Raw genomic sequence first — 258,021 nt, 5'->3', positions numbered from 1 at the left:
AGGTACACACGTGTATTTTCCAGAACTTGAATAATTGCTTTCTATGTTTTTCCTATGTCTGTTTTTCCTTTTCTTTTCTTTTCTTTTCTTTTCTTTTCTTTTCTTTTCTTTTCTTTTCTTTTCTTTTCTTTTCTTTTCTTTTCTTTTCTTTTCTTTTCTTTTCTTTTCTTTTCTTTTCTTTTCTTTTCTTTTCTTTTCTTTTCTTTTCTTTTCTTTTCTTTTCTTTTCTTTTCTTTTCTTTTCTTTTTTTTTCTTCTCTTCTCTTCTTTTTCTTTTCTTTTCTTTTCTTTTCTTTTCTTTTCTTTTCTTTTCTTTTCTTTTCTTTTCTTTTCTTTTCTTTTCTTTTCTTTTCTTTTCTTTTCTTTTCTTTTCTTTTCTTTTCTTTTCTTTTCTTTTCTTTTCTTTTCTTTTCTTTCCTTTTCTTTTCTTTTCTTTTCTTTTCTTTTCTTTCCTTTCCTTTTCTTTTCTTTCCTTTTCTTTTCTTTTCTTCTTTTTCTCTTCTCTTCTCTTCTCTTCTCTTCTCTTCTCTTCTCTTCTCTTCTCTTCTCTTCTCTTCTCTTCTCTTTTCTCATATTTTATTTTATTTTATTTTATTTTATTTTATTTTATTTTATTTTATTTTATTTTATTTTATTTATTTTTTCTTCCCCCCTCCCCCAGGTGCTATTCAAAGGGAGCACTCTTGAAACCGTGACTTGTGTGGTAGCTTTGCATGCATAATATTGGTCATGTGCACAAAGCAGCACTGATGGGACCTTAACAGGACACCTAACTCATCTCCTTGCCCCAAGGCTTTGCCAAAGTTGGCTTTGTGCTTTAAGAGCAAATGGAATGATTCAGTGTCCTGTATGTGGAGGATGGCTTCTAACCAGTTTGGAGGTATTTTTAGGCATTGATAAAATGTTGCTTTGTAAGCGCTAATCAGGCAGCTCAAAAGAGGAAATAAGGGAGGAAGAGACTTTGGGAAAACATTACTGTATTTTGAATTATCAGTCCTTTTGATGTTGTCAGCCCATACCGTAAGCGACAGGAATAATTGTTTAACTTCCTCGCTATTTAATGTGGTCATTTTATGGCTTACAGAAACGGCTTTTGCTGGTTACACCATTTACATCTGGAGTTGTGAGATGCACGGGGCCGTTCCAAGAGAAAGCTGTTTTGGGCTGCACAGCTGCCCTGGCAGAATGCAGAATATATCCTTCCTAGAGCAGACCGTGCTGTGCCTCCCTGCACGCTGCTTGCCATGGGCAGCTCCCCTCCATCTCCTACTCTTCCTGGTCCTGCTTCTGGCAAAGTGGCCACCCATTTTTCCTCCTGAATGTGTGAGGGAGGCTGATGGCAGGCTTCTCCTCCCCCCAGCCCCAAAGGCTCTGCCCAGCTCCCTGCAGAAGCAGGAGCTGTGTAAAGGCAGGGAGAGGGGAAAGTCTCCTGTCTCTGCTTTTACAGGGCCGTGTGCCTGTGAAACCTGTCTCCTTGCACTGTCACACAACATTTTCCACAAAGCACTGCCAGCTTATGCCTTTCTGCTGCTCTTCTGTTACTTTTAAGGAGAAGTTGGCACTCATTGGTGGTCATTACCATAGCAAAGACTCGCTTCATGAAGTCGGGCTCAACTTTCTCCATCTAGAGGTAGTACCTGGGAACAAGAAAAGCACTGTTGGGCAGCTATGCCCCACACTTGCTAGTTTGAATTCAACTCTCTCTGGGATGTAAGGCATACTGTTTTTCACAGGAAGCATGCATTCACCTTGCTAGAGCTGAAATGTTCCCATCTCTGCTATCAACGCATGAAGAGTCATTTGCTGAGCTGGTGAGGTAGGCTGTGACCCCTGCTCCTCTGGTGGCTTCCAAGTAAGCAGAGAGTTCTCTTTGGGATGGGGTGAGTGTATACAGGTAGCACCCTGGAACTTGCTTAGCTGAGCTGGGAAAGGACCACCTTTGTCAAAATGAAAGAAAAGGAGAAAGCAAGCCCAAGTTTGATGAAATAAATAATTTCAGTGCCAATGAGAATAGGGTCTCAGGAGATACTAACATGTACAGAAATGCTCAGATCTAAATTTAAAGCAATATTTAATCATCTTCTATATTGTATGCTCAGGACAACTGACTTAGGCTGTTCTCACAGAATTTGGCCAGTCCACACCAGTGTGACCCAGTGGAAGAAACCTAAATGTATTGCACTTCTTTTTTTCTTCTACATTTTAATAATCCTAGTGATATAGGGCAGGATGTGCTCAGCTCTTCAGATAAAGATATTTTGCATCAGTGTTATTTCAGATTTTTTTCACAGCACTTACACTTACAAGAGAGGAAAGAGCTAGTAGTTTTTCAGTTGAAACTCTTGCCTCAGTTAAACCTGCTGAGAAGACAAGCAAAGTGTGATGCTGTCCACAGTATGCTCCCTGTTCAGTATAACAGCTTGTAGGTCAGTACAGGGGACACCAGAGTCAGTAGATTCCAAGCATACCATGAAGGTAGTTCTTAAGATGTGGATTTCTTCACCATAGCGGGGAAAGAATCTTGGACAAAACAATCAGTTCAGTTTTCCTTGCCATTGACCCCAGAAGTGCTCTGAGATTTCTGACTCCATGTGGGAGATTATTTGAGTTGCTTAGTCAAGAAGATTCACATTCATCCCCAGAGCTGCATGGACCCTCAGCAGAAAGAATAATATTGAAATAATATTCCTGTGTTGCAAGCTTGCTCAGAGGGGCACCTCAACTCCTAGAAGAAAGCTGAAGAATAGTGGCCTGCAACGAAACTCTGAGAAGTTGCCTAGATACAAGTTCCCTCGTCCATACATCCTCTCCTGAGAAAAACAGAGCTATTCTGGGACTGCAAAAACAATGGCAAGGATATGCACGTGTGTTTAGCATTATTTAAAGACTCTGTACAGCAAAAAGAATTTGTAGGTGGCAAAGCAGTCAGTTTTGTAGACCTATTAGGTCCCCAAGATGTACAAAGGGGCTGTAGCAGCAGCAGAAGACAGTTTCTGTCTTAATCTGAAGGAATTATCCTTAAACTATAAAGGGCCCAGCCCTCCATCAGAGAAATGCAGCTGCTGCTACGCCCATGCATTATTAACAGTGCAGTTCTGGGTACAACAGGCCAACATAACCTGTGAATGATAAATGATGGAGAAAATCACCTGTTTTGAGAGAGACACTCACATTTCTTGCCACTTTCCCTTTTCCCTGTGATGCAGTGAAGGACATCTGCCACAGTAAAACTGTAATCCCTGGAGAATTCCTCCACATGTCAATAAACTCCAGCCTGAGCATTCCAGTCTTTGTATTTGTAAACATTCTTGGCATATCTCTTCTTTGGGATACATACAAGCTGTACTGCACTAAAATGCTGTTCTATTACTGCTGGATATTGCTATTTGTTGTACTTTTTGTTGCTTTCACTTGTTTTGATTGTCACCAAATAAATTTCAATGAGACCGTTTTGGTTTTTTTATTATGCTAGCTGGTGAATATTGTGTTCAATAAATGCTTACGTGGGGATCCTCTAATCAAAGTCGCTGTTCTTTGCTTGCAATCTGGAAGAAGGCAACACACAAATGAAAAGGAATAGATGGATGAGTCAATGTAAGTAGTATCTGATGCTTTTGAAAGGAAGACTTCTTGTATAAACAACTGGGTGGGTGATCTGATGAGATTTATTACACGTACTTGTGAGGAATGAAGTTGTTAAATACTGCTGAAGAGTCTCAGCAACCTTTGGAGACTATCTTCTAGTGTTACAGTGTTAGTGGTATACATCTTTCAGATCTTCTATTCAAGCTGGGGCAGAGATTTTGGTATGGTTTTGATGTGTGGGTTTTTTTTTTTTCTTTTTCCAAAATGGAAACTTTCTTAGAACTGTGTGTAAGCACACATTCATGCTTAGCTATGTGTAACTGGATTTAGAACAGTAATCCTGGCAATGTTTGTTTTCCCCCCCGAAAACACATATTTTCCATTAAGTAGTGTAGCTAATGAATGTTGCTACTTGTATGAAGCCTTTTTCCAGGTTACCAGTGAATCACTTCAGGCTGTGACCTTATCTGATCTTGCATGCTCAACAGGGCTGGGACTAATCAATAATTGGCGAGATTTCATCACAGGGTGCTACAGGAAGCAGTTTGGTGATTAAGTAGTTGACACTCTCTCAACCATTAATGAAACTCTGTCCCAGAGAAGCCTTGATAGGATTCTGCAGCCTTTTGGATGGGATGAAAAATTGAGATCTTCATCACTCATCATTCAGGACACTCTCTCATGGCATTTTTTATGAGTGAGCATGAGAGTAGAACTATTCATGCAGGCAGTCCTGGCCAAATCCTAGTTGGATAATTGTTTTCTGCCTAGCTTCCTTTGGATTCAGTTTAAACTGTTATTCTTCTTTGTTTCCGAACCCAAGGTGTTAAACTGTTGCTATGAGTGCTTCTCAGACCACTGCTAGGAACATTGACTGGGAGGAGTGGATGTGATTCTGACGCTTGTAAACTTTATTGAGTCTTCTCAAAGGTCTCTCTCTGTGAAGGGCTGATAGCCTTGTGTGGAAACATCTGGACAGGGTGAACTTTTCAGTTTCCTGGGCCAGAAAGACTTTATCAATTGAGGTCCAATCTGCAGTTTGATGTTTAGATCATAGACAAAACTCATGCTTCCCTCCCTCCCCCCCACCCCGTGACAGGGTCTAGGAATTATTAGTATTGGCATTAAAGTGTTCTGTAAGACCTAGAGGGAACTTCTGAGTGCCTTTCTTGTTTGTTTGTCTGTGATATGTGTAAAGACAGCCTAGAAAGCTCCTGGTGTTTGTTGTTGATGGCATTCTCTGAATGCCTCCATCTCCCTGCTCCTTCTGGAGAAACACAGGACACATAGCAGCTGATCTCCTGCCCCATCTCCCCACTTATGCTGACCCTTCAGGGACAGAGAAATTGTCTGGGCTATTTCTCTGGGCTAACAGGGAATTGGGGGTTGGGAGTGGGCAAAGAATGGATATTCCTGGTATTTCTGAGAATCACAGACTCAGTTCATAATCAGGAATGTGTGCTGCTGAAGTGAGGACTAGGTTTTGGAAAAATCAGAGGGGACTGCTGGCTGTGCTGGGTGGATTTACATACTGGGCATCTCTGTGCCTTAGCCTCCCAGACCTTGCCTAATGGGTTAGCCTGTTGGGCCTGTTTTTGTGGGGTATTGTCACCTGGAAAGTTCCAAAGGATATTTTTGTTCCTACGTCCTACACGGCACATAAACATATGACAAATAGACTCTGTCCCAGAGAGCTGTAAATAATGAAGCTAGAGAAAGGTCGTGGCTCCCCAGCTATGCTACACTTATATGACCTCACAGATTGTGGGCAGTGCTGAACCTCAGCAGAGCAAGCTCACATCTGCCTTTACATGGTCCACATAAACACTCTTGAGTTGTGAGAAGACAACAGCACTGTGTTGTGTACAGATGGGATATGAAGGCAAGCAGGATAAGCAATTTATCTGTCTGCCCAACAGGGCTCAGAAATGAGCCTGGACCTTCTTCTGGTACCCTTGCAAGTCCTACCAAGTGTCTTAAACTGGTCAGCTGCCTGAACTGGTCTCTGACATTCAGGACCAGTTATTTCCTGCTATGAAACCTCCTGTAGCTTTAAGTCACAGCTTTATTTTTAGATCAGCTCTACCTCAGCCATAATTACATTTGTACCAATCAAGTGTGTGGTAATGCTCACAGGTCTCTGAGTAGTCTTTTAGTGTAAGAATTAATTTGTGGGGTTGGAAAAGGCAGAATGGCAGGTGTTTCACAGCAGCATGTCATTGAGGTTTCACTTGTCCCATAAGGCTACTAAAAGGCAACATTGCAAGAAGATAGCAGCAACAGTGGGCACTTCATTTAAGAAGTGGTGGTTCAGGGTCCTTCTGTACCCTCTCATTTCAGGAGTTCTCCAGTGCTGACATGACTTAGCCCTTGACAGGGAACACACTTTTAATGCTGTTTTATTAAGACTCAGAAGCATTTGTGGGATTGGTGTGGGAGTATAAAATTGTTTTCTGATGAGGAATTGAGTCAAAGTTTGTTGGCGTCTCATGTAGTGGCTGTTTGTATGTAAACTTGAAACCAAACCAAGCAAACAGAATGAAACCTTCCAAGACCTAAAATGTCATCTGGCAGTGAGGAACACTGCAAACATCAGATTAGGAGAGCCCAGAACCAGCTGGCTGCTGTTTGCACTGAAGTGAGTGGTCACCAGACGTTCAAAAGCTGGCCATAAAGCCTTCCTAAGCTCTCTTGCTTAAGCTCCTATGGTCCCTGCTACTCATTTTAGAAATGCAAGCAAGCATGAAGGGTGCTGCTGTTTAGCTGTGGGAAGAAGGCAGGGAAAACAGCATGAAGTCAATAGTTTTAGCATCCATTCTCCTGTACTACACAGCAACGACTGGACCTCTGGTCCCTCTGAAGTCAGCTGCAAAGTTTGTTGCTGCTTTTCAGCAGAACTAGAGTTAAACCAAAGTATAATGACAAGTCACAAAGGCTATATTAAAGACTGACGCATGCTCCCTGAGAAAACAGCTGTTGTGGTTTAAGAGGTTCTTGCCTCTTCTAGCTGCTTCGCTCCTACTCCTCTGACGGAGGTTACTGCTCCCAAAATGGTGCCAGCAGAAGGGAATGTGGGATCATGCTCCACTTCACAGCCTTCCTATAACTTTGCTTTCCTGGGAAACAGGCTCTTTGATAGCTGTAGGCTGTGAACTGGAGTAGGCAAACTACTGGCAGACACACATGCATGGCTTCTGGCACCCTTCACTGTGGGGAGCCCATCTCCAGCCATGGGCAGGCCAGCCAGATGGGGGTGATAAGAAACCTGCAGCAGCAAGCTTTGTCAGAGCCCATTGTCAGAGCCTGTCATTACCCATTGTTCCCTTTATGAATGCAGTTGTGCCTATTGCATGTCTCCATACTCAGTTCAACTTAAAAATTAGACCTGAAACACAATGGACAGAGCTTGTTGGTCAGGAAGTGTTTATTTTTATACATTAAATTACATGAGGCTTTGTTGTTGTTGTAGCAACAACATCCTGATACCCTTGCTGTGAGGATGGTTGAAGGAAGTTTTGTTCTGAATACAGCCAAGGCTCACAGCAGAAATTTAATGCTTTGAGGCCTGAAAGTAACTATCATATGAAGTTTTAACTGTCACGGTAAAGGATGAGTTTTAAAAGCCACCTTTGAATGAACTGCATATGTATGAGTCCAGTGACCTTGATGGAATTTATTCCCAGTATAAGTAAAATCAGAAGTGAAACTTGAAACTTCAAGCAAATACATCTTTGCACCATATCTCAGACAGATTAGTAAAGTAGCAGCTCTTGTATAGTGTAGCTCTATCTCCTTTAATGTCTTGGACTTTTTTCCTTGATGCTAAGGTAGCTCAGAGTTTCTTCAGCCAAAAACCTCACAGCTCTTGGTATCTTGCTTCTGCAGCCTTCTGTGACATTAACATTACTGTTGAGCATGTAATTGATCTTACCTAGTCTCAAATGTGTTTATTATAATCTTCATTATGGCTCTTTTTGAACACTAGTGTTTACCTAGCTCAGGAAGTCTATGTAATAGATATCTCCATATACTTTCTTAAGCTGTATGAACCATCACTAGACTTCATGGTTTTTTTGATCCTCACCAAGTGTGAGGATCAGAACTTCCCAGAGTAAGGAAGGTAAAAAAGTATAGGGAGATATATTAAAGGATTGCAGGCTGTGTTGCCCTTGTGAACTTCATAGACTGCATATGTTTCTGTGTATTTCTTTCCTTCTAGTGATTCTTTTACCAGCTGGTTAATTTACAAGTCAAAACCTTAAAGCTTCCAGTAGTTCAGCCTCTTACATCAGGAAGCCTTTGTGGATCGTGCTAATGGCCCATGGTCATTCACCTCAGATGAGAGACTATGAGATAGAGCAACTGGAGGCTCTGTCTTGGTACTCAATTTGTGAGCTCTGCTGTGTGCCCCATCCCAGTAGCAGGGACTCCTGCATAAAATGGGAAACCTTAATTCACTCAAGGTGGGTGGAAAATCTAACCCACAGAAAAATATGATCCCCACTGTACATGGCTTCGGGTGGGTGTATTCATACAGTGAGGGGGATTGCTTCAGTTTGTCTCCAGGAATTTGGGAGGTGGTTTCATTTTTGTAATAATCAAAGATATTTGGTAAATAATTATCTCAACTGGGGTAATACCTCATGAGTACTGTGAAAAAGGATGAAGGCATTTAGATGACACAGAAATACAAGGAGTTTTCAGCCACAGTATACAGTGAGCTATTTTCACTGGAAAAATCAGCGCTTTCAAAGCAATTCATTTAACGTTTCCATTTTAACACTTCCTCAGAATTAATTGCAGCAGCAAACATAAAGCTTAGCGTGTTTCTTCAGTCTGAGGCAAAAAATAGTCAAGAATGTCTGCCTGAAGCAATAAAATCTTTCCAGGACAAAAAGGCAACCATTTGTGCTACCACTGATGGCACATTTTAAGGGCTTTTCCAGCTTGCTGTCAGAGAAAGGGCGTGTCTTCAGTGCTGATTTAAATTCAGTGCAAGTAAATAAAGTTTGGTTTGGTGTTTTTCCATCTCAGGTTACTTCAGTGGGGACAAAAGCAGCCCCTCCATGAAATGAAGTGTGGGCAGTTGGGTACATGTTGGTTCCACGCTCAACATGTATTATACTAAGGTTTCTGAGGCCTTTACCCTGGGGGTCTGCAGAAATTTGACTCATTTCATGAATTTTTACAGGGATATTATCTCAGCATACAGGGTAGCTGGGGGAAGTCATTAATGACTAGTTTTGTCCAGAAAGAACAAAGTTGCCAGAATTGTCCTGTTAACAATTGAAACTCTGTGCTAAGTAAAGTTTTAGCCTGTGCTTCCTGCAAGGAAACTAAGATTGCTTTCAAAGGCACTAAATTTGAGATCTTTATATCTAAGTAGGTTCAACCAAAAGACAACACTCAGGCTGCATGTTCTGCAGTGAGGACAATCATTTATTAATGGCTTCACTGGAATTCCCTTTATAATCAGATTTTGGGTAATAATAATACCAAGAAAAAGCCAACATAAGCAACCTTCCATCCTGTCCTTTAAAAATAAAAACTAGAAATAAAGTCCACCAATAACAGTTTGTTCTTTGGTAAGGGGCTAATGGGATACAGAACTTGGCATGCCGAAACAGCAGCTGGAATGAAGATACTATCATAAAAATCACCTAAATCTTGACTTCATTAAAAGCTATTTAATAGGATCAACATTTTTTCCTGGCCAAAATTTCTTAAGTTATGTAATAAACTTTGTGTGCCTTATCCTCCAGGGTTATTTCCACACTTCATTAACAGGCTATAGCAGGTTTTTAAAATATGCAGCATAGTATGGTGTGTACCTGGGAACAAGGAACAGAAAGTTCTTTTAAAGATTGTATGTACATATGTCTGTAGGCTGCATGAGCTTGCCTAAACAATTCACACCATTATCAAGAAGATCTTGGCAAAAACAAGAGAAAAAGAGATTCAGGGAGTTACATAACAAGCCCATATCTCTTTCCTTTTTAAGCAATGGCTGCTTCCACTTAAATGATATTTGAAGCATTTCATAAAAACTGCTAAAAAAAGAATAAAAAATATTCCAAGGCCTCTTCAAGAATGGAACTGATTACATGTAGAATGGTAAAACATTGGCTTCATTTGCCTGATCTTCTGGGTAATTCCAGATGTTTACATTCCTGGAGATTTCAAAATTTATATTTATAAACATCTGATGATAAGAGGTAGATGCAGAAAGCATAAGATAGGGAGCAAAGTGGAAGGGCAAATAGTACTTTTGTTTTCTCCCTCAGGCTAAGGCAGGCCTGACCATTCCATAACTTTAGGAAGCAATCCACCTGGAAATCCCTCCAAACACCTACTGAACATCCATAGATCATATATTTCTGGAATATTGGAGATAGTGAGATAATCAGGCAGGGTGGGTGAGTGGAAGTGGGACTGTCAGAGATCCAACCCTGTCACTTCCCCAGAAAGCTGTGCTCACTTTTGCCACTTATTTCTTAACCCTCAGATGCATCAAACCTAAGACTCCTGGTGAAGAAAGACACTGTCTAAAGGCTAGCAGAAAATTTTCCATTTGGGCACTAATAGGTATTGAACATGACTCCAATTCCAATTGACTGAAGGGTTTTGACCTAAGAATTTGGTCCATTGTAGAAGAAAACCCCCACTGCAAGAGATCTAAAAGGCCAGCTGGTTGACTATCCCATCTCTGGACAGTGGACAGTCAGAGCAGGGGGCAAGAAGGGGGCAAGTATATGCTCACATTTCCTCCAGCACATCCTCCTCACTCCAGGCTGTTGCTGCACAGGGACTTCCTGGCCCAGAGGCTATATTTGTGTTATTGTGTTTAACAGCTCAGAGTGGACTTTTCTTCCATGAATTAGACTAATCTCTCCAGTTATATTTTTGGCTTCCATAGCATTCTATGGTAATGAATCCCACAGTGTAGCTATGTGCTTTGTGAAAAACTCTATGTGTTCACGTGCATGTCTTTTAAACCTCTTTCCTCTTCCCTCCACATCTTGCAGGTGAGAAACAAAGGAAGAAGGTCTCATGTTTGCCTTCTGCCAATCATTCAGGCTGTCATGCTCTCACTTGAATGAGCTATGCTGTCTCTTGTGCAAGCCATGGGCTTCTCATCTACTCATAGCTAGTTTTACCCAATTTGCATAAAAGCTGAACTTCTCCAGTTCTCCTTAATGCTGTTGCAAAATCAAAGATGTGGGTGCATTTCTATTAATATACCCTGGTTTATATTGCCTTAACTGTTGTGGCTGTCTTGCGCTTACTCCTCTGTGGTGCCGTACTTTGCTCTGCTCAACATCATTATTTTTTCCTGATAATGTAAATTGTCTTTGCTCCTTTAGGCACCATCACAGAATAACAGCTTTGAAAAATGAAGGCAGGCCTGATGGGAGTTCATGTGCTGAGTTAGCTCCTCTGCTAGCCAAGACAACAAAGCTCTGGAAACAAAGTTCTTTGTCCAGAGGGGAAGAAGTCTCTTCTATTCTTTCCCACAGTTAAGAAACCTCTTTTGTTGAGTTACAAGGAAAGTCACTTACATGACTGGTGTGCTTTTGGAAGACTGGAAGTAGAACAAAGGGGAAAAACATTGAAATATCCCAGCTGACCCCAAAATGAAAACCTCCCATTACGTTGGCACTTACTGCACAGCCACTGTGTAATTTGGGTTTGTACAGACTCCTCAAATCAAGATTATCTTCATGTAATTCATTTATATACGGGTTTCACAGAAAATTCATCAATGTCACAGCTCTCATGTCCCTGAACTCCTTTCCCCAGCTCTCTGTTTTCCTTTCACCACAGAATCATAGAACACATAGGGCTGGAAAGGACCCCTTGAAGGTCGTCTTGTCCAGCTCTGCCCTGCCTGTGTTTTAGCATAGCAAAGGGTTCATCCACCTTGTTCTGTGTCTTTCCATCCTTCAGCCATTAGGCTTGGATAAGAGAGGATAGGTGTTAGGGGAGGCATCTCAGTAGGCTAGGTTTGCGTGGGTGGCAGGTGGCTTCCAGCTCTAACAAGTCTCCCTGCAACTTCCTGGTACTTTTTCTTGGCAGTAGGACTGAAAACCCTACTGGCATACCAGCCAAATACAGTTCCTTCTCCTGCCTTGATACAAACATACTTTCTCAGTGTGAAAACCAGAGAGAAGTGATGCACTAGGAATGGTGAACTCCCTCTAGCCCAGACCTGCCTACAGACCTCCCTACGCATCCTAAACCAGAGGGAAATCTAACAGGCGAATTGTGTGCACGTGTGCAGTGGCTGTCGGAGGGGTGGGGGGAGGGGGAATATCTAGGTGGGCAAAGCACTGTGTTTTCTTTGCTGGGTATGAACTAACAGGGTTTTGTTACTTTGGTGTTTTTTAATTTGAATTTTACTTTTTTTTGCTTGTCAGTCTGAAGAACTTTCCAGAGTACATGTTGTTAACCATAGTCTCAATCATCTGGGTGGTCATTTGCCTGTGTGCCAGCTTCTCCATGAGCTTCTGACCATGTCTGGAAGTGATCCATAGATCAGTAAGTGTATCTATGTGTCTGTGTGGAATGGGTACTACAAACTGCATTCTGCAGAAATCCCTATAAAGACTAACCCCCACTTCCCCACTCCCCTCCACCTCCCCCCCCCCCCCCCCCCTCTTTTTTTTTTTTACTCTCCTGGAGCCTCATCAGAAGGGATGGGATCCAGGAATTGCCTGTATGTACTCACAAGCTGTCCTTAACAGCACCTCAGTGAGCTTCCATGAAAGTCCCCCAAAGTCTAACACTATGCACTTTATGTACAGACTACACTTAAAGCTTTTGGTTTGTGTAAGTGAAGACTTGTGTCACAACTGTGAGGAAAAACACAACTGCAGAAGGCTGGGAATGCAATTCCTCTGGTTGTTTCAGAGGCTTGTGTGGGAATATTCCTAGGCCATAAATCATAGTGTTACTTGCTACTTGGGATCATCTGCTTTTATAAAATCTTCAGGTGCAAATTCTACAGTGTTGTTACAGATTTCAGGCATGGTTGTGTGTTCAGTATATTAAGCTAACAAAAAGGTGAAAACCTTATTTCCTTAACTGCTCATAATTTGGAAGCCAGCAAGCTATTGTAACTGTGCCTTATTACCTTTAGTTACATGTAAACATGAAATAAATGAGTATATATGTTGCAGACAAATGCAGTAAAGGTTTAACATGTATAAATTTGCATTAGTACCAGTGCAAGAAAGAGTGTAAATGCAGTAGGAATATATAAAAGTACATATGTGTTTATATGCATGTAAAAGTAGAAGCATGATATGTATATAAATAATTTGGTACTTTAAAATATTAGACATTATTACACTCAGAAAATGCTTAATTCATCTGCAAGATGTAAAGTAATGCCTTTGTAGCACTGTTTCTGACAACAAAGATTGATTTCTGCTTCTGATGTGAAAGTCTGAGAGAAGACTAGAAGAGAGATTTTCTGAGAGTCTCTTTAGACAGCAGCTAAAATCTGCTGTTGTAGAAGGGAGAGAAAGTGTTCTCACTGTGTGCAGCAGGACATGTAATTAATCCCCGGATTCTTTAATTCATGCCTGTGGGTTGTGTATGTGAACTCTCTGTGCCCCTGCATATAGCACTAGTGGTTACTTCATCTGCAACCTCCACCCTCATCACACCACAAGGATCTTGCAGTGGAAGCACAATGCCCTGCTCTCCTAGCCCTCATCGTCACTTTGACCAACGGATCTCCTCATGAGTCTTCACGTGGATGCCATCAGAGTTCCTGCCTTGTCCTGCTGCCCATGCAGAATGCACAGTTTCCTGACCACCCCCTGTCTGCATTTTGACTTGCAGAGTCTGTGCCATGCATCACGTGAGCCTGCAAGGAGAAAGATCCACTGCTTCAGAGGTATGTAATCCTATGGGAGCTCACTAAAGTACCCTATCACTTTTTTTTTGAGTGAAAGTGGCCCATTACTTGACACATTTTTGAGAGGTGGGATGTTTCTTTCTCCTTTCCTGAGCTTTGTTTTGGAAAAAATCACCTAATTTGGCATGTTAACTTCCACAAACTCAACGCATCTTTGCCATTGATCTTTCTTTCCTCCTATCTTCCTCGTTCCCTCCCCCATCTCCAAACTCCCTGACTTGCAATTATAGTCATCTTTAGTGAGCAGCAATGGCTTTTTAATTTCCCACCAGAAGCGGAAGTGTGCAATTATTATGCAAAGCAGTTTTAATTCCCCAAAATTTCCGGTGTGCACTGTAATCACTCATTTTCTACTGTACATTTTACTGTCTGAAACTGTAAGCCTAGACCATTAGAAAGCCATAATAAATAATTCAGTGATTTCCTTCCAGCTTCATATTCTTTTTTGTTGTTGCTGAATGTGTTTGGAGGTGTAAATATCTCTCCTGAGGGGAATAATTTTAAGTTTAGTTTTCTAATTTGATTAAGGAAGTGGTGCCTGCCTGTTTCATCTGCAGGCAGGAATTCAAGTGCACCAGGGAGATGTTTAGATATCTATGTAGGTGTGTTTAATATGCTCTGCCTAATTGTATTTCCTTTTCACTGAATAAGAAAAGTTGTAACACAATGGGATTAATCTTCCCATCTCCCCCTACCTCCTTTTTCCTGGTTTTAATTGTCTTGCTCCTCACAACCGCAGCGGCATGCCCTAGTAATGGATTTCATTGGATTAAGGCACAGCCCCACATAGATAGCTGTGGCCAGCATGGGTCTCCAACCTGATGGCCTCATTCATGTGGCACATGGTGGGTAGTTCAGCCTGGAGTGAAACCACACAGCTGGATTTAACCCCTAGGCTGCGCATGAGTTACTCTGTCAGAAATGATGTGATGCAAGGGACACACGTGAAAACAGATTGACTTCAGAAGTTTCACTGCCTCTAAAAGGAAGAGATCACAGAATCACAGAATGGTAGGGGTTGGAAGGGACCTCTGAAGATCATCTAGTCCACCCTCCTTGCTAGAGAAGGGTCACCTAAAGTAAATCACATAAGAACATGTCCAGACAGATTTTTAATGCCTCCAGAGACAGAAACTCCACAGCCTCTCCGGGAAGCCTGTTCAGGTGCTTTTATGTGTGCGTGGAACCTCCTGTGTGTCCAATTAACTATATCAAAAGAACAGAGTTCACTTAGCAGCATTTTGAAAATATTTCAATGTATTTTTTAGGTGAATGTGGTATCGTAGTATCATAGTATCATTCAGGGTTGGAAGGGACCACAAGGATCATCTAGTTCCAACCCCCCTGCCATGGGCAGGGACACCCCACACTAGATCAGGCTGGCCAGTAATTCATTATAGAAAAAAAGCCATGTAATACGCAAAATAACAAGAGAAGATGCAGTGCACAGCTACACAGAAGTGCAGCTGGACTTAAAATTGTGATTGATTTTTTTATTGTTATGAGTTCTTGAGTTAGTTTTCAGAGCCTGTGAGATGAATTTGTTTTATCCTTTCAAGCCATTCTTTGAAACCATAGGAGCTCTACACTCCAGGTCTTCAAAACAAAATATGAAGATTGAAATCATGCAGTCTCTTGGTTTCAGTAACTTAAATTTGAAGGGAGTGGAGGAGAGAGCAAACATTGGCAGAGCTGCTGTGAGACTGCAAATGTTAGCAGTGCTCTTCTATGGATGGCAGGAGGGGGTGTTAGTGTAGGTAGGAATCTTGTTCATCTTCTCTTTGCTATTGCAGAAAGGGCAGGTACACCCAGCCACAGTTTCCAATTTTGCAATTAATGTTTGTCTATATGGTCCTCCTGGCAAATTCTGTTGCCATCAACATATGCAAGGCTTATTGGAGCGTATGGTCCAATTGGGTTTTCAGTTGTTCATTCTCTCTCTGCTCCTGTAGATGTCATAATGCTGTGTACTTCTGATGAGTTTTGAAATGTGAGGGTGAAAGCCAAAGTTGTCTTGATGTTTGTAATACCTGAGCACAGAGACTACTCTTACAAACAAACTCATTTTGACCAATACCTTATTTTATTCTGTAGCCTCGTGAAGCATAATTCTATTACTGCACACTCTGTCCTGCTTTGTGACAGCTTCTCCCCAAACCATGCTGCAATTTTCTGAGACAAAGCTGTGCAGTAATTCCTGGCAGGTGAATTGCTGAGGGCATCACAAGCAGCACTGGATTTGTGTCCCATCTACTTTGTCTTTCCTGCTCATGGAGAAGACTATGTCAGGATGCCTTGAGGTTGAATAATCCAATTGTACTTACTTTGCTCTGCACCTATGCTGTGTCCAGTTCAGAGATCTTCATCCACGCAGCATCTTAATGATCTTATGGCTCAATCAAGAGAAAGACTACTGCCTTCCCCCTCCATTTTCTATTTTCAGCTAACAAGCTATTCACTACTGACCCCTGGATAAAATGCTTTTTGAAGGGTAATTAATGTAATTTCAATGTAATTAACACATCTCACTATTAACCAAAATGTAAAGAAAGCCTCAGTTAAAGTATTTTGGGAAATGCCTCAACACTACTGCAGGGTTATTTGAGTGCCTTAGGGATTGGAGGGGATTATGACCCCGGGCCCCCACTTTATTCTGCCCCAGAACGCTGCACTATTGTTTGTTCCCATGTCTCAACATTGACAGCTCATACCTTCTTGTATTCACAGGGACAAAATGTTAACATATGATGCTCCCTCATACAAGACAACTCATCCTGGATATTAATATGATTTTTGGAAAGCATGCTTGACTCCCCACAGGATGTAGTGTATTGTTTTCAGCCTTTCCATTTCCTTGGCAGGTATGGTCAAAAGGTAATTAGTGAAACACTTTCATTTGCTGTAGTGTGATTTAAAAATAATTAATTCTGAGTGCCTTTGATGAAGAACCTGAGTCTGTTCAAGGTGTGCTTTGAGCATCCTTGACCGGTGAGGGGATCTAAAGTCAGTGCCTGCAGACCACCAGAGTTTGCTAAAGGCACCAGGGAGGGGCAGCAGTTGGAACAGAGGAGGAGGATGTGGAGGAAGCTATGATTTGGCCATAAGCTATAGATGGAGTTAAATTTTTTGAAGCCAGCCTTTTGCCAAGGGGTGGTTCACTGTATGGGTTTTTGCAGCCTTTGAAAACACTGGTTTATGGGGAAAACAATTTCTTTCAAGGCCTCATCCATTATCTTTCTCTTAATGAACCTTTGTATTTCTTGGTTCTGCAAAGGACCAAAATGAGACATGTAGAAGTACCTTGAAAAAATGCAACTGGAGCATTCTTGGCATGACTTGGCATGTGGGGAGCAGAGAGATTTGGAACCTGATAGGCTTCCAGACATGTTCTGCAGACTCAAGAAGTGCAAGCAGTTGGATAAGCATCTGAACTTTTGTATGTTTATCTGAACTGAACTAGAACTCCAAGCCATTTCAGAGTTTACCTAGCCATAGCTAATAATTACTAGAATGCTTGTTAAAATTGGAAAGTAATAATTAATTAATTCACACACACAAAGAAAAAGGACATAAACAAACCCCCTTATTTAAATTGTGCTGGGGGCAGACATTCTTCTGAGCAGACAGTCTAGAAAAATCTTTGAAAGAGAAAGAAAGAAAGAAAGAAAGAAAGAAAGAAAGAAAGAAAGAAAGAAAGAAAGAAAGAAAGAAAGAAAGAAAGAAAGAAAAGAAAGAAAGAAAGAAAGAAGAAAGAAAGAAAGAAAGAAAGAAAGAAAGAAAGAAAGAAAGAAAGAAGAAAGAAAGAAAGGAAAGAAAGAAAGAAGAAGAAAGAAAGAAAGAAAGAAAGAAAGAAAGAAAGAGAGAAAGAAAGAAAGAGAAGAAAGAAAGAAAGAAAGAGAAGAAGGAAGGAAGAAGGAAGGAAGGAAGAGGAAGGAAGGAAGGAAGGAAGGAAGGAAGGAAGGAAGGAAGGAAGGAAGGAAAGGAAGGAGAAGGAAGGAAGGAAGGAAGGAATGAAGGAAGGAAGGAAGGAAGGAAGGAAGGAAGGAAGGAAGGAAGGAAGGAAGGAAGGAAGGAAGGAAGGAAGGAAGGAAGGAAGGAAAGGAAGGAAGGAAGGAAGGAAGGAAGGAAGGAAGGGAAGAGGAAGGAAGGAAGGAAGGAAGGAAGAAGGAAGGAAGGAAGGAAGGAAGGAAGGAAGGAAGGACTAATTCTCCTCTGCTTTAAAAACTGTTGGGAAACTATGAAGCCAAAAAGAAAAGAAGAAAAGCAAAAATAAAAAAGGAGTATTTGATAAATAGAATAGAGTAGTGTAGAGTAGAGTAGAGTAGAATAGAATAGAATAGAATAGAATAGAATAGAATAGAATAGAATAGAATAGAATGGAATAGACCAGGTTGGAAAAGACCTCCAAGATCATCGAGTCCAACCTATCATCCAGCACTATCTAATCAACTAAACCATGGCACCAAGCACCCCATCCAGTCTCTTCCTAAACACCTCCAGTGATGGTGCAGATCTGATACCAGTTCTTGTGTATCTTTGTATGTCAACAGCAATACTATGAAGTTACCTGTCACAGTGGTGTGAAGCCAGTAAATGATCAGATTGTGTTCAACGCTTCTACAAATGGAGTTACATTACCAAAAGAAGCACAGTCAAGAGAGGCTCATTACTGTGAAAAATGTCTTTAGGATCCTTGCCTAGAACCAATATAATTGGTTTTCTCAGTAAAAGGCATTATTTAATTAAATAAATAACCCCCCTTTTTTTTTACTTATGTAGGTTTAGCTGTCATTTACTACCTCTTCAGTGGCGTTAAACTTTAACATGATAACAGCGGGGTGAGCAGAGAGAACAGTTTCCACCCACATGGATAAATATTGATCTCAGTGATAAAGAAGAACAAACATTCTGATGAAGTGGTAGGAACGAAATTTAACCTGATATGGGAGGGTTGTTTTTACTGCGCAGTAAAAGAAAGTTAGTCTTTCAACTAAGAACAGGGAAGGGCAAGGGGATGGCTTATCAAAATGTTGTTTACAGGATAATAATTCCTCTGACTTCAGACTGTAGTATTTGCCCATTGGTTGTGCGCAAACCCGAAGAGATGATTAGGGTAAAGTTCTGGTCACGGTTGGCTAAGTGGCAGTGCTGCTGCTGACTTCAGTAGGGGTGGGTATTTATAGCTGGAGCACTGGGCAGGGGCTCTGATGACCTGTGGAGGTCTCGTGTGAGCAAACTGATTCTATAAATCCTTCCTTAGCTAATGTCTGCTTGAAACTAAGTTTATGCTTCTCTCCTCTGCTGAACCTGGTTTTGAGATTGATGACTAATCTGATGTTTTAGAAAAAAAAAGGAATTACTAAAGAACAACAAACCTGGGAGCTGATGGTGATGGTGGTAGCTGGGTAGAAGAGATTAGTCTGACCAAAAAGTAGGTGTCCTCAATATCTGTGTCAGAGTTAGCAATCTAGGCTCCACCTGCAGTCAATGTGGAGGTTTGGACCTGAACGTCATTCATCTCCTACAGCATGTATGGATTAGGTCAGATGAACTGCCTCCTGCTAACTGCTCCCCACTGGCTGTGAAAGGAACATTGCGTCATGTGCTATCTGTGCAGGCGCCTTACCTGATGGCTTGTAAAGGTAGGTCACATGAAAGCTCTGCCTCTAGTTTGGAAGCTAGCCATTTAGGAAACATGAGACATGCTTGTAGGACCAAACAAACAAAGCTCTGATGTGATAGCTTCAAAGTGCACATTGTCTGCCCTGTCTCATATCTGGCTTTGCAATCTTCTAGACAAACCCTATACATCACTTTTCCTAATTATTATCTCTCATCAAATCTGTCTTTCTACACAGGGTTTCTGCTGCTCCATACAATGTGTGTGACAGCAATATACCACTACGTATGATGTTGTGATGCAGATATGTCTTTTTGTACAGGTCCCCTAAGAGGTGATTACATCTTAGCACTTCATAAGCTTTAATGCATTTTCCTTTAAAGTACAGATGTTAATTCTATCACTTCTACCTCCTGTCTTATCATCACTCTTGGTTTAGGAAGCACATAGGGAGAGTTATATGTAGGAGGCATAGACTCATAGAATTCTTTCAGCTAGAAAAGACCTTTAAGATCTTTGACTCCAGCCTTCAACCTAAGACCACCATGGCCATTAAACCACAGGTGGTGACTCCATCACCTCCCTGGGCAACCTATTCCAATACCTGGCCACTCTTTCCATAAATAAATTTTTCCTAATATCTAATCTAAACCTCTCCTGGCACAGACCCAGTCCATTTCATAGCATCACTTGAGACTAGAGAGAATAGACTGACCCTTCCTCACTACAATCCCCTTTCGGGTAGTTGTAGAGAGCAATGAGGTCTCCCCTCAGCTTCCTCTTCTCCAGACCAAACAGTCCTGGTATGTTCAGCCACTCCTCATAAAACATACTCTCTAGATTTTTCACCAGCTTTGTTGCCTTTCTCTGGACATGCTCCAGCAACTCAATGTCTTTCCTGTAGTTGAGGGCTTCAAAACTGAACCTAGCATTTGAGGAGCACCCTCACCAATGACAAGTACAGAGACACAATCATTTCTCTACTCCTGCTGGTCACATTTGGCCACCTAAGCACTCTGCTGGCTCATGTTCATATGCCTGTCATGAAGCATCCCCACCCAGGTCCTTTACTGCCAGGCAACTATCCAGACACTCAGCCCCAAGCCTGTAGCATTGTATGAACTCCTGTGGCTTTGAGCTATTCCCAGCAGCTCTGTTCAACCGTCTCCCTCTTTCATTGTATGTGCAATTACGAATCTGTGGGGAGGCAAGCAAACTCCAGCTGCCTCTGACCTTTGCCTGTTAACTTGAGCCTCCTCTATATGATGCAGAGAGGTTTTCCAACTCAGTCACTCTCAGCTGCCAATCTGACAGTCTGTAAATCACGCCACAGCCTCTAATCTTGATTGGAACTTTTGCTGTCTGACACTTCCTGCAAGTAGTCAATGTTACTGTTACATTAAATGAGGTCTTAATCGCTGCAATAGGTAAATGTAGCATAAAGGCTGGGGAACATTTATGCCTTAGAAATGGATCTGTGTGGGGATACTGATACATGTGTGTTCTAGAAGACTATTTCCTGCATAAAGTTGATGAAGAGTGAAATAGTGATTTGGAATCGGTAGGCCTCCCTGCAGCAAGCTAAGAAGTATCTGGCTTTGATGGGATTACCTGGAAGAGTTTATTTGTGATGAAAGGTGTGGCTCCTGCCTTAGGAAGTTTTGAAATGAAGACTTTATTTTTTTTTTTTTCCATAGCAGTTTAAAAGTTAGTCAGAAAGTTGCAGAACAAAATAATAACTTCTCATTCCCGTTAGAACTCTGCCTAGCTGAGTCTCCATTCTTTCTTAATCTTTCAGATTTTTATCCCTAGAGGTGGGCTCCCTTTGGAGAGCAGCAAGAATTGCCATAATTCTATTCACCTTTGCAAAAGAAAACATCTTTGTATTTTCCTATGCCTCCTCTGTCTAGGGATTCTTTTTCCCTGGCTTTCCTGGGATTTTCTTAATTGTCAGTGTGACATACAAAACTCCAAGACCAAGACAAGAACAGTGTGAATCCTTAATGTCTTCTACTGTGGTGGAGTGTGGTTTGCCTATTCTAGAGAGACATCATGGCCATCATGGTGCTTTGAAAATGTCTCACCTATGATCTTGTTGTCAGCAGGAGCGTCAGAGTGAAGATGCAAGTAGAAATAAAATCTAGGCTTGCTTATTGGTGTTGGATGATAGGTTGGACTTGATGATCTTGAAGCTCTCTTCTAACCTGGTTTATTCTACCCTATCCTTATCAGCCCTCCTGTTGGATATGACCTATATCTGGAATGAAAAGGCAGCGTCCCAGGTTAATTAAAGAGCCTTTCAGCCTTGGGAGCCATGGTGGTCTGTAAAGGCTGCCATGGAGGCAGGACTGCTGAACCTCAGGCTGTTTAGAGGAGTTCAGCTTCATTTGGAGCTACTTGTGCCAAACTGAAAGCCAGAGACCCTTGAGTAGCTGCAGACTTAGCTACAGGGGTCATAGGCACAGCCATTCATGCTGGGATTACATCCTCTACATCTGCCTGTCAGTTTCTGTGTCTTTATTTGGCATGGGGCTGCCCATCTAGTGAGAAGTTTATCTGCTATCCTCCCTGCTTTCCAGGACCACATTCGGCTTTCCCACACAGAAACTTTTTAATTAAGGATCTGTCATTTTTTTCCCCAGACATCTTGAAGAAATGATTTTGTCTTGGCCTCATTCATAGTTTCAGCATTCCGCCAGACAGCAGCTCTTTGGAGCAGTCTCTGCTCCCTCACCACAACCATGTACTTGTTCCCCTTCAGCGGCTTCATAGTGTGCTTTATCATTCCATTTTTTGCTTCTGCTTTATTGACACTGAGAGCTTGCCTGGGTTTTGCAGGCTTTCCTGTAATGAGGCAGCCAGCTCGCGGAAGGCTGTGTCACAACCTGGCTTGTTCTTGTCAGGCTTTTATCTTTCCTCAGCAGTCACTTCTGTACCACTACTTCTGATTTTTGCTTTAATTATTCTAGTTGGTTTTGGCTGAGGTTTCTTTCTCCGTTAGCAGAAAGATGTTTTAGTTCTGCTGAAGCCTGGCAATGGTAGTACATAGCAGCTGTATGTATTTTTAATCTAGATTCAGTTTCTGTGTTTTACTGCACCAAAGAGAGTCTGGCTTTGTGTCTGAGGTGCCACTAAAAGATGTGTATGATTTCCTGAGTGTTGATGATTGTGGTGAATTATCCCAGTTCTGTTTCAGTGATGTTGCTTAGAGAGCTTTTAGTATTTATATACAAAGCTAGCCGAAATGAACAAACAAACCAACCAACCAAAAACCCCAAACAAACTGTTTTCTTTCCCAATTCACAAAATAAAATAAAATGAAATCATACTAAAGTTAGGTTTGCATCTAGAGTGGGCAGAATTAATTCTTATCCTCTCTGATATCTCTGATAGATTGGTGAAATAGGGTCTATGTCTACAGCTCTTCCCACTGGTGCATTTGATGAGGATATTAATTTGTCAAGGCTGCTTGGCATTGCTATGGCTTCAGGGAGCCAACACACACCAAAGAGTCCTGGTTCCCCAACAGCCAGGGAGCCCTGTAATTTGAAAGTTTCTCAGCCATAAGAAGGACAGGCTGGGAATCATGATGCTGTTGAAAACACTTTGAACCAGAGGTTGAGCGAACACAGTGTTTCAGGTTCAGCAAGCCAGTGTTTTGCTGAGTTTCTCTACATTGTAGTACTTCTCTGAAGAACCACAAAGGTAAATTTGACCCTAATTAGTGATACAGTTTAGTGCTAAGATTGCACTCCAGGCAGATGTGGTGAAATAAAGCCTGAATACATTAATGTCTTGAGCTTCTCATGTCGTGAGCTTCTGCAACCTACAGAGTGTCTGATTTTGAGGCAGTTTGCTGCTGGGTGTGTTCTCCTGCACTGATGTGAAACGAAGCACTAGGGATTTTGGGGCTGTCTCTAGGCACTTTCTGAGATTTTTACAGATGCACTGTTTTACAAGAGGGACCATGGAGCTTGTGCATTACAACACTGTTCTTGGAGATTAATGAGTCCAGGCAGAATTTCTGTGCCATCCTCCTGAGTTCTCCCAGCATTCTCCCCAGTGCTCTGTGGAGAAGAAATGCTGCTCCCTACCCTGCAGAGTGCATGTTAGAGAAGGGCCCTTTTATACAAGCTTGATGCTTGTCAGGATCACATATCATCAAGCAGATAACCAGGCACTTTCCCCCTCATCTACTCTGGTCCAAACTGTGCATTGCAAGGGAGTTTGGCCAGACAAGAGCTGAAAACTAAAGTCAGAGGAAACAGCACTGAAGCATTTTAAGTGGAAACTGTTGAGTTTGTTATTCCACTCACTGTGAACCTGGGACCTGGATCCTGGGGCAAGATTCTGCTCCCGCTTGCAGCAGTAGGGCTCCTGCTCCTGCCTATCAGTGACAACATGGTGAGCCCTCAGGAAATGCACACACGAGCAGGCTAGCCTTACAGAGCAAACCATGGATTAATTTTGCAATACTAGCATATGGGCCAGAGCCCTCTAGAATTTGTCCTTAAGGACTTTCTTTTTTTTGTCTGATTACCACTGGAAAACATAAAAGACCTTAGCAGAGAAGCTAAGGAGTGGGAGAAATTAGTCTAACATAAGTATGTGTTGGATCAAGATTCTTCTGTGTGATGCATTTCTGCACAAAGGCCTGTGCAGGGTTTGGCTGGTATGATGTCATAGAATGGCAGGGGTTGTCAAGGACCTCTAGAGATCATCTAGTCCAAACCCCTGCTAATGCAGGTACAGCTAGATCAGGTTGCACAGGAACATGTCCAGGCAGGTTTTGAAAGGCTCCAGAGGAGACTCGACAACATCTCTGGGCAACCTGTTCCAGTACTCCATCACCCATCATTCCATCACAGTAAGTAAATGTCTCCTTAAGTTCAAGTGAAACTTCTTATATTCCACTTTGTACCTATTGCCCTTTGTCCTATCACTGGACAGCACTGATAAGATCCCCTGGAGTCTTCTCTTGTCCAGGCTAAAGAGTCCCAGGTCTCTCATAAGAGAGATGCTCCACTCCCCTACTCCTCTTCAAGGCCCTGCCTGTCTCCAGTAGTTCCCTGTCCTTCTTGAACTGGGGAGCCCAGAACTTCAAGTGCACAGGTCTCCAGGTGCAGCCTTACCAGGGCAGAGTAGAGGGGAGAGAGAACCTCCCTTGACCTGCTGGCCTCACATTTCTTAATGCAACTCAGAATACCATTGGCTTTTTTGGACACAAGGGCACATTGTTGGTTCATGGTGAACTTGTCCATCAGCAGTCCCAGGTCCTTCTCTGCACAGCTGTTTTCCAGCAGGTCAACCCTGCACTGGTTTAAGCTGACTAGAAGGGATGAGGGACAGGGGATGGAGCTACCCATCCCGCCTCTGCAGCGGTGCAGTACAAGCTGGATCATATACTACATCATGTTAGCATCATGATCACTGCATAACAGGAAGGGGTTGACCAGGGCTTGTGGGACTTGAGTGTATTCTATAGCTTGTAAAGTTTCCTGCTCTGGGTTTTTTGTGGTTTGCTTTGGTTTGTTTTATTTCCCCCCAGCTTCTGGTCAGGGTGCATCCCCTTTGCAGGCTTATGGGCGACTCACATTTTGACCGTTCCCCTGCTGCATACTCTGGTGTTTATGTTTTCTTTTGTGTAACCTGATGTCCCTGCAACAGAGTCATAAATTGTTCTTATCTCAACTAACCTCTCTGCCTCCCAGGTCCTTTTCCTCCTTGCACACCCAGAGAGGGTGGAGGTGGGAAGGAGAAGCCTCTCTGTTGTAAGCAGATTTGCCACGGCTCAGCTGCCAGCTGTTAAAAGCAGGACAAACCCCCAACTTGTACTGATGCATGGGGTTATTCCTCCTCAGGTGTAGGAGGGGTTGAACTTATTGAACTTCATGAGGATCACCTCTGCCCAACTCTCCAGCCTGTCCAGGTCTCACTGAATTGCAGCACAGCCTTCTGGCAGCCTTCTGGTGTGTCAGCCACTCCTCCCAGTTTTGTATCATCATCAGACCTGCTGAGAGTACACCATTCCTTTATCCAGATCATAGCTGAATATGTTGAACAAGACTGGACCCACTACTGACCCTTGGAGAACACCACTACCTACAGGCCTCCAACTAGACCCTGCACCACTGACTACAACCCTCTGTGCTCAGTCATTCAGCCAGTTCTCAATTCACCTCACTGTTCACTCATCTAACCCACACTTCCTAAGCTTACCTATGAAGATTTTATGGGATACAGTGTCAAAAGAAAGCTGAAGTCAAGGTAGACAACATTCACTGCTCTCTCATCCTCCCAGCTGGCTACACGATCATAGAAGGCTATCAGATTGGTGAATCCATGCTGACTACTCCTGGTAATCCTCTTCCACATGCTTAGAGATTGCCTCTAGAATGCACTGTTCCACCACCTTTCCAGGGACAGAGATGAGGCTGACCAGCCTGCGGTTTTCAGAGTCCTCATTGTTGCCCTTTCTGAAGACTGCAGTGACATTGGCTTCCCTCCAATCCTCAGGAGCCTTTCCTGTTCTCCGTGACTTTTAAAAAATGATGGAAAGTGTCTTAGCCAGATCCTTCAGCACTCGTGAGTGCATTCATCTGGGGCTCATGGATTTGTGGTTCTCTGGCTTCTCTAGGTGATCTCTAACCCAGGCCTCCTTGACTAAGGGAGTGTCTTCCTTCCTCCCAATTTTTCCCTCATGACTCCAGAGACAGAGGGCCAGCCTTAGCAGTAAAGACTGAGCAAAGACAGCATTCAATAACTCCACCTTTTCTGTATCTTCTGTCACTAGGTCACACACAATCATTCAGCAGAGGGACCACATTTTTGCCTGGTGTTCCTTTTCCTGCTGATGTACTTGAAGAAGCCCTTCTTGGTATTTTTTACATCCTTTGCCAGAATTAATTCCAAGAGGACCTTTGATTTCCTCATATTATCCCTATATACTCTGGCAATGTTCCTATATTCCTCCCAAGAGACCAGTCCCTTTTTCCACATATTGTGAACTTCCTTCTTGCATTTGATTTTTTTTCAGAAGCTCCTTGCTTATCCATGCAAGTTTGGAGTTTGGAGCTGTATGTTAATTCATCAAAACTTTGCCTTCAGTGTGGTGACTGAGGACAGGCTGGAGAGTTGAGCAGGGAGAAACTGAATGAAATACAAGGGCCAATGTAGATTCTTGTATCTGGGAAACAATCCTACGGACCAGTACAGGTTGGGGACTGACCTGTTGGAGAGCAGTGCAGATGAGAGGGACCTGCAGGTCCTGGTGGATAGAAGGATGACCATGAGCCAGCAATGTGCCTTTGTGGCCAAGAAGGTCAATGGCATCCTGAGGTGTGTTAGAAAAGGTGTGTTAGTAGGTCGAGAGAGGTTCTCCTCCCTCTGTAGCCTGCCCTGGTGAGGCTGCATCTGTAATATTGTGTCCAGCTCTGGGTCCCTCAGTTCAAGAAGGACAGGGAACTGCTTGAGAGAGTCCAGCACAGAGCCACAAAGATGATAAAGGGAATGTAACATCTCCCTTATGAGAAAAATCTGAGGGAGGTGTGTGTCTTTAGCTTGGAGAAGAGGAGACTGAGGGATGACCTCATTAATGTTTATTAATATATGAAGGGTGAGTGTCAGGAGGACAGAGCCAGGCTCTTCTTCAGTAACGACCAATGACAGGATAAGGGGCAAGGGGTTCAGGACAGAGCATAGCAAGTTCTGCCTAAACATAAGGAAAAGCTTTTTCACTGGGAGAGTGACAAAACACTGGAATGGGCTGTCCAGAGATTTTGTGTAGTCTCCTTCTATGGAGACATTCAAAACCCACCTGTATGCCTTTCTGAGTGACCTAATCTGGGAGATCCTTCTCTGGCAGGAAGGTTGGACTAGATGATCTTTTGAGGTCCTTTCCAACCCCTAACATTCTGTGATTTTTGTGATCTCCTGTAAGACTGCTGCTGAGTTTTGGTGAATGCTTTTACCTCAAAAAATAGAGCAGTACAATATCAGAGGACAATGTGAGCTATTTCCCTGCTACCCTGGTAGCCTGACAGTCCATTGAATTAATTTTCTCTAAGTTGAGCAAGGATAAGCCACAGACCAAGAGGAACCAAGTAAAAATGACTAACATGTTGAGAGAGTGCAGGAGTGAGCTCATGTCCCCATAAGGATATCTTTTTGTGTGTGTGTGCAGTGTTGGGTTTTTTTCCACTGGGAAACCAGAAGTAGAAATAATTTGATTTCTGCGCAAGGGAAGAAGCAAATAATGGTGGCATTTCCTCATTTTGTATTTACTCAAGAAAACACTTAGTCAGAGAGATTATTCACCCTGAGACCTTAGCTTCCTTCGCATTCTAGGAAGAACAAAAAAAAAATAGATATAACTAAATAAATAAGTGGTGTGTGCGTACACACACACACACACACACAGAGTTTAAGTTTTCAGACTGACACTTGTTCTTCCCTCATCTTGAGGGAAAGGTAGGGGTTGGAAGGGACCTTTGGGGATCATCAAGTCCAACGCTCCTGCCAGAGCAGGATCACCCAGAGTAGGTCACACAGGTTTGTCTAGATCAGGTTGCACAGGTGGGTTTTGAAATTCTCGAGATAAGAAGACACGAAAACCTCTCTGGGTAGCCTGTTCCAGTGCTCTGTCACTCTCAAAGTGAAAAAAGGATTCCCTTATGTTTAGATGGAACTTCTTCTGCTCTAGTGTTTTCATTTCAGTGAGGGGATTGGTCGCAGTAATAATTAACTACTTGTAAATCTAAGGCAAGGTTTTCATTAGTCTGGGTCTGGAAAAAAGTAAACAATAAAGGTGTGTGTTTTGTAGGAGTGATTTAAATCAGTTTGGAGATGATTTAAGCTTTAAGGAGAGAATTTGCTCTAATTTCAAAATTACTTCAGTTTCTCCAGACTGTTTCCTTCTGTTGAAACCTAGAGCACGATTTCATCTGCTGTAACCTCTTAATTGACACTGTGTGGGAAAATTAAGCAAGGTAGGATGGACCAGATTGCTGATCAAAACAATGGAAGATCCCTCCTAAAATAATTAGCACAGTGGATATACATAGCAATGTTACCAGTTTTATGAATCTCTCTTCTCAAATATTTTCTGTGGTAGCTGGGAAGAGTTTGCTACGCTAGTCATGGATGATGTGAGTCCCAGAAGGTCTGGAGCAAGACATCTGACTGGAGGTTTAGGAAAGAAAGAAACATTTTTCACATTGATCAAGCTTTGGCAAATTGTTGCTTTCCCCATCTGTGTCATCTGTCTTTCGATGCTGAATATATAGGGTGGGGGAAAAAAAATCCTTCAGGAGTATTGGGCTAAGAAGTCAGATAATCAACCTTTTCCTGCGTGTGATGTGTATCTATAAAATATGGTTGTTGCTTTAACACTATGGTTTGCTGATCTTCTGTGGTTTGGGTATACAGGTTTTCCAATTCACAATCACTGGAAGCCAGTGATTTTACTGTGAACAAAATAATCAAGGTAAATCTCTGATACTAGCCACACCTCTGATGGCAAACCTGAGAAATTTCTGGCAACAAAATTCCTGATTTTTCAATGTCAAAAAGACCAGGGAAATGTTACTGTATTTTTTTTCCCATGGCTAAAGTAATAATAATAACAACAATAAAAATAACAATCAAAATAACAACAACAATAATAATAATAGAGAAAAAAAGGTTAATATTTTTTAAATCTGGTCTGTTTGTGAATAAGAATTTGTTTGTTTGTTTGTTTGTTTGTTTGTTTGTTTTTAACACCACAATTTTGGATTTTACTGCTCTCCTCCCACTTCCCATTCTGAGGAGCTACTGCTACAAATAATGTTTTGTTCAAGAATTACAGAATTTTTTTCAAGGTAGTTGAAGAAGAAGGTGAGTAGTTGCAGCTGCTGTGAGTAGATAAGGATTCGGTCATCAAACACTTCTACACACAAGTAACTTGATGTATCTAAGCAGCCACTTCAAATGCTCTCACAAAGTTACTCATATGTACCACTGCTTGCAGGATCAATATCTAAATCATTGTTCTAGTTCAGAGTTCTCTCATGTTTCCCCATGTGTAAACCAGTGATGTTGCAGGCTTAATTTGGTGAATACTGAAATCAGTTAATCTATAGCAGTATACATGAATGTGTTGCTTATTAATGTCAGAAAAGGGTAGGAACACTGACCAATAAAATGGGCATTTTCCACTTTCTGTAAGAAAGAATGTTAAAAATGAACAGTAGAGAGATTAACCTGGGAAAGCAATAAAAGGAATAATCCCACAAAAAAAAATATGCATGAAGGAAGACAAAGAAGCCTCTAGAGAAATAGTAGCATGTGCAATTAAAGCAGGAGAAAACTGTTAAGTAACTTTGCTGTTAGCAGAGGACCTTCCTTAATATGATGCTTCTTTTCATTCCCTCCAATAGGCATAGTACTTTCAAACACATTTTCTGGTTGATTCTCCTGCCACTCTTCCTCCTGTAAACCAGGAATGGTTCTGTCAATGGACATGGATTCACACTTCTGTGAAACAGTCAGGCCCTGTATATTTTGGTGTGAGACTTAAGGGAAAATCTTGGCCACACAGTAGCCAATGTCAAAAGTACTGCTGCCACCAGAAGGGCCATGCTTCCCTCTCGTGTTTTTTTATCTTCCTGACATTTCTACTTATACCCCACAGCAAACATGCAAACTATGTGTTTCACAAATTGCTGCTGATGATATATTGAGTAGCAGATTGCTGTCCTGCATGGCCTGCCACATAATCTGCTCAAGAAGCAGTTTTAAGTTCAGTGTCCCATATTTTCTGTATTTGATATATTTTGATACCCATACGCTGATGTCAGCAGTGTGGTGAGAGAGGTCATCTGGCAGCCCACTGGGATTCCTCCCTGCTGTTTGAGAAACTGTTTGAAAAGCATCGAATAGAAGGGGAATGGGTAAAAAAAGATTGTTTTTTTTTCCTTTTGACAGCATCTTTAAAAATGTCATGAGGCATTCTTAATTTCTTTCCAGCGTGCTGTTCATTAAGGTAATGATTTGGGCCCAGCAACACAGGTTAATTCACGTGTGTTTGGCCATCCGTGGAGGTGTCTCATAAATTAGAAGATGCAATGCTGTAAAACGATACTACAGTTGTTACTCTCGTTTATTCCTCACCCCCCACTTATAAGGCCCTTATGATAGCAAGTGCTTATAGTGCCACCAGCTGGTTAAGACAGCTACTGTCATCACGTTCAGGTTTTATCTTTAACGGACGTTTTGTTATTACTACAAGAAAATGCAAGTCAGTTTTGTAAGACTGCCAACACCCCTTTCCCTCTCTCTCTCTCTCTCTCTTTTTTAGCTGTTGAGAAGAGTAATTTGAAGACAGCAGCTAAAATGACTGGCACTCGACAGGGACTTAGACCATCTGTATGGAGTATGAATAACAATATATCCACTTTGTAAACTGTGATTATTAATCTATATCAATATTTTAAAGCTATAATTTAAGACAGAGTTATCAGGTTTTAGATTTGACATGTGGTTTAATGCTTATTTAATGTAAAATTCTTTTCATGTAATTAGTCATTCTAAAAAGGGTCTATTTTTCTCCTCGCTTTGCTGATTCAGTTGAGCTGGGCAGTGAGATCAGTTACTACACTTAATTTTTCCCTTCTGTGTTTTTTTTTTTGCTTTTCTGCAGTCTGATCCTACAGGTATAAATGCCACAGTAACAGTGATTGTGGGATCAAGCTTGCAAAACATGTATAGAGTGCTTGTGACACCCTCCCTCCCTCAGTCGGGTGGGTGTAACTTAAGCATGGAAGCCCTGCAACAAATGACTATGGGGCAAGTAATCTTGGCAAGTTAGTGTCCTAACAGGCTCAGCTGTTTAGTAATTCCACCTATTTATTTTGCATGTTTGTCATGCCATAGGTATTACAACTGTGCCTATGCATCCTGCCCAGCAATTGCTAAAAACCATGTCCGCTCTTCCTGTACTGCCCTATATTTCAATCCTGCAGGCAGGATGGTCTTTCCAGTGTGCTGGCCTTGGGTTCCAGTCTCAGCATCAAGTTTGAGAACTTCTGCAACACTTCATGCCCTGGATGACAGTAGGTATTACTTCCGTCTGCATTAGATGCCTGAAATTGCCCAGAGCCCCTCCAGCAGCTGGAGATGGTTGCCCCACCATGCTCAGAAGAGTCATGGAGGTACAAAAGTGACATAAACCTACCTTTGCCCTTGTGGCCAAGTAGCAAGCCACTGCTTTCTACTTTCTTGGGCTCTGCTTTTACCATGAGAGCACCTTGAGGAAGAAGTAAATGCAGGAGCAGATCTGTACCTGCTCAACAGTAGGACTCTGTTCCTCACTCCCTTTCCTCTGTGGGTGATTCTCTTGTAAGGTTCTGCTGGAAAACTTGAGCCCTTCTATGGGACAGGTTGACTAGATAGTGCTGCCTCTTCCAAACCAGGAAGACCATTTTGGTGCTGCTTGATGCTGCTTGAATATTCTGTCCTCTGAATAAAACACAGGAACATGTGATGGTTCCTGGAGGACACAATACTAAACATGGGTATGTAACCTCAGTTCTTTTACAGGTTTCTCCTCAACAGCTATGTTGTGCAGGTGCCACAACCAATTACCAATATTATAGGATACTTGAGTGAAACATTTTCAGAGGGGGAGTTGTGGGTAATTTCTGGGCCCCAAGGAGTTGTTCCATTTCTAATTGTGCATTTTAGGGTCTGTGGGGCTCTGATATTTCAAGTTCTGTGCAAACAGCGAGCACACTGCTATCATTGTGTTCTCCTGCTTGAGGCTTGTGGCTGAATTACCTCATGATAGGCTTTTAAAGTCTTTTGGCCTCCTTCATGGCCTCATATTTCAACACAGCACGTGAAAGAGATGAAGAATGAGCTATAACTCCTTTCCAACCGTTGCAGAGTTATGGGCTATTTTATTTTTCATTCCATGTGTTTTTTAGCAACATCTGGCTTGCTAAAGCAATGCAAGCCAGGTGAAGACGGCACAAAGGGAGGGAGTTTCCCCTCTGATGTCAGAGGTTTGACATATTTACCTTCTCTTAAAAAGGTGGAGTTTTGCTTCTGTTTGCTGCCAACAAAGTGAAAGTCTCTTCCCCAGCATCCCTCTCCCCTCTGCAAACATCCATTTGCAAAGCACGGCCCACACTTTTCCTTGTAAAGAAAACACACTGTGACATTTCCCTAGCTGCACAAAAGGCTTTGCATTGCTAAATGTCAGTCAGTTGTTCATTACAGTGATATTTTCCCAAGGCCTGCCCAGGCCACTAGCAGAGCTGGCTGTGTCTGTGCGAGTGTACCCTACCTCAGATGAGAGCTGCCAAGGGCTGGGGCTGGAGAGGCACCACTTACAGCATTCAAAATCTGTCAGAGATGATGCTGTCAGGGATTACAGTTGATCTGCCATGGCCTTTTGAGATTTTAAGGAAGTTTTGGCTTGCCCAGAATTCTCTGGCTACGATTCTTCAGGCAAATAGAACTCCGGTGCAAGTCAGAGATCTATCTCCATTCAGATACAGTTCCATACCAGGCAGTGTTTGAAAACTGTGCCAGTCTCACTGCAGAGAAGTGGTCATGCCCCAGCAGAAGATGGGCAGCTACCTGGGCTTCCCATTGCACCACCACAGGCAGGAGTGGCGATGATGCCAGCAGCAGTGCAAAGGGGTGTCAGGGCAGTGTGCTGCAGAGGCTGCACCAGCAGCTTCTGCAGGCAAGGACAGAAGGCAGCAGAACTGGTCAAGCAGAGTGAACTGCTTACCCTCTGGTGCAGTCTCTGAGATGGTTCCAGCCTGGGAATCATGCAAGTCCTTGAAAGAAAGATGTCCAGCTCTGCATTTGGGCAAATTGGAGTGTTCGAGTAACCTAGTTCAGACCTTCCCATAGTCATTTCATGATTATATGCATCCAGTGGCCCTACTGCTCCTTGTCAGAGGAAACTTTGCTCCTCCACAAAATGAATATTGAATCTTGGATAAAGACAATTCTGATGGAAGTAGTCATAAACATCAGAAAATGGGGCACAAGGGGGAAGGAAAAGAAATGGCTGAATTTATCTTGTGAGGATTTCATCAAAGTGTACTCTTATGGCAGGCTGACAGGTTGAGTTACAGAGCATGTGTTTGTGAACACCACGGCATAGAATCAAGGTGGGCAAAGGCAGAGGATGGAGCAGAAAGTGCTCAGCAAGCCTGAGCACAGTGGGGCAAGAGGACAGAGGAGTCAGCTGATAAATTCTGCAGAGCGTGCAAGGAAATTAGCAGACAAGCAGATGAGAGAATGAGACCTCGCTCCACAACTAAGGTCTGGAAGAGCTGGAATGTTCACAGAGCCTGTTAGGAAGAGCCAATTTAATATGAGGAATGGGAATATTGCCGCAAGAAGTGCTTACTGCAGCAGACACTTTTACTGGGTGGTCAATGCAAACTCTGTAGCCTATTCTCTCTGTACTGCAAATCAGTCCAAATACATAAGAGGAGGTGGCTGTAGTAATATGGAAAACTTTCTTCTATGCTGTCATCTGGAACTGGTTGAAAGCAAAGTATGTAAAGATGAGAAAAAGATGAGAGACTTTAATTCTGTTGGGCAATTAATGGGGCAATAAGGACCACCACCATAAAAGGGAATGAGATAAATTCTATCACAAACAAATTTGCTGCTCTGGTTATAAAGATCTTCCCCTTTTGGAAAAAAAAAAAGAAGCCAGTATGGCTGGCATCAGGTATGATTAGAGCTTAACTCCACAAAGAAAATACAAATACAAAACCTACAGCAATCACAGAGGAAGAGTGGAGGAAGAGATAAAGGAGGACATAGGAATGAGATGTGTGTAATCTGTAACTTGGTATCACATTCAAAAAAGATTTAGCAAGACTGTGTTCTCCCAAAGGAGCATCATCGTATCACTAAAACCTTTAATACTGTCTTAACAATTCTTCTATTTCTTGCATGTAGCTGACCAATGAGACAACATTCTAAGCTTTAGTTTTGCCAGGTGGTTTTGTGGGGTTTTGTTTGTTTGTTTGTTTTGTTTGTTCTTTAAGAGAACTGTTGGTCTTATACTAAGAAAGGAAAGGAGGGAAGAAAAAAAATCTGGATCCCTTGAGGTGCTTATGTTTTTAAGATCTGAGCCAGGAAGCCTAACAAAGCATTAGAGGAGCCTACAGCACCTCTCCATGCCCTTCCTCCACTTTCCCGTTTTGTTGCTGGAAAACATTTCTTCAGATTTGTTATGCACCTTTGCTGCAAAACCTGACTACATGTCTATGGGTTCATAGGTTATGTGCCCAGGGACAGGGGTGAGCCAGACAGTGAAACCCTTGCTTGTGACTTCAGATCTGGTAGTCTGCTGACTTCACTGGGGCTTCTGCCACTATATGCTGGTTTTCAGCATGAGTAATGGTGTCATGATCTGGCTAATAAATTCTGGGTGATTTGTAAAGTGCCTGTCACAGCGTTATCTGAATAGTAATGGCACATTGGAAACTGTTCTGGGCTGCTGTAGAGAGGAGTCTTCTCAGTTTGCCTCACCAATGTAGCTCTATTCTTACATGTAGTAGTATGCTTCTTTCCAACTTCATATTAAGATCATCTGAACTCTGCTCATATTATGGTAAACCATGATTCCTGGAGGCATGTTGATACTTAGTGACTGCAAAACAGACACAGTTGAATAGAATAATAGATGGTGGAATAGGTGTTACAAAAGGTAGCAATTACCTCCCATGTTCTTTTGTGGCTTCAAAATGAATTAACTTTGAGTTTCTTTGTACTTTTCCTGGTTTGTGCTTTTTCTGAGCATTTTGAGTGACTGATTTTCCCTGGCACAATTCCATGGAAATTGGGTTTCTAAGCTGCATATGTCATTGTTGTTCCTTGTTGTGCCTGTGGTGCCTCTGATTGTGCAAACTCCATAAAAGATGTTTCATTCATCAATTCCCAGTTTCTCATTCACACGAGAGCATTCATGCCAGAAAACTTCTTGTGTTCACCCAACCTGGAGAGCACATGTGGTGAATTACCTGAGCATTTAAATGAAGGCATTTGTGTGAACAGTGCACATGGAATATTATTTGAAGATATTCTGTGATCAAAGCAGAGAAAGGAAATAAAAAAGAATATGTTTGCTAAACATTGAATAAATTAAACATAAGGATACTGCAGTGAAAAGGTGGAACATGTGTTCATGGAAAGAAGCTGTATCTACTTCATATTCATGGCAAAACATTTTCAAAATATTGTGCTGTTAACATTCCTTCCAGTGGTTCCTAGTAGAGGAACTAGAGGATAAAGGAGCCTGAGATGTAAGGGGGTTTGTAGGCATCTCTTCATAATGAATTGTGGAATTGCTGGACCAATGTCAAATTTCTTTTATCTCAAGAAGAGGAAATAGAACTAAGAAGGCTGCCAGAGCATGCACTTGTTAAATGATACAGGCACTGGATAGGTAGCAAGAGCCATTAAGCATCTACCACCTCTCTTTAATTTACCAGAGTAGCAGTAAAAGCAAGAAGTAAAAATCAAGCTGCACCAGATTCAAAATCATTGATTGTTTTAGCCTTTCACCACAGAGTCACTGCTAGCTTGCAACTCCTCATAGTTTCTTTAATAAGCTTTCTGTAGATTGGAAATTCAGCTTTCAATTTTGTATATCAGTTAGAGAACTACTATTATGTAGGTGCTTATTGTTGAATGACAGACACTGTGGAATAAAAACACATGGCTTTCAGGTCACGGTTACCATCTATTGTGAAGAAAGATCCTTACAGAGGTGGGAGAACAGTTTTGCCAGCTTATAATAGGGAAGACTGCAGCATAAAAAGCAGTGAAGTGCAGATCAGACATATCAGTGTCAGAAAGCAAAAAACGTTCTGGGTCTCTTGACTCACTCCAGTATTCTTCTTAACAGTGTTAAGTTGCCAGTCTTGTTTTAACTACTACAGGCAACCATTCTTCACAGGAAGTACAATATTATTTGGCATTTCTTAAAATACCCAATGGCAAGTTTAAGAAAGGACCCCACATGGAGTACTGTGTGCAGTTCTGGAGCCCCTATTACAGGAAGGATCTGAACATGCTGGAGCATTTCCAGAGAAGGGCCATGAGGATTATCAGAGGGCAGGGGCACCTTTCCTATGGAGACAGGCTGAGAGAATTGCGCTGTTCAGTCTGGAGAAGGGGAGGTTCTGAGGAGACCAGGCTAGATGTAGCTCTGAACAACATTATCTAGTGTGAGGAGTCCCTGCCCATGGCAGGGGGGTTGGAACTAGATGATCCTTGAGGTCCTTCCAACCCTAATAATTCTATGATTCTATGATATAGTGCTTGAATGCACATGGATATAAAGTTATTCTTTTCCTCAAATACGTGGTTCTTCAAAGTCACTGCGAATCTGATTGTGTGTGCAAGAGTAACTCAGCAGTTAATTTGCAAAGTAATCTCTCTGGTTTGGTTTCTTTTTACTAAATCAAAATTCATTTTCAGATACCACTGTGTAAAAATTCTGAATTAGGCTGTCTGTCTATTAGGCCACCACAGAAAAGTACAAAGCAAGTTACACTTTCAAGTACATTTAATAGGGATAATAGTAACTGCCTGATTCTTGTGCTTGCTACTCCTAAGAGGTGTAAAAGTGTGCTCCTGGTTTTCAGACATAAGCTGGTGATTATAGCAATCGATTTTCAGACATGTAAAATACAGCAAAAGGAAAAAATTTGTTTCTCACTTTTCATAAACTATTTTCTGAACTGTCAGGCTTCCTGCCTTTTAACACAACCCCATTTGGTTTCACTTCATCAGATTTCTTGGTAGATGACAGAACACTTGCAAAACAGAGAGAAGGCAGAAAAAATTATTCTGAACACATATTTCTGTTACTTCTTCTGTCTACTCAGAATTTCTACTAATTCCTCTGTAAGGTTGCCCCACTGAGGTTCCCTGAAAGGCTTGGAAGTCCTTAATTCACAAGAAAAATTATCTTCTGCTCTTTATACGCTGCACGTATGAAACACCATACTTTGCACGGAGCCATGCTGCACCTTTCTTAGAATGGGGTATAGTACTATGGGATCATCAACAGGCATTGTCAGACCTCGTGAACAAAGCAGAGGCATTTAGCAGTAAAGCTTTCCTGAGACAGAGCTTCAACTGTTTCTAAGACTGACATACCTCAAATCACCACATTGCACAGCTTGAGTGCAAAAGTATCAAGTAAGATAAGGGAGGGGAGAGAGGCCAGATGAGATACTTTCATACAGAATCCTCTATCAGGAAGAAACAAGTAAGTTTTCAGACTAATACTGTTGACCTCAGTGTGAATCTGCATGCCAGAAACCCCTGTGCTAGTTCTGAGCTTTGTAGGACCTCCATAAGAGCTGCTGGCGACACAGGCACTGGCTGCCTGTAAGGGAGCCAAGTTCACAGGGAATCACTGGGAAAGATCTTCTTCTTCATTCATGGTCACCTCCCATCAGGCATGAGTTTATGAGCTCATAATCTCTCCTCTCCAGAGCGCCCCCCACCCCCCCCACCCCCACCCCTTTTTTTTTTAAATGGTGGAGCACTCAGATTTTGGATTCTAACCCCTGAGAGACTGCAAGGAGCTTGAGAGAAACATTTGTACTACCATAGAAGCACTGACTTGAGCCCCCTCAATTAAGTTCAAAGCTACTAACCTACAATGCCACTTAAAACAAGGTAATGTTTCAAATTATGCCATCCAAGGCTTATTATCCAAAACGAACATGACTTACAACTCACCTTTTTCTTTTAAACTAGCTAACCTTTAATTGCTGTGATTAGACTTCACAAGTATGAGAAATCTGTCAGCTGTTTTTCTCAGTAGGTGCTTGGTCTGCCCCAAAATCTGGGCATTTGGCTTTCTCAAAGACACTGGGCTTTGTTGTGTACTTATTTCCTTATACATTTGCAAAACTACACAGGAAATACCAAGAATGAAGTCTTGATCTCCCTTAATGTGCCTCCCCACAGATGGCAGAAATCATCATCTATTGTATTCACAGATATGTGAGCATACTTCTTTCTAAAAATATTGCATATTATCTGCAAACATTGTAATGTCTGCACACATGCTCTTAACCTTGTTCAAGTAACTTCAAAGACTTCAAAGACTGAAAACACTGCTTCTTTATAGACTACATTTAGCAGAGATTTATTAACATGTCTTAGCTGTAGATCCTGTTTTTCTCAGAAGAAATGACAATTGCACTGGATTGTGGAGGGGTATCTTGCTGTAGAAAACAATATCACAGAATCACAAAGAGTTAGAGGCAGGAAGGGACCTCAAAAGATCATTTAGTCCAACCTCCCTACCAGAGCAGGATCACCTACACCAGATCACACTGGAACACATCCAGGTGGGTTTTGAACATCTCCAGAGAGGGAGACTCCACAACTGCTCTGAGCAGCCTGTTCCAGTGTTCTGTCACCCTCACAGTGAAAATTTTTTTCCTCATGTTTCCATGGAACTTCCTATGCCTTAATTTCCACCCATTGCCCCTTGTCCTGTCATTGGGCATCACCAAGAAGAGCCTGACTAGCACTCAGCTTTTGCTTATTTATAAATATCAGTGAGGTCACCCCTCAGGCTCCTCTTCTCCAGGCTAAAGAGCCCCAGCTCCCTCAGTCTCTCTTCATAAGGGAGATGTTCTGCTACCTTAATAGTTTTTGTGGCTCTGCACTGGACTCTTTCAAGCAGTTCCCTGTCCTTCCTGAACTGAGGGGCCCAGAACTAGACACAATATTCCAAATTCAGCCTCACCAGGGCAGAGTAGAGGGGGAGGAGAACCTCTTTCAACCTACTAACCACAGCCCTTCTAATACACCCCACAATGGCATTGGCCTTCTTGGCCACAAGAGCACATTGCTGGCTCATGGTCAACCTTCCATCTACTAGGACTGCCAGGTCCTTTTCCCCTTCACTGCTCTCTGGATTGAATATAGTTTTCCTTTCTATTTCAAATCACTCAAATGTCTATAAGAACAAGTATTCCTTCAACATTGACACTTAAGAAGCATTTAATCATAAATATATGACGCCTGTTGAAAATACAAATCCTCTTTGTAATCTCTAATGATAATCATGATGGCAAGTGGAGAAGACATACCATCTTCCAGTTTAAATGAAGAGTGGCAAGTAATGTAATTCTGATTTCAGCAGTCTTGTGGTTCTTTGTTTCACATTTTTAAGAGAGGGGTGTGTCTAGAGGTCACAGGTTGAATTTGAGAGGATTCAGAGAGAGGATTACCCTTTCTGGATCTGCAGTATGGCTGGTTTCTTGGTGAGGTCTGCATGAGTGAGAGGGGAATCATGCTGTGGAAAGCCTCCACAGAGGGCAGTGAACCCTGCATTACAGAAACCTCCTTCTTCAGAGGAAGCAGAGAGGCTGGACAAGGTGGCTGCTTTCTCCCCTACCCTACTCCCATGGAGAACAGAGATTCTCTTGCATGATTTCTGGATGTAGACGCATCACCGTTAGTTTCATCCAGACTCCAGGACTACATCACCCACCTTTGCAAGGAACTCCTCTTTCTTCATTAAGTCAGCTTAACAGAGGGGAAGGGTTTCCTATTGTGTCCCTGTAAGTAGACTCCCGGCACACAGCTAGGAACCAAAGCACTGTATTGGGACATGCTTTGCACTTTATGTGCGTTGGTCAGACATCAAGCAAATATTCACCAGCAAAACTTCACCAATCTTTATTACCCATCAAAGTGAGCATACCTGCAGGTAACCATGGCCCACAGGCATCATCACTCTTAGTGCATACACAGATTTAGTCTATTTTAAAATTCTATTTCCCTCAGCCTTGAGTTCATGTGAAACCTTATATGCCACAGTTCTACGTATTAGGGGTCCTGTGACTTTGCGGTCTAGTCTTCAGCCACTTCTTTGTTATTAAGGTAGAACCTGAACAGTTACCATGTTCTAATCAGTCTCATTCCCTGACCCTGTCTTCTTTTCACAGTTACTTACTGGAGATACAAGATCTCTTTGGATCTTGCACAATATAGAAACTTTCTTTCCATCCCACTTGTCAGTAGCAGTGTTAGCCCACTTCACTGTGTCTTGGGTTTTTGATGGTGTTTTTTGACTTCAGTAAAATATCTGCTTTAGACACTTTATCTTTAGACTCTCCAGTCTGCCCTGCAACATTTTGCTTCCTTATTTTTACCTGGCTTAGGACTGTATGAAACAAAGCCCAAAGGGACTGCTTGAATCATGAGGTTTTGTCTTATGTTGTGTTTAGTTGCTTCCTGGACAGAGAGAGACAGTTAGAAACTCAGTTTACAGTTCCACTACCCACTTCTATCCAAAAGCTGTTTAAGATCTTCACTCTTCTGGTGGTGAGCCATCTCATTCCCAGCTCTTGTACTTGTACTTGTGGTCACTTTGTGTTTATTTTCTCTTTTCTCAAATCTATCTTTTGCTTCAGTAGCTCAAATACCTCCCTAACTTGCTTCTGGAAGGCACTTACACATTTTCCCCCTTAGCTCTAATTTTGTAGGACTAACCAAACCAAACTCTTCTAGCTGCCTTAAGTGAAAAGACTCTGCCATCCTACAAGACATTCTTTACACCTGCTCTCATTTGGATGTACAGTTGTACAACAATGTTTGCAGTACTTAAGATGAGATCTCAATACAAACATGAGGGCATTAGTACTTCATTCTATACCAGCAGGACTTTCTGTTTGAATTTGTCTCTTTCTGAGTTGTATCACAATTCTGGGTTTTGTAAACTTAGTACACCTGGGTCTTCTGTCCTTTCTTCCCTCTTAGATGAGAGCTGCTCAGCATGAATGATATTTCTGTGGATAATTCTTGGATATTTGCGGGGACTGGGGAAATGTGGGACTTCTGGTTTCCTATGTTGTACCTTTTTTTGGAGCCAAGCTGAGTTTGGAGATATCTTTACACGTAACATACGAAAAGCCTAGTGGGATCAAATTTAAATCCAACTCGTGAATCCTATGCTCTTCATAATCCTCTGCAAACATGGATTCAGTTACATCCTTCAAAATATCTCAGCACTTTTTCTGTGAAGTATCTTAGTATTCAAACACAATTGCTCAAGTGACACAGCTCAGAACTATTGTTTTAAAAGGTCTCTTACATATTCTTGACCACTTTATTTGTCATGACTGTTTTTGAAATGCTTATCCTTTACATCCCAGTGCTTTGGCCTTTAACTGATACTTAAATATCCATGGTTCTGTTGAAAAAAGTGTAACTCTGATCTCCACACAGCCCAAAAAGGTTCTGTTATTTCTGAAGGCTGACATAAATCAGGTGTGGCCTAGACTGGGTGTGACACAGGACCGGGTAATGTAGGAACAACTGTGGATAAAGAAAAGCTTACCTATCCCCGTCATAAACTGAGATGGAAAAGTATCAGAAAGATGTAAGCAAAATAAATCATAGCTTCAATATATATATTAAAAAATATGCATAAAATAAGCTGCTTAATCTCTTTGCGAGTGTGATAGAGGAGAACTTCAGACAGAATCTGTGCTGATATCCTGCGTGTTGCAGCAAGGGCTCACTACACGATGGAAGATTAAATAATCCAATGGTTAAGGAATTTCTTAGCAGTTTAATGGTGTAAAAAGTAGTAAAGAAAAAAAAAATGAACTGAAACAAGGAGCACCATGAGATAGATGGCCATCCTTGGAAGTGCTAGAAGTCTTCCACAGTTGCCAAGATTTCTAGTTAGCCAAGATGAGATGTAAACTGCATGTCACACAGCAAGTGAGTGTGACTATATAAATGACTGCTCAATGACAGTGTAAAGTAGCACACAAAGGGCAGATGCTGCATAACAGCACAGCTAGTTTTCATGAATTTCTCCTCAGTCTGCTGGCTACATCTCCTCTGTTGTAGCTCTGGAAGAATCATTTGGGGATTTCCAATACTGCTAGAATGGCTGTTCTTAGAAGATGGGCTGCAGGCAGTGATGAGTTATGCAGCATTCCTCTAAGAGCCAGAAAGAGGGCAAAAATCCTTTCTGGTAGGCTACAGAGAGAGAAGAGGTAGCTTCTGGAGGTTTATTAGAGGTTGCATTCTCTTCCTGCCTTGGCAGCTTGTGATCTGATAGATCTCCAGAATAGGAACTGGAGATTTGCCCTCCTTGGTTTCTCTAAGTGGGATGTATATTTTTCTGTAAGAGAGCACTCTCCCAGCAGCTGGTCTGGTATGCAGGACTATGGGTGCTGCATTATTTTGTAAGGGCTATAAGTAAAGAATAATACTAATCTTTTAATTTTGTCTTCTTTATATTTGAGGTTGCTGCAGACCAAATGTAATTTTTATTTTAATATCTATCAAATCATTTTAGAGGAATCCTCTTCAGTGGGGTAGTGTTTTGCCACTCAAAATTTAGGAATACAGTGCAGGATCCATACTATTTCTCAAAAGAGTCATCAGCACCAGCTAGAGAAGGTAGTCCTGCATATACTGCCTGTAGAGGATTATTTTCATATGTGGACAGATTAAAACAGTTACTCTCAGTTCAACTTCATAAATTTTAATATTTTAAAAAATATCTTCTTTGTATGCAAATCCTGACAGTCCACAGGGCTGATTTGGGCCCCTCAGTTTAAGAAGGACATCGAGATACTGTGTCCAGAGAAGGGCAACAAGGCTGGTGAGAGGCCTTGAGTACAAGTCCTACGAGGAGAGGCTGAGGGAGCTGGGATTGTTTAGCCTGGAGAAGAGGAGGCTCAGGGGTGACCTCATTGCCTCCTACAACTACCTGAAAGGTGGTTGTAGCCAGGAAGGGGTTGGTCTCTTCTCCCAGGCAACCAACACCAGAACAAGAGGACACAGTCTCAAGCTGTGCAAGGGGAAGTTTAGCCTTGAGGTGAGGAGAAAGTTCTCCCCAGAAAGAGAGATTGGCCATTGGGATGTGCTGCCCAGGGAGGTGGTGGAGTCACCATCCCTGGAGGTGTTCAAGAGGAGATTGGGCGTGTCACTTATGAGGTCTGTGTTGATAGGTTGGACTCGATGATCCTCGAGGTCTCTTCCAACCTTAGTGATACTGTGATACTGCAATACTGTGATACTGTGGTTTGGGTTTTATTTTCTTTTTTTCTAAGGTATCATAATAAGTAATACATGTTTTAAATACTGAAAATGCAATTCAGAAATGAAGAATTCAAAGAATATTTGCTGGTTTTGACAGGCAGATACAATCTAAGGCAGGACCAGTCTCTTATGTTCTGCATATAATGAAACTAAAGCGCAGTGTAATATGTAATACAGTAACTAATGTGGTTCTCAGATGCTTTACAGCATCTTGGTGAAATACATTCATGAGTGTGGTGGTTCAACCCACCACAATGAGTTAAGAAATATAACCAGCAAGCAAAAACCCCTAAAGAATAAAGAAGGAAAACACTTCAACCTAAACAAACCTTGTTTGAAGAGGAGAAATATAAGAGAAGTGATAACGAGTTCTTATATTTGAGCATGACTTAAATATCAAATATGGAGATGTTTATGCCTGATAAAGCCATTTACATGAATAGCTACACACTTTGATTGTGTACAGTTTCTTACACAGAGTATAAGAACTAAACCAGGACAATGTGAATTATGCATTCTTCACAATGTGCCTGTTCTGCATAATGGCTGAAAAGAAGACTGAATATTTTAATACATCTCACTAAAGTTTAATGAAAGGAGAAGTTGCATGGACTTTTAATCTGAACTGTAAGGGCAACAAAGCTTGTGGGACCTCAATGGACTTGCATATTTCATAGAATAGAATCATAGAATCAATAAGGTTGGAAGAGACCTCAAAGATCATCAAGTCCAACCTGTCACCCAGGACCTCATGACTACTAAACCATGGCACCAAGTGCCACGTCCAATCCCCTCTTGAACACCTCCAGGGATGGTGACTTCACCACTGCCCTGGGCAGCCCATTCCAATGGCTAACAACTCTCTCTGTAAAGAACTTTCTCCTCACCTCGAGCCTAAAATTCCCCTGGCACAGCTTGAGACTGTGTCCTCTTGTTCTGGTGCTGGTTGCCTGAGAGAAGAGACCAACCCCCCCTGGCTACAACCACCGTTCAGGTAGTTGTGGACAGCAATAAGGTCTCTCCTGAGCCTCCTCTTTTCCAGGCTCAACAATGCCAGCTCTCTCACCCTCTCCCTTTATCATTTTGCCTTTTATTTCTTGTGTTCATTAATGTTTAACTTGTACATTTCGACACTAGGTAGAAGGTTTGAAGTTAAAGTTTGTTATAAATGTTGTTAAAATATTACCCAGATATAGAAGACAGGCCCTGCTGCTGCTGCTTATTCCATGTTGGACATCAGAGAATCAGCAAAGGAAAGAAAGTTTTTTAAAGATGCAGAAATAGAACCCCCCTTAGCCAGACACACATTTGATCAGGCAGCAGAAGACAGAAGGATAGAGGACAGAAATCCAGGTATCATTAGCTGCTGCTCACAGATCTCCTCTAAGAGACTGTCTGCAGTAGTGCTTTGCTCTGCTGCAGTAGGGGCAGATACACACAGGAGGCCAACTGTGGACTAGCCTAAGGACTGGTTTGACACACAATACACAGAAATCTGTGATTAAAGGTCCTTTCAGGATCAAAACCTGAGACTTGTGTTAGCTATGCAGAGTCTACATACACTACTCCTAGCATCACACTGTGGCACTAGCTTTAGGTGTTGGATTCAAGTGAGCCCAGAGGTAAGTGACTTTTCTATGTTAGATTACAATGGTGGAGTTCATTACTGTGCAAACAGCCCATCAGAGAGCCACCAGCATCAGCTGAGGCTGATGTGCTTGCTCACAGGGTTATTTTTCTGTAGATCAACCAAGGGTATCTGAATTCACCTATTTACTAGAGGTTACCATAAACTTTGATAGGATTTCATTGACTCTTGTTCCACTTATCCTACAGGCCTTGATAAATGCTTACCAGGAGGGCTCTAACAGATCTGAAAAGTGCAGGACAAGTGGAATCAAAACTTAGCTTTTAATTTTTTGCTCCTGGTCTATCTCATGTTTTTTGAACATGCACCAGCATAAGTCTATTATCAAGTAAGCCAGACAAAGTGGATGTATCTCTGTAGGAAAAGGTTGAGGTTTCAGTACTTCTCACCATCCTTTAGCCCATAACTACTTGTAAAGGGAGTCAGTTTTGTCAAGAAACCTGGAAACTTCTCTCAGAATCCTGTTGCATTAGGTGTATTGTCTCTGGCTGATTAGTGTATCAGTATGATAAGAGCTATGCTGCTGTTTGGTACATGAGGCAGGTGAGTGTCCCACCAGTGACTCAGTAAAGGTTCTGGAATGGTGATAAAAATGCATCTGTCCCTTTACTACTCAGGGTGCTAATAAATGTCAGAAATTCTTCAAAGAATTACAGCCTTTAAAAAGCTAAGTTCTACTTGATGTGCCTTTAAAATGTCCACTCCAACTGTTCCCCATGTTGAAGATGTCTGGGAAGAATATTTCCAAGCCAACAACATTCCCCTGATGAAAAACCAAACCAACCCAAACACACACACACACACAAACAAACAAACCACTAATAACTTTATTGTGAATGACTTGCCATTCTATTCTGTAAGCCTCTCACTCAGCAAAGCCCTCCAGTACATGCTAAAATCCAACCCTGTTGACTCAAAGCATGTGCTTTAAGTTGTCCCATATTTCAGCCAGGCACCAGCATTGCCTGCACTTTTGGGATGCCCAGAGACGCCCCAGCTAGGAAGCCAGGGGAAAAAGTTGAGTTGGTGGGACAGGGGTTATGTGCTCGAGGACTTATTTCAGCAACACCCCTGTCAATCCTGCCCTTTGGTTTTGTTCTTAAAGCAAATAAACAATTAGAGCAAAAGGAGAAGACAGAGGCCAGGCAGGAAGACGCAGTGTGTGGTGCTGGCCCTTCATAGAGATGAGGGTGGCAGCCAGCCGGAGCTGTGTGAGCACATGAGTTATTGGTGAGGCCACAAGATCCAAGATGGGAGACATGTGTCACGCTGAAGATCTGTGGGACTTGGCAGGCACGGACTTGACAGGAGCTGTGGGGCCTGCTGGGTTTTCCACCACCCTTCAGATCCCTGCCTGTCACATTAATCCCCTTTTAAATCCAACCTCCCTTCTCCTGTGACTGACTCCTACATCTTTTTTTCATCTCCCAGAGCAGCCAAACTGCATCTTGTGCAGCTGAAAGCTATTCAGCTCCAGGACACACTGCAAGGGAAGCTCGTGGCCTTTCTTGGTGGTGATGGCCAAATATGTGTGTAATGTGCTTAGTTTTCACTAGCCCACACAGCGAGAGACCCTGCTCCTCTCTTGAACTTGGGTGTAACACGTTCCCTCTGCCATCGAGCAGGCCAGCTCTAGACTAATATTTTCTGTACACTTAATTATGACAGGACAAGTGCTGTACCCCAGTGGAAAATTGCCACTTGAAAATCTGCCTAAAAATATATCCTACAGTAAATGTTTTTCTGCATGATTAAGTGTGCATGTGGACTGTACTGTGCAGAGGGTTTCCCAAAAACTAATGTCTCGTCTAGGTCTCCTGGCAAGGCCTTCTTGGTTTTTTGTTTTAGTTTTTGTTTTGGTTTGGTTTGTTGAGTTTGGTTTTTTTTTAGTTTATCAGATTTTGTGTTATTTACTAATGGCAGGAATTACTCTGTGATTCCTTTTTAAAATAAACATTCCAAAGGCTCTCAGAGATGAGGGACCATAAAGGTAAAAAGAAGAGGATGGGGTAAGACAAAGAGTTTTTTTTCTCTAGAAGAAAAAAGCTCCAGGGTTTAAGAGTCTTTGGAATATGAAGATGTCCAATGACAGGACAAGGTGCAATGGGTGCAAGCTGGAGCATAGGAGTTTCCATGTGAACATAAGGAAAAACTTTCTCTCTGTGAGGGTGTCAGAACACTGGAACAGGCTGCCCAGAGAGGTTGTGGAGTCTCCTTCTATGAAGACATTTGAAAACTTCCTGTATGCCTTCCTGTTCTCTGGCAAGGGGGTTGGACTAGATGATCTTAGGAGGCTCCTTCCAGCCCTTATTCTGTGATTTTGTGATTCTGTAAAGATTAGGGTCAGTTCCTTGTTTTGCTTCAGCCTTCATGCACTCTGTTAGTGCCTCATTGCTGTACTGTTACCACATCTGTGCCAAGGTACTCAAATGGACAGATCATGGCAAATGAGTGAATTCTGGGGGAAAGATGATTAAACCATCTCAGGCTGTCACCATTGCATGGCAGTCCAAACTACTGCATGCATGCTGCGATGAAGATCCACCTGTCCTGCTTTTATAAGATAAAAAGAAACATGCTCTTCAAGACAGTGTTATAGCCCCAGTCCAGAGAAGGTCTGGGAGTAGAATCACTGTTTTTGACAGCCCAAAGTTGTTGGATTACTCCAAGTGTTGTGTTAACCTGCCCTGTGAGGCATAAGAGGAGCAGGGTTTTTTTGCATTTGCATCACTGAAACAGGGTCACACTCCCATCTGGGAAGCGGGCTCCTACTGAACATTCAGCTCAACTTCTAGCAAACACTGCCTGGGCTCTGATGCACTTGATGGCTTGCAGATTTCTCTGAGAGAATATTGTGTAGCTGGAAAAAGAAAACACAAGAAAAGAAGAAAGCAACAGCTCTTCTCTGTTTGTGTTGTATCTTCACAAAGTTACAAAAACATCTTGCAATGCTGAAGACCCAATGTGACATAGAGGTGAAACTTCACTTAGACCTACACAGAAAATCCCAGCCTAGATCTTTGCCTTTCCTCTTCAGATAGTCTGCTGCAATTTGAAGGGCATTAGGCAAGCTCTGAGTACGAGGAAGCACCCCCCTGCAAAAGCATGTTCCAGTAAAATGTCTCCTGGTGTGTGTCATCTTGGTGTTCCAAGCTGGATTTCTGTGAAGACAAGAAAAGATTATTGCAGCTGCATCCTCTGAGACAAATTAACACAATTCCACTCTGTGCTCTCCGAGACGTAAAATTCTGTGATCTGCCAGGGTTGCAGCATAGTTAATCTTAGAAACAGAGTTTTATAAAGGTGCTAACTGGTGTTTCATGGTGTCCCTGTGGCGTTTCGTTTTTCATACAAGGCCTTACTTGGAGAAATGCTGCGTGAGCATTTGAAGCAGGTTACAAGGGCTGTTTGATCAGCCAGAATGGTTCCTTTAGGCAGTATTTTGGAAAAACAATATTTAAAAATTGCACTTTATAAAAATTCCAAGGACATATACCCTGAATTGTTGAATAGCAGCAGAATACTGACTTGAGAAACATTATTTTTTCCTTTAAGTTGCGACAAAAGAATGCAGAAATTAGGAAGAACCCAAATGGCACAACTTAATACAGTGACACTTTTTAACAGTTTCCACAGTATTCTACATTGCACAGAACTGTGATTTTGAGGTGGGACTTTTTTTTTCAAATTTTATTGAACCTGAGGATTCATAAGCTTTCATAAGTAGCTATTGCCAGGGGCAAACTGTGTGTTCCTTCATGGTATACTCATTTGGCGCTTTTGGAAAGGATTCATGAGAAAGACCCTGCTTGTGTTCAACCCCCAGTCTGCCTCACACCTCGGCACTGTTACCTCTCACAGCATATGCACAAATGTAATGCTGTAAGTGCCTGTGTATTTTAGGAAGTGTGGCACAGCATTTTAGAGGTCCACACTCATCTCTGATGGTGGAGGTGCCGTAAGTTGTACGGAGAGGTACTCAGCAGGGCAGGGAGAAAAGAGAGGACAAGAAGGGATACAGGGAGATTGGCTGTTGATAGCTCCCAATTGTATGCAGTAAAGCTCTTATAGCTTGTTTTTTGTTTTCTTTTTGCTTCCTCCCACCCTGCCCAAGTTCTAGAAATCGACCTTTGTTGTCCTGGCTGTATTCCTACTTGTGCAATATTTCCTCCTGACCTACACTCCTTGCTCAGTTTCAGCTAATGAAGATATCCCTCATCTTCTGTCTGTTTACCTTTGCTGGATCCTCTTAGGACTCCATCTGTGATATGTAGAGCCCTCCTGTGATATCCAAAACAGAAAAAGGTATCAAAAGCCTTTCAGTTCCAGGAAATATTGCCAAAATATTTTCCCTGTTCTGGAGCTCAAAGAATAGTGGGGCATGTATTTGAGTGGAGGCCTTCCCTGCCCACCTGGGCAACTAGGCATGGTGAAACCAGTGCCCCTCTCAGCTGAATAAGAAATTTTATCCCAAACTGCAGAACATCTACTAAGGTAGTGCTGGTGAAAGGGGATTTTCTTATGTAAAGTTTTGGTGTCAGTAGCTTTCAAAGATTTAAGTGGGGCTTTCTGTCATCCAAAAATGCCAGTTACCTCAAGCACTGAACTGTCTTTTTAATTCACAAGCAGCAGGCAGCTTTCTGAGCCAGATGGATTTAGGTCCTTAAACTGCTGCTGCTGCTCTTCCTTCCACTGATAATCTGCTCCCTGACTTCAGCGGGCTGAGTGCCACGTGCAGTACAGCACTCTTTGGTCAGGGCTGTCTGTATGCATCTATGCTGCTACTCTTCCTGCTCTGCAAAGGATAGAATTCACTTCTCAACACTCAGGTCTCCTTAACTAATGCTTTCTTGGACATTAAACTAGTTTTCTTTTTTTTTTTTTTTAGTGCTCACCTCCTTTCCCTTTTGCTTCATTCTCTGTATGATTTTGTTTGTTTGCTGGTTTTTGTTGTTGTTGTTTTTAAGTCTGCAGTTTGGTCAGTGTCAGGACCCTGTTAGCAAAGAGGCCTCAATTGTCTAAACCACCCTCATCTGGTACCCCCATCAATGCATCTTCTGCCCACTGGCCAAGAGCTCCATTTAAGCTCAGCCTGTGCACTTGCTCCTCTCCTGAGCTACTGCATAGGTATAGTCTGGTCTTCAGCCCTGTTTACTGCTGCTCCAAACCAACTTCTTGGATGAACCTTGAACCTCGTGCATTACTTGCCTTCTCGTTAATCAACACTGTTATGAAGCTCTGCCTGCCATGCTCAGATACCATAGGATAATGCTCCATTGATGAGGACACAGCCCATGATAGGGTTACTCTCAGCAGCTGGGTCACTCCCCCTGCGTGGAGCAGCCCTGTTCTTGCTTCTCCCTGGCAGGCATTCTTCCTTGCTACCTCCTGATCTTTTGAAAGAGAGCCCTATTGCTATTTTATTAAGCCAGAAAAAGAAAACTGGAATAAAACTCTGAACTGAATATGACCTTGAGATCATCTGGATTCAAGTATTTCCTTATTCTTTGGATGGATCTCTCCCAACAGATGTTGGGCCCCTTACCATTCATGCCTAAATGCATCTCAGATTTTGGGAAAGTCTTCATACAGGGACCTTTTATTTCAAGACCTACAGGATTTCCTTCAGGATTAATCCATGATGCTTACCTCAGATCCAGGATCTTACAGTCCGTAGACACCATTCCAGGGAACCACTGATCACCAGTGGAAGATCCCTGTTTACAAATCTTCCAAATCACAGAGAGAACCAGGATGTGAAGTGACATTTTGAGGGGAGGAGCCTTTACCAAGTGATGCTGACAGGTAGCCCATAACCTTTCCACTACCCTGAGAGCTACAAATAGTTCACTAATGAAACGAGAGCATGCTAGTGCACCTGGATCATAGCACAAATTGCTAGTTCTTTTCTAGAGCTTGGCACCCATAGCCCATAGCTCAGTGGTACTTGCCACCAGCAATGCTCCCTTGATACATGGTGACTGGAACCATGGAAATGTGTTAATGATACCTGCAGCATCCAAGGTGCCAGATTGAGGGTAACTGTCTGCTCAGCTACTCTCACCAGTGTAGGACCAACAATGGGTCATTACACGAAGAAGTAACCCTCTGAGAATGTGACCTAAAAGAAACAAGGATGATAATTAAGCTTAATATCCTAATAAATTAAGCCTTCTTATCTTCTGAAGTCACTGTGAATTGAAAACAGTGCTGAAGAAGCATGAATCTGTTTCACATTCAGATGCAGATCTCCTGGAATGATCTATGGCAGTCTGTAGGAATGAGGAGAAATGAAAAAAAACAACATAAAAACATTCTGAACAAAATATACAGTTGAATATTTAAACTGCCTCTGCTCTCCAATCCCTAACAAAAGAAGAAATGAGCCGTAATTAGTAAATGCCACAGGATGCTTCATTCTCCCAGGGAGAGAAATATGGGATCACTTATACCTGACCTTTGGCATCCACGGCTGAAAGATGTTCAGGTATCCTGGTGAGATTTCTGTGGTACCTCTTTAGAGACACGTGAGATTCAGTTGTTCTAAATGTTTTCACTATCAGGAGATGTATAGCTCACAAGTGGTTCTATTATCAGTGAAATTTGTCTAAAATATTGCAAAATCTTTTAAAATATCTGTCTGAAGGCATTCACATGTAATGACTTGTAGGCTTAGCAGAACAAGGGGCAGCTGCCAGACAGCATTTGGCCATTTTAAGGTCTTCATTGCTGCTGTTTATTTCAGTGGGTTTGCTTTGGCTGCGGAATTAGATGCTAATTGCCCTGCACAGGCAGACAGCCAGGTACAGACTTTTCCCCAGCTGAACACTTGCCAGTCTTCAGAGGATATTGGGGTATGATTGGCATTTTCTTTAACAATTATTGCAGTGACTCTTAAAAATGTCATTGATTATGCTTTAACACAAATGCACATGTGTTTTCACAGCACAGGAGGAGCACTGCAGTACATCAAGACTTAAGCTAGTTGATCTCAAGGAATATAGAGTCCTTTAGTTCTAAATTTTATCTGAAACAGATCAATAACAGATTAGCTTGTTGCCAGAATTTTTTTGGAACGATAAAGATGAATAGGGCAAGTGCCGTTGTTACTTAAACCACCATCATAATCAACAATGTCATCCTGCCTGGAAGAAATAACATATAAGAAACAGCATGTTAAGCCCCTGCCCCTTACCCCAAACCTATAATGAGGTCATAGAACCATAGAATCACAGAATTGTCAGGGCTGGAAGGGACCTCAAAGATCATCTAGTTCCAATCCCCCTGCCATGGGCAGGGACACCTCAGACTAGATCAGGTTGCTCAGAGCCTCATCCAGCCTGGCCTTAAAAATGTCCAGGGATGGGGCCTCCATCACCTCCCTGGGCAACCTGTGTATTGAAACTCCTCTTGCTCTTCTGTGGAGCAATGCCTGAATCCATTCTCTAGAGATATTTTCCTTGCTTCTTAGGAGATGTAGGTTCACTGTAATGTGCTTTCATAAAAGGGCAACTAAATCTTGTTCATGAGAAGAGCAACAGTCAAAGGACACCTTTCTTGTGGTAAGGGTATCTGTTCATGGCAAATAGTAATACTTTTCTTGTCACTTCTGCTGTAGAAGAAAAGCTCCATCAACAGCTTTGGGCACCTTAGTCTTCAAGTTAGGCATGCAAATATTTTGAAGGTCACAGCCTGAATTTATGATTTGTTGTTTCTTATTCAGAAGTCTTCTCCATTTATATAGAGTCTCTTAGTATAAAATCCAGTCTTTGTATGTGTAGGGTTGTACTTCAGCCCTAGTGAAGTCAGTAGTAGTTGATAGTGAATGGTACTAATGCATAGGATCACAGGATGTTAGGGGTTGGAAGGGATCTCCTAAGATCATAGATCCAATGCCCCTGCCAGAGCACATAACCATATAATCTAATGTAGGTCAAACAGGAATGCATCCAGATGGGTCTTGAAAGTCTCCAGGGAAGGAGATCCCACAACCTCTCTGGGGAGCCTGCTTCAGTGCTCTGTGACCCTTACAGTAAAGTTGCTCCTTACGTTGAAGTGGAACTTCGTGTTGTAGTTTGTATCCACTGCCGCTTGTCCTATCACAGGGTGCAAGTGAGAAGATCCTGATCCCTTCATCTTGACACCCAGCCCTCAGATATTTATAAGCATTTACTAAATCCCCTCTCAGTCTCCTATTCTCCAGACTAAAAAGCCCTAGGTGATGCAGTGCTGGTGAAAGTTGCGTGAATGAATGAAAAGCTTCCAGTCACATTTAGACCATCTGAACATCAGCCTCACACCTCACCATTGGAACAGTTGCAAGCAGAGAGATTTTGCATAGTTTCTCATAAGATTTCCAAGTGTATATTTCTAGGTAGTAAGGACAAACAAGAGTCCTGGAACGTTGTAAAATATTCGTGCAATGGATTTCCCTCTGCCAAATTCTTGTCCTATCTGACCCTGCCAGGAGGGGGCCTAACATCGTCAAGCCTAGCAGGTCAGTTTTAGCCCCTTATGTTAAATACACACCCATGGATTTGACAATGTTTTGAAAAGGCACTGTTTAAAGCTGGCTTCAGCAAGAAATAAAACAAATAACACTGAGAATGGAAATTACCTCAGAGACAGTGTAATTTTTGGTGGCCAGAACCCCAAGAAAAATTTACTATTGTATGGAGTGGTGCAGCTAGTTAACTCGAAATATTCCTTCCACATGGAGAGAGAGATGGCCACAGGAAGAAGTTCTAGAAAGTCATTTCCATTCCACTGTGGCTTGTTTTGCTAAATCAGTTGCAGCGAAATGATCTACTCCAAATGGTGCATTTTTCCTGTCTTAGTTTATTTTGTACTTGTTCAAAAAAACAGATTCCAGAAAAGACAGGGTTATATAATTTTTAATAAGATTTGTTAAAAATAGTGTGGCTGTGGTGAGGAGAATGACCACAGGAAGTGATTTGTTTCCTGTGATCACTCCTCCTCCTTTACCCATGAGCTTTCTGAATGTGAGCAGAAGAGAAAATATTCACTTTATTTAAAATTCATGGCAAACAGTAAGAGGGTAGCAGAGCTGCCACATCTCTCATGAATTACACTCAAGCCCAACCCTTCTGGAAGGCAGAGCCTTACTTTGCTGAAGGACTTCCAGAGTTTGGTGCCACTGCCTCCGACCACAGTGGCACACAAAATACATAGTGGGGAGATACCCAGAGGAGGTGGTGTCCATGCCACTTGCGCAGTGCCTGAGCCCAGGTCTGTCTGCCTGCTCCAAGCCTCTGCAGAGGCTAACCTGGGAAGGAAGCCCTTGCCCACAACGGTTCCTGCTTGTGCAAAAAGCGGAACAGCATGTGTCTTAATGTGGTTGTGGCTCCTGCTTTCACCAGCATCCCACCCTTCCACAGCAGCCCCTGCATGTACCCCTGGGGTGTGTTTCCTGCTCTGCCACCACTAGGGGAGTGCTGGAGAGCCCCCATCCTTCTCTCTCTCCAAGTAAAGCAGCAAAGCTGCCTCTGGCAAGAGCAGAGTGGTTTCAAATTTGTATTCTACCCAGACTATTTGGGCATCTTTGTAATTCTTGTGTGACTGAGATTTCTCATGCAGGATTCCAGCAGGGACAGGCTATGCAAACAGCAAAGCACCTTTTTTTTTTTTTTTTTTAAAGCTGTGCCATAAAAGGGAAAAACTGAGACGGTCCTGTGGAGCACAGTGGTAAAATAATCAGCACAATGAGCCATATTCTGACTGAAAGTAGCCAGTTCAGTGCAGTTCATCTCCCTGAGCTGGGGAAGCTTCCTCCCATGTCCAGAAATGATCATTTTTTGCTCTAAAAGACTTTTCTGCAGGTCATTTTTACCAGATAGCTTGGCAAGTTACTCAGTGCTTAGTCCATTTTAATAATAACAACAGCAACAAAACTTTACAAGATGTTCTTTCCTCTTTGTCTGGCAGGATTAGGAAGTTCAGCCAAGGTCTGACCGGTCACTGGCTCTAGAAGTGTAGGACTCAAAGGCGCTTAGAGGGAGCGGTTGCATGGAGAGCTCTGTTACCAGCAGGGGCTTTGTGGAGTGTTTTTTCCTCTGTGCTCATCCAGAGTGGCACTGACCACAGCCCAGCATGCAGAATTAGGTGCTTTTGCTGTTGGAGGAACTTGTTCTAAGGAGTCTTCTAGGAAAAGCAAAGTCTGAGGGGCAGACAGACATACAAATGACATTTTCCCCTACAAATCCACTTTTATACATCTCGTTACCACGGAAAGACCGAAATAGCAAATCTTTGGAAATAGCTTGGAAAACTGTTTTCTCCTTTGGAACAGTCCTCTTTGAACATTTATATTTAAGCTAAAAAGAAGAGCAGATGTCATGCCAGATGACTGAAACAAAAGAACAACTCCATCATATTTACTTCTGGATTATTTTAGCCCATCACTGAAAGTGACAAGTACATTGCAAGAGTGGGGGAGAAAAAAAAACCATTAACAGAGCCTGGGGATATTAGGTCAGGAGGTGAAGACGAGAGAGCTTCATGCTCAAACAATGCTGTAAATGAGATTATTTTTTTTTAGATTTACCTCCTTGCTCCAGTGAACAGAGAAACTTTTCTAAGCATTTCATAGGCACGAGAGTACAAACACACAATCTTGGGGCCATAGGTACTGCAAACACTTGGACCTCTCTGCTTATCTTTGCTCCCATGGGCAGTTCCCATGGAAGATATAAACCACACCATTTGCTTACAGCAAAACCATAAACGTTTGGGGCTTCATAAGTAGAGTCAAGCAGGTGAGGTTGAGGACCAAACTGCCTTTCTGAGGATGCCTGCTTGACTTTGCCTTTTGGCTCACGAGGAGTCGGGATTAGGCCCTCATTCTTCCTACTTACATGCTGGATTTTCACCTTTTGTGCTCCGGCAGTGCAACTGCCTGCTAAATTTAGAATACCTTTTTTAGAAGTTGTTTTATGAACACACACACACCAAAAAAATAATTACACTGTGAAGAAGAAAAAAAATGCAGGCTTTTGAAATGCCATTTGTGAAGTGTTCCAACTATGTATGACTGGCTCAGTTACTAGTTTGCAGTTGCCATCTGAACATCTATTTTTCCAAGCATTTAAGAAAAGTGATGTGTACATTTTTCATGTGTAATTAGGCAGCGTAATGTGATCTCTTGCTGCAGTCAAGCTGCCATGTGCTGTAGCCTCACTGAATAGCTTCCAGATTTCAACCCAATCTCTTCTGTCTAGACTCTACGTTGCTATATTTTTCTTTTTTTTTTCCCTCTTTTTTTTTTTTCCCTTTTTTTTTTTTTTTTTGCCTAGCTTAAAGCAGACTCCAATATGAAATGCCAAAACCAGAAGGTTTTGTCCCTCTTTCTCATAAAGACATGGGACAGATCTGGGAGGCCCCTGCCGAGAGCTGGGTCCCAGACTTTCATAAGACATGTGTCATCTGAATCTGACATTAAAGATTGTGCAGGCATTTCAACAGGTCATGCACACGCGGGGGGAAAAAAAAAAAATGCCCAAAAATATGGTTTTCATTAAGAAAGTAGTATTTTTAGAGAGGTGTGGTTCAGCTCAGATGAAAAGGAAAGAAAGAAAAATGAAAGCGGCCGCAAGAGATCCCCAACTGCAACATTATTTATATTGCTGTTGAAATGCAGTGTGTTCTCTTCATAAAGCTGCTTTTGGGAGTGAAATAATATAGACCCTGCCAGAACCAGGTGCATATCATGTAGATTGTTTATAATCCAAGTTAAAGGATAGCAGATTTATACCAGAAAGAGCTCTCCAAGGAGACTTTGGAGTTTAAGTGTACTGTCTTAATCTATACATTACCTCCTCAACAAAGTGGTTGTCTTGAATGGAAAAAAAAAAAATAATGTAAAATTAAATAAAATACAGTTTCAATGAATTCACAGATAATTCCAGGGAATTTTATCTGGTGGGATATAGTTTTAGACTTCTTATTCTGTTCCCAGCTTTTTATTTGACTCTAAGTTATTTTACTTCTGCATCAAGGAAACGAAAGAGACCTGCTTTTGTGCAACACAAGCAAAAAAGTTAGGTTTTCCCTGGCTTGCATTTTTACTTCCTTGCCCTGGGATTTGCTGTAGTTTGCATATACTGCGATAGCTATTTCTACCCAAAGCAGAGAAGACTCTTGTTTTACTCAGGGAACAGACTTGTGCAAATTTTATCTCACTACTATTTTTTTTTTAGCATTCTTTTTGTTTGTTTTTTTTTTTTTGGGGGGGGGGGGAGTTTATCTTCTCATCTCTACTGTTGTAACAATACACCTTAAGATTTTCTTTTGCTCTGAAAAAAAAATGGACACTGTCCAACTGAAAACATGTCCTCCTGCCCACTTTCTGTACAAGTGGCAGATTGGCTGGAAAAAAAAGAGGAACATTTTCACTCCTTTCTGAAGACAAGTGTGCAGTGCTTGCTAAATATTCCCAAGCTTCTGCAGAGCCAACTGTTCTTTTCATTAAAAAGCCATCCACCTACTTGAGCAAACTTTTCAATACATTGGCCCATTTTTTCATTATGGTAAAATATGAAATGCTTGAAATGTTTGGAATAATTGAGCAAATACTTTCTCATGCATGCAAAGAGAAACTGAACCAAAAAGCTACCTGTTCAACATGAAGCTTCCTTTGAAATTCCAAATGATGACAGCAGGCAGCGTAATAATTTGATGACTGTAAAACTTTTTAAGTTGCATTTTAAGTCAAATGAATATTTTTTTTTTCTCAGGTATTTGACAGCTAAAATGATCATGGGAAATTATTTTAGTCCTGTTTCAAGGAGTTTGGTGTAAATATTTCTGAGTATACGGGATGGGCCAACGGACAGTGATCCCCACGTCACGGCTGCAGAGTGAAACAGAGTGACGTGCAAAGCTAGCTGCTATGGCAGAGACATTCCAGCTATCTGTATGATGCTGCTGCTGAATCTCTCTGCCTAGTCCATGTTAACAGTCTTCTCTCTGTCTTTCCTTTTAATTTCAGTATGGCAGTGGTGTGATATTTGCCACTGCTCATACAGTAAGGACTCATTTCACTAAAATGGGGATTTTTTTCTGAGCTCTAAATCAGGTAAAAATTTTCACACAGGGGCTAAGGTGAATGTTGGGAAACTTCACATTGGCAACAGCTTTTTTACAGAGTGTCTATCCTAGACTGCATTGATTTCATAAATCTCACAGCCAGATGGGACCAATTACAATAATCTATTCTGATTAATGGTAGTAAAGACCATAGGATTTCTTACAGTTGTTTTCTGTTGCTGTCTTATTATCATCTGTTGCACATTTCTGGACATTCCTCCTAGCATATTCAAGAACATGGAGGGCCTTGTCCTAATCTTCATTCTGCTCATGAGTGTCACTGAATATATATGTGTAAGGGTGAGCAGCAAAGGCTTTCTTCAACCTCCATGCACAACTGTCATTGCCCTGGGAAAAAGTCACCCTTCAGGAGGCACATTATGGCAGATCATCATGTCCAGCACACCTACGCTGTGCGTGTAGTTTGACAAAATAAATCAGTTCTTGCTCTGAAGAACCTATTCTCATATTTTGCTCTAAAACCGCAGTGTTAGAAGCATATTTCAGGAGTGAGGTATGCATTTGAATGCTTCGCTTTTTGCAATGAACAGTGCATGTGAACCTGATCTCCTTGTGACCTACAAGCATCTTTCAGTGTTCTCCAGTTAATTCAAGGGCTCAGATATAAAATCAAGGAAAGCTTGCGTCTTTTGTGGGGCAATCCAAAGTTTTTGGAGGATGCAAGTCAAAAAATGGTGGGGCTCTGGCATGTCATTGTTTTCATCTATGACAGAACAAATAGACTTCAGTTAATCCAGTCCAAATGGCTGTCCTGAATTAAACTTCTCCCAGGCAGCCAGCACCAGAACAAGAGGACACAGTCTCAGGCTGCGCCAGGGGAGGTTCAGGCTGGAGGTCAGGAGAAAGTTTTACACAGAGAGAGTGATTGCCCATTGGAATGGGCTGCCCGGGGAGGTGGTGGAATCGCCATCACTGGAGGTGTTCAGGAGGAGACTTGACAGGGTGCTTGGTTGCATGGTTTAGTTGACTAGGTGGTGTTGGATGATAGGTTGGATGCGATGATCTGGTAGGTCTCTTCCAACCTGGTTTATTCTATTCTATTCTAAACATGTTCTTCATTTTTCATTATTTCAGATCAGTTCTGAAAGAAACGTGGAACATAAATTATTCATGCTGATCCAGACTGGGAGGTGTGATGATGGGACGCACAGTGCATGTGCCACCGAGCCAGTAATGGAAACTTCAATAGAGGTGCTGTCTGTAAACCACCTACCACAGCATGTCTGTCCCCACACGTAGAGGGGTCACCCACATCATAAAGTGCTGCAACTCCAATAGTTACCATCACATACGTTAGACATGCAGTTTTAGCAGCTGAAAGCAGGGGGTGGGTCTCTCCCTTCCCTGTAGCTCATCCAGAGGGTGATTCAGTGTCACATCCAGAGCTGAGTCACCTTCTGCAGCGGCCTCTCCCTTCCTCCCCAGCTGGCAGAGCAGGAGCCTTTGCTGGGGCACCTGTGTGGTTGCACGGCAATTCATCAGAGTGAGCTCTGACCTGCACACAGCTGTTTCTAGGGTATGTGAAACTTGTTGCACTACTGCCACAAGGTAGGTGTATATTATATGCCTGTGTGAGCGCATATAATTGTAGCTGTGAAAAATCTTGTATCTTCTACTTGTGTATCACTGAGCTTTTAGTAGCTTCAGGTTTCAAGGGAGGCTATCTTTCTGTCTCTGACTGTAATTTCAGATATGATTCTGTTTTGTGACACAGTCAATGAAGAAAAGCTGTGGAAAACCTGAGCTGAATTACCTGAACAAAAGAGAAATATGGTAAAACGAGGTTATTACACATGGGGCCATCTGCAAAGAGAAAGGTCTAGAGGAAGAGCAAAATCTATATTCTAAAATCATATTTCTTAGAGCTGTGTATGTATGCAGGTCTGCTAGCCAAAAGGATGTGTACAGCCATGTAGATGAATATAAGGCTGATTCCATAGACCTGAAAGCATGAGTTAGCTTTTTCCTGCTGGCATAACAAATGAAGAAAATAGAGAAGCAGACTAATGTCAGGAAGAGAGACAATGAAGAAACTTCACAAATTTAAATCTTACTAAAATTTTACTTACCAGGATATTGATTCTTTATTTTGTTACCTGTGTATTCAACGATGGCCTCTCCAGAGATCACCATACAACGAGTAATCAAAGGGAATGAAAGAAAAGTAAGTACATGAATAAATAGTAAGCAAGTAACTTTATGGTATTTAAACTGATTAATTGCTTTCTACTGAGTAGTGTAAGCATTTTATTTTGGGGCAGTCTTCTCTTCTTGCCTTATTTATCTGCAAACTTTTATATAAGTGCCCATTCTAACCAGAGTAATTTCTGTATGCTGGCAATTGTTTTTTTTTTTCACCAGCAGATAAACACCTACATTAGAAATTATGACATTTTGTCACCTACTCTAACTTTGCCTTTCTATTTTTGAAAATGCTTTAACTTTTAGCTTCCTTATTTTCAATTTTTGACATGTGGTTGAAGAATTTTGCAGTTCTTGCAAAGACGCACTGCTCAGCATTTGTGTGCTGATTCACCAGAAGAGGTTATTATCCCTTGAATCTAGGCAGCGATACAGAGAAATGCCTCTTTGGAGAGGGGAGGAAAAATGCTTTGGATAAACCAGGAAAATTCTGCTCCCCTTCCCCCAACTGAGAATGAGTCAGATGTTCAGCTTTGGCCTTGGAAATCTACACGGGAGAGTTTATTTTATCATTATTCCAGGTTGCGCTGCAGACTGATCTTCAGCTTTATGTAGTTTGGGACTTACTCATCAAAATACAGAGGAAAAGAACTGAAGTTTTACCTTAATTTAGGATTCAGGCAAGCATTCCCAACTTTCCTGTCACTCAGGTCAGGTCTTCAACATTTTTTTAATTTCTTCCATCATTACTTCTGGCCTCATGAAAACTTTGCTGGAATTCATGGAAGTCTCATGTGTTCCCTGGAACTTTCCTGCCAGTGTATTGTTTGGATTTGAATCTCAGCCATCAGTTGAAGCAGAAAACAAAACAAAACAAAACCAACACAAACCCCCAAAACACCTAAAAATGAACCCCCTAAACAAACAATGATTTCCCTTTCCTTTTGGCCAGCTGTTTGGGAAAGAGTGTGAATTGTTTTAAATTGATGCAGCAGTCCTGTATATCCACTGATGTTGAATATCCTTGTGGGTAACATCCCATTTGTCCAAATACCTTATCTAACTGCATATTTAATCAAGTTCCATGTCTCTCCTCATATGAAGAGTGGCTTAGAGAACTGGTGTTATTTAGCCTGGGGAAAAGAATGCTCGAAGGAGACCTCTTTGTTCTCTGTAACTACCTGAAAGGAGGTTGTAGCAAGGTGGGGGTCTGCCTGTTCTCCCAGGTAACAAGTGGTAGGTCAAGAGGAAATGGCCTCAAGATGCACCAGGGGAGGTTTAGATTGGACACTAGGAAAAATTTCTTCACCAAAAGTATTGTCAAGCACTGGAACAGGCTGCCCAGGAAAGTGTTTTATTCACCATCCCCGGAGGTGTATAAAAGAAGTGTGTGATGCTTAGGGACACAGCTTAGTTGTGGACTTGGCTGTGCTGGGTTAACAATTGGACTCAATGATCTTAAAGTTATTTTCCAGCCTAAATGATTCTATAACTCTATGAAATCCTTTCTTTCAATTCTTCAGAGCTTTTAAGAAGAAATAATATTTCATTCCCTAATTAAAAGTGATTGTTTCATAGCAGGGACTCCAGTGGTCTTCTCAAGCAACTGTCAAAATGCTGTTGGTGTCCAGTTTGTGACTGAAGAAATCTATGATTGGATAAAAAGCCATAAAAGTCATTCTTTCTGGTTGAAAAAATGTGGCCTGATCACATCTAAGGCAATAGGACATGTCTATATAGCTGCTTATCTCTCTTGGTTTAAATGTCATTTTTACATAAGAGAACCTTTATTAGTGAATGTCATTCACACCTCTGAGAGGGAGTATTTACAAAGGTGTCCCCTTTTTATTGTTGAACTACTTCATCTTAAAGGGTGTTTTCATAGGTAAAATGTTAATCCTTTCTGATTTCACTGAGAAAATCAGGTGCTGGGATTGCATTGTGTCCACTTTGTGAAGTGGAAAACCCCAAAATAATCTCCTCTCTTCTCATCTTGGTTTGTATCAAAAGAAATAAATATCAGTCATATATCCTAGTACATTGAAAATAACAGTGATAATTAATGTTACAAAGCTTTCATTAACATCCTTCTTTCTTCAGTGCTGAAATACCTCTAAGACAAATAAGTGCTAGAACTGTAGCCCACAGAGGGTGACTGGTTTGTCCAAACACACTAGTTTGTAATCTGCCTAGAGCACAGTTTCCATGCTTCACATTTTCTGTGCTGCAGCTCACAACCCATCCTGTTGGCTTTTTAGCACAGCAAATACCTCTCATCTGCGGGTGTACAAGCATCCCAGACATTGCTGAAAGCACTACTGGACAAATCACTTTTTTGAGAGTATATATACAGGAGGTCAAAAATAATTGCTCCTCATTTTTTCACAGCAGAAACGTCAAGCTTGTATCAGCCTTAAAGCACTACACAGTATTTGTTCAGCAGTAATGGAAACACATTGGAGGCATGCTGGTGAAAAATGAGATCTAGGTGGATCCCTCACACAATTTTTAAGTCCTGCAGCACTTGCCATTGCCTTCCCTGGAGCCTGTGGCAACCAGTCTCAAACTGTGGTAAGCTTTGCACCCCGTAGCCGGCCAGTGCCTAGTGAGGAGGCTTATGCTCTCCCTTTAAGAGACTGCAAGTATTCGAGGCTGTGCTACATGTTATATGATAAATGCACTTTCAAATGCCTACTGCTCTGAAAGAAAAATCAGAGAAGAGCTGGGTTTGGTTTTTCCCCCCTTTTCCAGATGTGAAAATTTTGGGGTTTTGATTGTTTGTTTCAAACTAGTGTTTTGAAAACTGTGCTTAAAGAGATGAAAAATTATATGAACACTTCTTTTCTTTTCTTTTCACATCTCACTCCTGAACAAGAGGCAGTGCTTGAAGGCCTACTTTTCATCTGCTGCTATCTGCAAGCTTCCTCTCCTTACTGGTGAGAGAAAGCTCCAGGAACAAGTCTGCAGGAAGGATCCTGTCCTCACACAGGGCACCAGAGACAGCTTTGGGACAACTGTCATGACAGAACAACTGTCTGCAAGCAAACAGCTGCAGAGCCATGTGCCCTGGGGCTGGTTGCAGAGGGAGGCTTCTCAATGTCACCTTAAGTGTGCAGGTTGGTTGTGCAGCAAGAGATTCTCCACCCTTCCACCTGGCCAACCCCTTTTTTTCCCCATCCCTTTCCTGCCTTGTTATCTGTTGCCAAATGAACTTGCTGCTAAAGTGTTGACTGAAAATTTTAGGCTACACAGGTAGTGCTTAAAGGACCATCAGAAGACCAGTTTACTGGGCAGCATTTTAAACATCAGTCCATGACTGCAGGTTAAAAGAACAATCAAGATGAGCTTTGCATGAGGAAGTCCACTAGCTTGCCTCCTGTCCTCTATGGTGGCAGCAGTGGGGCTATCTGCCCCTTCAGCCTGAAAGTACCCATAAAAAACTTTGCATCTGAAGCAATGCAGGAGAGATGGGGCCATGTGGCCACATCAGTATCTGGGCATCCTCCCACTATCTTTTCTGCATCTTCTCAAAGAAAGCACAGAATTTGATGATCCTGCTATGGGTACTCTTCCTGCACCTACATCCCCCAGGGTGCAGTAAGAAGCTGACAGTGTGCTTGGTATCCTCTGTTGCATTATTCACGTTAGGAGGAATTCATGATCATTAAAGTTTTGCTGCATGCACAGTGTGGTGAAGTAGTGCTTGACAGGGGCTGCAAGACCTCTCACAGCCCACCCACTCTGCCTGCTCCCATCCTGACAGGCATTTTCTGGCCCCAGTAGAAAAGTAGCTCTGCCCCTACCTTACTACAAGAGCCTCTAACTGTCCCAATCCTTCCAGCTAGGGTTATTTAACCACAGCACTGCCGGGCAAACCTGGTACCACTGGCACATTGTAAGGACAAAGCTACTGCTGGCTGCAGCTTGTTTTGGGGAGCGACTAGTTTTGGGGCTGTCTGCTAGATTTATGTTCTCTGAAGAGTTAAGTACATTAGTGTGGGTAATCTCACTCCATTACCTTCTATAAAACCGAATCTGTGATTTCCTCCCTGGTGAGCATTTACCATAGCAAAATAGGCTACTATTTTCATATTTAACTCATTGGTAAGTCATAAAACCAGCTCAAGTTGTCTGCCCCAAAGAGCAGAAGCTGCAGGATGGGAAGGTGGGTTGGAGCTTTTATGAGGCCTGGCAGTGTCTGCACAGTGTGCCTAGCATCTCCTCTCACTTGCCTGTTGTATCCCTATTGCATCTCCCCTCCTTTTTGCTTTGAAATCTACAAAATTCAGAAATTTACAAGGCTTTTAAAAATCTGAGATGGAGCAATTAAATCTCTAGACTGGAGGATGTGAACCTTTAAAGGCCCTTTGCAGAATATCAAAAGAAAGAGAGGATTATATTTAGCAGGTGTGACAGTCCACGCAGGACATTTCATTGTGAAAGGGGTTGACATGAACCAGGAACCGATACTTAAATTAATATAAAACATCTTGGGGGAAAGGTGTTTTCTTTTCTTTTTTTTTAAGCATTAGGAAATCATAATGCTTTCTGGCTTCTTCAAAAGCGAAAGGTCCAGATATACAGCAGTCATCTGGCATGTAAAATAAAAAGGAGGAGGGGGGAAAAAGAAGCAGTGGAACACCTGAAAATGCTTGGGATGAGGTTGGGAGGCAAATGTTGAGGGGCAGGGGGAACTATGACCAAATGCCTGGCCAAGGAGCCCAGTTCCCCTGCTGCCTCATTTGCGGCTTTGCATTGCCACTTGCAGATTCACAGGTTCCCCTACCCTGGGTCAGGTTGCAGGACAGAGGTGCAGGATTGGGATGTAGCATGCAGCTCTGCTGGGTACTCCAGCTGGGTCTGCTACTGCTCCTGCTGCTCTTGGTGCTACAGCAGCATCTCCTCTTCTGCCACTTCTCCTTGTCATTTTCCTCACTCCCTGGACACACAACCCTTCATTACAGAGGTGCTTTATTCTGATCACTCTGTGTCTGTTCATAACCTACCAAGCCTTGGAGTGGAAAACTTGAGTTAGTAGTTTTGTGGGGAGGAGTCCACTAACTCTTGCTTCATTCACTGCAGCATGTTCCTAATTTTAACCAAACTGCTCCGTTTTGATTTTCCTAAGCTGTGGATTTAGTGCCCAAAAGCTCAAGTTGTTTTCACGCCCACTCAATGAGGGCCACACGAGTGACGCTCCCTATCCACAGCAGGGAAGGCAGCAACTCTGAGGAAGGTGGGGCGGGAAGAAACACGGTCCCCAGCCCTGCACTGTGGCCTGCAGGAAACAGACTGTCAGGCTCACCAGGAGATCTCCATAGGTGGGTGCTGCTGTGGCAGGTCTGCAGCAGAGGAGACCTGGGCCTACTTTTGGAGTATTTTGGTTCTTCACTCTGCTAATTGGTGGTGGATGTGCACCCAGATTGTTTCTTGGATCCTTCAGGTTTCTTCAGGTTCTCAGTCACCAGAAAATGCACAGTGGGGTAAAAAGCCATCTTGCTGAGATTTTCTGAGAGAGTGAGATGTGTGGTTGCCTGGACTGACCTTTTACTGCATACCCTTTGGCACTGAGAGAGTTAAAGGTCCTTGGCACCCATCAGCCCTAGTCTAGGCAGTGTCTAAAATCAGTCCTAGACCCGCTTTATTTTTTCCTTAAAAACAGGAAATGGAGCCCTGAAGGCTTTTTAACTGGAGAGAGTGAGGAGGGGGTATACGCGCTCTGCCCATACCCAGCTCTGAGCCTGACCCAGACTTGGGGGTCTCTCTCTGTGGCTTTTTTAATTTTTTTTTTTTTTTATTTCTTCTTCTTCTTTTTTTTTCTTCTCTTTCCTATTATTTTGGCAGACTTTTTGGAATGTCTGGGAGCTAAGGGCTTTGCTTCATGGAGCAGAATTCTGAAGCAAGAAAAAGAGAAAGTTATAGACTAAACCACAGAAATGTAAACATGTCTGCAGCTAAAATAACTCCACTTTCATTGAAAACACTCCTCGCTCACAATCAGACTTCTGTGTGCTATGCTCAATAAAACTGCATGCTAATAGCAACCAATTAATACATTATGTAGTTATACTTTAAAAACTGAGACGCTTTTAATGATTTTAAATTTTTAAATGATTATTATTGTCATTATTTTTAGTTAAGGGAGTACTGGGTTTTCTGCTTTGTATACTGCCTCTCGGCGCTGACCGCTGGCTGAGAATCGCCGGGGAGAGTGGCGGGCGATGCCCAGCGCTGTGGCGGGGACCGAGGCGTACCCGGTGGAGGCCCCGGCTGCGCGGCGGCGGCGGGCAGAAGCGGCGGCCCGGTAAGGAGCCCTTGGCCCGCAAGCGGGAGGGACAGGACGGCGGCGGGACAGGGCGCATCTCATCTCCCAGCGTGCGCGGCTCGCCCGCCTCCAGCCGGGCTTCCCCACGAGTGCGTGTGCGAGAGTGTGAAAGGTGAGTGCAGCTGCAGGGTCAGGACGCACCATCGCTGCTCCATCCCCTGAACCGTTTCGGCCGGACCAGACTCCCCTACCTCTCTCCCGTCCTTCTATTCCTGTACATCCCATTATTTATCTCGCTGCTCCCTGCACCCCTACTGCCACCTCGTTAAGAGGCTAGACTTTGACTTCACGTCGGGTCCTCGCAACAACTGCACGCTTGTTCTGCCCCTTAAAGTACGCTCTTGTTCCATGCGCCAGGCAGAGAGGAGACCCGCCGAGCCCGGCCCAGCCGAGCCCCCGGTAACCCTATGTCCTCCCCTTGCAGGTTTCGCTCACCTCCAGTTCCGCCTGCCCCCTCCCGCCTCCCCCTCTCCCTCTCCCTTTCCCCTTACCCCTCTCCCTCTCCCCTCCCCCTCTGGCCTCCGATGCGGAGCGGGGGCGCCCGAGGGAGGACGCCGGGGAGTAGGGGGGCGGGGGTCCAGTGCGCCCCGGGGGGGTGCCGGTGCCCGGCGGGCGGCGCGGGGCCGCCCCGACGGCAGCGGGGGAGCCGGGGAGCGCTCGGGAGCAACGGCTGCCTCGCTCGGCGATTGGAGAGAGGAAGAGGCGCACGGAGCCCGGGGCCAGCGCAATGGGCTGAGCCCGTCCCGACTGAAGTGACTCACTGCAGTCAGCAACGCCGCCGTCCCCTCGCTTGCTCCCTCACTCCCTCCCTCGCTCCCGCCACCGGCGGCCGCTGCCTTCACCCGGCGGTGCACTCCGCGCCCCGTCCCCTCTCGTCCCATCTTCCCCGGACGGGACCCTGGACTCGTCCCCTACTCCGGTAAGTCTTTTCCCTCCACGGCTGCGGCGAGGCAGGGGGGCGGAGGAGGGGTGCCGCGCGGCCGTCGGGGCCGGGAGCGGCGGGGCGAGGGGCGGTGGCGGGCAGCCCTGCCGGGCCGGGCCAAGCCTGATCGAGGCGAGGCGGCTCCTCGCGGTCGGCGGGGCGGCGGTCCGCCTGCCCCCGCGCCGCCGCACGTCGGCAGCTGGAGCGGGGCAGCCCCGAGGGCTCGGCCGGGACGCCGGGCGGCAGCTGGAGCCGCGCATCTTCTGCAAGCGCTCGTTGCGCAAACTGGCCCTTCCCGGCATGGCTCAGTTTTAAAGCTTTAGTACCGCTCAGTTTCGAGCGGGCTGCTGTGTTTTCGTGCACCAGCATCTGAAATAATATCATTCCCTACCCCACTCCCTTCCCCACCATCGTTTGTTTGTTGGTTTTGTTTTGTTTTGTTTTCCCCTGGCTCGTAATAGCGGCGTTGTTGACTGGGGAACTTTCAGCACTTGATCGTTCAGTCAACTAATGCCTTTTTGCCTTTTTGAAAGCTGATTAGCGCCTGCTTGTAGGAAAACCTTCAGTTACCTGAGTTAGGATCTGAGGAGAGTCAGAGTCGGTTGTGGTACTTTTCCGAGTAAGTGCTGCGATACAAAAGCGGAGATCTGTTTTGGTGACCAGATGACTTCGCTGTAGAGTTTGGAGTGCATATAATGATATTTACAAAAGCTGAAGTTGGAAGTTCTGGCTAACATAAACTTCCATTCATTGCTGCCTTTTATGAGAACCCACGGTACAAGTAAACTCACTCTTTCTTTAATTAAGTTTTTATTTGTTTTCAAAGTGTCATTGTCTGAATTGACACTGTGAGCTTCAGTTCTGAAGTGATACTTTGGAAATTACATTCTGCCATGTAATTTTAAATCCATTAGGAAAACCAGGATAGGTCTATGAACTGCACATGGAGAAATGTCACATTCCTTTGTTTTAACTCTTTAACCACTTCCCTTCTTTCACTGAAAGAAGTGAAGCAGACAAAGACAGCTTCTCACTAGGGTAAGAAATGTAAACTTTAGTCAGGATATGTGCATCAGGTATGCAATTTCAAGCACACCTGATCTGATAAGAAAAACGAGAGAAATAGATTGTTTGACAACTTCCTCATCAAAAGGAAATACGTAAAGCAAAAAAAACCAAACCCTAAGCCATATTTTATATTGGGCAAATATATTGTTATGTTGTTAATCTTACCTACTTCTTAAAGTATAAAAGCAAATACATGGTGCTTTGGAATAGCTATGTCTGTTCTTCTTACACATAGGTAGGCAAACTGGCAAACTTACCATGAAATTCTAGGAAAGACTTTGCAAGAAAAAAACTGTCTCCAAAAGCAATTCAGGGTTTAGAGCTTTGAACAGCATCTGTCCCCACCTCCTACAATTTAGTCTCAAAGTTAAACAAATCATATAGTACTGGATAGAGTTACATGTTACAGGAATTTTATAAATGATCTGTCAGGGTAAGTCCTAGGCATGATTAGTTGGACTTTTTGCTCCTGAGGTGTTACTCCATTTGGACTGTAACTTAGGTAGCATTTGGATCTTAAAGATGCATTCTAATACATACATATTAAGCATATTTTTCTTTGGATGATCTGTAAGTGATAGTGACTGTGTGGCTTAAGTCTTTCTTTTAAGCAAGTATGAGCCCTTTGGCAGGCACAATCTGGATGTATGAGTCCATTAAGGAATTTGAGTGATAGGAAGCATAAGCTTAAACTACGCATTATTACAAACTTGGAGGTAGCATCTCTTACATCAAGTATTCTCATTTGTATGTTGTAGGTTAGACGTTTTCTCTCTGAAATACCAGGTTGGATCCAACAGTTTTTACCGTTGAACAATGATTCCACCTAAGACCAGCGCTTTCACCTTTGCAGTGTGGGTGTGTTGTTGCTACCTGCTCTTCTGTGGATGGTTTATTTTCTGTGTGCAGATGGAGTTGTGTAAACAAATATAAACCACTAGGATGACTGTTGTAATCCTGTTGGTTTAAACAATGCCACATGAGTAAAATACCTGGCTACCAATGAGGCAAATCCTTCCACATTGCGCTTTCTCCAGAGCACCAGTGCTTCGCTAGCAAACTGCGAGCCTCACAGCAGTGGCTCTCCCTCTGTGGAGCACTTTATTTTGATGACTTTATTGAGGTCCCTATCCATGTACTGCAGTTTCTCCTTTTGGTTAAGGGCATTTCAGTGAGGATCAAAAAAGCACAAAAAACTTTTGCAATGCTGATGGCATCTGGTAGCCCTGAAACATTATGTGTTAGTTTCCTTCCTTTCCTTGCCTCTGTGTTGCTAAACATTCCACGAGTTACTAGCAGGTACAAGAAAACAATTTGAAATATTTTGGTTGCTCTGAACCCCTGAAGTATCTATTGGTTGATCTGAACCCTTGAAGTATCTATTGCACCATTGGTTTTTTCCTTCCATTATCAGGACTATTGTCATTTCCATTTAAGTGCATTTTATTTTTATTTTTTTCAGGAAAGGGCAGCTGTAAGGGCAAACCGTACTTCTTTTAGTCATGCAAGTAGCTCTGTGAAAATCTGTGTCCTGAGCTCGAGGTGGAAGTTGTTGACAGTGGGTATGGTCAGAAAGGGCCCTTTGGGCCTGATCCGTATCAGCTAAGGTCAGCGGTGCAGGCTTAGCCTTGAGTGCCTAATGCTGCCCACTGGTTTTCTGCTCTGCAGCTGGGAGTGTAGGCCAGGGATAGGTTGTACCTTGTATGTCAGCTTTCTTGTACACTTCACTGAAAATGCTTTTGTGAAAAAAATAGTTCATGTTGGTAAGATATTTTCAGAGTGAATTACGATGATGTTCTTGGGTTGAAAGCATTAACTTTTGTGCAATAACACCACACTGTTTTCCGTAATACCCACAAGTGACCACTTTTCACAGCCACTACAATATTTTTTTTCTAGCCATGCACTTTCCAGCAGTTCAGGTTTCCCAGTAACGTCGAGCATCATTTTGTCTTTTGGTTGAAGGTTTGGGTTTGCGAGAATTTGTATTGCTTTGGCATTTTTGCAAGTTAATGATGTAAGCAGAGAAAATCTAATATATTTCCTCCAGAGCATAGTTAACTAGTGTAGGTAGAAAACTGGCAGGCTAAAATTACTTTGCTATATTTAAATATAAGTAAAAAGCAGGCAATAGGAAAAAATTAAAGGGTATATCTAAATATGGAGTTGCGGACATATCTGTTATATTTAAACTGCATTTTAACCTCTTCTGTTTATATTTAGTGGTATGTGTATCATCTGGTTGGACTTGATTGAATTCAAGAAACTGTAATTTTGCAATGAAAACCCAAGAGTTTATTCTGCTGTGGACGTAGTGTGCATCCCCATTAATCGGCGCGTGTACCAAAACAAATGTATGCAGCGAGACATTTTTGTGTTGTTTGAGAGCAAAAATGATATTTGACCAAAAGATAAGCATGAATGGACTGGCAAAAAGCTTGCTTCCCATACTGCTGTGGGAAGCATTTCTCCTATGGACGTTAGTGGCACTTTTGCTTGCAGGGAGCAGGAGACTGCACCGCGACATTCATTTTCATCAGCTTACCTTTGCTATGGCCCATTCTGAAATGCCAGTTTTGAATTTAGAAAGCTACCATGAGAAGTGGATTTTTCTGGCGTGCTGCTTGCATCAGATGAAATCCCTCCTTGGCACAACTTCATTCCAATAAGAGAAAACTTATTCCAGGAACAAAATGCATAGGTTTTCTTTTAATAATGCATCATATAAATACTAAATGTCTTCCAAAGAGAAAACAATAAACATATGTTTTCATTTTAACTGGAGATACAACAGGCTTTGATAGAGGATGGTTTGAGACTAAAGGCCCTCAACTTGCCAGCCGCACAAGCTCTTCAGCTGAACTCTGGGTGCCCACTCATGTCTGGGAGGTTGCTGTTGTATACAAGTGTCTGCAAAGCCGGGGATTTGGTTTTGAGTTGACATCTTCTGCTTTGATTAATTTTAACTTGGACGATAGATGATACGATACCCAGGTGCTTAATAAGGTGCCTTTCATTACTTTCAGCATTCAAACTGCTAAAGGACACCGTGTTTCTGCTGGTCCCTTTAGCAGGGAGAAAGCATTAGCTGCCCAGATGGTTACACACTCTTATACTGGATATTGGTATGGGATATTAAAAAGCTGCTGCCCCTTTTAGATGCTACTCCTGCAAATGAGTATTGACTGCTGTTATGTTTCAGATCTTCTGAATTTGTCAGGTACTTTGTAGCATTGAACTACATGCACCTAATTAGCTGCTGATTTGAAAAAGACAGGTTGGCTTGTAGGGGATGATGAGCACCAGCAGGCCCGCAGTACCGCATGAGGCAAGTTAAACAAATAAGAGCTTAAATGTGGTTTCAATCAGCTCGGTTTAGCACCCAAGTTTTCGTCTTTCTCCAGGAGGTCCAGAGTGAAACAGACTTGTTTTCTTTTCACCTCACAAAGAAATAGCAACAGGAGAAAAAATCTGATCAAGCTTGCACCACCTGAATAGTTGGCTGCTGTGGGAGAGCAATTCGGAGCGTAAGACTGGACAGGACAGCATAGAGAAGGGGTTTGAGACTGTTGCTGTGTCCAGCACTGTCTTGGACCAACACACAAGCCTGTCTGTAATGAGAGGGTAGTGGGTCACAGCAATCACTGCAGCACCTAAGCTGCTGGCTAGGATGCTGTGAGGTGGCAGAGATTAAAGCTTTGCAGGTATAAGTGGGTCAGGGACAGGTTCCCTTCCCTGTTAACCACTCCTCATCCTAAATATGTTGCCTGCTGAAATAGTATCTTTGCCTTTTGCTTTTTACTGTGTACCACAAGTGGTTGGTAAGGGTAGTTCTGTTTTGCAAATAGTATGTTTTTAGTAAATATGCATTGATTTATTAGCTGTTCAGGTGTTTCTCATTTTTCTAGTATGGGCAGTAGTGGCTTAGGAGTAGCAGCTTGCTGCCCTGTAAACTACTTACAACAAAATGCTTTCTGAAATCTGATTGATTTCTTCTAATTTGTAAGTCATGTAGGCTTACCAGTCTGAGCTTTTCATAATACCTTCTGGCCTTGCATTGAGTTTATTACTTTCTTTTTAGCTTATTAAATGTTGATGTACACAGTGTATTTGACCTGGTTTGACTGATGCACACTTACATATTTTTTTGATATTCAGTAGTAGCAATACTGCATGCAGTTAGTGTGTGGTTTGCTTTGGTGCAATTAAATGTGTATGTAAAAATCATGTAGATTTAGCAAACTGCACAGTGTCTTTCTGTAAATTACTCTGATTAAATGAGAATGAAAAATGAAATATGGCAATCAATTCGTTTTAGACAAATGGCATTTCTGTCGCAGCTTGTATTTTTCTGTGTAATTAAAAAGGCTTTACAAAGAAAGAAATCTAGTAGTTAGGCTGAAGGAAAGTCTTCTAAATAAAATTCAGTTTTCTAAGGAGGCTTTGTCAGTTCTGAATAAACCTTGCAGTAAATTTAAACCTGGTGTTTTAAAAATCTGTTTATAAAAATGGACTGCTCTCTATGGAGTTCACGAATTATACACAAAGGATTTGTAGTAAACTACTAAAGAAACATTAGTATGTTGTGTTACAGCATGCACTGAGTCTAAACTGCAAAATCTGCTTGAAAAAGCAGCTGATACGCAGAGCTGTTGCAAAGCAGACCTGCTAAAAGTTCTCAATCATTTTTCCAAAGAACCGCTCTTGCACTGGTTGTTGTGATTGCAGTTAGGTCTTGCAAGGCTTACAGAGAGGTTTCTTTGCGCAGGCTTGTGGCCATGGCATTAAAAAAAGGTTTGCAAAAGAAAAAAACCCAAAGGATTTTAGTGCCAATAAATCTGTTACCAAAAACTTTTACCTGGAGTCATCTGTAGCAATGTGAAGGGTTTAATATATAATTAAGATCTAGTTCAGTCCTGGTAGTTCTCTTGTGCCGTCACTTGAATTTCACTACATTTGCCCAGAATGTGAAGTTGGAAAGTTGTGGCAGTAGTCTTCATTTCTTTGCGACAATTCTGTGTTCTCTGGTATTTTCATGTGTTTATAGCAAACAGTCTGTAATATGCTCTGTATCTTTTGTAATCAAGATAAGCCAAATCAAATCATCTGTTACCAATATGTATGCCAACATCCTGAAACCACACAAGGAGCATCTTCATGGTAGACACAAACCAAGGTTTCATTTCACAAAAGTAATTCATCACTCTCTTCAAATGAAGAGTGTGGAGAAATCTGAACCTGACACATTGGTTCTTCTATGCAAAGAAGGCAGTTCTATGTGATGAGACTGAAAAATAGTTTTAAGAGGGAAGGATTCACTTCACCCAACTTTAGCCACCTGAAAAAATCAAGCATCTAGTTGACACTGGTTGTATAATTCCCTCCCTTGCCAGAAGACAGGTTAATCACGCCAGTCTGAGACAATTAGGATAGTTTGGGAAAGCTGTTAAAGACCCAGCCTCTGTCCTTCACCCTAAGTAGGAATTGGGATTCAAGGACCAGGTATCTTGGCTTTCAGATGATTGGCATTGAGTGCATTGCATTTTGTATCCAGGGACTGATCCAAGCCTCAGCAACTGATCTTAGGGACACTGAAGAACAAAAACACCTCAGTACATGGGGTGAATATTTTACAGTCTGACTGGGAATTAATTTTATTACTCATTTATTATTGTCATTTTAAAGTTGACCCAGTACATAATAGTACATTTTTTTAACTATAAAATACTGTTTTGCTGTCTAGTTTTATCAACAGCAATAGAAACATCAGAAATAGCAACAGAAAGTCCTTGTATGCTTACTGCACTGCTGTCCCATTTAACTTCATTGAAAAAAATTTAAAATAGAAATATTAACCAACTTTTTATCATTAAAGTAGGAATGGATTAGTATTGCTACCTTTCTATTGAGATTCTGTCCTGCTCATGAAGGAAATTATAATATCTATGTAAGTGTTGATTGTTTGTTTTTAAGTTGTCAGATATCTCATCCTGCTCAGAAAGGTTTGACCAGACATATGGATGATACCCCTTGGTCTATACTTTGGTTAAATCTCTCAGAGCACAGCTATGGAGGGAAACTTGGAGAGGCCAGAGGGTTTTTGCTTGACCCAGGGCACAGGAGCAGCTTTAGGGCCCTGTTTGGTGTTGTGACATGAAAGTTGTCCCTGCAACAAGTGCAGCTTGCCTCTGAAGCTGCAGTCAGTTTCACAGAGCAGCTCTGCAAGATCTAGCTGGAGTGAGGGTCGAGCTTTGTGTTTGTTACACTGACTTGTGATTTCCATGAGAGTTTGCAGGAAAGACAGTGTTTGCAAAGCAGTAACATGGGACAGGGCATTAAGTTTGCTGAAGACTGCAGGAGTTAGGGTGGAAGGAATTAGAGCTATCTTCCTCTCCTGTCTCTGTCCAGTAACACCACCCTGTCTGATGAGACGTGCCTGGCATAAGACAGGGGAACTGGTGGGCTTCAGTGCTGTCCCCTCAGATGCTTGCAGGGTTACATCCAGCCCTTGCTTCTGCCCCTCATACTTAGTTAATGAGTGCCAATGGTTTTTTTGTCCAGAATAGGATTTATATAACTCCCTCTTTGCTGTGTTGGTTCCTCAGGACTAAAGAGGAGTGAGAAGTAGTAAAAATCTATTTTGGTCACTGAAGTAAGCAGACATGACTCAGAATACTCACTGGGAACAGATCTGCTGGATGAAAAGGTGCCATTTTTACATAGTCACTTTTCTGACCATGCCCTTTAAACTCTTACAAAAATAGAATACTTTCTCTGGCACTTCTCTTGGAAAGCAGAAACCAGAGTGAGAGCAAGAATATTTGCTGCACTTCAGCCTCTGCTTTGAAACCGGACAAATTGTGTGTGAGTTTTGTATGGCATATGTAACATATGTTTAACACCAGGGAAAATAGAAAGGAGGCATTTGAATTTTGTGGGGAGGGGATTTGTGCTTGGGTAGTTTTAACATTTGTAGTGGAAAAGTGTGGTTCCTAGTTTCTGCCTGTTAATGGTTGGATGAATTCTGGCTGGCTCTCTATGCCGATTTCTGGCATCCTCATTTCCCTGCAGAAGTACAGTTCAGATCAGTAGACTCATCTGAAGCACAGCAAGGCTCCTGCTGACCGTTGACTCTGGATTCCTCTTGGACTGTGTGAGGTGAGTGGTCTAAGCTAAAAATGAGCCTGAAACCACATTGACGTAAGCTGTGAGTGTTTATGGACCTGTGAGGAAACAAATCATCACTGGCAAACAGAGTCCCAAAATGGTAGCGTTGGTTTTCACGTGAGATGCAAGTACCCCCTGCACTGGTGGGCTGAGCCCCCGTCCAGCTCCCTGTGAGGTCAGTGGAGTTGGGCTCTTCTGTGCCAGCTGCTCCAGCCAGATCCCTGTCTGTATCAAGTCACATCTGCATTTCATGGGAAGGATTAGCAAGGCAAATCATTTTGCAAAAAGTCGCTTACAGCTGAGGAGATGATACTGAACTTCTGAGTTCCTGTCTCTTTTTGCTCTCTGTTTTTTTTTTTTTTCTTTCTTTTTTTACTCTCTTTCTTTTCTTCTTTTTAATGGTCTGGTAGGAAGTTAGAGCCTGGCTGGTACACAGAAATTCAAAACCAGTGATGTACTTCACCACATGTGCTTATGGATGTTTGTCAGTTCTGTAGTTCTCTTTTGGACCATCGCTCTCTCTTGAAAAGAAAAACAAGCCTGTTTTAACATACTTACTTCTTTTCATTGGCTTTACATATCAAAATTTAAAAAAGCCCTATCAACCCATAAATTCCATGTCCTGCTCCATTCCAGAATAACCCATGAAAAAGTATGAAAACTCTGAATTTCTCTTCGGTGAATAAAATCTTCACTTGCTGAAGTGACTGAAGCTTCCCTGTTGTCTTCTTCAGCAGCAGAGCTTATCAGCCTAAGTATTTCTTCTTCATGTTTGCACTGGGTCTGAAAAGAAGGGTTTTCATGTGATTTCCTAAAGCCTTCATTCTCCCCACTTACTACAGCACCGTTGTTTTAGCACAGGAAACAAGCACTGCTTTTTCTCTTGATAAAATTTGCCTTGTAGGAACTCAGAGTATTTCTACTTTCCCTGTGTGGGCTCATCTTTCATGGAGGAGGAGACATGGGTCATACACCTGCAGATCTTATGACTCTCTCCTGCTCCATATCTGGCTTCCTCCCAGTCCCTTGGCAGCAAGGAGTCAGTGAAGATTTGCTGTCAAGGTCTCATGTTTTAATTCCTCACAGGGCTCAGTAGTCTTCTATTGCAGTGGTATCCTGAGTTTTTTTCTTTTATATTTGAAAGGCATTTTGGATATGATGACATTTACTGCCAAAATACATCACCATTTATGTATCAGCTCTTGCAATGAGACAGTGGATTTCAAGAGACCAGAAAAGGGAAAAAAAGCCCAACAGGCTTGGGGGACTCAGGATTGTCACTAACCTGATGCTGAGTGGCTGTGAAGATAGTTTTCCCTTTTCAGCCCCACTCACATTGTGTAGCAGGGAGCTGAGACCACCACAGAGAACCTTTAAACTCCAGTTTTTGAGTAGAGATGGTTTAGACATTTTCTGTATTAAGAAAGCCTGTGTGCTGTCTCTTACCAGCACTGAAACAGTTTCAAAGACAAACTCCCCCAAGGAAGAGGCAGCATGGCAAGAGTGTAATGAGCCACCATCATTTACGTGTGATCAGACTGTGCACAGACATCACAACTGGGTGCCAAGGGTCCTGTTGCTCTCAGCACAGCCTAACCTAGAGGGGTACAGCTGATGGTGTGCCAGGGTTAACAGTATAGTTTTCCTAACCACTATGAACTGAAGGGCTACCTACAGTTTCTACAATTATACCCCCATTTTTTTTTTGTGTGTGTGCACGTATCTGGCAGGGTTTTTTTTTTGCCAGAGGCAGAAGGAATGAATGAGGAACTTAACTTTTAGGTGAACAAAAATGTTACTGTTGTGCTGCTATAATTACAAGCATTTTAAATTAGGTATTGACAGCAGTTGAGAGCCGGTTCTCGACTATGCCTGCTGGCAGGCAGTGAGATGTCTACCAACTCCTAAGGGGGGCTTTATTGCAGGCTGTGAGAATAACTCATTAACCAGTTAGTCTATGATGGTGAGACTCCACATATGGTCTGTGGGCTGCTGATGGTCTGGAAGACATTAGAAAGTGGTCTGAGAAATGGCTGCACAAGAAAGGCAGAAATAACCCCACATAAACAGATTCTCGTTCCCAGGTATGTGCCCATGTCAGCAAGCCCCCCTGAGTCAGCAAGCTCTGCCAGGATATAGTTGCCTTAGTGTCCCAGTGTGAGCCCAAGTGAGTGGATCTTGAGTAATTGCACGTGAAGAGAACCTTTGCGTGATCCCATTGATGTGAAGCAAATCTTCCTCCATTAAGGGGTTTGAATACTTTGCCTCCTCTTTCTTGTGTTTTTGAAGCACAGGATGGGCTAAGGGATGCTGCTTCTACATCCGTGTTGCTAGTGGTAATGAATGCTATGGGGAAACGGACGGCAGCGAGCCCATTTCCTTCACAGTGGGAGGAAAGTAGTAATTCAGGAGACCATTAAACATTAGAAATACCTCTGCGAGGTCCCTACAAAGATACACTCCATTTAGATTAAAGTCCCATAGGGCCAATTATCTTGGAAGAACATAAGAACTTAAACAAAAGCTCAGTTAGGTGTGCTGCCCACCAATGACTGAGTAAAAATGGATGCAGTGAGAAAACACTCATGTGTGTTATGAAAGTGAGAACATTTAGAGTAGGTCTGTGCAATAACCAACTTTTACTGTTCCCCCAGGATCAGCGTGCACAGGAAATATCTGTGGCATGCTTGCTTTTCCTGGAGATGACAGCAACCCTTTGGCAACCACTTTGTAATACGTGCTTGATACATTTCAAAATATTGGGCTGCCGTTTTATGAATGTGCTTTGATTTTCTGTTGCCAGAGCCTTTGTGCTTGGATTTCTACTCTTCCTGAGCTTGTCTGTTCCCATTCTTGCCTTGGACATTTCTCCTCTAGTGCTGTTTGGTAGCTGTGGTGGTGCTTCTGGTTTTTCCATGCTAGCATTGGGATGGAGCTTGAGGAAAAAGGAAAGACAACAGAAGTCCCTTATGCTCTTTGCATGGAAATAACCTCTATGTCCCATGCTGGTCTATTTCTGTGTAGCTGCAGACTCCTACAGGTGGAGGCATGACTTAACACTGGTTTGTGGCTGGAGGGTTAGGGCAAACAAGTTTTTGAAACGTTTTGTTTCTGTTAATGTTTTCTAAGAGTGGGCTGAGTAATTTGCACAAGACTACAAAGCATGATGCTAGCCTGGGATTAAAGTCTGCCATTGCTTCAGCTGCTAGACCGCAATTTTAATTGGACGTTTAGCTATTTACAATTAGAGCTGAGCACTGGAGTGCCCTGAACCTTCAGGCAAGGGATTTTGAAAATGAGTCAGTTCTAAGACACTGGAGCAACAAGTTCCTTAAAGCACATGGCTGCCTGGTCTTGAAATAGCCTCTTGCATTTAACACCATAAAAGAACTTTCTTAAGAGAAGACATAATAAACAACCTGAAGTTTAATAGCTGAACATGCAAGCCTGAAAGGTTTTTAAATTCTACTTGCTTAAATAGGGATCATTAATGTTGTAACTGATAATGAGAAAAATGTTCATGCCATTAGTGGTTTACCACTTTGGTTCCTGAAGGATGAAAACAAATTCATAAAAGAGACCACAAACTGTCCATTTTCAGCCTCAGTTTAGAGCAAATGCTTCAGAAAATACGAAACCCATCATTTAAAATAATAGTTTCATGTTTGTTTTTGGGAAACATGGTCGAAATGCCCTTTGAATGTGTGAGTGTGGTGATGCGGGGCTTGGTGGCTGCTGCTGAGGGGGAGCATTGCAGCTTGCTCTGGTGCAGCATGGAGAGCTCCAGCACCAGACGTCCTTGCCCCAGCACTGTGGTGGGGAACCGGCTTGTGCCCTCACTGTGAGGGTGCAGCCTCTGCCTTCCAGCCTGCCTTTGAGATTCTCACAGTATCACAGTATCACAGTATAACTTAGGTTGGAAAGGACCTCGAGGATCATCGAGTCTCATCTGGGTGGGGAAGTCTGTCTGTCTCACCTTTGCCTGCTACTGTTGCTGGACTCAGCAGATTCATGAGGACATCCTTGGATCCTTTCTGCGTTGGCTCTGACGTTGCTGGCTGCAAGACTGGTTTAGCATTTTAGAAATGGTTAACATTTCTGTCTCAGCTCAGTGTGCTGGTAGACAAAAAAGGTACTGGGCCTGGGAGGTGCTCGGTGCCTCAAGGCATTGCTGGGACTTGGTGAACGTGGAGCAGCATCAGTGGTGGTGGTCTGATCTTGTTTAATTTGTCCATCCGTGACAGCTGTTCTTTTCTTTGAGGATGTCCCCTTCCCCTTCTTCTGCACCCCCTTTTCCCCTGGGCAAACTAGTCTGGACCCTATCTGCATCTCAGGTTAGTAGAAGGACTTATGTTGACCTTAGCCAGGACTGACTCAAAACCTTGAGAAGACCTGATATTTCCTCATGGCCAAGCTAGGTTTGGGAATCCATGCATTGTATTCTACCCTTGCCTTTAGTAAGGGCAGCTGGAGGCTGAAGTGTTTTCTCAGACTATCTCTAATTGTAAATACAACTACATTGGGTTTTATTGATGCTTCTTGCAGCTCTATTACACCAACTACAGCATTTGTTCTTATGTAAAAATGGAACATTTCCCCAGGTCCCTCCATGAAAATGACTGATGTGCCTTATTCAAAATGAAAATCGATCAAGGAAAGTACACAGCTGGGTGAATGACAAGAGAAACAGAACGGTGCCAGGGTGAATTTTTATGGAAATTCTTTCTAAATAGTATTTCCATGAAAAGGCAACTTACTCGCAGATGTAGGCTGCATTTGCATGAAGGAGAGTGTGATGTACCACACCCTGAATCTGTCAAGGTCTATAAACTTTTCACATATTTTAAGTTCAGGCAACAGAGAGGCCATATTTAAGAAACAAAGGTTTTTTTCTTTACTTCAACGTAACTATGTTATCTTAACGGTAGAAAAACATAAGCCAGGGGAAAATGAAGACGGAGGTTTATGGACGAAACATTTAAAATGAAAAGTAAACTTCAAATATAATTTGAAATAAAAAGTAAATTAACCTGTCAGAAAGGAAATTTTCAGTGTTATGGAAAGAAATTGACTTGACCTTTCAACAGCATCCTAGTTAGGACCATGACTTGTAAGTCTGTCTGTGTCATGCTGTGTGGTGGTCCTCTTAGTGAAGGACCGTGAGTGGCTTAAAAACTGCAAAACCTTTTCCACGTTGATGCAGTGGGATTTATTCACATTAGCAGAAACAAGATTAGGGGGAAAATATAAAAAAAAAAAAACAAACAAAAAAAAAACAACCCAAGAAATGAAGGATGATTGATGTGAGCATTCAAAATATGAGAGAGGAGAAAAAAAGCAAAATGGCAAAACTGTCAGCCCGTAGTTGAAACTGCCACACTTGGATCTAATTAAACACCTCTTTTGGAGATGTTGTAGTGTTCCCGGTGGGCTGGTTTCCCAATGGCCTGACTGATTTTACTGTAGACTTACTGGCTAATCAGCAGGGCTCTTGCAAAGGCTGATTTTTGAAATCTATTAATTTTCCCTTGTTCCTGGGATTTTTTTTTTCATGTCATACCAATCGAGTTTAAAAGGTGCTGAGAGAAATTCCTATTCCTTTAAGCTGCTTTCTGCGATAAATGGGAATGCATTAAAAAAAACATTATTGATATCTTGATAACTTTGTAATTTCTATTCTAAGAACAATAATGAAGGATTATTGTACTGATTTCATTGTTTATATGTCCTTGTGACACTGCCATTAAAAAGCTGGAGGTAATAATGCTGCATGTATTCTGTCATCTTCTTCAAGCTTGTCACCATTGAATAGAATATGACTGTGAATGGGTTTTAAATGCTATAATGTCATCATAAAGGTCTTCAGCAGATAATCTATTACAGAAAAACTTCAGAATGGGCACGGTCATTTGAGGTAGAGATGAGTGACTGCCATTTTTAAGACAGATTTGCTAAAAGGAGAAAAAAAAATTAAAAATTATCTCAGCAAGAGATGGTGAAACCGTGAGCAAGGTTTGGTTGTGGCATTAAAAAGAATTAGAAGATGTGCTCCATAAGGGGTACTGTTGTTCCTCCATAGCAATGTAGGTTTGTTCCTTGCATCCCAGTCACAGCCAAGGATCCTTTATTTAGAATAAACCTTTACTTAGAATAAACCAAACCAGGTTGGAAGAGACCTTCAAGATCATCATGTCCAACCCATCAACCAATCCAACCCACCCAAACAGCTAACCCATGGCACCAAGTACCCCATCAAGTCTCCTCCTGAACACCTCCAATGACGGCGACTCTACCACCTCCCTGGGCAGCCCATTCCAATGGGCAATTACTCTTTCTGTATAGAACTTCACATTGTTCAAGGACCTTACAGCAAAGAGCTGTGGTGAAGGTGGGGATTCACCTGCCAGCAGCATGTGGGAGTACATCCCCCATCGCTAGGTGACATTAGGCAATGTCCTCGCTCCTCTCTCTGAACCTCCAAAGCTGGCATGAAGCACATCTAATAAATGGAATAAGCCATGGAAAATGCATTGGTAGCACATGCTGACATGAGTGGAACTCACATGAGAATAGAGAAAGGGATCCTGTTACCCTCTGTTCAGCCAGTGGAGAACTAAATATTAACCCTTTCAAAGCTCTCCCAGTAACAAGAAGGCAGCAATAAAGTGCTTCTTTCTTCACTGAATTTTGACTTTAAAAGGTCTGTATAAGCATGGAAGTGCCATAGAGAAACAAAAGCACAAGTGCCTCAGCAAAGATTTTGAATGGCAATGGCTGTCCAGAGGTGGTGAATAAAAGGCTGGGTTCAGCATGCTGCAGTCAATAAACTGTGCTGTGCTTTCATGCTCTGCAACGTCAGAAGAACATTGGACTGAATTACAGGCTTCTGTTTGCAACTGTTTATCAGGCCTTGTGTAGTTGGAGACATGTTTCACAAGAAGCAGTCCACAAGACATTCTCCTAAAAAGAGGAAAAATCAGTTTGTATCAATGCATGACTTCCTGCTGTCTCTGGTTAACCCCCACCCTCACAACATGCCCACAAATGTACTTATGCATCACCTACTTATCACTAGAAAGGGAATATCACATCTCTGGGTTATTTCCCCAGTACTTTTAATTTTCAGCCCACCACAGGAATGGTGCATAGAGTATATCCAGAAAGATGTTTTTATTCCCCCACCTTGGGTTTTAGTCCCAAGACTGCCAATTAAATTATCCCATAAATCCTCCATTATAGGTAGTAAAACCTAATTTTAGATTTCCTGCCCACTCTAGTGTCCTGCCTGATTGCTACCAGTTGGATAGAGGCACAACCTGTTAAGCAGACAATTGCAGTGAATTGACTGTTTCTTTCTGTGCCACATGTGGAGGACTTTTTAATATGTGGCATTTGGTCATAATTCTCTCTGGCTATTTTCTACCTTTTAGTTGCTCAGACCTTTTTGGTTTTTTAAGGCTGGGAAGTAGACATCTGTAATTTATTCTTTTGTCAAAACATTTGTGAGAGAAAAGTTTGTTGCCCCCTGGATTAGGAAGAGTGTTAACCTGCCTGCCACCACTAAAACATTAATAGTTTGAATTGGTTTTCATATAATTCCCATTTAATAGAAAAGTCCTGTATTAACAGAGCTAACACATTTCTGTGTAAGCTGAAAGTGTTTCAGCTTACCTGTCAATACAAGTACATTATTCAGCTACAAACAGTGCTAGTTCCCTTGAGTGAAGCTTCTGCTAGCCATATTCTCATGGAGAAGCATTTATTTCAAATACAGTCTCCCTGTTTTGTTCTAAAAATAAACAATCCCTAGCTTGATAGTTTTCTTCATAAGCTTTGCTAAAGACAAATAATAAATAAAATGGTCACAAAAATGAGTTTTTCATGTGAATAAGGTGTAAGTATCTATGCATAAGTGCTTTGGTCTTTGGACAAAAAAATCTGCATTCAGCATGGAGCGCTGCTGTCAGTGAGTTTTAAGTAGTAGTCAAGAATCCGTGTGCGAGGAAAATCGAAGCTTAAAATACTATGAGAAATAAACACCTCTCTTTGGCAGTCTGCTAGGTTTGTTGTTGTTCTTAACCTGGTAAAATTTCTGACTCATCCAAATCACGGATTTGGGTCTTGTAGAGCTACTTGAGTATATCTTGTACCACCACAAAGCACTGTCTGTCTGAATGTATTTGCTGCCTGAAAAAAATGTTAATGTTTTAACAACTCTGAGTCAAATCAGAATGACACGTGGCAATCAGCAAGGGATTTTTTTCATCTCCAGAGTAAGGTGACAGGAAGTTTCACTCAAGATACAGGGTGCATGTGTCTTCGGGGTATTTGCAAAAGGAAAAACCAGTGATAAGAGGCATCACATTGAAGGAACAAATGCTTCTTTTCAGGCTAACGTAATGTACTTTCTAGTTTTGAGGATCCATCAACTGACACTATACTTCAGCTGAACTTGTTGTTGACAACCATAGCATATGCTGGTAGTGCTCAGGAGATGGCATGAACTGTCCTTGCTGGTGGGCAGACCTGTGGGCACAGAAAGGGGTGGTTCTGTTGAGATGGTCAATTTCATTAGTGTAGTGATCAGGACCCACAGGTACCTGTGAGCTACAAAATGTGTCACTCCCCCTTTGGTAGTGCTGTGCTATGTGGATTCCCTGATGTCTTATTAAAGCTGGTCATTTTTAGCTTTCCCCTCAGTGAAGGCACTAACAATATTTCCCTGCTTCACCTAGCTGTATGCTTCTCTCACTCTTTATGCAATGTAGTTTTTTCTAGTCTATTAACCCCTATTACATTTGGGGAAAACTGGGCAATGATTTCTAAGCTGATGGACAAAAAGGTCAAGAAACACTCATGTAATGACACAGTGTGATATGTCAAGTCTCATTGCTTGAAGAACTAGGCTAAAAATGGAATCACTGAGGTCTCCTTGCTAAATGGATCTTCTCCACCTAGCTTTGTTTATTGTACTGTGACTCTATGTGGGGAGATTATCATTTGCTGAGTGGTGCCTGAAGTACTGTATAGAACTTAAAACATATACAAAGACTAACAAAGAAAAGAAGAAAGGAATTTAGGCCTCCCCATCACAGCACTGCTCCTTTAATCGCTGGTGAAATATTGTATGTATTTTTCCAGTTGTATTATTTGTCCAATTTAGGAACCTGGAAATACGAGAAGGGGTGGTCACACTGGTGGTCAGAAATGGAGAACAGACAGAAAGTAGGAAACAATCTGTATGTTTTCTGTGTTGTAGTTAAGTGCAAGAGTGACAGTGCCCTTTGGGGTGCAGATCTCTGCGAACTGCTGCTGAATTTCATGTGTGTATAGTTTGCTGTGGAAATGACACCTTGTAGCAGAATTGTGGTGTACAATCAAAACCTTTTAAGTCCCTAGACCCGGTGCTTATAAAGAAAATCTTGAAATGTAAGACAAGTGGCTCAGTCACACCTGTATATCTGTAAACAGCTTGGGAAATAATTCTTTAAAGCAGGGAGCACTTAATTTGTCTGTGGGTTATAATTCTGAAACCTTATCACATTATGCAAGATGTCAATACTGTAAAGTATGTCCTAGCCAAATGTTTGGTATCAAACCACCAGCAACATCTTCGTCTGTGTCAGCTTCCAGCTCTCCTGTCTAGCATCTTCTGTACTTCAGTGTGTGTTTGGTATAGCGTGAATTTCTAATGTAGGAGCAGCAAGAAATGGAGACAATTCAATACACAGTCGAACAAAATCTGCTGGTTTTCTTGCATCTCTTCTATGCAAAACTGAAGATCAAACCCCACACCATGCCTCGTGATAATGGTTGTATAATATGATCAAGGTATCATTTGGAAATTGTTCATGCTATTTCCGTCTTTTGTTACTACTTACAGGTTCTAAAAGAATTTTATGGGTAGTAGGTTGGACTTGATGATCTTGAAGGTCTTTTCCAACCTGGTTGATTCTGTGATTCTGTGATACTGTGATAATGCTAGGAATTCTACATTAACTGATTTTATTGGGCACTTTCATATTTATCTCATTTAAAAATATTAGCTTTTTATACTGAGCTAAGAATTTTGCTGAATATCCAACACCATGCATGGAATTGCTCTTATTTCTAGGTATCCGACTTCAGGATTTCAACTAGGCTTGTGTGAAGCTTATGCTGTCTTGAATATGCTACTGTTACCCCCCAAAAAAAATAGTCTCTGGTATGCTAAGAAGAGAGGACATGCTGGGGTTTGCAATTTTAGCATTACAGATTCTTTATTATTAATAGATTAGTGTGGATTTTTCCAAAGACTCCTATGAGTCACAAGAGCTCCTGTTACTAAATTTCATAAATCCATTTATTTATACAACTATACATGAGGTCTTATAGTCTTTTCAGCCCAGAAAGAGCCAAGGTACTGTAAGCGTAAATGCGGTTTATTGAGTTCTGGAGATCATAAATATTTCCTTTAACATCTGATTTATCTTGAACTGTGTGCACTGAAAAAAAAGTGTCTCGAAATTAGCAAAGAAGGGGCATATGCTACTCCTTGGGACAACCTGTGCATTAGTACCCAGAATGAAACTTTGGCAGAGAGTAGTTAGAATTAAACTGTCACCATTAGGACGGCTTTATTTTATGTACTGCAAGGATATTTGAGTTTTATAGGTTCATTTATTTAAGTGATTAACAGTCCAGTCTTGCTCTTGACAAAGTCTCCTGTTTTTTTCATTCCCATAGCTTCCCCAAGATGAGGAGAAGAGATAAAGTCTCAGGCAGAGGGAAATATGAGAACAGGAATTTCAAGGGAAGACATTCCCCCCCAAACATAAATTTGTCTGGACTTTACGGCAACATTTTTGTTTTGTACCATGTGAAACTATCCATCCAGATCTCATCAGTACAAGACCTCAGTATACAAGGGAGCCAGCTACAATGCTGCATGGAGACTCGTCCATGCTGGTAAATATCAACCAAAGAGATGCCGTCTGACCAGTAAACTTATGAGCGTATCTGCTGCTACCAATTCACCAGGCACACTGGTAGCTCCAAATGTGGCTTGGTGGCCATAAGTCAGGAAGTTTTTCTTGCCCTCCCAACCATTTGATGGGTATTTTCCAGACAGTTCTTGCTGTTACAATTAGCCTTGGCTGTGGGTGCTCACTGGCCACCCATCCTGCTCCTCCTCTGGCAACAGCAATGGCCGTATGTCTGCTGCTCCAAACATCCAGAGAGAGCCTGGAAAACTGAGTGGCACTATAGCTAATAAAGAGAAAGGGCTCAGAAGGAATGTCCCAATTTACTGATATCTTTGAGAACTTACTGCTTTTTTTATATTATCATGCTAGCCAGAAGAAATAGAAGAAATGTATAGCATGTATTGGAGAAGGAATTCAGGACCAGATGATGGTCTATGTTCTGTCAATCTTTCAGAGGTGTATACTCAGTGGAGTTTAAGAGTGTATGTGTCAGCCTGTTTGCACACTTTGCTGCTAAATTATTTGTTCCACACCAAGTGCAAGGAAAATACAACTACATTCAGACCCAAAATAATGCAAAACAAATGGGTAAATGTTAAGCAGATCATAATAATGTAGGTTAGGGTAATTTTTCTTTATGAATTGTAATTAAGCTATTTGAAGTAATTAATTACTTTGGATGTTCCTTATCTTCTTTTGAGTTTTACTTTTAGCAGATGGCTGCTGAGCAGTTTTTGAAACCCTGGCCTCTTTCTTGTTGCGATTGGGCTGCCAAAATTGACAGCCCGCTTGGAAAACAGTTGCCTGTACTTCTTGCTGCCATGGGAAGAAACAACATTCTGAGAAAATATTTGTACTAATGTTATCTTTGTCTTTCCTTAGTATCCCACCACTGCTGAAGTGAAATGACAGGCAGCCATTGTTTCCTGGATAACTAAAGGCGGTTAGGGAATGCTGCTGTCTCATTTCTTTTAACTATCATAAGAATATGAGAGTTAAGAACATTTTGAGTGATGGAATGACAGTAACATAAGTATTTTCAACAGTGATATTCTGAGGTTTCATTTTCCAGAAGTAAACAAAGCTGATGCATCAAAATTTACAGGTGATGGTGATAAAGATGAGGAATATTGTATCTAAAGAGGCAAAATGCAATGGAAGCAAAATATTCTGGGAAAAAAAATATTTTGTCATGAATTAAAATTATGAAGCAACCTGAATCTGTGCCTGTCTCTTGGCAAATTTGAGGCAACTTTGTCTTTTCTTTCAAAAAGTCTACATGGCTGTAGCTGTCTGGCCACTCTACTGTAATATGATAGGGATCTCTTCATGAGCAGGTAGTTCAGAACTGCCTTTCTGCTGTGTTGTAACTATGTGGTAACTTCTGTCACGCTGGCTGCCATGCTCTCTTTTTACAGGCATGCTGTTTTCCAAGATAAGAGAGAGTCTAAAAGGCTACAGTGGCCATAATACCCTTGGGCAGCCTGGAGATACAAGGCAATGTGTGTTTTTGTCACTTCATTCTGAAGAATATAGTAGAGAGTAGTGTGGCACAAAGTAGGGTATTGGTTATCCTCCTTTATCTTCTGACATGACAGCTGGCTAATGTATTATTCCACTTTTGCTTTGCCATTATCTTTTGTTCTTTCCTATGGAAAGCAACATCTTTTAAGAAATAAAATATCTCCTTACTTTCCTCTATTTACTTTTCACCTACTAACTGTGTTAGAGACATGTTAGTTGAGCAAGGAATCTGCCTATGAAATTACTCTTGGAATAATTTTTTCCCCCCAGCAGTTGCAAAAAATAATAGCTACGTATTTTGGGTGCATTGTTTACCTGTTAATTCATATGAGTGCATGCAGGAAGAGCATGCTGGCAGGGGTGGGGTCATCACTCATGTTAGTTTACAACAAGTTTGTAACTGGCAACCAAGGCAGTGGTTTAAATCTGTAGTCTTAAATACCTTGAGATTCAATTACCAGAAGTATCACATTTTTCCATAGCGAAGATGAGAAGAGGGCACATTTATAAGGGGCAGGAAATTCTCTGTAAGGAGTTCTTGTTCCTAAGCCCAAGTTATTATTTTTAAATCCCTTTCATTTGTTTCACAGAATTCCAGAACATTGAGTGGGTGTCCACAATCATGTTTTTAAACACTTAGGATAATATTTTGGTTTATTCTGTATGCACCTTTAGCACTGTTACGGATCCTACCATTGGAGGTGTTATCCCTGAGCAATTCGTGTTACATCCTTAGACACTCACAAATGTGATTCCCTTACTGGTCTATAGGAATGCATTTTCCAGGGCTCTCTGAACACTCAGACTTCAGTTCAAATACCTACTGTGGTTTAAATAGTGTGGATATAAAATGGAATCTCCTGTTTGGGATATCTTCATTATGTGGGTGGTGAGCTGCTCCATGGAGAAGGACCTGGGGGTGTTGTTTGATGGCCAGCTGAATATGAGCCAGCAGTGTGCTTAGGTGGCTAGGAAGACCAATGGCATCCTGTCTTGCATCAAGAATAGTGGCCAGCATGTCTAGGGATGTAATTATCCCCTTCTACTTGGCACTGGTGAGGCCACACCTTGAATATTATGTTCAGTTTTGGGTACCTCACTACAAGAGGAACATTGAGGTGCTGAAATGTGTCCCAAGAAGAGCAACCAAGGTGGTGAAGGGCCTTGATCACAAGTCTGATGAGGAATGATTGAGGGAACTGGGGCTGTTCAGCCTTCAGAAGAGAAGGCTGCGGGGAGAACTCATCACCTTCTACAATTACTTGAAAGGAGGTTGGAGCAAAGTGGGGGTTGGTCTCTTCTCACATGCAGCAGGTGACAGGACAAGAGGAAATGGCCTCAAATTCTGCCAAGAGAGGTTTAGGTTGGATATTGGGAATAATGTCTTCACAGAAAGGATTATCAAGCATTGGAATGGGCTGCCCAGGGAGGTGGTGGAATTACCATTCCTGCAGGTATTTAAAAGACATGTGGATGTGGTGCTTAGGGGGACATGTTTTAGTGGGCCAGTTTTAGTGGTCCAGTTTTAGCAGTAGTCATGGGATTGCAAGCTCTAGGCTAGTCTTTGGACCTGATAATCATGAAAGTCTCTTCCAACCTTGACAATTCTGTGGTTCTAGTATTAAAGGGTGATGTCAGATCTGCCTTCCTCTGTAGCAGATGAGTCTATTTTTGAGGGAAGTGCTTAGTCATAGGGTGAAAAAGACTGTAGCCCCATGGTTGAAACATGTGGCAAATTGGACACATCCTTGTTACATCCAATGTCTAATTATTTGTGTAACACATAGTGCTGCCAAAAGTTAAAAGGCCCATTGTGCCTTCAACTACCTTATTGCATTTCCCTGTGGAGCATGCTCCTGTACAGGGTGGACTGTGACACAGGCACAGGGCAGAGCTGGCCTTGCCTCCTCCATCAGCTAGGTGAGTGCAGCAGGCACTGACTCACCAAGGCAGGGAGAAGTTGGGGAGAGGAGATGGGGCTTTTCTTAGTTCCCACAAAACCTGTTGGAAGCAGGACTCTTCTGTAAACTGGATTGAAATCTTCTAAGAGTTAGGGGTTGCTAAAAGCTGCCTCTTTTTTTTTTTTTTTTTTTTTTTTTTTCCCACTGAAAAAAACTTCCATGAGGTCACCATCCCTAAGAAAGTACCTTGTTTGGAATGATTCCTACCAAGAAATAAAAATACCAGCAGTATTCGCATCACCAATACCACATTGTCTTGTTCTCTGCTCTGCAGGGTTTTAACATGCTCTGCTTGTGACTCCATCTGGCTTGATTTTGATTTCAGAGGATAGGAATAGGCTTGTATTTTTAGGTAAATATCTTTCATTGGATTGCCCTGCCTCAAAGCCAGCTCTTTTTGGATTCTATAGAGTGCTCCCATAGCTTGCAATGGAAGATTTGCCTTTTATCCCTGTGTGAGGGGGTTTGAGCAAAGTCAATGGAAACTATGTGTTTGCAGCTTCCAAGAAACTTTTGTGTTGAGACCAGTGTCCATTTTCAGCCTCAGCGTAACAGAAGGTATCAATTAAATTAATTTTACTTATTTAGATGCAAATTCATGTGCAGAACCTTCCTCTAGTTAATAGCTAAACAAAAGAATGACTGGAAGGAAAATGTATACCTTGTAGCTAGACACTAAATACATATCTCCTTAAGTGGTACTTCATGTTTTCTTTATATTCTGTGGCAAGAATTCCATGGGGAAAAAAAGAGTTTCTAGATTAGGGAGAGAAGCTGCCCAAATGTAGTTATGAAGATGCTTGATCCAAGCTGGGGATTTGGTTACTGTTTTAAAATTCTTTTCTCCCCCCATTTAGTTACTCTTATCCTGGCAGAGATGTGAGGTTTTTTTGCAGATGGTTGCTACACATACTGAAATGACTGTATACTTACAATATGCTCCATAAGCTATTACATGTTGTAAAAGCCTGGCAGACTTTATAGTTTGCATCCTGTCATTAGAGTTCCCTCTGAAGTCTGTCAGAGGGATATAATTCCACTCTAATTAAAGCTGTTCCCCTTTTCCAAATGTGAAACTGGTCTAATTAATGACTAATTGTTTCACAGATATAAAGTAGGCCTGCTTGTTACCCCTTGACTACAGTGCCCTGCTTACTCCCAGCTATGCAGAACCTCTGTGAAGGGTGTTTTATTGCCATTAAATTCCGTCAGTACTACGATCTGTAGCCAGTGGAGAAGAGAAGATACTTTGAAGCACATTGATTTTCCATTGATGGTGAAAATGGTCTCCCTGAGATGGTATGTGTAGTATGTGAGTCCCCAGCTGCCCTGCAGGCTTCAGAAGAGGGGATTTTCTAATTGTTTCACTTTGTGTAGTTTCTGAAAACACCAACTCTTGTCTCCTCCTGCCTTTCTGCAAAGAAGAGGAGGAAAAGGATATTTGGAGCAGTAACTTGTGGCAAAATGGAATTAATATTATAGGATCTGTGGTGGTGTGATACTGTCTGGGGAAAATCCTGAGTCATTCTGAAGCCACTTGGCACTTAAAAACCAGTTTGTCACATCAAGTTCATGTGTCCAGAGTCCTTGGGCAATACATACTGTTTCTGTATGCCCTAAAGGAAGTGCATCATACATGTTACTAATACCATCTTTGTTAACTTTCCTCCACCATAAACATCCTTCTATGGCAATGAAATTTGATTGTTTTGCTTTCCCCATTTGAGTGTATTGACCAATCTCAGAGTTCTCTCTCCTCTACTCTAATTTCTGTATTAGTTTGGGTAAAATCTGAAGTTTGCTTAGATGGGTGGGAGCCTAGCAGGATCTGGGTGGGCCTTTGATCTTTGTAATTCATATCTGAGACTGAGTCAGTTAGCTACTCAAGGGGTTCCTCTGCAAGGTATGAGCTGCTTGAAGCCGAAGCATGTGAATAATATACAACCAGTACTGCAAACACTCTAAAAGTAAACTGCTATGTTTAAAATGATGACATACTGCAACAGCAAGCATCAAAGACAGTGGAAATGACAATTGCTGACTTGATTCTTTTTCAGCCCAGTTATATCTCATTAGCAGGTTGCACAAAGATGAGTCATCACTTGGGGTGGAAAGGCTAGTGGAAGAAATTTGATCTACATTTAAAGGAAGTGTTGTTTTGCATCACAGTTAAATTCTTTGAACTTGCTGCTGTCCTTTTTTAAAATTTATTTTCCTTTGCTTCTAGGGCTACATTTGTGTATGGGAACACAAGGCTGATATTACAGAGAACAAAAATCTTAATCTACATACTAATATGTCTTGAAAAGCTCTTTGAAACTGACATATATGTCCTTTTCTAACGGGAAACAATTTTAGAGAACACAATATGAACTTTTAGAGCTTCACCAGGGCCTTCAGTGCTTACTAAATTTATGGTCATATTTTAGTTGTGACATGGCAAGCCAGTGGTTAGAGGAACTGCTAAGTCCAGCATAGCCACGTGCCTGTTCATTTTGACTTCACTAGTTAGTATGAGATACTTACAATGCATCAGAAATGAAACATATCCTACTTTCCTATTTTAAGGGTTCATATGTTGCCTTCACACTTAAGACTACACAGAGCCACAGATGCACCCACAGAGATGGATTTTAAATCTTTCTAGTTGAGTTGAATTGCAGCAGTAATTTTAGCAAGCCAGTGGAGTACTGAATAAAGAGATCAAAAGCATGAATGAAAAAGGTCCAAAGTTTTCAGAATAGACACATAAAAATATATTATTGCAGTCTTTGGCTGCATAATGGGAATACTGAGAGAAGAGAGCTACACTCTACTCAGATGCATGTAGCAAAAGCCCAAGCAGTTTAAATTGCAGCAGCAGAAACAGAAACTATGATTAGAAAGAAGAAAAAAAAGAAAACCAAAACAAACAACAACAAAAAAAACACATTGCTGTGGCCATACATTGAAACTCATGACCAGAGCAGTGGCAAGGTCCTGAGCAACCTGCTGTAATTGGTCCTGGTTTTGGCAGAGGTTGGGCCAGATGACTCCATGGGTCTCATCCCACTGCAGTTGTCCTGTGATTCTCTTGCCCCAGAGCTCGCCTGTGTCCTATCAAGTGAACATGGTGGTGCTGCAGGGTGCAACTAGTAGAGTCAGGAGGCACTGCTAAATGTGTACAGGATTTTTTCCCATCATGAGGCGAGATCTCCTTGTGTGTGCTGGGTGGTGGAGATGAACTTGATGGTGCTTGGTGTCTTTTGTGTTTATGTTATCTTCTGAGGAGTTTGTGTTAGTTAGGAGGAGAAAGAGTTTCCTGAGGGAGAAATGAATGAGATAGAAATAGATAAAACTTGGCCTACACTGTAAATTCATGTCAAACAGAAAGCAGTTTAAAGGGTCACAGTTCAACACCACAGTTGTTTTGGACTGTATTCGGTCCTCTCCCATCTACCTTGGTTCTCCTTTCTTAGATCTCCATGGCGGGTCTGGATTTCACCAAGCAAGAGATGTCAGGATAGCACTGTGAAGTCCCACTGGAGATCCCACCTCTGTTGACAGTATCTCTGTAGCTGACACAAAATCCAATTGTTCCCATTACTATCAGTACTGTTGATTGTAGTTGGAACTGGTCAGAATTAGCATAGAAGAGTCATTGGGATTTGGGATGAAAAAATGTTGGGAAGGATTAAATTATTTTTGGATGAAACATTTGTCAGCTCTCACTGAGCACAGGAATGGGAATGAGACCTGGACATTAAGAATCTTCTAGACATAAAAACTGCAAAAATATGTGAGCAGTTCCTGGGTATAGTGGGAGCTGGGGAAATGTACAGAAGGATGGTGAAGGCAGGCAGAAAAAAGAAGGGGAATTATTTGTTGTATTGAAACATACTGATGGGTGCTCCTTAAGGTTGCACCTTTGGGGAAGGGTGGCTGAAATTGAAACAAATCCGTAGAGCTATATAAAAATTTATTCTAACTTTGACTCTGCAATCAGGTTTTAAGTTGCCATAAAATCTCACCATTGTTACATATCTATCAGCATTTTTTAGCAGAAGAATTAGAGATGGGATCTGTTGCTTTGGAGGGAAAGAGCAAAGGAAAAAGTTTGCTTATAGAAATATTGGAAGAACCTTTTCTTGTGAGCTAAATAATTTGAAGTTAGGTTTGTTGTGTCAAGGTATCACATGTATGGCTGAACCAAAGGAAAGGGTGAAAGGCCAGCCTGGGGTGCAGTCAACCTGTGTTAAATTCCTGTGACAAAATTTCTGTGCAAAGGCAATAGCCCTCAAATACCTTCTAGAACATACCAGTTTCATAGCATCAAGGCATTATTTTGGTTCCCTTGCTAAAGAAACACTTAGAATTATTCCTACCTCTAAACCTGCCATCTATTTAGAGCTCCAGGTGGCTCAGTTGGTAGTGCATAAGACCCTTAATGGGAAGGTCATGAGTTCAAGCCTGCAGTGTGCAGTAGTGTCCTCCCTACTCCAGTTGTGAGGTCTGTGGTGACAGGTTGGACTCGATGATCTTTGAGGTCCCTTCCAACCTTAGGAATACTGAATACTGAATATTATTTCTGATGGTTGTGGGAATTAGCTATTTTCTGCAGCATCATTCTCTACTAGAGGAGTTACTGTTTTAGTGCTTCCTTCCAGGCGCAAATACCCTCAGAAGTGGGAGAAACATGTATGTATGCCCATATAGTGGTTGGAGTCTGATCCTGCATGGCTGAAATCTGTGATAGTTCTGCTGCTTACTTTATAAAGTGGGATTTGGTCCTGGGCTAGTTTTGTGCTTTTGTGAACCATCATGATGGAAGGAATGACAATAAACATAGTAAGACAATAAACTCTGGCTCTATTTCTATAGTCCATGTATAAGCCCATCTGTATGCCTTATGTCAATAAAAACAACTAATTACAGAATAACTAAATATAAAGGGCCTCACTGCTTAAGAAAACCCTCCTGTATCCCATTCCCAAACTTCCTATTACATCTACAGAAAGTCTGGGCCATGAGCTGTATTTGATCCATTAAGTCCTGGTTTTCAATTAAAGCAAAGAAAGAAGGCAACTACAGCTTTATTCTGGCAAAATTCTGTGCCTTTATACATTAAAACTAGTCCCATTTGCTTTTGGGGTGCTACTTCTGAAGGGAAGAAATGGGTGCATCTGTAACTCTTTGCTATACCTGGCCTTCCAGTTTTTGCCGGAAGAGCACACAGGGAGCAAAACCTGCCTTAACCCTGCAATCACTTTTCTTCTGCTGCTCTAAGTAAAACATACCAAAATTGTTAAATTCCTTTTTCACTGAGCCACATGGAAAAAACCCATGTGCTGATTTTGCTTTTGCTAAATGTGTTCCTCTTTCCTCTGGTTTCACTAGTGTGTGAGGAGGAATACAAACATTTCTCTTGCAGTATAGAGAAATAAATATACTAGGAGTTTTCAGTTGACCTTAAGCAAGAGTCATGTCAATGTGGATTTTGTTTCTTCGCATTTCTAAGTCAAACTTAGATCTTGCTTAGCAGAGGTCCAATAATGTGTTGTAAATTTTATGTTGCAGCTGTACACTCACTATTAGGAAGTACATTTAGATCCACAAAGCATTGTTTTTCTAAACACTCAACTTTAGACTTCACGGTTTCACTAGTGACAGGTTTGTGTTTCATCTAGCAGACTGCTGCAAAATCCAGATGCTGAAAAAATGAGCCTCAAATTATACATTCAGCCAGTATTAGCTATTTATAGACAGTCTTCAAAAGTATTTGAAATAAAAATGAAAACTAAGCTGTGAAGGTCACAAATCAAAGCACTACCGAAGACGTCTTCTTTCAGGGTACTTTTTTGCTATGGGTGTGTTGTATTTCTATTTTTATGATGCATTAATATTTTGTGTTGATAAAGTGAGCTTCAAGTTGGAATGGAAGTGCCGGTTTTCTGATACGTACTTCAGAAGCACTTTTTGCAGTGCAAGTCAATATTCAATGAAAGTCACTCTATTTCTTCAATACTTTGTGTTTATACAGCTGTTCTGATTTTTTTGTTTTCTTTCCAGCATCTGAAATGAAAATGCAACAAGTAAAAAGATAAATTAATAGGGGGGGAAAAAAAAAAAGAAAGGGATTTTGTGCCAAGGACATACCAAAGGAGTAAAAAGCAGTTAGTAACAGAATGGGGAACTGATCTAAAGAGCTTCAAAGACTGCTTAGTTTTGTTCTGTAGTGAAATGATCATTTCTACTGGAAGCTGCCTTAATTTACTCTTATTTATACTTTGTTTTAAGAATAAGAAGAAAATGGTGCTGCCAGTTGTGTTGGTTGGGTTAATGTTGTTCCCCAAGACATTCCTTTGCTGTCCTTTGGGTGAAGTTTCAAAAGCATCTGCAAGGAATTGTGAAGGGCCATTCATGCTGCTTCATCATCCTCTCTAGTGTGTTTTACTTATCCCTTCACAGAGGACTTACCCATTCCTTTTGCTGCTGACATCCCATAAGCTGACCTCCTTCCTCACCCCCCCCCCCCCGCCAACTCTTTTGCTGTTGCAGAGGATGCCCATACATGGCTGTAGAAAGGAAGAAACAGGCACCACAAATGTCTTTGAAAGCAAACCTGTGCTGGAGAAGTGTGTTTCAGACACCTCTGCTGACTATTCCATGAAGCATTGTTTCACTTTCAGTGAGTGTCCATGGCTAGGTCAGGCCTCCTTCTGGAAAGTTTTCACATAGGCAACCATTTTTACATTCCCTGGAACATCTTAGGTCCAAAAACCTAATTGCTTGGATGTGCCCAAATATCTGCAGGAATTTTCTGTGCAATAGGGATTGTTGGTATAGTTCGGTGAGTGGCAATGGGATGTAGTTTTACGTTCACACAGTCTGCTCTTGATTTAACTTCCTCCAGGCATGTTCTTTGTGGGCCCACTTCAGGACTTGATATAATCTTTGTTTTCCCTCCAGGTCCAGCAGTCCTTAGGGGAACCTCTCAGAGGAGGTATATCTACTGCTGCTACCCACAAAAAGGGGCAACTGAGTTTGGCAGGAGAAGCCCCACAGTGAGGTGCCACAGTAGAGGAAAAGGGTTGCTAGGTCGTGACTGGGGTATACAGGTTGAAGCTGGGCAGCTACAGCAGTTTCTTCCCACTGGTGCTCTGAGACATCTTCAAAGAAGGCATTCAGTGGAGCTGTCTCATGGGTGAGTTCCCCAGGACACCTATCTGCCTCTCCTCTTTAGGGCACCCTGGACTGACAAGAGTGAATCTATAGACACAGGAAATAAACAATAAAATTATATTGCTCATTAAAATAAGGCTTTTCCTCATTAGAACAAGAAGTATCCCCCAGAAACATAGGGGGAGAAAAAGGAGGACAACTTTACAGTGCAGATTACTGAAACATTTGTTGCATCCCCAAAGTGAGCACTTGCATTTACAGATTTGGTGCCAGCACATTCTGTTCCTGAACAGCATATATGTTTCTTGACTATGTCAACCAAGGCAATTTATTGAAAGCAGAGAAAATGCTAACTATTTTTTGTTTCTTGCTCAGTTAGCTTGAAGCTAAGTGACATTGCATTTGAGTTCTCCCATAAATCTAAGTAAAGATTCTTCAGATTTCAGATACTTTTTTAAACTGCAACAATTCAGGACTCTTGGCAGAACTATAGAATAAACTGCAGTAAATAAAGTACTGATCTAATGTACTCAGTTATTACTGAGCATGCATGATGTATGTAATAGGTGTGTGTATGTATATATATGTATATGTAAGTAGCTATCCTTGAAAAGTCTGAGGTGTTCACACAACTATTTGTGACTTTCACAAAATGTTACTGTTTTCAGCTTATTGTATATATGCCATCAGTTTATCCTAGATTCTTAAATGTGATTGAAAATAGGAATGTATTACTTGAATGCTGTGTATGGTGCAAAACTTACATTAATTCTTCCCCAGCACTTTCCGTGGGCTTATTAGAAACAGGTCTCTTCTGAGCAAAACTGAAAATAAAGGCATAGGTTTCTGACAGCTAGAGGGCAGCTAGAGCATCTAGTCTGATCTGTGCATCATCTGTCTGTTCTTCAGGTTCACACAGCCACCTCTGGTCTGGAAAATTCAGGTACCAGAATTGAATGCAGAATGCCAACATTGACTAATTTACAAATCTTTCTCAAACAAATGGCTTTAAAGTGCAAGAAACATTAGCCACGGAAGGGTTGAAGGAGCTGATAACATACGCCACAGGAAAGTTGTTTCTTAATATGCTGTTGTTGAATTACAGTGGTTGTTTCACATTCCAAAATACTTTAGTTTGATTTCATCTTAAAAGAGGGTGTACAAATGTTCCTTAGCTTGTGACTTCAGGTTCAAAGTAATCTCTTATTAATTCTTTTGATAACAGCAAGGGTATCTTTCTGCAGATGTAATTTTAACTGGAACATTGATTAAAAATGTTTGAAACAGGTTTGGGTTTTGACAGTGGAATGAATTTAAGTTAGAAACTACTATTTGTCACTATGCATCTTTCCTGATGTCATCCTGCTTTAGTACAATGCATTGTTTTTCTTTGGAAAGTTGCATTGCTGTAGAGCACTAAGGTCCATAATCATAATCTGCAGAAAGAAATGATGTAGGAGTTACTTCATGGTGACATGTCTTGGTCTTACGGAGCTAACTGGTGGACACCTTCTATGAAGCCTGGAGTTGAGCTGAATTTGAATAGTCAAACAGGGCACCTCTAGCATGAAAAAGGTAGAGAAGTGTACCAAGCAGGAATTTAACTCGATCCAGAAACTTTTTTGTGACCTCTGTGGTTTTGCATTTGGAGAGCACAAAGTCTTGAATTCATTTGTTAACTCTCCCCTTGGTATTTTGTGTATGTGTATAAGTATCCTGTAACAGGATAAGCATCAGGGAGTAATCATTATCAAACACCCTTGCATGGTATTAAGATAGTCAGTCAAAACCTTAGCTATGGAAAGTGGTTGGTGTAGTTAAATGTGTCAGACGTGACTCAAAAGTCTCCTTCCTTTCTGAAGATATTACTTCATTCATGTTAACCACATTTGTAAGTGCCCAGGACTGAAGAGATAGTGTTTGGGGAATTACAAACTCTTTTATATGAAGTTGGGAGTTTCAGGAATAGCTGCTTTGCATTCCACATTGATATATAATCCTCATTATGGCTTTGAATAAGAGCATGGTAATTCGCCAGAAAAATAAATAAAACAAGTTATTGGTCAGAGGCGTACTATATAGGGAGTACTAATAAAAACAAATATTTTTGGCTGTAGTCTAAAGTTCCTACTGTAAAGGAGCTAATTTAGGGCTGTATCCTCCCCTGAGATCATGTGGTAGAATGTGAGATAAGCAGTAGCTGCACAGATACTTTTGGGTGGTAGCATAGAAATGTGCCTTCTCCATAAGCTCCACATTCAAGGGGAAGGAGAAGGAGAACTGTGTTTGTCTTTTCCCTCCAGGAGGATTGACCCTGCTGAGAAAAACTTACGCAGGTCAGCTCTATATCCCAGAAAAAAAACAACCCTATCTTCCAACTTCAGCTTTTATGAAATCCAGGAGAGAGACACAGACAGCACAGACATGTCTTCAGATAGATGCATCCATTTGTCCCCACATGTGTTAAGGACCTGGCGTAATGCTACTAGTGTAGAGCTAACTGTAAACCCTGGCCGTCTGTGCCTGCATGAACAGGTGCTAACACATGACTTAATTTTCACTTACCGACTTGCTTGTGGTAATATTCAAGTTGTGGTTTCACGGTCAGCTAGAACCATGCCAAGCCTGTGTCTGTGCTTGGCCACCACGCCAAGCCAATGCATGCTCCCCCCTGCTGTGCGCTACCTTGGAGATTCTGGGGCTGCCGGGACTTGCTGTATTTGGGGAACTGCTGCTGCTGGAAGGGAGTCCCGTCAGAAAAGTGATTTGCTGCCAGTTAGGTTAGCACTCTGATCTTCTCCAATGTGTCCAGAGAGGGGCAACAAAGCTGGTGAGGGGTCTGGAGCACAAGTCCTGTGAGGAGCGGCTGAGGGAGCTGGGGCTGTTTAGTCTGGAGAAGAGGAGGCTCACGGGAGACCTTATTGCTGTCTGCACCTACTTGAAAGGAGGTTGTAGCCAGGTGGGGGTTGGTCTCTTCTCCCAGGTGACCAACAACAGAACGAGAGTACACAGTCTCAAGCTGCACAAGGGGGTTGTTTAGGCTTGATCTTAGAAGTTTTTCACAGAAAGAGTGACTGCCCATTGGAATGGTCTGCCCAGGGAGGTGGTGGGGTCAATGTCCCTGGAGGTGTTTAAGAAATGACTGGATGAGGCACTTAGTGCTATGGTCTAGTTGATTAGATGGTGTTGGGTGATTGGTTGGACTTGATGGTCTTTGAGGTCTCTTCCAGCCTGGTTTAGACTAGATTTTAGGAAGTTTTTCAGTATGAGGGTGGTGAGACTCTGAAACAGGTTGCCTAGAGTGGTTATGGATGCCTCTTCCCTGGAGGTGTTCAAGGCTGGGTTGGTTGAGGCCTTCAGAAACCTGATCTGGTTGAGAGGCGTACCTGCCCATGGCAGGGGGGTTGGAGTAGATCATCTCAGAGGTCCCTTCCAACATAAGTCATTCTATGATTCTGTGATCCCCTTGGGTGCTTGGCAAACCTTGGATGCCAGCAGGAGCCGAGTGTGTCTGCTCACGTGACTCTAAAGTACCTTCTTCTAAACCTGTATGTATTAGAGAAAGGGAGGCATAGGCTTACGGTACCACACTGTGCAAGGTTATTGTTGCATTTGTTTGTTTAGCAGTTTCAAAATTGCATACTTGTAACAATCTTCTGCTCCTGAGTTTTGCAGATGTCAACTAAGGGAGAGTAGGTGAATTTCTGACCTGCTTCAGACGGTGGCAAAAGTCCAGTTTATTTCCATGGGTGAGGCTTTCATATTCTCTCATCTTAATCCTGTTAAAAGGCTTACATCCATTTACAAAGCTATTTAAATTAATAACTTAATTTCAGTAAAGCCCTATGATATGAATAAAGCAGCAGCAACACTACGGGAATGATTACACCCTGGTTTTCAGTTAGTGGTCCTGGCAGCTCTGTAGACTACTTCTAAAGTGCAGCAAGTCTAAATTTGGCTTAAATTTGCTATACAAGGGCTTCCACTGTAACAGGAATGATTTTAGGTGTTTATAAATCACAGAAAGTCTGAAAACCACACGTAGGGCATTCATCTACTAGAAAAGTGCAGCTCTTAGCTGCACGAGGAGGAGCTTATGTAATTTCTACACACCACTGAGAACAGGTCTTATGTTCCATTTGCCTTTTGAATATGCCAACCTTTCTGTCTTTTATACACTGTCTCACCAGTGCTGATAGGACCCAGATGCACGAAAAGAGCTTTCCTGAAAAAACAATCCAGAAATAGATGTCTTAAAAGTTCTCCATTAGCTGAAAAACATCAGTTCTTATAAAATGTGTGACAAGTACAGTTGCACGACAGTGTGAGGGAGTCTGAAAGTCCTGCTGGCTCTCACTTGGGATAGTCTGCATAACTGTTTTGGGATTCACCTCCTGTGAGTAATGGTAAACATCCTGAAGTTATGCTGGTAGAAATCCGGTGCAACGCCACTCTGTATTATTCATCGTTCTGGAGTATGTGTCTGTGTGTGTCCAGATCTGCAATGCTGTGTGCCATTCATAGCTTTTTGTGCTTGTCTGAGATTATGAAGCTCTTACTCTCCCACCAGCAGTGTGGTACATGGCTCTTGGGAGCAAGCTGCTGTCTGGAAGGCAGAGCTTTGCTGCTGCTTCCTCCTGCACAGCCTATGCTTGGGTAACTGTTTAATATCATCCTTGCTTTCATTGCACCAGGAATCTGGCCCAGGATTCTGACATCTCATTTGCTGTTGATTAAGCAGCCCTGCATTGTCTGATATTGGATACATGCTGTGCCTGTATTTTGAATATTATTCCCTTTGCAGAGAGGTACTTTGGGCCACATTCATCCCCAGTAGAAAATCAGTGTGGACTGTATTTCTGAATTTACTGCAGCCAAGCTCTGCTCTGCATGGGTATCACTTGCTGGGAATTTGTCCTGGAGGCTTTTTCCATCAGTTGTGCTGATCTCCCAGTCATGCTTTCTTGCAGTGCTTTAGTGTGGGGTGTAGAGAATCATAGAATTGTTAGGGTTGGAAGGGACCTCAGGGATCATCTACCTCCAAACACCCCTGCCATGGGTAGGGACACCTCACACTAGATCAGGTTGCTCAGAGCCACATCCAGCCTGGCCTTAAAAACATCCAGGGATGGGGCTTCTACCACCTCCCTGGGCAACCTGTTCCAGAGTCTCACCACCATCATGGTGAAGTATTTGTTTCTAAGATCCAATCTGAATCTACTCATTTGTATTTTTGCTCCTTTTTCCCTAATCCTATCACTACCTGACACCCTAAATAGTCCCTCACCAGCTTTCTTGTAGGTCCCCTTCAGATACTGTAAGGTCTCCTCAGAGCCTTCTCTTCTCCAGACTGAACAGCCCCAACTCTCTCAATCTGTCTCCATAGGAGAGATGCTCCAGCCCTCTGATCATCCTGGACACGCTCCAGCACGTCCGTATCCTTCTTGTAATAGGATCTCTAGAACTGGATGCAGTACTCCAGGTGGGGCCTCACAGAAGTGGAGTAGAGGGGGAAAATCACCTCCCTCAACCTTCCGGCCACACTTCTGTTGATGAAGCCCAGGATATGATTTGCTTTCTGGGCTGCAAGTGCACACTGCTGGCTCATGTTGAGCTTCTCATCCACCAGCACCCCCAAGTCCTTTTCTTCAGGGCTGCTCTCAAGCCAGTCACTGCTCAGCCTATATTGGTGCTTGGGATTGCCCTGACTGAGATGCAGGACCTTGCACTTGGTCTTGTTGAACTTCATGAGGTTGGTTTAGGCCCACCTCTCCAGCCTGTCAAGGTCCCTCTGGATGGATCCCTTCCCTCCAGTGTGTCTGCTGCACCACACAGCTTGGTGTCATCATTGAACTTGCTGAGAGTGCACTCAATGCTACTGTCCATGTTGCCAACAAAGACGCTGAACAAGACTGGTCCTAGTACTGATCCTTGAGGGACTCCACTCATCACTGGCCTCCACTTGGACACCTGATACTTTTTCAAGTGAGCATTGCATGACAAATTATGGAAAACAGACTTATGTTCCTGTTTGCAAGGTGACATGAATGAGAAATGTATGAGAGAGGGGTGCATACTCCCCCCACCACACAGAGGGGATATTCAGCTTCTCAGTAATTTGGCAGTATGTGTGTACATTAAAAAGTCTAATCTTTTTGATATGACTATAAAAAGGGAAAACAATTTGATCACGTGGTGAATTCTAGAGCTGTACATAATTCTGTGACCCTTTGATGCATTTACCCAGATCTGGCTGGTTTCATACAGTATCATGGTTTTGTCTTGGTACTTTAATCTGCCCTGAACATCAGAGAAGAATTTGTATCTCAAATCTCATGAGCAATATTGATACTTTTCACAACTGCTGTTGTTCTGCAATGCTTTGGATGCATCAAGGGGATGGATGTGCCAAAAGCCAGAGCCTCTAGAGTCAGAGTCTCTAGTGCTGCCCACAGCCTGACCCCAGCTATCCTCTTTTCTTGGAGACATGTGAGCCTGGTCTACTGCCCCAGCAGTTTCCTGCCTGTCATCTGGTGACTTCTTTCCCAGGGTCCTTGGGGCATGCTCAATATCTGCACTGTCACCCATGTATAACTGAAATAGAGCATCTTTTCATTTGGTGGGTGCATGCTGGTTGTGAGTGGGAGTGCATCTGCACTCCAGCTCTGCTGAGAAGCCATAGCTACCCTGACCATGCTGTATCATGGCCTCAAAGCAGCTCTGTACTTCAGCTGGGGAACCAGATGCACATGGTCCCACTGGTTCCATTGACATGATGAGTGATTATTTGTTTCATATGGTGGGAAGGCTTCCTGTTCTGTGACAGGGCCTTTTTCCATTTTGAGCATATGATGGACTTGTGTCTGGCCAACAGAAGTTGCAGGGTCCATCCCTTGATTGCTGCCAGAAGGACTGATGCTGTCTCTCCACTCTCTTGACTCCCTGTGAGGTGGGGTGCCACAGGGACCTGCACTGTTAAAGGAGGATTAATGAAAGCTAGCCTTGACTCAGAACTCTGGGAACTATAAGAAAACCTTCTCCATGGCTAGAAATATCTCCTTGTGGGGTTAAACCTGACATTGAGAAGGCACTTAAGCAAGCTCTTACTTGGTTTTCTGAAAAGAGATGTCTCCCTAAACCAGACTTCAGTGTCTGCCTCATGTATCAGAGTCATGCTAGCCAGGTGATGCAGGGCAAAAGGTACAGCCGCATGCAGACCCTGTGACAGAATGTCAAGCACAAACATGACCTGTATTACATTTGGGGTGGGGGTGGAAGAGCTGCTGGCAATAGATACCATGTGGTTCAGCAATTTCATACCAGATGTCTGGAATCTTCCAATTCCAGCCAGTAAAGGTGGAGCTGATAGAATTAGAATTATATTTCTGTTTGGAAAAAGAAAGGAATAACATCACAGTTTTTTTTTAACAGTTTTCAGAAGTAAAAAGACAAAGTTGTACCTTTTGCAAACTAGGTCATGTCCCACTTTAGGGTAACTATAAATGAATATCTATGTGAGAAAGAAGAATATGTTGCCAAAGGCTGACTTCACTGCAACATTCCCCCTTTCAAGACCACCACTACACAGCAGAGCAGTAGTATATGCATCTTTCCAACTCATATTGGCTAACATTTGCTTGTCTTTGATTCCCATATCATGTGGTGTAGAGTTGGCAACTGGTTTGCAAATGTTCTCTATCACCTTCTCTTCTATAAATAATCTCTTCTCTTGGGGAAAAGATATGAATGGGCCTGGCATAGTTCAAACAACTTCTCTTAAACTCCAGTAGCTTCAAACAAATCTGAGTTCTGAAAGACATGGGGCACTTCTGGAATAGAGTCCTCACCTCTTGAGATCAACGCATGCTTCCTAGGTGCAGAATCCTGCTTCTGTTGGGCAGACTACCCAGGCGGCAAGAACACAGGAGAAGCAGAAATCCCTGCACCGCTGTCAGACATTCCCAGCTCAGAAGCTCTCTGAGCTGTAGCAGGCTGGGTGAGCTGGGGGTCTGTATGCTCCATCTCCACCATAATGTGAGGTAGCATGCATCTGGTCCTGGGCAGGGGACAGGCTCCAGGGCAGGGAACAAGCAGCATTTCTGGGAAGCAAAGAGGGGTGAAGGCACCCTGTTCTGTAAGGAACATGTGAGCCCCTTCTCTTGGTCTAGGTGTAGTAAATCGGTTCCCAAATTATATTCAAACCTGCCTCCCTTCTGGAAACTGGGTTAACCAAGTAAAATACTTGGGTAGGGAGGAGAGGCACAGTGCATACTTGCACGCTGAGCAAAAATGTTAGAAATACCGAAATAAACATCGATGTGGTACAAGCCCTGGGTAGGCTTCTTTGCTGGGGATGAGGTACCGTTATGGCAACACAGTGATGAAAGTATGCAAACTGTGAGAACGTGATCTAGCACAGGGTTCAAAATATTTTCCTTTTCAGTTTAAATAAAATGTAGCAGTTTCCAGATTCTGTGCGTGATGTTTTGAAAGCTTAAAATACAAATCCTGTAAATCCAGTGAATAATGTGGTGGGTGTGAATTTACTAGGGAAGGGAACTGAAGGGCTTGTCAGTTTTGTCAGTGTTTCTGTAGGACCTAAATCTCAACAAGGTTGTTGTTGAAAGTTTGCTTTTACCAAAACAAGTGTCTGTTGCTTTTGAAGATCATAAAGCTCCATGGAAAGAAAATCATCACTTGAAACCATGACATCAGTATCCCATTTGATCATCCACAGATAGCTGAGGAAAATGTACAAAATGGGAATTTGGCTTGTGTTGGAATTTCTCTAACAGGCCATTTTCATGGATCTAAAGAGAAACAAAGCTGGCTCCTATAAGTAGCAAGAGGGAAATGTACCAAGATCTAAGTGATGATACCTCTAATTGCACCATGTAGTGCCACAGTTTATAAATGGTTCCCTTACATCATGAGGGCTGTTTCTGGGGCAAGCTGCAACCCAGTGTTAGTCAGTCTGTCAACATGTCTCCTCAGTAAATAGGTAAAAGCTAACTGCAGTTTGGTTTGCCAGATAATGTAGATCTGAGAACAGATAATGAAATAAAAAGGCTGAGGAAAAACTTTTTTTTGTGTGTGTGTATGTGTGCCTTGCTGCTTTAAAAAATGAAAAAAGTTCAGGAAACCTCTTGCATGAGAAATAAGAATTTCCTGGCTTTTAGGGAGAAGGGAGAAAAGAACAGATTAATTTAAATCACATTCACGTTCCTTCTTTATTCCATGTTTTCTAGTTCCCTGATTTATCAATCCAAATTTATTAGCAGTTATTTGATGTTCTTCTTGCTGAGCACTGCTCCACATCATTTACATTGTACATTTTTATTATTTTAAATTGCTTTAATGTTCCCCCATCTACCTGCACCTTGCCTGCCCCAGCTCCAATGGACTTTATTAATAGACGTGGATAAGGGATCCTGGAAGAGCCATGCTCTGAAGCGCTGTTAATTGAATGACTGAAGCTGCTTTGAAGATCTTGTAAATGAGCACAACTTCAGGGAAATGATAGTTGTATTAATCAGCTCCAGATCTGTCCCAGTCCTGCAGTATGTATCTAAATTGGGAAGAAGGGCTAGTGGAAATCCCTGGTATCTCATGTGAATAATGGGACTGTCCTGGAGTTCTTATTCTGGGAAAATCGTGCATTACAGATAAAGAGCAGTTTTCCATGAGGAGGTCTGGGGAAGGAAAGGTGCTTATCAGTCTATAAAAAGATAGGAAATTTCTACTGAAATAAACTTTTAAAATACAATCATATGACTTTTGTTTCTTTGGTTATGCAGCTGCCTTAGGATCTGAGCTCCTGGTAAACACGTTGGCCTGTTAAAGGACATGATTCAGACTGTCCCAGATCCAGCAGCTCACATCAAGGTTAGTTTCCTGTTTACTGTGAGTGCTCAGATGTTTTGAGAGTGATAAAATTAAAGAATATGTGTACATACTGCAGGTTTTCTTGCATGTTTATAAATCATGCTACTGCACAGCACTGGCTCTTTTATTCCTCGATATTTATATATTATTGTGTGAGTCAGCCCTGCAGTCTTTGTTACTGAGGCTTATATTGATGTGCTCCGAAGTATGTGGATGTTTTGAGTGTACTTTTTTCCAAGATTAAAACCTCTTGATCCTTCTTTAGTATTTGATATGCATGATGAAGTACAACTGCTTGAAAAATACTGAATTCATATGTCCCCAGTTTTGCTCTACACACGCCAGTGGCAAATATTTAGTTCAACTGGAGAAGGAAAAAGAGCATAGTGCAATAAGTCAAAGCCACAGAAAGATCACGTTGAAAAGACTCAGTGCATAGTTACATAAGTCATAGGAGTGTAGACATTGAACCATGCTATTGCCTTAAAAACCATTGTTTTGCTGTATTTCAAATCTGGAATACTGTCTTTGTTACCATTATCGTTGCTGTTGTTACTGTGTTTTTCATATGCTTCTTCACCCAAGACTAGAGAATCTGCTAGACTTAGCAGGCTTTGCTGGTGATGTGTTCCTAAGATAAGAAGTTTTAGGGCATTGCACATAAGCAGCAGCATCTGAGCCTCACAAACGGACTGGTTTGAGGGACGCTATTTTTGCCTCAGTATTTCGTCATCTGGAGGTTTTGTTTGGAAATGGTTTCCTGACTGCTTCTGTAGAAGAACAGTAACTCTCTTTTGCAAACCAAAAAGACACCTGTATATCAGTGTCTTAGGTGGGAAAAGCCTGCTGATCCTTATATACAAATAGTGTGGTGAAATTGCATAATTCTCATTCACATGGATTTTGCTGTCTGGAAATACTGCTAGTGTAATAAGATTGCTGTAATCAAAGGAACAGATTAGCTGTGCTAAGCAAAGTGTAAATGAAAATTGCCCTCTACAACTACCTGAAGGGTGGTTGTAGCCAGGAAGGGGTTGGCCTCTTCTCCCAGGCAACCAGCACCAGAACAAGGGGACACAGTCTCAAGCTGCGCCAGGGGAGGTTTAGACTCGAGGTGAGGAGGAAGTTCTTCACCGAGCGAGTCATTCGTCATTGGAACGGGTTGCCCAGGGAGGTGGTTGAGTCATCGACCCTGGAGGCGTTTAAGGGGAGATTGGACATGGCACTTGGTGCCATGGTCTAGTCATGGGGTCTGTGTTGATAGGTTGGACTCGATGATCCTCGAGGTCCTTTCCAACCTAAGTTATACTGTGATACTGTGAAAAGTTTTCTTTCATTCCTTCTCTCTTTCCGTCTATTTGTCTTTCTGTCTTTCCTTGAAGTTACATTTTCCACCAAGTCTTCAATGGAGTTCCTTCTCAGTCGACTGCTAGGTACCAGTCAGCAGCTCTCTATAGAAAAGCTTCATTTGTGCACTTATTTTTAACTGAATGAAAATGAAATACTATTTTAAACAACTCACTTTTCCTGTTAAAAGGCAGTGAATGAAAGAAGCATCCTGACAGCTTTTTTTGCATTGTGTTTAGATACTAGAAAGATTGGCAGTAGTGTGAGAGCTTGTCCCATCCACCTCCCAAGTTTTCCAAAATGCATTACTTTCACAGTCTTCTGTTCTTCAGTTGTTTTTATAGGAAGAGCAGAAAAACAGCCCCACCACTAGCAGGCTTGCCTCAACATGCCTCATCACCTGGATTTCAATCCAAAAAAATTTAGGGAGATTTAGTACTTTGTGATGCTGTAAGTGTCCTCAGAAATAACTGTAAGAAGAACTCAGTTTCATTCTTTCTGCCAAACACATCTGAAGCAGGGGTTTTTTAACCATGGGAGCCAGACTTTGAGAGGGCAAGGCTGGGTGTGCACGCATCTTATTACAGCAAGTGAAAGAGAGCAGCATAAAAATCTCTTGCAATTTTGTCTTCAAGAGAACCTGCAGAAGCCTGTTTTCAGCAGAACAGCATGCAGAAGCTGCTGTTACATTGAAAAAGCGTGTGAGCAAGGCAAATAATTTAATACTGTGCTTGGGATATGAAAGCTAGCCAACTAGACATAAAATCCTTCACAGTTCTGTTTATGTCATTAGGGTCTGCTTTGGTCTAAACACACACAGGGCCTGGGATGCTCTGTTCATTTAGGCTTTAAAAAATAGATGTAACTACATTCTTAAAAATAATCCACAAGAAAGTGTAGAGCATGGGACATGGGAAAGACCATTTGGAGTGATGGTCTTTTCTCTCTCTCTCATTGATGTGTTGAGGTGGAAGGGACAAGAAATTATTTTGACAGCCATTTTGGCATTTTTTGGTAGTTGAGAAGGCTTGGGTACAAGACACTCATGCTTATACCAAGGTTTGTGTATTCTCTTAGAATATTCTCTTATTCTCTTCCAGAATAAGTTTCCTCTAATGAGTCTGCTCACTGGAGAGAAGTGTGTAGGCAGGTCTCTGTGCAATCAGCTGTCCCACCTCTCGCCCTCACCCTGCCCATGCCACTGAAAGGAGCTGTTACTTTAGTTGGGTGCTACACATTTTTCAACATTAAACATAAAATGAAGGAAAATTTTTGTCTGTATTGTCAGGGCGTGAAGGTCCTTTTGTGACTAATAGAAGTTTACAAAGACAGCAAAAGTAGATCTCTTTATTCTATTTAGGTACACTAAGGGTCACTTCTAGAAAGTACACCATTCTTGCTATCTTTCTGAGCTAGATGTTTCATGAGTGTGCTGCATACAGTTTTCACTAGGAAGCTGAGCCTTTGTCAGTCTGAACATTTTTCCTTTGGATAGTTTGTTGTTTGGGAGGTACATAGGGATCTAGTTGCTCAGGCTGGTATTAATCAACTTCAGAAGAGTTATATCTCATCAAATGCAAAGGAAAGGTTAGAAATGTTTCCAAGCAGTCAGCATCTATGTTTCTGCTTTGTATGGGCAAGACTAGCTGTCATGTATCCACATTCTAATGTGATTTTTTTTTGTTGCTTCGTTTTCCATGTGATACTATCAATGTGATGCCAAATGATAGAACAAGGGGCAATGGATGGAAGTTGAGGCATAGGAAGTTCCATGGAAACATGAGGAAAATTTTTTTCACTGTGAGGCTGATGGAACACTGGAAAAGGCTGCCCAAGGGGGTTGTGGAGTCTCCCTCTCTGGAGACATTCAAAACCCATCTGGATGCATTCCTGTGTGACCTGGTATAGGTGATCCTGCTCTGGCAGGAGGGTTGGACTAGATGATCTCTTAATGTCCCTTTCAGCCCTTAACATCCTGTGATTCTGTGATCCATAGTTCTTATAAGAGTAGTCACAGAAACGCTGTGAAAATGCTACTTGAGATTTGCATGGTTTGTTTTCAGTGATGTATGCTTTGTGAATATTGATCTTTCAATAAAACTTCTATTTCTAAGGGTTAAATTCTGCTTTCAGCAGCCTTGTTTTTAAAGACCAAATACTTGCTTGACTTTAGTTAGCTATGCCATCTCTGTGAGGGGATTTTGTGGAACAAATTGTCAGGAAAAAGTGAGTTACCACTGTTCCTTTGACCCTCAAAAGGAGAGGAACAGTCCAGGCTGTAGCTTGTAGGCAAATAAATTACTGTATCAGGAATGGAGCCTAACCTGGGGTAAATGGGTGTAGTTTTCACTGAATCAAAGATGATTTATGCTGATGGATAGTGTGGACTATGGATTTATAGGTGGACCCATTTTTTTGTTCCTTGGTGATGATTTTGAGGTGTGGGCTGACTGAAGAGACAAGTGAATGGCAGCAGCTGAAGAGGTGCTTATGGACTGCATAGCTGTCCTTTGCCCAACAGAATTTGAAAAACAGATATTTGAATCCCAGATAGTGAAATCAAAGAGGACATTTTTAATAAAAATTCTCAGAAGGCATAAAAAATTCTCAGAAGGCTCATCTGAAAAGTCTCAAAGGGCATCAAACACTTAGAGACAAATTCAGACAGTCTGTGTCTGTACAACCTGACTTGTTCTGAGGACACAACTAGAGGTTGTTGCCTCTGAATATGTCAAACCGAGGTTGCCGAATCTAAATTACTTAATACAATGAAAGAAAAGCTGGTTTCTCAGAGTAAATACAAAAATTACTCTATAGCTGTTTCTGAAAATTACTCCTGAATTTAGCATTTATGTGCCTAGGCTACGAATCAGGCAGAACACGCTCACTTCCATCCCTAGCATCCCATATTGTCATTGGAATTATTACAAAACCTGATCCCTGAACTCCTTTGTTGGCCAAAGAGTATGTCAGATTTCAAACTGTGGCAGTGTAGAGATGCTGCTGAATGTACCTAATCTGTTGTGCTTTGGTTACAGCTGATGATTTTTAATTGGCATTACTCATTAAGGAGCATATTCCGGGTCTGATATATAAACTGTTATTTTTTTCTGGGATTGTAGGGTCTCTGAATTGGATCCAAGACTTCATTATGCTGGATTTTGTATGCACAATACATTCTCAGCCTGAATGGGCCAGGGGAACAAGAGAGGAAGGAGGACAGAATTACTACTATCCTCCAGGATAAGAAGGATAAAGCCAGGCTGTTTCTCCCACCTCTTTTTAAGGTCGTGACTAAGCTAGGAGCCTAGTCTTTGTGGAGTCTTCACATTGCTACAGCATTTCTTTCCTTGCTTATAAAATGATATTTGGGCAGCTCAGCTAAGAGTCAGAGCATGGAAATCTGAGCCAATGATACAATGAACTTTGCCCAAAGTCACATATGGAGTAAGCCAGTGGCAGACACATTGCAGCATAGTTCAGCAGGCAATCCATATGGAGTATGTAATACTACTGTATCACATAGCATGTCACCACCGCAGTCAATTTGATAACATACTCCTATCCCCTCCAAAAAATATGGAATAATGGCTCCTGATAGTTGTTGGCTAATGAGACAAACCTCCCACAGATACGAGTCAGTGATGACCCCATGGATGTATGGTCTGCAATGGCCTCAAGCTGTGAGATGGTGCCTTTAGCCCCAGCGCATAGAGGTTAACAAGCTACTGAGGGTTATCTGGGCTGCAAACTTGCTGCCTGACAGCTGCTCCAGGGCAAATGCTGCTTGCAGGCTCTTCTCTCATGGGTTACAAATGTCCCTCTGTGACAGATGTGAAAAAGCATCAGTATCAGCAGTCCCTGAAGCTGCCGTTGCTGAGTAGATGTAAGTCCCATCCCCTTTGCTTACCCTTTACTGTCTACTTAATTCATTATTCTGGCAAAACCTTAAAAGCTCTTCCCCTGCATTTGTACTGACTGACAGGGTAACACTAGTTTCAGTTTCACTGTGCTTCTTCCTAAATTATGCTAGCTGGATCACAGTTGCTAAATCACACTTGAACAATAGCCATAGTTTACTCTGGATTCTCACAAAATAAAGGAACTGACTTTATCATGAATGTGGGTGACACTCCTCCACATCAGCACTCATTCACTGAGCCCCTAAAGTGCCAGGCTTAAAATCTGGCATGCAATTTTATCCTCTCTCAGCAGACATCAGTTAGCTGTAGTAATGCCAGAATCACTACTGTATTTGATAGCTAGAAACTGTGATTTACTTCTCAGAAGTGTTGACTTCTGGATTGTAACCAAATTGCCACAGAGTAATTTCATTTTTTCTCTTCAATGCTGCCTGAGAAAATACCTCCTTGCTAAAGGAAAAAGAGAGATAATAGCTTTTGTGTACTGTAATTGATGAATTTTCAGCAATTCAGAGCAAACCTAAGGTTGCTGCCAACAGCCAGATGGAAACCAGTGTTAATGACATGTTCAAAGAAAAGTATGCTATCTTGATAGAAGATGGTCTAGAGACTTTAATCTCTATTGTCCTAGGGACTAATGGCATGGATAATTCCTTAAGTGAAGCCAATTTTAAACAAAAATTATCTTTTTCATAAGCAAGAAAGAACAAACTAAAGAGTACCAAATGCATTTTCAATGGTCTGCCTGATATATATGCTTTACACTAGCCCTTTGTTATGTGGAGTCAGATGTGTTCAAATCCCATTTCTTCAGTCTGCCAGACAGTTAAAAATCTGGCCATTTCTACTGCTGGTCAGCAGAAGTCCTGGAGTGGATGGTCATCGAAACTAGAGCCAGAGTGGCAAGATGAACATGAGGAAAAGTTAAAAGAAGTTGGGAAGGGCAAATAAGACAGACTGAAATAAGGACAAAATGGGGACAAAAAGGCTTTGGGAAAACTAGGAAAAAAGATTCTTCCCCTTTTTCTTCTTTAGACCCTGGAGTGGAGAGCTCCCAGATCAGAGGCTTGTTTTGCTGCCCTTAATTCTCTCCTTAAGCCCACTTTCAAAGTAGGTTAGGAGTCACCTTCTTAGGTGCTGGCAATCTCAGCAGATGGGGACAGCCACTCCACTAGCCCAAATATTTCATGCTTGTGAGGCTATGCTTTTGCTTGTGGCCAGAATGAGAGCACAGAAGAGAGGGGTGCAAGAAAGACTTCCTTGAGTGGCTCCACGAACATGGTGCTTGGGCAGCCTTGGGACTCCAAGCTTCCATCCTTGACAAGTGGCTACAGAACCCACCTGCTGAGAACTGTCCTTGCACAAACATACAGTGCAAATGCAGACATTATGTCCCAGTGAGTCAGAGATCACTCTTTAATGTACATTGGATTTGCATTTTACTTTGATCTGGCTGCAAATATCCCAAGCAATGGGTCATCTTTAACCTTTCTGGAGAGATTTTTCTCCATGACTCATTATCATGATGCATTTTCTCATACGCAGCCACCCCCCTCCCATCTTTGAGCAGCCCTTGTGTATCTGCTCTCTATAGATCCAAAGTCCTCTAATTTCACACTGCTTTTGCTCCTTCTCACCTTCTTAAAGAGATAGATTTATAGGGAGAGCTCAGGGGAGGCTGCCAAGCATCCCACATCCTGTCCACATTAGTTCTCGTCACAGTCCATTTCAGGTGATGAGGGGCAGGCATCCTTCCCCCCATCACCACTGCAGCTGCATCCAGCCCTGTTATCAGCTATATTCCTTGCCTGGTCATGAATCACCACATTGTTATTCCTCTGGTAACACCTTGTAGAGCTGGAAAGTGTACTGCAAAGGCTGTTGCTTCTGCAGCCCACAGGGCAAGATGCTTCCCTTAGGCTTGGTGATATGTTTCCTCAGCACATTGTGCTAAAATATGAATCTCTTTCTCAATCATCTTCCTCCCTCTTTCCTCCCCTCCTCCCATCATTTGGATCTCACATTGCGTACTCACACTGACAATCAACCCCTTAATCCTGCTATCTTAAATTCATTATTTCCTACCCATATGCTAATCTCAAGACTCTTTTGAACTATTTCAGCAGTCCTGTTGCTGTCCCAGAGTTAACTTTAGGGTGTAATATCTTTTGCTGATGTGCTATTTAATCTCCTTTTTTTTTTATTAATACAGACATTACCTCATAAACAGTTATGGGCATTTGATTAGATACTTTCCACCAACTGGCTGTTTTATCATTTGCCATAAGTCTTTGCACATTATTTTGAGATTCTCAGTGCTCTTTCCCAAGCTAATTCAAATTCTTGCTGTGAAACATCTCTCTTCTTTGGCTCAAGCAAGTAACCAGTATTTAGGTGTTTCCAGGAATGTTTTATTAGAAACTGATTCTATGCCATAGGTGTATTCTTGGTGCCTTTTTCTTTTCTTTTAATTGAAAATGTGCATCCCACCCTTTTTTGCCATAGAAGAACAGAAAGGATGAAAGGACCACTGCTGTCCCCCTAAATTCCCCTGTCTGTTCTGCCAGTAAGCCCAAAAGGCACACTGTAGACAGTGTGCTCCCTTCACTATCAGGTCCTGCTCAGAAATTCAGCTTTTTGCTATGTCATAACCTGCAGAACTCAAATGTTATCATCCAGATTTACATCACCTTTAAACCCAACTAACATGGGTGAGTTTTGCTGTATTTAACTGTATTACATCCCCTACATGCCTAAGCTAGTACTTCTGTTGCTTCCAGTGTGTTTCTTTTTTTTTGGTGACACAAAAGGGACCAATTTCTTCCTCTGCTGAGACCTGAAAAGAGTGTTTGGCATGTGATTACCTTGGATCAAAGATAAACTTGCTGGTAGTCATTATCACCTCCTGGCAGAGCAGCAAGTGTTTGATAGTATACTGCAACCTGCCATTTCAAATTCAGCAAAGTAGTGCTCAAGAGGAGGTAGATAAATATGTGGCATGCTGTGAGTCTTCCAGGATGAACTGATACAATTATTTGTCCACACTGCCTTGGTCCTATATAGAGATGTTCCAAGAACCCAGAAACCTGGCAGTTGTCAGGACAGTGAATAATGTGGGAGGAATCCTACAAATTGTAAGTCCAGCATAGCCAGCCCTTGGACTGAGCATGGCCTGCACTTCTCACATAGGTGTCAGAAGGATCATATTGCAGTATGCTGGCTTAAATCAGCGGTGGTCTCATAGCATCAGAAATCTGAAAATGCACCAAATGATGTTGCCACTGCCCCTAAGAACAGAGGAGAATAGGAAAGGGAGCTTTGGTCTCACTCTGTGTTTTTGTTTTCTGCGCTGTCACAGGGCCTGGCATTGTGAACAGCAACACTGGTTTTGTGCCCTCCAGTGGGGGGAAAATAGAGTGAGATGGGATAACTTCAGAATTGCAAATGATCAAGGAGAGCCTGAGGATGTGCGGGACAGGATAACTCACCCAACTTTAGCTGCTTTTGGTTGGCATTTAGTCTAAGCATTTTTGTGGAATTGGGAGAGAGCTAAATAGGGGCAAGTGAATTTTCCTTGGGAAGTGCTTTTGTCTTTCCACTGTTTCCACTCTAGAGTACTTGTGCCAAGCACAGGGCAACTTACAGGTGGCTGTTTCTTAGATGGACTGAATCCCATCTTACATGGCATATCCTCAATATGTAACACAGAACTAGGGATATACCCAAGTGTGTTCCAAACAAGCTAGCTTCTAATCCAAAAGCAATATAATCACAGCAAGATGACATTTTACACAAGCGTAGTAATCCTTTGGAAAGCAGAGAATGGATGGCAGGCTGCATGGAAGCAGCCATGTCCCATATCACAATCTGGGTGTCAAGGCAGGGCACAGATTTGCTCAGGTGATGTCTGAAGACACTTGGGACACACTTTTTGCTGCCTTGTCAGCGGGATGTAAGCTAAACTGCTTTTGTCCCAGCTCTGAGCTTCTTTCCAAGGGAACCTGTGTAGGTTAGCAGACATGTATGGCTTTCCTGTAGTACCTCTCCACAGGGAAGACAGGGAGACAAATGCTGCAGAGCACAGCATGCTGCACAGTATGGACCCAGCTGGAACACATGGCCAGGTCTGGGACAGCAGAGCTTCCCTGCCCAACATTTGTACTAAGAGGCCCTCAGAATGAACTCAGAATGAAGAAAAAAGTTTACAATTTGCAGTGGAAGCCAACTGAGAATTCAAATTAATTCAGTTAAAGAAACTAAAGGAAGCTACCTCCTTCTTAGTTACAGTTTCAGAAAACCTTTCCAGTTCTCTCCACGCTGTCCCAGAGCTGCAGCCAGCTAGCTAATGAAGCATGAGCCATCACGCAGACATTATCAACTCAGACAGATGAAAATATACTTTCAGTTATTATGTGCTAATAAAGCACAAACTAAACAAATTTAGACAACACAACCAATTATATCATTAAACATTTAACTGCAAGATTGATTTTTAAATTGCTAATAATTCAAACCAAAGCATGGACACAAAGAGAAAACAGGAGGAAGGTAATTTTAGCAATTGAATCTAATCAGTGCCTCAGTTCAAACGTGTGGCTATAAATGTCAAAATGCATAAGATCTGATGCAAGAACAGAAGTGGAAACAGAATGGATGAGCATTCCTTGCTTCCTCACTTGACCAGATTCCTCTAATTGGAAGGAAGTTAAACACATGGAGTGAGGGAACTTTTTATCCAGAGCTCTCTTTAGATACCAGTCTATGTTCCTGAGCAGCCTTTCAAAACCATCAGGAATCAGTGAACTGAGGCACAAATTTCAGGCTTGGCCTTATGCTTGCATGAGTCCTTCTGCATTCTGCTGCTGTTGCCTGCAAATGAGCATACGGTGGAGCCTTACTGAATCAAGAGAGGGCTGCTATGCAGAATTGCTCCTCACAAAAGCAATGGAGACGTTCCTCTCCTCATTAGAAAAAAAATGTTTTCTGTTGCTCTTTGAATTGCATTGAAAGGGAGAAGCTGTCGTGGGCAGTAGTGAAAGATGGGTTTGATGAAGGTCAGTGTTGTTTGGGGCATAGCAAGGCGAGATGTTCTCTCAGCTTCAGGGTTGTATTTGTTTTCATAGTTTATGGCAGGGCTGCTCCCTTTGAAAAAGTATAAATCTTAATCAAATAAAACTGATGTGCTGCCATATTTACCCATCTGACTGGTTGTCCTACATCATGTTTTAGCATATAAGTTACATGACAGAGTTATCCAAGGGTTGCCAGCTGACACAGAAACAAACCCTCATGTTAAATTGCCTGCAGATGTCCTCTTCCAACTCCTGTAAGGAGCTTCTACCAGTTCCTTTTTTTTTTTTTTTTATGTGTGTGTGTGTGTTAAATAAGAGCAGCAGAAGAGGACAGAAACAATCTCAGTTGAATCTCTGTGTTAGTGCCTCTGTTTGCAGGGCAGAAAGCCTTGAGAAGACAATGCAATTCATAGGCAAGCGCAACAAAAAACACTTTAAAGATTTCCATGAGCTTTAGTGGACCAAATGAGTTGTGGCTGTTTTTAAAGTCTGAAGCTGGCTGAATAATGCCAAGTCTAATGCTGCCAAGGTGAGCTTTTGAGAAGATTCATACCTAAGGAGGTGAGAAGATCTTTATATTCTGTCAGCTGTACTTTAATTGATACTAGAATTTATGGCTTAGAGTTTTGACTAGACATCCCTTTCGTTTTGATACTGATCTAAATAACATGAAGATTTTATCTGAGGAACTTAACTTCTTGTTCTGTTTGGCAGAAATCTCCAAGTAAGACTGCGGCATTCTTGAAAACATTCACTGTTTTCATTTACATAATTAAGAATTTTTGTTTTGTTTTTGTTTTCATTGTATGAATTTACTGAAGTTTTTGAACTTTTTGCCTGGCTGTCCCCCTCGGTTAGGGAAATCACAGAATGTTGTTTCTTTTTCCTGGCTGGAAGAGTATGGGCTATTTATGCATAGTTTTAAAATATGCTTTCTGTGAGTGCTTACATTTTCCTCTTTGCAATGTGATATTTCTGGATAATCAGCCTAGCCAAAAGCAATTGCAAAAGGTTAGTGGAGAGCAGAGCTCCCATTTAGACACCTACATGAAACACTGCCCCTTCAAAAGCTGTGAGCGCCAAACAACTCCCACTTGGAACAATGGGAGCTGGTGAGTGCTGACAGCTTCTGAAAATCTGGCCTCACGTGGCTTCAAAAGAGATTGATTAGCAAGTCCAACAAACTGGTCTCCCTTTTTCTTTTTTGTTGGTTTTTTTCCCCCCTTTCCTTTCCTGTAATAGCTGCACTTGAAGTGTGCTGAGGAGTGCAGGTGATGCACTAAGAGGGAGGTTACTTCTGGGAATGTGGATTTCCACAGTGGGTTGGTCGGTAGGTGGGAAGGCAGTTTTTTGCCAGGCTTGCTTTGGTCAGGAGCACTGAACTTTACTGGGCAGGTAGAAGGAATGCCCTGGAGAGCTACCTCTGTAACTCCCCCACATGGATCTTTTTTCAGTAAGAAAACAAAAGTAGTTTTCCCAGTTGTCTTAAACTGCTTCGGAAGTGACATAAACAAAACCAGAAAAGGCCACTCTGACATTACTGAAATAGTGATGCCCAGATGGGAAATTATAGGAATATAACTCTTGCACTCAAACTTTTTGTCCTGTGTAACTTCCACGTGTGGGCAAAGGGGATAGATTCGCTCTCTGGCGTGACACATGCACATCTTCTTTTATTTCTATTTTTTATTAACCCTGAAACACTTTTCTTTTTTCCTTCCATCCTGTGGAAATGTAGAACTAGAAAGTAATACTTTGGAAACCTTATTTCTAAACTACCTTTGTGTCTTTCTGGAATGTTTTCTTTAATTCTGTTTATCACAAATCAACATCAATTATTTCAGCAAAGCAGAGGGTTCAAATACAGGAAAAATAGGACTGGGCTGAAACGAGGAAAGACTAATTCTGAAAATCAAATAATGTGTTTCTGTTATTGTTACTTTTTAAACACTGTAAACAGGTTGGGGACCAATATGCTTGCAAATGACCTAAGTCTTCCTTTGCAGTAGTAAGCTGTATTCTTTTGAAAAGCTAATAAAAGTGGTGTATGAAAGAAATTCCTGGGGCGCTGCAGAACTCACCCTCCTAGGGAGAGAGCCAGATGTGCCGGTTAATAACCTAGCAAGCATTCAAAGCCAGGGCAGTGACCGCTTGGTATCACCTAAGCCAGACATTCTGTGTCGATGCACGGTAATACTGCATACTGGTCACATTCACAGCAGAGAACTGGAAGGCATGTGCAGTCTTATTAAAGGAAGAAAAAGAAAGGGGAAAAAAACCAACAACCAAAAAGAAAAGAAAAAGAGGGGACAGGGAGAAGGAGAGGGAGACAATGTGTCTGTCCTGAGGAGCAGAAAAGCAGCAGACACACTCCTCCACATGTGCATTAGTCTGTCAGCCTGGATCCTGTTATCCAGATGCTGGGCTGGATCCTATGGCAGGGACCACGAAGGAAAAGGCTTTTAAGAGAAATCATATTTCAGTGATGAAATTAACATCATCAGATTTTTCAAATGCAATTGCTAGTGTAATTTTTCAGAACTTGAGTAAAATAACAAATTCTAGATGTAATGCTTTTTACAGGCTTATTTGGCACTGTCTCTTCCATACACAAATGTACATGTGTGAAACTTGTCAATCGCTTTCAAAACCAAGATGCATTAAACAGCGTGTTAAAATTATTCTCACACCAGTCCTACTGAACTGAAAATTGCTTGTGGAGGGGTTTCCAAAGTTTGATGTGCCTTTCTCAAGGCCCCAGCCATCAGCATCAAACCCTTTGAAGCTTTGGCCATCATACTGAGATGGTGCTTATGCATAATAAAATCATATATATTTGCATGTGCAATCAGAATACATCAGCATCAAATAAGTTTTGTTGTTGCTGTTGTTGTTGCTTTACATTCCAAATTTACTTTCTGAGGCACAGCAGAAAAATAAATCACTTATGGCATTTATGGTATATTTGTAATGTGAAACTGATGGCTTCACGTTACTGAGCATAACCTGTGTATAAACAAACACTGTACAAAGAGACAAGTCCCAGCTTTGTCTCTCTGACACTTTGCCTCGGTGACCAGGATCCCACAACGAATGCCACGTGTGTATTTCTGCTGAGCTCATGTTTACATTGAGCTCAGCTCAGTCCCGTGCTGATCCTGCCCATGCCTGGCAGTGGGAAATTGGGGTGCAGTGGCAAGAGATGATGTGCATGCCTGACCAGCCATAGTCATCACAGGGGTAAAGAGAGAACATCTGTGCATAAGCATCTATTTGGATGTGTTAAACAATGTGGTTGTTGTTCTTGCCTGTAAATTTTTCATGAGGCCTCAGGAATGCAACATTTACATAAAAAAGATGGTGATATGCAAATTATGCTAAACCTCACATTCATGATGGATAAGGAGTCACTGCTTTCAGCTATTGCTGTTGCTCAAAGCAGAATATGAATGCATGAAAACTTAGAGAGTGGATTTGTGATTATGGTGCAAATAGAAACAAGAAAGTTTGATATCAATATTAGTACAGTGCACTTTACATCAGTCTGGATGTTTTCATACATTATCATGGCTTGAGTAAAATTGTACGTTTATGGAGACAGCTGGTGTGTCTTTTCCCATGTTGGAATAGTATCAGCTGAGTAGGTCTTGTGAGAAATCTCACTTTGTAATTTTGGTAAAAACCTGACTCAAAGATGTAGAATTCATTTTGGCATTTCACCATTGGATAGGATCTTGACTCTGCTGTGAGTCTCAAAAGTTAGTGGACAACAAAAATTCATTCTTCCATCTGTCACACAAAATATATAGGAAGCTGTAGCACCACCTAACTGGGGTGAAGAAAAGTATTTTCCTTCCTAATACAGCCAGAGTGTAGCTCTGAGTGCTCAGCAGAAAGAACCAAGCTAAGCCCAGCTTTAGTGCTGCACACAGCAGAGGCACACTGGCATGATGCTGATGGCTTGCTAGCTCATCCTGCTTGGGAGCTGTGCTGTTTGGATTCAACATCCCCACCCCTTACCCTGGGGGAGGGGAGGATGGGGTCTGTGGCAGCCTGCTCCTGCCCTGCAGGCCTTCAAGGAGCCAAGCATTATCTCAGATACCCACTAACTTTGCAGTCTGCCTTAGCATTGAGTGCACACTTCAGACAGAGCTAGACTGAGAACCACTGGGGCTCTATGGTCGAGAGCTTTCCAGGCAAAGCGGCCCATCATCACACACTGTACTTTGTCAGAGTGAGAGCCTTGGACCCAGCAGAGTGTGATTCATCCATCCCGGCAAGGTCTCTGAGGCAATCTGACATTATTCGGACTGATATCATTAATTAATGAGGGCTGAATGTTATTCTTAGACACTGGATTGACTATTGAGTAGAGAAGCCTATGAAAGGGCTCTTTGATTTTGGAAAATTCCTATGGCACTGTCAAATTTACTAACAAAATTAAATCATCTGCCAACTTTCCAAGGAGCACATCCCTTCTGGAGGCTTGATTAAGTCTCCTCAGTGCCTTCTTAGGATCAAGGGACTATGTGATTTATATTAATGCAAAGTGAAAATGATAGATAGTCCCCCAAACCCAGTCATATTAAGTCTAAGGCAGGCTTTGGAGAAAGCATTTTTGTTTGTTTGCTTCAGCGCAGACTTGATCCTCCCCCACCTTTGTTTGGCCATGTTTGGTTTAATGCACTCAAGGTGGAAGGGAGCCAAAACCCAGAGCTTTTGTGTGGCCTAAGAGTTGTCACTGGGTTCTGCCTGTGCTCTTCCCCTCCAGAGCGTGACCTGCAGCCTCTCACAGTGGGAGTGAGGACCTGTTCACGCAGCCATGACTAACTCAAACAAATCCTAAAATTAATGAGGTTTGAGTCTGGTCTTGAAAAATACCAGGGTGTGATCTGAAACAAATGAAGCTCCGTGCTCCCAGTGCTTGTGTCCTGGAGGCTGGCACTGCTTTTCCTTGCTCCCAACACTTGTCCTCCATAGAGCTGCCTCTTGCCCTGGTGCCGGCTGGCCGCCTGCTTCACAGACCTTGCAGGTGTCCAGAATTAGCAAAGCCTTTGCAGGCCTCTGGCGGCAGATATATAAATATAATGCTGTCATTTAAAACCCCAGCCCCAGCAGGGCTGGGAGCACGGGAAACACAGCACACATGTGGGCCAGCCGGCGATCACACATGGATTCCATTGCAGCCCTAATAACGGTGGGGTGGAGGAGAAGGGTGAGGGGGCTGCCAGCAGGTCAGCCCCTGCTGGTTCTTCTGTCTCCAGGCTGTTCTTGGGCTTCGCGTAAACAGAGGAGTGCCCAAGCGCAGCCAATTCCTCAGTTTGCTTTTCTTGACCCTTATTTGGGGCAAAAAGTTAGCGTGTGTGGCCAGTTGTTCTGCCCACATGCAGGAGCTCATTAGTGATTGCAGCACCAAGCCCAATGTCCTGTGGTTGAATTAATATTGTACATGTTCTCTGAGGTAGGTATGTTTGGGGCGATATCCATAACCACGTCACCAAGTGTTCATTTATATTCTGGCCCAGCTTCGTCTTCAGCTGTGGCATGTTGACCTCACAGCAGCAACTGCAGTACTTGTGCCATGCTTGCGTATACACACAGAGATGGAAGCAGACCACCAGCCACCTTAGCTGAATACAGCACTTGATTGCTTGCCATTTGGATAAAAAAAAAAAAAAAGTCTGTTATAGATTGTGCCTAATTATAAAGATCTTTGATATGGTGCCATACGTTCAGCAGCAGAAAGACCTGACTTCTTTGAATCCCCTATTTAGTTTGGTATGGCTTGTGTTCATGAACCAGGCTGTAATCTGTTCTGGCTGCTGGATTGAGGATTTTTTAGGGATGTGTGTGTGACTTGCTTTAGATATCTGCTCTAGAGGCGCCCTTAAAGCATTTTGCTTCCATTGCCAGGATCAACAGACGAGGTGCTGGAACAAACTGATAAATTAAATAGCAACAAGTTACCCAGACCTGATGGTATTAATCCAGGAGTTGTGAAAGGCCTGAAGAATGAAGTGCTTGAGCTGCTCACAACAGAAATGTAGGGACTCGAGGGAAGCAGTGAGTTTAGCAGTGACAGTCTTTGTACTTACTTTTAAAAACAAACATGAGAGTGGTGCTGGGAAGGGCCTCCAAGCCTTACTGCAGGGCAAAAATAACACCTAACTAGTCGCAATAATAAACAGTGGCAAAGTTATAAATACACCTCCTACATCAATGATATGGAAGAGAGAAAGTGGGACATATTTTCCAAAGGAAAATTGTCTTTGTTGTGGAAGATGTAAATAAAAAAGAAAAAAGCAAGCTCAAGGATCTTTCTTATCAAGGGAAAATATGACATTTGTCACCCATTAAAATTGGATAAGAAATAGAAAATAATAAAACAATAGTAAGATTCAGTTTCCAGCCTGGCACCTAAGATCAACTGCAAGGTATTTCAAACTTCAGCCTGTAACTGAATACATTGTTTAATGCATTTAGTAATGAGCTGGAAAACAGGAAGTGAGGCCCTGGTCAGATTGGAGATGATATGCATGTTCATGTATTTTTTTTTTAGGCTATTCAAGAGAAGATGAAGGAAATATGGAATGTCTCACCAGTCCAATGAGAAAACACTGTGCTATGGCAAATCAATCTGTATTACATAAGAAAAAGTAGTGTAGGTAGGAAAAAAATATGTGCCATTGAATAACTATCACTGGAGTTAAATATACTGAGTACTGCTTCTGAAACACACTACATTAATCTTCTTCTGTGTTGAAAACTTATCTCCTACTCTGTGCTTATCACTTTCTAATTTGTGTCAAAATACAGACCTGCATCCTAAGACAACTGTTCCTCTTTGATTTCTTTCCTAATTTTGTTTTGTAGAAAGTCATGAGCTTCTGGTACATTTTATTCTGTCTGGACCAACCAGTGATCCACATGTGGTAGTGGCTGATTAATGGCAGTGATGGTAATTAATACCACAATCAGCTGTTGTAGCTGCTAGAATGGACCTCTGTGCTTATGACTGAGTGTGGTGACTGAGGTGGATGCAGGATAAATGTGTGTTCTGGTACTGCTTCTCCACAGAATCCTTCTTAGTGCTGCTGCTGTTGGCTTTGGTATGGAGTTTGGTATCAGTGTGTTTTTTTTGATAAACTTGTGTAAAGTATTTTTAGTTGGCTTATATTTGCAGTCTCTTGCAGTATAAAAAATGTCCATTTTTCAACTCACATTAAGGGAAGTGAAGGAAGTTCAGCAATTTTAGGAACAGAGGAATAGATGATGAAAAAGAAACACAGTTGGTATTCAGTAACATAGCAGAAACCCACTCTACAACTGCCCGCTGACCAAACGAATTGCACTTGTTCTAAGACTAAAACAAAAGGCCCCATGCCATATTGTCAAATAGTGTCCTTAAAATTAATGCTTTTAGCAAGCATCAAGGTTATCTGTGGCTCATGCAAAATGTTACATTATTTTGTGAAGTTTCTACTCAGGCATCGTGTCTGCATTTGCATGAGGTTTGGGCATGGGAAGGGGCTGTGGCCTGATGACAGGCAACCCCTTTTGCCTGGGAGAATGGTATGGAACAGGAGGAAGCCAGGTGAGGATCTTTCTCGTTACCTAAGTGCCTTCAGGCATACCCTCACATGCGCACTTGCATGATGGAAAAATAGTTTGGTCTCTGTCCCTCTAGGAAGCAGCCTCTTTTCCAGAGTTAACAGCCATGCATGGGTGTAACCTGAGGTGTGGTCAATGTCTTGTTTTTTGGAACCTAGATTAAAACCACCACTAAAAAAAACCACCTGTCTGCTGGTGACAACTTTTGGTTGTTCCTGAGCTGAACTGGATTTAAAATAGTAATGTGGATGACCCAATTCCTATTTACAGTTTCCTCAGCTCTCCCATTCTCCCAGATATATCTTTACTTGGGAAATGACATAAAGCAGTTGCCGCATACTTCCTTCAGAGTTTCCATTAGTGTCACTTCATGGAGGGGGTGCCAAGTCCTGTTCTCACTTATGTCAGTGAGATCCCACTGCACTTTGAGTTCCCTCAGATCGAGGAGGTGATGTGGCTGAGACTGGCTGCCCAATACCATGCAGTTTGTAGGAAGTGTAGAAGGTCTGTGAAACCTTCCTCTGACTTATGTGACACATCTTCATTAATTTATGTCATTGGGGTCAAGATTCATCTCACCTTAACTTTACTTGTCTGCAAGCTAAACACATCTTCAGAGCTGATGGAAATAGAGGCATATGCAGAAGCATATCCACTTTAAAAGAGATTTATTTTTTTTTTATCCTAGATGTCAAACTTTTGAGCATCTAAGGTAAGGTAAAGATGTTCTCAATAAAGGATTTGCATACCTTGCTGCTTCTTGAGTCTGTAGTGGAAAGGTGCATTCACAGGCTTGAATAATGTCCTTAGACTTTTAAAGTAATTCATGTCAACTTCACAACAATGGATCAGATGGGGAAAAAAAATAATCTACCAAATATGTTTGAAACTGTTATCCTGGTTAGTTTTAGTACCCAGTTCAAGAGGTGCAGGGATTAGTAATTTGCATTTAAAAAAACATAAATCACTTATGGTTTCTGTGGGGGCAGAAGGGCAAAAGTGGTTCATGGCCTGCTAAGACTGTAAGTTTGTAAAGTTTTGTAACTCACTTTTGTATGTCAATTTTGCTTTCACCAACATGTGTAGGATTACATATAATTTAAAAAGCATACTTAATCCTATCTCTTCAGGGGTTTGGTGAAATATTTTGCTTTAGAGCTTTCTGTCTGCTTGGCTTTGCCTAAGAATTAAAGACCCGCTAATCTTTATTCCTTCCTTGCCCCAGAATGGGATTAATTTAAAATAGGCTCAACCTATTTTAACGTACAACCATATTACCCAAGTTGATGTTATCAGTTCTTAGCTAGGATCCCTGTGCCTCTTGCTGGTTTTAGCATTTGCTGACAAGGAGGCACAGCATTCCCAGCTATTTGTACCATATGGCAGCTTTAATCGTGAAGGAATCCCTGGGTGATTTTCAAACAATTTTTATAGGAGTCACTTTACTCATCACTGAAGTGGAGCCAGTGCTGAGATAAAACATGGCAATTGTTCAGTTGTAAACAGAGTTTGTAGTACTACTGAAAACTGGGACCATTTTGCAAAATGTCAAATATCTTTGATGATGTTGGTCACAGAAGGCCAGATCCTCAGCAGAACTAAATTAAGAGCTTGGCTTTATTGATGTCTGCAGAGTTGCTATGATTTCTACCCATGGCAAAGTTTTGATCATATGAAAGTCCCTGGTGTCTGATTTCCTACTTTGCAAATCTTGAAGCAGATGTCAGAGGAAGTGTCTAATGTTGTCCAGAGGTGACAACAGCATTGTCCCTCCCTAGATATTGCCAATGCTGCTCACTGCTTTCTCCAATGCTTTTTCAGAGCAATAAGCTGCAGTCAGTGTAGCTGCTGCACCCTTCTCATTCAGAATGATGGGAAATAAAAATATCCTTATCCATGGATTATTCTTCTAGTTAACACCAGGTGGAGGTAGCAATGGGCATGGCCTCTATTTGGTGCCCTTCAGACAGATTCAGCAGCTCGCTCATATGGGTGCACGGCATGAGGTGTCCCTTCACTTCAGTCTTCTGCTCTGCAGTGGGGAGATAGCATCTCACCAGCAATAAATGAGGCAGCAGTATTTTCCCACTTCATGTATCTGTTATGAGGGTAAATTAATTAAGTAACACAGGCAAAAAGCAGCAAGGTGATTGCATAAGTTAAAAACAGGCACCAGGTAAAATTCCTCAGGTAAAAATGCAAGGCATCTTGGATGCCTAAAGCAAGAAACCATAGCTTTCCTCCATCACTTAAAATGAATAAAAGTAGAGATTATCCCTGTGAAAGTTTTTGAAAGGGAATTCTTTTCCTCATGCAACCAACAGAGTTTGCTTGAGTTAGAGCTGTAGGATCTGGCCTGTCATGAACTGCCCTCACAAATACAGCTCTATGTCAGAGGAAAATCTCACACTCAAGAAATGAAATAGCAGGTCCAAAATAATGTTGTTTTGTTTTGTTTCTTTAAGATGTGAAATTTTTCATGATCTTGTAAGTACATGCCTGAACTCGAGTCTTGACAAGATTCCTGTGAACCCTGGCATAGAATCGTAGAGCGGTCCAGGTGGAAGGGACCTCCAAAGGTCATCCAGTCCAACCTCCTCACAGTCAGCAGGGACATCCCCAACTAGTCCAGGCTGCCCAGGGCCTTGTCATGCCTCACCTTGCATATCTCCAGGGAAGGTGCCTCACCCACCTCTCTGGGCAACCTGTTCCAGTGTACCACCACCCTCATAGTGATGAATTTCTTCCTGATAGCCAATCTAAATCTGCCCTTTCCTAGTTTGAAGCCATTGCCCCTTGTCCTGGCACTGCAGGTCCTTGGAAACAGTCTCTCCCCATCGTTCCTGGTACTGGCAGGCTGCTATTAGGTCTCCCTGGAGCCTCCTCTTCTCCAGACTGAAAAACCCCAGCTCCCTCAGCTTGTCCTTGTAGCAGAGGTGCTCCAACCCCCTGATCATTTTTGTGGCCCTCCTCTGGACCCTCTCCATCAGGTCCATGTCCTTTCTATATTGGTATTGGTGTCTGGCAATGCAGGACTTCTCATGGCATCAGCTGGGATTTTCTGAAAAATACAATACAAATGAGGGCTGTGATGTTATGGGTGGAGTTGTGTGGAAGAGAGTGGATGCCTGTCAGCATTCTTTCCAGGAAACTGGACAGTGGGCTTCTGATTTCAAATGCTTTACTATATGCTGTTGGTGATCCTGATGAGCAAACCAGGCTGCCATGCTGCTGGATGAAATTCAGATAATGTCTAGCTCCACTGTTACATACTTTCATATGGTTTAAATATAGAGCATTTATATTCTATTAAATGAGAGAGACTTTAATGAGAAGGCAGTTTTGGAAGTGCTGGCTGTAATACCAGCACTGTTAGTGTTACTGGTTTTGGCAGGGCAGACACAGGAAAAGTCTTTCCAGCGACAGACATCTAACAGGCTGGACATGGGATATCATCTCTTCTGTCTTGCTCTGCATGTGGCTGCACCTTGACACTATTATTTCCTTTGTGACAGGCAAAACCTTTGGGTAAAAACTGACTTGGGTGTGAGAAAGAAAGTTCAGCTTCATACATATAGGCATAACCTAGGCACATCATCTTCCTCCCTTTTCCAGAGGAGGGTTGTGAGGGAGTTTCCTGAAATATTTCACTGACAGGAGAATGAGAAATGTTTTTTTTTCCCTTTGTTTTGGAAAGAGAAATGCTAAAAAGAAAAGAAGGAATCTGAAATGGCATAACTGTCATTTATGCCAATATCCATTTTTAATGATTTTCACTCTGAGTTAGCAAATTGGAGATCCATTTTCAAATAACATGTTGGCTGCATTACTCTGAAGCATGAAAATGTTTCAGTATCCAAGCTGTATATTTACACTTGAAAACAAATCTTTGTAAGAAATAACTTTAGGGTTGGGTTTGGTTTTTTTTAAGCAGCAAAATAAAGATAAATCATTTCAATGGGACTGTGAGTATATGAATAGCCCCATTTTAAGCCATCTATCACTAAACACACTCAGAACAGCAATACAAAATGTTATACTTCCTTGCTTTGAGGAGTTGTGCTCTCTGAATGGAATAAAAATGAAGTAATACAGAAGAATTACAGTGGAAGCCTATCAAGGAAATAAGAGAAACATAAAATAATTGAATAATTCTTAATTTAGATATGATGTCATACCATAAGAAAAGACAGCCACATGCAATGTAGTGTTATGCTTCCAGTCTGCTTTATTGTACAGTGGTTCATCTTGTGTGACCTGCACTAGATTCTGTGGTCCTCCTCTGGTAAGGGAGTTGGACACAATGGTCTCTGGAGGTCCCTTCCAACCCTAAACATTCTGTGATGCTGTGATCATCATACTTTTGGGGATGTAACCACAAAATGAGAAAAAGCAGAATATAGATAGCCCTGGAGAGGCTGCCAAGCTGTGCCTACCCTAGGTAAGAATCAGGGGAGATCATAGTATCATTCAGGGTTGGAAGGGACCACAAGGATCATCTAGTTCCAACCCCCCTGCCATGGGCAGGGACACCCCACACTAGATCAGGCTGGCCAGGGCCTCATCCAGCCTGCTCTTAAACACCTCCAGGGATGGGGCCTCAACCACCTCCCTGGACAACCCATTCCAGGGTCTCACCACTCTCATGGTGAAGAACCTCCTCCTCACATCTAGCCTGAATCTCCCCACCTCCAGCTTCATTCCATTCCCCCTAGTCCTATCACTACCTGAGATCCTGAGAAGTCCTTCCCCAGCCTTCCTGTAGGCCCCCTTAAGATACTGGAAGGTGTGATACTTGAGGTGGTGTGACGTGTCCCACATAAGCATCACAGAATCACAGTCATTCAGGTTGGAAAAGACCCTTGGGATCATCAAGTCCAACCGTCATCTCCACACACTCACAAGGGACAACTGTCCCAGTGCCACTCTGACCAAACACATTTAAATCCAAAGGCCATTGTCTTGGGCACAGAGGTCTGATATGAAGAAGTGGAGCTGGGCACATAAGTCCAGTTGCAGAACAGCATGGAAACAGCACTGTGGAGACGAGGCTGCCCCATTCTGAATCAGAGGATCCTGCAACCAGGCCAATCTATAGTAAAAAATACATTTTCCTGGGAGAAGCTGCCTAACTTGAAAAAGCTTCTCCTCTCTCATACCACTTCACAGTGAAATTTCTACTGATAGGAAATGAGGAAAAAATTAATATTTTGTGGTGCAAATTTTTCTTCATGTGAGGCATTTTTTCCTACATGAAAGTAGATCTTCAACCAATATATAGGCACATAAATAGAAATAACTTCATTGTCTGAGTGAAGGTTGGTCATATAGGCTGGTGGCCCTCATAATTCTTTTTCATCTGGGCAACCTCAACTTGACATGTAGAAGATGACTCCAGAGGGACTCCACTGTTGTCAGAGGGTGCCAATCTGACTATCCTAGAGCTTTCAGATAGCTAGCCTAAGCAGAAATGTTTTACTCAGACTTAGTCTGGTTGGCAAAAAACTTCAAAACTGTCAAAGAAGTTAACTTTCAAGAGTGAGGCTGTTTTTAAACCTTGCCCCTCTCACACACACATGTATCTTATCTTCTATCTATCACTTTAAATTGTTCCCTATCAAATATGAAAAGTGTTAATAGTAGCTAGGATGAAGTACAGGCTCTAAGAAGGACAGTGAGAAAACTTGCCTGGCTTCAATGGAGACAGTATTTAATCCTTACCATTTAGTTGTTTGTTGTTTTTTTAGAATAGAATAGAATAGAATAGAATAGAATAGAATAGAATAGAATAGAATAGAATAGAATAGAATAGAATAGACCAGGTTGGAAGAGACCTTCAAGATCATCGCGTCCAACCTATCACCCAACACCACCTAATCAACTAACCCATGTAACCAAGCACCCTGTCAAGTCTCCTCCTGAACACCTCCAGTGACAGCAACTCCACCACCTCCCCGGGCAGTCCATTCCAATGGGCAATCACTCTCTCTGTGTAAAACTTCCTCCTGACCTCCAGCCTGAACTTCCCCTGGTGCAGCCTCAGACTGTGTCCTCTTGTTCTGGTGCTGGCTGCCTGGGAGAAGAGACCAACCTCTGCCTGTTTACAACCCCCCTTCAGGTAGTTGTAGAGAGCAATAAGGTCACCCCTGAGTCTTCTCCTCTCCAGGCTAAGCAGCCCCAGCTCCCTCAGTCTCTCCTCATAGGGCTTGTGTTCCAAGCCCCTCACTAACTTTGTTGCCCTTCTCTGGATTCATTCCAGCAAGTCAACATCCTTCCTAAACTGAGGGGCCCAGAACTGGACACAGTACTCGAGGTGTGGCCTAACCAGTGCAGTGTACAGGGGCTGTATGCATAGAATTTATTGGTTATGAGCTGTGTCACTTAGCTGTTTTATTTTGGCAGACTTCAATGCTAGAAAAAGGCATGTATTTTTAGAAGTTGCTAGTTTTGTAAAAGGAAATTAAATATTTATAAGCATAATTAGTCTGTTGAAAAAAAAAAAAATACCTGGATTAAGGTATTAAACCCTGGAGACAGGAGAGCCATCCAGTGAGCAATGACAAGATAAAGTGATGAGTAGGGTCCTTCATAAGGCAGAATGCTTGATTGTTTTATAACAAACAATTCAGATTCTAAGTACTGTCTTTTTTTTTTTTCTTCCTTTTTGCTATAGTTGTCCATGAGCACAGAAATATTTTCTAAACATTTGTATGCCCTTTGAAGTAATTCACAAATTGCCTTGATACGTTCAGGCCTTGCTCACAAGCTATGATTTCACTGTGTGGATTTGAAAACCTGTACTTGAACTTCATGGCCATTTCACTCCTTGCATTTCCTGTAGTACATTTTCTGAATGGATAATCAAAACTATCTAAACTACAGGGCCAAAAAGAAATCTGGCAGTGCTTGATTGTCATTCACTGAAGTCATCCTTCAGTGCAGAACTCTCACAAATAAATACATGGTGGAAAACCACTTACAGCCTAAGCTTCCAAAGCAGCACAGTCTTGTCACAATTTCATGTCAGTGACTTCAAAATGTGCTACATGGAAAAATAAAAAGACATACTTTTTTGACAACTGTTGAATATATGAATTAGCAACTAGAGTTATTTTAGAAGGTTTATGTAGCACACAGCCTGGTATTTCTGTATTGAGTTATAGTTACAGTAACTAATAGTAATGCATTTTAAGGGAGCTTGTAGAAAACCCTACTGAACTTTTACTAGCAGTGGTTATTGAATCTCAAAGCTAAGTGATTAAAATCAGCTTAGGGAATGTAAAACCTGCCAAATGGAACATTTTTTTTAAAGTATGCAAATATTTGCATCAATGCCTGCATTCATCTAAATATTCTGACACATAATGAAAAAGCATTATCTTGAGGAATATATTGTACAAACTCATGATAATCACTGAGAATCTATAACATCTTGATGACCTTCCAAAGTCTAGCTGATGTAAACTTTATTAAGCTAGTAGCAGCAATGATGTAATCTGCCTTGTAAACAGATTGAGAGATTTGGATGAAAAATACTAACCTCAGCACTTGATAATTTTTAAACAAGCCACCAAAAACGTGTATACGCAGCAAAGTCACGTATCTCAGGGGTTTTGGTAGGCATCATTTCACCTCACTTCAGACAGCAGTGATGTCTGCATATAAGCTTTCCAGTGGGAGAGAACCACACATTTTTAAAAGCAAAAAAAAAGAATCTCAGCTGAAACCAGTCAATGAAAATTAACCAGAAAAAAAGAACAACAAACCCAACCCAACCAAACCAAACCAACAGAAAACATACAGAATACAGTCCTCTTGTTTTCCTCAAAACATGCTTTTGAAATGGTGTCTCACTCAAAGAGGAGACAACCTGCAGAAGGTGAAGAAGTCTTGGGGAGGATGGAAGGTTTGTCCTTGGTTGGGTGGGTGTCCTTGGAGGAGAAATGGAGCTGTCCAGCAGTGCTGGCACACACAGCGAGCTGTATGTCTTCAGGGTATGGCCATTGCTTTGTCTGCCTGAGAGAAGATGTGCACACAGGGAGGAAGTCCTACCTGTCCTTTCTGTGAGCAAGTGAGCCCTGCACTTGCATTGCTGTACAGCTGCAGCTAGTACTGCTTTTGAAACCTCCTGGTTTGCAGGGGCTAAATAAGTATGGAACGTGTCTGACATCATCCACAAATGTTAAACACAAGTGTAGCTGAGTCGACGGAAGTTCTCCTTTGAAACATGCTTTTGCAACATTAGAGTCTTCAAAGCTGGCTTACATACCCTGTGCTGTGATACACAGCCTTTTGTTTTGCATAAGTGTTTGTTTTAATGAGGTAGTGCAATGCAGCTCATCAAAATCAAAAACATATGATGCACCCTAGGCAAGAGAAAGGCAATAACTATACAGATTTTTGAAGAGGGCTAGTCATACCACAGGCTACCATTATAACAGAAAAAACAACAAGAATTTTAATATAGCTGTCTGGCCAAATATATTAATTTAAATTGAATGGCTTTTTCTGATATTATAGCTGTGAGGCACAATGTTCTACTGGCAAGCATCTTCAAAACCTTTTTTAGAAGATTTGCTTCAAATTATTTCTGTGCACCAGATCTTGATGGTATGTACATTTGGGAGTCTAAACCAAAGGAAAAAAGCTTTTGATTAAATCAATGACCTTTCCTGGAGGTTGAATGAAATGGGGATTGTAATACAAAAAGCTACCTCCTCCAAAGAGTGTTTTCTTCAAAATATTTACTCTAAGCTCTCCTCCATTAACTTTGCCCTAACTTTTTCACAAATGTTCATATCCTTGTGCCAGCACAGAAATATACTTTCCTGTTAGCAAATCCTTTCAAATAAATTTAGTGATTTCCATGATTACTTCCCCAAATGACTTGCAAACCACCAATTCCATTCTTTGCCAGAGGAGACTGCTGGGTGCTGTTTATTCTTGAAAGCTTGGTCTTTATTGTGCTCACCCTTTGTTGTACTTCTTCAAAAGCTGGTAATATTTGCTTTCCCTCAGCTAATTGCATCTCTTCCCACTTGGCAAACTGGAGACCTTTTCCTGCTGACATGGAGAAAAATGAGAGTGATCATTTCTTAATAATTATTTGCTGCATTCATTCAGCTAGTAGAGGGCAAAGCTTACTTTTCTGCTCACCTAGGCAGCCTAATTTGTCTTTTTCACTTGGGTGTGGGGAAACCCACAGACAGCCTTCATGCAGCTTGAAATGGTCTCTTAGGATTTCATTTTGTGCTGTCTGGGGTCAGTACTGATTCTCTGCAATCCAAATTGCCTTCTACAGTGAAAGAAATCTTCAGTGACCCCTTTAGGCAAGGCTTTTTTTGGTCGTGTCTGATGCACTACAAGTGACCTGATCAGGATTTGCTGGTCTGGCTCTATGCTGCTAATGCAAAGATTATTTTAGAACAGAAAATAAGTCCTTACTATATACCTTCTAAAGCAGAGTCTACTGTTTTTCATTCCCACAATACCACTGTTTTTCCTAATATGCTTTACATAATTTAAAGTGATTTAAGTGATTTAAATCACTTTAAAGTGAATTAAGTGATTTAAAGCAGTTCTGATACAATTAGTTAAGGAAATGACCTTCTAACAACATTTCTCCCATCTCTTTTCCATCACATGTTACATTGTGCTGTACTTCTAAAATGATGGTGGGCAGTTTTTTATGTTTCCTGTGTCTCCCTCACAGGAAACAGCAAAATTCTCCAAGGTGTAAAGTGACAGAAGTTTGATTTATCCTTACAAGAGAAAAATATCCTCTTCTATTCAGAGGGTATGAAAATGGCCAATATTATTTCCATTATAATAGTTCTGCTGCTTTGAAACAAAAAAGTAGTAGCCAAGTGCCCTTCTTTCACCCTTATCCTGGGGTAGCTTTTCTGAAATCTCCATGCAATCATCCTCTGCAGCATGCAGGAGTATACCACTGGTACAAAAGCAAGGGGATCTAGATCCGTCAATTAAGGCAGGTTTTGCAACCCATAGGATTGAGCACAGAATTATGGTCAGTCCTCACAAAGACATTAAATGCCCACTCCAATTTAGGAAAAGTCTGAATCTAGAACATGAAAGCAACATTCAAGACTGGTTCTTTCAGCTGCTGTCACACATGGAAAGCACAGGGCCCTCTATAACTAGTTCAATAGAGTCACACTTAACTGGAAGTGCTGCAAATAGGAACTTTTCTTACCAAGAGTTAGTGCTATGGTTTTGCATGATCTGCATGGCTTCTCTAGCACAACCAAACAGAAAACAATTTCCAAAAACTGTAAGTTTATTGCATCAGGATGCCAAAATAGCCTACTTCATATCCAATGACTGTTTTCATGTCCAGACAATTTTTGGTGATTTTTTTCCACTTGCGTTTGTGAGTTTCTGACTCTTATCATCGCTCACCGGATTTGGTATGGTTGGAGTCTGGAATGGCTATTTTCCTCCTGACTTACATGCATTTGATTACCTGATTTTCTCTTCCATCAGTGTTGGAGGATGTCCAAGCTTGTGTCAGTTTTGAGCATGCTTCATCAAAATGTTCTCATTTATAAGCCTGGCTTTGATGAAGCAAAGATGTATCTTACTTTTATCAAGGCCCTCTGCTGTAACTCAGAGATGCTATTCTCAGCATGGGCTGGGACTCAACCTGCAAATGACAGCCCTTTTATCTCTGCTGATGGGTGAAAGGGACAATAAGCAGCAACTGATTGATGGGTGTGATCAGGTATTTCCCATGTGGCTTCTTGTGGCAACATGGGGTATCTCACTTCTGCTCTTTTAATGCCATGTGCTGCAATGTCATTTGTGGCTGGGTAGGAGACCGCTTACCTTCTGGTCCTCCTTACTTAAGTATTCTTTCTGTTTTTCTAGAAACTTTCCTGATGATAATTCTACTATCTCCCCATCTGAGGGTTTTTGTCTTCCACTACTTTCTGCATTTATGAGTAGCAACCTGTATTTCTGCCTACATTTACCTGCTGATGTTGACTTCAGGAAATTGCCTGAACAAAGCCTGAAGCTTTGCCTGAACAAAGCCAAAGGCTTTGCTCACCTGAGCAAAGCCTTTGACACTGTCCCGCACCACATCCTGGTCTCCAAGCTGGTGACACATGGGTTTGATGGGTGGACCACTAGATGAATAAGGAACTGGCTTGATGGCCGCACCCAAAGAGTGGCTGTCTATGGCTCCATGTCCCAGTGGAGGCCAGTGACAAGTGGAGTCCCTCAGGGATCAGTCCTGGGACCTGTCTTGTTCAACATCTTTGTGGGTGCCATGGACAGTGGCATTGAGTGCACCCTCAACAAGTTTGCTGATGACACCAAGCTGTGTGGTTCAGCAGACATGCTGGAGGGAAGGGAGGCCATCCAGAGGGACCTTGACAGGCTGGAAAGGTGGGCACAAGCCAACCTCATGAGGTTCAATAAGAGCAAGTGCAGGGTCCTGCATCTGGGTTGAGGCAATCCCAGGCACAAATCCAGGATGGTCAGTGACTGGCTGGAAAGCAGCCTTGAGGAGAGAGACTTGGGGGTGCTGGTGGACAAAAAGCTCAACATGAGCTCTCAGTGTGCACTTGCAGCCTGCAAAGCCAATCAGACCCGGGCTGCATCAGGAGAAGTGTGGCCAGCAGGTCAAGGGAGGTGATCCTCCCCCTCTACTCAGCTCTGGTGAGACCCCACCTGGAGTACTGCATCCAGTTCTGGAGCCCCTATTACAAGAGAGATATGGACGTGCTGGAAGGTGTCCAGAGAAGGGCCACAAGGATGATCAGAGGGCTGGAGCACCTCTCCTATAAGGACAGACTGAAGGAGTTGGGGCTGTTCAGTCTGGAGAAGAGAAGGCTTCGAGGTGACCTAATTGTGGCATTCCAGTATCTGAAGGAGTCCTACAGAAAGACTGGGGAGGGACTTCTCAGGATCTCAGGTAGTGATAGGACTAGGGGGAATGGAATGAAGCTGGAGGTGGGGAGATTCAGGCTCGATGTGAGGAGGAGGTTCTTCACCATGAGAGTGGTGAGACCCTGGAATGGGTTGTCCAGGGAGGTGGTTGGGGCCCCATCCCTGGAGGTGTTTAAGAGCAGGCTGGATGAGGCTCTGTCCAGCCTGATCTAGTGTGGGGTGTCCCTGCCCATGGCAGGGGGGTTGGAACTAGATGATCCTTGTGGTCCCTTCCAACCCTGACTGATACTATACTGTGATACTATGATATGCTTAAATTTGAGGGTAAATTTAAGTTTCATCAAGTTTAATGGGATTTAAGCATGTGCTTAAAGTGAACCCCAGATTTAAATGCCATAGCTGAATAAAGATGTTTTCCTGCATGCAGACTCTGCATGCATTGCCTCAGTGTAGATCCTGGCTGTCCCTTGAGAATGTTAGACGTGCTGGATGCCTTCAGAAGTGGTTAATCTGGTGAAAGAATTCATCTCAGAGTTATAACGAAACCACAAGTTTCCTTCACTTTCAGTCTGCTGCTTTGATATCGTTGGTCAGCTGCTTGTGCTGAAAGAGCATTTATGTGGAAAGTTTCAAAGTCACGTGGTTGTATGGGTAAGAGATCTACCTGATTGCTCACACATAAGAGGCGGGTGTGACTTCTGTTTCTTAATTCCAAGCAGATAACCCCCTTTGTGAATACAGACTGGGCTTGTGTACTAACTAGCATTTTGAAAGTGGACATTGTCAGGTGAAGACCAAAACCTCCCAGACTCAAGAAATACACACAGGATGATAAAATACAAATACAACAAAACAAAGAGAGGGTAAGAAGGCAAGAGGAACATGCATTCATATGACTTCTTTCTTGGACATGCACCACACTGAAAACTTTGAAAAGGCAAGAAATACAGTGCCAATACATAGTACAGTGCCATAGAAATGTAATATGGGAGCTATGCACCATTTATTCCTGCTTGAGGTGCATTTTTGTAAATGAGACCCAGCTCTCTGAGTATATACAAAACAATTGGTTTAGAAATGTTGTGCAGTGTTCTGTCATTTCATCATTTTCTCACTTTGTGTTTTAATACTCCAAGGCAACTCATGAAATCAACTCAAATTTGCAAATGCTTCACATAGCTCATAATTGTATTTAAGGCATGTATTGTTCACTTTTCCTCTAAGTGTGAGAACGATAGCCCTGGTACATGTTTGCATTTCTTCCCCAAAATTGGTCTCCCTGTAATGCTCTACTCATTAATGGTCTGCTTTACTTAGCCTCATTTATCCAGTACATATGGATATTTGTCACCCTAATGTTTGTCTGTAGTTCCCCATAATCTGGGGAACTACAGACCCATCAGACTGACTTCAGTTCCAGGAAAGGTCATAGAAGAAATCATCTTGAGTGCCATAACATGAGCCAGCAGTGTGCCTGGGTAGCCAAGAAGACCAACAGCATGCTGGTGTCTATCAGAAATTGCGTGGTGAGCAGGACTAGAGGGGTGATTGTCCCACTGGACCTGGCACTGGTGAGGCCGCAACTTCAGTGCTGAGTTCAGTTTTGGGTGCCACAGTATGAGAGAAACACTGAGTTGCTAGAGCATGTCCAGAGGAGGGCAATGAAGCTGGTGAAGGGTCTTGAGAATAAGTTTTATGTAGAGCAGATGAGGGAGCTAGTGTTACTTACTCTGGGGAGAAGGAGGATGAGGGAAGACCTTATCACTCTCTATGACTACCTGAAAGGAGGTTGTAGAGGGGTGGATGTTTGTCTCTTCTCACAAGTCACAACTGATAGAACAAGAGAAATTGACATCAAGTTATGCTGGAGAAGTTAAACATTGGGAAAAACTTCTATATCAAAAGGGTTACCCAAGTCTGGAACAGGCCACCCAGGCAAGTGGTTGAATTGCCATCCCTGCATGTATTTGAAAGCCATCTAGATATGGTGCTCAAGGATATGGTGTAGTTGTGGCCCTGATAGAATAAGATAATAGTTGGACCTCATGATGTTAAAGGTCTTTTTCAACCATAGTGATCCTGTGATTCTCTAGTACATTCTAAATGTTTGGGGAGGCTGGGTTCTTTCCATGTCTTGCTCAGGGAATCACCGTGTAATGAATGCAATTGAAGCTCAACGCAGCATAATAATTAGAGCATGAATTTCCATAAATATAATTTCCACAAAGTACTTTAGTGCATGAGATTTATTTTAATCTGTAGGTGTTCCAGTTTGAAAATAGCAAAGCATCTTAAAATAAAATAAAAAAAAGTAGGAAAACCCCCAACCAACCCACACTAAAAAATAAGCCTAAGGGAGAAAGCCCTTCAAATGAAAATTCACCCATAGCAGCTGAATATTTATTTAAGAGCTGAACACACTAAAATCATCGTTGTAATTGAAAAGTCAACTGTTTTGACTTCTTTTGCACAGTCTTTAAAATTAATACATAAATTACCATGCATGAATCTGGCTATTCATAGTGCACAAAGTTATGTTGTTTGATACAGGAAGCTTGCGAAAGCAATCTGCTTGTTTTTCAACCTTACTTGAATTAATGTGTGTCTTTTGTTTTGTTTTGTTTCAAAAGACAGTTTCTAGAATGACAGTTTGGTAACATCAGAATTGCTGTTAACTTTTGCATTTCTTTGTTTTCTGTTAGAAGCACAAGCCAGAAAAATATCCCCCTTCTTGGCAGTCGATTAGAACCATTTACTATAATTGTTGATGCTGCAATTATATAGTCCTGTGTCAAATAATACTTTCCAAATTCTTTCCTCATGGAAGGAGCTGTGTGGCTGGAAATATCTCAATGGACTTGCTTCGATCATACTCATGATATTGGCAAACACACAACCTTGATTCTGCATATACTTGGCTCAAACAAAGCCTACACAAACATAACTTGAAGTGTGTTCTTTTGTAACGTTCTTGTGTGTTACTTGTACTCTAATGACAAAGAGAGCTTCTCCAACCCCTACATCTGATCAAGTGTTGCACTTAGGTTGTCCCTAATTCCTTCTGTCCCACTTCACACAGGACACTTAAAGAGCAAGTGAGAGGTTGAGCTGGGGCATGAGTGTGTGAATGATGAAGCTGCTTTCTGGAGAGGTGGTGACTCTGTCTAGTGAAGGATAGAGGTGATTTGAGTGTTGTTCCTCGGCGTGTGCTGGACTGCTGTGGAGAAAGGAGAGGGGCTTTCCCTCCTTGAAAACATGAGGTTGATGCACTTTCCATCTTTCTTTTTCAAGACAAGTGCCCTGGAAATGAAGTGTTGAAACCACTTAAAATATCTACTCAAGAGAATGTCCAATATTTTTAAAGCCTGCTGTTATTTTTATTCAGACCAAAACTACTCAGTAAGTTTGTCCTGAACTAGCAAATGGCTTCAGCTGTCCCAGAACCACATTCTTTGGCAAATAACTGCATTGGCCATAAACAGTTTCACCGAACTGTGATGGAAGTGATGCATCTGGTAAAAAGCTGTTGCAAAATTTGAACTGCAGTTTGGCTGTAGAGTGGAACAAGGGCTGTTGTTGAGTGCTTGGGTGTTAAACTACCTGTCTCTTGCAAATACCTGTGGCTAGTTGCCAAAGTTGGTTGATATGCTGAGCAGCTTCTTACGAAGTACTGACACTAATACTACTGTCAGCATCACAGGGTAGGAAGGTCAATCCATCTACACAGGACTGTTTTTCAGATGGCATTTGTCTACATTTTTTGTAAGCCCATTATCAATATTATATCAATATTATCAATATTTTATATATATGATACCACCATGTCAGGCTCTAGGCACACTGCTCGTCACTGGCATTGCCACAAATCCCCCTTTTTGTTTTTGTGAACAATCTTGTCATGGTAGTTGTTCCCATCCCATACAAGATACTACTTGCATACACAGAAGCAAAGAAGTTAAATCTAAGCTGTATAGCAAAAGCAAGAGTTCTGTAGCACAGCATGTCTAACAGACTTATGTAACCCATACAAGGCATGGCGCTTAAGTTGAACTAGTTAGAATGTTCTAACAGAGTTGGCATAATAATATGATATCTAAAAGACGTCTGTTGAAGACTTGTTTTCTACATCAGGCAGAGAAGTTCAGGTTTTCTGAAAACTACCTGTGGTTTTTTCACCTGCTGTTTAGGTCTCCTGTAACCCTGAATTACACTGGGAAAGGACCTACATTGGGCATGCAAATAATTTTATTCACATACTATAGGACAAGCATTTGTGCCTACAGTATGCAAAGGCATAAATAGAGACTCAGTTACAGCTGAATGGAACTTCTCAGAAAAAGTAAAAATTAAAGGAATAAAGTCCCATGACTGCAAAAATCCATAAATTTGTTTCTTACATTTTAAGTAGTCTTCATTGAAGACTCTGGGGATGTAGTGTTCAATTGTGTAAAGATAAGTCTGCACAGAGATTCAAGTTCACACCTCTGGTGTTATTTTCAAAATCAATATGAGATAATAAAAAATAATAAAAAAATTCCAACAGTTATGGTTGCTAAGTGATAACAACACAGGTACCAGGAGTGTCCTTTATTAAACTTAAGAACTGAAAAGCTATGAAATATTAGTACTGAAAGAAAATACTTTCCCCTTCCTCTTCCCTTTTCCAATCCCTTGTCTTTTCCATTTTTCTCTATTTTTAATACCAGTACATATAAAAAAAATCACACTGACATGAAAAACATTTGTTGTCCCCTCTACTCATAAACAATTTGCCATTTACAAGCCAAATAAAATTTTCAGCTTGGTTTTCTTGGTTGTTAAGATAGAATCATGTATGGGATACTGGTTACAACTTCATGAGTGAAAAGATCAACCCTCTGTCAGTGCAGCCATTCAGTGTAGGGAGAGATTTGACTAGGAGGACAATATGCAGCAAGCTTCCCTCAGGTACACCCCATCTATGTTTCATAAAGAGACAGAGCTCTCTGCCTACTCAGTGATGAGGTCAAGACCTCAAAGACAATGGAATTTCCATGAGGTATTGTAGCTCAGTAGGGAGATGAGGGAGAGAAGTGTACCCACCAAGGAAAATGCGGGAGCATGTTGTGCCACACTGGGTGTATTTTGCATTGCATTTGGCTGCAGCTGTCTGTCACACAGGCACCTGCATGGACTAAGATTGGCTACAGGCTACAGCACCCTGACTTTTTCACAGCATCTGTGGGAGGCAGGAGAGAGCAGATGAGTCCTTGGAAGCGGGGAGAAAGAATTAAGGGGCAAAGATGCAAAGGAAACCAAACTGCCTTAATGTCACAACTCCTTTTTGAGGATTGGAAGAACACTTTAGACAGAAATGTTTTAACAAAGAACTTCTGTGGAGCAGTCATAGTATATTGCAGGAAATACTGGGCTAATTCTAAAGTGAGATCAAGTCAAATCCTGCCCAACAGATGAAGGGACAGTTTAAACATTTATTTTTCAGTTGATGCAGTCTTTTGAGATGATAGAGTTGAAGAAGTATATGCTCCATGGAGTTGAGTGTCATGAGCTGGAAAACTTTGGTATCTTCTAAGGCTGTGCCCAAAATACAGATCCTTTTAGAATAAGTGCCCCATTCTATGGGACTAATGCTGGATACAAACTTAATTTCTGTTTTACTGGATCCCAGCTAATTGCAAATGATTGTTGGGAAAGTCACAGGCCACCAGGGTAATTCAACACACATGTTTTAGCAAGTTTTTCACACATGTCTGGCAAGCCTTTCATAGTAGGAGAAGGCTTTAGGAATTTTTTCCTGGGCCTTAAATCATTCATTAAATTCTGTCAAATCCTATCAATGATTGGTTCCCTCCCTGTTTCCACTTTTGCTCATTTTTTATTGTTGGACAGTACTCTTTCTGTCTTGTAACATGACCTACTTAAACCCTTTTGAAACTCAGAATTTACAGTTTTCAGGAAGCTATGATAATGTGTAATTTTGTGTAATTCTGAACGGCTTGATGCCTTAGCCCCATTGAAGCAAAAGGAGTTTTGTCATCTGTTTTGGTGGAAGCAAGGCTTTATTTTTCTTAAAACACCGTGTAACCTATAAAGTAAATCCTGGGCTGCATCAGGAGAAGTGTGGCTAGCAGGTCGAGGGAGATGATCCTCCCCCTCTACTCAGCCCTGGTGAGACCCCACCTGGAGTACTGTGTCCAGTTCTGGAGTCCCTATTACAAGAGGGATGTGGAGGTGCTGGAAGGTGTCCAGAGAAGGGCCACGAGGATGATCAGAGGGCTGGAGCACCTCTCCTTTGAGGACAGGCTGAAGGAGTTGGGGCTGTTCAGTCTGGAGAAGAGAAGGCTTCGAGGTGACCTAATTGTGGCCTTCCAGTATCTGAAGGGGGCCTACAGGGAGGCTGGGGAAGGACTTCTCAGGATCTCAGGTAGTGATAGGACTAGGGGGAATGGAATGAAGCTGGAGGTGGGGAGATTCAGGCTAGATGTGAGGAGGAGGTTCTTCCCCATGAGAGTGGTGAGACCCTGGAATGGGTTGTCCAGGGAGGTGGTCGAGGCCCCGTCCCTGGGGGTGTTTAAGACCAGGCTGGATGAGGCTCTGTCCAGCCTGATCTAGTGTGGGGTGTCCCTGCCCATGGCAGGGGGGTTGGAACTAGATGATCCTTGTGGTCCCTTCCAACCCTGAATGAAACTATGAAACTATAAATTAAATATGAATAAAAAGATTGTGGTGATGACAAACTCAATTTCTGTAAAATCTCTGAGTTAGGATTATATTGGAAATTCAGTGCCTTTTTTCCCCAAAGTGATAAGCATTGTATGCCCACAGCTTTTATATGTTAAAGTAACTGAGAACTCCTTTCTGTCTTTCCTTGCCACTGTGTTTAGTCCTCAAGAAAAAAATAGAATATTTTCATTTATCATTGCCAACTACTTTGATTTCACTGTAGTACTGCTTTGATAATAATCTCATTTTCTTGTATGTTGTTGGAAATGTCTTTGTCAATGTATTGAGCCTTAGAAATGTGGTTATATAGAAATCAGATCAGGTGGGACTTCATCAGCGTGGCTTTTCTTGAGTGTGAGAAATAGTCAGTATTTTGTCATCAAGCTTCAGAGATCCAAGTCATGCAGTTACTTTTTAGAAGAATTCACAGGCATTTTTCATTCTGATAGTGAAAGTTTATTTTATAAACTGCTTGAAAAACGCCAAAGGTAGAAAGTTGCCAACCAGCAGTTCCTGGGGTCACCTAGCTCATGAACCAAATCCTTTTCTCTTACCCAGAAGATCCTGCATGAACACCACTGCAAATAGAGGGTAAGGCTCCCAGACATGGGATCTAGCAGAAGAGGGGAATGAGGCATTTCACTGCTAGAGAAGTGAGTGAGCTATTTGTAGCACATCATCATGCTGTCATTCGAGACCTAGGCTCTGCTCTTCAGAAAGGCCCAAGAAAGCTGCAGTCATTTTTGGTTCTTATTTCCTCTCACATATTTACTCTGCTCTTCAAAAAGATGGCAAATATTTTTAGTTTAATTGTGTAGCTGAGATTCAAGATAGAGCAGTGTTAGTTGGAAACAGTGGTTTTTTTTAAATTAGGTTTTTTTTTGTTTTCTTCTTACAAGGCATGTGGCATTACTGCATCTTACAGAGATCTGAAAGTACTAGAGTATTACAGAAATGTGTGAATCTTACACTGTTTGGACCACAAAAAACTAGGCTTGGGATTATTCCTGGAAGAGGTACTGTCACATTCTCCCAAGTGCTTATTTTCTATATATTTTAATCTTACTGAAAAATATTTTTTCAGTGATTATTGTTTTCGTATCTTCAGTATTTAAAAGGGCAATGTAAATGCCCTGGACAGGAAAAAAAGGGAAGAAAAGAAAATCAAAGTAAGTTACCAGTGCAGTGGAAGTAGTTTGCTTTGACTGTATATTTATGCAGCATGCGTTTAGCGTTTGGGATGGGCTTGGCATCTCCAGCAATCCGAATTTCTCCTTCATAATTTCTGACAAAGAAGAGCAGTCATAATTATTGCATTGCTCCATCAGCCCTCACCTCATTGCTCTTCTGACTGTGCCCTGTCCCCTACAGTTGAGGGTGGCAGTAGGCAATAGGTTCCTAGTGCGGACAGGGCAGTTATTTCCGTTTCAACTGTTTATTCTGTGAGATACCTGGCACCAATTGAGACAAGTTAAGTAGACCAAAGTTTTATTTGTATGTCCATGGTTTCTTTTACATTTCCTTTCATCCCCACTGCTGAGGAATTTGCCACTGGTGGAAGACAGCTGTCTAAATGGAAGGAGGCTGATTGGTGCTGGGGAAAACGGTCAGTGGGAAATTTGTATTATCTGAACTACGTCTGAGTTCATAATAGTCATAAAGGCATATAAAAATTCTGAGGGTTTCTATTTGTGTCTGTCTGCTGAGGTGGGGGTGTGGATATTCCTGGGTGTGTGCATGTATCCCAGCATGGTCAAAGGGTGGCAGATTTCAGTTATTAAGAGTGATCTGGATTAGTCCTGGTCTTTCTGGGTCACTAAGTTTCAAATGCAGATATTTCACATCTGTTTCTTGTTCACAGCCACTAACAAAGTACAATACCGAAGGAGTCCCAGTTTTAGACGCGTGTCTGGTCCTTCAAGGAATTCAGCTAGTTACTTAGAGGGGGGAAAAAAAGAGAAAAAGAAGTGCAGCTATACCTCCTATTCAAATTTGCAGATTAGGCAAAAGCCCAGAGGTGAAAGGTCAAATAAAACAGTTGAAAGCATTTTCTGTAGACTTCCTGGTCATGGAGGCAAAAAAGAGCACGCAGTCCTCCAAAGCATGCTATAAAAGCCAGAAGAGTGTGAGAGACACTTTAATAGGTTCCATTCTTGATGAAATTCTTGAAGCAGCCTCACTTAATATGGCGTAGAAATCCAATATGCCAGACATATTTGCTGTGTGCAGTGCCCATCAATCTACAGATGGTAGGTCCTTGAAAAACAATGTTCTGTAATGACCAGTTCAAACTTGTGTATCTCAGCTAAAATTACCTAAAACATTTGGAAGAAAGTGCTGAAAAATGTTGGCCTTTGCCCTCACAGTTATTTCTTCTTTTTTCATTGCAGCGAAGCTGCTTTTTTGATGTGTTTTGGTTTGGGGTTTTTTTGCTCTTCTGGATTTTTTTCCCCCCTATGTCCCATGGTATCATTGTCACTTCACCAACTTTAAATTAGCATCCAACATAAACCAAATAGCTTTTATGTCAATGACAACTTTCAGCTGAAGATTTCAACACACTTTAATTATTAATCCATAGAGTGCTTTAACATTTGGTGGCACAACTGCTAACATTTTGGAGATGGGAAAATTAAGGAATAATAAAGGTAAAGTTTAGGTGTGATTGATCTCACATAGGCATTTTCCAACAGCTGTGTGTCTCAGGTATCATACAGGTTTCCTTTGTAGGTAATGGAGAAAGAAAGAGAAAGAGAGAGAGAAGTACTTTAAAGGTGTGGTACATTTCACCTCTTAAGTAACTGTTGTAGGTGAATCTCAATGACATGATGAAGACATTGTATTGGGACTGCAGAAAATATCTTGGAGTACTAGCTTAGTCTTGACACCTCCATTTAAAACTGCTGAAGCCTGATGAAGTGAATTCCACTTCAGCAGATAGTGATTCAATTTCTTGTCTGCAAATGAGTGTGTCAACATTTCCCTGTTATGAAGTACATGTTGACTTTTGCAAATAACTCCAGTATCAATATAATAGTGACTGTGTCAATGTAATTCATGTAAATGTGGATCCCATTACAGCTCTCGATTCTGTGCTGGTTTTTGTTGTTGTTGTTTGGGGGTTTTTGGGGTTGTGTTTTGGGTTTGTTTGTTTGTTTGTTTGTTTTTGTGTCGGGTTTTTTTTGGCTGTTTGTTTGTTTGCTTTTAATGTAGAGACTGTGTTTGGTCTCCAAAGACAATCAGAGCAGAAAAGATGGACAGACAGTGGTGTAGTCACTAAAAATATTTAGGCTGATAGACGCTTAAATAGCTTGTGTCATAGGGACTCAGAGTCGGTAATTGAAGTACTTTGACTTTCACTTTGAAAAATTCCAGCATTTGATTTCTATTACCCTTTGTCCGTTGGAAAACAACCTGTTGTTGATTGCTGGTTGTTCCATGAAGTAAAGTTGTTGCCTCAAAAATCAGGCTCGCTCCCACCTCTTCAGTGGTATCAGCAACTGGAGTGAATTCATTGCTATGACAAGAAGAATAGATGGAGCTGAGGTAAAGATGTGAAGGGACTAGTTGGCCGAATGGGTTGGAGTAGCTGAAGGCAGTGTGTGAGGTGATTTAGAAGCAGCGAAGATGAGAGAGTGGGAAGACGTTTAAGTCGTAACCAGCCCTGAGGGTAGACCCGATAGTGGATGCCACTAACAGCAGAAAGAAATCTCTTTTATCTGCTTCTGTTATAGTACTCTTTTTATTACAAGAAGTAGTTTCTGGCTGTGGAAAGAGCTGTTCGTCGTTTGGTGTTGGAGGAAACAATGCAGCCAGGAGAGCCAGCAGCTCTCCTTTCGCGGGGCATGGAGCACCCTCTAGTGACCGCTGGTGCCGCGCTGCCCACAGCTCCCAGGGCCGCTCCGAGCGCTCAGGGCCAGCCAGCTGAACGCCAAAGGGATGAGGGCATTTTCCTCCTCCCTCCACTGAGGTGCAAGACGCTGTAGAAAAGGAAATGAAAAGCACAAGAGCTTGGAAACAGTGCTGTAGGAAAGGGTGCCTTTTGTGAGGTGCGTGTTGTGTAACCCTAGTGGCCAGGTAGTGATAATTAGTATTAATTACGTGGTCTTGCATGGACTGCTTGCGGGGACATAGTAACTGGAGTGTAGCTAAAGCAAATGCTCCACTTCACTCAGAAGCCATCCTCCCACCGCTGACCTTCACATTTCCAACCGTGGGCCAATGGACATGTGCCCACTCCAGAACTGGATCACGTTTTCCCTAGGACATAATTTGTCCTGTGTCCTCAGACCTGGGGCTGCATCAAACCCACTCAGATGTGGAAGGAGGACGTGGGCTTTCATGAGCCCTGAATGCCCAGCAGTCCTGGGAACGGTGCATGAGAGAGCAGCACCTGAGATCCTGGACCTCAAGCACCTCGGGATACGTTGTGAAACTCCTTTCTTCTGAGCACCCCTGATTGTTCCTCTGCTAAAAGCCTATTTGAGAGCTCACTTTGTTGTGAGGAGAGTTTCCCCCTGCTCTGTGAGCAGACATTTTCTTCAGAGCCATCTGAAAGCTGTCAATTAAAAGGAAGAAGTCCAGCTGACGGGCTTGCTGACAGCTTGGTAGGAGAGTCTTTTGCCCTCACACACCAAGCTGAGCATGGACAAACCGATGTTTGGAGCTATGTTTAAGCAAAATACTACATTTTTTTGAGGGGAGCAAGACCTTTACAGCTGTATTCTCATGCCATGAACTACCACTATTTTCCTGAATTTATTTTGTAGTCTGTTTCTACCTAGAGAAGAACCTCCTTTATTCCTATAGTAAGAGGAATAGAGCTCAGGTTTTTCTCTTTCCTTTTTCATCTCCCTCTGTCTCTGTCTCTTCTTCTCCCTTCATCCTAATACTCTGGCACATATGATATGAAAATAATCTGAAGTCAGGATTGTTTTTTAGAATTGGTAGTGGTGTTTCAAGCAGCATGAGAAATGTCTCTTTGGAAAGGTTGAAAGGTTTTACGTGTGCTTGGGTGAGTACATGCATATTGAATATATGTCTAGCATATCCTAGAAAGGATACAACAAGCAAAATCACTTTTTCCTCTGGAAATTCATCATCTTTTTCTGAGGATCTAATTACTTCTTTTGCATGGTTGGACCAAATCTTTAGTTCTGTACAGGACCCTGTTTGGTTTAAGCCGGCTTAGATCAGATCTTTCATCTGCAGTTTTGAAAACTCTTCCCTAAAGAGAGCGCTCTGTAGTCCTAAAGGTAGAAGGCACATAAAGCAGTGTTTAAGCCTGTTCAAGTTCAGGAAAGAACTTAAGCACAGCTGTTATTCCAAAGCATGTGCAAAACCCCTGTTCTGATCAAGAAACTTAAACATGTGTGTAATGTTAACACATGTGGTAGTGTTTTCTTGCTCTGTGGTTTCTAGATGCAGGCTTGAATGTAGAAGCAAAGTCCAATAGAAAGGAGCCCAGACAAATTAGGATGACAAACCTGAGAGAAATCAAGGGGGGAAGGGAGTGTTAGGTGACTTGTGTGGACTTTGATACAATTTTGTGTTTTCATTCTGTTCGTTGACCAAGCTGCATTTTTTCAAGCTCACACAACATTATTTCAGACAATAGCACATCGCTGCCTAAAATAACAAAAACATCTTTTCTTTCTAGTCAACCTTCGTGAAATGCAGAAAGGAGAAAAATAGTAGAAGTGTTTGTACTACTATTTTTCTTTTGCAACTGGGTGATGGTGATTTGATAACCCAGTATTTTCCTTTCTTTACAATACCAAGGCTCTATCTGGCAATTGGATCAACATAAGCAGAAGCCCTCAGAAATCTGCCTGTGGGTGTTAGTTTGAAAGTCAAATAAACTTCATTGAATTCTTTGGCATAGAATATCTGCCAGTTTAAGACAGAAAAATCCTTACCAGGCTGTGGGCTCTGTAAAACTCATATAATAATAATAATAATAATAATAGAGCTCAGAAGAGTCTGATACTGCCCACATAATATGTCCAACCCCCCTATATAAGTCAAGAGGAGCTATGTCTATGTGGAGGTAGGCTGTAGAGGAATTATTATTAAAACCTGTTTGTGAATGAATTTATTAGATCTCATCCACTGGAGAGGAGAAACTGATACTTCAACCTTCTCAATATACTAGAGAAAAAAAACTATCCCAAAATATCATAGGCTTAACTGTAGTGGAAGTCACCCAACTGAAACATTGTACAATGCTTTGAAATTTCAAGAAAAAGGTTGTAATCTTTTGCCTGTCTTGTTCATTGTTTGGAGATGAAAAGGGAGGAAATCAACATCCCCATGAAATACAATTAACTGTAAATTGCTTTCTTTTCATACTGTTTGTAATGAAAATAGGAAAGTTACCAGCAGTTACCTACTCTGCAGAAGCACAGTAATTCAGTGGTCGCAGACTGCAAGAAAGCATTCAACAGTGTAACACTGGATTTCTGTGTGAACCAAGAATACAAACTACTGCATGGCAGCACTGACTCTTGATTACTCTGAAGAGACCAGAAGTCATCTTCACAGTGGAACAAAACAGAGCTCCTTAAAGTGAACTATAAAATCAAGCAAAACTTGTACCCTGCTGCACTTCAGGATGCAGCACAGTGAGGAAAAGCAGGTTCTTCCTGTCAAAGTCTCTCCATCAGAATCTGGAGTCAGCCAGAGGCTTGCTCAGACACTTTGACTGATGGAACTTCAAGGCATATGAGACAGCTGGAGACTCTTTGAGAAAGGCTCATCTGGGTGACAAAATTAAAACAGGGTCTTCCTGGAGGTAGCTCTACCAGATCCCATTTACAGTTGTGCTGTGTCACTTCATTGTGTCCAGGAATTTCCAGCTCTGTGGTCCCCATGGAGCCCGTAGAATTGGGATTTTCTGGAACCTGGTGGGTGGCAGAGTCGTTCCCATGAGCAGGACTGAGTGGACAAGCCTTACCTCTGTCCTGCCTTGGGTGAGATGGAGCAGTGCTTGCAGGACAAATCAGAATCACAGAATCACATGACCCAAGGGCCAAGCCTGCAGCAGTTCAGTGTACTCCAGACATATCTCTGAAGAAGTACATGGCTGTGTTTCACCTTCTTCAAGTCAGGATAGTGGGGGAAGAGTGAACAGGGACTTACTGCTCTCATTGTGTACCATTTGGAAAAAATTCTTGCTGAATGCCAGCAGTCATCACCACTTACAGAACCTGCTGCGATTTTCTTTTCTTCTCCTAAGGAGCAGGAGAGGAAAACATTGGGAGGGGATGAGGTCATCAACTTCTACTAAGCAATCCTATGACAAGCCATCACTGTCTCTTGTTCTTTTTATCATATTGGAGTCCTTGGTCAGAGAACAGGACCTTATTACAGCAGGAATTATCTATCCAGTGCTGCAGTGCTTTCAAGCATCATGTCGATGGTTTGATGTTGTTATAGGAAGCATTGGGAAACCATGCACTGGTTACAGCAGGACTGACTCTTAAAAATTAGCAGGTTATTGGGAAAATTAAGACATTCTGACTTCTTTTGCTTTTCCTGCAATTGTTGAGGGTCATATTTTCAAGCTTTGCTCTTCTAGCTGAAAGCTCAGAATATCCTGATACCAGCAATGATGTCTGTTATAAAAGACATACAATGTTGTGAATCCTCAGAGCAAGAGGGTTGTGCCAGCACTGAATCCTGAGTGGCTCTTTACATATGGACTTTTATACTAACTGGTATTGTGGAAACAAGGGACAGTATTTTGTTTGCACAGATAGTAATTTTGGGGTGCACTCTGAGTGCCAAGCGCTAGAAAAGGATGAATAAAAATATAGCACTGAATAAAATAATTACTATCACACTCCAACTGGGAATGGACTTGCTAGTGAAACCATCTAATTTTTATGCAGGGATAGAACTGCAAAGTAAAGGAACAGTGTGGAAAATGTAAGTCTGTTTATGGCATCTAGGCATTTGCTTTTGAAATGTATGTCTTTCTGTGACTTCCCTTCCTCGGTAAGAATAAACCTTTATTAGAATAAACCAAACCAGCTTGGAAGAGAGCTTCAAGATCATCGTGTCCAACCCATCAACCAATCCAACCCACCCAAACAGCTAACCCATGGCACCAAGTACCCCATCAAGTCTCCTCCTGAACACCTTCAATGACGGCGACACCACCACCTCCCCAGGCAGCCCATTCCAATGGGCAATCACTCTCTCTGTATAGAACTTCTTCCTAACATCCAACCTGAACCTCCCCTGGCGCAGCCTGAGACTGTGTCCTCTTGTTCTGGTACTGGGTGCCTGGGAGAAGAGACCATCATCCGCCTGTCTACAACCTCCCTTCAGGTAGTTGTAGAGAGTGATAAGGTCACCCCTGAGTCTCCTCTTCTCCAGGCTGAGCAACCCCAGCTCCCTCAGTCTTTCCTCATAGGGCTTGTGTTCCAAACACAAAAAAAAGAAAAAGACATCTAAAAGAATTTATTGTCTTAATCAACTTGCTTCTTGGGAAAAAAAAAACCAAACAGGAAAAAAAGGATGTATCAGGTAGGCTAGAAAGTGTCTATAGCTCAAGAATCCAGGAATGAGGTTAATGACCAAATATAGATGTGGTGTAAGTGGAACTGGACTTCATTAACATATTTGGAGCTACACCCGCTTATACCAAGTCTGGCTTGAGCCCTGAATCAGCAATTCCCCAGTGAATAGACTGCATGAAGCTAGTGTCGAATTTGGCCCATTTCATCTGACATCTGCATCCTGCCTCGAAGTGGCATGTCACACTTACTGCACATCAGATCACACCTGCCCAGGCGGTCACAGGCAATTGACTTTTTGTTTAAAAAAAATAAAAATAAAAAATAAAAAAAAAAAATGTAGTCACATATCATCAAGAAAAACAACATTGTTTTAGGACTCTTATCTCTTCACTCCCAAATATCCTGTTTCTTTGAGCTGTAGTGGCCAGGACCAATAGAAACCTCTTCCTGCCATTGGCTGACTTCATTTCCCAGAGTTAGCACAATCTCATCCGCTCTAAACAACCTCATCAAAACTTCTTTCTGGTCAGAGCGAAGCAATAATTATTATTAGCAATTATTAGCGATCAATAATCTTGATCACATTATGGCAAGCACTATTAAGGTAAGAAGGGGGTACCTTTTTTGCTGGAATTTTTTTTCAGTGGCGTGTTCTTTGGTTTCCTTTATCAACCTAGATAAGTTAGAATTGGGCAACACCCCCACTGCCACAATAGAGGACAACAAGATTTCCTTTGTACTGCCTAGTAAATTTCCTTTTTCCTACTCCAACCATCCGCAAGGCTTAAAAACTTCAAACTCGGAAAAAAAATTGGGTTTTTTAAATTCACTGTTCAGTGCTGTGGATTGCATATGCGAAGCCCTTTTATGAGAGCTTCTGAAATTTCTTGTAGGTATCATTCTGACAACTTGGATGTGTTTGCGGACTGCCATAAGGGGAGAGGGTGTGCACTGGAAGGAAAAAAAAGGGGTGCTGAGAGCGCTAACCTTTTGGATACCTTTAAATGCTTCTCTGGTTGATGGGGACACAAGTGGGAAGGAGAGGCACCGGCTCTCGTTTCTCTTTCATGCAGGTGTTAATTATGTGCTTTTCTGGAAACTCTTATGCTCAGAATCTTTCTGAGTGTTATTTTAATGGTGGCGGCAAGATCGCGTGCGTGTGTTCTTTCTTGTTTTAATTTTTTGGACAATAAAATTCCCGTACTGGCTTTTAAATTGATCTCAGTGCATGGTTTGTTGGGTTTTGTTTTGTTTTGTTTTGTTTTGTTTGTTTTAAGAATGGCTTTGCTGAGTTTTTCAGGTTGTGCCACTTAGAAAGCTGAATAAATGTATTTGTCTGTCTGTCTAGTTTTTGCTTCTCTGTGTGCTGTAATAGAGAGCAGTTACAGATACAGCAATAGCTGTGATTAATTGCAGAAGTATAACTGTAAAGGCTTTGTGATAGTGAAACTAATTTTACGTAAAGGACATACCAGCATGCACAGTGAGGATTCTGCAGCACTGTATTACCAGCTTTGGGATCAAGGTATTTGCTTTCTTTGTGATATTGTGTATCTCTTCACTTTTCTAATTATGCCAGAGATTTAGTAGGAGATAACGGAATAGCTGTGGTGCCTGGCCCTTGGCTTAGTGGAGCTGCAGTTTGATTTCTCAGTAACTTCTGCTTAGATGTTTACATTTTAAAGATCATTTGATACTTTTTGTTATGGTTTTTGAAATCTGGAAGTCTTGTCTGAAGGCACTGCCATGAGAAAGGCTTTCTTTTGAAAAGTATCTCTTTTTTGTAATCACTGATGCTTTCAAGAGGTCATCTGTAGAGAGAAAGATCTGCATTTCTGGCCCCTATCTATTATATGCTAAGTGACTCCTGTATTCTCTTTGGTTTTGCTGTGCATTTCAGAGCACACAGGGCATGACAGGCGCTCTATGAAAATCCCGAGGTTCAGAGGGTCGTGTTTTGCATTGCTAAAATAAGGGCTTTGTGTCGAGGTAGTAACACTGGGGTTTTTTTTGCATCTGTTTACTAGAATGCACTATTAATGTTGATGGGAAATACTTGTTCTAAAAAGCTAGTAGTGAGATCAAATGTTGTATGCATTTTGAGCTCTTACTGGTTTTGGTTGGGGTTTTTTTTTTGATGTTTTATCTGGGCTGACACAATAAGGTAAATGATTGTAAACAGTATCTCTTTTTTATCATTTTACTTTCACCTTATATCTACAGAAGTTCCAAGGGGCTGTGTGCAACCGTGCATTTTACAGCCAGGTAATGCAATAAAGTCAACAAATTCTCCTGAGTGAAGAAATAAACTTGTAGGGGGAAATAGGTACCCCAAAACTTGGGGATTTTGGTGCTCAGGGTGTTAGGAAGGCCTAGCATACTGAAGCATTTTATTTATGCAAGTGAAAAATGTAAAACTGGAAGAAATTTCAGGTACTTTGTACCGTAGATGCAGGAAATGTACTCTGACATGAATCTAAGCTAGTCCAAGGAGATTCAATTCCTCTTCCTATTCTGAGTACACAAAGTAATTTAATTGAGAGATTTCTGAAATAAAGAAATTGCAGCTGAAGGACAAATGAGTGTTTGTGCTTTTGCCAAACAATTATGTTTAGCAAATTATTTTTTCCTGTTTCAACATAATGGCCTCTGTTGTCAGCTAGCAACAGGTAGCCTAGCTATATGAATGCAGGTGAAAGAAAGCTAGAGTGCCTCATCAGGAGTTTGTGTGCTGGGAATTCCCTCTTTCCTTTATGGAAGCTGTGGAGTCAATAGATGCCAAAACTGGGTTATGAATGGCTTTTTATTTGTTCATAACCGGGTAGAAATTACTCTAAATGTCGACACACACAAAGGTGGCTTCCCAGTAAGGCTGTCTGATTCACCCTTTTCCCATCACAAACTGACAGACAGTCCCCCTTGGGACACTCAGGACTCATGAGAAATCAGGCTGGCTTAACTAGTATTAATTGGTATCTATGAAGGCAGGCATTTGTGTAAGTTTTCTGGCACTGGGCTTGACGTCACAATTGTGGCTTTACTGGGAGATGTGTTTCTTCTTGTTCCCTGCCCCTCCTGCTGCTGCCTCCTTCCCTTTCTCCTCCATGACAGGGAAAGTGCCACTGCAGAATGTTTCTCCTGAGAAGGAGGGCGCAGCCATGCCTTTGTTCTAGGCTTTCACATGGGTGCCTTACTTTAATTCTGACCTTTATGCTGTAAGAGCAGCCACCCTTGGTCAGGCCAGGGACCTCTCCCTCTGACTGCAAGCAGGTCTGTCTCTCCTGAAGTGTGGCATAAACAGCTGCAGAGAGGAGGGTGGTAGGAGAAGGTGTGAATCTCCAAAGCCAGGATTTTGGTTTTATTATGCAGTCAGGGGGCTGATGTTTCTAATGCACTCACTTCCTCATACCTGGAGCACATGTGGCTAACCTCAACGGTATGTTATTTAGCATTTGAAGGATAAAATGTTTGTTTGGTTTGGTTTGGTTGGTTGTTGTTGGTTTTGGGGGGTTTTTTCTTTCCAATTGGAGAAAATCTCCTAAAAGTCAGGATTTCAGAGATAAGCTAACGTGTTTCCTTCTGGCACAAATAGTATCTGACAGATATGTGCAGTAGCACAGCAGGGCAGAGCACTGAAGCTGAAGACCTATCAAATTAGCACTTCTAATTATAACCATTCCACTAGTTACTGTAAATATAATTTTAGGAAGTATCAAAGGCTTCTGAATTAGGCATCTGTCTGTTTTGTTTTTAATAGAATGGAGCAAAAATTATTTATATGTTACCTCAGGATGAAGCAAAAATACTTGTCCTGAAGGTAACTTTTTTCCCCCCTGTTGTCCTGTAGTGGAGTAAAGAATTGCAAATGAAAAGATACTATTAGAATTCTACTTCTCTGTCATGTACCAATCCTTGTTATATTTCTATCCCTTCTTGACAATGCAGTTATACTTAGAAAAGCTCTTCAGTCTTAACTTTACAATGACTTACTCCTCATGCTGGTGGATATTCTTTTACTCTAATTTATTTCTAAATATGCACATATACACTTTACACTGTTGATTTCTTATGTGCTGTCACAGGGAAGTTATGATTCCTGGGAGAAAGTTTGCATATTTGATAAGGGACAGGAGAATCTTTGTGGTTTCTAAGGCTTGAAAGAGTGTGGATATAGTGATTAAAGCAGTGGCAAGATTGTTATTCTGTGAGGAATCTTAGTCTGTGCTTCTTTCTATAGTATTCCTTTCCTCTCACTTTCTTGCAGAAAACCTCAGCACTCACTCAAATACTTCTAAAGCCAAGGAAAGCTGCAGACAGTTTAAAAAAAAAAGTAAAAAAAAAATCTGTTCTTGGCATATGGAAATGTTTAAGTCTTTGTTTAGAGGACTGCATCTGCACTGAATCCCACAGAACTAATACAGCAATTTGTACTTCTGTTACTTGCTTTAAAAAAAGTATAAAGATTATTCGCTTTTTGTTCTCATCTCAGTTAGCAAATGATCAAGTGGTATATTTAACTTTAAGCCTGTAAATGCTTCTATTCACTTTGGTGATTAGACACAACCTTCTTACAGCTAAGCATGCACCTGAATGCTCTGATGAATCAGAAGCAAGAGCTGCAGGAGTGCCTTGAACCATTTAGCCTGATCTTGCACTCCTTAATTCAAAGTTTCCATCAATTTCATGAAGATTTTGTCAGACCTATAATTATTTCCAGGTAAAACAGTATTTCTGACATGAATACAAATTGTAAGGAAAAATAGTCATGTAAGAATAGAAGAAGATACTTGGGGGATTTTCATGTTAGTTTCTTTTGCTCTTAGTCAGCTGTCATTTTACTCAATCCAGTTTGTGGCTACATGTGCCAAAAGGAAGTCTAATATAAGGATTTTTCTTTCTAGAGTTAAGTCCTCAGGCAAGGAACAACAGTTGGAAAATGTGTGGGTTTGACTGTCTGAATTGGTTTGTTTGTTTGTTTTTTGTTAACAAGAACTATGTTATCTCTTATCAAATTGTTTTTCAGCAAGTCCCATGAGTTACAAAAAGCCTTTCAGAAATATTTCAAAAAAGAAACCCCAAGTGCTTGTGGAGAATGACTTGTTGAAAGATAAGTACAGTAGTCTTGAGAAATGTGAATGCCAAAAGAAGATGTTTACTTCCCAAGTGACAGTTTATAATCCAATGCAAATATATAATGCTGTTCACTTAAAAACAAGTAGGCTTCATAATGCAAGTTTCTGAATCAAGCCATCAGAGTTATTTTGAAAATCAGCAAAGTGGAGAAAATAAAAAGAAAAACTGTGTTGGTACCACTGGTATCATCAATATTAACAAAGGTGATACAGTAGAGAGTTTCACATGCAGTGCCAAACCTTGTCAAGTTAACAAAAATTGTTTCCTTCACTACAGTGTGGTTTCTATTCAGATTCATCATTAATTATAAAACAAACAAACAAACAAAACCCACCAATAAAAAAAAAAAAACAACACAACTAAACCAAACAATTTTGATAGATAATTATACAGCAGAGAAATAGTAGCAGCTTTTCACATTGTCACTAATGAAAAGTCAATGGTTGGACAAAATGACATGTGTTCTGCTAGTCTTGCTATCCTTAATACATAGCTGTGTATTACAGAAGAAACATTGACAGTGATAGAGAAGCTTCAAAGCACTTACATATAAAAGGTATTAATACTTTCCTTAAAGGATTAATGTGTCTTTGTGATTGAAGGAGTTATTTGAATGTTGTAACTAATCCCACCTGAGGGTGGATAGTGCTGTGTACTTCAATTTCTTTTTGCCCCCCTTAAAAGAAGGGCTGTATAACCCTCTAAGGAGCTCATCACAGCAAATGGAAAGAGAGTGTCAGGAAATCTGGTTGCAAACCTTTATCACAAGGAAATTCTCTCTCTCTCTCTCTCTGTTTTGGAGATATCCTTAGGTACTGGGTTGCTGACTTTACCTATTCACCCTATTAGAAAGACGAGATATTGTTTTCAGGAAAGGAATATTAGTGTGTAATAAACACATAATATTAGTAGTGTTTTTTAATACCTACCCTGTACAAATCAGGGATTAATCCTTCTGTTAATTATCATGTCATAAATTGAATTTGTTTAAAAATAAAGTTAATAAAGTTACAATTACTGGTATAAAAAGGTAAGTGAACATTAATAGGTTAAAAAAGCCCATAAGTAATAGCAATTTTTTAAGGCTAGGCTGAAGGACACCTCAAGTGAGCATCCACTTACAGAGGACCAGGCAAATGGTCTTTAGGAATGGTGGCTTTTAGAAATTAATGAGTGGAAAGAATGCATATGATAATAATGTCTCCCTTCACATGCAGTGCATGTTTATTTGGAGTGTACATCTCAACTGGTGTGACTAGGTTGGTGGAACCGTTTCATACTAAGGGAATGTCCAGCTTGCTTAGTTAAATGTATGTGTTACCAGGTTAAGCAGTACCTGGGGAAAGAAATGCAAGGACAAATTACAAGAACTGGATATATGCAAATACCTGCAGGAAGGGGTGGTGAATGACTCTTGATGGGAAGTGGCAGCTCTCTTGAAAATGGCCTACCTGACTTAAGAGAGATGAGAGAGCAAGATACAGAGAAACATTGCTATAACAAGGGAAAAAAAAGCCACAGGAGACTGGAAATGTTTTGTTTGACAAATCCCTAATTACAGAAGTGCTGAAATAAACAAGTAGCAGCATGTTAATTCTACATGGAAGACTTTGCATAACTGCACTGCTAGCCTGCAAGATTTTTTTAAACCTCATTCTTTAGAGTTGAAAAACATCTTTTTTTAGGTGATGTGTTTATTACCTTGATAAACAGTAAAATGCTGCCACAGCAATTACCTTGATGATAAAGAGTTTGTAGACAGATACTTCCTGCATTCATTTCCTACCCAGATAAGTCGCCAAAATCAGGGACTACCAATACAGGAAATGCTTTCAATACGAACTTCCTATCTGTTAATATCTAATTCACTGAGAAGATCTACGCCTTTCTTCGTTGATACAAAGGTTATTATTAAGCATTTAAGCCACAGTACAACACATATGTTCATGTAAAAAATTAAGTCCAGTGAGTGCTGTTATGCTGGTCTATGAAATATCAGGGGTTTTCTCTGTAGTGGTAGGAAAAATGACCCTGCATTTTTCAATACTGCAAAGTAGGGTGCTTCAAAATACATTGTCATTCTGTCACATGATGAGCAAGCAACCTCCCTCCAACTCAATATTGCCTGCATCCTTTCCTTGTTTGTATGCATCACCAAATAAAATGTTTTCTTCCCAGCTCTTAAGGTGGACTTCTCTTCTGGATGTATTAAAGAGTCACAGTCATCTCCTGCAATCCACAGTGACATATATTCGACAGAAATGACTGAAGCAGAAATTTTGCCTCCCTGTAGAGATAAATAAAACCAGGACTAACCTGTATTTTTGAACTTCTGCTAAAAAAAAAGAGAGAAAAAGAAAAAAAAAGAACCTAGAGCAAAAGAAAAGTAAACAAAGACAGAAAACCTTCATTGCTAATTGTAACTTTAGGATAATTGCTTTCAGGCATATGAATAGAATGAATGAGGATTTATGAAACCTGAAGTGAAATCGGGCCAAAATCAAGTCAAGAGTATTTAGCCAATGGCTTGGCTGGAGCCAGGCTTTCACCCAGGTTATTCAGGAGTTCAGCCTGAAATTTGTGCAGTTTTGCCAATGATTCTCTTGGAGTCGTTCCAGGTTTCTGCCATCATGACTGAGATTGATATCTTGGCCTTTCCCCATAGAGTTGGGTAGTCCTTTGCTATTGCGGCTTCATAGACATCACTCTTTTTCATCTTTGAAGAACAGACCTATGTTCAGTTATCTCCTCACACAACTATGGGAAAGGCAGTTTGAGTTTGTGTTGTAGTCTAACAGGCTGGGAATATGAGGTTGGATTTACAGACCCCTTCAGAGACTGTGGGAAACTCGTTGCATGGAGCACCAGCTGTTACACAGAAGAGCCAGGTCTGTGGAGACCTGACCCAAAAGTCTAGTTACTGCAGATGGATTCTATAAGTTGAAGTTAGTTTTGGCAAGTAATTTAAACAAGACTGTGGGTGAAGAAGCTCTAGGAAGTTGCCCCTTGGCTTTGGGTTCACAGGGATATTGGGGAAATACACACTGTCTCCTGAAAGCAACATTCTTGGGATGTGGCTAGGCAGCTCTTATCTACTCACATACCTTTTTATTATTGTTAGTCTTTGGTGTATTCACATTAGCTTCCCTCATGCATAAGGTATTCCCCTGGAAGTGCTCAAAATTGTTGCTTTTCACTAATCAGATCAACTCACTGAAGTGGTGGCCAGAGACATTTTTCACATTATTTCCATACAGCCTCTGCCTTTAAAAAATTGTTCTGCGATTTGTCATCAAGGCACAGTCATATGTACCATTTTCATGGAATTCAGAATCTGGTTGTTTAGTCTATGTCAACGGGATAAAAAAGAGAGGGATCCTGTGCCTTTAATGTTGTTTATAACGGTTAGACAGAGCTTGTCAGGTGAAGGTTAATTGCTCTCCAGTTAAAGCAGTTCTCTGCACAGATGGGTTATCAGGGCTGAACACTCGTTACAAGATTAATCTCATTTCCGACAAGACTTCCCTTTCCTTCAACTGATTTTTACTCAGCCATTGGACCTGTCACCAGCCGTTAAAAGAAGGGTGGGTTACCTCTGGGATATTAATGCTTGTGTACAGTAAAACAATACAAAGTGTGTGTCATATCGGTAGGGAACATCTTTAGGAGACAGCACATTTCAGTGCTGTTCTGAAGGTCGAGATTCATAAACAACAGAAACAATCAGGAACATTTGTATTAACCCTCTTAATGAATGTGAGCTCCAGCCAAATCATCCATAGGCTTGTTTTTGATGTCTGCTTTCCTCTACATGTAGAACTAAAGTATATGTTTAGTTCCAAAGGTATGTTTTTGTTGAAAATTTTACTCAACAAAATAGCCACTTGTGAAATTGTGGAACCTGTGACTATGCTTGTATGCAGTCAACTAAATGATAGACGGGACCGCTTCAGTTAATGCTGGCTGTTTTCTTCTCATCAAGAGGAAATATATCATGTTGAACACTTGAAGAAATTAAAACTGTGGGAGTTTTATCTTGGCTTCTACAGTAAACCTGTTGAATTTTCCTCTTTCTGTAATCTGGAGTAAATCAGAACTGGATCAGTTACATCCAATGGGCTACAGAGATTAAAGATGGATGTAAAGCAAGAGCACATCATATTCTTACCATAATATTGCCTTATTAGCCAAGACTGCAGCAGATCTGCCAGTCCAGGGTGATTCTGAAGAGCTGCATAGAGTGAGTTCAAGGAGGCTATGGCATGAACACAAGAGTCTTCCTAGAATTTGGGTTTTTTCAGGAGTTCTGACGCTTCCAAAATAACAACAACTTGGCAAAAGTCTCTGGCTGCCAAGTTTGTTACATGCAACTTTAGTCAGTAAATTCCAAAACTCTAAACAAATATTCAAGGCAACAAACAGGGTAGCTCTTATGTTTCCTTAGGGCTTCCTGTCCTGGCTTTGGATTAACATGATCCTGTCAATGGTGCTGAGTCTCTCCATTGATTTCAGTGAACGTTGAATCCGGATGGAATATTGGCCAAGGAACAGTTAATCTCCTGTAAATGTTTCAGTGAAGGCCTTTATTGAAACTCTTTATCTTTAATCTATGTTTTATAAACATTTAGCAAAATAAACAAATTATATGAAAAATCATTTCTGTAAGACAAGGCCTATCTACAAGCTTCTGAAAATGTCTCATTTTCCTTCTTTTATTTTCATTTAATCACCAAAGTAGTCTAATGGCCTTACTGCTTAATTGAGAGTTACTTTTTCGATACTCATGAGATTAAAAATGAATTTTCCTTTCATTTAGAATCCATGGGTTTTAAGGAAATGTACTCACTACAGTTATAAAGCTGAAATGACAGACAGACATGAATGTAACCTCTGAATATCATGCTCTTCAGCAGTATACATTCAAAGGCAAAAAAAATTTGAAGTGAAATCCATTACTGTTTGAATAAGATAGGAAAAGTGCATCATAAATCTTTACAATCCCAACTAAATCATTGGTGCTTTATGCCAAGGGAGGCACGTTCCGTAATAAGTCTTTAAATGGACGGAGTTAACGTTTAATAAAAAACAAAAGGATCACTAAGGTTAGGTTGTCAGTGAGACTTTGAATGAATATTTGAAGATGGATTGCTCAGAATTGCAAAGTGTTGTTTTGCAATTTAGCTGCTTTCACTGATGAAAAAAAAAAACCAACAACCACCACCTACCTTTCTAGAAAAAGTAAGGAAAATTGAAAGTGGTGAGTTCTCTTTTTTCCTAGGAAAAGTCTGTCTTTCCTAAAATAATGTAATTGAAAGTTGAAGAGAGTCAGTCTCACAGTACTAATTTAGTGTTCTCTTCTTTCTTGTACCTTTCTCTCTATCTGAAGTTTTAACCAGCTGAAATGCCAGACAACTACCATTTTACAAAACTCCTATATTTTGCCATTAATGTACAAAAACATACACTGTTTTTATATTGCAAGGTCATAGCTGTTCCTTTTTAAGCTCTTCAGACCTTCAGATCTTCTTGTGTTAGATTTTTATTTATATGGGTATCAGTGGCATGCTTTCAGATAAAATACTGCTACTAACTATTGATACTCAACGCTGTGATTTTGCCTTTTGTCTTCTCACATTCAAAACAGGATAGCAATGAACTACAACTTGTCAAAATCCTTGGTGGGCAAGTGTGTTGTAGATTTGACAGCTACCACACCACTTCTAAAAAATACATTTAAATATATGTTCATTATCATAGTATCAGTCAGGGTTGGAAGGGACCACAAGGATCATCAAGTTCCAACCCCCCTGCCATGGGCAGGGACACCCCACACTAGATCAGGCTGGCCAGAACCTCAGCCAGCCTGATCTTAAACACCTCCAGGGATGGCACCACAACCACCTCCCTGGACAACCCATTCCAGGGCTCCACCATTCTCATGGTGAAGAACCTCCTCCTCACATCGAGCCTGAATCTCCCCACCTCCAGCTTCATTCCATTCCCCCTAGTCCTATCACTACCTGCTATCTTGAGAAGTCCCTCCCCAGCCTTCTTGTAGGCCCCCTTCAGATACTGGAAGGCCACAATTTATGTAACCCAAAATCTATAAAATGTATGTGTAAATGATTGCTTTCTAACTCATTCTGCATGAAGTTTTTTCTGCAGTGGTGCCTGGATGCTTTCCAATTAGCATGAATGTTAAATCTTAGCTGTCTTCATATTCACTTTTTTCCCCCCACGTCTTCATCACACATTTCATCAAACCTTTTAGAATCCAGAACAGCCCAGATTCAGTTCCAAGGATGTTTCTTTTCTAAGCTTAGGCCTTCATAGTACTGTTTTCCTTTTTCACAGAGATGCTGCTTAGCCTCAATCTCTCTCAGTCTCAGCTTCTTCTTGTGATTTTTAACATTTTTTTTATAAAGGGCAGTTTCTTATATGAACAATTGCTGTCTTCACTTTTCATTGAGAAAAGACTCTCTAATATTAAGAATGTACCCTTAAGTCTTAAAAGCCAAGAGGTAGACCCAAAATACATTGCTTTTAAATACTTTCTATTTCTGAGGCCTGACTTAGAAACTGAACGCTTCCTGTAACAAGGCTGAACTCAGCACAGGCTAGAGACCCTGCAGAACTATACACACCACCTGAGCATTGCTTAACTATTTCTTCAGGGGGTGCATGTGGTGTTAGTACCACTTAGGTCTTGACCTTGTCCTACATGCAGAGGTAGATCTCACACAAAACGAGGACCTTGTCTAAGGGTCCGATGCAGGCAAATGCTCAACAACCTGAAATTTTAAGGTGCGCTTTTCAGCTAATTAATATAATGAGTCAAACATTTCTAGTTGTGTTTCTACTTTTTAGGATGGGATTCAGATGGATTCTTGCCATCAGGTACCTTACTCTTGAAGCTGTGATGTTATAAAGCTAGAATTCTAATCTATTGGAGAAATGTATTTTCTATATAGTAACTGACAAAAGCTTCAGCTTATTTTTTAAAATACACACTGCTTTTAATATTTCTAATAAAGATGATTCACCTCTGTATATCTTAGTAGCACTTTTCTCTCCAAGTATTGCAATTTAGGGGGTCTGAAGGCTTTTGTGAAAGTAGAGAGAATCAGTTAAGGAGGCTGGTAGGTTGGTTGAGAAAGCTCAATGTTATGTGGGGTGTCTGTGAGCCTCAAGGCATTGTTTTCCTAGCTGCTCTCCTGTTCCTTCCCTTAGTAGAAAGAGGAGGACTCAGAGAAAATCAGAATGTTGAATAAAATGAGTTAATATGCTAAGAAAGATCTGTATGAAAAGTTTCCAGGTGGAGGCAGACAGCAGTGGCAAGGACATGGACTTGATGGAGCAGGTCCAGAGGAGGGCCACAAAAATGATCAGGGGGCTGGAACACTTCTCCAAGGACAGGTTGAGGGAGCTGGGGTTGTTCAGCCTGGACAAGAGAAGACTCCAGAGAGACCTAATAGCAGCCTTCCAGTACCTTGAGGGAGCCTAGAAGGCTGGAAAGGGACTGGTTTTAAAGGCAATGGTTTTAAATTAGATGAGAGTAGATTTAGGTTGGATATTAGGAGGAAGTTCTTTACCATGAGGGTAGTGGAATAATGGAACAGGTTGCCTGGGAGGTAGTTGAGGCCACATCCTTGCAGATATTTAATGTCAGGCTCAACAGGGCTCTGGGCAACTTGATCTAATGGAGGACGTCCCTGCTCACTGCAGGGAGGTTGGACTAGATGACCTTTGGAGGTCCCTTCCAACCCAAACCATTCTGAGAATCTGTGACCCTGAAATTAAGGTGTCAATAATGAATGTTATAATTTCTGTCAGTAAAGATATTCATAATTCATCAGATGATGTCATGAGCTTAAAAATAATGGAATTTCAGAGAATCATAGACATAGTTAATCTTACCTGCCTCTTAACCTTAGCATTCACAATTTTTAGCTGGAATAAAAACTGTTTGAGGTTTTCAGCTGACTCTAGAATTTAGGTCCAAAGGAACCTAAGGTCAGTAAGATCATGAAAGTTGGCAACTGCTGTTGTTAAAAAGGAAGCTTGATAAATCCTCAGAATTAACTCTTTTTGAAGCTGAGTTAGATAAGATACAGTACATAGGATTGGATGATGCTGAAAATAAAAATTCTGAGCTAGATAATGACACTAAAACTAGATGCTGAGCAGAACAGTGTGATGTCTTTCAAAATAATTTACAAACTACCTCATAAGCAACAAGCAATAATAATCAGTGCTAGTCAGTGCTGAAAAGAACAAAGTGAAAGGTGATAAAACGAGATCTGCAAAGGAAGTGCGTTGAGTCATGAAGTATCCTAAGGAGGACAAAGTTTTAGACTTTTTCAAAGCTCAGTGTTTAAGTGACACTAGGAGTTGGTGAGTATGAAATGTATGAGGAGAGCCCCAGAGAGCTGGGTCTCTTTAGTTTGGAGAGGAGGAGAATAAGGGGTGACTTCATTCATGTTTATAAATAAGTAAAGGGTGAGTACCAAGATGATGGAGTGAGGCTCTTCTTGGTGATGCCCAATGACAGGACAAGTAGCAATGGGTGGAAGTTAAGGCATAGGAAGTTCTATGGAAACATGAGGAAAAAAATTTTTCACTGTGAGGGTGACAGAACACTGGAACAGGCTGCCCAGGGGGGTTGTGGAGTCTCCCTCTCTGGAGACATTCAAAACCCACCTGGATGCATTCCTGTGTGAACTGGTAGAGGTGATCCTGCTCTGCAGAGGGGTTGGACTAGATGAACTTTTGAGGTCCCTGCCAGCCCTTAACATTCTGTGAAACTGTAATCTCCAGTACTTCAGAGACCATTCACAGTCTTGTAAATGATACAGACATTTACACCAGATTTGTGTAAGTAAATGAGAATATGGCCAAGCAACGGAGAACAGATGCCCGAATTTCTAACCAAAGTCTTGTTTTACAAAGTCCTACATGAAACACCACCAAAATTCCCTGATTTTCCATGTGAATTAGGCAAATGCACAGGGAATCCGAAGCCTGAAGTGAAAGAAAAGGTTTCATTTGCTTTTACAGAACAGTGGGCAGTTGTAGAAGACTTATTTTTGTACAAAGTTTCTTTCATTAACTGTGACTGGGCTGAAGCAGGGAACTCTATTGCACACTTCAGCTGCAGCATGGCAGATGATGTGCAAAAGCTGCTGCCATCCTCTGGGACATAACCACTGCTGGAGTGGATGTGCTGCCCTCTGCAAGAAGGAAACCTTACTTTCCAGGCAAGTTGTGTCAGTGCAAAGACAAGCACTTCCCTACCTGTGTTGTACTTAAAGAGTTGCCTCTCTGTTTAAGGGGTTGTGATGCCTGTGGTGGTTCCAGCACAACTGTAGAAACGATGCACCAGGAGGAGTTATCAGTTCATTCATGTGAATACATTCTCCTTATCACACATCTTGTTTATGGAGCAAGTCATTTAGCAAAAGGCTTAGCAGGACATACCAGAGCTTGATGTAAGTCTATTTGTAAACTTAGCTGGCTCAGAAAGAAACTGCACTGTGATTCCTAGGTTGTCCTACTGCTAAAATACCCCAACAGAGCTGGCATGAAATATTTGTTTTACCAGCCACTGTGTTTTTCTATTTTCTGTATTTGCTGTAGTATGAATGTATTAATATCTATCCATTCTATTCCAGTCTGTTACCCACATGTCCACTAAATACCAAATGCTGATTCTATCTTCTTTTAGGTGATGGAAAAAAACTTTATGCAGAAGTTCACAATAGAGGCATGCAATTCCCTGGTCTAGGGAGGTGGTTGAGGCCCCATCCCTGGACGTATTCAAAGTGAGGCTGGACAGGGCTCTGGGCAACCTGATCTAGTTGAAGATGCCCCTGTTGACTGCAGAAGGGGTTGAACTAGATGACCTTCAGAGGTCTCTTCCAACCCAGACCATTCTATGGTGCTATGTAATTTTTTTTTCTTCTTTCTCTTTCACTCTTTCTGATTCACTTTCTAAGTTTCCTAGAGCCTGTGAGTTTGCTTATGAAGTGTAAAAGCATCTCTCTGAACTAAAATGATTTTTTTAAAGTTATTTTTGTGCACTGCTCCAGAAAAAAATACCTCTTTCATCTCCAGATGTTGAAATCTTAGAATGCCAAGCAATAGATATTCTGTCATATAAATTGTATCCACTGCATATATCTTCAGCACACCAAAGACCTCATGAGCATTATCTCTTTGCTTCTGATTTTCTGTTTCTCTGGATGACTTTGTTGTACTCCATGCCTTCCCAGTGCTTCAGCCACTAGCAGAATCCTCCAGTCTTAGAGACTTCAGCCCATTTTTTAAATCAGCCATATTCTTTCCTTCCCTAGATTTCTTTGATCTCCTTTAGAACTGCTTTTCACACAATTTCTTTGCTTTATGTAATCCTTAGCTGCCCTCAACTTCTAAATACATGTTTCTGAAGGACAGAGCTGGTTTCACACTCTCCTGCATCTTGACACAAGCATCTTGCACTCCTTTTAACCAGAGCCATAGTTCACCTGACTCTACAAATCTAGGTCACGTTGAAGTGCTTGTAAGAGTAGCTTGCTCTTCATGGGAAAATCTTTCCCTTTGAATAATGAAAAAACCTTCAAGACCTTTCATATTTGTATTATCAGTAGCCTGCTAATTGCTGCTGGGCATTTTGCCTTTTTTTAACTCCCATCTTGTAAGCCCATTTTGTAGCATCAGCCAATCACAATGAGTGTTGTGCACACGTGATCTGAAAGCTAATGACTCGGACAGAGGACGGGAGGGGAGGTTTCCAGTTATGTCCACACAATCCACAGTATGACTTGAAAACAAATCACTATTTATTTTCAGAACCAGCTGCTCTTTTTCAGGTTCCCATCTGAGACACTTTCACTGTGATTTTCAGAGCTTTTCTATTTCCCACAGAACTGGTGTCATTAATAACCTCTCTGCACTTTTAATCTGGCACGAAATGGGACATTATACTACTCAACTGCTAAAATTTCCTAGGCTGCACAAAGCTCAGTTAATACTGAGATTGTTCTATTGCTTTGAGAAATAGCTATAAATAGAGATCTATTAACTCCTATTTGCAGATAGGTCTAGTTAATATCAGTAGAAGTAGTCATGTAAAAGATCAGATGAAAAATTCTTAGCTACCAGGTTTGTAAATGAGTAGTATAGTTTTCATTGCAAGAATTGATGATTTCACTGACACTTGTAAACATTTTGAGAGTTAGTACAATAAGATTTTACTAGAAGTATAGACACAGGAACCCCAGACTTTGAAAACTGCGTAAATAACTGAATGTGATGAATTTAACATTTAGTGTATTCAACATAAGCCTACTTGTGGAAAAAAAAAAATAGGAGAAGATGTGTCAGGAATTTAAGATATTTCTAGCAAACACCTTCTCCACAGTCATGACTGAAGTCTGATTCTTCAGAAAGTAATAAACAGCTTTAAAACATGCCTGGTCAGTGATGAAATACTCAACATGAGGAAGCAAAAATCTTCCTGAAGCCTTAGATTTTTTTTCATATTCTCACAAAATAGCTGGTTTCTAAAGGTCTGGTTTAGATTTCAATCTCACTGGTAGTATCTTACAAGTAAGCTTTTATAGATTTAAAAGATGTTCAGAAGAGTCAACAGTCTCTTAGTAAAACCAACTGTGTGTTTCTGTTAACTCTGATGGAGCAAAATTAGTTCATATTGAGTGATAGCTTTGGTTTGGTAAAATTAGACTCTTGAGAAATTCATGCTTTAACCAGATGCCTAGTTCAAACATGGATATGTGAGGCTGGGCGCCCACGTCTCTGTGTGCATTGTAATTATTTGCAAATGTATTGAACACCCACAACTACAAAAACCTCATTAATTGGATGTGTTCCAGGTGAATTGAATGATATATTAAGAAAACTCTATGGCTTTCCTTGGTCCAATTCCAATCTTCAGCCTGTCAAGCTTTCAGATGGAAAATAAAACATAAAAGCCCACCCTCCTGCTCTCATGTCAAGTGCTCTTGTTGGCTTACTGTTGCCTTTGGCTCACCTCAGCTGTTGGCAGCAGCCTCTGACATTATCAAGCCCCGACATTGCAGAAGGGCAGGAGAACTCTGCAAATTAGGAGTGAGAGCCATCTTGCCTTTGGTGGGACATACTGTAGCATTAGGGAATTTAACCCAGCAGGGCCCTCCAGAGATATTCCCTCGCACTCTGCACTGGTATCTATAGTCAGAAGGGATCGGGGCTGATAGAGGATTTCAGGAGGGGAGGGCACCATCAATGTTGCATGTTTCATTTTCTTCCACATGTTCTCCACAGTGAGGTCCAGGGGTAGACCTGGACAGTCAAAGGGCATATAAAGTGGAGAAATTCCTCCAGTTTCACCCTCACTACCATGATGTTGACACAGAGGAGATCAGCTAGAGCAGAGCCAGAGAAAGCAGCCACAGAAGGAGCCCAGACAGGGATGAGTTGTCTGTATGGTTTTAGCTGATTTTGCTTCAGACTATGCTGATTAGCTCTTTGCTTTTCCTTCCCCTTCCTACGTCTCTTCTATTCACCTACAGTCCACTTCTTGCCTGCCATGAGTAGTAGCATTTCATTTTTTATTGTCTTCTATATTCATTAAAATTAAAAATGTCAGGCACAACTGTCATAGTCACACTATGCACTTAACCTGTGCTTCGTTTCCCTCAGCTTGTGTCCCTGCTATGCTAGCTTCAATCATTTTGTCAGGTCTGTCTACTGCCTTCTTTGCCTTAGTTCCATGCCCAAGATAGCAGACTCCATCGTTTCATTCTTCTGTGTATCACTGGGTAAACACTAATTATTTGTAAATTCTACATTGATGGGTCCTTTTTGCTGCAGTACTGTCAGTTTAAAAGTCCACAGGAAGTCAGCACAATGTGACATGAGGGTTGCCCCATAACTACTTCTCTGTGGAGTACACCTTTCATGGTGTGTTTCAGACTGTGGGCTTTAATTGCAAGTAATTGCAATCTGTGTTTTTGCATCATTTGTCAACAGAAAAAAAAAAAAGCAATTAGCTCTATTTTTACACTGCAAAAGCAGTGTCTCCCTGCTCAAAGATTTTAAAGCTCATCAGGTTCTTGGTTTGGGGGGAAAAACATTCCAGCAGTTGTGTTGATTTTACAAATATTTCTCTTACCTGCATGCCTTTCATGGACAAGGCTCAAATAATTCACTTTTATTCCTTCTTTCTGCTTTTATATCCTTGACAAACCAAATACAGGAAGATTTCAAAATGGCATGGTGACATTTATCATTGACTTTAATCACATGTGTCTCAATGAATGGTGTGCATTATACCTATGGGAGTTTAGTGTATGGGTTTTCTTGGTTTACTGAATACCAGGAACTTTGGAGGATGCTCAGGTCAGCCAGGAACTAAATCAGCATGATCTCCTGGCTTTCCCTTCTTACAGAACGATGTGTATCATTTTGCTTTGCTTAGTCCATGCTTTTATTTTATTAGATTGCAGAGGAGCATAAATGGTGTCTGTTTACATTCCTTACTGATTCAACTTGAAATTATGACCAAGTATGGCTTGAGTAGTCTATAAAAAGATATGGTAGTTTCTGGCTGTCAGACACACAAAGGTGTTCCTGGAAGCTCAAAACCCAGAGTGCAAATCAGTTAGCTTTCTCGATGATTTTGAAACCTCAAATCCTTTGAAATAGTTGGCAGCTTGCCTGTTGCATATTTACAGTTACACAATTCTTCCTATCTGTGACTTTTAAAGGTTCCTCCTTCCTTTTTTCTTTAAGTCCCTTGGCAGCATCAAAACAGTTTCTCTCCCGTCTCCCCAGCTCTCCTCCTTCTGGCTCTCTCTCTTTCTCCTTGGTATGGCACATTGTTATGTGGAAATAGCTTGTTTTGAGTTCACACTTTGTTTTCCTGATGTTTTTTTCTGGAAAGCTGCATGTGGCACAAAAGATATGGGAGCAGCTTGTAGGAAATGGGTTTGTTTGGGGAAACAATAAAAGCGAAACAGCTCACATTCCTCTCCTGTGTGTTTGAAGGCATAGTGCACAGTAAATAAAGATACTTTTTAGATAATTTTTCAGTGCAGTCCAAAGAAAAGTAAATACAAATATTTTATGTCTCTGTATCTTAAGCTTTGCATCCACATGTCCTCCTTTCATATAGTAATGATCATTAGACACTTTACCTTAATGGTGAGGAATGGGGAAAAAGCATCTTTAATACTTTCTGTTGCTGCAATAAATTAATATTTTAGGGGTTTGTATTTGAGATTGTCTTCATTTGCACTGACTTTCTTAGTTCATTTTTCATCACTGGCATCAGGTTACCCCCCTTTTTGTCCTTCTGGAGCTAATGTTGGTGTAATTGAAAAATACTATCAATATCAGAGCTGCAGGGCATGGTTTTGTAAGAGTTGGTAATCACCAGTTCAGAAGAGTAACTGTTACAGGGAAAAACTGTAAGATTATTTTTGTCACCACATCAAAGATACCACCACCTACATTTCCTTTTATTCTTCACAGGTACAATTAAAAATGTGCCACAACCTGTTTGTACTACATATGAGATTCATCAGAAAACATGGTTGCAGAGACACAAATTGCACAATAAAGATACAAGCTGAATTTGTGAACTAGTTCTCTTAGCAGGGGGCTAGGGGGAGGCAGGAATTATTTGTATGTTGTGATTTTGGATTGGCAATTTAGTTTAGAAAGGCACTGCTTAAATAAACTAAGAATCCAGTTTAAAAGCGAAAGTACAAGTGTAATGGGAGTTTTGGTTTTGGTGTATGCAAGGATTTCTTGTGGTTGTTCTGTTTTGTTTTGTCTGGGGGCAAACCAAGACCATTCACTCCAACCTTTGTCTGTCATAGGTATGAAACAATTTTCTTCTGATCTCTTGGCTTGGCTACCTTTCTAACAGCAATACATTAAAAAAAACATACCAATCTCTCTGATTTATCTCATAGTTAATGTTTGAGCTAAACCAACAATATCCTTACTTTATTCTAGTTCAGCAGAGCAGTTTAAGTTTACATAAGCATAAGCATGTGCTTAACTTTATTGCTGTTTTACTAAATGCTGTCCCGTGTTAATTCTTGCACACGAAGAAAGAAATCAATACTGTGAGTTTCAACCCTGTATTAATTTCATTATTCATGTTTTGCAGCAAATGACAAAAATAACATATGCTGAAAGTATGAATCAAGATATTAGTTATAAACAATTATAGGAAAGTATGTTAGGCTATACACTGTAAAGGTTATCGTGACAGGAAGTCATATTTTACGTACACTGTGGGCATACTTGGAGAGCTCATTCTGACTTTGGGAAGATTACCCATCTGAACAATATTCCAGATGGTCATAAAATGGGGAATACCATGAGAAGCACATAATAGTGTATGTGTATATATTCAATGTGTACTTGGAAGATCCAGAATAAAAGGTGGCTGAGGAAAAGGAAGCAAGAATAGTGAAAACAAAAGACTTCCTGTTGTGCAAAAATGGAAAGCACTCTTAAGGTACTGACTTTTTGAAAAGCAACATCAATTTGCATTTTAATTCATTATCTAATGCAGAGAAGTCAGTAAAAAAAATCAAGACAAATACATTTGGAAGTAAATTAAAACATCCATACAAATAAAGATAGCTTAAGCAGTGTTTGCAAAAGCTAAGACTCAAGGAAATAACTTCAATAAATGTTGGATGTAGTAAGTGTTCTCTAAAGGGGTAGGTGAGAATTTTAAATGTGTATGAAGGTGAACATAGGGGAGTATCTGAGACCTTGTCGGCCTGATGCATTAAGGCTAAAACATTTCTAGCTCCAAGGGGTCCCTGAGGAGGAAGCTGAGCTGCAGGAAAGCAGCTCTGCAGTTGCCTGAGAACAGTTCCCCCTCTCCTCTCCCTAGGCTGATTGCCATGCCTGGCTGCTGGTTTGAGAGGACCAGCCAGATTTAATGTGTAACATGCCCAGTGGACACCTTTTTGTTTTCCTATGATTTCTATAGGGTAGGTAATATTACATTGGAGCTAAAATCTCTCCTAACTACAGTCTTTCCAACCAGACAGCAATGACCCATGCATACATACATCTGTGTGCACGTGCACAGACACCACACGCAGAGGGACTAGAAGGAAGTGATGGGTCACCTAGGAGTTCAGTTCATGGCCATCATCCAAGTGTTATTTCCCCAATGCTGTTAGACATTCATAAAAATAAAGGTTCATTGAAAAGGAAACTTATTTTGATACTCTTTTGAGTTTTACCACTTCTATTGAATTCTGTCCTCAGAGCAGTGGTTGCAAAGGTCCCCTTATTCCTTCCTATACCTTTGTCTTCACTTTGCTGATGAGTTTCTCTTTGGTACGTAGCATGCCTTAGAGAAAAGTATTTTAGTGCCTAAATTATTTTTACTTTAAAGTTGATTTGGAGATTGAGGATGGAAGGATTTCAAAATGTGTGTGTATACATATACTTAAGTGCATGTATAAAATGGGCGTCTACAATTGCATATGCAAATATATACATAACTCACTGCAGCTAACAAATATTAAACTTAATATACAAAGTAATACATAATCTTGTAGTTTTAACCAAGTGAGAGGGAAAAGAGGTGAAAATGTAACCTTCTTGTGATAACACTGGACAAATCTTTTGAATAGGTTTGAGGAAAAAAATGTGTGATATGATTCCATGATTCTGTATTCTATGATCTTTATTTTAAGAGTTTTCTCAAGGTTTCCAAAACCAATGTATCAGGGCAGTTACTGGTTCGAGCAAAGCCTTTAGTTATGGACAGATGACTAACTTAAACACACAGTAATTATTGAAGACATCGCATTCAAACTGCTGGGGCTACCCATGATGCCAAAAATTTTAAGAGGAAATATGGAAGGGATAGAATTGCACATCTCTAATGTGATTGATGTTTTGGTTTGGGTAGTTGGTTTAATTCCAAGGCTCTTTCCCAATATTATTTTCATCTATTAGCAAAAGTTCCGAGCAGGTGTGCCATGCAGCATCGGTCCCCTTCAATTTGGGCTGCAGGCCACTTCACAAACCTGCCACCTGTCTTATCGAATAAATCCTTGCTTGAAAGATTGCTGAAAAAAAAGTTTGTATTTTTTTAACAAAGTAGAAGGTTGGCTGCTCCTTCAGGTTGATGATGTCTTATTCTAAAAAAGGGAGGTGGAAGCAACAGGCTAGCTGTGGGCTTGGGCAGAAATGAGAAGGAGCTTTAGTATCCAAGTTTTCCCAGTTTTCTAGGCATTTTTATGCCCTAGAAGTTAATGGCCAAGCATGAAGGAGGAAAAACCTTCAAGCTTTCAAAGTTCATAATGTACAATACTGTCAAGATGTGAAGGAAGAAAAGTCTATTGTATTGACTGAAAAAAACAGTTCTTTCAAACTTCAGTGTTACAGGTCTTTATATGGATGGAAGTGCTAAAATAAGCATACAAAGCTTATTTTACAGTTTCTTTTAAAATGTGTATACAATATACAATCTGCAGAATACAATTGCGTTGTTTTTTTAGCACTGATGAATTAAGGTTGACATAATCATTCAGGAATATGCATTCTGAGCCCAACTGATCATTGTGCTGCTCCAGCCCTGCAGCCATCTCACCCTTTTCACTGAGCTGCTGATGCAGTAGGTAAAACTTGGTGTTGCCTCAGCCTTTAGGTGGTTTGGCAGTGCTCTCTTCATGCAGCAGGAAAAGTGGACCCAGACACATCACTATATAGTACTAGATTATCTGCTTTATCCCCCAGACATTTTGATACAATTGTGAATTTGGAGGTCCATTTTCATTCAGAAGCCTGATGCAGTTCTTCAGTAGTTGTGCATGGGCAGAGTTGCTCCTAAGCATACCCCTCTTGAAGTTGAACATGCACTGAAGTAGGTACAGGGTGGAGGCTTTCCTCCCTGTATTTGAACAAGTTCACTGCATTGCTTTGATGGTGTTCAGGGCATGTGACATGTATGAAGGAGTTTCTTATTTCCATTCATTAACTCTGAGGTTAAATTGTTCATTTGTGTTTTACTGTCAGACTCTGAAGACTGCAGATGAAGAAATTGGTTGTGAAATGGCATCTCTTTGAATCAGATGCCCATGGATGCTTAGTGGTCTCTGGAAGTTAGTGGTTCATCAGCTCTACTCAGTGGGATAATTTTAGTGTGCGAGATACAGGGTAATCCCAAATACAGCATGGAGTTGGCATGACAGAGATATATTTACTAAAGCAAGACCCATTTTTAGTAATTTTTACTAAAGTTTCCCTATCTGAAATAGTAAAATGTCTATGTTTTCTTACTTTATGAAGCACTTGTTGACCTGGAGTTTAATTCTTTGTGCTACAAATAGTACTCTATGACAGAAGAAGATGTCAAACATATCTTGAGCAAAAATGGGGTTTGCTTACATTTCAGGAATGACAGACTACGTGTTAGAAATTACGATAAAACACCACAGTCAGCATGTGAATGTATAATGTTTCTGTATTTGTTCATAAAGAGCCAAAATGTTAAACCTTTGGGCTTTACCATGAGGCCTCTGTTCACATTACTAGGCCCAGTGAAACTGGGAGAATGACTTACACAAAGAGAATATCTTAAACATCTGCTGTTCTTTCCCAGAAATTAATCTAGCCTGCAATTTTATAACATCATTTTGATGGATGCTTGATTACTCCTTTTTTCAAGTGGGACTGCAGCAGTGTCTCTTCTTTGCTTCCAAACATCCTTTGTATTTTTCTCAGCAAGAGGTGAAGATACCAGATAAGTGCTGCACTGGGCCTGTGTTTGGATTAACACAGATTGTCCAAGTGCTCTTTGCACATAGGAGGAAGATGTTAGCTGAGCTCTCATGGGTGGAGGTGAGGACAACATCTGTCTTTCCTATCTTGTACTTGCCAAGGCTTTTTGTTGTTCCTGAACTCTCTCATGAATATAATATGCGGATTTTTGTCTGATCTAATGAATCCAAGACTCAGAGATTTAGTAGGAAAACATATTCCAGATGTGTGCTGTAATTCCTGACTCAGGTGACTGCATTTTAAGTAGTAACCTTCTTCAGTACATTCCACACACACCATACCAAATATTTTGCAAAACAACTTCTTTTGCAAATGGGCAGTAGAGAGTTTGTAAGAGCATCATGATTAATAAGCGATAGCAAGGCTAAAATATCAATCATCTGTCTATTGTTTCACTGATTATTGCTGGATGCAATGAATTCAAGGCTCAAAGACTTGGCTTTAAAGCAGAACTGCAAATTTAGACTAGAAGATCTTCAAGCTTGCTTTATTGTGCAGTGATGCCTGTTGCAGACGTGAGCAGAGCAGAGTAGAGTTGCAGGCTGGAAGACTGCCTGCTGCTCTACAAGGTTCTGGTGTCCAGCCTCACATGTGCTTTCTGTTCCAGCGTGGAAATGACATTCCTGGCCTGTTTGAAATTAGGCTTTCAGTCCAGATAAACAAGCTTCCTAGAGCATCAGAAGATGCAGTCTGAGGAAGAATAGAATGAAAAGTAGCAAGTGAGAGGAGTGGCTTGGTATAGTCTGAAGCATACTGTGTGTGCATAAGTGTGCATACTGTGTGCTTGCACACTTTCACTTGCTCTGTCTTTTAGGTATAATTGTATATAATGCAATTGCACAAAATTTCAGTAAGAAAGGTTATCAAGTATACACAGAACACTGAGAGCAAAAAGACATAATAGAGCTAATTGCACAGTCTTAATGAGAACAGTCTTCCCTCAGAAAATACAGGTCCTCTCCAAGTGTAGCTCTTTATTAAGATGTTCTAACACCTGCAAAACACATGTTGGTGCATAGCAACTCACCCTTTTAACAAATGGTTTGGTGAAAGTTTTCATATACCAGCTTTTCTTGCTTTTTCCAATTTAAAATGAAAATAAGTCCCAATATGACTTAATTTTTCTGACCAGCTGTAGACATCCGACAAGTGATAGGAAACGGCCTATGTCTGCATGAAGTGTGGATGTATGGAGGTCTGAGCTTGTTCTTAGAATGTTATTGTGAAACCAGATTTGAGAAGAAGTAAAAGTTGTTTACATTAATGAGATGAAATATCATCAAACTGGTGTCAAATAATAGAATATATAATTGCAGTGGTAGATGGCAAAGCTAATTGAAAGTTCTCCATTGCAATGTTATTACAAGTCCCTCATAGTCAAGGGTAATAGGTCCATTTTGCAGCGTTGGAGTGCTGACTCCACAACATGATTCTAAAACCAATAAATACATTTTACTGTCTTCAGCATTGATCAACATGCAGTGGGGGTTGTTGCTTTATTGGCGTTGCTTCACACATCCTCCTCCTTATGTGTAGTTCTTGCCTGGTGTCTTACTGGTTTGTGGCCGTCATACTGGTATGCTATTGTCTGCTAGAATTCTGGCAGTGCTGGCCAGTAAGCTCCTGACTTTCAAAGTCCTTCAAAAAATTGTTATTTTTTTTTTAAGCAGCAAATCACTTGATAGATTTTGGAGAACCAATAGGAATGAAAAAAGATCTACTAAACTTTTTCTGTTACATGGCTTAAGCAATAAAACAAAAATATTTGAAGAAATGAAAGAAAACAAGAGATTAATGTTTTGAGACATAACAGTGGAATGGGCTACCCAGGGAAGTGGTGGAGTCACCATCCCTGGAGGTGTTCAAAGAAAAGATTGGATGTGGCACTTGGAGCCATGGTTTAGTTGTCAGGAGGTGTTAGGTATTAGGTAATAGGTTGGACTTGATGATCTCTGAGGTCTTTTCCAACCTGGTTGATCCTGTGATGCTGGGTGACATATCCACACACGTACAACAAGTGTACTATTTAGAAGCATGATTCAATAAAACTGCCGTGCAAATGAATAGAAATTATGTCAAGTCCAAAGTGGAAGCTGGGTTGATGACATGGAGGCACAGCACACATGCATTTCACACACAGACCGGCATGTTCCCTAATCAGAATTCACATGAGCAAAAACATCACCAGGTTAGAGTGTTCTCCAAAGTCTTTTAAAATTCTTCCTGCAGTATTCTTTCCTCAGTAATGCTTAGCACAAGCAAATTATGCTAGACAACTGCACACGTTATTGTATTCTCTAACCATTTAAGTTTGATCAAACTTTAGGCAAAAAAGTCTTTGTCCTTGGTTCCTGACATTGCGTACAAAGGACAGGTCAGCTTGCATATACTTCTCATGATGGGAACTACTTCAGCCACATTTCCTGTAACTTAATGTTTCTAGGCCAAGTAATCTTGCATTTGATTAAGTAAATACCTTTGTCCTGATGACTCTGTGCCTGCTTTTAAGGCGTTGCTGAACTTATTGTTCTAGGGATTTGTCAGTCTGTTGTTTTTTGTTTTTTGCTGTTTTTTGTTCTAAACTCATGAGTGAAGTAGAAGTCAAAACCAAATAAAGAAGACATTTTGTTCTTTGATCATTAATAAGGAAAGTTCAAGTGAGAAGCTGGGGTTTGCATAGTACAAAAGAGCTTAATGAAGGAGCACAGTTTTATGTTTTGATGGTGATGGCATGAGAGGAAGTATGTGAAGAAAGGAAGATGAAATAAAGAGTATCTGTGTCCAGTATGGGCTTCAGATATTATTGCCAACAGACCTACTCCTTAGACTTGCATGAAAGACCTTTCTCACCTGCCACTGTAAGCAGCATGAGTTGTTTGCTTTGTTTTGCATTACTCTAAGACACTGTTTACTAGAAATGAAAAGCTTCATTTCTGAGATGTCATGATAATATGTTATTGTTGTGTGAAATCCAGGAAGGTGACATACACACTACCAAAATTATTACCACAGAGGTACAAAACTTGGCAAGATTTAAAGGAACCTTATAACGCATCTATTTTATAATAGTTACTAATTTTTACCTTGCTTTATCCTATGTACTACTTGCTATTGCCAAACTGCTCTAGAAAGAGCATTAATATGGATGAGTTAAAAAGATTAGCATGTAAGGGAGTAATAAAAAGTATTTACTAGAAACAGAACTGTCAAAACATTGTCAGTATTAATAGTTTTGTCTACGTTTATATGTGGCCAGACCATGCAGCTATTTTTCATGATGGTGAATGCTGATAATTTTTTTTATTACATTTTGTCCAGGAGCTTGTATTTAGAATTGTGGCAGAAAGCATATTTTTTTTTTTTTTAAATCCCTGTATTTAAGAAGGAAATATCCATATAGCTTTCTGTCAGCTGTTCAGTACAGGAGTTTGCTCTTATAGCCTTCCTTTCACAGCTTATGTAGGGCTATGCTTTGAAGGGAGAGAAGAGCAACAAAGTTGGTGAGGGGTTTGGAACACAAGCCCTATGAGGAAAGACTGAGGGAGCTGGGATTGCTCAGCCTGGAGAAGAGGAGACTCAGGGGTGACCTTATCACTCTCTACAACTACCTGAAGGGAGGTTGGAGACAGGCGGATGATGGTCTCTTCTCCCAGGCACCCAGTACCAGAACAAGAGGACACAGTCTCAGGCTGTGCCAGGGGAGGTTCAGGTTGGATATTAGGAAGAAGTTCTGTACAGAAAGAGTGATTGCCTATTGGAATGGGCTGCCCAGGGAGGTGGTGGAGTCGCTGTCATTGGAGGTGTTCAGGAGGAGACTTGATGGAGTACGTGGTGCCATGGGTTAGCTGTTTGGGTGGGTTGGATTGGTTGATGGGTTGGACTTGATGATCTCAAAGGTCTCTTCCAACCTGGTTTGGTTTATTCTAAATAAAGGTTTATTCTAAATAAAGGCTTTAATTAGTAAACGGAAATCAAGGAAATATAAGATGAAATGATGCATGCAAGGAACAGATGAAGGACATTATTCTATCTGGTTTTGGGATATCAAATTATGCCTGTTGTCAGACATTCTTGTATAGTTGAGAAATTCTTCATCTTTTTTGAGGCTATTTCTATGCTTTCCCACAGTGTGAGTTTCATATGAGGTTACATCAGTTTGTATGAGCTCTGATTTTCAGCATCACTATGTCTTGCAAGGTCAGTGGATTCAGTAAAGCCTGGGCCAGAAATCCTCACCTTTTAAGATCACTGAGAGAAGGCAGGCAGCAGTTGCCAACTGCGGACACACACTTCCCACTTGTGTGCAGGAAACTTTTTCCTCTGTGTGTAGATATGCAAGATATGCAAGTACCATAAATACCACCTGTAGTGATTTCTAGCATATGGACATCGATGGTCCTGGCTACATTTGAAGGAGAGGGGACAAGTCAGTATGACATCCTGAGTCCTGGCTGACAGATGTTAAACGTAGATTCCATGTTTCCCAAGCCAAAGCATCAATCTCACTTATGTGCAAGAGGATAGAAAAGATAGTTAAAGAGGAAGTAATGATAATTGTAGTTTAGACTATTTTCTGTAGTTATGCTGACTCCTCAAAACTATGCAGAAGCTTAGATGGCCAGTTCAGCTTTTGTAATGTGCTCAAGGGAGGGGTGATACATGTCCCACTGTCCTTCGAGACAGGCCAGCAAATATCAGTGAGGGCTCAGTAAAATGTCAGAGATACTGTCTATCATAGAGTACACTTTAATAAGCCTTCCACATAAGGTCCAACCCAACAGTGTGCAAAGTTGGCAGAAACTCAGTAATTCCTACAGAGCCTTCACAGACCTTTCAGCGTGCACTAACTGATAACTAGCAGGATGGAGTGCAGATGAGTGTCTGCTATTAAATCAGAGCAAAACTGTAGCTTTGAACCTTTTTTGTCCCTTAGAAACTGGGCATTCTTCCCTGACATGAGAAGACTGAGTCTGTCTTTCAGGTTCATTTATGTTTATCTTGATTTTGCCATAGTAATTCACACAACCTTCATTAATTGGCTCCTCTTTCCAGCATTTGCTGTCCCCCATCAGGAAGCTAAAACACATGCACTTTCCCTCTTTGTGCCACATAATAGGCATCCATAGCACCAGCAGTATTTACTGTCATTAGTAGTGCCAATAAATGGCAAAACCACACTTTTTATGTTTACATTTGTACTTAACCCTGAGTATTAATGGTTTAACTTTCATTAGGTGGAGTCAAGTTTCATAGGAACCAGAATAAATTTGCTTTGTTTCACTTGCATGCGGGTGGATGAGAAGTATTTGTTATATAGTGTTTGATGCCTGTTTTGAAAAGATCTGTTAGTAAATGGTTAACACAGCAAAATAATTGTCTGGTGTATTTGCAGTCTTTTATCAGGTTTCTTTTATATAATTCACACTTCCATGTATTTACTGGCTTACTAGAGCTTGCTCTTCCAAAATTCATTACGTGTTTTTTGGCTCATGCATTAGATCTACAGTTGGGCAGAAAAGAGGGAACCGTGCAGCAACTAGTTCCAGGCATGGGATGCATTGTGATTGCCTTGTCAGGAAAATTCTTATGGACTGCTGAGAACTTTTTGTTTTCTGTCCAGTGTAATACTTTCTTTCTTTAGTTCTTGTGATATGATCCCTGCTATTTTACTATTCAAACACATCAAGTCCCACTGCTGACTCTCAGAACAGTGTAGCCAGTGAGTAGTCTTTGGGGGAGCAAGGGACCAGCAATCATCTCCCTCCACAGCTCCTTGGAAACCAAGAGCAATCTGCAGGCTTTTTCAGAAACGATTCTTCAGAAAAGCTTCAGACCACCATCACAGCAGTTTTTATCAGGCCAGTGACCCACAGAAGTCTAAGAGGCATGGCAAAAAGGAGCAGCATTATTCTGACATATCTTCTGTCTTACAAAAGCATGTTCACACCCCAAGAGCCTCAGGAGGCAGCAGTTCGGTTACTGGGCACAGGTTGTGGGGTGCAAAGCAAGGGTGCTAATTGTGTAGTTAATACTAGTGCAGTTAATACTAGTGGTGATAGCCTGCAGTGACCTTTGCACTAAAATGACATCTGAAAAGCAGTCATGAAATGGTGCAGATCACTGTCTGAATTTTGTATTCTGGCCTCTGCTGGGAAGCATTTGTGTTAGTGATTCCATCACGAGTCTCATGGCATTTGGAGGGCTACTTGCGATCACATTCCTCAAGTCCAGAGATTAAGGGATGATTTCAACTTTCATGAGAAGTAATAAGAGCAAAGTGATGTTCTAGCCCTTGTGGTTTCAGAGAAGACTTTGAATAGAAATGAAGTGCACCCTGAGGCCTCACAAACCAGGCAAATAAAAAGAGTGATAAATGTATACCCACTTCAAATGAATAAGTACAACAGCTGATTTTTAGGACAGCATGCAATTGCTGGAGCGTGTGCAAAGTGCTCATCCAGCAGCTGGGGAAGGTGGGAGCCTTCAGGCAGCCACCTGGTTTCCTGGAGTTCTGTCCCTTTTCTCTCTCCTCTCCACTGCATCCTCCTCTCTGGACAGGGCCACACGGTTTATTGTCAGCCATCCACCGCAGGGCTGGCAGCAGTGTGGGCCCATGCACACCGCTTCTCAAGGGTGCGGTTGCTCACAGAGCACCCTACCCCAAATCTGGCTCAGACACCCTCTCCACACCCCCATCTTGGCCCCCATGCCTTCAGCTGTTGCCAGCTGGCCACCTCCATGGCTGTTGTCATCTGGTTTGCTGCTTGTTGAGATTCCTCAACCTGCCTAGTGCTGGGACTTGCTGCTGGCAGGGACCAAACAGCCGAGAGGGAGGTACCCCTCCTCCATTTTGTTTCATGGCAGAGCCATAGTGCCAGGGCAGGAAGAGGGACTTGGGTTACTGTCCATTTATGCCCTTATGCCTTGTGTTCACCTTAAGTAGCCCCTGGTAATGGGGGGCTTTCCTTTGGAAGCTTGCTTTTGGAGAGGTCGCCCCCTCAAGCCTCTGCTGCACTGGGGGCTATCAGGAGAGTGGGAGCCTAGACTGTCTCCCATGGCTGGGTAGCCTCAGCTCAGGCAGGATAGGTCTCTTTAACAGCATGTTGCCTGCCCAAGCAAGGCCCAAGCACCACCATGACCTATCTCCAGGTAACTTGGGGAAGGATTTGGTGCCAATGCCAATGCATGATGGTGGGGAGAGCGGGTGGACTTGACAACCGCATCAGCCAGCTTGATGTCAGCCATCTGACCATTGAGGTGCCTGGTGAGCCCTGCCACCCTCAAGGACCATAAACTCAGTGCTGCTGCAGCAAGGGAAGGTGACTGTGGAAGCTATTCCTGCAGCACAAGAGCAGGATGCCCAGACAGGCAGCCTGCCAGGAAGAGTTCCCAAGAGAGAGTGGTGGTTGGTGGGCATTAGTGTCATCTCAGGGCGGGTGGCAGGCATGCTAGCAGAAAGAGCAGGGTGCCTATGCTTGTCTTGGCTCCCTGTCCAAAAGGGACTTGGACTGGGTCCCAGAGGAAGGAAGAGAAGCTCCCAGTGAGTCAGCAAGGGCTGGCTTTCACTCACTCCTTGCAAGGAAGTTAAAGCAGTGATGGCAGCTTGCTTACATCCCCAGTGGATGTAGCCCTCCACATCCCTACCAGTTCTGAGTGTTGCTGTGCTGTCCTGCCCTCTCTTCCCTCCTAGCTCCTGGCCACTTTTCCTCAGCGTTTGATAGCCTGTGTTTGTGCCTCTTGGTGGCTGGTAGGAAGGGTCTTCCCAGGGGCAAGGTTCTCCTCCCAATATATTGTGGTGGCCCTTCTTGAATCCTAAGTTCTTACCTCCACTGACACTGGTGATGTGCCTAAAAAGTAATGAGCATTTAAGTAAATGCCCAGCTTTTTGTCTTCTCTTGAGATGGACAAGCATTTTTTATCCTGGGGGATATCCTTGGGGTGTACCTGCTCTGAAACATGGTCATGCTGACTTCTCTTCTCTGGTTTACAGGAAGCATTGTCAGTGGTTAGTGAAGACCAGTCATTGTTCGAGTGTGCCTACGGATCGCCCCACCTTCCAAAGACAGAAATGACAGCCTCCTCCTCCAGTGAATATGGGCAGTCATCAAAGATGAGTCCACGTGTTCCCCAGCAAGACTGGTTATCACAGCCTCCAGCCAGAGTCACCATCAAGATGGAGTGTAACCCAAACCAGGTTAATGGGTCAAGGTAATAAGGCCAGTGTTGATGTGGCTCAAATACACTTTTTCTTGTGATGATTATAGCTCAGTTGTCTGAATCTGTTAATCTAGCATCATTTTAGATGCTTCACTATATCCCACATGGCCACCAGCCACTGCCACAGAAGCCTACAGATCTTCCATACAGCGTAGGTCACATCTGCCAGCCCCGTTCAGGTGTTCCAATGGGTTTCAAATGGTGCAATAGGCACAGTCTTCTCTTGTGCTTGTGCAATACCTTTCTGTGTTTCCTTTGGCTGTGGTGTTCTGGATATGAACTTACATTGCATGCTAGACAAGAGAACATACATTAAAGCTAACAACATATATTAAAGCTAGCAAAATATGAATTTGATGTAGTCTGGGGCAGCCCCATTGAGCCATCTAAGGGTGTGGCATATATGAGCTAACACTGAATGGACATTGTTGAAATGCAGTAATTTGGGCAGTTGCCTTTGCTCTAAATATAACCAAACAGAAAATCACAGGAATTAAATTCTTGTAATGGCAAAGCAAGTGAACTATTGATCTTTAGTTTTGTATTTACTCTATGTATTTACTCTAAACATACTGCCAAAAAGTATAGCTGTTGAGTTGGATTTAAGAGCTCACACTGTAGAAACAGTGTAGTTATGGAGGCAAGCAGGGCAGTAGAAAGGAACATGAAAAGAAATTACTCAGCTCAACAGGCAGTAGCCATAGGATGTCAGTGCATTCATTGTTGGCTTGGGACTTTTTCTATGAATGTCACTATGAAGGAGAACAGTATCGATTAAGCTGAAAGCCATAACAACCTCATGCAGTGCTGTAGGATGGGGTCAGAGTGGCTGGAGAGCAGCAAGGCAGAAAGGGACCTGGGGGTACTGGTTGACACTAGGCTGACCATGAGCCAGCAGTGTGCCCAGGTGGCCAAGAAGGCCAATGGCATCCTGGCCTGGATCAGGAACAGTGTGGCCAGCAGGAGCAGGGAGGTCATTCTGCCACTGTACAAAGCACTGGTTAGGCCACACCTTGAGTACTGTGTCCAGTTCTGGGCCTCTCAGCTTAGGAAAGATGTTGAGTTGCTAGAAGGTGTCCAGAGACGGGCAACAAAGCTGGTGAGGGGTTTGGAACACAAGCCCTATGAGGAGAGGCTGAGGGAGCTGGGGTTGCTTAGCCTGGAGAAGAGGAGGCTCAGGGGAGACCTTATTGCTCTCTACAACTACCTGAAGGGAGGTTGTAGCCAGGTGGGGGTTGGTCTCTTCTCCCACGCAACCAGCACCAGAACAAGAGGTCACAGTCTCAAGCTGCACCAGGAGGTTTAGGCTAGATGTTAGGAAGAGGTTTTTCATAGAAAGAGTGATTGCCCATTGGAATGGGCTGCCCAGGGAGGTGGTGGCATTGGAGGTGTTTAGGAAGAGACTTGATGGGGTGCTTGGTGCCATGGTTTAGTTGATTAGATAGCATTGGATGATAGGTTGGACTTGATGATCTCAAAGGTCTCTTCCAACCTGGTTAATTCTATTCTATTCTATTCTATTCTATTCTATTCTATTCTATTCTATTCTATTCTATTCTATTCTATTCTGTAATGCAATGGATTTGTGGATACTGACTGGTAGCACTCCCAAGCATTGGAGCACTCTATGGGATTTATTCCACCTGAAAAAGCACAATGAACTTTTTTTGTTCTTTTCTTTTTTAAGGAAATTATCCAAACAAGTGCTTTCCTGTTTAAAATTCCTGACTGTCAAAACAGTTTTCCTTTGGTTTTGCTGAAGGGCAGAGGTCCAGAGAATCAGTCACTCATGATTGTTGGTGACGTAGTGGTGAAGATTGGTATTCATATCTCTCTCTCCCAAACACCTGCCTACTAATCCTATCTCCCAACATCAGTAGTTTAGAAAAATCTCAACTCTGGGCACTGTGGTTACTGTTCAGGCTTGGTGTACTGATGTGAGGAGCACCACAAGCAGAACAAAGTGATTTGGCAGCTGGTCACACCTGCACTTTTCACTGGCTGAAGTCAAGTAAGAATTTCCAGTGAACAGTCAAAAATTTGAGATACGTAGAAACAATCAGTGAGGTGTGCTTACAAAGGATTAGTGGGAGTGTTCTTGTAAGCCTGCTCATTCAGAGCTTATTCACAAGCAATTTCAGTGAAGTGTTTTTTTCTTTCGTGTGCTGAGAAAAAGGATGGATACAATCACAAATGGAGTATTGTTTCAAAAGTATTTTCACCTGCTTCTTAAAACTACCTGTAAGTATTTATGCTGAGGTTTCCATAAGAGACCTGATTACAGGTCTTGTCAATGTAAAAACCTTAAGAGAAGATAATTACTGTTAACTGATATTGAGAATAGTGATAATAATTTGTAATGTTACTATATTTGAAATGTTATTGTAGCTGAAGTCAGTCATACACAGATTCATATTTAAACTCACTTCTGGATCTTAAGGAAGACTCTAGGTGATACAGATCATTTGGCATTTTTGCTCAGTCACAGGATCCTGAATCTACTGTCTTGGATTCCTGAAATATGTAACTATCCTGTTTGTGAATTACAGATATTTGGCTCTTGCTGTGATGGTTTAAGGACAAAACCATGGGCAGTAATAGCACCTTTTATTAGCTGAAGCCTTGTCCTTTCTAATCCGTGTCATCAACCTGGTAAGGATTATACTCCAATTTAGGAGGTTAGGACCCTTAGTGTGGTGGGTTGAAATTGCCTCCCCAACTAATTTGAGAGAATTACCCCCCAAAATAAAATTGCCAGACTAGCCCAGTTGGAAGCAAATGAGGCTGTATTTGCAAACAAACCTGCAATCTAGAAATATGAAATGCAGTGAATATGTACAAAATATACAATGTTTACATACATTTACAATTTGTAAACAACACAAGAACCCCTCTGGACTAAACCAGGGGGCTACCAATAGCTTCCTCCTCTGTGTCCCCTTCCCCCTTGTATAAGGGAAAAAAGAAAAGAGAGGAGAGAAGCAGAGAGTAGTTTGTTAGTACGTAGCCACAACAAGAACGCAGCCAAGGTGAGCAAGCCAGCAGGAGCAACCAGCTTGTATCAGCTAGAGCAAAGAAAGCAAAAAGGGGAAAGTTATCTTATACAACTAACTTTATGTCAGTTATCAGGCCAATGGGATTATTTAGACTTTATTATTATTTTTCTTTTGCATCCAGTGGTAATTTATTTACATTCTACCACTTTCTGCTCAATCTGTGGAAAATTTCCTAGGCATTAGCCTCAAACTGCTACTTAGCAAGACCAAAATGTGTGCCCCTAGTCAGATTGGATAAATTTGGTCTCCAGCCAAAACTGTATAGCCTGTGAGTGAGAGCATAGTGTAGAAAACATACTGAAACACACAAGCATGCCCTGAACCAGTAGAAACTGGAAGGAGTTCTGATCTGGGACCACAGACATATCCAGGAATTAAAGCACCTGACTTCTGTAGGGGCTGGCTTGATCCAGGGAGAGCCAAGGCACCCCAAGGCATCTCTGCTATCACAAATGAAGGTAGATGAACCCTAACCAGAGAGGCCTGAAGGTTGTGTTGTGGATGGATGTCTGTTGGGGTGTGCAGCTGGGAGAGATCCTATGCTCGGTTCCTGTGCTTCTCTCCCAAGGTCTGTGCCATTACTGGATCAAAACAGAAGCAGCCCAGGGAGTGGACAGCCACAGCCAGCAGACTAGAGTAGAGCATCCTAGCTGCAGAGCTTGAGTTAGGCTCCTGTCTCTCTCCTGAACCTGCAGTTCACATGTTGTTTTCTACCTGCCAGCCTGACTGGCTGGAGGCATGAACTCTGGGTGGGGAGCTTTCTGTCTCTATTGCCCCAGTCTAAAGTGTGTTCACCTTGTATATATGAACTCAAAATACTTTCCAGGGATCAATAAGCACTCAGAAGCCCTGAATTAAACAGGCTATTTTGACATATCTTCAAAACACCTGTCATTTCTCCTTCATTTATGCTATCTTCTGTTAATGTGTGCATGCACTGGATTACTTAGGATGGTACTAGGGCTGTCTGCACTATCAAAGGGCAGGAACTGGCTACTGATTTAGATTGCCTGAGTTGCCCTTTTCAAAGAGAGCTAATGGCCTTTCCTTCAAGGGTAGCCTGATCTCTGCACTATCTGCATAAAATGTTTGTGCACATGATCTGCACTGTTACTACTGGAATAAGCATTGGCTTATGTGTAAACTGAGCGTTGTGGAATTGTCTTTAAATCATTTTTTTTTTCTTGATTAGTCATGAGGCATAATTTTGATTCCTACTTTTCCAGCAGAACTGTTAATTGTTTGAACTCCTTGGTAACTCCTGTGTCACGCCCAGGAGCTACCAAGGCATCGAGAATGTCACAAACTTTTGCACCATCCTGACCACCACTGCCACCATTACAGAAGTAAAGAGATTAAAAGAAGCAATTATATGTTCCTCTTCTCTAAAAAAAAAAACAACCCACAGCATTATGTCTACCTACTCCATCACTTGGATTTTAGTGCAAATCCACTGAGCAGCAGCACATGAGGACTAAGTTCTGAATTTTATTCTGGATAGCATCACTGAGAAGTGTTCAACGTGGCCATCATTAGTAAATGAACAGCTGAGCGGCGGCTGTGTGTGTGTGAGCTGGCGCGTGGGCGATGCTGCTGGAAGAGACCGTGCAAGTTAGTGCTCTGAACACAAAAGTGGTTTTTGAACAGAGTGCTGGCTTTCTGAAGGGCACATTTTTGGCTGAGAATATAATGGGAAGAAATGTAGTTATTCCTATATTTAATTAAAAATAGCTTGGAGCATTGGAGGCAGAGTTTCATTCATTAGTCTAATTAGCTTCCCCTATTGACGGAGAAATGCAGCGTTGCCACCTGGAAACAACAAGGAAAATTCATACTTCACTGCAATTTCTGAGACAGGTCATGCTGAAAAGTAAACAAAACAAAATAAAACAATTACAGACTACCAAAAAAATTGACAGAATTAAAAAAAATAATCTATTTTTTCCCCAAATTACACACATACATTTATGCAATATGCAGATCCTATTATACTTCAGGAATTTGAATACTTCCTAGTGTGTGGTATCCATGTCAGCTGCAGAAAAAAAGTGTGTATCTCTCAAGCCTTGCATAAAATGAAATAATTTATCAGTAACAAAATATTCCTAAATATTCATATCAAATATTCTCATATGATGCTGATTGATGCTGACAACAGGTTTGCATAGATGCATCTCCTACAAATCTGAAAACCGTTTGTTCCTTCCTCAAGTCCTGCTAGGCCTTTGCCATTTGAATGTTGGTGTTTCACTGCTTTCCTGACAGATTATCTGCTATTCATCACATACAGAACATTGACCATGCTTTGTTTGTGCAGATTAGTGGTGCCCTGCCACTCTGTAGGTTAGTGTGCAATTACTTCTCTGCAGATTCCTTCCCCACCCTGCTCATTTGCAGTCCATAGATTTATTTCCTCAAACAAAACGCTCAGTTCTTAATAATGCTTCATATGTTAAGAATTAACACACGCAGTAGCTAGAGAGCTTGGAACTGCTTTTCATTTTCAGTAAAACTACTTGCTCTGCTTACACCCATTTTAAAATCTGCATCGTCCCAAAGGAGTCTAAAGTACCTTCACCACATTGCAGAGGCTCAGAAGTGCTACTTCTAGGATCTCCAGAGGATCCTCTGTAGTCTTCTTCCTATGTGGGAGCCTGGGTTTGAATAATATGGTGTAAAGAGGATGCAAACATGGTGCCTGACCATTCAAAGTGGTAACCAGAGAATAGTTAGCATTACAGTATTTCACTGTCTACCTCTCCCTTCTCACTGTGTTATACTGCTTCCTGGCCATATATTCTGTCATCTTTAAGGGGGGTATAAAATTTTAGGAGCATACTGAACCCTTTATGTATCAACAATTAAGTACCCACTCAAAGAAGAAATTAACTCACTCAGCTAGGACTTTCCCCAGATATACTTTGGCTGTAATTGCACTTCATTAAATCTCAAAACAACAGTCTCAGAATTGGCATTCCTGTGAATACTTAAGAAATAACATTAGAATGAAATGAAAGGTTTGGGTCTTTTTTTCCAGCGTGCTTCAGAGGGATTAGATACATGTTTTTGTTAAACAATAGCAGTATTTTTAAAGCTAAACCCTGCTGCACAGCTCAGAAAACATAGCCTAAGGGCCTGTTTTAAATTAAATAAAGTAAGAAAAGTTTAAATTAAAGCTGTCATTTACTTAGCTGTTGTTGCATGTATAATGCAGACTGGTATAGGCAGTATCAAATTGAGTTTTTTCAAATGCATTTTGTTGGCACAGCCATTATATTTCTTCCAGATACATTAAATCAAATGAGAAGTTTTGTGCCACTGTATAGTCAATCTTTCACCTGAAAGTAATAACATAATTTCAGGCTATTTAGTTCTCTTGAGTCAGACCAAAAGATTCACCCTGTTATAGTAAGGCACCATAATATAAATCTGAAGATTGCATATGTCATACTGTTGCTTACTTTTCTGTTTATTGCTCTTTACATATTTTATCAAATTAAGTATGAGCAATTCTATCACAAAGAATGAATGCAATTCAAGTTATGCATTTAGGGTGAAATTCACTTCTGAGAAAATGCTCCCATGAGGCCCTAGGAGCTGCTTAAACAACATTTGAATCTGTGGCTCGCTTAGTGAGGCTCCATCATGCCCATGGGTGGGACTATACGAAGGTAGCTTGGAAGAACTGCATTTACTGGTAGGCAATCCATCTTTTCAAGGAACGCTGAAGTGGAACACAGAGTCTGATTCAGGCCACAGATAATTTTCACTTGCCATGAGCAGTAAGATGATTTCATTGAAAAAGCATTTCTAAAGTTAGCTTGGCTGATTCAGTTGTTTTAAAGAAACGCCAAAAATAATTAGTTGTCATTAAGATTTAATCATGTGCAAAATGTTGATTTAAGTGCTACCAGTTGTTGCTTGAGAATGAAATTACCACTTAATATATCTTTTTTTGTTGGCTCTTTTGGGGAATACCATTCTTTACATGCTACTGTTCTAAATCCTCATCACAGAGCCTCTGTGTTCATCTGATGCACAGGAGGACTTTTTAGAGTCCAAACTGACCTCAAGTTATTTCTTTTGTTGTTTGTTTATTTGTGTTTGGGTTTTTGTTTGTGGTTTTTGTTGTCTGTTTGCTTTTTGTTTTGGTTTGGTTTGGTTGTTATTTTCCCTTTGATGGAAAGTCTTCTAAGTGGGAACTACTTTGTGCTATACAAACCAGCATATTGGAGTGGGTAGCACTTGAGATACGTTGCACAGTCTAGCCCTATACCAGCTGATGTGCCCAGCCACTAAGCAGGGTGCATTCATCTATATGGAGCTCTGTATTGCTGCCTCACAAGAGACCATCATGCTGCTAAGATACAGGCTGAAGTGCTTTAAGCTAGAAAAGCCAACTCTACATTTTCCTTCAGTGTTTGGTATAATGCTGGTGGATCTAGTTAGAGCATCTACACACCTTGCTTGCTTCCAATATGTGAAGAACCAGAGCTGGTCTGCAGTAATCACCCTGACATCACTTGTTTTTCAAGGGCATAGCTTTTTCCATTGCTGGAGCACAACCCTGTGGCTGAGGCTCAGTGCCATCCCTTCCACATCTGGTGGTGTACCACCAGTAGGCAACCCTGGTATTCTTGGTAAACCTCAGCTCAGACTAAACAAGTGTGGTCCAAACCCTATGGCAGCCAATGGGACTTTCTCTGTGGTTTCTGACCGGGCTTGAGTCAGCCCCCACATCAGTCCACAGCAAAGTGTAAGATCTGTCTTAAGAGGATGACTTCCCTGATGCACTTATTGGAGCTGCCTCTGTAAATTAACAGTTTTAGGTAAAAAGACGTGGTGTTAGCATCTCACACTGATAATCTTTTTTCTCACTTATTGGGTAGTTCATAGAGGGGTTGCCTACCAAATTGGGAAAAGTGTAAATTCAGGATCTTCTCCATGGAGGGCTTTAAGTATGACTACTTCAAGAAGTTCCTCTTTGCTCTGAAAAGCAAAGTTTAACACAGTTTAACATAGTTTAACACAGTTTAACATTACTGTGTATGTGTGCACATGATTTGACTCTGTCCTTGAGGCAAATATGCTGCCAAGGAGAAAAAACAAACCCAGCTCACCACTATGACAGCTACTTTATTGCACCATTTTAGAGGATGCAGGGCTGGTAGGTGCTAGCTAAGAAAGCTTTTTGTTCTGGGGTGATAGGTTAATTCATAACTGGCATGGTTGCATTTTGGATTGTCTACTGATGCTTAAATGGTGTGCTTAGTTTTAGGAGTTTAAGAGGGGGATAATAAGGATAGCCAGAATTTCAGAAGTGCTGAGCAACAAAAAGCCTTAATATGAGTAGTGCAATATAAAATTAGTCTTCAAATAACAACATAGGACCCCACAAGAGTTATGATCACTGTCATTATTTGTGAATATTTCTATCATTACTGCTTTATTTCCAGTGCAGCACTTACTGTGCCAGTGGTTTTGGTGGTAACCTGGTCTAGCACAACACATACACTGTCAGTAGGTAGGTTGTCTATTGTCGTAGGGTTGGAAGGGTAAGGCCAAAAAGCCTCCTCCCTCCCCCCTGTAAAGTAAAGGGAAGGAAAAATTGAAGGGAAAGGGAAAAAAAACCTCACAGCTGAATTAGCAAAGCAATGGGTGCTGCATATTTGCAAAGCAGGGAAACGCAGGGAAATATATACAAGATTTACAATATTTACAGTATATACAGAAATATACAACAAAGTAGCACAGAAATGAGAGTTCCCCCCTCTGCTGAGGGGGTTCCCCACCTCTGCTTCCCCTTCTCTCTCCCCCTTTCTCCAGAGCAGGTTAGAAAGAGAGAGAAAGAGGAAAAAAGTTAGAAGCAGTTATGTGTTAATTGGAAAGCAGTTAATGCAGGCCTTGCAGTTTATCAGTTTTTCAAGGTCAAGCCTTGGCCAAAAGCCCAGCACAGAGAGAGCTGCTGCTCAGCGGAGGAGCGGAAGAAAGACTGAAGATAAAAGTGCCAGAATGCCCAGGATACCCTCCTGCACTCCCAGTTCAGAAGGTGCTTCCTCCCAATCTACCAATGAAATTAGTTTAGATCCGTCTTTTTTGTTTATCAACTTCCGACCACCATGTTCCCTTTCTTAAGGGGACAGCCTCAACCGGTGACATCTATTAACTAGCTCCTTTGGACATAAGTCTTCCTCTCTTCCTCCTCATTAGTAGGTGTATTTTATTTTGATCAGGGATGTATTGATGGTAGTGTTTGGTGGTTAAAGTTTGGGAACAGCATTTTAAGACAAGGCAGAAGATGAGTATGAAAAAGAAAAGTGACTGATCATTGGCTTTGCCGTTGCACACCCATCAGCTTCACAGCCCTGTAATACCGATCACACAAATCAGCAGACATTCCATAGACACTGGGAATTACAATTTCCATACAAGATCTACTTCTGTTTTTGCCTAGGATGCTGTTCTTTGCTAACTTCCTATATGATCCCTGCCCACAAAAGAAGGCATATGTGGTTTGGGAAGGGCTCTGTCTCCCAGTATTTCATATTTTATGAAACCACAAATACAACAGCCTTACAAGTTCTTGAAATGAAATAAAATTTGAGAAATGTAATCCATTACCATTATAATAGAATTTCTATAAAAATAATAAAAGAAAAACAAGAGAAAATAGGTCCTGAAAGTTATAGGCCAACTGGGAAGTTGTTGTGGGTTTGGCCTAGCTATCACCATGTCAGACTTCAGCCTTCTCCCAGGCAGCAATCTAATTGTAAATTATGTATATACAGAACATCATTCCTTAGCTTTGGCTTTTAGTGACCCCCTTCCCTTCTTTCCCTTTCTTCACTCCAACCTCACACATAAGAAATATTGAAGTGTTTGCACTAATGGAGAAATGACAACGTGCAGTCAAACTTAAACCAGCTGTTTCCCCACACTGTGAGCACAAAGAGCCAGGCTGGTAATATTTATAGCTTGACTGGCCTCTAGTGAGCCAGACGCTGACTGCCTTAATTTGCCATGATGGCCTTAAGGCTTGAAGCAGCTGTAAACTGCAAGATAGCCATGGAAAGTTAAGCAAAAGAGGAAAAGGGAAAAAAAAAAAAAAAAGATTGTTTCAATTAACACAAATTATTGTTTGATTGAAAATGAACAGCTGCTCATGCACAACTCAATAAAAAAGCATTTTCTGTTTTCCTTACAGAAAGCCAACAATGTTGCTCGTTGCATGAGATGTTTGCTTTCTTCTTTCACTGGAGAAAACAACTCAAGGCACCTCTACGTGTCACACTAGGGCTTTTCTGAGCAACCCCAGGGCTGGTCCCGTGCAACCCTGAGGACCTACAGAGCCCAGGGTACCCCATACAGTGGTTCCTGCCCCTGTTTTTGGTGCCATAGGGGTGTGTTATTATGAGGCTGCCCCAGATCCATTGTGGCTGTTGAAGACCATTTTTATTACTCCTTCATTTGTCCCACATGGAGCAGTGCCCAGTGAAGACTTCACTTTTGTGGTTTTCCTTTTTTCTTTTTTCCTTTTCCTTTTTTAACTTTTCATTTTTTCTTTTCCATTTTTGCTTTTCCTTTTCCTTCTCCTCTCCAAACCTCTCTGAAACTCTCCTCTCTGAACCTCTCCTCTGAACCTCTCCTCTCTTTTTCCTTTTCTTTTATTTTCTTTTTCCTTCACTTTGCCTTGTCTTGCCTTGCCTTTGGACTGCTTTTAATACTCACCTCATGGCAAAGATAAACAGACTGTCACCATGACTTCAGCATCAGCTTAAGCCAGCTTTAGCTGCCAGCGCAGGTCCCAAGGGACTTCCCTCCCTTCCATAGACCTTGGCAGCTCACTGCCACTCTGGCTCTCTCCTTTCCTGTGGGTGAGCATGGCCCTCACACAGCTGCCCTATGTGGGTGGGGGAGTGTCTCAGGTTATAGCTAAGCACTGAGTAACCCACCCATTTATTTACTTTTTTTTTGGTGTACTTTCTGGGGAAGCAACTCCCCAGCCCAGTTCACTAAGCAGTTGTGTGAGAGCCTGTCTGAGCACCCCAGGGATATGTTGGCTGTGTGCATTTTCTGATATTTTAATGGTTCTGTTATGCTGGAGTCCTCTTCAAGGAATTTTGCACTGCTTTCACAAGAAGCCTTGGAAGGAAAAATAAAACCTCTGTTCTCCTTTCAGCACCTTAAGTGTGATGGTGCTCATGCAGCAGATTTAAGGGCAGGTGCCTGCACAGGAGCAGAGGGCTTAGTGCAATTGCAGAGCTAGGTTTGGTGTATGCACTGAATAAGCCAGGTAGTCACCTTCAGCTGTGGTGCTAGGCAGTGAGTGTTGAAAACCAAACTGTCAAAGCAAGTGTTTGGGCCTATGATAGCACCACTGAAAGCACTTTTCAGTTTTATGTGACACCCAAGGGAATCACCGCTGGTGCCAGGGGAGCAGCCCCTGAAGCTCTGTAAAGCTGCTGGAGCAATCACACTCCCGGTCCAGTGGCTGGGAATCACAAACTCTTCACCAGGGAGAATCAAGCTGTCCCCAGTGATTGCTGCCAAAGGGGAACCCAAAGAGGAATGTGCAGGACCCCTCCTTCATGTCACAGCTGCAGCAGGTCTCAGCAGTTGTGAAGCCTACTCATTCATGAAGAGGAAGAGGTGTAGAGAGGGGCAAGGAAGAAAGTTCAGCACTCTGGCTGTGTAACCCTTTGAAGAGATGCTGTGGACTAAAGCACGTTAGGTGTGCTCTGCGAAACAGCAGTGTACCTTAAAGTTGGATATCTGAGGAAAGTTCTGTGTTTTTTCGTCATGTGTCACTTTTTCAGTGTCAAACCATTTTACAGGGAGGAAGCACTGACCAAATTCACTACAGCTTGAGTTGTTGCAGTGAATGGAGATGAGACTGAGCATGCTTTGCAATACACTTGGTATGAGCTGATTTTTATATGATGTGATTTTGGCTAGGTACACATTTGCCTATTTTGGCACAAATTCTCTAAGAGAGCTGGCATTGCAGAGCTCCTATCCTTGTATGTAAGGACAGGGAGGGGGTCATCCCAGCCCTGATAACACCATTCTCCTCTTTCTCCTGTCATTTGCAATATGAAATGGGAGATGTGAGGTGAGAACTCTGTATCCTGTAGGACAGTGTCATGGTTTGTTCACCAGAGCCTCACAGAATAAAATATCTTGGTAGCTCAGCATGTCCTCTGACCTGACCAGCCATAGGCTGGATGGGAATCATGCATGAAAAACTCTTCAAAGATATCTGTACACTGCTCTACTCTCTTGTGAGTCCTTTTCTCTAAGTAGGCTTTGTAAGAAAGCTGTCCAAGGTGTTGTTATTAAATAAACTTTTTAAGATAAGTAGATATTTGGAGAATACTATTTTTTCTCACTTATTTCCCTCTGAAACTCAGAAATATTAAATAGAGGGGTTTATATTGTAGGAATGTCAAAGAGATCATGAAAGGTTTTGCTGATTCCTAATCAGTGCTTTGCATTTTAACACAACATAGGTGTTTTATGTCACATGGGGGAAAATAATGGCATAGTGCAGAGGTAAAAATGTGCTTCATACACTTATTTATGAATTTATATCCATACACTCAAGTATGAACTTATCTCTGCTTTCATCACAGTCAATGGTTGTCAAAACTCCAATCACTTTCAGTAGGAGAAAGTGATGAATTTAGTTATCAAATCAGCTTGATTCTAAGGTTTAAGGACCTATGGAGAAATATTTTCTTCAACAGATATTTATCAGCAGTCAGACCTGAATCAGCTCAGGACTGGACAAAGCGCTCTGGGGTTGCATAACTATAGTCTTTCAGATCTATTTACTTACTTATTTATTTTTGAATTCCAGGTGTAACAGAGTGTATTTACAAAGGGTAAAAATAACATGCAGCTGTGAAGAAAAACATCTTGTGTTTCATTTCAGACCTGGAGCTAAGGATGAATCACTGCAAAGCTGCACCCTTTACACTGGGCACACGTTCTGAAAGCTGCTTTTCCACTGCTCCTGCTCCCCTGGCGGTTCAGAAATAAAGCAGACTCACAGAAAATTCTAAAAAAAAAAAGCTTGTGCAGACAATCACTCTCTTGTTCTGGACACTAAAATTACCATTTTCTACTGTCTGCTTGCATTTTCAGTTTTGTTTTCATATACCGTAGAAGTTCACTCCAGCCATTTGAATTAAGTTGTGGTTCAGTTGTATGCATAAGCACATGCTCAGTTTGAAGTACCTGAGTAGTCCTTTTAGCTCCCATGCTGCTGCTTATGTGCTTGAAGTTAACATGGTCTTAGAATGTATACTGGTTTGCTTGTCCACCCAGTAACCTAACAGGACAAAACCCTTGGCCGTCTGCTTCTGGAGTTTAATGGAAAGTTATGGCTTATTTATGGTCTTCTTCCCCACCCCCATCTGTTTATATTCAGATCAGAAAACCAGCTCAGAAGCCCTGTCAGGTTGCCAAAAGCTGTGTGCTACTACAGCATCTTTCACATTATGTACTGTTCAGTGTTTACAAGAGAGTTTTTAATACATGATTGCCCATAGAAGTAGTGTGGGCTAATACTGACGTGATATTTCAGCAAAACTTTGATGTCCCTGTACCCCAAGCTCCCTTTCACAGAAAACCAAAATAAAGTATCTGTGCCAGTTAGGCCAAAGGATGCTGCTAGCAATCTGTCTTCCCGAAACAAACCTAAAAAGTCAGTGAATGGGCCAAATGGTTCTTCATTTTGTCTTTGTAACCTAAGTGTCCTTGGGAGTCAGGATGGGCAACTGCACAAATACCAGAGCAGGAGTTGGGTGATGTTTGCAAATACATGTGGTTTAGTATGTAGACTCTCTTATGCATATATGCCATTTGTATTTGTTAAACATTTTACTCACAAGTGATCATCACAAAAGCTCTTTTTCAACATGTTTACTTCTGAAAGAAAAAGTCCCTTTGTTTTGTGTAACTCTGTTAGGCAGAAGTAAATTTAATTCTAGAATTATATTTAGAGGTATACAGTGGAATAGCAAAGTTAAAACTGAGAGGATAATGCCCAAGTATTCTGGATCGAAGAGCAAAGGCTAATTTCTTGACAAGCAAGACCGTGTGCTGCCTATATCTTACCTTGTGGTTATTATTCAGTCCTGTGACTGACAAAGTCTTTGTAGGACATTTACAGAAGGTGGATTTCTTACATAATATGTTATATGGCACCCAAGATATTCTATATCTGAAAAAGACAGGTGAAGCCAACACTTGGTCTCTTCTCCCAGGCAGCCAGTACCAGAACAAGAGGACACAGTCTCAGGCTGCACCAGGGGAGGTTTAGGCTGGATGTCAGGAAGAAGTTCTATACAGAGAGAGTGATTGCCCATTGGAATGGCCTGCTCGGGGAGGTGGTGGAGTCACCATCATTGGAGGTGTTCAGGAGGAGACTTGATGGGATGCTTGGTGTCATGGTTTAGTTGTTTAGGTGGGTTGGATTGGTTGATGGGTTGGACGCGATGATCTTGAAGGTCTCTTCCAACCTGGTCTATTCTATTCTATTCTATTCTATTCTATTCTATTCTATTCTATTCTATTCTATTCTATTCTATTTCCCAGGCCACAATGAAGGCCCTGTTCCTTCTCCTAATGAAGATGGATAGTACCCATTGAGTGGTTTCTGTGATATATTTTATTTTTAAACTGAAAGCACCAGCAGTTAAATTTTTTAAAACTTCACACAGCATGGTAAAATTAGTAGTTAGACTGCACAGAAAAAGCTGATATACTTAAAATGTACTTTTAATAGTTCAGATGTATACTGTCTTTTCAGTTTACCAAGTGCTAGCTATTTTTTAGAACACATGTATGAGAATTATAACTGTATTAATTCCTGACCCAATGGCCTGAGTCACTTGGGCATTGGATGAAATATCTGCCACATCCTTTTGGTATATATTGAGCAGATAGTGGTCCAACTGTACATTGTTTTTTCCTCTTGTCTTCAAACAATAGCAAAAATCATCTGGGAAAGCATCTGTATTCTGACCAGTGTTGGGCTTACAGTGACATTGATGCCCAACGCTTATAAGAGCTGGAATTTTTGAGCTGGGGAGAGCAAAAGACTCTGGGTGAAACACGTTTTGGGGGGTAAGATCCTGAAACGTGCTTGCAGGAGACTGGGTCTTGGATCGTGTCTTGATTCTCTGGACTGTAAATTAGTTGTTAGGAACTCAAATGAAGCGTCACAACCTGACTTCCTGCTTGTTTAGTAAGACCATAGTACAGTTTTAGGGGTTAAATGGCAGAACTAAAAGAAAGCTTGTAAGTAATATAGTATCACTAAAGAAACCAAAATCCAACTAACACCCTCCTTGCCTTCTCAAACGGCCTTTTTACATTTAAAGGTATTCCCCGTGGCTCTGTTCTTTATTTTGATTTTTGTAACAATATTTCTCTCTGATGAAACACATTGTAGACATTAAATTAAGGGACAAATATGTCTGTGTCTGCCAGAAGGAAAACTGTGATGCAATTAAAATGCCATTAGGGAACCCCCTGTGGGATGTTAAACCTAAAGACTCTATTCAGAAAGCAAAGCCAAAATTAAAGAGGTGTCTGGTTCCAGATCCTCTGCAGTTTTCCATTTCTTGACTATAGTACCATGGAGACTGTGCTAGTCAGGAGCTGAAAGGTTTTTCCAGTCATGTGTGTGGTATTTTGAATCATGACTTTGGCAAGCGTTCCTTTTCTGTAAGCCGTACATAGAAGTGTGTCTACACTGCATGAAAAAGTACAAGTGAGCATGGTCTTATGAAACAATGACAACAGTACAGATGGGAAGCTGTCCAGGCCTTGGACAAGCCTTGTGCAAGTAATAATACAAAGATGCATGAAGTGCATGCATGAGTTGTCTGTGAGATGTTTAGAGAGAGAAGTGAAGCTATTTGGAACCATCAGGCTTCAGCAAGCCCATGGACAAGCCTCCATTACATCACAGTCTCTGGAAATAAATTGTTAGTGTTTACATGTTTGATGATATATGAGAGCCTGTGATCCTTTGAAGATAAAAATAGTTCACTGAGGCTAGTATTTTTTTTTTCTGAGGTGGCAGGAGGAATCAGCAAAGTCAGTGAGTGGCAGATACTGACTTCCAGTGGCAGTCCAGACCTAGTGCTTGAGTACCCTTTTTTCAATTTCATTCAGTGTGATTCTTTGCTGAGGATATTAGTAGAGAGTGGAATAATAATAGAAGCGCACCTCTCTTCTCTGTCTAGGAATTCTCCTGATGACTGCAGCGTGGCAAAAGGAGGGAAAATGGTTAGCAGCTCAGACAATGTTGGGATGAACTATGGAAACTACATGGAAGAGAAGCACGTTCCACCCCCAAATATGACTACAAATGAACGAAGAGTCATTGTACCAGCAGGTTAGACCCTCTGTACAAAAATGTCATGCAAAAAAATTGCCCCTAAGTTTACTAACACTATTTAAGAAGATTCAGAGAAAAAGTGGCAATGTGATACATGTGATCAGGAAGTAATTTCCCATGGTTATTAAGAGAACAAGCTGAGAAATACTAAGTGAAGCTGCTGCCTCAACTTGTTCCTCCTATTTCAGCAGCAGAGCTGCCTGAATGCAGGCACTCAGATCTCATCTGACTTCTCTCACTCCTTTTGAAGCGCTTCACCCTGAAGTGGTCAAAATGAAGACCATTTCCTAACACCATGGACTAGCTGGATGCAGGGTGTGTGGGAGAGAAAAAAGATCACTGTACCACATGATATCCCTGCATGTACCAAATGCAGTCCAGCCCTTGGCATGCCAAAACCAAAATTGTCTTGGTTTTGGGATCCAGCAGCTGATTGAACAGGAAGGTATTCAGTCCTCTCTGCCTTCTCCTCCAGACAAACCACTGCTGGACAGTTTGTTGCCTCAGTCTGTAAAATAATTAACATGCCAATGGCTAATTAATATTACACCGTCGTGACAGATGTGGATGTTCACAAACCACTGGATATACACAGCATAGACACTACGCCTGCAAACTGGGAATGTTTTTCTACCAGTTCCTCTCCAGTGGAGATGTGCCTATATGAAACATTTCTGCTAGTGCTATGTTGCTTAATATTATTACAGTTTTTCAGTTGCTAAGACATGCAAGAGTACTAACTGTGGCCAATTTTGCAAGCTGTGATTATTTCAGTTATTTGTCAAGATACATGCGGACAAGCATGTTGCAGCGTCTTCTGCAATGATATAGACAGTTCTGTTCTGAAGACAGAAGAGTGATGCACAGTCCTGCTAGCTGGAAGCAGACCACACTGAAATCCATGACATTTGAATGCTCTTCTTAAATATTTGTCTTCTTGATGTTTGGCACTTTTGTTTAAAGTTTTTTAGTAACCTTTAGCATGGTTAGCTCAGCGAGATCTTTTCTCAGTGTACTCCAGGAGGTGTTTTGAGGTGGATTTGAGTGACATGCAAGGAACAAGATGGTCACAGTCACAGCCTTGCTATTTTGAGGTCCCTAGAAGAAATGTATAGCTAAAAAAACAGTTGGATTTATTTGACTATTGCATAAGCAGTGTGCAGCTTATGTGGCAATGTTTAGGAATAAAAAAAGCAAAGTTCACATTTTCAGCTGTGTAACTTTCTAGTTACCATAAATAAGGAGCATTTAAAAATTATAGACATAATTAAAATGTTTTGGTAAACTTCCTGGTGTTTGTTTACTTCAAGCTAAACTGAATGTAGTTGTAGTTCTCTGCAGTAGGTGTGGTCAGTCTCATCCAGACCCTCAGTTTACCACTAGACTTGCATCCCTCTGATTTGCTATGTATTTCATACCACATGGAGGGATACATTTAAGGGGGGGGGGGGGGGGGGCGGGTTTAGTGCACTTTCAAGAGCAGAGAAGCCCTCTGAAAATCCAGAAGATAAATATTCTGACTTGCAAGGGCTTAAAATACCAAGAGAAGCCTCAGAAAGGGGAAGGCACTACATGAGTGAAGTATTGGAGGATAGCAACAGTATGAAAGACTGAATAGTTTCGAGCCTATGGAAAGTGTTCCACCCTCTTTCAGACCAGCCTAAATAACAGTCAGAAGAGAGGGAATAGCACTGAAGTTAAGCCATAGAAAAGCTGTTAGACTGTCACACAAGTTCCAGCCCTTCTACAGACTTTCATGTGGTGGACTATAGCCATTTGACCTCTGTGTGCTCCATTCTTAGTCTTCAGGATATCGTAAAATCACAGAGTCATTTAGTTTGGAAGGCACAAACTCTCAAGGAGTTGGTTTCCATTTGGCTTTTATCTTTTATCTGCAAAAAGTATAAATTCTTCATGACAGAAGCTGTCTTCCATTATGAGCTTAGGAAGAAGTCTCTGGGGAGACCTTATAGCAGTCTTTCAGTACTTGATGGGGGCCTACAGGAAAGCTGGGGAGGAACTTTTTACAAGGGCTTGTAGTGGTAGGATGAGGGCTTTACACTGGAAGAGGGTAGATTTAGACTAGGTATTAGGAAGAAATTCTTTACAGTGAGGGTGGTGAGATACTGGAACAGGTTGCCCAGGGAAGTTGTGGATGCCCTCTCCCTGGAAGTGTTCAAGGCCAGGTTGGATGGGGCATTAAGCAACCTGGTATACCAGAAGGTGTCCCTGCCCATGCCAAGGGGGTTGGAACTAGATAAATGTTTAAGATCCAGTCCAGCCCAGACTGTTCAATGATTCATGTTGATGGGTGCTTACTGTAACTCAAGAATAGGGAAAGGTAGAATGAAAGACAAATAGAAGAGGAGTCAAAAGAGCAAAATAGAAAAGGGCAAGATAGAAACTTAGGTTAAAGTCAGTGATTCATTCAAAAACACAAGGTATTTGGTCTTTATGTTTTGTTAGTCTGGACTAGTTCTGGTGGTTTTTTTCCCCCAGATGGTTTTGCCAATACTTCAGGTAGCAAGTGAAAACCCAATGTAAACCAGTGCAACAGAGCAGTCTAGGAAAGAAGGTGCAGAATATTTTAACATGATCCACTCTAGTTTATTAAACAACTAGCCAAATCTGTGAGTGCTTACTTAGCCTATTTCCCTGAGTGGAAATTTCACTTGAACAAAGATACAGATTCAGCAGACAACTTTGAAAATTGCTTAGATACAAGTTTCAGTGCTGATAGTGGGCTCTCTTAAATACTTCCTCTTCATGAGGATGCTATATTAATCTGTGGATAATAGTTCATAAAAGTAGTAAGAACAAAAAATATTTGGAGAAGGGGCTCAACAACAGAGGGTTTATTGTTAATAATCAGAGCTCACAGGTCTTCCCTAATTCCTTGTGTATCTCCAGCAGTCAGTAAACAGGAGATTAAGGTCTCTTCAGTTTGATGTGGTCTGCATTTATTTCACTGGTGCAGCTCATCAGCACTCTCCCCTCTCTGTCTAATTTTATACTTTCTGATACCACCAGATCCTACATTATGGAGCACAGACCACGTACGCCAGTGGCTGGAGTGGGCAGTGAAGGAGTACGGACTCCCAGATGTGGACATCTTGTTGTTCCAGAACATCGATGGGAAGGAGCTGTGCAAAATGACTAAAGATGACTTCCAGAGGCTCACTCCAAGCTATAATGCAGATATTCTCCTGTCACACCTACACTACCTCAGAGAGAGTAAGCTAGTTTTCTGTCCTTATGGTAATAGCTACAATCACTTGGTGGTTGGATATCAGTTGTAGATTTAATGGTGTGGATACACTCAGCTGGGTTTTCAAACATTTGTTGTGAATGTTGCTATTCCTAAGAATGTTGTAGGGAGTCCGATTCAAAGCCTTTTGAGTTTGATTAAATGATTCCAAATAATTTCAGTTGGCTTTCACTCATGTTCTTTGAAGAAAAAAAAAAGAGTTAGGAAATATTTCTACATGTACATCTCAGAGAAAACTCAAACTGTAACCCAGCGTATTCATCTGCCTCCTGTAGGAAGAAAATCATATGGGATTCAGTGCTAATGTTTTTTCTGGTCACATCCTCATTTCTTTTTTGTTTTAATGATGAGAATGCTAAATAAGAGTGCAAACATTTATTCATAAAGCAAATTCCAGGCATGATTGTAAGGACTGACAGCAGTTTGCTCTGAACTGAATCAGGAAGGTTTCACTGCATTGACTGAAAGTTCTGTAAATTCATGGAAAAAAAGAAACAGTCCCAGAAACAGTGGAAACAGTAGTGTGTAGCTAGCATTTCAAAGGGAAAGAAGGGGCTAGTGAATTCTTGGCTTAAGGGTTTTCATCAAAGCTTAAGGTAGTTTTGCAGGTTTGCCTCAGTTTTGAGAAGTTAACGTTTGCCTCAGTTTTGAGCAGTTAAATTTGATGGGGTTTGGAATAAGCCTTAAGCCCATTTTAAAAACAGATGGACTTGGCCTTCTCCATCTGTGTCCTTTAAAGAAAAATCCAGCAAGCATTGCAACACCAGTGCGGTGCAGTCTTCTCCACACGCACATTGTCAATAATCAGTCAGATATATTATGCATTCATAATGTTGCATAAATGAATGCCCTAGTTCAAGTGATACCACACATGCTTCCCTCCAAGCTGCAGGCTGAAACTGACTGTCGGTAGACTTGTATTCAAACAATCCTGTCAGGGGAAATTATGGTTTAAAAAAAGGTAATTCACAAATTTTTTTTTTTCATTTTGGTGTTGCTTTTTGTTTTGTTTTGTAGCTCCTCTTCCACATTTGACTTCAGATGATGTTGATAAGGCCTTACAAAACTCTCCACGGTTAATGCATGCTAGAAACACAGGTAATGCTGGCACTGCTCCCATTGCTATAGGTCATCTTCTAAAAGCACATAGTTCCTTTTTACGGGTTGCTTGCTTGAAATGGAAATGGTAAATCAGAAAGGAGACTAGTGCATCCTTTCCTTGCTCTGTGTGTGAGTTTTATGCACAGACACACAGAAAAAAGGTGAGATCACACGGGGCCACGTGGTGCACAAATGGTCTCCTTGCTGGTAATTTCTTCTGTCCTACAAGAGAATGGGATCCCTGACATAAGAATAACTTCAGTCTCGGGGCCTTTGTCTCTGAGGACTTTTTTTCTTATTCTGTCTCATTGTACTGTCAGATCTACTCCACAGATCCCTTGAAGGTTGGTGGAGCTCAAAAGTGCTTCAGCACTTGCCAAAGTGCTGTGGGCTCTAATGAATGAGAACTCTCTCCCCTGCCATGCAGTATATATTGTATAACAGAGAAAAAACAACAACACTCTATTCAGGCAGTTAGCTCATCACATTTGTCAGCTATATGGGACTTGAGCTGGAAACCCCACTAAATTTGATATTGTAATCTCCACTAAGTCTGATCTGAATGTAAAATGACTTTTGTACATCCTTCTGTAAATTCAGCCCAGAAGATTACTGAGTGTAGGTAGGAGGACAATACAATACATGCCTCAAAAACATCTGTCTTTCAGGACATGACTTAAAATATTTATAAAAATAATTCAGAATCAGTTTTATCTAGCTCTAGCAGTTGTGCAACAGAGAATGACATGGAATTGTATGTATAGTGTCAGTACACCTACTGATTTAAGGTGTTTGGAATATTGCATGATCATGCCTGAGGGTATTAGCTACCTACAGTGACCAGAAATAACAATTCTTTATAAGAAATGAAAAAGATAATACAAAGGATAATGCAAAAAAAACCCAACCCAAAACCACAAAAAACACACAAAAAAATTCAAACCAAACCAAAGCACCTAAAAACCAAAAAAACAACCACCAACCAAATAAAACCAAAGCAAAACCAAACAACAACAACGAACAAGAAACCAACAAAACAAAAAAGCCCACTGTTGTAAGTAGCAGTGAGCTTCTATCAAAATTAGCTAGATTAGAAGATCTCTATCTGAGATCAGGTGTTTGTGACTTGCCATGAAGTACTATTGTTGGCTGCAGGCCTGTTGCAAATCCCACCAAAAGCAACAAAATTTTTCCACTGAGTTTGATGGGGTTTGGAATAAGCCTTAAGGCCTTTTTAAAAATAGATGGACTTGGCCTTCTCCATCTATGTCTTTCCAGATTCTAATTTGCTAAGTAATTTCCACATACAGTTATCCAAGTGTTGTTCAGCAGTTCTGTGTGTTATCTTTTTCTCTGTGTGTGCACTGACAATGCTATTTTGAAATTAATGTCACCAAAATGAGATTGTCTCAATTTCTGTCATTGGGAGTGTGAGTAATGTCATGCTGATCACTAGCTTAAGGAAAATTAGTTGTTCTGCTGGCATAACAACTTTGGAGTGGGATTTTCAAAGGGCCCTAGAATAACTATTCTGAATATTCAGAGTAACTATTTTTTTTATCAAGTTGTTCTTGATGTCATCAGTAATAACATAAACTCTTGTGACCCTTTCAGTGGTCCTAGCGATGGTCATTAGAAGTACACCGATGTAGTTAGAGCAATTTCACGGCCTGAGATAAGTGAGATACCATATTCTGTGTCAAGCTCAATTTTTTTTTCTTGCTGTGAAGAGAATGAGATTTCTAAAGGTCCGACTCAAAGCCAACCCAAGTCTGTGAGAACATTCCCACAGACACCAACAGGCTTCGGCCCAGGGCTACAGAGTCTCCCTTGAAAGTAAGAACCTTTTTGGGAAGTACATGGACTAAGGAAGAGAAGGCAAAGTTTTATTTCAGAACATATGAAAACACTTGCCCATCTGAAGGTGATTGTGGTGAAGGTTGAAGGAATTTGCTGAATTTAGCTGTCTCCTCCCTTAACATGAATTTTGCACAGAGTTTTATGCAGTAATTGGATGGATTTACACAGGTGCAAAGGCTATCAGCATTAACTTCCAAGATAGAAATTAATTACTTAGAGTCTTCATTCAGAAATACAACAGAAGGGAAAATACCAGTGGCCTTAGGGACTGTGAAAATGAATCTTTAGATATTATGTCTTCTTTCTCTTTAGGAGGTGCCACTTTTATTTTTCCAAATACATCAGTTTATCCAGAAGCAACACAAAGAATTACAACCAGGCCAGGTATGAACAATGATCACCTTTTATATGCTGCAATCTTACTTGTTTCATCTCTTGAAGTATCTCATTCTTTTTCCCCTTCAACTCTTTTGTAAATGTCAGGCTATATTTTGAAGACACACATATATTTTTTTATATACATATAGATAGATACAGATAGATATTGTATATATGTTTGGCTATATATTATATATATGATTATATTATATATATGATTATATCTATATTATATATATGATTAAACAGAACAATTTACTAAGTCTGTTTCTTCTGCACATCTCAAAAGACCAGAGAATCAGAAAACTTCAGCTCTGTTCACTAGGTCTGTTGCATTGTCCAAGTGCAATCACTTTTCAATGTGCTTCAGCTGTCTGTAAAATAAGGCCATTTTATAATGCCATGAAAGTATTGTGGATGTGCTGGTTTTTGAAAGGCTAAAGGGAACAATTAAAGAAGATGAGGACATTGCTATGAAACTAATTTTTTATACATATATATATATATCGCCCTTCACCACTGGAGATGCTGGAAAAACCACCTAACCTGGGCGTTAGCTTTTGTAGTCATAGGAACAAAGTGCTGTGGGACATCAAAAGGAGTTGTAGCAATAATACAAAATCAAAACTTGAAGAAATCTCTTACTGAGCCAGAGGCATACACCCAGTGTTCTGAGGGGCCATATATACACTTGAATTGACTGACTTGAAAAGATACATTCTCTCATTAAAATTAGAGGGGAAGTTGGATAGCAAATACTCTCTCTTTTATCAGTGCTCTAGGGTACAATCCAAGGCAGTATATGCAAGTAACTATTTTATATAAACTCATATATATATATAGATATGCATGTCTACAGACTTGTCAATTTGTAAAAAGATAAATAGTAAACAGCTACCAGGCCTACATTATGGGATCAGGTCTACCTTGCTCAGATTCTAGGAAAACAAACTCTTTTGCCAGATTTGTTTGTCTATAATAGTGAACAAACAGGAAACTACCGCTCCAATGCAAACATTTAGCATTTGACTTTCATACTACATTTACTGAAGTGCCTCACAACTCTTTACAATAAAAGTGAAATCAGCATATGACAAGAAACAAATCAAGAACTCACCAAATAACCTGTTTCGAGACTAAAGAATGGACATCTTAAGTCATGGGTGCTTTAACATTCTCTACCATGATCTATATTCATTAGTAACTGGGAAAAGAACACAACAAATTTTGATATAAAATTTAGAGATGACTGTGATTTTATTATTACTTAAACCCAGAGATTCCTCTAAATTATTTCTGTACAGGTGCCCAGAAGTCATGGGAGACAGAAATGAACTGGCAGTATGTTACCACCTGAAAATACAAGTTGATAAATGCAGTATAGGACACAAGTTATTTGCATATCTTACTGATTGCAAAATAACTCTCTTCTCTTATGAAAAAAGGAATTTATTGTAGGCTTCTTCACTTATGGCACAATGAAAGCTACTGCTGCACTTGTTGGCCAAATTGGGGGAGGAAAAATAGTAAGTAAATGAAGTATCACAGTAGAGGATCGTGTGGGAAATCTGTGCCATTAAACAAATCAGCAGCGTGGCCTTTTACAGCAAGCTGTGTGAATCATCCCATATCCAAAAGGCTATTTGCAGAATGAGAAGGTGCTTAAAGCAATCCCTGAGAATATGGAAAATCTTTCATCATGTTGAAAGATATAAAAGTTTGAAACTGTTCAAGTCAGGATCTGGGCATGAGGAAACATGATATAATAATCAAAATAAAGAGTGACACAGAGTGCCTGCTTAGTCTTAATGTTAGAAGAAAGAATTAAAGAAGAAAAGAAAAAATTAGACATTTTCATGAAACATTAAAGCAGATTGTGGCTCTTATGGTCACAGGTTTTAGTAGCACCCACAAGCTTTGAATGGCACAGAGGAATGTGGATATGAATATGGATAAGAAGACAAAGCATAGCTCTAGAAACAACTGCCAACTATGCAGTGTAAAACTGGATGCCCAAAACTGTGCAGGCATTTCCAACAAAAATGAACTTGTAACATAAGACTTGCATATCCTGCAGGGAGTAACCATGCCTATTGAGAGGATTTCAGACGAAGGCTAGAATGAGTCTGTTATGAAAGAATACTATTTTATGAGTGTGTTTCCACTGGACGTGAACAAAACCTGGATTTCTTTTACCCTGTGTTTTCAGTATTTGTTTCATCCTCACTTGTGGTGGAAAAATCAAATATTGATTTTCTCCAATGTAAATGTTTCTTTAAAAGCCACATATCAGGCATGGTGAACCCATTGATCTCAGCATTTCAATCTAAATTATGTCTGCAGTGAAACTTAAAAACCAAAATGCTTTATGTTAACATCTTCCTCTGTTTGCACAATTACTTGAGGGAGTTGTAGCTTGAATAGTAGAGCATCTATTCTTCTGTGTAATCTGTTGTATCGTAACATTTCCTTCAGCAATATCTCTTATGATTTTGAAAAGATTATCTTTCAGAATTCTAAAGTTCACAAACATTTTTAAAGTCAGAATTTTAATTCAGAAATAAAGAAAATTTTCCCCCCCAGAAATTGGCTTTCTCTTAAGAAACCTTTTGTTGGCTTATTCTGTGGCTTTCCTTGTAGTTAAAGGTCACATTTCAACTAGACTGCAAAGAAGCTTTTTCATAACAAAGCACTCTTAATGTAAGAACAATAGCAGAGCCTGGGGACTATCACTTGATGACATGAAAAAGATCAAAAAGGGGGGGGGGGGGGGGGAATAAATAATATAAAATGGGAATTAGCCGCATCTTGGGGTGCAATTCTGGAGAAAGTAATTAAGCATTGCCATTGTTAAGGCACTACAATAGAAAACAGGAAACAAGCAGGACTTGTAATAAACTGCAATGGCAAAGACGTATTTCTTCAGTCACCTTTACAACGGAACATGAGGTTTCAGTGAGCTGAAAGTAATACAATGAAGCCATCAGGAGCACAGGAAAACCTAATATGGGTTTGTCCACATGTCTCATCAAACAGGAGCATTCCTATCAAAGATCTGCCCACGATAAGGACATGTTGTACTAATATCTCGTGAATAAGAACAGATCTGCTTATCTAGGATAGCAACATGTTTATCAAGGCACAATACTGAACTGGGAATAAAGGTGGAATTTTGTGCTATTTCAAGAAAGGCTGATGACTGGATTTTTCTTTTACTGGAGTGGGTGTAGTCAGAAAACCATCTTATGATGTGTTGAGTTGAAAGGCGAAACAGTTTTCTCACAGTACTAGATTTTTACCAAATGTATTTCAAGGCTACAAGTGCTAGTGAAAACAAGCACAAAGTATTATCCATCCCTCTCAGTGCACAGCTGTCTAGTAATTTGGAAACCCACAAACAGGATAGAGAAGGAGAGGAGAAGAGAAGAGAGGAGGAGACAGGACAGGACGTAACAGGACAGGAGAAATTGTGGAGTTGCACATCCTAATGACAAGCACATAACTTCTGTGTGATGTTTCACCCCTATTTATCTGCAGTCTTTCTGGGCAGGAAATGAGAGAACTGGAAGGAAAAAACAGGCTGCCATGGAGGTAGAGAACTGGCCAGGCAAGGCAGGAGTGGACAAGATACACGCAAGCAGCCAAAAAGCTGAGCCCTGTCCCCACCCTATACAGACAGAATTCAAAACCCCTGGAAACATGACCAGAGTCCTGTAGTTTTTGAAGTGTATGATTTTGGGAGACAACAGTGCTGGCAGTGCCAGTTTTCCCCTTAAGCCAAACAGACTAAATAAATTAAAGGCAATTTGGTTGTGAATTTCACATTACATTTTATTTCCATTCAGTACATCTGCTCATAGTGTCTGGAAAAAGGCAGAAATATATCTATTTTGCTCAGAGCCAGTCTGTGACTGTTTCTTTATTTCCTAACTGGTTTAATTTCTGAACATAATTTCTAAAATAAAGTACAAGCACTGTTAAGAATTTAGTAGCCCACACCAATTTAGTTCACCTATGTGGGTACTGCTACCTTCCTGAGATCCCGGGCAGTCTGCAGAAGTCTCTGGGTTTGGCAGCAATTTTAGCTAATGGGTTAAAGCCAGCCACAGAAAAAGACAGGCAACTGCAAAAAGATTTCAAGGAGTAAAGCAAACATTTAAACTTACACATATGCTTTATGAAGAAAGCTTTTGTATTTTAATTCCTTAATTTTTATATACTAAATAATTTAACTGAATAGAAGTAATGAGTTAATGAAAGCAGAGATAAACAAGCATTTAGATATATAAAGTTAAGGAATTTGTCCCAAGAAGCAGGGGGGAAAAAAAGCTATTCATTTCTGGAAAGAAATGTAAGATGCATAAGTGTGTGTGTGTATGTGTGTGTGTGTGTTTAACATTCCAGCAAGTTCACTGTTTTCTCAGATCTCTAAAGATCTGTGAAGATACTGGCATGTGAAAAGGAAAGGAAAAGGAATTGTTAATGATTTGAAATGATTAGTAGAAGAGGAACAAGTGAGACTGGCAAAGTGCGGCAGTCAGTTATCCCAAAAGGTTGGATTCTGAATGACAGAAGTGAGACAAGGGTACATCTGAGGATGATGGGATAATAGCATGGGGAGAGCACAGTAAAATGTGCAGTGGCAATGAGAGCTACTGCAAACATAAGCACAAAACAGTGGACTAGAGGCATCCCCAACAGAAAAAAGCCAGACTTTGTTGTCTTACATATTTCTGCCTGTGACCAGGTGCTACAAAAGCAAACTTATCTCAACTCAAACTGTCTTTAAGGTTTTATTAAAGCATGACAACAACAGACTAGCAAAGAATGGCACATCACATAAGCTGAAGTCTATCTTAAAAGAAAATACTATTGCATGTTGAGATCAGCAGGGAATGGTACACAGTTTATGCTTCATCTGAGGACTCTTCCTTCAAGACTCTAGCATAAATTGTCCATGATGTGCAGTATGTGTCATTTCTTGGTATCCTGGGCTAAGAAAACGGACCAAAGGGAGTATTCTGAGCCTTTCAAAATGATGGATTTTATAGAGTATTTGTAGCTGCACCTATTTCAGTGCAGTTCAGACAACTCACAAGGACAGGCATCTCTAAAGAGCAGAGGGCAATGTGTGTTAAAGACAATAAAGATGATAAAGGTGTAAACAAGGAGTGTGATCCCCTAGAAATGTGTCCCTTATGAGCATAAACACTTTATGCTATATCTGCATGAATCAGTGTATTTTTCCTTTGCAGATTTGCCATATGAGCAAGCCAGACGATCAGCATGGACAAGTCACACTCACCCCAGTCCTCAGTCAAAAGGTAAAAACATCTGCATGTGTCTAGCATATGTGGTATATCCTGGGTAGACTCAGAAATTAACTGATAGGAGCTGCCTGAGCAGTCAGCTCTGTAGGACTTTTACCTGTGCCTTGGCTTGAAAGCATGTTAGCTGTGTATAGGCCATACTGGGTGGAGTCAGTGGAGCACCCACATCCTTCCTTGAACTCAGGCTTCACCAAGACCATAGAGTCTTATAAAGCTAAATCCTATTGTGGCCATCACGGAATAGGGAGCAGCAGGTATCCCGGGCCTGTGATCTATCACAGGTTTGGTGACAAACTTCCAAACTGGAAAAATAATTATGTGATTTTTTTCCATTTTCAGCTACTCAGCCATCATCTTCAACAGTTCCCAAAACAGAAGACCAACGTCCTCAGTTAGGTGCGTGTCATTTTGTTTGAATTATGCCTGGGTGTGATGGAGTTTGTTGAACATGGTAAGAAGGACAGCTATAACTTACAAACCAGAAACAAACTACAACATCTCATTCAGACCACTAATGAGAACTCCAGCTGGTGACCAGAAGTGTATAAGTTGGCTTTACAGCTGGATTTGAGATGATGGCTCCCATGGCCATTGAAAATTGCTTTTAATAATGTTTAATGGCATTGATGACCTTGCAAAGTGAAAAAAATCTGTTAAACAAAGTCCCTGTGTGCAGTTTAGGTACAGAGGTGGAAGGTAAGGGTGTCAAAAGACCAGTTACTCCACAGTAACTGAAGTGCTAGCAGTTGGAAAATGTACATGAGCAAAGAAATTACAATCTATTACATATTTGAACAGGGCTCCTGAAATTAAACAGTAAAATTAGGAGGGTTCTCTCTCTATTGTGAAATTGAGGAGAAAGTAGAAGTTCATGAATTTTCAGACTATTGGTTCTACAAAATGGGTGCATTTTGTGTTTTCAAAGCAGATAATCCATGGGTTAGGTCCTAATCCCTTACTGTGAATTGAATTGTTTTGGACAGGTAGCTAGAAAGTAGTAGAGAGATTTTGAGTCGGTTATAGCTCTTGTGAAAAGCAGCAGGATAGAAGTAAGAAATAAAAGAGGGTTTGCAGGGTTTTCTTAGCTCAGCAGACACTGAGCCTGTTTTTATCACACAGATTTCAAATCATTATTCTGGTATTTGTTATAGCTAAGGAAGACTGTGCACATGACCATATCCCATTAACTTACATGAATGCTGCCTAGGAAGTATCATACTGTGCTTTTACCCAGATAGCATTTTATCTAATCTGACCTTCCAACCATGAGCATCCCTCAATACACTGATTATTTATGTAAGTCCTTAGGATCATTTAATGGTTGTGTGTGAGCTGCACAGATTATTTAAATGTATAAGGAATGCAATCTGATTATCTTATTGGCTGTAAAACTGGCAGCTATTTGAGAGCAGCTGGAGACTAAGCAGCCCAGTGACAGAGTTCTTCAGTAAGGGGCTCTGTGCTGTGCTTGCAGCCCATTGCTTTGGCAATTGTACTTCTGTTATAGCCTTCCCTTTTTCCCATTGTGTTGCAGTTCAGGGCAAAAGAAGTTTTTGTTTCTGGAGGGAACCCCTTGAGGAAAACATTGAGATGCTACAGGCATTTTGTGGCTGACACAGGCTCTTCTGAAAATCCCAGTTGCAAAGTTAATATAGGGGATCACTCACTGGCCTCCAGTGACAAAGAATAATCAACCCAGCCACATTTCCTGGGTTCAGCTGTGCACTCTCAGCCCTCTTCTGGAGGCTCTTTTGGCATAAGGAGAGTTAGCAGTGCACAGGAAAACAAATGTGGCATTGCAAGAGGAGAGGCTGCTGTCCTTTGAGGAGGGGACTCTCACCCCATCACCCATCTACGCCTGTGGGCCCTGGCATGTTGCAAGGGTAAATAGTGCTAAAGGGTTCCCATGTGCATGGATACTTCATTCATGTAGAACTTCCAATACTTCTTGGCCAAATTTCAGTGTGTCCACATATACACTCATGCACACTAGCACAGTACAAAAAGCAAATGTTTATCCTCAGAGTTGTTTGCTTGCACAGCCAGTTTTAAGGGGAAAATGTAAATATTGCAGTGCAGAGTAAGGAACTGCTTTCCCCAGTGCTGGACTGCTATACCATCAAGTGGTGTACACTGGCTCTTACAAGGTTAGAAAAATAATCCCTAAAATATTTTCAATCACTGTTACATGACTTTAAATCTTTCTTTCATAATTTTGTAGACCCGTATCAGATTCTTGGGCCAACGAGCAGCCGACTTGCAAATCCAGGTGAGAAGGGATTTTTCTGATTTGGGAGGGTTTCTCTTCACTTCTGGAATGCCCATTTCACTTTTAAGGCCAGACCTGCAAGGTGATGTGTCCAATTTTACCACTTTTTAGTATGCCTCAGTGGGAACTGATCCTCAATGTGTTGCAGGATTGTTTCTAAATTACACGAGGGTAGGCCTGAGGTCACAGATTAGGATGTGAACTCATGTATCTTAATGTAGGGGTCTACATATGATCTAGGCGTCTTGCTTCCCATGATACTCATTGGAAACCACTCTGCAAAGATACTCAAATCATCCTAGAGGAGATAGTTACATTCAGTCCATCAAATACCTCATTATAGGTATTTAAACTCCTCATATCAATAGGAGTTTATTTAGCTTCCTAAACACTGGGATTATGTTAAAGCCTGTAAAATATCTCATCTGGCCTTCAGGTACTCCTCCAGAAGGTGTAAATCTCATAATGATCTGTATTGTATGTTTCCCAGGTTCTGTTAATCCACAATACAAATCCATACTGACCTTGACAAATATGAAATTTTGTGAATAACCCAAACCAATAAAAATATTTAGGGAAAAGACAAGTATAATTTCTTGGCAAAGATTGGGTTAAACACTGTAAAAATGGTTTCTCACTTTAAGGTGACAATGAGAGCAGGGGCTTGCAGCACGTTTTAGCTAAAGACAAGGAACCTTCTGGGTGAGTTAATAGCACTGATTGTGAACTGTGCAGATTACACTGTTGCTTCTCTGAGTCCACAGGACACACTGTGGCCATACATCACCATAATCAACATCATAATCTGCCGCAAAGGATTGACACTGTAGGTGCCACTTCCTATTTCCTTTGCTTTAACAGCCACAGAGCACTGTGTTCCTTGTTCAACACTTCAAGCTTCCTCAACCACCTGTGCTTCTTACAGCCATTGTATGGTTTTTTGAGGCACAAAATTGCCAAAATACTGAACCATTTTCCTTCACTTTATCCCCAGTGACATCAAGCACAGTTCTAGATTAGCTTACTTTCTAAACAGTTTTGCATGTCATAGGAAAGCAATTAAGTATTAAGAATATGATTGTCCAAATGGCCAAAGGCAGTGGGTTTCCAGGTGACACAGATCTTAACTGGAAGTAGAGGCCTACCTGTCTTTAATTTGTTCATAAAGCCTGGCTTTTACACTTTGGTCAAACATCCATTTGGTAGACTTTATAACCGTGGAAGATACTAACATGGTCTGGACTGGGATACTTTTTTTAACGTTTGGATGTAGAATTCCTACACATCATCATCCCTGTGCTTTAACGTGTTTTGTGTGTTTATAAATTGGTGGAATTACTCACTCATTAGAAGGAAATTGACAGCAACCATTTATTTTCATAGGGCTATATATTACATTTGGAAGGCAAGTGTTTACGTTGGAGCATATGTTGGATTGCTTATTCAAAAATTTCGTGTTTTCTCCAGCGCTGAGCTGTTTATTGATTTTCAAAGGCTAATCCTCTTGTTATGTTTTGTGTATTAAAACTTGCATGCCTTTGCTCATACCATGGATTTTTTTGTTTGTTTGTTTATTTAGTGCATGTTAATGGAACAGAAGAAATTCATTAAGGACAGCTTGGATAAATATATATTTAAACGAGTATGGGTTTCAGTTGTACTGAAGTATAAACTGCTAATGGATTTCACATGCTACTCTAGTCTTAGACTATAATTTGCTACTATAAGCTTTCTGAAGAAAAGCTTGTTTATTCTATCCACATATTTGGGGGGGAGGAAGAAACCAAACTGATTCCTGGTCAGAGATGTATGTAGAAGTTAGCACATACAAGCTGGTTGGCAAATTCTGCTGACATTGTGCTTGTGAAAGAGATTGCCTTGCAAGCTGCTTCAGCTGTGTTTTGCATCATTTCAGTGCTGCTTTATTAAGAAATGCTAAGCTTTTAACATGAGTATCAGTGGCAAGGCCCTTCGAAATTACTTTCAGTTGCCTAAAATGGTCAAATTTTGTTCCTACAACTCTGTGCAACACAGTTCTGCAAACACTGACAGCTGACTATTTTATTTTAAAGACTAAATTGGCAGAGAAGTGAGGGAAAAAAAAAACAACAACATTTTAAGCCTTAAATAATCATCTAAACTTACTTGACACAGAACAATGACTAGAATGTACATTATGGACCTTTTCACTGTTCTTGCAAATGTTTTGCCCTGTGGTTGTATGCAGTGCAACAGCAAGCTAATAAGTTTCCGTCCTGCATTTCCCCAAATGCTGCAAATGGATGATATGGTTTGGCATGAGCCCAGCTTTCTCTAAACTTCTCTATTTTGTGTAGGCTTATTCCATAGCAGAGAACATTTAGTTGCAACATAACGCTGTGAGAACAAGCAAACTGTTACGCAAGTGAAAGCTGTTTGTCCTGAACTTTAGAGATTAGTTTCCTAAATGAGCGCTGTATTATTTCCCCATCAATTGTCTGCACTGAGAGGCGTTAGGTAACTAGTAAATCTCCATGTAATGGCATTCTGTCGCTCAGATGAGGGAAAACATGACGCATTACCTTTATCTCTGCTCTTTAGGATTTCATGAGACAGGAACGGGAGAAAGGAGTCTAGTTAAGAGTAAGAAGTACAAATTGACATTGCAACATTTCCTAATAGGGTCCTATGTGAGAGCTTGGAAGAACTGATGCCTTAAAGTAGTTAGTCACTAGTCCTGACATTCCTATTTCATTTCCCTCCACAGGGAGCGGTCAGATACAGCTATGGCAATTCCTGCTGGAGCTCCTCTCAGACAGCTCCAACTCCAACTGCATCACCTGGGAGGGCACCAATGGGGAGTTCAAGATGACTGACCCTGATGAAGTGGCTCGGCGCTGGGGGGAGCGGAAAAGCAAGCCTAACATGAACTATGACAAACTCAGCCGTGCGCTTCGCTACTACTATGATAAAAATATTATGACTAAGGTTCATGGTAAGCGCTACGCCTACAAATTTGATTTCCACGGGATCGCTCAGGCTCTCCAGCCTCACCCTCCAGAGTCATCCATGTATAAATACCCATCAGACCTCCCCTACATGAGCTCCTATCATGCGCATCCTCAGAAGATGAACTTTGTAGCTCCTCACCCCCCTGCTTTGCCCGTAACATCGTCCAGCTTTTTCGCTGCCCCTAATCCATACTGGAATTCACCAACTGGAGGTATCTACCCCAATACCAGGCTGCCAGCTGCTCATATGCCTTCTCATCTTGGCACCTACTACTAAGTGGGGAAAAAACAAACACCAGAGAAAAGCAAACAAAGACATTTCTCGCTGGGATACAGTCCCTGATGCATTGCAATGAACTCTATTGGAGTACACGAATTAAAAGTGCCTAAAGAGACAAGTGGAGGTTTGGCTGGGAGAAAAAACCACACAAATGAAACAAACACATAAAAAATGGATGTCAGACTCTTTGTAGTAGAGATTTAAAGGAGATATTCAAGAAGTGTTAAGATACTGAAATGTAATGTATATGGGCATCGACTCTGTGGACCAAACAACAATAGACTATTGTAGGTAAAAGCATGAAATGATAAGGAAAACCTATGAAAGCTAATGGTCTTAAAAAGTTGATAAGCTTATATGTAAAGTTTGATATCCTGCTAGTGCAAAACTGGGACTATACAACAACAATATAAGTCTGTAGTGACCTAACACACAATATATGAATCATTACAAAAGCAGGGGGGGAAAGGGGAGAAAAGGGAAAAAACTTACCTGTATTTAAAAGAATAGAAGCATATCAACAAAAGAGACTGGTTTAGTATAAAAGCTGGTTTGGAATATAACAGTATTGTTCTAGTTAAAATCAAATGTGTTCCATTCATCGGAGTGTTATCAGCTACTCAAACTGTGAAGACAACCCAGATTTTCAGATTGCTTGACAGTATTAAAGGAACCCTGAGCCAAACATTGGAAATGAGAATGTGCTGAAGGCAAAGTGTATGATTGTAGAACAGAGACCTGCACCTGACAGAGGAAGCAGAAAGGAGAAAGAGGAGGATGAAGGTGATGAGAATGGGAAAAAAGAGACTTCTTTACCAGTAGAGACTGAAAAGCCTGAACACTTAGTAGCGTTGGGGCTATGAAGAAACACTTGCTCGGACATGTGAAACGTACTGCTCAGTATCATACCATTCCCAGTATTACAGGAGGAAAAGACTTGTTTTTATAGTAGTGGAAAGAAGTCCAAAAGGGAAAAGCTGAAGAATTCAGAAATCAGAATATGCATCTCTCTAGGAAAAAAAAAAAAAGAAAAAAAAAAAAAACAGCAAAAAAAAAAAAAGGGAGAAAACCGTAAAACTGGAATTGTGTTTCATATTTAAAAGTTACCAGTTTGAACCTCATCATTGTTAAGGGAGTTTGTTTTCTATTGGTTAAAGCAAGAGACAACCCCCTGACTGCCAAAATCAGAAATCATCTATAAGTATTTTTTGTTAGGTGGGCGCCAGTTTTTCTTTACCGAGTCGCGAACGCTGTGCGTTTGTCAGAATTAAGTATGCAAGTCAATGTTATTTTTTTTTTTTCCTTTTTATATAATTATTATATAACTTATGCATTTATACACTACGAGTTGATCTCGGCCAACCAAAGACACACACACACACACACAAAAAAAAAAAACAAAAACCAAAACCAAAAAATAAGGGACAATCGAAATATTGTGGCCTTGAATTTTAACTCTGTATGCTTAATGTTTACATTATGAACATATTAGTACTTAGAATGCAGAATGTATGTAATAAAATAAGCTTGGCCTAGCATGGCAGTTCAGATTGACACTGTAGTTTGCATTCGCACTTGCATTTTTAGTGCCTGACACGTCTGTCGGTTCTCCTACTCACCACGTTAAAATATGCTAGGCATTTTGGTTTTAAGCCTTTGGTTTGTGAAATCTGGCAATCAGGAAAGTGTAGGACCAAATAACAGTGCTTAGCTGAAGTACAAAGTGGACAGTTCTGTTTGCAGCCCTTCTCTAAACAGTGCCTTGCCATTCCCTGTCCTGAGCTTCTTATGCCCGGAGATTGCAATACACCCAGTTCTTTGACAGCTTCATGGCCAAGACTGAAAATTCATTCTAAATGAGGCCTCTGAGGGAAGCATGCCGATACCCTGAAATTATCTGTTGTTACCATCAGATCATGCAGCATAATCTCATCCTGAGATGTATTTTCATCCTGAGTCATATGTTGAATTACCATGCCCCCTTGCTATTAATACATACTGTATCATTATTAGTAAATAAAGTGAATAATGAATAACTTCCATTATTCCTCACTTTAGGATGGAGTGTACAGTAGCTCATTAATTTGTCACTGCAGTTCATCCTGGCTTTTTACAAAGGGCAGGATGTTTTCTTTCTCTCCTAGATTTAGAGGCTTTCCACACTGTACCCTGGGCCCCAAAACTACATCTGGTATCTAATGGCATGACTCCATTTTTTTGCAACGCCAGATGAAGAACTGGTCTGGAAAATTGGCACTGACATTTCTGAGTGGCTCTCCACAGCAGGCGGTATTTGCTGCAGAGGGCCCAGACAGCTCAGACCTCCCTTTTTTTCCCTGCCGTTCCTTTGTCCCTTTTTTCAGACAAAATGGGTGTGGTTTCAGATTTTATAACAGACCTTCTGCGTATCCATTTGTGGAGTGTTAATTGGTGCTGTGCAACGGGAGTCTGCTTGCCAGGTTCATGTTATGGGTGTCTTGGTAGCAGTTTATAAGCACAGGATTGTATTACCCATGTTTGAGACCTGAGCAGTGGCATCATAAGCTTCGTGATGGTTTGGGAAATAAGCACTGTAAATCTATCTCTCTTTAAAAAATAAAAACTCATGGAAAGGTTAGGAAAACTGAACTCTTGGAAAAGGTTAGTCACTTGCTATTTTAGAAAGTTAGGGCAGGCACACCTACATACTGGCTGTAAGAATAATAGTTTGCCTTTCAGTGGAAATATATCTACAGATGCTTGCTATCTACTTCATGTGTACTTCCAGCTCAAAAAAAAAATGGTAAGAGTATTGTTGAACCACCTTTTAATTAAACACTTAAAAGTCCAGATAAAACAACTGTCTTTGTTTAGATTGGCAAAGACATGCCTCAAAGCCTTCGAAACATCCACAGTGCTCACGGAGTTGTCTCCAGGATTTCCAGATTTTGTTGCCTGGCTGCTATCAGGTACAATGTAAACAACATCCTGATACTAATAGTAAGAGTCCAAATCTTGGGACAGGGATATAGGAAAAGCAGACGAATTGCAAAATCCTACAGTAGGCCATAGGGAGCTCATGGGTGAACCAGTCCAGGACAACCATCTTAGAGCTACACCTTTCACCAGGACCATCTCACAGCTTTCCAGGAGCCTTAGAAAACCTGAGCATGAAGAGAAAATTGAAGGATGGAGACACGCTGCTGTTATTGCATTGGGACAGGTAGCTCTGCTACTTGCAGGGCATTCCTATCCCAGGGGCAACAGCTGCTCCATGGGGTCTTCCTGATGAAGGGTAAGGACCAGTGCAGTGTCCCAGGACACTGACAGAGGCAAAACAGGCAGTGGACTCACAGTTGTGTCTCTGCTGCTTACTGCCTGCTATCCAATCTGACCTTACTGCTGGGATCTGTGAAGACTGGAGTTAGGTCAGAGTTTTAGGGGCTGGTTCCTATTTCAGACCATAACAAGGGATGGGGCCAATACAGCCAAAATGCTCAGCAAAGCTGAGCCACTCTGCATCCATACTGTGAGGGACATTCCTGTGACACTCAGCCAGACCTTAAGACCTCGGCTGAATGTCCTATCTCTGCCGTTTAAGCATCCAGGTGCATGGACAACATGGCCCTGATGAGTCCACATTTGTACAAGTCTATCATGTTAATAACTTTTAACCTCAATTGTCTCACACCTTATTACAGCACTGAGGACTGCTTTGTAATCAGAAACTTTGTATTTTCCTAAGATTGAGAGATAGACATGTGTGCTTATCTTTCACCAAGAAATACACATCTGTCTGAGAAACTACACTATAAGATGGGAAGCAATGGTGAGAAAACTTGTAAAAGTAGGAAGCTCAAATTTCACTGTTCTCAGTCAAGATATTTCCTCTGATAATAAATAGGTTTTAGTGAGTAGGTAAAAATTGCCTTTGAAGGACACATTTTTACAACACTTGAGTTGTGAGTCTTAAGGGAAAATTAACTAAGGACAGCACAGAACCAACTGTACTGAGGTTTTTCATTCCCCATGCTTTCCATGTTCAGAAGAGTCCATGTAGAATACCTCAAATGCCATCTGCTTTTTGAACCTACCCACAGGGATTGTCAATGATTTAGACTTTTTCCTGCAAATTCTTCTTGCACAGACTGTTTCTTACACCAGCTAAGATCTTGTTTTTAAATAAATGTTTAATTATAGATGCATTAAATATATATATATTAAAAATACCACTACTCATACTATATGCTTAGTGATCCCATGATCTTTTTCTGTGTCATCATCTCAAGTTTTGGTCATGTCAAGGGAATTGCCCTGACAACATTCTTTGCTTACTTGAATTGCTGGTAAGTCAGAATGGCACCTCATCCATCTATTCAGTTAACTCATACCTCAATTTTGAATAACTCCTGAAGCAATCCTGATGCAACACAAATGTTAGCTCCCTATCTGGTCAGTGGAAGGAGTCTTCCAATATCTTTGCAGTAGATCCTGCCTGCCTTTGGGACCTGTGTTAAGCAGATTAGGTATTGACACAGAGTCTTACAGTGGACTATGGCTATTCCTTGGATTTGGCTGAGACTTTGGTTCCTGTCAGCAAGACAAGCCTTTTCACAAGCAATGGGTAGCCCAGTTATGTAGCAGCACCTGGTGGAAAAAAAAGAACAGAGCTCCTTGTGCTTTCTTGGTAAAGATATTTCCTCTTTTTTTATTCCCTCACTGGAGATGACACATCCTTTGCTGTGTTGGACTGTTTGGAAAGCCCCTCTTCATGAGAGTTTGGCTAAAAACTCACAGCCCTTAGGGTTCAGAGAGCGCCACTTTCCACTGCTTGGTGTCACTCAGAGGCAAGAACTAAGGAGCCCGTGAAGCCTTCCCCTTGATTAGTTAGCTCTGACAGTCCTTCCATAACGAGCGCTGCATACATATATACACACATCTGGTCAAGGCATGAAGCTCTTGGCTATACACTCCCTCATTCTTCTCACTTTCTGGTTATGTCTTTACCTCTGTGCAGACCACACAGAGTGGGTCGCATTAGGATTTCCACAAGAGAAAACATGGAAAAGAGTTCTGTGTGAGCACATGAGGCTGCTCAGAAGGCTATCCTGGCTTACTGCTTCTTTCCAGGATTCAGCTGCAACCTCCAAAGTGTTTTGGCTCTAGAGCTGCCCTTGTGTAGCTGCTCCCTCAAGGCACTGACAGCTAAGACTACATCATATGCAAGACCCAGTGAGAGCCTTGCTTGGAAAAGGAGAACTGCTTGGTGAGCTGGTTAATGACAATATTAGGCCATCTGGAATGTGGAAAACTGTTTCAAAATGTAATGACCATCACAGTTGAAACAGGCACATATTTTCAAGAAAACAAAGTAATACAGCCAATCTGGTTAGATAGGAATTGACCTGAGATGCACTTTTAAAACAGTGGAGTTAAGACTTCTTGAAACCAGGCTCAGAAAATTTCTCAGGTTGTGTACCAGAATATTGGGCCACATACATTCTGTATGATAATTAAGATCAGAATATTTTTTAATGCTTAATCCTAGAAGAAGTAGTAAGAAAGTCTACTTGGAAATCCCCATACATGCACACACACTCTACAGAACTATTTTCTATTGTATACTTACTGATGTTTCCTTATCCACCTTCTCATTTGGAAAGGTCTCAGATCCAGGGTATTTCCACTCATTCCCTTAACACAGAGGCTAATACATCTCATTGTGAAAGGGTTGGGTTTTTTGGTTGTGTTTTTTCTCCTGATATTTCTGTATTTTGCAATTTCTTCTGATTATGCTCCCTGTGCATCACACTCCAAAGTTCCTAGCCTGCCTCAATGTTTATGGCTTACTAAATATTTGTAGTTTGTTATCACACTCACTTTGACTGGCTGTTATCCAAGCTTAGACATATTCCACTTCACAAACCCATCCCTCTTCTTCTCTGATAATTGTTCATAGACCTCTCTTTTTTTTTTTCCTGTCTCTGCACATGGGAGACCTGATGTCTCCTGCTGTCTAAATCATTTCCATTTATGACTTCTCTGACTACCATCTCCTTCCCTCTAGAGTCCATGCCACTGTCCCCAGTCAAGAAGCTAAAGTGCTTGTGGCTTTGCTTGGCAGAAGAGTCTTCCTTGGGGTGCTAAAAGACCTTTCACCTCTTCAGCTTTGAATGGGCTTCCATGTTCTTTCTTTGGAGCAGTTTGGGATTTTGTCACTAGTTGAAAACCATCCCTTCCTCAGGTCTCTCCACCAACTAGAAGGGTTTTTCTAAACTATTGCTGTGAGCTTGCAGCGCTAATTCCACCAGTTCATCTCACCCAACTGCACAGTGTTTATTTTGGCTCCGTTGCGTCTGTGTCCTAGCCAGGCTCAAAGCTGCTTCAGGCAGAAAATGCACATCCAAAGAGCACCCAGCAGTGTGCTGCCACTTAATATTAGATAATCATGAGTAACATTGCCAAATGAAGTGCCTATAAATTTCCAATTTTCTTCATAATGAAGGCATCATTCTTCTCCACTGGAGACCTGAAAGCTGCTCTGTGGAAGATGAATACAGGGTTCTTTTAAAAGGCACAGGCACTTGGGCTAGATGATTGCCATGGTCCTTTTAGGCTTCAGAGCAGTCCTAAGAGTGTATGAAAAACAAGTTTTAAGATTTTGCTACATCTTTTTATCAACTCTTGCCTATATTTTTTCAAAATTACTACTTTGTTTCAGCAAACCAGCCACATAGACCCCTGGCCACCGAAGACATTAGCACAAGACTGCCAGGAATGATATAGGGCTTCGATGAGCACCTTCCTGGAGACGAACTGAAGGGCTTGTGAAGCTCTCCAGTACATCTGCGACAGCACGGACCACGGAAACAGTGATTTTTAAAAGAGTGTCCCTCTTCCATTGTGGATTGAGGAAGAATTTTTTTCACCTGCATTTCTGTAGTCAAAATACAAAGGAAAAGCAAAAAGGAGAAAGTCAAAATATTAATCTGGTTTGTGGCTGAAAAATTACCACATGATGTCTAATTCCCGGAAAAAGGAGTCTGGTACCTCAATACATTTCTGTTTCCTGGGATGAGAATGGCATTCAGATGACCCAGTCATGAGTGGGATCATATGGTGCTGGATATGGTAAACAGAGGTCATGGCTAACAGATGTTGCTTTGAAGTGCCTTTGTCTTTAAACACACAAGACTAATAAATGCTGGAAGAGGCTGCATTTTCTATCTAGACTAACTTAATATTTTCCATCTCAGCTTTCTTCAAGGAGAGAGGGCGGATTGTTGTTTTCTTCTAACATGCTCTGAGGATAAATCTGTGAAACGTAGGTGGTGCTTGGACATTGCTATGGGTTCATATCCTGACAGAGATAGCTCAGAGTCTGGGCCCCCAAGGGGCTGAAGGTTCTGCTGCTACCCTGAATGACTGCTGGTTAAAACTAAGGAAAATTTGTAGGTACCTCTGAAGGGCTGTAAGCAAATAACTCCCACCATGAGTTTCCAAGCAAAAGACAGAAAATTAGGACTAAAGCTAGCGGTGCACAGTCTTTGGAGGCTGAGCAAGGGCTCGATTCTCAAAACAAGCGTGAAAATAAAGGTTGTTACCTTGGCTCTTCCTGAAAGATTAAAGTGGATGAGCTGGCAGAAAAGGGGGCGTAAAACCAAGGATGCATGGAAATGACAGAGCTGTTGTCAGCTGGGCTTGGAAAGGGGAAGGAAAAACAGAAGGACACCAGAATCAAGGGGAAAAGGAGAAAGATCAATGAATTGCTGTCAGAGGGGGTAGCAAGGTGTCATAGCCTGGGCCCCCTTACTAGCAATGTATGTGTGACCGTTTGAGGCGGTGCCTTTAACAAAGGGACACTATGGCCCTCAGCAGTATGGAAGGGGATATAAGTGGACCTTTAAGACATTCTTGCAAGGATTACTTGGTGCTCAGTGTAAGGCTTGATTTGATGATGTTGACATGACATCAGATCTGAATCGTCAATAGAGAGCCAAGATCAAAATGGTCTGGCAATGTGAAGGCAGCAATCAAGAAGGTTGACAACCTCCTCTCCATGTTATGGAAAGGGGAATTATATATGGTCAGGGGGTGCCAGAGAGGCTGGGAGTACCTGCAGAAACCCAAAGAGGTTATTTCTTGTATAGTCATGAAAAATGAAAAACCGATCTGAGGGACAAGGGAAAGGAAACGCCAGCTGGATATCAAGAAGTTAACAGGGAGAGAGGTGAAAGTAGGAGAAAAGGAGGACGTATACCCCAGGGAATGTAGAGGTTTCAGAAAACCAAAAAAGGCTTAAAAGTAAGCTATGGACAGGTTTAATTAAAAAGTACTGGGGCGAAGGGAGGTTGCTGGAGAGCAACTGTGATGTGCAGTTGGGTAAGAGGAGGCAGGTTAGCACATGTGGGATAAAGTAACAGCTGAAACTGCCTGAGTTGAGGAGACAGTAGAGTTTGTAAATGCTGTACTTAATTTATCTTTCTGCACTTACCACTTTAGTAGATTTTCAGCTAACATTTCATTACAATTTCTGCAAACATTTCATGTCACGGCTTCATTGCAATGCAGACTGCACGCTGAACAGCTGTAAAATAGCCTTGCCAATGCTGGGAATTTGCACTGGGAATGCAATACCCAGTTCCAATCACTGATGAGTGCTATGCAGAATGAACTAATCAGCATTTTTCATTTCTTTAACCACTTACCTCAACAATTAAATGCGTTGCAATACTAAATGTATAGTATACAATAAATCATTCCAGACTGTATAAAAGCATCAGACAATACATCTTTGTTGTTTTGTCATAAGCCATGTAAAATGCTGGCTTAGGACTCTGTAAATGGCTTTGTTCACTCTTGTTATTTTAATTGTATGTGAAAGCACAGTGAAGTTTCCTGCATACAGTGTGTGTTTCCTGCTAAATGCCAAATCCAATATATTCTCCTTTTCCTTCTAGAGGCAGATCACAGTGAAAGGTTTTGGCATAATAGTCTATAAGGTGGGAAACCCAGCACTACTTCAACATTTTTGATGTTCCACTGTAACTACTAGAATAGCTCTTGAGCCAAGACATGGTAGGTGCTCCTAGTTACTTTTCCATACTTCAGCTTTGGCTAAAAACTGAGATGTTCGGTTTGTGGCTCAGTCATCTATTTCTCAAAAATGTCTGTTGGGCTCAACTGCAATTGTAATTATGTTACAGAGAGTCATTTGAGCCTAACATACCTTTTATTCTTAACTTTTGGGACACTACAACATAAAGGTAGTGAAATTGGAAGAGGTAGAGCAGCTTTATTTAGCAAAAATCCTTGGCCAAATGAAATTAGTTGACTGATTATAATGTTTCCAAGAGACCCAGAGTAGCTTAAGCTCTCAAATCTAACGGACTTGCAACGGGATATGTGTCCCTTAGGTGTTCCAGAAATCCTTCCTCGTTGCTTTGCTTAAGAAAGCCACGTTTGTTTGGAAAGAATCGAAGCTGAGTGCAACCCCAGTGACCCATCCTCCAGCTAAGACAGCCCTCAGGGCTAAAATGCCACCATACAAGACAGTCACTGTTAAAAAACAGTTCAACAAAGCACTTTTCAAAACTGTGATTGACAGTTTTATGTCCCAGTGATGGGGCTAGAGGTGGTTTTGAAATTAAAAGGAGCTGGACAATGATGCAAATTTGGTGTTGTGTTTGAGTACCCTCCACTATGAAGTCTAAGGTCTTTGTCTGACACCTGCATGTTGATATGTAAATGTGACCTCTCTCCAGGTAAGCTCTGCCTTATGGCTCCTGGCCCTCAACAAAACAATGCCCATATATCTTCTAAACCATTCTTTGGGGCTACTTGAACCTTTTATGGCCTTCAGGGTCGTTGTGTCCAACAGGTGTCTAGACAGGCATCAATTTCAATGCTACTCAGAGTCTGTTGGGAGAAGCACTCTTGCAAACTATGAAGGTGCTAATAAGATGCTAAGGAAGGTCTGGGTGCTTGTGGCATTGTCTGATGACCAAGTTATCTGAGCAGGGTTGTGGTTCACTGTGAACCATATGGAGAATTCACATGCCTCTAAGGAAGGAGCTTCTATATACTGGGCTTTGCATGGTTTGTACAATTACACTTGTAATTAGGTTCTTAGATACATTCAGGCTCAGTCCCTTGCACCTCCTCTAGAAAGAAGTGGCCTGAGCATTTTCTAGAAGTGATACAATTTTGACTTTTGAAGTATAGGAATGCACACTAGCCTTAGTCTGCAAATACTTCATGTCTCTATGCTGACCCTCCCTGATATTACAGTGACTCCCTGAGTTGACTCCTGTGATTCCCTCTGTCACTTAGATCAGGCTTTGAGATCCAGAAACCACAGGTCCAGTGGCAGCCGGAAACTCAAAGTGATCATTTCTTACAGGCAAGGTTGATCACAGAACTGTGAGTGTGTAAGGCACCAGGCATTTTCCTCTTCAGCAAGAAAAGCAAAACCCTTAAAAAAAAGTAATACAGGAACTGGTAAGTGAATTTGAAACCCATGTGCTACTTGTGGCACTGTGCCAAGGCTGGACCACTGAGACAGAGCTCCTCTGGCTTTGCTTCTGCAGAGCAGTATACAAGGCAATCTGGCTGGGACCAAACCCACTGCCATGACCATGCTGGCAGCCCCGGAATTCATCATCTCTGCGCTTATCTTGGGGCACCTGTCTGTGATATCGGGCCTTTGCAGGCAGTGATCTGCTGAACAGCCCTGTGTGACCCCAGCTGTCCCTGTTCCCCCTCTCCCTGCACTGTGGAAGTGCTGGGCACCCTCAGTCAGGGCTTCACTCAGATGCCATGAGTGTGTGTATGTGCATGTGGGTACATGTGTGTGTAGCTTCCATGCCCTCATTGCTCCCTGGTAATCTCCCCATAATCTTGTCATTCCCACACCAGTGCTCTGCAGGGTTTTGTCAAGTGGTTTACAACTGACTTTTTGAGGGTCATGTTTTGTGACACAGATCATATTCAGTCACTCTACCCTCTTCCCACTCTTTCCTCTTGGGCTAAAGCTGGGTGGCCAGCAAGAACTGAAGGCACAGGATACTTTTGGATGCCCTCTGTATCTCAGATGCTCCCTGAAGCTTCTGTTTGAAGGTCTGGGCTGTGCTCCCTTCCCTGGCCTGGACTAGGCTGCAGTGATGATCCTTGTCTGTCCAGGTCAGCTGAAGGAGAGATAGAGGTATGTGAGAGTGGGAGATGAAGACAGAGCAGGCTGGACAGGTACTGCAGACTTTAGTCCCTGCTCTGCTGCCTCATCCTGACTTATGCTGCTGCTGTACCTCACAGAATGGTGGAGATTGCAAGGGATCTCTGGCAGTCATTGAGTCCAAGCCCCCCTGCCAAGGCAGATTCACTCAGAGAAGGTCACACAGGAATTCATTCAGGTGGGTTTGCTATGTCTCCACCACACATTCAGTCTTGCTGCTTCTCCTGGGAAAAGCCTGCACGTTTCCTGTCCTTTCATCAGGTCCCTGGGGTGTGGGTGACAGTGTGCTCACCCCAGGGACAAATGGCCCCCCAGCACGGTGCTCATTCCCTACTGCAGTTCTGGCCAGGGCCCCCTGCAGCCACTGTTGAATGCCATGCTGTCCTGCCCGTCCCAGGATGCTGTCTTGCCCATCCCAGGATGCTGTCCTGCTCGTGAGAGCTAGACTTAGTTTGTTTCCTTAAGCTGCTGCAGTGCTAAGGGACCCAGCAAACCCTACACCTCCAGCTCTGACCAGTAGGTACATCATCCCCAGAAACGTCCTGCTCCCCTGGGAGCTAGGTGCCGTTAGCAGAGCAACCAGACTCTCCTCAGAGGCATCAGGGTAGGTTTTCCGAACAAGGTATATTCCTGTTTCCCCCAAAAGATGGCAGTAAGCGTTACCAAAACTGAACCATTCGGCACCTTGGATAGATTTACGTCTGTGAAGAATGCCACAGTGGTGGCAGTGCCTCGCTGCCCCCCACAACCAAGCAACGGCCCTTCCACCACCTCTCCAGGGTACACTCTAACAGGGCTCTAGGTTATGGGCAAAAATACCAGAGTGAAAAACGAGTTGCCAAGTGCTGAGATTATGTGGCAGGAGAGGATGTCTTTTAGAAGGACAAAAATACCTTTCCCTTCCATACCTACTGTGGCTTATTTTTAAGGCAATGAGAAAAACAAATCTGCAATACTGGGATGTATCTTCTTGTATGCTGACATTAGCTGCTGTAGCAAAATTGACATCATTAGGATTTTTACCGAGAAGTTAATTATTCTCTCATTTGAGCCACACAGCCCATAAACCAGATAGAGAGTCTATCTGGTGTCTTGGGGCATGTTTTAAGGTTTTTTTTGAATGCAAATGTTGCTACATAATGATAATTATAAAAATATCTTCATTGTTAAATGAATAAAACTAATAAAACTAACTTCTGAGATCATTTTTCCTTGCAATGTTTATAATACGAAAGCTTTTTTATTTGTCAGTGAGGAAATAGAGTTGTGTTTTGTTCTTTTTTTTTTTCCCCTGAAAAATAATCCTCATTTCCAGATAATAGACCTTTTATGTTCATTAATGTTTCTAATCGAGCTATCACCTTGATAGCTGAGATTTTTCTGTTCACTAAAGAAAATTCTAGGATCACAGCTCTATAAATGTAAAGATCTGAAAGCCAGCAAATGATGAGTTTCTAAACAGACCAGCAGATACTCCAAGGCTGAAAGTGCTGCTTCAGTACATTTTAAAATGAAGACGAGTGCCTTGTCAAAGTGTCTCACGTTGCAGGGCAGTTCAGCAGCCTCCAAGGACTAGTGGGTCGCACAAGAGTCCAAGCAAATACTGTTCATTAGCAATAGCGAGTTCAGCAGTGACCTTGTAAGAAGGTCTTTTTCTTTGCATATGCTGGTGACTCCCAAAAGATAGGTGTCTGATTCCCATGTGCTTTCATTTTGTTTCAGACCAGAGATTAGAATACAGAATTAACCATGTTGGAAAAGACCTTCAAGATCATCAAGTCCAACCTATCATCCAATGCTATCTAATCAACTAAACCATGGCACTAAGTGCTTCATCCAGCCTCTTTTTAAACACCTCCAGTGATGGTGACTCCACCACCTCCCTGGGCAGCCCATTCCAATGGCCAATCACGCTTTCTGTGAAGAATTTCTTCCGAACATCCAGCCTGAACCTCCCCTGGTGCAGCTTGAGACTGTGTCGTCTTGTTCTGTCACAGGTTGCCTGGGAGAAGAGACCAACTCCCACCTGGCTACAACCTCCCTTCAGGTAGTTGTAGCGAGCAAGAAGGTCTCCCCTGAGCCTCCTCCAGGATAAACAACCCCAGCTCTCTCAGCCTCTCCTCATAGGGCTTGTGTTGCAAACCCCTCACCAACTTTGTTGCCCTTCTCTGGACACCTTCCAGCAACTCAACATCTTTCTTAAACTGAGGGTCCCAGAACTGGACACAGTACTCAAGGTGTGGCCTAACCAGTGCAGGGTACAGGGGCAGAATGACTTCCCTGCTCCTGCTGGCCATACTATTCCTGATGCAGGCCAGGATCCCATTGGCCTTCTTGGCCACCTGGGCACACTGCTGGCTCATGTTCAGCCTACTGTCAACCAGTACCCCAGGTCCCTTTCTGTCTGGCCCCTCTCCAGCCACTCTGACCCCAGCCTGTAGGACTGCATGGGGTTGCTGTGGACAATGTGTAGAACCCGGCACTTAGATGTGTTCAATCTCATGCCCTTGGACTCTGCACATCTGTCCAGCCTGTCAAGGTCCCTCTGTAGAGCTCTCCAACCCTCTAACAGATCAACACCTGCCCCCAACTTGGTGTCATCTGCAAGTTTACTGATGATGGACTCAATCCCCTCATCCAGATCATCAATAAAGATATTGAACAGGATGGGGCCCAGCACCAATTCCTGGAGAGCACCACTAGTGACTGGCTGCCAGCTGGATGTGGTACCATTCACCACCACTCCCTGGGCTTGGCCCTCCAGCCAGTTCCTAACCCAGCACAGAGTGCTGCTGTCCAAGCCACGTGCTGACAGCTTGGCCAGGAGTTTGCTGTGGAGGATGGTGTCAAAGGCCTTGCTGAAGTCCAGGTAGACTACATCCACAGCCTGCCCCACATCCACCAGGCAGTCACCTGGGCATAGAATGAGATCAGGTTGGTCAGGCAGGACCTGTCCCTCCTAAATCCATGCTGGCTGGACCTGATCCCTTGGCCATCCTGTAAGTCTGTGTGATTGCACTCAGGATGACCTGTTCCATAATCTTGCCTGGCACTGAGGTCAGGCTGTCAGGTCTGTAAATCCCTGGCTCTTCCTTCTGACCCTTCTTGTAGATGGACATTACATTGGCCAGCTTCCAGTCATCTGGGACCTCTACAGTGATCAAGGACTGTTGAAAAATGATGGAGAGTGGCTTGCCCAGCTCATCTGCCAGCATTCTCAGCACCCTAGGGTGGATCCCATCTGGTCCCATGGACCTGTGGGGATCCAAGTGTCTGAGCATGTCTCTAACTGTTTCCTCCTGGAATACATGAGAACTATACTGCTTCCTGACTCCATCTGCCAGCTCAGGAGGCCAGTTGTCTGGAAGACAACCTATCCTGCTATTAAAAATTATCATACAATCATTCCCACTGCTAGCAACCAGAAAGAGGCTTTAATTTTCCTCATCTACATCTTACTGCAACTAAAGCATGATTAAAAACAAAAGTGTGAAAAGCAATCTGAAGAATGTACTTACCCCTGGGCAGGAAAGCCCACATGTCAGACCTGGGGAAAGTAAGGTCCTTGAAATGAAGATACTCTTCTAAGTGCATAAGCTTCAATATGTCTGTTGAGCATGTTACTGTCCCTGAGCATTACTGTATTTTACCAGTGCCAAGTATGATTTGTGTGTCCCTCTAATTTCACTGTTTTGTGTGCTCAGTAGTACACTTCTGCTGCTCAGGTCTGTGGGTAGGAAGCTGGTCTGTTCTCAGATCTACAAATTGCCATGCACCCATTACAGAACAAGTACTAATAAAATATTAAAGTGGTAATACAGCCTCAAAGAGAGGACTGCTCCAGGTTAGTAGATTCAGCCCAAGTCCTTTTGGAGGGCAGCAGTTTGCTGACTTTAGTCAGTTCAGAAGACCCTGAACAAAACAAACACAACCAACCAACAACAAAAAAAGACCAACAACACAAAAGACTTTACAGAGCAGACCCTTATTGTGGAAATGCACTGTGTAAAGAGTATATATTCATCATCCTTCAGAACAAAATGTGTGTGCACAGGGAACTGAGTGTTTTAAAATGTCCTGACACTAGATGGTGCGGTGGGTTAGAGTAAGTCACTCTGTGCTGGAAATCCTGGTTGAAGCACACTTCAGGCCAGTACTGGAGTTTGTCTGGACAGTGCATGTTTGCCAGCTTTTGCTGCAGAGGCACCAGGTTCTGGAGGGACCGTGTGGCTTCAGGTCAGGACACAGAGAGGTGCTCAGCTCTTTGCAGGTGTGCCAGCCAGCTCACCCTGACTCCAGTTCCGCTTCACCTTCGCCTGCTTTCATTAACAGCGTCATTGCCCAGAAATTACGGAAAAAGTAAAGCTAATTACCAAAATTAATCATCCCCAAGAGGACAGAGACTAACCACTAGTGCCTTGCCCTGTTGTGTTGACTGTTTCCTTACAGTCCATGAGCATGAGTCCAGGTCGCACTGACACTGGCCGGGTTGGCTGGGAGTGCAGAAGCCTGCACGTACGTGGGTGCGGTGCCATCACAGGGCATTGGCATTTCATCTGGCAAGTGCCGAGCTGCCACGGGCAGCTGTGGGTGCCTGCTGCACTCCCTGATGCCAATGGCAGCAAATGAGATATGCTGCTTTGAGGATGGCTTGGCACATCACAGGCAGGAGGCTTTAATGTGGTTTCTTGGGTGTAACTGAAAGCAGCTTTTTGCCCAGGGGAATGAATTCTTTTTTTGCTTTTCTATATGCCCTGGTTTTTGTAATCATGCTGTTAAATATGTCTTCTGGAGAGCAGTAATTAACAGAGGATGTGTTTTAGTTACTTCTTCAGAAGCCACTGAGTGTGGTTCTTCAAGGTGTGATTTTTTTTTCCCTCTTCTGAATATATGCTTTCCTTTTCAGCAGCACACATGCTGGCAGTGTACTGAGGGTCAGGACAAAGACTTCTGGGAGGATTTCCATCATGACACCATGGATTAGGCACATGAAATCCCAGTGACCTGTGCTGAACTCTGTGGTTTTGAGATAGTTCAGCAGTTTTGGTCACTCCCCCACTAACCCAAGAAATAGTCTGAGTGCAATTTAAATCTGTCCCAGTATTTGTTACTTACTTATTATACCCTTCTTCAATTATATGCGTTAGTGGTCAAGACTGGGACATCATGAGAGTGCAAAAGGTGCCTCCAGTTAAGACATGTGCTTTACAACTCATGAAGAACTGAGAAAAGAAAACATGACACATAATAACTGAGTAAGGCTTTTGGCACAATCCATCATAACCGTTGTTCCTTAAATGTCTCTTGCTGTGGTCCTCATGATGTCAACCTGAGTGTAGCTTCCCAGAGAAAAAAAGTTCTTTTAGCACATGAAAGAGGCTATAAAAGCTCTAGATTTGAGGGGGTTTGGGGGGGATGAGGAATTGTGTGTGTGATGGTTTCTTCTTTTTTGTTGCTGTTGTTTTGTTTGGTTTGTTTTGTTTTATATAATTAAATGTTGAAATGATACAGGGAAATAATATGCTTGGGGAGGGAAAGAGGTACTAGATAATGATCACAATAAAATGGTTATGAACATGATTTCACTGTCAGGAATGCTGCAATACAATTTTTATCATTCAACAAGAAGGTCAAAGCCTAAACAATTGCCTCAGGGATATTTCTCATGAAAAAAAACATGGTAAGTTTAGACTGCTGACTCCTGAATTCAGTTCTGAGGTCAGAAGGGATCGTTTGCTTATCTTGGTTGACCTCCTTCATTAGCAGAAACCACACAATTTCATCTAGCTGCTCCACTATTGAACTTGACAGTAGGGGAGCAAGTTCTTAATTTTTCATTAACATTCAGGCAGAACTACAATAATGTCACTTTCATCAGCTTTAGCACAAATGTGTATGTCTACCAAACTACTGTGTTTGTTGATCTTTAGCTGGTGCTCTTTTCTTTTCCTGTCTACAGCAAATATTATGTTCTCCCCTATGTAAATGCCCACACATTAGCCAGAGAATGAAAAACAATCCCACATCCCTGAGGTGACTCACACACCTCGTGGATACTGAATCACCATTAAGACGAGGTGAACATGTGGTGTGCAAAGCGGAGGCTGGGACATTTGCAGCCAAAACATTCAGAAAATACTGGTACGGGTTAAGGAATTCACCAGGAAAGGGGAAAAGTAGCAACCTGTGAATGAGTATTTACAGCCCAAAGGACTAAACTAACCATTCCCAAGTGCTTCTGGCTGTCACTCCAAAACCAGAGAGAAATATAGAAAATTAACTGAAATTTGTGTAGGTCTAGTCCACAAGCCCTCCTCTAGCAGTCCACACTCCAAGTCTGGGCACTATTGGCTTAACTGTTATTTGCTTAGGACTACAAGCACTAGCAATACATTGATACACTCTCATACATTGTATAACTCCCAAACCTCCCTTTCCAGACTGAAAATGGAGCTCTGCTGTCTCTACTGTCCCTAGGAGAGAGCTGGAACCAGTAGCACTGGCTCCTCAGAAGCTGCTGAGCTGTGGTGGGCCTCCTCCTTCAGTTATTACCCACATTCACATTGAGGAGGAATAAGGATGATCCTCAGTTTCTCTCAGAGAGACTAATCCCCTACATGGGCACGGGGCAGGTGCAAGTCCTGTGTGCACAATCATCATGGTAGCAAGCAAAACAATATACCTACCAAGGTCTCAAGGGGTGTGCTTGGATGCAGCATCACTGCTATCTCAGCAGCACTGAGCATAGGCATAGGTGGCATGCCATGGTACAGTGTAGGAAACTCCATTCTTGAGTGGCCAGGCCAAGGCTATACTGGAAACACACTGAAACTGTGGGAACTGAACCACAGAAGCCAGTATAGGCATTGGATGCTTTTATAGGTTAAAAGTAAATACTCCTCGAGAGTCTACTTTTTTCCCCTATGTGAAGGTAATTTGGGGTGAGGGTTTGTTTAGAGCTGGATGTTTGTTGTTGCTTGAACTGAGAAGTTCATGTGTTAAACACTGTTCCAGAGCCGTACACAATTGTGTCCAGATTAATAGACGAGCCTTTGTCAAGGACATTGTGCAAATACATTTCCACAAGACATTATTGTCTGAACACACGAGCAAATATTTGCCTAAAAAGTGTAATTGACTATTGTTCAAGAGCTGCCACCTGCCCTTTGGTTTTCTGGCACTCTTGTAGAAGGCACTATGCTTTACAGCATTGCCTTCAGCTAAGATTTCCATGGAACTCTTGACCAATAGTTGAGTAAACATTCAGCTTGCTGCCTTTTCTTTAAACTCCCCTCCTTCCCCCCCCCCCCCCCTTTTCCCCTAAGGCTGCATAGATCTTTTATAATAAAATAAATGTTGCAAAGAAAAGGAGGAAGGCAACCAGCTTTGCTTCAGCAGGAGCACTATGGAGAAATTATATACATAAGGAATGGTAGTCTGATGTGAAGGACATGGGGGAGACCAAGCAGCAACACAAAGGACAAGCTCATCTGTGTTACCAAGTTCATTCTGTCAGCTGAAGCTATGAGAAGTGATGACAGTCACGATGCCAGCGGATGGACAGACAAAAGAAGATTGCAGCTGTCCTGTAATATGTGGTCTGTGACATGCCAGACAGTATAGCTGCCCTCAATGACTTTCCCACCTTTAGTCTTGAAGACACTTTTACACAGAGATATATTTTGGAAAAAAAAGACACTCCATTTCAAAGTGGAAAACTCTGAAGTGTTTCTGTTTGAGAATCTTGAAGTTAAATATTTTGTTGGTTAATCAGCGTCTTCTCAGCCCTTGCTGACTGAAATAGCTCAGTAAGTTTGATGGGAATTCATCATTTGGTCAGTTAAACATTTTGCCAATTAAAATAGGTATTTTTCTGATTTAAAACTTTTCAATGAATGGTTTCATCTAATTACACTCATGGAAACTAGATGAGTGTCTGAACTGCTTTCTGTTTTGTTTTGCTTGTTGGTGGTGTTGTGGGTTTTGGTTTGGTGGTGGTGGTGGGTTTTGTTTGTTTGTTTTGCTGTTGTGTGTTTGTTTGGGTTTTTTTTATTTATATCAACTTTGTTTCAAATTTCTTCTCCTAAAACCAAGTGATGTTGCTGCCAGTCTAAGCTGTTCCAGGGGCTTCATGGAGTTACTGGCTGGCTAGAAATATGTAACTGCACTAGATGCATTCCCTTTTGGTTTCCTCAGCTTAGTGAAACATTTTGTTACCATTTTGCAGAAGCATTTCTTTCTACCTCTATCAGATTTCCTAGCTGACTGGCCTCTGGAACCCCAGCTGTTGCAATTCTGCTGGCCTCAGAGCTCACCGGGTGAGTTTCTTTGACTCCTTAATTGATTCCTTCTCTCAGACTCCCTCCACATGCTGAAATGGTCCTGCTTTTTCAGAATATCATCAGAAACATCCTAATCTTGACCCTTATATTCCCACTTGTCCTTATCTCTTTGCAGAACATATGGCCCATGAAATCCCTGCTCTGTTGAGACCTGACTGAATCACTGAAATAGTTTGACTTCACCCATTTCTCTTTCTTCTGCATTGTTACTGCAACTTCTCCGCTATCATAGCTCTTCAGAGACATAGCTCTTGTGGTATTATATGCATGACTATTTGTGATACCTCTGTGCTCATCATCTTCATCCTTGCCCAGGATACATGATTGTCAGGTGAGGGACTGCTGGCCCTGTCTGAGGATGACAAGAGTTGAATGAAGAGACCTGTGTTTGCATGGGGAAACACACACACTGACCTGAGGTCCTTAACTACTATCATCTTTTCCCTTTGATCTGTCATTGTATTTGTGTTATGGTAACCATCAATGCTGTTGACAAGAGTAGTAAAATAATGTTACCAAAACTTCCTCAAAATAACCTCCTCTCTATCACTTGAGAAGCTCTTTTTCAACACCAGCTGTCAACTGCCCACAGCAGGAAATGCTTCCTCCGGTGTGTTTTCCTCCTGAGGGACTGCTAGCTCTGAAACGTGCCATTGTTAGAGCATGGATTCAATACACAAAAGGCTAAAAACTGCACAGCATCCTGTCCTTGCTATTCATAAAGTGGAGTCCTCCTCTCTCTGCAACATGATGGGGGGCCAAAAAAGAAAACTGCAGGTGCCTAACCCAGTTACACTGTTGTCATAGTAAAGTCCCATCCCTGAAGGCTGAGTGCTACACCAAAGGTGAGGACATTGAAAACAGAACAACAGTTAGAGAGCTGAGATGCCCATCACTGCCTGGGAATAGAGGAAAACAAGATGATGAGCTATTTCCTTGTACAAAGACTACATGATGTGCTAAGCTGAATACAAGAGAGGTGTTGATGAGTTATAATGATTACTAAGAGCAGATTGCCACTATTTCCTTGCTTACCTTCCAAAAAAATAATCACAATTGTCCTTTGCCCTGAAAGCAGCTTTGCTGGTGTAGAACTTAAGGTTTGGTATGGCAAAGGCCTTGATAATATCTCTGATGTCCAATTCTTTTGGAGAGGAAAGGAAATGTGAGTGAAGGTGAACCAAAATGTATTGCCATCAAGAGTGTGAATGGGGTAAATGGCAATAATGTCCCCCAATGACTTATATTTAGTCACTGATGAGGGTACACTTGTGCAAAGGTTTTACTGATGAAAGAGGAAATAATTTCTTGATGCATGCCAAGGTTATAATCAGGAGGATTTGCGCAACTGGGAAAAATCCAGATATGCTTCATCTCTCACGAGGAAATTGAGAAGATTGGTGGCCAAATATCTGTTGGGAGAATCAAGAGGAAGCAGAGGTGTTTATTCACTGAAGGAAATGGGAGGGCTCAGCGGCTGCAGCAGTGACATTATCAGAGCACAGGGCATGCACGGGGCCATGCTGGGACTCTCATCCTGTTGCCTTGGCGGAGCAGGAAGCTATCATCCCCAAGCACTCTGTCCTGCCAGTGCCCATACTCCTCTGAGTCTCAGGGGCGTCACAAGCCTCATGAGATTTTTCATTTTAACCTCTGTTTCAAAGACTACATGTTTTTCTCTGTGTGTGTGTATGTGTGACTTGCTTCCCATCCATGCCCTCTGCAGCCCTCTTACTTGGCTTTTCCTGTTGACTGAAGGTTTGATTCCTCTCTGGAAAAAAAAACCACCAACCAACCAAAACAAACCACACACCAGAAGTGCATCTCCATGCATCTCACCTATCCACTACCTCAGTTTAATGCAAATGGCTTTGTGAGTTTACTGAACTGTTCTATTATTCACAGTTGAGGGTTTACTTTATTTTACTGCTTTTTCCTTCCCAGGATCGGTACATGATTCCAGGAGAACATTATATCACCTGATTAGGATATGGTTTTGTGATTTTTCTTTCCCTGAGGAGGAATTACTTGTGCAATGTTGTGTGTTGATTTAGCACTTTCAGGGGGTTTAGGATGCACTTAAAACTAAAAATTCTCATTGCTCTGTGTGTGTGTAGTAGAAGGTGGCACAAAGTCTGAGATAGCTCACAGGTTCCATGTGCCAGGCTCAGCTTCCAAAGCAACCTTTCCTCCTGAATAGGATATTAACTTTATAAGGGTGAGTTATTTGCAGTAGAAAAGTCATTCACCTGAAAACTGGAGGCACTTTTCCAGAAATGTTGTTCTCATGCCTAACACATGTATGTGGCAGCTGGTATTGCAAAGCAGAGCTGTCACATCTTTCTCCTGCAGCTAGTGTTCCCATGGCTTTAAGGTTTTGCTGTAGACTACACCATAAGTGAGGAAGTCAAAAGCTAAGTGCAAACGGTCATGTCAGAAAAGGATGGCAGTAGACAACAGCAGCATTGTTTAGTGGTACCATCATGCATTACTTAACAGACAGAGGCTCTGGGAGCTCCCTGAAGCTGTGGGCTAAATGAATGTGCTCCAGTTCTGGAGAATGAGCCCCAAGAGATTGCAGTTAAGATGCAAACTCTTCCAAATGCTGCCCTTGGCCAACCAGCCCTGCCTTTGCCTTCCACTTTGGTACTGGGTCAGAAGTTGTGCTTTTTCTTCCTTATACCTTCCCATCTGGTCTGAAGAAAACAATGTTCATCCAGCTTTGGACACCTCAAAGATCTGTTAAATAAAATGCAGATGTTAATGAAAAGACAGACAGCAGTCTGGACCTTTATTTGACCTAATGGTCCTCTGGAAAATCGCAGTGCTCTGTGAGGACAAAAAAAGTGAAAGAGTGAGTGTATGGGGTGCAATCACCCTCCTGTTGAATGGGGAACCTTCTGTCAAGGAGACGTCATAAAACTGATGCAGATGCACTAATTTCTCTTTTTTTTCCTGGGCCATCCCGCTCTGAAACCTGTGAAATAACACAGTATCACAGTATCACAGTATCACAGTATCACCTAGGTTGGAAAGGACCTCGAGGATCATCGAGTCCAACCTGACACCGCAGACCCCATGACTAGATCATGGCACCAAGTGCCACGTCCAATCTCCCCTTGAACGCCTCCAGGGTCGATGACTCAACCACCTCCCTGGGCAACCCATTCCAATGCCGAATGACTCGCTCGGTGAAGAACTTCCTCCTCACCTCGAGTCTGAACCTCCCCTGGCGCAGCTTGAGAGGTTCCTGAGAAACCTTGAGAGGTTCCTGAGAGGAACCTGTGAAATAACACAGTGGTGGTGCCCATAGAGCTCAGCCTGGGAAGGTGTGTGATCTGCACCAGGTCTTAGAAATGGTTCCTGTCAGGCTTGTCCATCTGAGGATTGCCACCTTCAGCAAAGGAAAAAGGACCTGCAAGAGCAGCCTGTGTGTTTACAGCCCTGTTATGAAGCTGAACCACTGCCTGGCACAGTCAGTGGGCAGCTCATTCAGGAGCTCTGTGCAGGCAAGGCTCAGAGTACCCTGGATTAGAGAGTCTTTTCTTCCTGTCTGCATGCAAAATGTGTTGTTTTTCATCAGCTGGCCTATACCCAGTTCTACAGAGCCTTTCTAGAAGAATCAAAACAGGCTTTTAATGTATCTGCCCGGTTACCCAGGAAAAACAGATTACATTATCAAAGTCTGGGGAGTGTGTCCATAGAGCAGCATAATCTGGCCTTTAAACAGGAGCCCTCTTACTAAACTGAACAATGCTACAAAGATAAATTCTGTTGTAAATAATTTATTTTACATAGGTTACCGTGGGAAAGGAGAGAGCAGAGTGGGAAAGAAGGGAACCTGCATTTGCAGCCTACAAGATTAGTATCAGTTCTGGAAAGATATCTGAGTAGGGATTAGAGTAAATCTGGCAAAGATTGTCCTTTGTGTGGGATCTGCAATAACAAAAGGGGTTGTAAATACCTTCCAAAATAAACAGCAAACCTCTCTTCTTTCAAGACACAGACCTGTGTGACCAGTGATGGCAGCAGGCTGTGCCTGCAATGGTGGCAAGAAGAAAGGGCCAGGAGTTAAATGCTATGGCAAAGGCTGGTCCATGTTGGGGCACAGGGTGACAGAGAGTACACTTTGGCCATGAGATGCACCCAGAAGGGGAAACATTTTTTTGGTATAGCCCTATTGCTGCCTGAGTTAGCAAACGAGCAACCTCTCTGACACAGAGAGGTCCACATGTTCTCTCAACTCTTCTTCCTCTCCCTGGCAACCAGCCTTCCTTGTGCTTGGGGAGGAAACTGGGGAGGCATCCCCCAGGTCTTATCAGGTTCCCCAGGTGCCCCAGGCACAGCTATCTGCAGTTCAAGGCACTTCATTGTCCACACCACTGTGGCCAGTTGGACTTACATTAGTTGCTTTGATTTTAGTCCCACCAGGGCTGTGATGATGCTTTTCAGTAGCAGGCACAATCTGCAGAACCAATGACTTTTACTTAAATCAAATCCACTTCAGAGAAAAAATAGAAAACCTGATTCTAGACCCTTCCTAAGGCTTGACCCTTCCCTGAAGGGTAAAAAGCCAACCTGTTGACCCTTCCCTGAAGGGGCAAAAGCCAACCTGTTGATAGCTTGTGCTTATGCATCCTTTTACCTCCCACTAGAAAAGAGGGGTTTAGTTCTGTAATCTCCTTTTGATCCCAGGTTCTATCAATATCTAATTTTCAATGTACTGGTGAAAAGACCTCTGAACCCAGCAGCCCTGCTTACTATCTTCTGATATAACCTTAAATCCCCTTATCCAGAAAAACTGGTGGTTACTTCCCTGTCTATTTTCCACAGAATCCTTTAAATTAAAACATATAATAAGAATCCCTTGAATGCTGATACAGCTTATATGGGTTCTTTTAATAACCTTCATAAAGTCATTAGGTTTACTACCTAATAATATATAGTTGGGAGTCATAAAATGTATTTACATTAGATAATTTTCCAGGTATGTGGAAGGTAATTCAGCATCCCCAGTCTGTGCTCTGATAAGGTCAGACAGATTCTTTAAAACACAGGAAGTTTAGCAGCAAACCAATTTACATTGGTTTTTTTTTTAATCAAAGTTATACTCCTGCCAGCTCTGAGTTATTTCTCCGTAATGTGTTGACTTTCAAGAACAGTGTACTTTGTTCCTTTGTTCCTGTCATGCTACAGTAAGTGAAGCTGTTCATGTTTGTCTTTCCTCTTGGAGTCAAACGAGCCACCTGAGAGCCAGCAGCCAGTCATTGCCTCAGGAGCCCTTGAGAGGATGGGGTTGACCAAGCACTGCAGATTACAGTGCACATGAGCACAAGTAGTTCCTCCCTGTGCTGTGTGTCAGGGCAAGTTCTGAAGTCACCCTCAGGTTACAGCTCATGTGCTAGGATCTGTGCTGCAGAAATATGCCCTTTAGCACCTGGTGCCACCCAAGCAGGGACCCCTTGACCCGAGAGGAACCCAGACTGCCCAGAGTGCCTCCATTTGACAGGCAGTGGTGGATGGAGTGAGGCAGAGTGGACCCTGATGACAGCTTATCTGGTGGTGGGTCACCACACATTGCCATCTGAGTGTTACTGCTCTCATTTCTTTTGACTTTTGGTTGAAAGGAAGGCTTTACAAATGAGACACTATCCTGGAAATCAAAGTCTAGATTCAGTTTTGAGGTCTGCCATGGACTTCCTGAGACAGCGTGGGAAAATCATTCCATCTCACCATGCTGCACAGTGTCTGTCTGTGAAGGGGGAGGGAAAGATAATCTCTCATTTCTTCCTCCCTTTGTTCATCTTGTCCTTTAAGAATGCAGCTTCTGATGTTAATGACCATTTCTTATTACATGTACAAATGTCATGAGTTCGGCCAAGGCCTTTATATTTTACTCTAATACAGACAATGAACAGTAATAAAAGTAGACCTGGAACTGCTGTCACCAGATATGAACCAAAAAGAAGTTGCATGCGGCTAAGATTTTGTGCCAATGGAAACTTTGCTAGTTCTTCCAGTTATGTGGAGATCCTATGGCAGGTCAGTGCAGCAGGTACTAAAAGTGGCCTGGTATTTGAGTTTTTCTGAAAAATTCCTGTTTTAGAGTCAGGTGGTGATATCACTGAAAAGCAAGTTTCTCTAATTCTAATGGTCTAGAGAAAAGCTGTAAAATATTAATCCTGGAGGAAGAGAGAGGTGGAGAGTGAGAGAAATAGGATGGGGAGAGAAGGGGATAGAAGAGAGAAGGAAAGAGAGAAAGAGATAAACAGAAAAGAAGAAAGCAGGAAAGCAAGAAAGCAAGAAAGCAAGAGAAAGGAGGAAAGCAAGAGAAAGCAAGAAAAGAAGCAAGCAAGCAAGAATCTCCACTTTCTTGTGTTTTAAGGTCTCATGATGTTTATAGCAGTCTTAAGGTCTCTAGTGGCCTGATACATGGTTTCTGAATGGATATCTTTGGCAGCACAGGAATCTCATTTGAGACTTTAAACAATTATGTTCTCAGAGTCTCCAAATAAAATGCTTATGCTTTAACAACAGTGGAAAAGTGAAAGGTTTGGCTTCTTTCCTTTTTGGATCAGCAATAGAATGAATAGAAAAGTGGTACTGTGATCTGCCCTGACAAAAGAGCAGGCAGATTTGTTTGTAGTGATGGTGGAGCATATCAGCTAGCAGAATCTGGTGCATATTTCATCTCACTGTAGTGGTCTGTGGGCAGGTTGTGTTGTTCTTGCCAAAAAGTGTGTTTATTTTATATGCTAAGAGAGATGCCACCCTCAGTAGTTTTGGAGACTCCATCTTCCTTTTGAGTGCATTTTGGTCATAGTGTAAGATGCTAGGGAAGAAGGTCTCCCAGAAGTGAATAAAAAACTCTCCATGAACATTCTCTATTTAGCCCTGCTACTGCAGAATCAAATTCAAATGGTAAGCAGCAATGCATATTTATGGTACAAATTTGTCACCTGACACAAGGCCCTTAGCTCAGTCTCAGTGCCCTGGACAGTGCAGCAAGCATGCTCACCTCTATTGCAGTGCAAATACAGTCTCCCATAGCTGCACTAGGACAGACCTCAGTCCGAGACATGGTCTGGATGTCACATGGAGGCTAGAAGTCATGATATCTTTCAGATTGGAATGGGCTGCCTGGGGAGGTGGTGGAGTCACCATCCCTGGAGGTGTTCAAGAGGGAATTGGACGTGGCACTTGGTGCCACGGTCTAGTCATGAGGTCTGTGGTGACAGGTTGGACTCGATGATCTTTGAGGTCTCTTCCAACCTTGGGATACTGTGATACTGTGATATCCAGGGCTTTAATCCCCACCAGCAAACCCGCTTCGGTGGATACTGTTCAGCATAGGAATTAGAAAATCATAAAGTCCGTATAGTCTGGTTTTAGGGCTTGACTGCAAGACCTTCTGGGCATACCATGGAAATCAGGGGATGCTCAGGGGATGCTCTGTGTCCTGTTCAGCTCCATGTGTGTCCCAAATCCAATGATAGCCGCTGTTTTGGTAAGAATACCCATCAAACGAATCCATGAATTTTCCACTCCTCAATTATGAATATGAACTCTAGTCCTGGGTCAGCTTTGAGACACAAATAAAGTCTAAACTTAATCTGGATGCAGACCCAGGCTCTTCCCCATTCAAAACACACAGGAATTTCAAAGGCAAATTTTGGAATTTTCCATGGTTATGATAGTCTCTGTGGAGCAGTGTGTGGGTAAAGCAAGCAGGAAACATGGCTATTGAGGAGCAGATGAGTGAAAGCAGTTGTTTGCTTTGTGGGTAATACCTTGGAAGTTAAAGACACTGCCCTCTACGGAAAACATGGGAGATCAATGGCAGAATCTGGCTTTGTGTCTGCAATCTTCTGTAACTACAGGGTTCAGCAAATGTGCAAGAAGCAGAACTAGCAGGGAGCACTAGAATGGTCGCTGCTAGGCCACTGCAGACCTGTTTTCTCCAGGTTTGAAACCACGGGGAGGAAAAAAGAAAGGGAGTGTTAGAAATTTATGATACGCCCATACTTTAGATTGACTGCCTCTAGGAGAATTTGGCCTGTGAACACCCACTGAGGTGGTGCAAACTTTTCAAAGTAGGTAAAAAACTGTCCTATTCAGGGGACTCACACAAAACCTTACCCAGCCATGGAAAGTCCCTATTCCTGAGCTGTACTAGGTGAGCTAAGTGACTGGTGGGGTAGCACAGGGCTGTTTCACTGCCCAGGAATGCCTGTTACCCTGTGAATTCTCAGCTGTTTGTAACCTAAATGACTCTTAAATGTTGGTGTGTTTTTTGGATTGGTTTGTTGTGGGTTTTTTTCCCACCAACATACTTTGTAAAACTGTCAAATTTAAGCCATGCAAGCATGTACAAAATACAGTGGTGGAATTGGGTTGGGAAGCCCTGGGTGAGTTTGACTAGCAACTGTTCAAGAGATATTCCAGTTAGACAGCATAAATGTTTGAATTCCTTGGTTGATTTCTAGAGCCCCAGGTCTTTACCTTAGCTGCAGATCTGGATCAGACCAGAACTTCCTGGGAGTGATTTTCCTTTATCAGCTACTTTACAGAGAATTTACTAGCAGTACAAGCTGCATATTTACTCTGAAGAGCAGAAACTTCATCTTGCAGATAAGATTACTCTCCAACAAGTAAATAGTGGACAGAACATAAGGAAGGGATGAAATCTGCAAACAAAATGAAAACGAAATGGCTGATCAGACTATTAGATAGTTCAGTTTTAAATACTCTCAGAAACAGTCAGAAAAGATGTTAGGTGGTGAAATAGTTCCGGGCATTGTAGGACCAAGTACAGTGTTCTACACTGGCTTGTTAATCTTGCAAAGTATTCACCTGGCAAGTTCAGTAGATTTAGGCACTGAAAGTTAATTCAGGAATAGTTTGTAGCACTAGAGAAACTACTATTCAGCTAAATGTGGTTGGCTGCTGTAGCATCTGAAGTTTGTTGCATGCTACTCCAAACTCTTGAATAGAAAAATTAAAGCCTTATCTAAAACTTTTCCTTTGTGGAGGGGATACCATCCTGCAGGGCAGCAGGTGCCAGACTTGCCCACCATTCTTATGAGAGAGCTGCTGGAGGAGAAAATGTTTGTAGCAAGGTATTTTGGAGTGAATGCCATGGGAAGCATGCCAGGGTGGGGAACCTGGGAGAGAGACAAAATGATGACAAGCCGCATCAGCTGCAAACCTGGGAGCTGCGTTTTCATATGGTGCTTGGCTACCCTGGTGACAGACACGTTATAAATACCTCAAGACAGACCCATTTTGGAGGGTTGCCTGCAGCTGTGGGGAAGCTGCAGATTAGAAATTCCAACTGACTTGTCACAGGCATGAAAAATATTTCCTAATGCTGCTCTGCGCTTGGGGGGCTTTTCTTAAGCAAATGAGACACTGCCAGTTTCATCAAACTGCTGTTAGGAAGGCTTGTGCGAGCTGCACTCACCCCAAAAACTGATTACTGCTGTTGTCAAAGCCAGTGTGATGTAATGCTTGCCCTCGGAGTAAAATAATAAGACTTGTGGAAAATTGATTTTGGTTGAAGAAGCAAAGGCTCAGCCTGGCTGTTCAATGCCATATACTGTGTTATGAAATAGAGGGACCAGCAGCAAAAGCATCTATGTGCCACCAAAATGTCCTTGTAGGTGTTACATCACACATGTGACTTCAGCCACCAGAAGACCGCGGGCAGGATTATGTTACTACTTCTATCCAAGTATAGGATAGAGGTTACCTTCTAGCTGGTAGAAGGTGTCTCTGTGAAGAAGGACCTAAGAGTACTGGTGGACAAATTCATCATGAGCCAGCAATATGCCTTCAAGGCCAAGAAGGCCATCAGTATTCTGGGGTACATTAAGAAGAGTGTGGCCAGCACACATAGACATGGGAGGTTCTTCTTCCCCTCTACTTTGCCCTCGTGAGGCTGCATCTGGATTATTTTGTCCAGTTCTCGATTCCCCAGGTCAGTCAAGAGGGACAGGGAACTGCTGGAGAGAGCACAATGGTACAACAGAGGGCTATAAGGATGATTAAGGGACTGGAACATCTCTCTTATGAGGAAAGGTTGAGAGACCTTGACTTCAATAAGGCTTTTGACACTGTCTCTCATAACATCCCATGTAAAAGCTCAGGGGGTTGGACTTGATGGTCTCTGGAGGTCCCTTCCAACCTCTAACATTCTGTGATTCTGTGACCTAGGGTTGCTTATCCTGAAAAAAATGAAGACTGAAAAGGGGATCTTATAAATGCATTATAAGTATTTAAACAATTGAGGTCATGACAATGTTTCTAGGCTATTTTCAGTGGTGGCCAGGGATAGACAAGGGGTAACAGGTACAAACAGGAGGTTTCACTTGAACTTAAGGGGAAATTTCTTTGAGTGTGACAGAACACTGGAACAGGCTGCCCAGAAGGGTTGTGGAGTCTACTTCTCTGGAGACTTTCAAAACCTGTCTGGATGCATTCCTGTGCAACCTGATCTAGGTGTACCTCTATTACCAGGGGGGTTGGACTTGATGATCTCCAGAGGTACCTTACCACCCCATACCATTCTATGATTCTAATACTCCAGGAGAATAAATGTCCACCTTTGAGAGTATGCTTTAAATTACATTTCACATTCGGTACAATTTTTGGCCCATCCCAACTCATTTGTTCCCACACTTTCACTCCTGAAGAAGTGACCATCACACAAAACCTACCTCATGCTAGATTGTCCACCTCTGTGCCTACAGAAATCCTGACAGCATGGTTCCCTGCATAATGAAATATGCATAATGAAATGTGAAACAGATTTTATACTGAATTGTAAACCTCCCAGATTTAAAACCTTTCCCGGATAGACTGTTATTACTACAAATGCAAGTGTTAAGGCTCTTAATAGTCTTGAAAGTATTTTCACTTTTGAAAGATAAGCATTTATTATTCTCAGGTTCCAGCAGTACAATACCCAGGATACTACTGAGGCCTTGCTCCAGCACAAACAACGGGAAGCAGAGGAAATGATGCAAAGCCATGCTGGAGTGCGCACCTTCCCCTTTATGAAGACACGAGTGAGAAATTGCCAGGCTGAATCATTTCTTTCTGATAAACGACTCCGTATTAATTAAGCCTAATTACGCTAGCATAGGTCTTTATATGGCTGTTTAATTGTTACCAGCTTACTGATGATCATGCTTACAAAAAGCAATTGGGCTACCTCTTTATTTATGCTCTCAGAGATTTCCACACATCACAAACTTGTTCCTTCCTCCACCACAGCTCCCTTAGATGTGCCAAATGCCAGATTAACTATTTGTGGGACTACTCTCTGCCTATAGGGGAGGAAATCTTTAAGCTGAAGAAAGAAGTAAGTGCAATTAGTATTTTTAATAGGATTTTTCATCCCAATTGGTCACTGGTGCTGCACGTAAAGCCAAATGAACAAGAATGAAATGGTGCTATGTTCCTTTTCTTCCCTGGAAGTGCTGTTTTCCAACACCACCACAAAATTCCTCCTGCCCAGACTAATATTAACATAAGGCTTGTAAGTGCTTTTGGGGCCCTGATTACATTCACTACCTTCCCTTGCCAACATGTAATGTATATAGTTTTTCAAATATGTTTTAAGTGTTCATAAAAAGCTATGCCCCACTTGACATCTGTTACTTAGATTAGGACTATTCATTCAACTGGCCAAAAGTGGATGGAAATCTGTGGAGCATTTCATTTGCCATAATCCACAGACGATAGTCACTGATCAAGTTGCTAATATGAACAAATCTAATAAAACAAATAGTCAGCCTGTGGTCTTAAATAAAACAGCAGAAAGGAGAAGAAACGCCAGGTGTTCCTCCATAGTGCTGTCCTATTTATTATTTTTGTCAGTGTGGTCTTGCGATCCTAAATGTTGTCTTTACCTGACTTTATTGCATGAATCACTGAGCAAAGAATTTATCACCAAGACCTTCTAGTAAGTAGAAGGCAAAATGCAATGCCTTGAAAATCTCCTCCAAGTTCAAAGGCCTGAACTAAAAATGGCCAACTTTGAGCCAGTTAAGAATTACTGCCACATTTACTAGAGCTAGTAACGTCCAGAGCTGTTTCCACTCTTCTCTTTCATAAGTCGTGTGATTTCATTTCTCCTCTACCAGCACCCTAGTAAATGAAAACCAGACTCATAATCATTTGTATTACATTGCCACTGTTTGAAAGGGAAAGCTATGAAGATTGTCACATTTTATTCAAGGAAAGTGAGCACAGCCTGACTGCTTCCACAACAACAACAAAGAGGGAGTGTTTAAACAAATGATTGTGGAAAAGAGCTGTTTCATATAGTCAAAATGTAATTGGGTATATAACACGGCTGATGTGCTGATGGCCATGCAGATTTAATTAGCTGCTGAAACACTGAATGAATTACACAGCCTCTCATCACTGCAGAACAATGTTTATAGGCCAGATTCACGGTTGGCACAAGCAAACAGAGTTAGATTGGCTTCCATTGGATTGTTATCATTTGTTCCAGCAGTGAGCTTGGCTCGCCAGCCCTGTAGCATGGATTCAGAGTCCTTTGAAGTCAATGGAAAGGGCATGTGACTTCAAGGGACTTTGAATCATGTCTGGTGTACCATGTGTTTTGCCAGCAACTGAATTAGTTATACTGCAGATCGCTATGTACATACATTTGGTGTCGTGACACATACTGACTGGGGAGTGGGGTGGGAAATGCATCCCTAGCAGCAAATATTCTATTTCTGTAACCCAAGCCCACATTTAGAGCTGGTCTCTTCACATTTAGAATATTTCCACTTAGTGCCCAGCCCCTCAGTTTGTTTGCAGTTTAATTCCTTCTAGAGCCTTATTCCATCACCCACTCAAATCACTCAGTAACTGCCTGAAAATGGAAGCTATTTTAAATGAAGCTTCATCGGAAAAGATGTGGTTGTAAGCTAACATATTCTTGCCCTGCACCAGCTGTCTGTTCTCTAAACCTAGCTGTGAACATAATTTTCCCAAGAAAGCTCCCTGGCAGAAGTTAGGTAGGAGAAGGATGAGAAGGAGCAAGATCGTGCATTTTAATTACCAGTTAGTATCATTAAATTGTGGAGATTGCTCTTGTCAAATGCTGTCCAGCCTTGGTAGGTAAGGTACATTTGAGCAATGCAGTAAGTCCAGTCATCATGCAACTAAAGAAATGCAGAGAATATCCAGTGGCACATGAAGCTCTTCATAGGCTATGCTTCCTCATGACTTAGTGAGGTGCTTCAGATGACATTTCTGGACAGGTTCAGGATGCATCACCTTGGTGTCTTTCAGTCAGGCCTGTGTCCTCTCTGTTCTAGACAGGTCTTAGCATTGGCAATTCACCTTTCCTATTGACAGGCTGAGAGAGTAAATGGATTTTTACTTGTCCATCTCTGCACAGCAAATATTTTTGAGAGGAGGCCAAGAACAGAGTGAGACTGAGGTGACACACAGAAAAGTAAGCTCTCCTAGTAGTCAAGAATGACATCATGGGCTAAGAGAAGTGAGAAGGAGAAAATTTTTGCCAGCAGTGGTGTTTATCTCTATAGACAAACATCAGTATGAACTTGAACTCTCTCCTGGATGGTAGGAGAAGGAGATAGCACACCTGACACACATCACTTCTCAGGTAATATCAAATGTGTTCAGAATTTTCACATTTCTAACGCGAACTAATTGCAATCTCATTGAACTAAACTTCAGCTTTTACATCTGGTATTGACACCTCCAGCTTTGATCTGCTGAGTTACCCTTGCTATTTTGCTGTTCTGTGCCACAGTTTCCCAGCTATGAAGAGGAATGACAGTAAATCACAATTACTTCTTTAATAAAGGACTAAAGCACCTCCTGCTCTAAAGAGAAGCAAAAGTAACCTCAGTGGAGTTACTATTTTTAGCAGATGTATTCAGGTGTAAGATGGATACTTGTCAATGGGATGGTGATAAGAGTTTCAGGTTTTAAATAGACGCTTTCAGTATACTAAAGTCCACAGAAAAAACTTGTGAAATACCAGTTCAGCCACTCACACATGGACTAGCAATGAAGTCTAAGTTCAAATTCCAGACAAAAAGCCAAATTTATGGTTGCAAAATATGTTTCAACAAACCTGCAATAGACAGCAACTGATAGCAGAAAACAGAATTAGAACTGGCTTCAGTTCTTCTGGGGTAACATGAAACTACTGGAAGTTTAAAGCTTTTTCATGTTTTGTGACAATCTCGATAATGGGCTTCTTATGAGAGTTGTAAAATTTCATTACAGTACATTTGTTTCTTGAACAGAATGAAAGTCATTTTTCCAGTGGAAATAGCCTGGTCTTGATGATGCTTCTCAGCTGGCTTCTTGGACTGGCTTTACAACCTTTTTGCAATGCCAGACTGCTGCAGAAAGGGGAACCATGAAGCCAAGAATGTGGCCTCTGGATTTCAGTGACATTAACATTCAGAAAGAATTCCTGGGAAGGACCACTTCCATGAGCAAAACTGGAGTCATTCCTCGCAGTCTGGGGCTTGTCTGTATATGCAAACAAATGCATCTGGAATGAGAGAAACTGTACATTTAAAGTGAGGGAGTGGTAAAATGGAGTAAGTCATATGGTAATGCAAATATTTCTTTTTTATTTCGGAGGGAATTGGTCGTGAAAGTCTATGAAGTTGATGCAGGGACAGCCACCTACACTGCTGTCTCACATCATCCATGTGGACTGTCACTCTGGACTGCGTTACTTGGAGTCGTTACATGATTGTGCTGGAATTACTCCATGTGCAGACAAGCTTTCAGTTTTCTGAGAACTGAGGAATGGCAGAAATCTATCAGGGAATAAATTCAGCTTGCTTATTTTCTCTCAGAATTAAAGATTTGCCTAGGTTTGTGATGTTAGTATAAATAAAATTGTCAGGATAAAGCAATCAGTGTTTCCTTAGTAGATGTTTCACAGCTGAGTAAACTTTTTTCTGTGCATCAGATGGAAAACTCAACCATTTCTGCTTTTCAAAACATAAGTTTTGAGTGTCCATTCCAGCATTCAAACACTTTAGTGGAAGTAGAAAAGTTCAGCTATCATATTCACCCAGGTATAAATCAAAAATCTATGTTTTTAGAGTAATTTTCCAACACACAAAAAAAAACTTGCCTTATATATATTTGCAACTTACTTGAAGAGGAAAAGGAATCTCAGTTCTGAAGTGTTACCGCTTAGAGAAGGTATTTATCTGTTCCTTTCTTTCTCACCTGTCTTCTGGTAAAAGATTTTCCCTACTTTTTGCCAGTCATAAACTGTCACAATATGCATGCAATTTAGAGATACTTCAGGTTCATACAGAATTTGTAGGAAAGCCATTTGTTATTCACTGCTATATCAGAACACTTGGTGTACAGAACAGATCCTCTCAAATTGAATCATTGAAGAGAGCAGAAGAGAGAGGGGAAGTGGAAGAAATGTGGGGATCTAGTTCAAAACTGCACCTCCATCCTGTTCTTCCCCAGATGTTTGATGTTACCGCACTGAGTGATTCTTTCACATGAATATCAGCTGGAGGTGCTTTGGGAAGTGAACATTAGCTAAACCTTTGTTTCTCATAGGCAAGCAGCTATATGTCTGCTTTATAATGAAAAGTTATCTCAACTTGTAACAAGCATCTTTCATAGGCTGCTATGTTTTATACTGCTCTTTCTGAACTTTGTCTACCGTCAGGACAGCATTTATGATACATTTTTTTGTTTCTTTTCTGAAAATAAGCCTGTTTTTTTCCAATAACTAGCAAGATTGGGCATTTAGCATGAATCACCTAATTTGTTCCAGATCTTGGACTCTGATATTTATTTTGAGATATTTCTCATTTTGGAGCACAGCAAAGGGTACATTTCACAAACCATTTCACCAGTTTTGATGGTTAAAGAATGAATAACAATTCCCTAACTTGAAAATTGTTGTTTAACCACAGTTGTTAAATGAAATCTTACTCTGCTTATGATTCAAGTATATGTATCTTTGTTGCAAAGGAAAGATAAATAAATTATGATCCTAACCAGCGTTATATAGTTAGATGCTTAATATGAGCAGGAGAAGGGAAAAGATATTGATATAGGTCTGTGAGAGGTAAGCAGTTTGTATTGCAAAGGTCATTAATGAGTACTTGAGGTATCTGACCTCTGTTATGTTTTTCCTCAGACACCTCAGCTACTTTTAATGCACAGCAGCTTACAGAATATAGAATTAACCATGTTGGAAAAGACCTTCACGATCATCAAGTCCAACCCATCACCCAACACCATCTAATCAACTAAACCATGGCACTAACTGCCTCATCCAGTCTTAATTTAAACACTTCCAGTGATGGTGACTCCACTATCTCCCTGGGCAGCCCATTCCAATGGCAACTCACTATGTTTTAGATTAAGGCTGGTATATTTTTGAGAGAGAGGAGATATACAGAGGGTGTGGCTGAGGACAGATTTATGTTTCTGGACACTTCTGCTCTGCATCAAAGTCAACAGAACAGAAGATACATCTTGCATTTTCAGAGTACAGGGATTTAGTACCAATTTACCTCCATGAGCTGCTTTTGGTTAGAGCCTGCCATACATTTGAATCACAGCTGGAGCCTTGGTAGTGCCAGTCAAAGCTTCATTCTGCTGTTGGTCCTGAGGATGCTGATCTTGGGCAAAGGAGAGGAGCAGATGGGTAGAGCAGCACAGTCTTTATCCACTGTGAAAGATTCCTAGCAACTTGTCTGTCAGAGTCATAAATCCTATGTCCTTAAATGCTTTCCTCCTCTCAGTATCATAAATGTGTCATCATATCATATCATATCATATCATATCATATCATATCATATCATATCTTGTCTGGATAAACATTTACAAGGGATAGTAAAAGGGGAATTAATGCAATCCTCATGCAATATGTTGAAGTGCACACTGACCATTTATTGCTAAGAGAAGATGCAAAAAGCATACCTATGCTGTGCTACTTGTGGAATTACATTGGTTTGCTGTGTGTACTGGGTACTAATGCAGGGCAGGGCAGCTCTGAACAACCTCTGGTGAACGAACATATGACACCTTGGAAATGCTCCAAAAGCTCTTTCAAGGCATTTAGGTACAGGATGTTCAACCAGTAACTATTGCATTAAAAGAGCTCTGTTCTGGTAATCTAATATTTACAGAGAGTATCTGCTGAAGGCTGAGCAAGTAAGTCAGGGTAACATTCCTTTATTCATGTAATCCCAACAAGAGGGTGACCAGGACATGACTGCTTTTCAGTCAAACAGTATTTTAACAATGAATAAGAAAAAGCTAGAGCATACACTATGCTTTTTTAAGCTTCTCTCCACCGTGGATTTCACAGCCATCACAGATTTGACAGCCATCACAGAGTCTTACCTGTTCTCTTTCAGGATCAAGCTGTCATCAAACTGACACTGAGCAAACACATTTAGAAGTCATTGGGAACATTTATTCAAATACAGTGCTTGCATTCACTTTTCCCAGTCCTTTGAGTCATCTCAGCAAATCTGAGTTGTGTGGTTTTTTTAACCGGGCATCTTGTGAAAGTGGCAAATGTTCAGTCACAAGGATGAGTGTAAGTGTGCATGATTGAGGGGTTTTTCTCTTTTTTCAGCTTTCCCTCCCCTTTCCCAGTATCTTATAGATCTAATGGCTGTTTGCCCTCCTACCTCTATTCTGAAAACTAGAGAACTGTATTATTCTGGAGACCACCACACACTATTTGATCCCTGTCAAATTCTTGGCTTTCCATAAAAATTGTCATCAGTTTGAAGGATGAAGTGAAAGGTTTGTGAAGGATAGAGGATCTGATTCTGGCACAGTCAGCCTGTAGTCTCTAAGAGTTTATTTCTTCCTTTCATAAGTAATTGGAAGGAATAAACAGAAGTGAAATGATGTTTCTTCAATCACCTTCCTCCACAGGGAAAAAATAAGAAAAATGGGGGGAGGGGGAAAGAACAATGAAATACTGAAGCCAAATGTGATAGCCGAGAAACAGTCCACGAGTGGAAATAAATTCCCATTCAGCTGTGTACTGTACAAGTCCAAATAATTAAAATGGCTCCAAAATATTGTACTCACTGCTAAGTCACCAAAAAAATTAAAATTAATATCATATTCTTCAGGAAATTTTCAAAAGTAAATTCTAATTTGCCATGTCTGTTTTCTTCTGAATGATCTAGTAAATGGAATGGACATGCCCTTAGATAGGGTTCCACCACTTTCTTTAGTCACTGAAATTTTAGATTCAGATTTAATTTAAATGCATTCATAAAATTAGCACATTTTAGAGACTAGTATCACCACACCACAAAGTTGTGTCTTCCATTTCTAAGGCAGGGAGAGGTGTGAGAAGCTGCTGCTGATGGCTGTGTAGGGACCTGACGTGCTGGAGCTGTGACTGCTCTTCCCCAAAACTCTCGGGACAAGCAGATGGCAGATTGGAAAGCTCTCACACCCTCAGTCACCATGTGGGAGGACAACCTTACTTCTGAGTAAGGCAGCTTTGGGATGGCCATAGAAATTTTGCTTTCTGATTCTCCATTCTGTCAGTCCTCAGCTGTCATAAATCATCATAGTTCTTTTTATACAACCAGAAGAGCTGACCGCAAGCAGTAAGAGATGATTTGCTGGTGATTCACTTTAGATCCACGTCATGACATTTTCCCACTGCATTTCAATGTTCTACAGATAAGCATGCTGCTCCAAGACCACTTCTGCTCTTAACTTGTTGTCAGTGCAATGGAGGTTATGTTTGTATGAAAGCAGGAAGGCAAAGTATAGCTTGCTGCTGAGTAAGTTGTGTTCTGAAGCTGAAATGAATGAATAGCAGTGCATTAGATATTATACTAATGTATGTATAAAATACCACTCTACAGTCTCTCACTACCTGATGGTTTGCTTTAACTTGTAAGACTTGTAGGAATGAAAGTCTAGAGAAAATAATCTGTGTGATGCTTTTATTCCTTTACAAGGCTTTTGCTTATGATGTTTTTTCTCCAGGATAAGCTGGTGACTGGAATGGCCTAGTGAACGTAGTGACTGAACCTTGGGATCGGTGTACACAGAAACTTAAGTTTCTGCCTGCTTAGCTCCCAAAGTGAAGATACTGAAAAATTTTTGCTCAGCAGCTGTCAAATCCTGGAGCAGCCTGGTATCCAGAGTCATAAATGGATGCCACAAAAGTCCTCACCCAAGCACGTTGCTGCAGCTGAGTACCCACACAAGTTCCTAAATCTGATGCTCATGAAATGTGTAGGCCTGTTGGGATGGACCTGGAGTGTGTGTACTCTGCAGGGCTTAATGCACTAGGATTTCTTAAGATATAAGCAAGAAAGTTCAATAACAAACAAGTTTATTGAAATTAATGGAACCTGCACTTGAAAGATATAAATAGACATGTCTCTGTTTCCAGGAATGGCAAGGGAATTCAAGGAAGGGGTTAAGGTATTTCTGGAGAAGAACTGTCCCGCTTGGTGTTGATGAAACTACTTTACAGTCAATGCACAACCGAGACAATGACTTTAGGAATGGTCTGAGCACTTACTCAGATAAGGAAGAATTGGAGTACAAGTTTAATTATCAAAACATGGAGGCTGAGGCTTGGCAAAAAAAAAAGGGAAGACGCTGGCACACTTTCATTCCAGCATCCCAAAGCAGTGTTCTTTGCATTCCAGGACATGAATTTCAGGTCTCTAAGGTAACAGAAAAGATTCCTGGAGCACACTTGCTTCCTTGAGATGAAGAAAGCAACCAGGCAAAATTAGGGAAAACTGAAAATTAACAGTCAATAAATTAAACATTAATATCCTTTCTGTGTGGTTGCAAATGAAAACCCATGTGACAACACAACATTATACCACCTGGAAATTCTATCAAAAAATTCTGGGTGGGCTCTGCAATTACAAAGGGTTTGAGAAATGTTGCTCACATAGTAGTAGGTAGGGAACTTTCTTGGATTAAGTTAAGTCTCCCCTGTCTTCAGACAAGTACTTGGATGTCTGACTTAACTCACAGAAGAACTAACCATTTATATAAGTGAACAGTTTAAAGCCTCTC

At 41.6% G+C, this 258,021-nt stretch overlaps 1 protein-coding gene and 2 long non-coding RNA genes across 13 annotated transcripts; all 3 read left to right on the top strand.

Annotated features, from left to right (window-relative positions):
* Positions 1–11,894: 11,894 nt before the first annotated feature.
* Positions 11,895–19,398, top strand: LOC137444195 (uncharacterized). Its single transcript, XR_010988094.1, has 4 exons — positions 11,895–12,122; positions 13,214–13,488; positions 16,237–16,370; positions 18,289–19,398. It is a non-coding gene; the product is annotated as an uncharacterized lncRNA (long non-coding RNA).
* Positions 19,399–28,920: 9,522 nt separating this feature from the next.
* Positions 28,921–59,249, top strand: LOC137444196 (uncharacterized). Its single transcript, XR_010988095.1, has 4 exons — positions 28,921–29,005; positions 30,468–30,542; positions 31,132–31,221; positions 59,100–59,249. It is a non-coding gene; the product is annotated as an uncharacterized lncRNA (long non-coding RNA).
* Positions 59,250–63,267: 4,018 nt separating this feature from the next.
* Positions 63,268–222,607, top strand: ERG (ETS transcription factor ERG). Of its 11 annotated transcripts, none has more exons than XM_068144621.1 (11): positions 63,268–63,283; positions 107,057–107,144; positions 184,210–184,427; positions 200,752–200,903; positions 203,937–204,140; positions 205,192–205,272; positions 207,448–207,519; positions 212,769–212,837; positions 213,183–213,239; positions 215,065–215,112; positions 217,859–222,607. In XM_068144621.1, exons 2-11 carry the CDS (start codon positions 107,106–107,108, stop codon positions 218,377–218,379), a joined length of 1,461 nt encoding a protein of 486 aa, XP_068000722.1. In that variant the 5' UTR covers positions 63,268–63,283; positions 107,057–107,105; the 3' UTR covers positions 218,380–222,607. The 11 variants fall into 11 exon arrangements, with proteins under 11 accessions (XP_068000722.1, XP_068000727.1, XP_068000728.1 ...); XM_068144620.1 differs by lacking the exon at positions 63,268–63,283 and adding an exon at positions 66,526–66,604; XM_068144623.1 differs by lacking the exon at positions 63,268–63,283 and adding an exon at positions 67,307–67,411.
* The last annotated feature ends 35,414 nt before the right edge of the window (positions 222,608–258,021 follow it).

The sequence above is a fragment of the Melanerpes formicivorus genome, unplaced genomic scaffold, assembly GCF_026170545.1.
Source record: "Melanerpes formicivorus ecotype bairdi unplaced genomic scaffold, bMelFor1.0.p_v2 SCAF_11, whole genome shotgun sequence".
Taxonomy (NCBI): Eukaryota; Metazoa; Chordata; class Aves; order Piciformes; family Picidae; genus Melanerpes; species Melanerpes formicivorus.
The sequence above is the reverse complement of the archived record's forward strand: the minus strand, read 5'-3'. Positions and strand labels throughout refer to the sequence as shown.

What these genes read in the sequence shown, in the direction of transcription:
- ERG (XM_068144621.1), top strand. Translation starts at nt 107,106, where the DNA reads ATGATTCAGACTGTCCCAGATCCAGCAGCTCACATCAAG. An exon ending in ATCCAGCAGCTCACATCAAG is followed by an intron (nt 107,145 to 184,209) that starts GTTAGTTTCCTG and finishes TCTGGTTTACAG; the next exon opens with GAAGCATTGTCAGTGGTTAG. An exon ending in AGACCAACGTCCTCAGTTAG is followed by an intron (nt 213,240 to 215,064) that starts GTGCGTGTCATT and finishes ATAATTTTGTAG; the next exon opens with ACCCGTATCAGATTCTTGGG.